Here is a 288,358-nt window from a genome sequence, read left to right as displayed (position 1 = left end):
AATCATCTATCTTAAAGCATGCCTTATGTCAACTTTATTCCAACATTCAGCCACTTCAAGTCAAACAGCTTATGTCGACAGATCTCTCACTGAAAAACACAGAGCCTCCTTTCAATAAAGAATTAACCACTCTCTGAGAGTAAAAACCTGAAGGCATCCATATTAAATGTCAGGCCAATACCTAGGATGCAGTAATACGGGCATCATTATTTTAGAGAGGAAGAGGAGACAGGCAGGCTGGCAACCCTAGGGTGCTGCTGTCTGGTTAGTCACACTGCGAGTAGCTGAATCTCTGCCACCTACCCTTGGGTGGAGCTGCTGCCAAAAATGAGTAAAGAGCAGAGGCATTGCAGCCAGCTCTGACCTAAAAGGACACTGCCATAACAGGAGTGTTGGTAACTTCTTTGTGCCAGCCCTCAAGAGCTGAGAAGACTGATCAAAAGAAGAAACAGCTTTAGGCTGCCCTGCCTCTTCTTGGATCACACAACCCAGTGAATGATGATACCTACTTTTATTTCTAAATTAGGACCAGAGAAACAATTTTTAAAAGAGATAGTAAATAAAACTTTCATTCATTAGGGAAGAGTACTACAGCTTTAGGGCAAGCATCACATGTCATTTCTGTTCCTGTGGAATTCTGTGCATACTACTGTATAGCTTGTTTAGTATAGGATAGAATCAGGTTTGTTGGTGTAAACACATAAAGTATTATATTTTTATATTAAAAAAAGAAGTTTATTTTTAATGACATTTACAAAGTTTGGTTAGGCCACAAAGTACTGCACTGTGAACATTTCAGAAAACGTATGTCATTGTACATGATTCATAAATTGTAGCAACCTTTAAAAAATGCTGTGTAGATATTAAAAAGGCAAAGAACTAACTGTAAACACACGCCACCCTAAGTATAGTATCTCCCTTTCTGCAAGCCAACCATTTTAAGATCTTCAAAGAGAGGCAGTGAAGATAAAGAATGGATATAAGGGAGATATATTGTTCTTGGGAGACAGTGTTGTAACTGAAAGATTTATAACGAGGGCAGAGTGTGTAGGAAAACTATGAGCAGATAATATTGTATTGTGTTTCATCACCACTTTCATTTCAGAAATGAACTTTAATGTCTGCTGAGAGCAATGCTAATTGTAGATTGCTCAAAGACAAAAGGCTTTGCTCCAGGCAGAAAAAAAAATCATCTCTGTAGTTGTTAAAACAGCTAAGGAAGGTTATGACACACAGATTTGGAGAAGATACTCCAAACTTGTACATACATGCTTGAGGAACGCTGCAATGTGAGACAGAGGACATTTTTACTATTTATGAACTTTTGCTTAATAAAGTTAATGTTGTGTCTGGGACACCTGTAAGAATACGTGATTCTGGTAAAGATTTGATGTTAGTTCACATATCTGCAAAGAGCTGAATGGTACTTATGTTTATAGTTGTTGTTACGATCTAATAAACATGTTATTAAAATGAATTATTGTGATACTTTACTTTCTGAGTGCTGTAATTACTGTTCACAATTGACTGTTAAGCCGATAAAAGTCTGTATGCTTTGTCTGACTAACATGGGAAGAGTGATTTGTGGAACTGTGCGACAGAGGAAACAGACACTTGAGAATATGGAGAGCCCACAAATAAATCAAATATGCAGTTCACCAGCTCCCTGCCCATTAGTAGAGCAGAGAAAGGTGCAGAATATTTGTTGTTAACAGCTATGACACAGCTTAAATAGGAAGTGTTTTGCCTAACCACAGTCTGCACCCATGTAGAGTCTTAAAATTCTTCATACACTTAGAGCTGGGGGTGACACCTGAAGCTTGTAATTTAGGCATCATAAAGAGTACCTATGTAGACTACAAGGATGCCAGCACTTGCGCTTAGCATCCAAGCTCCCTAATCACTCACGATCCACAAAAAACTTCAAGTACCTAAACCTGTGTCACTCATAGTCATCCATCACGTGTTTAATCTCTGCAAGGTGCTTTGTATCTGTGATACTGGAAGAGAGAAGGCACTGCACTCCCCAGGTGTCTTGGTTCTTGTAAGGCAGTGTTAGCCAGCCGCACTCTTCTCCCATGCATTGCCTTCCAGTTACATTAGATGCCTTCCACTGCATTTGCAAGTTCACTTCTGTGAGGTGTATTTTAGGTTCACTTCTGTGAGGTGTATTTTAGGTGGGTACTCTGCAAACACTGCACATGCCTTGTGCCACTCTTAAGCCAGAGGATACTACAAGCTTATTTCCCCAGCAGCTTACTTCAGGGGTCATTTTGTACTTAACTCACTCGGAAGTATTTTAATGCACAAAGGCTCAGCTGATTAAAAACAGCATTTATATGTTCCTGTAATTTCAAAATATCGAGCAAACCAGCATTAAAACACATTTTATGCAGACATATTTAGTTCTTAACAGGAAATATATATGCTGTTTCAACTCAAAAGTACATTGGGAGGGAAAGGCCTTGAAATTAGCACCTAAGGATGAAAACTTTCTTCTATTAGTAGCACAAGTCTAATACAGCTAAAAGATTAGGCATTTTTATTCTAGTTGTTTACATCTAATTTATTTTCCAATACATTTCCAGGATTTCCCAGGAAAAAGTCTCCAAAGTTTTACCACAGTCTGCTATTAATACCTGGGTCTTCAACCAAAACCAGCACAATACACAGCTGAATGATGCTGTGAACTTAAATACCGGATTTGTAACACATTCCTCTGACTCCTTATGATTTCTAAGGGAGGTTATATATTGCATTTTTGAAAGGGTCAACAGAATCACAAGCTTCCAATGCTCAGTTTTTCATCCTAGTAACTTTGTTTATACCAGGTACACACTGCAGCAAATCCTCAGCTGACTTGCACTGGAAGATTTTCATCGGCATGAATAGTAACAGCGGACATGACCCATGGTCAAAACATCACATAACAGATACCCTACACAAGGGAGGGATATCTGCACCTGGAGTAGTGCATCCAGCTCTGGAGCCCTCAATACAGGAAGGACATAGACTTGATGGAGGGGTCCAGAGGAGGGCCATGAAAATGATCAGGGGGTTGGAGCACCTCTGCTACAAGGACAGGCTGAGGGAGCTGGGGTTGTTCAGCCTGGAGAAGGGTCTTGGCAGACCTAATCAGCACCTTCCAGGACCTAAAGAGAGCTTGAAGGAAAGCTGGAGGGGGACTGTTTGAAGGCCTGCAGTGATAGGATTAGGGGCTTTGGTTTTAAATTAGAGATGAGTAGATTTTGATTGGATGTTAGGAACAGGTTCTTTATTATGAGGGTGGTTGAGCACTGGAACAGGTTGCCCAGAGAGGTGGTTGAGGCCCCATCCCTGGAGATCTTGAAGGTGAGGGTCAACAGGGCTTTGGCCAACCTGATCTAGTTGAGGATATCCCTGCTCACTGCAGGGACATTGGACTAGATGACCTTCGGAGGTCCCTTCCAACTCAGGTGATTCTATGATACTCACCCCACAGACATTTTCCTCTGTTTTAGTGCACCTGTAACTCAACCATCTTAAATAATCTGCCCGTATTAAAAATTTTTTAGTACAACAAACAATATTAAATGTTTCTAAAAATCAAATAAAACACTATACTGTACCATTGGGTTGCTAAGGCTTTGCTCATTGCTAGTTTTCCATGTCGGGTGTTAAAATCTGATCATGAAGAATGAACCTACATGCCCTGTGTAAATAAATGAAGAGGAAAGGTGTGTTACAATTTTTGATGTAATGTCAGAAGCAGTACAGATGAGCAAATGCAAACAAGCATCAAAATATTTTTAAACCTAAACTTGAAACTCTCCCTTCAGAAATTTCATTGCTGGAATTCAGCCATAACACTGTGTCACAGGAAGAGGACATAGCAGATAAATGAAATACAAATCCTAATTGTGCCTTTTGATCACTAAACAAAATTCTGTTCCTAAGGAATTCGAATTCCCATTATTTTTAACAAATAGGTCATGAACTGAGTATTCCGAGCATCGAAGAAAGAAACAGGAAATCTTAGGATTTTACTAAACTAATTAGTAAAAACATTTACAAGAAACTGTGATCTCACAGGCAGCTCAGAGAATTCAGAGCAACTGGATGGACTCAGCAGACACCAGTCCAGAGGACATCAGTCTCATCCCAGAACTGGAACTGTAAACCTGCATTTGCCTTTTGAAATCCCCATCCACCTGCTAGTGATCCAGGGTAATCACTTCCAATGAGGATGCAGAAAGACTCTGATTAAGGTCAAGCACCTGTAGCCATTCCATGACCTCCTGGGGGACAGAAGGAAAAGGTTTCTGTTTTGTACAAAACACTGCTTCCCTCGCTTGTGTTACTATTAGCTTTGATGCTTTCCTTTCCAGATCCAGCAGCTTCCCTATGACTCACCATCCCTGGGGAGAAACCCTCAGCCAAGGGGTAAATCCTTGCCAGGGTCAGCCCAGGGAGACCCTGCTGGCTGAATGGCAATCAGGTGCAGTCCAAACTAATCAGGCTTAAACACGGTACTCTCACATGCAGACTAGGCTGGGCTATTAGTTCTTCAGTTAGCTTATTTGGGGTTATGGGGGAAAGAAGAGGCATGATCAGATTTCCCCCTGCTGTCACCTTGTCCCTTCAGAACGTCTCAGGCAGCAGACTGATGTTCTGGGTCTGAAACCTTACGAGACTCCCAGGTTCAACTAAGGAGCATGGTTGTAGTTAGGTGAATAAAGCCAGGTTTTCTCTGTACAGTCCAAGGTAGAACATCAAAGAAGGGTGAATTGTTATATCTAGCTTTCACGCACTTTTCTCTTTCAATAGTAAGTACTTTGCCACAGTCTAGCACTGTTAGGAGGTTCATTAGTATCTGCCAAACATCTCACATTCATTACGACAATTTAACAGGGAAGTCATCCTCACTCAACCCTGTGCATCTCTAGAAAGCCTATGTAGTGACACTTGTCAGAGTTCTAATTACCAAGTACACACTGAGCCCCTCTCTGGTACAAATGAGAGCTGATTATCCTCTTTTTGGATGTCAAAAGTGGTATTGCCAAAAAACTTTAGGGTGCATGACCAAACATGGACACCTCAGCTGCCATGAGGTTGCAGCTCACTGAGGCAGTTGGCACACTCTGCAAGTGTAACAAACTAAACACAAATGCTAAAAATACAGTTTGAGCTGTAATTAGAACAGAAAAAAAAAAGGCCTTCAGACAACAGGAGTATGCTCTTTATCTTTTGTGTGGCTGAGAAAAAGAATTCAGGCATTTAAGAAAGACAGTTGGGGCTCGTGGCACAGAATTCATAGCAAACATGCTATGTTTGCTATATGTACGCTGTATGCGTTGATACGATAACACATACACCCTAGTCAGCACATAACATTAACAAGGAGTGAGTCACATCCAACTCCCAATTGTATGCTAATGGTTTTTGTAAGAAAAGCTCTTTCTTAGAAAAGATTTCTGCTACAGGAAGGATAACCATCTTTGGAAGTCAATAATACTCTCACCAGTTCAAGAGAGAGCCCGATGGAGGGCTACGAGGATGATTAGGGGACTGGAGCACTACCTTATGAGGAAGGGCTGAGAGACCTGGGACTTTCTAGTCTGGAGAGGAGAAGACTGAGAGGGGATCTAATAAATGCATATAAATATCTGAGGGCCGGGTGTCAAGAAGGAAGGGACAGCCTCTTCTCTCTTGTTCTCTGGAATATGAAAAGGGGCAATGGATGTAAACTACAGCACAGGAAGTTCCACCTCAACATGAAGAAGAACTTCTTCACTGTAAGGGTCACAGAGGAACAGGGTCCCCAGAGAGGTTGTGGAGTCTCCTCTGGAGACTTTCAAGACCTGTCTGGATGCATTCCTGGTCCTGCTCTGGCAGAGGGGTTGGACTCAAAGATCTCCAGAGGTCACTTCCAATCCCTAACATCCTGTGATCCTGTAACGTAACTTTTGTATTTCATAAATAATGGCTTCTTTATTCATTTTCAGTTACTGGAAATGTATCTATTGAAATTAGCTTCTCTGTAAATTACTTGCCATGCCTAAGATACCTGCCACCTAGCTACAAGAGCCATCATTCAAAGCATTTCCCTCAGAGCTCAACAACTGTAAAAATACTCCAGATTTCTCATGTCCCCCACACACCTCTGTGCACCAAATAGTTGCAGCTGTTGGCAGAACTCTTGAACACCAGCTCTGAATCAGAGAGGAAGAGGGTAAAAGTTTCTCAGACTGATGCAGTCTACATAAACATTGAACCATGTCACCTAAGGGATAAAAACAAACTCACCTCATTGACAAGTGTAAACTTGGGCTGCTGTATAGGTAAAGGTAAGTAAAGGGCATCTATGCCAGGACTATTTCTACTTCTCATCAATATTAAGTTTACATGAAAATATCCTGGAAAAATACTTGTACATCTGCAACAATGATAAAATATGTTTGCTAGGTAGCTTGATATTACATTATAGCAGCAGGGTTTTCTTAGGACCATCACCAAAATACAAAGTAAATGATTTTAAACTATGTTTAAGTTTATGTCATATGTCTAGGAGAGCAAATCTCTTCAAAATACATCTGCCAGTGTATTTGGATAAATTATGGAAATTCTCTTCTATTAGACATTCTGGCCATCTTGAAATAGGTTTTGTTTCTTCTGAAAGCTGATTTCTTCGGGGAGGAGACCAAGGATACCAATTCTGGATTATTTGGCACAAAATGGAGTTTTCTGCAGTACTTGACAGTTTTGCCCACCAGAGCTGATTTACCAAATATTTCACCCTTTTCCTTGTTGTTAGTATCTTCACACTACCAGAAGACATCACAATACACAGGTTCTGTGAGCAAGTATCTACCCAATATTATTTTTTGCAAACAATCTTGAATAGGAAGATAATACCTGGCTGGTGATGATCAATATACAAAAAACCTTTTTGCCACAGTGAACAAACCAGTACCAACACAGCAGTTTCCCCATGCAACCCCTTCCAAAGTCCCTGTAGTACTTACCCTGACTGCATTAAAATTTAAGTAGTCCTATATTTTACCACCTAAAACCTTAAATGCTGTGACAATAGTATCTTCATTGCAGGGAAATTGGTGTCCATGAAGGTTAACAGCCCATACTGAAAGCCAATAATAAATGTGCTTAATGAAATGCTTGGTTTAGATCATATTTGCTGTACAGCACTTATGCACCAGTCTGCCAAACAGATATTAGAAAATAGACTCATTCATAAAGTACAACACACAGAAGCAACACTCATGTATTTTCAACCTGAATTCAGACTAACAAAGTCTCATTACAGTGGAAACTAAAACAAACAACCAATAACCCAAACAAACAAAATCCAACAATAACACACACCAAAAAATCTTCCTTTACCACTTGAATGAGAACACAGAAGCTTTGTCCATCATTCATACATTGAGCCACAAACTGGAAATTAGAGACTGCAATGAGATTAAAGGATTCTACTGCTCAAGGTACCCAATACTATTTTCTACATGTTTCGTATCACTCCTCCCCAATCCCCTTACTTAGATACATACTACTCCTAACAGCTAGGTCAAATTTTATGAGAAGCATTTCTGAAAGCTGGAAGAGCTTTCTCTGGAAAGCAGCTATCTGTTTGAAACATTTTACTCCTTCAAGATCTGAAATGTTTCCCAGTGTTTTTTTGCTTCCCAGATGTATTGCCAAGTTTCAAGTATCTAAGCATAAAGTGACAGACTTGCACAGTTGCAAGGGAAGTTCTATTTCGTGGTAAAGCACAACTGAAAGGTAAGCTGTGTCAGTCAGAGACAGGGCATCTGAACGAGGAGGGCTGCTGCTTTGGCTTATCTAGGTTTTGCAATGCCAGTGTTATATTTTTATTTATGTGAAAAGGATCCACAACTTTCAGAAGCTTATGCTGTGGAATGGGTGTTCCTTAGATACAGAGTGTGTATATAATACATCTTCCCACAAAGACAAGCTACATCTAGAGAGTATGGGAGATGTCCCTCAGGCTACAATAATTTATATTCCAAATCAAGCAAAAAACTGATGAAAGGCTGTTGAAAAAGAGATAAATCCCTCCTATATCTGTGAACATAGAACATCAGTACATTGCCCAACATTAAGGTATTGTCCAGCAACAGGGACCACAGCATGCAGCTCAAAAATCAACCATTCTGAGGAGGACTGCTTAAAGAAATTAACAGCAAAATTGCCTGTTATTAGGAAATACTGAAACACTGGGAGAATTCCTAATAGAAATGCCATTGTAAAAGCATCCTCGTTTCCTTTCTTGATGCTTCTAATTAAACACTCCCTGTTTAAATAGCTAGTGACAATTTCAGCCTGATATGATAATGCCTTGTGCCAAGGCCTGAGAATGAAAGCTGAAAGAGAAAGAGCAGAAAGAATCAGTTTTAGAGATAAGAGTTTTCCTTTGTAACTACACTAAGAAGTACAACAAATACTCCTACACAGTTTGGAGAGAGTGCTCTTCATCAATAAATTTCAAAGTACTTGCATAGAAATATAGGGCTGGAAGAAATGTCAGGAGATCATCTGGTCCATCCCACATCACTAAGAAGGGTGAATGCACCGAGGTTGATGTGGCAAACATTTGTCTAACACTTTCCTTTTAAAACCCCACCTGTACAAGCTACAAGGATTTCAGGCTTTCATTATTTGTATAGCGCTAACATTCTCCTGGATTTCTCTTCTAAATCTTCCTTGATGCAGCATAGGAACCTCCCCCTCTTCTTTTTGCCCCAACACTGGTTACATAGCCAACAAATAACTGTTACGCTATTATATAAAAAATTAAGAAAATATGTCCCATCTTAGTCTCATATTTTCTAAGATAAAAAACAGTTTTATAAAATTCTCTGTCATATCCTTTATTTTCCAAACATCTTAATTTTTTTTCTTGCCAAAGATGAACTCGGTACTCTCAAAATGTACTATTTCATAAAGTGATTAAATCAGCATCTCTGTTGCTCATTGCTAAAGAAAGCTAATGATATGATGCAAGTTGTCTGGAAAAGTACTACAGCACATTATATGCTTAAAGGTTTGTTCACAAACAGATGTAGATTAAGAACTATGGTTGTAGGTGCTAACAAAACAAATTAATAACTTGCATGAGGATCTTTCTGGTTATACAAGTTAGATGGGTCTGAAATTCTCTGAGTCCTGTCTTTTTAAATTATATATCCCACATTTGTCTCAGGACAATATGCCTTCCCTAAGTAATTCTTTTGTGATTACCTTAGCTGAACTATTGCAGTCAGCAAAAATGCCTCACCAGGAGGACAGCTTTCACCCAAAGAGCTGCAGCAAAGCTGGAAGAAGAAACTCCAGGTAGTTGGAACCCCAACCCTTCAATTCCTTAGCCTGATTGCCAAGTGAAATTCTCTTAAAAGAATGATAATTCTTCATATTTCTTTGAATGTGTTATATATTCTGTTTTTTCACAGTTCATTTGTCTGTTTTAACTAATTTTGATCAATTAACGATGAGTAACATGCATGATCCAGCCAGGCAGTGCCAGAGAACTCTGGCTTTTAAAAAGAGTGGTGTAAATCAAAGAATTTTTTGTGCACTTATTCATGAGATGGGTCAGGTAAAAACCAAGCCAAACCCAGGAAGCAGAGCAAAGCTAAGAGCACAAAAGAGACACTGTGGTGTAATACACAGTTATGACATTCGTAAAGATCCAACATCAGACTTCAGCAGGTAAGGGAGGAGGTGTGCTGAGGCTCCGTGTTTGCAATGTTGCACTGACACTATTGCCAGCCTCTCACGTCAAATGAGGTACATGGAAAAGCGCTCCAGAGCCCCGATAGGGACTTAACAATTGTTCTCTGAGACCATTTGTCCTGCCAGAGAGCTCTGTCATGACTGTAGCTGGTGGGTGAGGAATGCTGAGGTATCGCCCATCAAATTGATTGCAGTGGAAGATACTTCACCAGTGCTTACACAGGCGCTGGGAACGGCTCACACTGTACAAAGGCTGGCAGGGCAGTGAAAGCTCACGCACACGTTCATCGAACGTCAGCTCCCTCTACTGTGAATACATTGCCATGCATTACCCCACCACCCCATCACCTCCCGAAACGGTCGGGTTTGATAGAAGCAATACTCTGAAGCAGTGCAACTAAGATCACTGGAAAAAAATGCATCCTGCAGAAAGGCCAGACAGAACGACAGCATGGATTTTTCTTTTCATTTATTGTGGCTATGAAAATTGGCTTTTCAATCTTCTTGCATGATGCAAATATCCATCTCTAGTTTGTCTCAAAACTAGAATAATTTTCATGATCTTAATCTAATATCTTACAAATGACTGTAGACTGCAGTCTACAGAGCAGTCTGCTGCAGTAACTGCAGTCTCGCCTTTATTAGTCACAATATTAATTACTAATAGGAAATGCAATGTTGTGGACCCCAGCCTCTGCTGATCATTATTCTACTTATGATGCTTGTCTTCCTGAAAAAGGTTAAAAATCTGATGAATCTCAATAGCTGATGGCATCTGCTCATCCATATTGAGGGCTATTATTGGTTCCAGCAGATATCAGAGATGTTTATAGCACAGCTTGGTAAGACAGTCCCATTAACTGATAAGATTTACTCAAAAGGACAGAAACTATTGTTCAGTCCAGACTAAATTCAATTAATACTTCAAGCTCAAAAATACAAGAGGCTGGTTTTTTTTCAGAGAAAGGGAAATGTTTATTATTTTAATTGACCTTATTTTTTTAATGTCAGACTAAACAAAAGTTTAATTTCAGGTTAAACCAGTGCTCATGGTTTTACTTGGCATGAAACAAAATTAAACGATCAAAGTATCAAAAGTTGGCCAAGAGATCAAGGAAGATGAGGACAGCATAAGGGCTCTGAGGCTTGCCCACAAATGGATAGCCAGAGTCTGTTGTGAAATTTTAATGTAATGGAAAGCACAGATGCTAGATCAGAAAGAATCCAGGCACCTGGAGAAGTGATCAATAGCCTGTCCATGAAAAAGGACCATTTATTGATTGCAAAAAAGGAGCAGGAAGAAGATGTTAAAGTTGTAAGACTGCAATGGAGAGCTGAATGTTGAGATCCTAATTTGTTTGAATGTTGAAGGATAGATGCAAGGAAGAAGACGAAAGAGAGAGAACAAGTGAAAACATGATCAAGAAAGGTCAGCTCAGAGGACAAGGAAGCATCACGAGGATGAGCTGAAAGCACTGCAAGTATTGAGCTAGCAAGTATCTCCAAGTAAGGAACACCAGCAGATGGCCAGAGCTGCCCCAAACAGGAGACAGGGAAAGGAGACCAAGACACCGGTGTGCCCCACATGAATGGACTGGAGAGATTTCAACACACACACCCCCCAGCTTCTGCTGTATGGAGGGTCACATCTCATCCTTAGCTGTGGGCCCTCTTGAGTCCCTGAAGGCAGATAATGAGAGAAAAGGGATAAAAAGCAGAAAGGGAGCTTGATCAATTTAATGCTGGCTTTGTACCATCCCTTTGATAGAAACAGAACACTCAAAGCAAATAAAGCTGCTTTGAAACAGGAATTGACAGGACAAAATATAGCCAGTACATGAGAGGAACTTTATCAGAATTGTGTCCCAACTCATTAATCTGCATCACAGTAATAATGTTTCTTTAAAGTTAACACCAGGATTTCAAAGCAGAAGGTCTTCTGGATCTCCAGCTCACTGTAAACCCTTTACAGCTAATCAGTATCATTGCTTCAAAAGAAATTAAACTGTCTCCACCCAGTAACTCTACTGGCATTTGATCTACAATTGGCTTGAAGTTAAAAATTAATTACCCTTCCAACATATTGATTACATGACTATAAACATAAAAGCAGCTGCCCAGAACAATGTACACTGACCCTCTGTTGAAACAGCATGTTTGTTTTCAAAAGGCAGCTAATTAAGACGAGCTCCCTAGAAGAGGAAGCCGGCAGTGAAACTAAAACCAACAGTGCCATCTAGTGCGGCAGCTCTTCAGAGAGCAGCTCACAGCCACCGCAGCCGCCTTCCTGTCAGCTGGTCCTTAACGCTGACAAGAAAGGACTGATAAATTGCTAACACACACAATATGCATGAAGTCCCAAGTTTTACCATCGGGGAGTACATGACTTACAGACAAAGAAAGTCCTCCCTCACATTTAAGTTTGCATAACTAATAAAACTATAAAGATAAATCTACAAAAGAGAGCCATGAGGATGATTCAGGGACTTGAGCATCTCCCCTATGAAGAGAGACTGAGATCCCTGGGGCTGTTTAGTCTTGAGAAGACTGAGAGGGGTCCTCATCAATGTTTATAAATATCTGAGGGGTGGGTGTCAAGTGGATGGGGCCAATCTCTTGTCGGTGGTGCGCAGTAATAAGACAAGGGCAATGGATACAAACTTGAACATAGAAGGTTTCACCTCAACATGAGGAGAAACTTCTTTACAGTGAGGGTGATGGAGCACTGGAACAGGCTGTCCAGAGAGGTTGTAGAGTCTCCTTTGGAGACTTTCAAAACCCACCTGAATGCATTCCTGTGCCAACCACCCTAGGTGATCCTGCTTTGGCAGGGCGGTTGGACTTGGTGATCTCTGGAGGTCCCTTCCAATCACTAGCATTCTATGATTCTATGATAAGTGGATTTAACTACTAAATGTGAACTACCTCGAAGAGATGAACATTCTACACTGACAGTAATTCTCAGGTTTCTACACTGTTCTGTTTCAAAATAGCTACACTGGAACATCTCATTGTTTTTACATGGTATCTTTGTAATATTCACTAAAATTAATTAGATAAGAATCTCTGGCTCTCTTTCATGGCTTTTTACTAGATGTAGATGTATACACATCACTGACAAAGCATGCAGGTCTTGCTTCAGAGCTTCTTCCCTAGAGAAGCCAAAGTCTAATCTATGTGAGGATTCCACAGAATTGCTCTTCAATTTTCTTGCCACCAATTTTATGCCTCTCTTTGGCTGCTTGAGTGTTCCCTATTATTAAATGTTCCCTTTCAGGAACACTGGTTTGTCTTCCTTTTCCCAAAACCCTGTAAAGTCCCTCCCAATGCATCACAGTTGGCCCCCTGCTACAGATTAATGTACATTCATTGTCAGCTCTTAACATAGATTGCCTCCAACTACAAAAGAGAGCCTAAAATCAAGGCTGTATATCCTGCAGCAAGAAGAGATTACAATCTCTATGCCAATTGCCTGAGATTCCTTTCTACCCCAGGGACTCATATTTCACTGAGCTTTCTGGCACCCATAGCCTGGTATCACTGATCTTTAATCCATACGAAATAGTGTCAGGCACATCTCAGATGACATCGGGCACACAGATGTGTGCAGCATGCACAGAAGTTAAGCACACATCCTTCTGATTTTGCAGCTTAGTCAAGACTGAAATTCCTCTCTGTCTTCTTCATCAGGTCCTCCCCTGACATCAGGGGAATTATTCCATCAATGCCCACTGAACTTCTTCACTATTTGTTTTGGTTTCCCTTTTGTTTTGCCTTTCTTGGCTAACAGAAATTCCCGTAAATGTTTTAAAAACAAAACTAAACCCTCGGGCTGACACAGACCTGGTCTGTCTTAGTCCTCACCTCTTCACCTCATACCATGGACAGGAGCAGGCTGTCCCAGCCTCTGCCATTTGCAGGGCTGGCAACCTGCAGGTGACCCCACCACAACAAAATCTCACCTTTTCCAGGTTTAGAGGGCTGCCATGACTTTCATGACTAGATGGAGGGTTTTATGAACAGCCCATTTGAAAAATTGTTCCCTGGAATACAGCCCACAATGAGCAGCTGGTTGTATTGCATGGAAACTGAAAGGCAATGTACTTTAAGCAAAAAACACATGACATGAGATCTTCTTCCCATCTTCTCCCCACACTCCTTTTTTCCTACTCCTTTGCTAGGCCTTCTCTTTATTCCCCTACTCCCAATAGAAGTCACAGCACACAAGGCAGGGAGCAATGGTGGCAGGAGCAACCTGATGCGATTTAGAGCAAAGAAAAGTCTGACACTAAAAGGTATGTTAGGCTAAACCCAGAAACAAGTATCAAGGAAGAGCAAGAAATTAACAGGAGTGTACACATACAGGTCCAACCATCATGAGCTATGCAAGGGAAGAGCTAGAAAACAACATCCAGTACTGTGGGAGCATACACATCACATCAGGAAGCTGGACTGAATTGCAGCAGGTCTGTGAATAATCTCAGCTAAATCCAGAAACAGCTTTTCTTGTCATTGTGTCAACAAGCAGTGCACAAGTGGCCCACCTGTGTCTCACCACCTCCTGTCTGTTATTGTTCCTTCTAGGTCTTTCAGAGGTTATTAAAGTCTCACAGCGTGCCACTATTAAATTCTCAAGAAAACTCTTTGCCTTCTCCTGTGTCACACTTGAAACACCTATAAAGGCTCCTTGCTGCTCTCCTTTCCCTAAAAATACTTTTGACTTGAGGGACACAAAAACTTTTAAAAATAATATTGAGAATAGAGCCCTCTCCATCACACTAGATGGGGTTACATTACATGTCTGCATATCCCACTTCTGCTTTGTCTCTCCATCACCCCATCATGCTCATCACAACCTGGATAAGACTCATGGTTTTGCCTGATCCATCCTGAGAGACTGAAACTAGAAGTTCAAAATCTTCTGGTGAGGAAGGAAGTGGAGCACAATATTTGCATTAACTTTCCACAGAGTGCAAAAGCCTGAGTTTACCATCTGGAAAGAAAGTACTTGAGGCTTTCTGTCAGATTAATGATCCATATCAGCCAGGGATATCATTATAACAGCAGTTGGAAAAGGCACAGATACATAGCAAATGCAGTTCTCTAAAAATTAGAAAACTGGTTAAAGCAAACATGAAATAAAATTTTGTTCCCTTTCCAGGATCAAAAGCATTTTCTTTGTTTCAAAATAGTTCATCTATGTATCGGAATTCTTTAGTGATCTACTAATTGCCGCAAAAATGTTCTGGTTTTAATGATTTCCACTCCAAATTAGCTTACACAAAATGCTTGCTAGAGAAAAATGGTAAATTTTTTTTCAGAATGAGCATAGTTTAATCCTCTGTGTATTTCTTGAATGTGGAGAAATGAAAGTAGTATAATCTGACCTTTAGTTTTTGTATTACTTTTGTTCTGAGTTCTTCTTAATTGAAAGATTACTTCTTGGAAGAGCATTATGGTAGGATGTCTTTCCTCTAGTTTTGCACTAGACTTTTGTCAGTTGTCTTTTGTGACAGCTGAGGGAGAATTTGACCAACTATCCCCTATTCACCAATTGACCACAACAAAGTCAGTCTTTTTTTTTTTTTTTTCTTTTTATAAACTTCTTGGGAATAGATAGAATTATCAACCGATTAATTCCCATAGAGATAATCGATAGTAAAAATGCTTGGGGAAGGGGGCAGGAATTCTTCCCTGTGAACCACTGAATAATGAGGTGTCAATATGAAGCCAATGAAGCTGATCACAAAACAAGCATGAAATATAACAATGGATTACTGCATTGAGCTTTTGTTGTTTCTGATATTAATGTTGCTTTTTGTAACAGAGCTCTGTCCCATTATATAATCAAATTAAGCGTAAAACTCAGGCTTTGAAATAAGAAAATGGGAGTTTTTCAAGTCAAACAAGAAAAATGCTACCTTGACTTCAATGTGTAGACAGGTCAAACCTGGCATTTCCTCCCACAGACAGACATGCTGCCCATTTGTCTGTAACCTCCTCCCTTGATTCTCGATCATTTCATCTTACCTGAAAAGGCCCATGGTTATCATCAACTTCAGAATCCAAGTGGCTGAAATCCTAGCTCTCAGAGACCTACTAGTTTCTAGCACCAGAAAACTGAGAACAATTATTACAGTCACATAAGAAGATTATTTTTGCTAAAAGAGAATGGTAAGACACATTCCTCTGTTTCTTTTACATCTAAGGTGATTTCACTGCATCCCTGTGCAGAGGTAAGAAATGACAGAGCTCCCAAGGAAGCAGATCTTGGGTTCTGAGGCCACAGGTGAATTCTGACTGCTATAGGCAAACAGCACCGCCATCTGTACCAGTCCCCAAAACAAACAAAAAACCCCAACAAAATAAACACAAAAGACCCGTCTTTTAACAGTATTGATTTTATCTATACATAACATAGCAACTGTTTCAAAAAGTAGATGACTGAAGTTATGTTCCCACATCAACATTCAGACACTGTCCTAATTTTCACAGGTATTTAGTATTCAGGACTTTTACTGAGCCTAGAAGCAAGCACACTAATTTTGTGCATCAACAATCAAAAACAAAATTATGTTGCTTTACTTCAAAATCTTAACTCCTCTTCCTACTATTTCTGACACAAGATCAAAAAATTAAGGATCCACACCACTGTTAAGCGGTATGAAATAGCACTGTCTCTGAAGCATTTTTGTCTACACAGCCACAGAAATTCTCAGCCCTTCAGTTACATCAGCTTGCATGGTTTAACTTTTACTTAGATTTTATCTTCATAAGACATCCAGTTCTACAGAGAGCAAAAGAAAAAGGAATTTGGACTCCTCCAGTGAATCTCAACTTCATTAAACAAAACAGCACATTTGCCATTTCCTGTTGAAAAACAAAATTGCCAAACAATGTCTCCTTTAAAATGAAAGTAAATAAATCCAGCTAGAAGACTACACTTTCCTCATTCAGAAATGAGTAACTAAAGATGTAAACAGGAATCAGTCTCAGTGAGAGGGAAGGAAAGGAATTTTTGTGTTTTCTCATGGAGCTTTTCAAATTCATGTGGCTGCTCTATTCCTGCAACAAGTTAATGAGAGCAGTGCTCTAGCTCCTTTGCTTTCCTCAGTTCATGTGCTTTCTCCTAACACCGCTGCTCTTTTTTCCTGATCCTCCTCTTCCCAATCTATACTGGTACATAGGAAAAGGAAATAAATAATGTACAACAAAGAAGAGAGAGACTGGTTCGAGTTGGAGAAGCCTCAGAGCTGTTGTAAGGCACACAGTTCTCTGAAGATCCTCTCCAGCCATTATGGGGTGCAGAACCTTTGACTCTTCCTCTCTTCCTAATCCCCAACCTGTCCTCTCCCTTTGTTATTCCTAATTCTGCTCCATCTCTGTATTATCAATAGCTACAGATAGGGCATTCCTGATGTTTGAGTAGGAGCTGCAATAAAGGCAGTACAAAATACAGCCCTCTTGGTACAAAGTCCTTTTTGGCTAAGTGTGTGATTTACGTCCCCAAGGAATACGGAGCAATGCTGAATTATATGGCCTTTCTCCCTTCCCTTAGCCTTCTAACTTCAGATGTCCTTTTTGGTTTTCCCTTAGCCCTTGTTCCCCTTCCTTGGTCCATCACCTTCTTGCCCTTTGATCTTCTAACGCTGAAAGGGGATTTGGCTGTCATAACACAGGCACCTAATATACAGACAGCTGAGTTTCAATTGGACACCTAATTACAAACAATAATCTTATCCTAAGAAAGGTGACTTAACTAGGTCAGATGAATTTCACCCTTTGAGTGCTTATATTTGTCTGTTGATGTAATGGGAGCTGAGGGTCATCAGTTCAGATGCAGGTGTTTATAAGTTAACCATCAAAAAAGCTCCTCAAATAATCCCATTTCAAATACTCTACTTTACAGGTCTTATATTTGACCCTGGTGTTCCCTGTTTCATTAATACCCATGCTAACCTCAGTAATTTCCAGGACACTTTTTCCTCACTCCCTTTTAAAAGACAGATTCCCTTCTGTACTCTGCTCTCACTAGAGCCCATTAATTACACTCCAACTTTTTCTTCTTTGGCTTTTCCAATGAGACACTTCCATTGTCACTTGAGTTTCTCTTTTACCAGTTGCTGAACAGGAAAAGGGCTCAGAGAATCACGCCACACAACATCTAAGAGGATTGCTTCAGGATCTTCCTTGCTACCACCTTCTGCAACACAGGACACAAGATTCAAGTCCTTGCTGAACTGTAGAATATATCAATTAGGAAATCAGTTGATCTTTAAAATTGCTGGTCTCAGTGTTGCTAGGGTTATATTGTTCCAGTAGTCACCTATGCTGACAATTAATACTAAATTTATGTATGACTATTATTTTTAGCCTGAACTTGTCCTGTTTTGAGTAATTTTACATCCTAGTGAATCAAAACACCTTATTAGAAACTTTTTGATCACTCAATAAGCACTTACAAACCATTAAGCTTTTTGCTGATAAACTAACTAGGTTGGATTGCTCACATTTCCCAGCCCGATTATTCTTTGAATTCTTTGCAATTCATAAATGTTCTTGAAAACCTCTAGTGTACCTGTCCATAGCTAATTTATTTATCTGTGAAAAACAGAGTGTAAAATAAACATGCTAATACTCTTCTTTCCAAAGCACTGTCACAGCACATGGCTACGATATCATTTATTGATAGAAGATTTATCAACATTATCTGTAGCGCAGACTAATGTTTCAGTTACCAGCTTTTACACAGATACTATAAACAACACCAGAGAAAACTTTTGTTACCCTGTTTTTCCTGAAAATTCTGGTGCTGTAATTTAAACCTCTAAAATTGCTCAGTAGTGGCAATCCATCATGCACTGCTAACTTCAGGAATACTTTTAGAACGCACTTTTATTTTGCTGGTTCCTCATGTTGCATCAGAATTAAATAAATTAGTATTGAGAGAAGATACTCTGTAATGAAAGATGTTTTACGAGCAGTCACTAATCTTCTTTGCTTGACAGTACTTTATTTTACCTCTCAGAAGGAAATCAGGATTCTTTCATCAGAGAATTTTGGTTGAGGCACTTTTGCAAGTCTGACAACTTTAGCAAACAATACACTCCAGAAGTCAAAGAGAAGGTGAAGAAAAGAACTTGTCAGGTAGAGACAACATCCTAAAAGCTAATGCTGTGGCTTTTACAGTTAACACACTAAGCAAAAATAACAAATGTGTAGGAGAAACCTACTGACACATACCCCATGCAGGAAGATTATAGGCTTCAGAATCAGTAGACCATGCATTTTTTGCACCCCTCTCATCTCTCCTCCTCTCCCCCAAATCTGTACATAATTTGGATTATATAAACATTGCTCCTTCCAAAAGATAGTTTGGGACTGACAAGAAATAAAAGTAGATGTTTTAGCATGCAAGACTTTATCCTTATCATCTTCATGTTGCTTTCAGCTCTTTGCAAATGCTGCTGCACTACTACCTGTGGCTTTCAAAGACTTACAACCTCCTTATCTCTGCTGCATACGGGAGTAGCAGCCAAAAAGACTTAAGGTGTGTATTCTTCCTTTGGTTGACTTTCTCCAAAGTCCTCAACACTTGCTCTTTTTCACACTACTTTTGTGCATTCCTATCCTGGACTAAAAATTCTGTATCACAAACAAATAACCCTACTCTCAGTTCTTGAAACATTTTATCTGCTTTGAAGAACCTCAGTTTATGCGATGACTAAATCTTTTAACCAGTGAAGTAAACTACTGGCCTGTGTTTTAAGATAAATCTAAGAAACAATGCAGCTATCCAATTCCTAAAACATAAGTATATGTCAAAAGAAAGGCAAACGCAAGACTTTGAATTTGAATTACATAGGGTGAGATATATAGCTGGCTGCTCTTGCAGGGGATGGGGATGGTGAAAGAAGCCAATAAAATTCCCAAGAATAGAAACAGAGTAGGAAGTCATGGAGTAAGCCTGAGTAAGATCTGAATGTAATCCTAACAGGAAATTGAAATGAGCTTCTAAGGTAAATGTGGCAATAAAGGCCCCTAAAACTGCCGAAAATATCCACTCTAAATATTCAGTTTGTCATCTAAATATTTATGACACGTATCTTCTCCATGAAAAATATAGACCTTAAAGCAAAATTAATAAACCTTGTAAAATATTACCCTGGTGAAGCATAAAGAATGTTGTGACATTCAACAAGTCAAAGTGCTGGGTGCTGCACTTTAGCCACAACAACCCCATGCAGTGCTACAGGCTGGGGTCGGAGTGGCTGGAGAGCAGCCAGGCAGAAAGGGACCTGGGGGTACTGACTGACAGCAGCTTGACATGAGCCAGCAGTGTGCCCAGGTGGCCAAGAGAGCCAATGGCATCCTGGCCTGCATCAGGAATAGTGTGGCCAGCAGGAGCAGGGAGGTCATTGTACCCCTGTACACAGCACTGGTTAGGCCACACCTTGAGTACTGTGTCCAGTTCTGGGCCCCTCAGTTTAGGAAAGATGTTGAATTGCTGGAGCATGTCCAGAGAAGGGCAATGAGGCTGGTGAGAGGCCTTGAGCACAAGCCCTATGAGGAGAGGCTGAAGGAGCTGGGATTGTTTAGCCTGGAGAAGAGGAGGCTCAGGGGGGACCTCATTGCTGTCTACAACTACCTGAAGGGAGGTTGTAGCCAGGAGGGGTTTGGTCTCTTCTCCCAGGAAACCAGCACCAGAACAAGAGGACACAGTCTCAAGCTGCGCCAGGGGAGGTTTAGGCTGGAGGTGAGGAGAAAGTTCTTCACAGAGAGAGTGGTTGGCCATTGGAATGTGCTGCCCAGGAGGTGGTGGAGTCACCATCCCTGGAGGTGTTCAAGAGGGGATTGGACGTGGCACTTGGTGACATGGTTTAGTAGTCATGAGGTCTTGGGTGACAGGTTGGACTTGATGATCCTTGACGTCTTTTCCAGCCTTACTGATTCTGTGATTCTATGATTCTGTGACAATCTTAAAAAATGAGGCAGTAAGCAAGACCATGAACTTGATGAGCAAAAAAAAATCAAAAGACAGTAAATTCTGAGGTATGAACAAAAATCTTGATAGAAGAAGATTTTTTTTTTCATTGAGAACAATCATTAACAAGAACAAGCTCCCCAGAAATGTGGTAGAGTCCTTATCACTGGATGTTTTCAAGACACAACTGAGCAGGGCACTAGATAATCTCACCTTCCTTTCCCATAAAAGGTTGGGCTAGATATCTTTCACAGAGTCCCTTCCAGCCTGTCCTGTTCTATGACTCTAAATGGGACATCCACAGTAGGTAAAGGATTACTGAGTCATTCTCTTGAACATCTGGCCTTAAAGATTACAACTGTTATCTGAAAAGAAAATTCAATCTCAGGTTTGCTCTACAGTCACATTTCATTATAATTTTCTTCCTGCCACAGCTTTCCTTCCAACAATACTGTAAGGATTCAACTTCTCTACAATAAATCTATTTTTAGGTTTGTTTTTAGGCAAGTTAAGAGGTTTGCAAACACCATCTCTCCCAAAACATGGGCACAAGGCATTTCCCAAGGCCCTAAAATTGGATACATACCTGTGAATCCCAGAAACTGGAGTATGCCAGCGAGCCTTAAGGACTACCTGGGAAAGTGAGACTTTATACCAGAAAGTATCAGGATGGAGACACTTCTCACAGAAGTGTCAAGGACACAGGGACACAGTCCACCACACCTTTCTGGGCACTCCTGTCTCATTGCTAGGAGCACCATCTGAGTGGGGCTCAGAGCCTGGCTAGATTCCCCTGTTGTCTGAAGAAACAGAGTAGTACCTCCTCCTGACTGAACAAGTAGGCACCAAATTTGCTTCTCATCATTTTACTCTCTGAACAGATGCAATAGGTCAAATGTCAATCACCTGCAGTCTTTGGGGCCAGTGTAGAAGGATAGAAGTGGCCTGTGCTAATCCCTGTGTTCCATTGCTTGCTCACCAACCATCCATATGGTTTTAGCACTGTAACTGCACTTCTCTCAGGCCATTCTGACAACCCTGAAGGAATACCATTCTTTGGTTCGGATTGCTGTGTCCTTCGTCCCAATGCTTCACAATGTCTGTCTATACAGAGTCAGCATTAGAAAAAATTACATAAGCAGTACAGCAAAATAGCAAGGAACTTCAGTGGTAGCTCTGTTTTGTGTGACTAGACTAAGAAGAACTCAAATACCTGCCTTTACTTATTTGTTTTCCTCTCTTTGCATCAGCAAACCACACACTGCTTATCAGACAGATCTTGAGCTTCATGTAGCAGGACCAGACATCTATTAAGACATGAGCTAGATAGTTAGCAATAGGCTGTGTTGCTGTTCTGTATGTGATTGTAGTGCAAATTAACCTTTGATCAATGTGTAGAGACACTGGCACATGAAAAAGATCACTAATGTGGCTGAATGCTATAGCATGAGATTTACTGGCTGGGAAGTGGCTCTACTCATTTTGAAAGAGCCAGTAAAGATATATGACTTCAGATAAGATGCATATAAATGTCAAACTAACTCAGGTATCATTACTATTTCCTAAGTCACTTCTTAAGCTGGGCATCTGTAAGCCTCATATCCTGAAATTTGTTCTGCATCTTCAGGATTATTTTAAGTTTCCCTTTAAATTCCCCCTAAAACCTTCCAGAAAAGACATACAAGCACTCCGAAACACTGAGTCACAAGACAAGAATGGTATTTATTTCTGTATGATTATTCATTTCCCATTAAGTCACAAGGTCACACAGTAAAGCACCTGCCAGGGTACTATGTAGAAGGTTCTCATTATTATCTACAATGATTACACGGTCCTCCTCTGAATCATTCACTTCATCATGCTCATTTCAAGAAACTTCAAGGAAAAACCTGGTGTGATCATGGTACATCCAATGGGTAGATAAATATTAACTTATGAGAAAACCATTTATGTTCATCTGGTAAGAGCTACCTTTTTTAACTATCCTCTTAAAACACATTAAAAAAAGAAACATCCTTGTCAACATCCTCCAGCTGGCATATCCCATGGTATGTTAAAAATTAAAAAAAGACCTCCTTGGCCAGTTACTCTTGAGACACCTCAGTGGAAGATATACAGTCCTGTTGTGTGAAACTGAATGTTGTGCAATGCTTCCCCTGAGCCATTGCTTCATCAATTATTAAATTTGGTTGTCATTTATTCTATTCCTGAAACAAATAAACTACTGTCCGTTATCTTTATTCTGCAAGGCTACAAGTATTTTAAATGTTTCCTGAATCAATTACATTGTCCAACTTGTACATGCATTATGCTGACTTTTTCCCTTTTCGTCCTTTGTTCATATATTGAGTTTGGTGCCACCATAATCTCCACATATCCATTTGATTGTAAGAAGTTTTTTTCCAATATCACTTTCCTTCATTTCCACGTAACAGTATTGTTTGGGCATCTAGAACGATACCCTTCAAAAATTCTAGATAGTGGCAATATTTTGCTATGCTGCACATGACAGCATTAATGATTGGGTACAACTACTCATGCAAGAAAGACAGATGTGGATAAATGCTGTAGCATAACAAGATCCTTTGTTTAGAAGCTGTCTGCATTCATACCACTAATGACAACCAACTTAGTTTTATCTTGATTTTCCAGTCAATGATCAGGTTTTCCCTGTCCATCAAAACTGGGGGAAGAACACTGTGCTGGTGGGTGTATTATTCCTTCAGCATGAAATATATACTCCCTTCAGCATGAAATAATGAAAAAAACTTTACTCTTCCCAGGAACAAACTGTTAAAAGGTTCAAATCATTCTCTAACAAGATGAAGTGGTTCATGGCAGACTATATTTAATTTAATTAATTTGAACTTCAATTTACAGAGAAGTCCTTATTCTTCTGAAACTCCTCTGACTTTGAAACAGCTTATGGTCACTCTGGCATAATATACCAGCCACTTTTTTCCATCCTGAAGAACAAGGTCGAACTATCAATTTCAACACCATGTAATAATTTACCCACTAACTTCATTATACCAATCGTATAATCTCTCTCAAGCTCCAAACCGTCTTATATATTTTACTAACATTAATACACAGGAAATTGAAAGATGCACACGTTACAAACAACGTTTTACTTCATAATGCTTTAGGGTTGTCCTTCCTTGGAATGTGGAACAAGGGTATTTATTCTTTTCTCTGAAGTGGCTCTTGCTCTTGTATCACCCAGGAAACTGAGATGAAGCCTACAGACACCCAGTTTTATTCAAGCCTTATCCCACCATCCCACAAACCCCAAACACTCTGCTTGGCTAACACAAATATTTCCCATATTCTTTCTACTTCTGATCAAGGAATAGAAGGAGTTTCTTGAAAAGGTCATCTGACTCCTCTTTTGGTTTCCTTTTTAGGTGTTTACAGTTTTTTTACCTTCTGCAGAAGGTGGAAGTTTTCTAACTGTTTCACTGCTGCCAAAACAGGTCATTATCAAAGCATTTTCTCCTACTTCTCCATTTTCCCAGTCTGACTTTGCTACTGGAAGAAAACAAAACTTCCCGTTATCTGCTTGACCCTTGAAGAATAGTTCTACAATCCTCAGTAGATTGAATTGACGAGGATGACCATTTTCTGCACCACTCCTGGCAGAAAACAAGGAAGCAATTCCATGCTTTGTTCTCTCACCAGTGCCTGAGCATCCACCTGCCCCTGGATCACTGTTGGAAGAGGATACAGAATTTCACTGGCCTCAAACCTACATGGTTTGAGCCTCACAAATATTTTATTTCCTCTGTTAACAGTTTTCATCAAAATTTCTATTAAATCTTCTTCCAGGCAATCCCTGCAAACCTTCATCTCAAATGTCGCTGTGGGTGCCTGCAGGTCACATCACTGGAAGCAACTCTTCATATTTTCTTATTTCTGTGCTAAAAAAAAATCGAGTCTATTTATTTACCCGTTTCCTCGCGTTGACCATGGTCTTTTTTCCATGTTTGACCTTCTACCATACAAGTAATTCAGTACACTCTATTTCCCCAGTCTGTTGCTGGCACCAGATCAAGCTTTCTAGAATCTCTTCCAGCACGCTGTAGGGTTCTCCAGGTAACCCTGCCATCACCCACGCCCACCCAAACGTTCAGCCCCGCCGGTCCCCAGCACTCGCATCCACTAACCCGCACTCAGCAAACTTGCCAAGGTGATGTCCGAAACCTGGCAAATTTTAGTTCTGTCTGACCACGTCTCCAGCGAACTTACTTAAATGATTCATTTTTGTTATTTAAACAGAAATAGGAACCCCTGATGTTCATCTCGAAGATGCTCTGCCGGGCGCGGCAGGCCCTGCCGCCTTGCGCCCTCGACTCCCTCTGATGCGACGCCTTGCTATCGGCTGGGTAGCCGCTTCTCCCGAGAAAGCGCGACGACAGCCACTCCACGGGCACAGAGAGAGACGAAACATCCACGACCCGCCCGCAAGCCCCCATTGCCTGCAGTCCTGGGCCAATAACGGCTCAAAGCGGGAGCCCCGTCCCACGCATGTGCACAGACGCAGCCTCCCCAGCGAGCCGCGCAAGAGGCGCGGGGGCCCCGCCCTTCCTGCCTGGGAGGGAGGAGACGGAGGCGGTGGCCGGAGCCAGACGGGAAGATGGCGGACCTGGAGGAGCAGTTGTCTGACGAGGAGAAGGTAGGGGTGGGTGAGGATGTTGCACTAAGCCGGGCCGCAATTTTGTTCTCCGGCTTTTTTAGCCGGAGGCTGTGGGGCGAGCTCGACTCTCGCCCTGTGGTTCGTATTTTTACCGTCGCCCTGCGCCGGGCCTGTCAGTCAGAGGGGCGGAATGAGGGTCGGCCGAGAGGCCAGCGGTGAGGGCTGGCCAGGCCGCCGCGCCAGCCCCGGCGTATGTCTTGCCGCGCCTTCTACGGTACGGGTCCATCGGGGGGCGGGGTTCAGTGTCCGGTGGAGGCGGTGGCCATTCTGCCGGCTCCTTGACGCCTCCGGGGCGGCAGAGACGACCCCTGCGTGCGCCACCCCCGCCCAATGTGTGGCAGGGAGTACGGTGAACGGAGAACGGTAGGCAGAGGTAGGAAAGACACGGAGGGACTCATCCCTACCCTTCCCCCACCTCCACTTCCCGTTTGTGAGGCGCCTTGCCCGTGTTAACTGCTGCTCCGGAGCACTAGCTCTGCCCTTTCTACACAGGGGCTCGCTCTCTTCCGTGACCCTGGCTCCTGAACAGGGCCGGCATTGCACATCGCCTCCCCTTTCACTCCTGTAGGCTCCAGGAGGAGATAGGATACGGGCGATTTAAGACTGGAGGAGAATGTGGGGATGAGGAACCTTTTTTTAGTTCCTGTTAGGAGGCAACGATTGGGGAAGTGTAAGGTCAAGGAGCAGAGGGGCTATGTTAACGAGATGTTAAGTATGTAAGATGTAATGTCATTTGGGGGCAGTTGGAAACTTCTTAGATTTAAGACAGGGTTTTTCCAGAAAAATCTCACAAGGAGCAGGATATCTAGTAAGACCTCAGTTAGCAGTGCACTGTGTCTTCCTCTTTTGGACCCAGCTTCATGGCAGCTGCCTGTTTCAGAGCTAGGGTGTGGTGTTTTGTGTACATGGTGCTGGTGCACAGCTCATGCCTTTATGTAATACATGGTATCGTTAATTTTTTACTTTACAAATGTAGGTTTTTATGTCTGTGGAGGCTGTTAGATTACTTGAGTGTGGGAGACACTGAAATTGTTTCAAACTTCTTTGAAGTTAAAAGATGTCTAAAATATCTAAGTAGTTGCCATAAGGCAGGTTTTCTGCATGTTTGAGGTTAACAGGACCACATTTCAGAACTAGAGGTGCACTGATACACCAAGAGGTGCATAGCACCAAGATCTCACTTTTTTCTTTTTTCCAAAAGGCTTTAAGACTGGGTCCTCCTCTACTTAATTCACATTGAAATGCCTTCTGTCTGCTGGTACAAGTAGTAATGCATTCAAGAAGTATATGTGGTAATCTGTGATTCTTTTGGCCTGTTATAGAAAATACAAGTAATTCTAACCCAGTACCTTGTTCCTAGAATGTATGCATGACCAAGTTGTCTTGGCATCACTGAATGGTTAAGGCTGGAAGGGATGTCTGGAGGTCGTTTTGTCCAGCTCCTCTGTTGAAGCAGTGTCATCTAGAGCAGGCTTGCCCAGGACTGTGTGCAGATAGCTTTTGAAATTCTTCAAGGATGGATACTCCATAACCTCTCTGGGCACCCTTGCAGCAAAAAAATGTTTCCTTATAGCTCATACAGCACTTCCTGTGTTTCATTCTGTGCCTGTTGCCTTTTGTCCTGTCAAATTGTAACTGATACAATGACCATTTTATCTTGTCTCTGTATGATCTGACAAGTACTGCCTATGCTTTTGTAACTGATGAAGTTCTGAACTTTCTTCTATTCATCCATTCTGAGTTTTCTTTTCTCCCAAAATGGATGCAGACCTTCTAGACAGACTCTTCCTGCCTTGGTGTAAGTGAATAGAATCTGCACCCTTCCATTGTAAATTTAAATGGACTCCTTTATCTTCTTCAATCTCATATAAAATTGATTGTCCTGTGTGTATGGAATTTTCCAAGCCTGGCAGTGTATTTTATTGACTAATAAAACAAAGATGAATAACACTGTAAAGTCTTGGAAAAGCAGGCAAGTCTCCAGACAGCTCTTGTGGTGCCTTAAGATTTAATTTTGCAACATTTAAGTTATGTTATCATTTTACAGTAAAAATGTTATCCCAAACATTTAGTTTTACTGAGCTAAAAAAAATAAGTCAGCTGGATAGCATTTGAAAAGCACACCCTTCTCACCCATCCAGTTGGGACTATAAATAAATGTAGTAGTAGAGGCAGACGGACAAACAGTCATTTTCTGGGAGAATGAACTGCATGACTCTTCATTATACTTTTCTCCCATGGTAAGGAACTGATAGTATTGAACGCTGATGCAGATGATCAATAGAGACATAATTAGAACATTGGTCAAAACCGGTGGAAGTCAAGAAGGGAAGAAGAGGAACAAAATATCCTAACTTTTTTTGTACCAAAATCCTAATAATGCTGTAAAAGCATAAGTACATAGGAGATCAATTAATGTAGTGATTCAAGAAGTTTGTAGCAGCTATACTTTCCTGGTGTTATCTGGGAGTCACTTTAAGTTGGCTGTTTAGCTCTAATGTAATTCAGATTTAAAATTTGCACTGTTTGGCAAAATTGACAATACAGAAAAGGCATGAATTGTAACAGTAGCAAAACAGAGTTCAGGTAAAGAAGCAAGGAAGGAGCAGAGCCAGTTGACAAAGAACGTGATTTCAGTATATAAGATTGCTTAACTGGTTTTGAACCCAGTCTTTACATTTTAATATGAGATTGTGTCCAGTTCTGGAGCCCCTATTACAAGAGGGATCTGGACATGCTGGAACGTGTCCAGAGGAGGGCCACAAGGATGATCAGAGGGCTGGAGCACCTCTCCTATGAGGACAGACTGAAAGAGTTAGGGCTGTTCAGTCTGGAGAAGAGAAGGCTCTGAGGTGACCTTATCATGGCCTTTCAGTGTATGAAGGGGGCCTACAAGAAAGCTGGGGAGGGACTTTTTAGGCTATCAGGTAGTGATAGGACTAGGGGGAATGGAATAAAGCTGGAAGTGGGGAGATTCAGGCTGGAAGTGAGGAAGAAGTTCTTCCCCATGAGAGTGGTGAGAGCCTGGAATGGGTTGTGCAGGGAGGTAGTTGAGGCCCCATCCCTGGAGGTGTTTAAGGCCAGGCTGGATGAGGCTCTGGCCATGCCCATGGCAGGGGGGGTTGGAACTAGATGATCCTTGTGGTTCCTTCCAACCCTGACTGATTCTATGATTCTATGATTTTTTGAAGACTTGCTTATCTTTCAGTGATGATAGTAAGTGCAAGGACAAATATTTGCTTCAGTTTATATAACTAAAAATGAGAAGTAAGAGGTGGAAATCTTGAAGCCCTGGACTCTTGAGTGATAACACTGGGAAGTCGTCACTTCTATGCCTTTCTGATGGGAAATGCATCATCACTTAAGTTTTAAATGCAAAACCTATTTGTCCAGCGTATTTGATACAGTTTTGTTAAACTCCAGTAACCGCTTTTAAAATGTTAATTGTATTCCAGTTTCTGTGGAAATTGTTTTCCTTACTGTGGCTGTGTCAAACTAATAAACATATTTAAAAATGTTTTTAAGGAACATAACAATGTGAATATGAAAGCTGTAATTATAAAATTAGCATTCATTCCATTTTTGGTGACTCAAGTAGATGTGTTTTTTGTAGACATTTATTGTTTCTTAAACTTGAAGCCTGTCTGCTACAAAGCACAGAAGTTAAATAGCTGTGTTGGAAAGGGCAGAATCCTCATACGAAAGGGTAATACATTGTTTTTTAAGTGCAAAATTAGCTCTTGCATTTCTTAAAATGCCCAGCATATAAATATGGGAATTGTCAAACATGGTTTTACAAAAAGGAAACACACCTATTTCTGTAAGATTATATCTCAGTAGTTCCACTGGTTCAGGAAGGTGGAGTTTAGCAGTAGGTCGGCTTTCTGTAATTAGAGCAAAACTCTTCTTCTGATGAGGAGGAAGTAGTCCCGTTTGTGAAAATGAGCCAGCATTGCTTCTAGGTATTTCCTGGTGCATTGGGTATACTCATAACTTAAATTTGCTCTCAAAACCTACAAATTTAAGTAATAAAAGTGTCCATCTTACACCAAAAAATTCTGCAGTGTACTTTTGTCCGACTGTTTAAGGAAAACTTGTTTCTTTAGTCAGTGCTGTAAGATGAAAGGTCTATGCCAGTAGCATGAATTCACTCATGTGTAACTTTGTCTTTAAAATGCAGTATGTTGGCAGCAGGTTGCAGTTGCATGTACAAGCCCACCAATGTGGGAGGTTCAGGTTTAAGTGTTTTCTTAATGCAAGTACAAACCTTTCTCCTGAAATGTTTTTGGAAGCATTAGCAGAAGCTTTTTATAAAAACTTACTTTTTAAAAATCTATCCTCTAAATTATTCGTTTTGGAAGGATCTCAAATTCTGAGTTTTAGAATTTCCTTGAATGAGACTCAGAGACCATAGATGATTAGAAGCAAAATGTGTGGGAGTAGATGCAGGATTTGAATAGCCTTTTCTGAGTATAATTGCACTGTAATCTATGCAGTAAACTGAAGGTAAATGTTTTCAAATGTCCTTAATACTAATTCAATGTATGCTTTTTTTTATATTTTAAAGTGCAACTTTACTAAGGTGTCTAGCAAGAGGACCTTGTGAGCTCTCTGGCTCTTGTTTATATTTCAATTCTGAATGAAACTGAAAGTGCTATAGCTGGTTCCAGTAAAAGGTTGAAAAACCTTTAATACTTAAATGTGAAATAACTCAGTTGCTGTTCAAGAATACTCTGCTTAATTTAGGATGTTATCAAAGCTGTGAAGGTTAACATTTTTCCACAAGTAAAATGTAATAGAAGTTGTGTGCAAGGAATTGTTCTTACAAAGATGAGGTTAAACTCTATTACACTTCAGTAACATTTTGAGGAAATTCTTTAATAACAGTGAGGAAGCTGGGAGTGCTTCTCAGACTGCGTACAGTTCTGAATATAGCACTCCTTCCAAGATTAAGATTTTTATGAATACCCTGAGATACACAGTGTGGTCTTGAGTTAGGAATAAATGTTTGGTTTTTTTTTTTTAATGCATTAATACCCTTAAGATTAAAGGAAAGAACAGAAATATTAATCTCTTTGGGAAATTACAAAAGTGTTCAACGCTGGAAAAATGATCGTGTACTGTATGTACAAGTGCAAATAATAATTTCATCTAATTGTAGAGTCATACAGGCTGGAAGAAACTTTCTAAGGTAACTCGAATGCTGTTTGGTCAAAGTGGGCCAGCTTCCATCAGGTTGGTTGGGGACTTACTTGCACTTGGAGTTTAGGCTGTCTCCAAGGATGGAGACTGCACAGACTCTGTGGGTGATGTATTGTGATGACAGACTACATCTGTCGTCAGACACTTTCCTAATATTTAATTGTTGGTCCCTGCGTCCAGTACTACTTGTTTTTTTCTCTGTACACATTTGTATAAAGTTACTAAGCAAGGCAAAACTGCATTTTAGACAAGTTAAAATTAATTACCTGAAGCTTGATAACGAATACAGAGGAAACCTGTTTCTCTAAAAGATCAGTGATTTATAAAACTGCAGTTCATATATTCTTCTGTTATTAGTACTTTGAAGAAGGTAGGTAGTTACTGTTAGTTATGACTTTTCTCATGTCGTAGAGTATTTATAATGCAGTGGCCCCTCAGGACAATCAAAGGACTTGTTCTTGCTGCTTTTGTGATCACAGAGCTTCTGCATAAGTTGGGAAACCACATAGTTTAAGTAGATAAGAGAAAGAAATTGAACCAAAAATAGAGAAGAGTAATAGAACGAATTATTGTCAAATCTGGTAGTGAAACCGGAGACAATAGTTTGTGGTATAACAAATAAGATTCTATTGCCCACCAACACGGTAATCAACCTACAGTTCTGCTATGAAATACCATCTTTGGATGATTTCAGTTTTGGCAGACAGCAACGAGTAGAATAAGGGATTTTAACCACATTACCTGGTGATTGGGTGTGGTTTTCTTTGGTAGCACCATATAGTATTGACTTCCAGTTTTCGTGAGATGTAAACGAACTGCTCATGCTGAATGATAGCAGATTTTTCAGCATATTGAAATAATTTTCTATCCTTGAACAAAATTCTGAAATGCAAAATATTTTTAATAATTACTTAACAGAAGGCATTAAGTCTTTCGAACTAATAGGTAACTTTGAGAGAGAATTTTAAGACACTGGAATTGGATGAGCTGTACAGTTAAGATGGCACCTTATTTTGTGATTTTTAATAAAGGCATTTTTCATAAAGCTCTGATATTCCTTTTATCCTGTCACTGCTTTGAATCCAGGCTTGATGTCTTTGGGGTATCTAATTATAAATCATGATCTTGGAGTAGTAGAAAGGATTGCTTTAAGCATTTAGGCTTTGTGGTAGAAGACTGTTTGGCAAATGTGAACCAGTGCTTTCTAGGTTATGGTAGATACCATTCAGTGAAAACTGATGAGAAAGAGGGGTCTCATTTTTATAACTGAAGAGCATGTGTGCAATGACTGCATTAGAGCTTTGACAAATTATGTGAGAATTCTATTTGCAAAGGAAGTGCTAACCTCTAGCATGCTTCCTAAAACAATATATTATTTCTTGGGTTGATTACTTATGTTGGGGCTTGACCCTACAATGAAATAGGAAGTAGCAGAGAATGATACAGTTTGAGATACTGATATTTTAAAGCATCCAATGTATAGTCTCTTGAGACTGGAACTTAATGCGAATTTAGTTGACACACCTCCTATTTATCTTTCTTTTTGGTTTATTTCTTCTCTTCTCCTTGGCCTGCCCCACCCCATTTCTCTTTTTTTTTTCTCAGAAAGTCCTTTGGAGGTTACTGCATGTGACTCTTGTCCAAGTTCTAAGACCTGGGATGCTCTTCTCCCTGCCCCCCCCATTATTTTCTTTCCTGATTGCTTAAAAGCTTTCATGTGTGTACACTGAAAAAGGACTGCTACATCAAAGATAAAAACTTGCAGTAAAGGCTCTGCAAGAAAAATGTTCTGGTTGACAAATCTGGGACATGTAGCACTGTCAGTGATTCTAGAATCACACTTGCATGCATGTGATTTTTCTCAGCTTGTTTTCAGCCAGCTGCTGAGAAGACATAGGTTTTCACAGAAATATAGATGTGAAGAAAAATGATACAATGTATTCTACTGTCTGTATTACAAGCAAATCATTTCCGTTTAGAGCTTTTAGTAATTGATGATGAGAGCTGAAGCTAAAGTTTCAGGTTGATCTTGATCCTTTAATCTCTGCAAACAAAACTTAATTTTTCACTAATTTGAGACTAGTACAGTTCATTCAGTGTGTTTCTTAATTAAAATACAGCAATGTGTGACATAAAAACATGTCCAGTTAGATGTAGTCAGGAGTAATAAAAGTGCAAAATGATATGGGGGAAGTTTCTCTTCTCTATTTTTTTTTCTAGTTAGGCCTGTGTATTGCCCAAGAAACATACTGCTTCATATTGCTCTTTACTACCTGTGCTGGATACAATGACTTTCTGAAGACTGGAATTTGTTTTTCAGATTTTTCATCTTAATATGTGATATGTAAAGTGATTTAAGATGGAAACTTTTATAAATTATATATATATTCTGCTGAGGGGCTTTAAAAACAATTTACATCATTCAAAATGGTTATTTTTGTGAAGATAAATCTCATTATCCAAGATAATTGGAATGGAGTTAGAATACCTCATGCTGTGTAGGATTTACTTTTTGCATCACTATTAAGTGCTAGTACTGTTACGTACACTTAAATACTTGTATATTAAAAATAATTGAGGAGAACACATGTTCCACAGATGCAACGCAGCGTCAGGCATTATTATGAAGGAAATGTCTGTTCAATCAAAGCCATAGTCATGGAATGTGCCCCTCCTTTCCTGTGCCACAGAACCACATTTTTGCAGTGTTTTCTTCCTCATCTCTTCCAGAAGCAGAAGTAAATTGAGTACTACATGTTTTTCAGTTGTTTGGTAAAAAAGCAGTTAAAACACTACTTTTTATATTCATTCCTTTTTTTTACCAGAATTTCTGCCTTTGCTCTGTGTTTGTGTGCAATGCTGCATTGTTTCAGGATGCTTTTTCACTTTGAAATACTCAGGGATATGGAAGAGGTTTCACAAGATGCTAAGAAGCCAGTTTGCTGCCAATTTGATAATCCCTTTCTCATATATATTATGTTCTCAGTACTTGTCATACTATGTGAAGGGTTGTTCACCTCACTGAACTGTTAGCAACAGGAAGTAATAATTATTTAAAGCTCTCTTTAAGTTATTTGGTTGCTGTATCTTGTCACCTTCTAAAGCTGTTAGCTAGAACAATGTCTTATCTGGATGCTCACATCAATAGTTGAGCACTGGTGATACAAAGGAGCTTGTAAATGTGGGTCACAGGGTTATTTGGGAGGAGGCACGGAGATCAGTCCTTTTGGTGGCAGCAGCGACACAGTATTAGGTCAGTTTGTGCTACTTCGAAAATACCCCTAGCTCCTGTTTTATTTTAAAAGATATATTGCAGTTGCTGGTGTAAAATCCTGGGAAGTATCTAACCTGAGAATTAATAAGTAATTTGAGCCAGTAATACCAAGTATCTACTGTCCAAAGGAGAAGATAGTTATATTTTTTAAACATTGAAGGGTTTGCAAACTCAGTAAATATATTGATGTTTGACACGCCATCAGGCATTGCATCTTGCAAATGATTAATCGAACCTTAGACTGTGTTCCTTGATGTCCTATGTGTATCAATCTAAAATTAATTTTGAGTGGTAGATGTCAGAGCAGTTTTGTGGATCATTAGAAGGTAAAGCTGCTTATTGAAAAATACCAACTTTGCTAAACTCAAACCATGAGTTTGACTCAAACTGAGAACTCAGTAAACTAGACAAGTCTTTTGTCCAGTATCACTACCAGTAGTCGGTAGTCCAAGCAAGATACTAGAGTGACTTACATGTTATTGTGAGTGTGAATTACAGGGCCTTGAAAGAATTGGAGCTATCTCATTTGAATCAGTTTAACTATTAATATTTCAGCAACTGCAGGCTAATTGTGAGAACCCCTGTAGCTACCTGTAAATAGAACTCAATAGGTCAAGACAAGGCCATTTGCTTAGTTGCCTGCAGAAAGGTTTCCTGAGCCAACAAGAACTATGGCAGAAGGAATGACTCTGGGAACAGGGTGCTCTGGGCGCTATGTTCCTAGAGCAGAACCAAAGAACTCCCTTCTCCCAAATGTGGTACCTGCTTTTTTGCCAAACATAGGTTCCTGTGAGTAGAAATTTTTTGGTTTGTTTTTGAAGGAAGCAAAGGTGTTCTCAGGAATCCAGAATATAAATGCATCACATACAGTGCCTTGCTCCTGCATGAGAACTGTACTAGTCTCAAATTAGTTAAAAAAAAAAAAAAAGTAGTAAGTTTTGTTTGCAGATGTTAAAGGATCACTAGTAAAAGTAACTGGTAGAAGATCTGCTGCTTTTGTGTGTTAGTTTGGTTGGTTTATGTTTGGGTTGTTTTTCCCTGTAATTAGCAGCAAAATTCTTCACCTCCATATTTTCATGTAGTTTTTAGGTAAAAAAAGGCTTTTAATATCTTTAATCTTTAATATTTTTAGAGCAGTTGACTTCTACTTACTAGGAATGTAGAGGAAGGGTAGGTCTCCCTGATGCAAGGAGTTCACAACTGATCTTGAAATAAGTGATGTGTAAAAAGAGTAAGGGCAAAGTATGTGGTTTCACAGTGTCTTTCTTATCAGCATGTTTTTCTTAGGCAGCATGGTTGTTGACTGAAGGTGTGTACTGTCAGGGCACCTGGCAAGTACAACAGTATTTCAGTAAAATTGAAAAGGGGGAAGAGGAGAGGGGAAAGAAAGCTAGCTTGAGTTCTAATGTCCATATTATTGTTAGGGGTCCCCAGCTGATTATCAGAAATGAGCATATCTTAGTGGAGCTGACAGCGGCATGGCATTGTGGGAGTCCCTGCACTTTTGCAAGCTCACGTTCATGACCATATATAGGCACATGCATCAGGGAAGGTTGGACTGTTACCATGTGCAAGGGACAGGAAGAGTGAGTAGTTTGGGGGCATTTGAAGATGCTTGCATATACTTCTTTTAAGATGCATTTTGTGATTCTGTGAAATAAAGGCAAAAGTATGAAAACAAGATAGATCAGCATAACAGACAGCATTGTGTACATTGCTACCTCTGTGCTTATGTAATCTGAAAGCTGCAAATACTGTAGTAACCTAGTGTTGGCATTTGTTGATAGACTAATTGGTTTAATCTCTAGTAGAATGAAGAATTTGGCGTGGTGTTTTGGGAGCAACTAGAGTAGTGACTGCAGAAACTTCAGGTGTTCTCTCTGTCTTGGATTCATGTCTTCTAAAGGAATACCCAACTATAACCTATTTTTTTTGTTGCTTGATGATACATGTATAAAGTTCTTGTTCTACATGTGAAGTCATTTAGATTTTTAAAATATTATGTTGTTTATGTTTTGACTTTTAAAAGTCTCTATTGAATAACGAGGATTGGTTTCAACTAGTGCATGTGATTGATGTTTTCTTAAACAGTTTTCAGCAAAAATAAAATCCTATCTCAACTGGACTGTGCTGCATTTGAGTTTTTTGCTTGTCACAAAATCTCAAACAAATCTCTTACTATTTGTGAGTTTTATTTAAAAAAAACCATAAACATCATATTTTATATGGACTATTCCTTTGTTTAAATTATCCTTCTTCATATGATAGCTGAGCCAGTGGCTTTTTACTGACAAAAGGGAGACACCTTCATCTCATTGAAGCTCATAAAAAGAGTATTCATTTATCCTTCAATATCATTCTGGCTTTGGGAAACAGAAGCCTCCTTTAGAGAATTTATTTCTGGAAAAACTCAGGGACAATAAAGAAGCCATAAGTGCTTTTTACTTCCCAAATGAGACTACTGGATTTAATTCTTTAATATGAGGTTCTTGTATGTATGAGTTAAGGAAATGTGTTTTCCGATAGTCATTTCTACAGGTAAGTTAATTTGGTTTAATCGTTGAAGAAAAGTGGGTTGTTTTAAATGGGCTTCACAAAGGTAGGTTAGCAAAAAGGTGTCTTAGCTGACAGGCTCTCAACTTCTGAAGACACATTTGTTTTGTTGCTTCTCTAAGTAAGAATTTACTTTCACAATGAATGTCTGATCAAGAAGTATAATTTGCATGACTGTGTTTATCTGTCCTTTAAAAGGTTACATTGATGATGAATTATGACACTGAAAAAAATTTCAGAGGAACTGAATTTACTAGTAAACTGTTCATTAAAAGTAATGTTTAGGTTAGTCTGTCTTGAGGGAACCTCCATTACTATTGAATCCTTATGAATATTACTCAGACTATAGCTAACCTGACTCATAAGAATAGTTATTTTTGATAGCAAAAATTGAAGCAAAACCAGTATTTAATTAACCAAACAGCTGAAAATGAGGTCATGTTCCAGTTTTATTACAACTAATTTCTTGTCTTAGAGATACTACCAGTTCAAAGCATGTGGTCATTAAGAGTGCAGTTTGGGCACCCAAGTTTTGCTTCATTTTGCTCATTTAACTGCTGCCCAGCCCAGAACTGGTGGACTTTTTATTTCAGAACTCAGAATGTCTGTAAGTCTGTTCCCAGAGTTAACCCAGCCTTTGCAAGGGTGAGCAGTCCTGTTACATCCTGAAGTCAAGGAACAAGGAGTGTTGTCTGTCCTTTCATCTAACTTTGAGTCAGAAGTCAGCCTGATAGTCATGCTGAAAGCACAACTAAATAGCTGGTCTTGTGTGTGAGGCCTAAATGCCAATCTGATCCCAGTCTATGTTAATTGGTTGTTTGATAAAATGTCCTGGTAATAGGACCTTGGAGCCTATCTTGCCCTTCTCCTTCATGAGTGCTTTAATAGTAGTATAGATTTGCCATATTTCATATAGTTTAGATTTCTTTGAGCATTGGGCTGTGTACACTGTCTGTAGGGTGCCCTGACTTCAGCAGAATTGTGGAGTATGTCCTTGCTCGGGATAAGTGTGCAGATTGGTTGGGATCATCTAGCTAATGCAAATGAGTTTATGTCCTTTTAGGTCAAAGGAGACAGTCCAAGTCATGCTTTCTTACCTGGGCAAATGCTTTAGTAAGCTGCCATAGAAGAAGATGCTTTTGCCACTCTATGCCTCTTTTGAGAAGAGTAAACCCTGTGGCATTTATCTCAGGGTAATGCAAATTTATGTTGATGTGGAAAGAGGAGTTCTGATGTAGGTATTTGAGTCAGCAGATAAAGGCTGTCTGTAATTCGAAATGTGGCACTCAGTTTAGAAACAGGAACTGACAGCCTGTCCATTTCCAGCACTGAGTGGTTGTGTGCTGTTAGCAGCAAGTTGCTAGGGCTACTTAATGGGGAGAATTCATTGATGCTGGAACACAGCCAATAAGGCAGCTAAGCAATCTCTCAGGACACTCTTAAGCTTGAACCACCTCTCCCAGAGACCACTATTTGAAACAGGCATAGGCTGTATCGGTACCCTCAACTGTAAAACCTTTCACAAGTGAGTTCAAGAGCTCTGGCATGCTCAGTTCTTTTGTAATTTCATGTACATATAAATGTGTAAGTGTAAAGCATTCATTGGCTATTTTTAGGTATTTGTTAATGGACTATGTGGTTCTCAGGCACCTTAATTTCAAACAGGAATCTTCAGTAGAAGCATAACTGAAGGTGTTAGAAATGGCAACTATGGTCCTGGTAGTATCCTGTATTTGGGATAGTGACATCGCATCAAGAGAGCTGTAAATGTCTCCTGTACTTAGATAACTGTCAAGTGTGCAGGATAGGAACTTCTGTCAGCTTAAGTTAGGGAACCAACTACTAAGGGTGCCCTTTGCAGTTTTAAGAGGGAAAGAAGAATGAATAAAAGCAAGTCTGAGCAAATTAGTAGTTGATAGTTGAAAAGTTTTAAAGTTACTTCACATTGAAAAAAACTAAAATCAACAACCACCCCCCCCCGCCCCCGGGAAAAACCCCAAACAACTAAGCAAACACACCATCACCACACACACACACAAATAACAACAAAAACATGCAAAATCACAGAATCACAGAATTAACCAGATTGGAAAAGACCTTTGAGATCATCAAGTCCAACTTATTACCTAACACCATCTAATCAACTAAACTATGGCATTAAGTGCCACATCCAGTCATTTTTTTAAACATGTCCAGGGATGATGACTTCACCACCTCCCCAGGCAGCCCATTCCAGTGGCCAACCACTCTTTCTGTGAAGAATTTCTTCCTAACATCCAGCCTAAACTTCCCCTGGCACAGCTAGAGACTGTGTCCTCTTGTTCTGTCACTGATTGCCTGGGAGAAGAGACTGACTTCCACCTGCCTACAACCTCTTTTCAGGTAGTTGTAGAAAGCAATAAGGTCTCCCCTGAGCCTTCTCTTCTCCAGGCTAAACAACTCCAGCTCCCTCAGCCTCTCCTCATAAGGCTTGTGCTCCAGACCCCTCACCAGCCTTGTTGCCCTTCTGTGGACACATTCGAGCGTCTCAACAGCTTTCTTAGATTGAGGGGCCCCAAACTGGGCACAGTACTCAAAGTGTGGCCTAACCAGTGCTGAATACAGAGGAAGAATGACTTCCCTGTTCCTCCTGGCCACACTATTTCTGATACGGGCTGGGATGCCATTGGCCTTCTTGGCCACCTGGGCATGCTGCTGGCTCATGTTCAGCTGGCTGTCGACCAGTACCCCCAGGTCCCCCTCTGGCTGGCTGCTCTGTCCCCAGCCTGTAGCACTGCATGGCCAAAGCGTAGAACCTAGCACTCAGACTTACTAAATCTCACGCTGTTGGACTCTGCCCATCCATCCAGCCTGTCAAGGTCCCTCTGCAGAGCCTTCCTACCCTCTGAAAGATTTGCACTTACTCCCAGCTTGGTGTCATCTGCAAAGTTACTGGTATAATGGTGGACTCAATCCTCTTATCCAGGTCATCAATAAAGATATTAAACAGGGTCCAACACAGATCCCTGAGGGAACACCACTAGTGACTGGCTGCCAGCTGGAAGTGGCACCATTCACCACCATTCTCTTGGTCCAGCCATCCAGCCACTTCTTAACCCGTCCAACAAACAAGAAAACCCAAGCAAACAAAACAAAACCCAAACACTTTTTATGTTCTTTTGGTAAGCACAGCTTACTGCAGCTGTGTAAGGTCAGGGAAAAAGAAAAACTAAACTTTCTAATTTTGCTCACTGTGCAGTTGTCCAAGGGCTTGTGTATGCAGGAGGGAGAAAGCACAGGCCGCTGCGTGTACTTTTAGTGGTAGTACTGACTTATGCTGCGTTTTGTCTGCAAGAAGCTGTGGCTGAAGCCAACTGCTTCAGGACTTTGATTAAATTCTCCAAGTGCCCTTTTCTACCTGCTGATACTGTGCTTTCAAGAGGCCTTACAGGTAGATGCAGTGACATTACTTAATTCAGTGTCTATGCAATTTTTTTTTACTTTATGTAATTTATTGTTTTTAAATTGTAAAAGAGTAGATTTAGGTTGGATGTTAGGAGAAAGTTCTTTACCATAAGGGTAATGGAACACTGGAACAGGTTGCTGAGGACCCATCCTTGGAGATGAATATTCAGTGTCAGGCTCAACAGGGCTCTGGGCAACCTAATCTAATGGAGAATGTCCTTGCTCACTGCAGGGATGTTGGAATAGTTGGCCTTTGGAGGTCCCTTCCAGCACGGACCATTCTATGATTCTATTGATTACTGCCAGTTGTGGGCCTTTTGGAAAATTTAAAACCATTGGATGTGTAGAAAAATTAGAGGAGAGGCTTGAAGATCAAATGTATCTTCATCACAGTTTTTGACTCTTGTAACGTGTGTTAATAATTCCCATGTATCCATGGACCAAAAATTTGGATTGTGAGTAAAATATTGATCTTATTGTATCAGTCTTCCCTTTTCACCAGTAATACAGAACACGAGTCACTCCATTGTTCTGCTTCCATCGCATATGTGTTTGAAGAGGTAGAACTTTGTATTCTGTGTTTTTACCAAAGACAAAGTAGTTTAAATAATATGAACAAATACAAAACCGTGGGAGTTGTGCAGTTTCATGTTTGGATGTTAAACTATACAATGCATCATTGTTTTGGATAGAAATGAATGTAAGATACGCAATCATAATCATTTTTGTATTTAAGGTGCGTATAGCAGCGAAATTCATAATTCATGCTCCTCCTGGGGAATTCAATGAAGTATTCAATGGTGAGTTATCCATCTGCTCTGTCCTTTTATTTAAGGCATCTGTTTCCAAAATTGTGTTGCTGATTACTCTCATGAATTTTGTGCTTATTTTAGCAGCTCACTTGATGTAAGAGCTGCTTTGTAGCTTGGCATAATAAGCTTTGCAGTCATAAGACAGCTTGGAGTTTAAATGCAAAAGGAGGGAAGTACCACTTTGTGATACAAGAATTAAGATTTCTTTCTGGTTTTAATCAGTCATTGATTAACAGTTGCTAGGGTTTTCATTTAGAAGAGGCATGTACTCTCCTTTTTCAATCTTTGATAGTCATTTACATTTTTCAACAGAAACTGAACTAGCTGAAATGAAAACGGTCTCTTTTTTAAAAGAAGCAATATATTTTTAAATACTTGAATATATAAAGGACTACTACTTCATGATAGTTGTGAAAAGAATATTAATCTTCTCCAAACATTATTAAACCTTAAATTCTGGGGACACTTCATTTTACTGACTATTGGTACAATGAAAGGAAACTTGAAATTAGCTGCTTTCAACCATTTTTGCCTGAATTTTACCTAAGATTTTTCTTTTAAAATTACTGTATTTATCTTAAATCAAGGTACATGGGCATACATATATAAGGAAGTGTATGCTTTTTAGCTGTATCTTACAAAAATTTCTGATGTTATTTAAGAAGTAAGTTTAGTATATTAAACTTCTAGTCAGTGTCAGGCTGGAGAAAAGTTAAATTTGTTAAAGACAGTAGTGTTTTTAGAAGTATCTTGTTTTTAACTTAAATTGTGAACAAATTATTATTTAAACTTAACTCATACTGTATTTGTGAAATGAACTCTTGATGAGTTGCTCATTTAACCTATCTCCCTGAAAGTTAATACAATTTCTTATAGCAGTATTTCTATAAGCATTATTGATAAGCTGTTTCGTAGTTGAAACTATCTCCTCACTAACAGAGTACAATATGTTTGAAAACACATAACAAAACTTGATAATAAATGTGTAACCAGGGTTCAGTGAGATTCAGACTTATTTCTTAGAGAGGAAACAATTAATTGGTTTCTTGTATGATGGTAGAAGTGGTATTGCAATATATTGTGCTCTACCTACTGTCATTAAAGAAAGAGAACAAAAATGGTAAGGCTTTAAAAAATAACATATAACACATAGCATATCAGTGTTGTCAAAATACAGTAACCACTACTATATACAACGTGTGAGGGATTTGGTAGTTTATATCTTTAAAGTGAACTTGTTTAAATCCTGTGCTATTCTAATTCAGAGCTTCTCTTAAGAACTAATTTGACAAATGCCTAAAGCTGTTACACAGCCTGTAGAATATGGCTTATATTTGCTTATCAGATTGTGTTGGGAGGGATCCATTCCTGTACTACTTGCCTCATTTTGTTCAGTCAAAATAATGGAATATGAAGGAATAAACTTCCTACCTAGTAATCTGTATGGGGTGCAGTATGTTGACATTTGTTAGATGACTAGAACAAGTTTATGAGTTAACTGTGCTTTTGTGTTGTAAATATCTCCTCTTAGATGTTCGATTGCTGCTTAATAATGACAATCTTCTCAGGGAAGGAGCAGCCCAGTAAGTACCAGATGCCACATCCTCAGTTGCATAAAAGCAAAATTTTATTCTGTACAACTTTCACTGTCAGTAAGTGATTTGTTTAAAAAATGTGTGCTTTCAAGTAAAACATCATTGTGTGTGTTGTGCATCTTTGATCAAGATTAAAATCTTGGCAAAGATGTGATTAGAGCAACTGTTTTCGAAAGAGGTGACTTGGATTTTGAAACTAGTCTCCACCTTTTGGGATTTCCTTTTCTGTTTTATTGGTTATGTTATAGGCACTGGACACCTGTAAAATAAGACTTCCTTAGACCCTACTTTTATATTAAAACACTATGCCTACTGTATTTTATGCCAAGTTTTGTTTCATCTGTGAGAATGGAGAGGTCTCTTTTGGTAGATTGCATCTCTGTGCAATTTAAACATTATCTGCTCCTCCAGTTTCTCTGAGTTACTGCAAAGCTTATGTGTGTCTATATCAGATTGCTTTCGATCATGAATCATTATGTAATGATGACTGGAATCTGTAATATGAGCCCTGAATAAACCAAGGTGATTCCAAGGATTTGGGCATGCTGAATAGTGAAGCATTGGTATCACTTTTTGATGTGTCGTTGGTCAGATTATTAGCTATTATTTAAACCTCTTAAAACTACAAAGGGAAACGATTGTGTTTGATACAAGCTTTTGGTGTTTTGTTTTTCTCTTGTAGTGCATTTGCACAGTATAACTTGGACCAGTTTACTCCAGTAAGAATTGACGGTTATGATGAACAGGTATGAATACAATGACGTACTTGCCAATGTTCCTTAAACCATTAAAGATTTTCTGGTATCAGAGCATATATTAGCAAGAAAATTAAAAGAAAAGCACCCTCCCTGCCAGAATACAGATTATTGCCCTCCAATAGTACCAGGTCTGTAACTTCATAACTCAGAGCCCCTAAAGATCCATTTCAGTCTGTGTCATTGGCTTAAATTCTCTCAGAGCTGATTTAAAGCTGTAAAAACAATTTGCTCCATCTTTAGTATTAGAAAACATGAATTCCTACATTGCATTGTTTGCTGCAGTGAGAGGGTCAGATGTGGGATTTATTGTTTTTAATCAGTGTGTCATGTTAGCCTCATCCTCTCTTGCCATCTGCATATTTTGTTTAAAATGTGAGTCTTTGGATATGAGTATGCTCCAGTTACGTGTAGGATATAATTAGATTTGGCATGGTATATTTTTTTCTCTTTATTCAGTAGCAAATGTTATTAACTAAAGTTTTATTATGCAGGTTTTGATAACAGAACACGGTGATTTGGGAAATGGAAAATTTTTGGATCCCAAGAACAAGATTTCATTTAAATTTGATCACTTAAGAAAGGAGGCTACTGATCCTAGACCCCATGAAGTCGAAAATGCCATAGAATCTTGGAGAAATTCAGTTGAAACAGCAATGAAAGCATACGTGAAAGAACACTACCCGAATGGTGTCTGCACAGTAAGTTCTGAGTTATATAACTACTGTACCACTGTGGATAGAAACCTTTCAAAAAAAGTAACTGTTTGTAAAGCAGGAAAATAAGCAGTTTTGACTGTAAAGAATTTAGTCCTGTCAAAAGGGTTCATACAAAGAAATGAGGGAAAGCTTCAGAAGTTTCTTTTAGCTATTGGATTACTAGTAGATGGTTGCTGCAGGTCATAATGAAGACTTACCTCGCCGTTCTGAAGAACTTTTATTTAAATTTCTGGAACCATTAAGATTTTCTGTAGGCTGCTGTTGGTTTATTGTGTCGATTGTGGCTACCTTGCTAGATATTTAAAAATGAAAAAAAAAATAATCTGACTTGTTTTGGTTTACTGACAAAACTGTCGGTAACTCAAACTTTTCTCTCCATCGTGTCCCTTCTGTATTGAAGTGCTATACTTTTACCACTAGAATCAGCAGACTCAACTTCTTAAAGTAAAATCTCTCAATCTAGACAAAAAATAGCACTCGTTTTCTGTTCAGAGCCCTATGACTAAAATTCAGCAAACTGATATAATGATTACTGTCCTGTGCTTTGTATTAACCTGATGGAAAGTTTAACTAGGAAAGAAATTGAGTTGAATTGGATTCCCAGGCAGTCAGATGAGTTCCAGTTTTTTAAAGCAAACCAGATTGCATGTTCGTTGAGGTAATTTTCAGTGGTATTTGATTTTAGGGATAAAGCAGAACAAAGGACCAAACTCACCCTTTTAATCACTTTTTTGCTAATTTGTAAATGCCGAAATTATCATTTAGTCATATCTGAAACCCAGCTGGTAATACATACTGTCACAGTAGTCACTGCTATAGACTTAAAAATGAGTTCATAGCATAGAAAACTTCAGTTGAGATGCTCTAACTTCAAATTTTCTAATCTTAAACTTTTCCGCATTGTAGTGTTCAGTTTAATGTTTGTTGTACTGAATACTGCGTGAGAACCATACTGGCTGTAAAAATTAAAATTTACTGTTTATGTAATGATAATATTACTGAAGTCTTCTAAATGGTTTGAGCAAGACAGTATCTGAAATCTTAATTCTTGTTAATGGTTGATTTGTTTGTTTGTTTGGTTTGGTTTTGCTTTGTTTCATTTCTAATTAAGGTGTATGGTAAAACAATTGATGGACAGCAGACCATTATTGCGTGCATAGAGAGCCATCAGTTCCAAGCAAAAAATTTTTGGTAAGTTTCTGTGTGAATACAAATACAGTAAAATACAGCAAACTGAATAACTGCACTAGCACCATTGCATTGATAATGCTTAGCTCAGAGAAGGAGGTTGCACGTGACTTTTCTCCCTCTACCCCACCGCAAGTTTTTCTGCCAAAACGTTCCTTCGTGGCAAGTAGAATGGCAGACTGCACGTATCCATCTCCTTTGTAGAACTTGGTGAACTTTGTAAAAACACCTTATGTGCTTTCAGTTCATCACACTGGTGCCAATACTCATGCCTCTCTTCCCTGACACAGTTGCTTATGCTTATGTTGCTTCCTTTGTGACTGATGAAATAAGAACAAATCCTTCCAGTATGCATGCCTTAGAGAAAAAATGTGACCAAAGATTAATTTAATTATTATTTTTAGGTAAGATAGATAAAGGATGAAATGACCTCTTCTAAACTGCGGCTTGTTTTTTTTCTGTACTTGGTTGAAAGATGTTTTCCGCAGTCTGGAGTGAACTTGGATATCTCTTTGCAGGAAACTGGCCAGAGTTGAGATAAATATCACAGCATTGGAATTGGGTTAAGAAAGTATCTCTTAAAGATAGCTAATACATGCAGTTGTCTGAAGAAATGTATTTCATTATTATTCGGTTTGCTATTTTGCGTCTGCTTGAAATGATAATAAGTAATCCTATGGGTACTGAATGGCAGTGCAAGAATCTGTTAATATCTACGATGCATCAACACAGATCTGTTAGTGGCTGTTAATTTCAGAGTCTTCATCTCTTTCTCCTTGTTGAATGTACTGGAACTACCTCTTAACATTAGCAGGGTTGGCACTCATAGTATCAGTTTTGTTTCCTTAAGCAAAACAGAGGAATCACGAGAAGGTGCAGTGCATTCTTAATAGAGCTCTAATGTATTAACCTTCTAATCCACTAACCTCATTATTGTAGTCTACAGGAAAGAAGTCAGGTGAAACTACTGTCTCCCTGTACTGTTTTCCAGGTGTTTGAAACTCCCTTTTTAAGCAAGTTGGCAAATATACTGCATTTGTAGAAGAAAGCTAGAAGGAAATAGTTGTCCTGGAATAGAAATGCTAGAGGAGCTGCAAGGCCTAGTTACAGTTCAGCATAGTGGAAAGTCTTGCTACTTTAAAGTTCCTTCCACTCAAGTTTCAGAGCTTGAAGTGTGTGAAGTGTGACTTTCGCAAGTCATCTGGGTCCCAGAAACAAAATATTATCTATATATACACCTAAGGAAGGAAGGTTGGAAGTTTTGGGTATTTTCAGAAATTAAGTCTTAACTGTTAAAAGGTCCTTACCAATAAATATTCTTAGTCTACATCCAGAGCTGAGGTTACGTATTTCAGGAGCCTGCTCTCTTCTTGATGTATTATGGGGCCAAATCTTTCAGGACAAAATTTGTGCATGTGTAGTTGTACATCATAGTTCATTCTCTGTTTTCCTTTGACTACCAATTGTGTGTTGGGTTGTTTTTATTTAACCAGTGGGGTGACATCTGATTTCTGTTTTACTTTTTTAAGGAATGGCCGTTGGAGGTCAGAATGGAAGTTTACAATCACCCCTTCAACCACTCAAGTGGCTGGCATCTTGAAAATTCAGGTATGCTTATCTCAACTGTGGCCTGATCAATAAAGTCTCCAGTTATTATCAAGGGAGACTTGGGTCAATGTATTAAGTATTGTAAGAGTACTTGGAGACCAAATAAGCAAAGCAGAGATGCCCATTCAGTTCAGTGTTAGTGACTTAACTGCATATTTACCTAATCCTTATAAACACAAAATATGTGTTTAATGCAGAAGACTACAGAAGCTGTATTCACCTCAGTTAAGCATATACCTTTACCTATGCCTCACTGTGGTTTTAGGTTTCCTGTTTCCTCCTGTTTGAATTGGATGTGGCACAAGCCTCTCCTGAGGGTAGGCCCTTTCTGAATTAGTTGTGTTTTTTTTTTTTTAGTTGATAATAGTAGGATTTTCTTCATGTTACCCTCCCTATTGTTCAGAAGGATGGGAAAATTTAGTTTCAGTCAGTCCACCATCTGAAATTTTTGAATTTTCATTCAAAATTTGCCCTTCCTGTTGGCTATAGGGCACTCAGAAAGGAGTCCAAGCAGGAATGCAGAAATCTTGAGATGAGAGGAAGTCTGGGTATCATGGGGTAGACAGGGGGACTTTAACTTCCTGGATTGGTTCCCTGGAATGTGTACACATTTCTGAGTTTTTAAAAACAATTCTGATCAGGGGCTAGAAACTTAGTTCAGTCTGGCATTCAGCATAGTACTTTATTTTATTTTTACAAGATGTAGAATCAAGTTCCCTTTTCCTGCTCTTTTCATACTTCTGTGAGTTTTGTACTTCCTTACTGCTCAGAGACTTGGCTTCAGAAGGAAGATGCAGTGAAATGTTTTTCTAGCCATAATTATATTAGGATGTGGTAACAGTGTTCAGATCCACCCAAGTGTGGGGAACTGAATCTGATTTCCCATTCTAGGGCAAAATCTATAACAGCTGGAATAATAGTCAATATTTGGACATTATATTGTCAGATTAAGGCAGTCATGCCCCTAAGTAACTTCTAGCATCTCAAGATTTTGGGTGAATCTAAGCAAACTGACTTCAATGCAGCTTGCAGAAAAGCAAGCGTTTTCTCCATTGGAATGCACTTTTGGCTAAGTGTCTTAAGAGATATTCCAGAACAGGCAGTCTACCTAATTCTGGGAAGGGTTGGCCAAGTGGCCTAGAAAGTAGCCTGAATAGGGAGTTTAGTCAGGTTTTAATTAGCATCTTGAGTTGGACACCTTTATTACTATTTCACATAATTAATGAAGTCATTACTTAATTAAAGTCTGTGTTCTGGGGAGTGATGCAGTCTGACATCTTTTGCTTATATAAGAACTGGTTTCACCAAGGAATTTTGAACTCAGTTTCACGTTTTTAGAAATTGTGCACAATTTCTTCAGTGTATTTGGGAGCAAAATAATCTAGAATATGAACTCACATAACTGAGATTTCAGAGTACTGAAGTCTCAGTGTTATTTGCAGAATCTTTGACAGCAATACAGCCTATTTCTGTAAGATTGTTGTGGTTATTGTGATAGAGCTTTATGATTAAGTTGGGGTAAATTCCAGCATCACCTACTGTCTTCAGCTATCTTCAGTTTTTTTACTGCCACAATTTCTTCCTTTTTTTTTTTTTAAGTATTCTATTAATAAATTCTAATATAAGAGATTCTCAACTGTCTTAATCTCTTCCATTGTTTAATTGTCTTTTAATTATATGTAGGAGGAAAACTGCAACAGTTTTTTATTGTGTTTTTTGGCTGGTTCTTTACCTTCTACTGTGTTGGTTTTGGTTTTTACCTTTTATTATGTTTTTTTACCTTTTACTACAACTAAATCCCTGTGGTGCCTGATGTGCTCCAATTGTGTGTGGAAAACAACTGATAAGTGTACTGGTTACTAATTTTATCTCTTAGATAATTTGTTATTCTCGTCCCTCTTTAGTTAATATTTTCAACAGATTCTGTTCATAAAACATCATCCTTCTTGTAGTCTTCTGAGCCCAGACCTAGCATTCTGTAAGGATGTCAGCAGTGAGCTATAGTACAGAATGGTTACTTTGCATATTTTGTATAAGATAACACATCTCAGAATTAGATTTCACTCTTCATTTGTGTTGAGTTTTTAGGCCTGAGTGTTTGCCAAGAATGTGACTCAGTGAGACAGATAAGATGTTTGTGCTGATGTTGGCCTCAGAGCACAGGGGAGGTTTTGGCCCTCCGTCGTGGATTGTGACAGAAAAGGGGGAAATTGATGTTTCTCTTCATTGGGACATCTCAGAGTTTTGCACTGAGTGAGCAATTCTCACGTATCTTTTAAGAGCTATGTTTAAAAAAAGGTTGGCAGAAGTTTCACCCAGAAATGTTTGATTTGAAAATAAGTTTATTGAAAAACAAGTATTGGACAATAAGCAAAATAATAGTGTAAGAAGAATCATAGGATGTAATGTTTTTCTTATAGAGGAAGCCTTTTTTTTTTTTTATTTGCTTTTGCTTAGATTTTATAGCTGTCTTTGTCATATTTTCTCTACTGAAATTTATGAAATTGATGGTCTCTTCCACACATGACCATAATGCACATGAAATTATAGTATTGTGCATTAATCTCCAAATTAAAATGTTACCTTGCCTAATAGGATGAGATACAAATGTTTCAGTTTCTCATAACATCAGCTGTGTTGACTATGTTGACTTTTATAAAAAAAAATCTTTAAAGATGCCTTTTTAAATGCCCATGAGCTGCATAACACTTCTGTACTTCTTATGATATCTAATCAGAATGCTTATATGTAACTTTATATATGCTTCCTATTTTTTAAGTTTTTCAGCAGTTGCATTAGAAACTGATTTTGTTTTCAGATCCTTCTCAATGGAATTTAAAAGTACTAAAGGTAGTTCCAGTAGAGTTTTATTGGTTTCCTCCTCCTGCAAAATAATCAAGGAAGCTGTTCTGTTGATACAATATTTCAAGAGTAAATAGATTTCATTCTGCTTTCGTTTGTCTCCAAAAGGCTCCTTTGTCTAGATAAATACCAGCTTTTGTTATGAGCCACATCTAATAGAAGAAAATATCAAGAATCAAGAACAGGCGTACCTAGAAAGGGAAGCTTGATGTTGCACTGTCCCTACTGTTTGAGTGAAGCAAAACCAGTAACTTCTTGGTATCCTGAAGCCTTGCAAAACTGTTCTCAAATATCATTTCACCATTTCAGAAGTTTCTAGTAAGGTCTCATAAATAGATGTTGTCTTCATGAAATACTACTTAAGGCACATCAACGCAAAAGTATTTTCAGAGTAGTTTCTCTGCTATTCCTCCTGAACAATATTTAACTTCTACAGCATTTTGGTTTTCCAGTCTGTTTTGTTGTTCTGCAACATTTCATTGGATTTGTTTAGGTTTGTTATTATTATAACTACTGCAGCACTTTGGTTTTCCTGTATGTTGTCGGTCTACAACATTTAATGTGAGGTTCTTTGATTTTTCTGTAGGTTCACTATTATGAAGATGGTAACGTTCAGCTGGTGAGCCATAAAGACATACAGGATTCTCTAACAGTGTCTGTAAGTGAGTTTTAAAGACCTTAATTTGTATACTGAAATGACTTCTTAATTTAAAACAAGAAAGAAGCTTAAAAAAAACCTCATAAGTTTGTTGGCTAGTTTGTTTTTCTGCATGAGTGGGAATTAGTCTTCTAATTTATAAATATTTTATATGTAATATTTACCATTTTCACCTAACATGTTGTAACAGTGTGAGAGCTGAAATGCCCCTCCCACACTGACAATAACCAGGCTAGCTCAGTCTGGAAGCAAATGAAAGCTGTATTTACAAGCAAAACTACAATCTATGGTGAAATGCAATGAATATGTACAAATATACGCTATTCACAACATTTACAAATATCTACAATCAACAGAAAAACACAACCAAGCCTCCTGGCTTTCCCCTCCCCTTGAGGGGCTGTGCTGCTTCTGGCTGTGCCCCCAGCCAGAAGGAACCCCCCCCTGACCTCCCTGGCAGAAGGCAGAGAGTCAAGAAGCAGACAGGCTGTTAGACTTAGCTTGTCAAGGTCAGTATGTGTGTTATCTTCAGCCAGAAAAGAAGCAGGAGGCAGACAGAAGCCGAGCAAGCTGAGACTGAGTGAGCTTTGTTTTGAGTAGTGATTCTTAAACATCTCTATCTCTCCAATGGAAGTGTTTAGAATAATCATTGTTTTGCTTTCTTACACCCAATAGTGGTTTATTTACATTCTTTCACTTTCTCTGCTCCAACTTTGTGAAGAAAATTTAAAAAGTCTTAAAACCATCACACATGTAGTTACTGCTTTTTTAATATTTTTTTTAATATATGCTTGCATGTGGCTTATGTAAGCTAAATTAGCTTTTATTATAAAGCTTCAATTAGTTAATCAGTCTTTCTGTGCTTCTGCTGTGTTTAAACTTTAGCCTGCAAAAGGGACCTATACAATTTTTTTTTTTAATATGAAGGGGATATAAGTTATAATAACCCACTTAAGTAGTACAGTCTCTAGGAGACTGCCTCCTTTGCTCACTAGGAGAAGACCAGTATGCTGGAAATAGTGAACAAATGCCACCAGTTAAGAAGCAATAGTAGGTATTTGCCCTTCATTTCTTTGCTATCTGTAACTGGTGCCATCAGCCTCTTGCTTTTCTGTACAAAAAGCCCTTTCAGAGATGCTTCAGCTTGAGAAGCATAACACACTTGAAGTAATTTTTTCCAATTTATTTCCAAATGGATTGTTACAGTAATGAGGAGCAGAGGTAGAAATAAAAATTGTTCGGAAGTAGTACCAGATGTATCCTTATTAAGAGTTGGTAATGTTGCAACACAAAGTCCTACTTTTGAAACAACGCTTCTTTTGCCTACTGCAGGTTGTGTTTATAAACAGTAAGATTTTCTGTTGTCATATTCTTTAACAAAAATTAAGCCAGTGAGGTTAAACTGGCAAAGGGAAATTGTAAAAGTATCTTAATGGTAATGACTTGTGGTGACCAATTTGGCTCAAAAGCTGAATTCATCATTGAAGAACATTTTTCATATAAAGAAAGGCTTGCTGGCTTTTCAGTTGCAATAGCATCATAAAGAAGGGGGAGTGTGGTGCCATCTGATAACACTTCTGGAGCTGTAGATGTAAATTTGCTTTTCACCCCCTGAGCAAGGGGATCTGTTTAGTCTTTAATGCAACTAAGAGTTGCTTCAGGAAAGATGATGTGGAAGAAGTTCTCCTTTCAATAGCTTTTGCTTCACTTTCTATTGGAAAGAAACATAATCCTGTTCTGAAATTTAAAGTGGCAAAAGACTAGTGAGTAGAAAAACATCTACATAATTTTCCTACCTCCTGCTAGAACAGAAGTAAGCATGCTGCTACTTACCAATTTTTAGCCTTGCCTTTGAGATTTCTAAGGGGCAGAGGCCATAGAAGATTTTATTTCACAAAGAAGGAATGGTAGGTAGATTAAAAGGAGTCCAAACAACTCCCCTTTTTTGTTTTTGGTAGAGAAGCAGTTTTGTACCATTGATGGACACAACTGATACAAATGACTGGGGAGTTTACTTGCTGGTAGAGTTATGCAAGTTTTGCTGGAGGTTACTTCCTTATCCCTAATTACTCTCTGAGCTAATAAGGACTTCATATCCCTTAATTTTTCCTTTTATTAGCAGAGCCTTGGAAATAATTCCCTCAGTTCATGGAAAAGTCAGACCCCTTTTATTGGTTCTACTTGGTCTTCACCTTCTCCTTCATTTCTTTGTGGTGTCCAAGAGTGCTTTCACCACTGCTAGGCGCAGTTTCAGTTTGAACACATTGTAGTCAAAGCTGCTCTTGGGTCTTTGCCTTTGTAGGAACAAGGAATCGCATGGGGCAAGGGCACTTCTGCAAAAGCACCCTTAGGAATGTCTCCAACACCAAGTTGGAAGTTTTGAAATTCATGAACCCTCACATTCTTCTTGAGACGTCTTTCAAGCACTTTAACTAATTTGTTTGGGTTTATTTTTAAAACAAATACACAGTTGCCTACTTAAGGATGAGGCTCGAAGCCAAGAAACTGTTTCTCAGTCATGAGACTTGGATGTTGTTGTGTGGTCTGCATTTGCAAGACATCGTTTTTGCAAGATGTACTTGGGGCTGTTTTTAGAAGGCCAGGTATTGTAAAGACTAATGTTTGCCTCAGCTTAGTATCCAGATTCAGAATGTTTAGAGATGAACAAATTTGTTTGGGTTTTTTGCTCATGTTCTGCATACTTCTGTGTTATCTGATGTTCTTTAAGTTTTCCTGAATTTGAACTGGAAATTTAACATTGATAATGTTAATATCCCGACTTTGCATATTTTTAGAGACTTGTGTGTGCATTGCCATGTTTCCAAATGCAGTTCTGTTCCATATGTCTTTTAATTGTACCATACAATTTTTAATCAAAATATTTTTACCAGCTCCATGATGATCTTTATGCTTGTTGCTTTTGAATGTTTCTATTTTTTAATGTAATAGTGCAGTACAAATACAATAATAATGTGACATATGCCATTTGTATGGATGCTTTGTTCAGGTTTGGTTTAGGTACTAAATGACCATGTGTTCTCGTGGAGTCTGCCTGACATCACTCATAAATACAGGAAAAAAAATTACCTAACTGGTATTAAAATCATGCTGTACATCCAACTTAATTCAGATGTTGTTTTTTTTCTAGAATGAAGCCCAGACAGCAAAGGAATTTATAAAAATCGTAGAGGCTGCAGAAAATGAGTATCAGGTATGTTGGAAACAAACAGTATCCTTAGTCACATGCATAACATTACTATATCCTCAACCAAAGCTAGCTATAACTAGCAAGCTTTTGATATTAAGAGAATGCAGTCTCATACAAATATAAATATATTTTATGCTGCTATTAGTTGTATCCTTCATTTCAATACCTTATGGTGATTGCACCCTCCTACTTAACATTACATCAGAAATTATTTTTTTGAGAGCAGAGAAGTCTCTAGTGTGATCAAATATCAGCAATTTCAATCTCAGCATTAACTCATTCCTTAAGTGGATTTTTTTTTTTGTGCAGGTTCTGTTCAGAGGCTACTTTGTTAGACAGCTTTTCTAAATATGAACTATAAGCACAATCCATTTCAATTGGTCATTTTAAAGTTAGAAAAGCGTAACTGCTTAATGTCTTCTGCAAAAGTTGATTCCCATTCATTTAGTTCTTGAATATAAGATAAATTTCAGACACAGTGTTCTGTCAGTTTTTATAAAAGAGGTCTTTAATACAAATTTACTAAGTAACATATGCATCATACTGAAGTTGATGCATTATTGTGGACCGACTGCCATCCCTACAGAAGAAACAGTGGAGGACTTCAGTGTCTGAAATAATGATGTAGAAGCTAACTCAAATCAACACTTTGTTCATGCTGCTGACTAACCACACTGTGGTTTGCTGAAACACTTTGGCTATGGCCAGGTTTATTGCATGTTTGATTAATTTTCTTCACATAGTTTTAATCTAACAGCTTTCCTTCATAAAATATATTATAATTTAGCGTATTTTTATTGAGCTATTTAAAGAGGTAACAGACTACTCAATAACATAACTTTTTATATAACATCCTAGTTCAGTTCTTCATGTGTCTTTGTTTTGTATGACTTTGTCTTTAACAGACTGCTATCAGTGAGAATTATCAGACTATGTCAGATACTACTTTCAAGGCCTTACGTCGACAGTTGCCAGTTACCCGCACCAAGATTGACTGGAACAAGATCCTTAGCTATAAGATTGGGAAAGAGATGCAGAATGCTTAAAGTGAACATTGCATGACTGGATCATTTTAGTGTCCTTGTATACAAAAAGAATTATTGCAAAAAGTATTTGGAACTGTCAAATCACCCAGTCAGCATGGGCTTTTGCCATTGAAAATCACTGTAAGTAGTTTGGTTAGAGCACAAAGCTTAGCAAATTGACTTTTTTCCCTTTTCTTTCTTTCTTTTCAGAGGGTTGTAACTTCAGTATAGCTGAATATCTTCCTTTAGAGTTTCTGTTGTACCTTTTTTTTTTTTTTAATAATGAAGAGACCATGCCTTTAGTTTCTGATTACATGTTAAGAACAGTTTCAGAAATATTTTTGCATATGATATCCCCTTCTCATGCTTTCATGTGAAATGGACAACTTCCAGAATTTGCTGGATTCCTTGTGGAAATCAGTAATGTACCGGTTCTAGGTCAACGTTGACATGGAGTTAGCCACAGGTGCTGTTTTCAAAATCATCTGTCCTCTCATTATATGCAAAATTGGGAAAAGCATTTTCTATTTTGTTTAAAACTTTGAGAATACTTATTTAGCTGGCTCTGTGTTAACAATAAAAAAAACAATTTTAAAGAGAAGGCCAAGATCTAATGCTGTTTTAAGATTTTGAAATTAAATAAAAATACTTATTTCAGAAATGCATTTAATGCTTTGTTCCTGACAATTACTTAAATGAGCTCAAACTCCATCTGCCCTTGAGTTTTTTAATCATAAAGCCACAAATGTATTATAACAAGGCATATTGTAATATATAATCCTGTACTCATTACTGTGTCTGTCAGTTTATTTTTTTCTTGGATTGAAATGTACTAAAATTCAATGTGACATTAAAATGCAAATTTTCTATTTATTTGAGTATCAGATTGCTTCCTGATAAAGCCTGGTTTTGGTGTTTCTATGTATTTTTTAAATCCTGCTTTAAAAAAGCCACAAACTTGTAGCCTATTGGCTATTCTCAGTTTATTTGGAGGTTGTTGTAATACCAGCATCCATTGTTTCCATCTGCATTTAACAAACATCTACATATAGATGTCTACTTAAAACAGATATCCTTTAACTTCATATTGGCTACAGAGGATGGAAGAAATTACAGGACCAAAAGTAATGCATTTATCTGGAGAGTACTTTCCCTGTCTGATATATCTCTTATTGAAAATGGACATCAGGTACCTAAAAACACAGACTTACCATAATGCTGTATAACACTTCTGTGAAATGCATAGACTTCACTTTTAAGTGGATGAAAACCTGTTTTAAAATATGCACCTAATTATGGATGGAAAATTAAACAGCATTTTTTAAAAAATATTTTTATTTTTCTTTAGAAGGCAGGTATTTATGCACACTCCTAAACCAGGGAAGCTTGCACAAAGGTTTTATATCTGTTTACAGAATGATCCAATTAATTACCTTAAACTGGTAAGTTACAGCATAGCAAGAGTCTAGAATTGTATTGAGTATAAAAATGTGTACACAGTGTTGTTTACTGTTCAGATTGTAATAGCAATACCCCTATCTATATTCTGTTCTTCAGTGCTGTCTTATAAAGGGGTATAGAATTAACAAGTTTGTGAAATTGCTGCTACTTTACAGTTTTAAACTGTATAGCAGAAGAGTGGGATTTGTTCTACCACAGTCTTCCTGGATAGCTGCCATCTTAATTGTCTTTGTAGATCAGCTGTTGAGCCATCGTGTTCTTTAAAAGAAAGCTTATAAAAGCTGTATGTGAGCTAATAACAGATGCTGAGTCACTGTCGAGTCTGTCAGTCTTAGAACTAAGACCTAAATACAAACCTTGTCTGAAGAATTTCTTTAACATACTCAAGAACAGATAAAAATAAAAGACAGGGAATGGACAGTTAAGAGAACTGTTAATGGGCAACAACGTGCAAATAACCGTTCTATCTGTTAGAATATTGCGTATGACCAGAATCAGCACTGGCTGAAAGTCAGAATGCTATTTTTCTTACCTGAAATAGAAAGCTAGTTTTAAATATATTCCTAATAAAGAGGTATTTTACTGTGAAGTACTCTGTTACTGTCTCCTGTTTATTCAGTCCCAGTCTGAATTCCGTATCTTCAAAGAATAGCATCCCACAGATTCAGTTCCACCAGTAGTGACATAAGTAAACTTGTATTATTTGTATTTTCCCTCTTGTGTTAATTTTTAGTCTGTGAGATAATTTTACGCCTCAAATATGAAATTTAATAAGCTATAGCTTCAATAAAGCAATTCATAAGTAAATTAACTGTTCTGTTACTTTTTTGAAGTGGTGTGCTGTATCCTACTTAGGGGTAATGACTCCCCAGATGAAGCAGATCTGAGTATCAGCTGAGGCACATGGCACATCTGGATTTCTTGATTGCTCTCAAATTATTGGATTTCGCTTGTACTTTTGTTTCTACCCCCACCCCTTTTAAATTTGGGAACTTTAAAGCTTGCTTGGTAGGCTTTAAGGTATTTCATGTAGGTAAAGCACTTTCTCTGAGAATTTTTGCTTTGGCCTTTGTCTTAATGTGAATTACTACTTGTTTATATTCTATTTTTAAATTAAAGACAAGCTTTGTATTGTGGAATGTTGATGTAATAGACATGGCTTGTGATATGGACTTGTAAAATGCTTGCGTTTATGAAGTGTACTGAATCATATGCATCTTAGTGCCCTTTTATATGAAGGAATTTTTAACTTCTGCAATTAAGCAACTCTTCTTTCTGAACTGACTTTGAAGTCATTATGCTGTGCACGCTGAAAACAGTTCTGCTGGCTGGTTCAGTTGGGAACACTGCAACACAGTTCATTGGTCATTCAGCCCAAAAAAGTATTCTGTGAGAGTGAACATCCTAATAGAGGTGTTCTCCTTAGGAGGTGACTCCAGCCGCATCTATGGCATTGTAGCTTATGTGCTTTGGGAGTAAAATCCCTCTCTGATCTGCACTTGCTGAATGCTGGTTTGGCTGACAAAGCATTTCTGGTGCTCTTGAGTTCCTCTCCTTTTGGAGAACTCTGACCTGGGAACTGGGCTTGGGGTGTGCACCAAATGCCCTCCAACTCCTAATGGTGATGTAAGTCCATAGCAGTGGTTTCCTTCAGGCATCTTGAAACCACTTATGTGTGAGGATGTCTGGAGGATCAGACTAAACCTGGCCTTCAAATTTCCAGGGTCCAGTGTAGGTATAGAGGCTGAACTGTTTGATTCTATGGATTCACTCCTGTTGTATTGAATTCCTTGCTGACATGGATGTAGCTTCTGCCACATTCATTTACTGAAAAGAATGAAATCGCTTCCTCTGATGCAACTGTAAACTAGGTGTAGATTAAACTTAGTTTGTTCATAAACTTGAAGTGTTTTGTGTGTCAACTCTGAACTCTTTACATCGAACAAACAAACAAAAAGTCAATTTTTTTCCCCCACAGCTAAAAGAAGGGAACTCTGCATATGTACTTCATTCAGTCTGTGAAAATGAATGTTTTTTATTTGGTAGATTTTATTAGTAATGTTTTCTTCTGCTACTGAGGTCAGCTTACCTGTCGTGGGTATTGCTCAGGATGAAGAGGGTGAGAATGGTAATCCTTGCTTTAAAGGATATAGTTTGTAAATACATGCAGACTTTTCCCTGCAAATAAATAAGGTTGTGCAAGGGTAAATCCATTAGGTTTATTGCTCAGAAGTCAAGAGGAGCACGTAGGGACTTTTGCTTGACTGGCTGAAATAAGATCTGAAACAACTTCCAGCTTACAGTGTTGTCAGTGTGTAGTGTTTGGCTGGCTGGTTGGGGAGACAACACTACAAGCTTATAATCACTTACTGTAAAACTTTCAGTTTTATATGTAAATGTTTTTAATATTTTTCAACATCAAGTGTATACTGAATACATAATGCAAGACAAGCAGCATTGTGAGGAGCAGTTGAGAAAAACATGCTCATGATCTCTATCTTATCAATTAAAAATGTATTCAGGGGGTTTAGCAATTAGGGTGCAATATGATGCTAAGGCAAGTTACCTCTCATGGTACATCTGGAACCCAGCCTACATTCCTCAGATGTACAGAAAAGAGTTTTGGGTCTCATGAAGTAAAGAAGAGACTTTGTCTTCTTGGAGCAAACCTTCTCATAACTAGCAAAAAAAACTAGGCTATCTTCTCTTTTGCAAATAAAGGTTATTTGCAAATAGCTTTATGAACTTAACTGGAAAAAAAATCCCAGCTACAAGCTCTTGAGTACAAGAAAAATACTTTTCATTCTCTTGGGCTGCAGTGGATTTAAAATGTTTTCCTGCCCAGTGTACTACCTTTCTTGGCTGCTGGATGATGGTGTTTGTCTTCTGTTCCAGAAACTGGGGACTAAAAGGTGTCTAAAGGCAGAAATGTTCAACTTCTTGCTGTGCTGTGAAGGTGCTAGAAAAGACGGTCTGCTTCAAGGGGCCCAAATAACATTGTTGGGATCTGGGATGCTGTCATTATGTATTTTCCCAAGCTTGCTAGTACATCCAGTTATAATGCAGGTTGTGTCAGTAAGATTGTAAAAGGTGCAAGAATGTGACCTATTCTAGTTTTCCTGAAGAAAGAAAGGGGCCAAGTCTGTTTAGACTGAAGAGTGGGAGCCTGGTGCTGCAGCTCTGAGGAAAGGGTCAGTTAATTCAAAGCTGCGTTCCGGGAACACAAGTCTGACAGAGGCTGGCAGACTACTTGCAACAGAGTCTACAGTGCCACAGTGCCTGTGAGCTGCAGCCTCTGCTGCCCACCCATCTGAGTGCACAGGTTGTTCCTGAACCTGTGCCTTGCAAATGCAAGTGTGCTTGACAGACTGAAAGAGTTAGGGCTGTTCAGTCTGGAGAAGAGAAGGCTCCGAGGTGACCTTATTGTGGCCTTCCAGTATCTGAAGGGGGCCTGCAAGAAAGCTGGGGAGGGACTTTTTAGGCTATCAGGTAGTGATAGGACTAGGGGGAATGGAATGAAGCTGGAAGTGGGGAGATTCAGGCTGGAAGTGAGGAAGAAGTTCTTCCCCATGAGAGTGGTGAGAGCCTGGAATGGGTTGTCCAGGGAGGTGGTTGGGGCCCCATCCCTGGAGGTGTTTAAGGCCAGGCTGGATGAGGCTCTGACCAGCCTGATCTAGTGTGAGGTGTCCCTGCCTATGGCAGAGGGGTTGGAACTAGATGATCCTTGTGGTCCCTTCCAACCCTGACTGATTCTATGATTCTATAAGTGTTGCTTGAGCTGTTCTTCCCATTCTAGCAAGAGTCTGTCTTACCACAGTGAAAATTCCTGGAGATGCTGCCCTGAATGCCTCTGTGGCCCTTCTCTTAATAACATTCTATTTGTAAAAAGAGGAACATGAGGTAGCAAAAACGTGACTGGCTAAAAAGCAGTTGTTAAAGATCCTGAAGTTCAGATATTCAATTGGAAGGTTTCTGGACAACAGTGATGTTGGGGCAGAGATCTCACACTCTGAAAGAAATTGCTAATGATAAAGATTATCCTTCCTCTCCAAGTTCTTGTCAGGCTTTGGTAGTAATTGTATTAAGGGAGACATTAGGAAAAGTGCAGTCTTCCTTGATGCTCTTTGATGCCTTCTCCCAGCTGCTGCAGCACTCTGCTTACCTCACAGCTGCAGAGCCACCACCTTTTTTCCCACACAGCAGCAGCTGCTGGGATTTAGGAGAATTCTGTCTCCATTTACTGTTCCTTCCAATCCTCCTTTGCTATGGGTCTGCTGTGGTTTCAAACTGATTTCAGGCTGGAGTTCAACATGTGTGATGTGGTGAGTATTCTGCTAAGCACAAGGTCATCCCATATCAGTGACTAGTGTAATTTCTTCTCTATAGCAGCTTTCTGCTTGCAAGAGATTATGGAAAAAGCTTAGATGAAGGCCTTGGTGCTGTAGTGGTGTCATGAAAGAAGCCATTAGAGAATAAGTAATACTGTATCTGCAGTAGGATTTCAATACTAGGTAGTAAATGGGGTCAGGGATATGTAGTGAATGGTCGGACTGCAGAAATCAACTGGTGCTTGAGTACAAACACACCTTGTTCTCAGCGAGCTGATGGGGTATGTGAGAAACGTACAGTGTTTCCTGGGACTGCAGGCACCCACCTCGCCCCTACATGTATCAGTCTCAGCTAAGGCTGTCCAATTGTTCTTGGTTGTGCAGTAAATTCAGAGCTGTATGATAAGAGAGAGTAAGTGAGATAAAAGCTAGCAGCGGTTCATGACAGGTAGCATTTAGATGCTACCTGCTTCCATGGCAGAAGATGTGCTGCTTGTTCCATCCCTGCCTGCATACAGTCAGAGCTGTTCTTATTGTTCTTAATAGGTGACAGCCTCAAGCAACAATAATTCTCTGTACATGATCCAGCACTGCAACTGCTCGATTTCCTTCATCTGAGTTTCTGGAGATTACATAAAATGTAAGTGTCAGTGAATTTCTGTGTTTCTACCTATATAGAACTGGTAAAGATACTGTGTTGACAAATGATAGGGGGAAAGTTAATTATGGTCTGCTAATTGTAGATATCAGAGTATAGGAATAGAGACCTTTTTCTCTTAAAAAGGTTTGTTTATTCAATTAGTATCAATGCTCAGTAAATTAAAGACCACTGTCAATACCCTTTTGTCTTAAAAAAAAAAAGGCAAGATACCAAACATCTCCTGAACCAACAAATGTATCTCCTTTAAAAAAAAAAAAAAAAAAGGCAAATTTGTTTGGCTTCAGTCCAAGGCATGGATGTGAGGAGATAAGCTCTTGTCCTTTTCCTCAACCTAAGGAGGGGAGGGAGAAACCAGCACTGGTTTCCTCCAGGCTTTGTGCTATCTTTCTCTGCCTCCTCGTTTTCCCTACTGCCTTGTGTGCCTCCTGTGACGTACAAAACGTGTGGATCCAGATGCCAGACTCTGACTTGCCAAGAGCTCTTTTGACCAGGAGCCAGCCTCATAGCTCACATGACTCCTTTATGAATCCTAAGCACGTACCATCTTGTACAAATACTGATGTGTCTTGGTCCACCACCTGATTTTTATGAAGGATCTTCGTAAAATGCCTCAATGAATGTGTGTATCCATCTACTTCACACAAATATCTATGTGCTACTTGGGGATGTCTCCAGGGATTTAAAAAAAAAATAAATATATTTCAGTGTGCTTCAGCAAGGAAGTGTGTTTGGGATGGGGCACTGCACCACACTGATGTCTAAGTGTGTCGATAGCATCAAATTCCCATCTCATTTTTAGGGACAAAAGAAATTTGTAAGCAAAAAAAAGCAAGAGAACACAAGTTCAGAGGGTTGGAGTTTGTTTGTTTGCTTGTTTTTGTTTGTTTTTTCTGGTTAAGACTTATTTCAGACACTCCCTGAAAATACTGAAAAACTGTTCTGAGTTGAACACCTTTCTTTGCCTTGTCTTTAACATCTGATTCTTAACTGAGCTATTTCTAACTCTGTTTTTGTGACTTGTCTTGCAATTAAGGCAGCTTGCCTGTTGGTTTTCTTGCCACTTTGAAGTGGTCTTTCTTCCCTCCCTTGCAACTGTCCAGACACATTCTAGATCGGTTTTCTGGCAAAGGGACTTTGCCAGAGTTTAGAGGAGTTTGCCTTCTCGTTTCTCCATCCTCCTCCAGTTTAAGGAGATCTTGGGGAATCTGCAACATTCAGCTCCCTCAAACTCTGCTCCCCAGCTTTCTGAAACAATAAAATGGGCAGAAGTTCACCCCCATCTTCCCACCTTCATACTGCTTTGAAAGTAAGGAAGATGAAGCTTTTTGACAAGTGGTGCTTGAGCATGCGAATGCATATTTGACTTTTCCTCATTAGTCATAGTGGCATATTTTTAAATATTACTGTCTTCCTCTAAGCTGAAAAATATTCATGTAATACCATAATACCTCAGTTTTATGATGGGGAACAGAAACTTCAGCCTGGACACACTGTTTAGAAGTCTGAAGTCGCATACGTCTGAAATACCTTTCTTTTCACGAAAATATATTGATAAGACTATAAATTAAACAGAGTAATTTTTTCATTCTTTCTTAGCATATTTTCTGTTCTCCAGGCTGTGTGTGCTTTAGCTGAAACAGGTTTTTCGCATGTATTTAAGCCATTTTAGTCACACTTTGCTATGTCTGAAAAGTGCTGCTGTGTAAGGGATTCCATGAATTCTGCCACAGTGCTTTCACTGGCATTGTCATGCTGTTTCTCACCGATTCCAGTTTAGACTGCCATCTCCAGTTCATCCTTGATATTGTTTGATATGCATATGATGTGTTTAGTAGGTGTACTACATACATATGTATTTGTATCATATACATGTGGATATACAGATGCACGCACATGTATATACATGTATCATTACTGTGGATCTAGATTAAAAGGTGTTGGGCATAACACTGCTTAGCTGGATTCAACTGCTAACCAGGCATCAGCTGAAGGTCAGGGGAATGTCTGGCTGCTTTGAATCTTTGAACATTTCCCAGCATTCACAGATGTCTGGAGCTGATGTAGGTTGTCTTGGTGCCCTTTCTGGATGTCCTCAACAACTGTGCCTGGCTGTCTTTCCACTGCCAAGAAATCTGATGCAATCTCATTTTATAGCCAGGCTCCAAGGGGATTGTACATTGTGGGCCTAGAAAAAGTTATTGATCTCTGAAAGGCAGAAGATATTTTTAAGGTGTTTTTTTTTTTTTCAAAACAAAACAACATAAATATTTAAAACCCCTACTACTTTGGATCTTGATGCAGAAAAAGATCAAGCAAGCAGAATTTTCAAACTAGACTTTTGCTGCAAATTATTTTTATCCAATAATCACTTCAGCTGTATTCAGTTTTATCTTGACTTAACAAATAAGTGCCAGATGACACTTAATAAAATCACATCTATTCATTGTACTGAACAGTTTCCTTCTTTGAATTGTGAAATGCATGTTTAAGGCTTTGTATTAATAGTTGGCACTCCTTTTGAGGAGAATTGAGAGACAATTTGTGTGAAACAGAGCCTGAGCTGTGAACTTATCTTGAATCATAGAATTGTTTAGGTTGGAAAGATCTCCAGTTCTAAATGCTAACCTAGCACAGCCAAGTCCATCACAAAAGCCCATGCCCCTAAGTACCACATTCAAGCGTCTTTTAAAGTACCTCCAGGGACAGTGACTCAACTACTTCCTAGGGCAGCATGTTCAAATGCTTAACAACCCTTTTGGTGAAGAAATTTTTCCTTATGTCCAATCTAAACCTCCCTAATGCAACTTGAGGTTGTTTCCTCTTGTCCTATCACTTGTTACTTGGGGGAAGAGACTGACACCCACGTCGCTAGAACCTCCTTTCAGGTAGTTGTAAAGAGCAATAAGGTCTCTCCTGAGCTCCCTCCAGGCTAAACGACCCTAGCTCCCCCATCCACTCCTCATAAGACTTGTGCTCTAAATCCTTCAGCATAGGTGCTTCTTTAATAGGGACAACAGGAATAACAATTTGTCATGAGTGCACCAGCTTGTCATGATTCTTCATACTTTATCATCTTTATCTTATCATCATTGTTGTCATCATCATTGTAATTGTCATTATCATTATTATTCTTATTTGTGTAACTGCACTCAGTGGGAAATCCATTAGTGTGCTACAGGGAGCTTGAAGTTCTGGACTCTGTTGGTAGCTTGGCTTTTAAGTACTTTATGCTCACTGTAAAAACATTGGAGATCCAGGAATGAAATGCATAAAGATTACTGCAAAGTATTAATAACTGCTGTAATTCCAGGGGAAGAAGAAACAGGGTGCTTAGAGGAAGAAAGGCATAAAATGAATAACTGTAATTTAAGTGGGCACAGTTCCCAGCATTTTAGTCTTCTATCAACACAGGTGACATAAAGAAAGCATAACTGCAAAACCCAACAAAGTCCAATAAGAGACTGCCACCACAATGAAAGGAAAAGCTGTTTATAAAAATGTTTTTTTTAAAGCTCCGTAAACCACCTCTGTCTTCCATACATAAAATTGATTCATAGTTTTATAATACAAACAATAATATTCTGAAAATTAAAATATGTAGATCACCATTTATAAAATAAAAAAAAAGGCTTAGTGTTTTGGGTTTATTAATAATACATAAGAGACCAAGAGATTAATATTTTGATTTATAAATAACTGCATGATGGAATAATGTTGACCTTTTTTTCAGATGTGGCTTATGTGTTTTCTTGCCTTTATAGTGCAAAGGGGAAGCTGAAATACTTGAAAGGTGGTTTTCTTTGGTATGTAATTAAACTAAAAGTGACCTTTTTGTAGTTAATCTGTATATTCTAATTTTAAAAGCTTTGTGATTTATTAGCCAGGAAAACTTTTCCAGTCATGCACCAAAATTTCAGTATAGAGACCACAGTCCCTTAATCAGAAGATCCTGTCACCGTCAAATGCACAAGACACAGGTGGTGTTCCCCATCCAGCTTCAAGTCCCATAGTATAGTATGGATGAACAAATTTGGTGCCTTTGCTACCATGAGAAGATATCAATTTATACAACTACAGTTTTATTTTGGTTTCATGTCTTTCGGTATTGCAAGCATTCTGGAAAAGCTACTATGTTTTTCTCCATGATGACTTGTTCCTGGGATTGAAAATTCCAGAACAGAGTGGCTATTGCCAGTGGGAAAAGTTCTCCAGGATTTTTTGGTACTGCTTAAGAATTCACTACGTGTTTCTTAAAATGCTGGAAAGTATTATCCCACTCCTTAGAGACTGTGGAAACAAAGAAGAGATCCAAACAAACTGCAATATGCAGTGGGTGAATACTTACTGTCTGCAGCCTGTGTAACATCAAAGAGAGCTGAGATCAGTTGTTAGCCGGTCTCTGAAGTTTTGTCACTATCAGTTGACAAATCTTGTTACCTGAAGAAATACCTCATAGAGAGAATCACGGGAGAAATGTGTCTCCAAAAAGTGCAATTTTATGGCGAGAAGATAGTCCTTTATCCTTTATTTTAATGAGACATATCTTGTGCCACATAGTATCTTCCGTGGGTGGGGGGAAGTTTTACAGGTCAGGACTCTGCTGAGCAGGGTACAGTCAAGCAAAACCCGGAGTTTATGTTAGGTGTTATCCTAACAAGACGCTTACGCAAGTAGACTGCAAAAAGTCGCCCTCTACGAGCCCTTTTCAGACTTAAAGCCCTATTGCGTGCTGAAAATACTGCCTGAAATGCTTTCAAGATCGCAAAGACGTGAAAAAGTTGCACGGCCCTTCTACCCGCCCCCCGCTTCTCCTCCTTCTCTCGCTGTTTCCCCGCATTTCATCATGCGGCCACTGCCAGCGCAGGGAGCGGCGTGCAACCGGGGCGCCGAGCCTGCCGGGGGCAGGTCCGCAGCTGCCACCGCAGCACGTCCCCCACCCACCAAGCCTGGGTTTGGGGGACCCCTCGCAGCTTCAGGCTGTCCATTTCAGCTGCCCAGCCCTTGCCCTGGGCCGCCTGGGAGCGCCGCGGGAACAGCAGGAGAAGGGGCGGAGAGAAGCAGGAGCGCCCGGCGGGCCCTGGCAGCGCTGGGCCGGGCCGGGCCGGGCCGGGCCGCGCCCCGCGGCGGGCGGTACGTGCGGGAGGCGGGGGGGAGCCGGCTCGGGGAGGCGTGAATCATCCCACAAGTACACGCTGAGAGGTTGTGGCAGCAGAGAGCAGGGTTCGGGTTGTTTTTTTTTTTTCTCCTTGCCTTTTTTTTTTTTTGCCTTTTTTTTTTTTTTTCCTACTCCAAAAACATGGCTGAAGCTGGGACGGGCTTTCTGGAGCAGCTGAAGTCTTGCATCGTCTGGTCCTGGACGTATCTCTGGACATTGTGGTTCTTCATCATGCTCTTCCTGGTCTACATCTTAAGGGTGCCCCTGAAGATCAATGACAATTTAACCACAGGTAGGGAACAATCATTCCCGCCGTCCTCTTTCGCCGCGGGGAACCCCCTGGCCCCTTCCCCCGCGGCCGCCCCCCGGGGAAAGGGAATGGGAACGGCGGCTGCTCGCGGGGGCGCCCGGAGTGGTGGAAGGCAGCCAAGCTTCCGTGGATGTTTGCCGTCTTCCCCTCAGCACTTTGCATACTGGTACGAGTGGGGTTTTGTGAGGGGCTAGGGTGGGTAATGTTACCTTGTGATTGACTTGGCTTGGTCCAGCTAGCCCGGGGAGGGCTTGAAGGTACACCGGAGAGTTTCCTCCAGGGTCTGGGAGGCTTAAAGCAGTTGCGCTGGCTGCAGCAGGCTGTAGAAATGCCAGCGTCACCCAGAAGGTGTTTTGTGGTGTGCAAAGAGATCATCTGCTGGTGGTTTATCGCTCTCTCCCTGTTTGCTTTGCCTTCTAACGATGCTTGGTCCTTGTGCCAGCGTTCCTACTTCAGCCTGCTGGGATGTAAAGGTTGTAGTGGTACTGGAGGAGCTTCTCTGCCTCGTCTCCTATGCTGTGAGGAGGAAAAGAAGATAAGATTACTTCAGGAGTATAGGGCAAACTGTTGCCATGCTCCAGCTGAAGCTTGCTGTTTTCTGGAGTTGTATTTCAGCCTGGATTTTACTGAAGGAGTCAACACACTGAGTTTTGACTGGCAGGCGCCAGAATAAAAAAAATGACGTGCATGATTTTCAGGTAGTGGCTTCAGCTATTTATACTGGTTTTACTATGTAAATGATAAAGAGCAAAGCTGCGGTTTCCACCCAACAACGCCATGCTTTTTCTGTACTTTTGAGATTAATTTGAGAATTCCAGGGGCCTGAGCAGCTTGTTCAATTCTCAAGCCTAAGTCAGGAACAAGGAAAATTAATTTACGTCTTGCATGCGCCTGGTCTCAATTCATTTCCATAACAGGCTTATCTTTGATGTAGGCTGAGTTAAGTATGTAAACACAGACCCATCTTCAGTTGCCGAGCAGTTCATTCATTCTGGACGCTTTCTTAGGAGCAGGTGACGTCAGGTGGCGTATGTGTGTTTGAGAGATTCCAAAGAAAAATCGTATTTGTGAAAATGTCTTGGTTTCTTTGAAGGATAAAGAGCTATGGTTATTATAGGGTGCATGCTTGTATTTGGGGACTATATGGAGTGGAATTAATACTTCTTCGTGGGCAATTTATACTCAAGCATGCTTTTTTTAAAAAAAAACTTTTTTTAATAGTGTTTTTGATAAAAATCAGATGTCAGCATATTCTTATGAATTATGATGATAAGTAATTCTGAATTATAATAAGTAGTAAGTGTATAAGTGTTTGCCAGAAGTTTATCACCATTGCAATAGACTTTGCTTTGATTGTTAAGACTCACAGAAGTAGCATACCACAACTATTATGCTGAACCAGCAGTAACTTGTGTTAGCTAGTCTGAATTGGACAGATATGTCATTTTCTTGAAATTGCTTACTTTTCCTTCCTATCTACTGTAATCATTTAACTTACAGACTGGAAAGGTCTATTTTCTGTGGGCGCAGATGAGATGTAACCCACACGACAGCCATGCTGCTGGGAAGCCAAACGTTATCTGATTGCTCTTCACTCATGTTTCTGGCCTGTTCTCATTTGATAAGCCTTTGGCAAATCCAGTTTTGAAGAAGAATTAAAAAAAAAAAAAAGAGATTCAACATACTGCATTTTTAAGTGTAAACACAATTAAAAATTACTTTTAAATACAATTTTGGTCAGATCTTTTTCAATATGTTTTTGAACAAGTATCCTGTTCCTTTTGATGTTGCTGCACCCTTTTGACATTGCTAACACCTGGTTAGAACAGGGTGTAATTCTTGTTGCTGAATCTTAATAATTTATGTAGTGCCTATGTCCCAGCTAAACATTGCAGGCCAGTACTGGAAAAAAATTGCAGACATCCATTTGAGACCTAGTGAAACTTCTCTGATTTTTTTCCCTGAGTTTGAACAAACTAATCCTTGATGCACTTTTTCGTTCAAAATGTTACTCCAGCTGAGTCATCTTGGTTTTCATTGAAATGTCCCAGAATTCAAGTACAATGACAATACAAAATCTGTAAAAGGGAGAGATTTTCATAACTGTTTCAAGCATTGAGAGGGTTAAAAAGACTGAAGAAATTACCAGTAAGTCCCAAAGTGCATGATGAAAATGAGTTGTCAGGGCAGAACAGTAGGCACAATATAGCCTTTATGCATCATCTGTTCCTAAATGGGATTTATTAAAAAATCAGCACTGCAATAACATGAGGCTGGTTTGGTTTTCAAAGCTTTTGTGAACAAATTAAAATTGTTCTGATTTACTGTGAATTTTTCCCCCTAGTCGGTAGGATACTGTCATTGGTTTAAGGTTGCTCATAAAGTACCATAGCAACTGGCCCCGGATGTGCTACTAATCAAATATATCTCAGTGATGTGAAAATAAAAGTATAAAGGTTGCTAATAAAAGTTCTGTATAGTGTAAAGAACTAAGCAGGTGATTAAGAACAATGACTGGGCATTTTCCCAGAACAAGCTGGATCTGTTGGTGAGTTGAGGTCACACAAACTGGTTTTCAGTACCACGAGATGTAAGTTTATACTGCCACTAAGAGAAGTGCAGTTCTGCAGGGATGTTTTACACCTCACAAAGTAGTGATTTAAAATGGTATTAGATACTTGGATCAAACTCCTTAATCTCAGTCCCACACTAGGCTGCTGTGATATGAAGGACTAGCATGGCATGTAAGGGAGGGTACCTACCAGAGGGACTGGTACTTCATACTGCTGTGTGCTTTTAATTTTCCATGCATGATGTCAATATTTTAAAAACAAAATTGCAAAGTTGGAAAAGATAGTGGAAAAATATTTAAGGACTGGAGAGAAACATATTAAGGGATTTTTGCCTGAAAGGTGCCTAGATTACAATAAGAAGGTATTGTCCTAGGGAAGAAACAAATGTCCCTTTACATAAAATGAATAATAAAAATTGATGACTGTAAGCAGAGGGCAAACTCAGTTGAGTCATAATGAGGCATTAATTTTTAATGATCCCTGGATCAGCTGCTGAAGGAACATTGGGTTTCCTGTGTCTGAAGATCTTCAAATCAGGTGGCAAAATACGGGTCAGTAGTGTTCATACAGCCTGCAGCTGTTTTCCAGTGACGACCTGGGCAGTGGGCTACACTGTGGCAGCTGTCAGAGTGGTTACTGACATTTCACCAGCATCCTGTGGTCACTTTTAGAGGCAAATTCTAGAAAGCATGGGGCCTTTTTTTCCCTTCTTTTGATGTTGTACAGGTGGGCATACCCTGAGCATTTGGTAGCTTTTGGAGTGCAAGTCAGCCATACTGTGTGTTCCACTGGGCTTCAAGATTTGGAAGTCCTCACACTTTGGGGCATGCATAATTTCAGTGTTCTCAGTGGAGCACATTGCTGTGATAGAATCAAAGGGAAAGACAGTCTGTCAGATAAAGGTATTAATCATAGAATGATTTGGATTAGAAGGGACTTCAAAGATCATTAGTGTTAAATCTGATTGTGGTGTTTCATGGTTTTTTTTTGTTGTTGGGGGTTTTTTGCATTTTGTTGAAGGTTAGTGTGAAAATCAAATAATAAAATCCTTTACAAATAGGACTACTTGAACTATTATACTATACCATTAGCCAGGAAGCAAGAGAGACTTCATATGCCAGGCTAAAATATTAAATACAGAATAAGTAGTTGAGGAAGCGGATGTTATAATCTCATTCAAAATAATTAAAATAAACATTATTTTATATAGCATGCTGTATTTTGCTCCCATGTTGGCACTTGCATGATTTCTGAATGCCACATTAATCTGAACTATGACACACCTCTTCTAAAAATGTTAAACCCTGCTTGTTTTTCCTGACATAACAATTTGGCATTCTAGTCATATCCTAAGAAGGAAAGAGTCCTAGAAACGGTTTCTGATGATTTTATTTATCCCTTTCAAAGTGCAACAGAAAGACAGATTTAATAACCAGAGCATTACATGCAACTGGCTTGTGATGAGGCAGCCACAGGAGGAAACCTTTGGGTTGCTCAGGGTAGATAAATCAGCAAAACATGATTTCCTAAAATGGTGAATAATAAATATACAATTGTGAGTTCTGGGTTGAATCTAGCTCTGTCAGTGTCTGTAGAGTATCATTACCTTTCAGCAGGACATCCATGCTTCAATTGTACCAGAGCAAGGCTCCACAGTTGAACACAGTTGAATGGTTAGAAACCTGCAGCATGAAGGAAAGCATGTAAGGTTGTCACGCTTGGCCCCCAAGTCAACAAACCCAGCAGAACTGCAAGTAGAGGAGGAAGACCATATCTTGATGAGGAGATGGTGGCTGTGACAAGTTGTGTTCTGAGGAACACAGTGCTTTTCCACATTATGTTTGGTTTTGGTTGTTGTGGGTTTTTTGTTTGTTTGTTGGGTTGGTTGGGGTTTTTTTTGTTACTATGACGTTCCTACTGAAATAATTACTTAGGCTTCTAATTAACATGGGATTTGTAACCGTGTAATAGGCTTCTCTTAAAGCCTGAAACATTGTGCATGGTGCCAGCCATCTCGAGGAAGAAAGAGACTGATGTACAACAAAGCTTGCAGCACTGGCCAACACCAGATTACTCACAGTCGAGAGTTTGTGCGTGCATAGGCAGGAGGATGGAGCAGACGTGTTGAAAATGTATTCTCTGTTCCCAGTAAAATTAGAATTAGGATATCAACACTCTCACTTCATCCAGGAGTCTCTCTGACGACAAAAAACGGAGAGGTTTTTAGGCAGCCAGGTACTATGGTGAGCTGGTCAATCTCAGATGCATTCACTGATGTGTGTATTGCACACATTGCACAGGCTTCAGTAAGTAAAGCACTTGGACCACTCCTTTCTCACTGAATTCTCATTCTATGGAAACTATCCAGTATTTAACCATGCAGGAAAGCTGGGTGTGATTCTATGACCAGTGCTACAAGAGTTGAAATGTGCCTCTCAGATTTGGGCTATGCTGCCTTAAAGTGGTGGTTGCAGTCAAGGAAGCTCATCTTTCTGATCTTCCTTTTTTGGCTTTCCTCACCTTGCAGATCTACACTGGGCATTGGTGTAAAGGCAATGTGCAGCAATAGGCTGCAATGTGAGAAGTAAGTAATTTTTCATTCCCATGGTCTCAAATTCAAGTAGCAACAGAAAATGTTCAGCTGTTATTAAGATTTAACTAATGGTCACTTTTTTTCCTGCTGGTGATATTTAGCCATCTGGAGCTGCGAGTGCAGAGCTACAGTGATACAGCAAGCTTAGGGCAGAAGGCTTTTTTTGTGTCTGGACACATGGGTATTTCTCCTCCCTGAACCAATGAGCATGGCTGCCAGTGCCTGCATGGTGTGCTCACATCACCATAGCCACCATGCCTATAGCAGTGTGTTTGCTGAGATAGCATCTTGACAGTGCAAGTCAGGAGGTATTGTTCCCCTTCATAAATTTAAGCCGTGGAAGTTAATTCTGAGAACTGGAAAACATTAACTTGACTAAGGCCAAGGATTTTCAAACAGATTAAAAATGAGTAAACAGCTTCTTTCTTTTGAGAAGAACTGTAGGACAGTTACTTTTATCTTTATGGACTTACTGGTAGTTGCTTAAAAGTCACTTGCCATGGTTGTGGTCAGCTTTAATTCTGCGTGTGGGTTTCACGGAATCTGTTAAATGTAAATAGTTTGCCCACTGACCCCTGACTGCTTGTCTTAATTTTTGCATTTCTCAGAATATAAATGAAGTCTTTCCTAAATGTTGGTCTTATTTTCTGCAGTCCTAATGGAATTAAAGTTAAGAATGTGGGGTTTTTTTACTGTTAACCTCCATGTTCAGCTGTATCAGTTGCAGCACCATGAAACATTCATAGTGGCTGCTGGTCCTCAAGACATGGTTTGGATATTAGAGGCTTCTTTGGTCTGACTTTTTTGAGTTTTTCAAAAATTTAGATGTTACATGGATGTGGGCTAACATTCAAGACATCATTATAAACCAGATTTTCACTATTTTAAGCACGTCTTTTCAGCATGGCCCACTTGGAAACTCTCCCTTTAATTTCTTTGGAAAAGAATATGATGTGTATGAAAATAGTTGTTACTTTTGACAGAAATTTTTATAGATGAAACTTTAGATTCTTTTTTTGGGGAAAAATCCCTAACAAAACTTGTTAGATCTGTTTCTGATGGATGCAGCATACAATGATAATTGTTTCCTACAAATTTTGGCATTTCTTCACAAGTTTGAATTTTTGATTGAGCTTCATTTTTCAGTCAGTGTCAAATGGAAAAAAATGAGTGAAGTTTGTAGCAAGTACAACATTTTCAGGAAATAGTTCTTTAAGAAATTGACTTTTATACTGCAAAAGTTCTGGAAGATTTACAGCCAGTATTTCAGGGGAGATGTGTAAGCGAGAGCCTTCAAAATAATACTAGATAAAATCTTGAGTGAGGTTACTGTTACACTGGCTGATATGCAACCAAGTGTTGTACTGAGAGCTTCTAAATGAAGTCTAATGTCCTTTGTGTGCTGATGAAAATCTTCAAAAGTGCTCCTAAAACTGCATATATGTAGTGGGATTTTCCCAAAGCATCCACTGAGTGCGTGGGTGAAGTTAGCCTGAAGGAACATAAGCAAGGTTGTTCACAGAGGTCTTAGGTCTTACTTGTCGCAGCTGTCAATGATTCTAAATTAAAAGAAAAATTTTAAATAGATTTGTGTGTGTGTGTGGTTATTTTGTAAGCAAAGCAAATGCAAAAATGTAAATCATAAATTTACAAGACGCAGGAAGTGCTAAATGGTGTCAGTGCCTAAAGGACTGGCAAGAGAGAAATTCTACATCAATTGAAAGACAGAAGGACATGATGCCTGCCTTGAAAGCAACACCTGGCAGGATGATAGTGCTAGATAAAAGAGGGATTTCTGGGGAAACAGTACGCCTGTGTTTTGAAATGGATTCTGAAAACTGCAGCATCACTGAGAGAAACTACATGGGGGTCTAGCAAAACCACACTGATTGGATAAGGAAGTTCAAACTGTTTATCTAGTCACAGAGAAGTTACAGAAGCAACTTCATGTTGGTTGAGGAGCAAGAGCTTTAACTAGTTGGCAAACATATAGCAAGCTTCCTAGATGAAATCTGGAGTTAAAACGGAGGTATTAGATTTGGCAGAATTGGGACCAAATCATCCGTGGTCTGAAGAGGCAGCCTTGCTGTGAGACGTGCTACATGCAATGCCCTCACTTAGGTAGAAACAAAGAATTGAGAGGTGGTTGCTGACACTGTAAACTGTACAGTAAGTAGCCTTCAATGCAAAGGAGACAAATCTTACAAAAATGGGTGATTGCAAGCTGAATCCAGAGGAATTCACATGTGAAGTATGTGGGTTTTTTAAGGAGATTTTTGAAGATGTGCATTTGGACCCAACTGCTATGGCAAGCAGCACTGTGGCAAAGCGATGCTATGACTTTACAGCTTTGGCTATTGTGGTACTAAGACTGTCAGTGTAATGAGGTTTGCCAAGCTCAGTGATGGGGGAAGTGGGAGTGAAATCTAATGGCCTGTGATAAACAGGAGAGCTGACTAGTTAAAACATTATCATGCTGAGATTTGAAGAAAACAAACAAACAAAACCCCACCATCTGGAAGCAATTGCTGACAGTGTGCAGGTATGTTGTGCAAACACAGAGGCTCCAGTAGTCCCTGAATGTGCCAGGACTTCTGTGAGTGTGCCAGACCAGCATCCCCACCACATCCAAGGTTTCTGTGTGTAGCTCAGTCAGTTGGCAAACACTGTGCTTAAGGAAGAGTTATTTGTCTTGGTGGCAAGTGGTAAAGCAAATAAAACCACTTAAGTGGTGACTTACATTGGATGACTGAGCAGTTTCTTCTGGGATAAAATCTACAGAAATTCACATCACCATCAGCAAATGTGATGGTCAGGTGCAGGGTTTTTGTGGAGCAGTTGCAACAAGTCAGAATCGTTTTTTTTATAACAAAGGTAGTTGTTTAAGAAGGTATTTTGTATTTAACAAAATAAGGCCCGACTCCAGATACCTATTGGTATGCTGACTACAACTGAGTTATGTCAAACTTTACAGGCACAGTGAAAGGAGACCCTGATCCTGCAAACCTTTAATGGCATGGTTTGTTCTGCAAGTATAGGTCCAGAGGTTTGCTGAAAAGGTAGTTAAGATGCACGAGTTCTTAACAACCAGGGCCTAAATAGCTCGCCAAGGTGCTGCAGGAAGTCTAGCAAAACTGGGAATGGAGTCCCCAGTCTCTCCAGTCCAAAGGCAGTTTTTCCTCTTGTGATTTGATAGACACATCTAAGTTTCAAAATTTTTAGCTACTTTAGGAACTTATTTAGGGCATTTGTCAAAGAATTTAAGATAAAACCTAGTTTGGTCCTGTGGCCGGACTGTGAGGTGCTTCTGGAGATGTTACTCCTCTGCTGGCTTTTGTAGGAGGTGTGTGAAGGCCCCTTCCACCAGTTTTTAAATTAGCTCTTTGTGGCACTGGAGGCATCTATTGAAAGATTGTGTTATAAACTCCAGCTCGTCCTCATGTCTGTGACATGTCATGTGGACCAGTGATGCTGTGTAAATACTAATGAGTGAAAGTTGCTTTGTAACTCCCAGCACAGGCTAATTGGATTTTTTAGTGTATTTCTTATTTGGGCGCTGCAGAAGGGCAACTGATTTTAACACTGGGACTATTAAGCATAAGCAACGATAATGCATTTAAAGGCGTGAGTTAATGTCATGCTTTCAGCAGACAGAAAAAACAAGCTGTTACTGTTAAGCCTGAGGAAAGGACCTCAAAGTAAAAATCAAATCTCGCCAGCTGCTGTGAGAAGACAAAGATTTATTTTTGTGAAGTCTAAACTGGAGATTTATAATTGCAGTAGATTCAAAACTTCAGTGATTAAGTGCACTTAAATGTACCAATTAGAAGGATAAAAACTACAGAGCAAAAATGAAATGCAGTCATTGTAAGATTCCTTTTATGCAGTGTGTGCCAACTGCAACCGTGAGATTTAATTTCAGCTCACTTTCTAGAAATAAACTTGGCTTATGAAATGTCAAGCCTGTTAGGTTGATATGTTAGGTCTTGTGCTCAGTGGCAAGACACTCAAAGATGAAATTTAAAGCACACAAAATGTTATTGCTATAGCTTTATGTTGTTAGGCTACCATTCCTTTCTCAAGAAAATATGCTTGTAACCTGAGAGTGCTATAGGTGTTGATCTTCAGCTAAATGTTGGGATGGCACTGCCTTTATGTTTTATGCTGAGGACTGAAAATTGTTTACAGTGTGGCTTTGTCTGGGGCAAGGTTATATGATCCACTAACAAACTTAATCTTCCATGTGAAATTTCTCTTGCTATTTTTAATTACAAAGTAAATTTGATAGCAGTGTACCCAGCTGGTATATTTTACACAAATCTTGGCTTAGAGTCCCAGACTAGTAATTTTCTCACTTTTCAGAGAGAAAGTTAGACGAGATCCTATCAGAAGGCATGCAGCTGGCCTGTCATACCCTGTGCAGGGAACAAGGGAACACAGAGTCCCTGAGTGCAACTCAAGCCACTTCTCAAGTAGAAGCCAACTTCATGCGGCAGCAGTATGCTGCAGCCAAACTGATTAGCCCTTCCTGCTGAGAAAATGAGCTGAGGAGGTCTCCTGTGTGGCTGCACTGATGCAGATCTACTGCTTTTAGGAGCCAGAAGTGTCCCCCTTAGTAGCACTTGGCTTTATGGATTTATCTGCATGCTCAGAGTAGGCTCCTGTGCTGAGCAGCATAGAAGTGCCTTCTGGTCTCTGTATCCACCCGTCCAGATCTTTGGGTCAGGACAAAGGAAGAGTGATACAAACGTGAGAGATTCTCTGTAGCAATAAGTATTGTTCTACATTTTCCTAATTTGGATTTCCCCAAGAAATCCCTGTAAAGAGTCTATGATTTAAAAGTGCTGATCACAGCTGTGTTAGTAGCAGCCCCTAAAGCCATGAAGTCTTGGAGGGGAACACGAGCCATTAGGAGCTCTCATTAGCTGCAGGACTTCTGTAGGGTTTCTCTAGACCTGGTGACAGAGAATTTGGCCTGTGTTGAAGCTGAGTGCATGTTGTCACTGGCTTTGCAACAGCCAGGATTTTCACCCTTGAAGTCCTAGTGTCCCCTGCCTCGTGTGATGAGTAGGTGAGAACAGTGCTGTATGGGACTAGAAAGGTGAATGGGGCTCTCTCTCGCATCTCTGCCTTCAGTCCTCAGTCATATTTTGTTATCTTTCCACAAATCACAACACTGAAAGATTTTTTTTTTCTGGAACTTGATAACTCTGATTATTAGAAACTTTGCTCATAGTCAGCTCAAATGTATTTGTGGCTGGCTTGCACCCATTTGTGCTCCTGACAGCTCTTTACCTTCAGAAACTGCATCACTGCTGTGAGGACTTGTTCCCAGTACCCTCATGTAGGGTTTTCCTTCCTTGTCTTCCCCTCGTAAGGTTAAGGTTGTTAGGCTCTCCTAGCCTGCACTCCTAAAATGACTGGATGGCCTTGATTTTACTAGTAATACTCTACTCTTTTAGTTTTTTACTAGTTTCATAATTGGGTAACCAGTATGGTACATTGTATGTCAAGGTAAGGCTTTGTTAACTGCCTTATGTGGTGTAATGAATCTTTCTGGCCTTCCACTGGAAATATTTTGCTGTGTAGTCATATGGTTGAAATTGCCTTTTTTATGTCACTATCTCCTTGGTGGATCATAGCATTGTGTAATCATACAGTAGGTGTGGACCCGTCATGCCTGCTGACTGGCTGTGAGCAGAAACCCCTGATGGTCTCTAGCCCTTTGCACCATTAATTGTCATCCATCTTCTCTGGCAGCTCATACCAGCTGTCTCCTGGAGACTTTTGGGTTTGGTAATGAAAATATTCAGTAAGGTTCAGAGAGCTACATGGATTCTCTTCAGCCCAGTGCTCCCAGGCAAGCTGCATGTTTCCCCATCCCCTGTGATAACTGACTTCCTGTCAAATACTCTACTGAAATCCAGAGTGTTTAGAGAGAGTTTTTTCTTGGCTAGAAAAATGGCTATTTTTAATAAAGGGACACATCTGGTTGATCTGGCATGATTTATTTATTTTGCATTTTATCCAATTTTTTATTTATCTATGTTGCTTAAGTTACTGCTATCTTTAAAATTCTGGAGTTTCAGATAGCACTACTTTGTCAGTAGGGCACTAGCATATTAAATATAGAAATGAGGTATTCTGGCATAGTTTAGGGAGTTTCACCAGTTTATTAAAACTGTCTCTTGATGCTGGGCTTGATTTTTCAAATGCCGTTTCTTTCACTAACATGATTTATGTTAAGCTCTTTGAATTATGTCTGTTTCTCCTGCCGCAACATCTCTTTTCTTGCTCTTTTATTTTTTTTTCCCTCCACATTGAACTGTTTTGTTCCCGTTCAAAAGTAAACTAAGTGTTTTGCTTTGTTTTGGGGACTACTGTATCCTGCTTCTTATTTATTTGGTGAAGTAATCTTAGTGGTTTACTGGCTTTATTCTGATATATATTAAGTGTTTTTATGAAACTCTTAAGGTGTAACTCAGCCTGACTTTTAGCAGATACAATTTCATTTCTGTACCATTTTGTCCTCGTCAAAGCAGAGGGTAATCTTGGAATATTACAGGTCTTCTGGGTCTTATTTGTACAGGGATGATGTTGCTTTATTTTAAAGCCATAGCTGATAGATTGGTGTCTGTGAAGTAGAAATAGAATTTAACTTTTGATTGAGAAGAATCTGTGTCATCAAAACATCCTACTGACTAATGAAGAGGGTATTCAGTGTGAATGACTCCCAAACACTCTCCATCAATCTGAAAAAAGTTTGCACATTTGCTCCCTTCCTGTATTTGGAACATCACAGTTGTCAAGAAACTGAGAACTGATAACAGTACAGGTTAAACAGCATTAAATAGAGTTATTTAGTGAGTAATATGGTTAAAAAAAAAACAACCCCCAAAAAAGCTGGCATTTAAACTGCCAAGTTTTTTGGGTGCTTTTATGTTTAAAGAATTTTAAAATTAGGTCTCTTCCCACACATTGTTTTAGGGTCTTGAAGTTGCAAGATAAATTTTCAGTTTTACAAGTTATTTAAGCTTTCTGACAATATGACAAATTTTACACAAACCCCGTAGTTAGCAAGTCACTCAGCTGAAAATGTTGAGTGCTTCAAGTCCTATTCTCCTGTCTTCTAAAACTCAGATACATATAAAATTCCCTATTTTTCTTCAAGCTGCATTCAAACTGGTAATGATTGATTATGGAGCAACATCCTTATTAGGCAGTTGATTTTATTTAGGTTTCTGCATACCTTTATAGTACTGTTGCCCTTGTGTTTGAGGGTCTAGGTCTGTTAAACACACAGCTCTACAAAATCTCTGTCAGTTGGGGTGCAAAGTGAGCAATGTGCAGGACTAGTCAGCATTGCTTACTGTTTTCCTTTAGGTGAGCTAAGTAATACAGGTACTACTGGAGAGAGTCCAGTGCAGGGCTACTAAGATGATTAGGTGACTTGGAACATCTATCATAGGAGGAAAGGCCAAGAGGGCTGGGTCTGTTTAACTCAGAGAAGAGGAGGCTGAGGGAGAATCTTATAAGTATTAATGCTTATAAATATAAATGCTTATTAAATATAAATATTTAAAGAGAGGGTGTCGGGAAAGATGGGGCCAAACTCTTCTCAGTGGTGCCCAGTGACAGGACAAGAGGTAAGGGGCATAAACGTGAACATAGGAAGTTCCATCTAAACATGAGAAGGAACTTCTTTACTTTGAGGGTGGGGAGGGTTGGATTCAGTGATCTTCAGAGGTCCCTTCCAGCCCTACCATTCTGTGATTATTCTTTAGATGTGGTGGAGTTACTGGATGGCAGAACTGTGTGGGTTTGCATACCGCTGTACTATCAACTTTACTCCAGGGCTGTTAGGGGCCGTTTTGTTGGTGCAAATGAGACTAGCTGCCAGTCAGTTCTAAGGTGGCTCAGTAGCTGTAAATGCTGACCCATCTTGATTCACTGAGAGAGCAGCAGCTGCTGTGGGGATCACCTAACATCTCAGCTCTTCCATTTTGAGTTACAACTCCTTTGCATCTTTGCAGTAGACACGTGGTTAGCCCAAGGTGAACACTGGAGAATTTCTTAGTTTTAAAAAAAAACACAGCAATTCAAAAACCAGGCACAGAGAGAATCCAACAAAGAACTTATTTGACCGTTGAGCTCCTTTATACACACAGCCCTCTATAAACTGCAGTCATCCTCTTTCCAAGGCACATCCATGTGATCCTTCTGCACAGGCACAAAAATCAATATGAAAGAGTAAATGAATAACTAATGGCCTGCCAACCAAAATTTGTCTCGTTTAATTTTAATTGTGTAGCTTTTTCTTTTCTAATCTAAGTGACAGAGAAGCATTTAAAGGAGAAGGATGCTAGGAGCAATGAAGTTTTATGAAGCCTTTTCTCATAAATGCCTTTGCTTTAGGAGCAGAGGGGCTGGTGGTGTCTGGGGTGGGCAACATCCCCTCACACAACAGGCACTACAAGCCACATCAGTGGGAGTCCTGCGCTCATCCCTTCAGAAACTTTCTCCATTCATAAGGATCAGAAACCCACTATGTTGATAGAGTATGTAGCAATGTGTCTTGTGTGAGACAGGCTTTGCAGTTCTTTGGATGTATTTTTAATTTGTATACAGAAGCAGTACCGTATACCTGTGCCTTCAGCAGCAGTACCCGAGCCTGCCTTTTACCTAAGGGCTCTGTTCGTCTTGTCCCCCTCTCTCCTTAACTTTTTATCTACCTTTGGTCTTTAAGGTGAAAATAAATTGTTATTAAAAGTATCTTCTCTTCTAGATTATAGCTTTGTTTTATTTGGAACATGTGTTTGGGACATTGGAATTACATCTACAGGGCAATGTTTTGAGAAGTACTGGTGCTATTTCATCACCTAGATGCTTTAGTCAGCCACTAGTTTACTTATTAACGGATATTTATTTATATACTCTTTCTAATAAGCATAATAATAAACTAGAAAGTACTTTGCTCAGAGAAAAGCATTGAGTATCTGATAAACAATCAAGTATGTGCGTCTACAATAGCACAATATCCTTTTAGGTTGGTATAATTCTGTCCTGTGCATCATGGCCATTGCTTTTGCAGGAAGTTACACTGTCAGTTTGTAATGAAAGTAAATATTAATGAGAGATGTGAGAACAACATAAAATAATAATAAACAAAAATACATGCCAATTCAAACAAATTTATTTACAGTATTTGCTTTCTTTGAATGCCGCTGTTCAGCAAGATGAACATTGGCTGACTTAGGTCCTCTACGTTGTTCTTAAAATATGCATTCCTCTTGTCAGAGATTTGCCAGCATTGCACAGCAGTGAATGGGAATGGTCTGAAGTTTGAATTCTGTTCTTAATTTGTAGTGAACAAAATAAACTTATTGTTATTTACACAGACCATTAACATTACTGCTCGGCATGTGGCAGTTTAAGTTTAGAAGAAGGAGTTAGTTGAATTTGAAGGGGATAAAATTATAGTTTTGATTCAGCAGATGTTTATCATGCAGAAAACTGACTAGAAGCCAGTGTGCTTTCATTTGAGTTGCTTCCATTTCCTCGTGGTTGCTGTTCAGATGGGAACAGTAAGATTAGACTTTTGTTCTGTGCTATTAGTTTGTAGGTATTTTTCCTCCTTGTCTTTGCTTCCAGTCCTTTCCTTAGCACTTGAGCAGGACCAGGCCTGCATCATGCCTTACCTAAGCTACCCTAAACATATTTTGCATTTGATACACAGTAAATATGGACAGAAGTGGAAAATTTTGTGTGCAGTTTATGCACTAGAGGGCATGCTGTTAAAGACACAGGAGGGATCCAGGGAGGAGAGGTGGCTGCAGCCTGTGGGAAATGTAGTCTGAAAAAAACTGATGTCTGATTGTGTCAGAGACCTAGTGAAGGGTCATCATCAGTTTCTGGTAGCATATACATGCACACACAGACACAACCCCTTGCGGCAAGGTTGTGAATGGGACTGAGCCCATTCATACACATGTGGAGATCCTTAACTGTCATTATATTGCATCAAGTTGTCTCCAGACAGGAAGTATTAAATTGACCACAGTCACATGATAGGTAAGAAATATAATTTGTAGAGCCATTTTATAGCTGGGGTTTGATGTAAGGCAAAGTCAAGTCCCACCCTTGACCTTGAGAAGTCTGCTTGTGAGGTGTTCTCTAGGTTGCTTTTGCAAGGTCAGGTAAAAGATGATGTTCATGAGACCCAGGACCTGGGCTACGGTAAATCAAAGGAACAGTGGTGACTGCCATAAAGCCACATTATTTTAAGGAGGACACAAAATGGAAAACGCAGGACTCAAAGACCAACTGACTAAAGTCTCTTATTTGTCTTCCTGAAGTGATTACTGCAAAATAAGATGGATAGAGTGTGAGTTTGAAACAAGTGTGGTGATGGGTGCTGCACCTGAGTGCCAGTGTGCTTGCAGACTGCAGACTTTAAGACAGTGGGGAGTAGTTACATTGAGGTACTGAGGAGGAAACTGGTAACCGGCCTGCCTGCCTTTGCTCAACCCACTGCCTCAACTGTTAAAGCCACAAAGCATTTTCACAGACAATGCACTTTTTTAGTGCAGTGAAACTCACACTCATTTATCCTGCTACGCTGGCAGCCTGCAGTAGTTGAGAAGCTTCCCCCCAAACACCAAATGTGACCTGTCCCACTGGCTGCCCTCCTGTGGCACAGCCTAGCCCACACCAGAAGGCCATCTGTGAAGACTGGTGGAGAACATCTCTGCATGTACAGCCCTTTCCTGGGCCACAACTCAGGCTGCTTTCTTGTGAAGCTAATGTGTGCCTGACCCTAGCTATCTTATTTGTGCAAGCATCAAAATAAGCTTCATTTCTGAAGGTTTGTCTCCTTTTAGGTTGTTGTGAGGTTAATCTCATCTTTCTAAGCATTCGTGTGTACATTCAGGCATATGTTTTATTGCTGTTGATTTTGTATATGCACAAACAAATTAAAAGTGGTAGTTATTTTTTTATGCTACCCAAATACAGCTGATCTATTCAGGCACCTGCAATTATGGGCACTGTTGTAAGCCTCCAAAAATGCCCTTTTTGATTCAATGTCATCTTTATAGAAGAAAAAAATACATATATTGCTCATTTTTAGCATTTGACTTTTTTTTATTAGGAAATAAATTATTTCTTTCCTTTGATGCTGATGTCTGCCTTGCTAAAAGAATTGCGTAGTAGGTTGTCCTTCTATAAATCATTGTTCTTTTGTAAGCCAAATCAACTGAGCTCTAGTTCGTTCAGTTTGTTCTCCAGCTGCTCTATGTTCTTTCTGTGGGCTGCCATGACTTCTGCTAAGGAAATTAGTAATGAGATATATTAGATAGAAGCAATTTAAATACTTAATTATTTTCTTTTTTTTTTCTGTAAAGTCTTGTAGTAAGAGCAGTCTCAGCTGTGATAAGTTTTTATGACAGATATTCGCAAATGGAAAAAATATACACTAGTGTCTGTCAAGGCAGCAGCTTAACTAGGATTTTAAATTTCAAGGAGAGAATAAAAGAAGAAAAAAGTGTGGCTAGAAGCAACTTGCATTGAATGTCAAGACTGGTGTTCTGTTCTGGTGAGTCATATCCACAATTGCTGCATAATATGTGTATCATCAGCCTTGTCCTCTTTCATATTTAACATGTTATAAAATAATTGGAAGGGGAGTGACTTAAGGAGCAGTTGCTTTGGTAGACAAGTCCTTGGCCCTTCCTTAATTTGCCACATCTTCTAATGCAGAACAGCATTGGCAAGGCCAGAAGTATTAGAAGTTTACATCTTAAGTACTTTTCTATGGAAATACTTTTCAACAGCTGAATTTGTCCAGTTGTAACATCTGAAAACATGAACATATAAATGAACATGAATATGAGTAAGGCTTACTGCTGATTTTTCATTAAGAACAATTCATTTGTAAAGGTAAGGGCAAATAATGACTGATTTATTGATGTATTTCTTAAGTGTTAACCAATATAATTTTGCTATCAAGTTCTCCTTTACTCTCCAATTCTTGAATGAATGGTAATTTTTTCACATACTCTTCCTCCAGTTGTGTTTGAATTTACTTTTTTTCTTGCTTCGTCCATGTCATCACAACCCCTTCCCAAATTTGCAGCACATGAAGGTCCATGGACAATGACAGGAAAGAATTAAAAATCTGTTTTTTTATGATTTTTAAACCAAATTGAGGCGTAAAGCTTTTAGCTTTTAGTTGTGTGGGTAGAATGAGAATATAAGAGCTTTCCTTTCCATGCTTGCATCCTCTGTGAAACCCTTGAGGAACTATCGCTAATAACATAAAAAGTATTAAATCTTTACTGCCTTTTATTTTAATTTCCTCTACTCATGCTTGGAACTAGGTTCTCTGTTTTCCTGGGAGAGGGCCTTTGACTGAAAATAAATAAGTGGGAAGGATGGGGTTTAATTGCTGTCAAAGTTCATTTCCTCTGGCTGGACACATGGGTCCACTGTGTTGTATTGGGAGAATGGGAAATGATGTTTAGTAAGCTGGTGACTGGCATTAGCAAGAAGCAGTGTCTTCATTACCAAAACTGTGATTTTTCCTGCTTTCTTCCTCATGATGTAATTAACATACGTTTGCAGTATTGCTGTAAAATCTTAGTGAAGACAAAATCTTGAAGTTTTTACTCCAAAAGCAAAAAAATCTCTGGCTGTTCTATAGTTCTGACCTGGGAGTACGGAGAGTAAAAACCAAGTAAATCATAGTTATATTTCATTCAGTGTGAAACCAATGCACTTGAAGCCTCTGATGGGAGGTGTTTCATTGCTGTTGCCCACTTGACTTGTGCTGCGAAACCAAGTATACGTCTGGACAGATGTGGCAAGATTATATGATTGGAGTTTTCCATACAGTGATTTTGCTTGATTCTGGTTGTGGGTGTGACCTCCATCCCTCAGGCAGAGATGATGTGTAGATCAGCTGTTTGTGCTATTATGCCAGCAGACATTTTGGGGCTATACCAGGTAGGGAGAGTGAGACTACAGGCATTTGCAGTGAAAAATCATGTAACTCCTGATCTGCAGCCAGAAATACCTGTCAGACCACAGCCTTAGTCCTGCTTTTGCTTTTGCAGAGTGCTACATAGCTGGAGTAAGTGTGATGGATTGCAATGCTTACTTGGGAAGACAAGAGAGTCTCCAGTTCAAACATAGTATAATGTATGCTGAAAGCTTCTTCAGGTTAGTCTGGAAATCATAAACCAGTTTTCTGTTATCAGTAGAGTAGGGATTTTAACATACCCCTGATACTTTTGAGCAGCAGAGCATGTTTTGTGTGTGTTAGCAGGCTGTGCTCCAGAAACTACACAGAACGTAGAAACATCTGTGGTGGAGTCACTCAAGGCATTTCTAGTGTTGTTCTAGGGGAGGTAGGGACTGATTTTTTTTTTTGGAGTGGTGTTTTTCTACTTGAGAATATGCAATACCAGGTGCAGATGCAGTAGGCAATGTAAAGTGGCTCTTAATGCACAGATGCCAGTTGTTGTCTACCTCCCTTTGACCTCTAATTTACTCTCACACCTGAGTTTGCCAGTTGGCTTTTCTTTTGTTACCCTTCTAGATAGTAATATTTTAAGTCTAACTTTGAGTTTTGCTAGTTCTTGACTTCAGTATTATCTTTTTGTAATGACCTTTGCTAGTAACTTATCTATTTATAAATGTATAATAAATCTATAATTTATGTTGTAAAACCCTGTTCTCAGTTCATCCCCTGCTTTTTTTCAGTTCTGCTTCTTTATTCTACATACACCTACAATATCTCTTCTCTTTTAACTCTTATGCAACCTAAGCAATAATGAGGTTTTTAATCTTACAATTTTGATTGCCATTGCTACATATCTCTACAGTAATCTTTTTTGGATGGGGTGATAGTAGTCATAATGTTTAGCTGAACCACACTACATAAAGGAGACTATGTCCTAACATCACATCTATTTGTCTGGTTTGGGATTTTTTGCTTTTGGGGTATGTTTTTTTCTGGCTCTGGCTGTAGCTCTTCCTGAAGGGAGAGGATTCTGTTGAGCAGCTCTCGGATTTTCTGCTCAATCCGTTGTGCTGTGTGGAGAGAGAAAAAAAATGCAGTCACTGTGTTTTAAATTTAGTAACTTCTAGTAATTCTGCTGATTACTGAGATCACTTTTCCAATTATAAAGAAACCACATTGTTTAAAAATATTTTTGACTAGACTGAATTCTGTCCCCAAATTGTAATAGGCTGAGGAGAGTTTGGGAAAGAAATTATGGTCAATTTTTTTCATTCTTAACTGTAAATGGAAGCAGAAGGGCATTGACTGGCCAGAACCTTTAATTTTACAGCTTTGTAGTTAATGGAAAAGATTATTTGCAAAAAATGCTGTCAGATTTAGTTTGTCATGCTTTGGTGGTTCCTCTGGAGCTCTATAGATGGTTAAATCCTCAGGCAGACCCTTCCATCTGATGCTCTTTGGGTAAGCTGGGGAGCACTGAAAACTGGATGTGAGTAGGTCTTAGGTGCCCTCTGGAGTGAACGAAAGAGACAGCGTCTGTGTCACTAGGAGAGTAAGGCCAAGCTGGCAGACAAGAATAACCATGGGCTGTGGTGTATAAGAAAGATGAGGACAGACTTTTTACCAAGGCCTGTAGCGATCAAACGAGGGGCAAAGGTTTTGTATTGAAAGAGAGTAGGTTTAGAGTGGTCACATGGAAGGAATTTTTACATTGAGGGTGGTGAAGCTCTAGAGCAGGTTGCCTGAGAAGACGTGAATGCCCTCTCCTTGGAAGCTTACAAGGTCAGTTTGGATGGGGCTTCAAGCAACCTGACCTAGTGAAAGATGTTTCTCCCCATGGCAGGGAGGTTGGACTAGATGATCTTCAAAGATCCCTTCCAACTCAACCTGTGGTTCTGTGATCCTAGATCTGCCTCTTGGAATGATCTCTACAGCAAGGTGCCAAAGTGCTTTACGGTGTTGGGAAATTAGAGATAATTATGAAAGTTTAATGTTGTAAAGTCATACCCAGGAATGCTTCACCTATAACAAGATCTTGACTAGTTATGATGTAGACATTTATTGAATTTTTCCATTACTATTTTTCTCTAAAGCCGACATGAAAGACATTTTATGCACTGCTTGGTATTTCTTTTATGGCTTTGGAAGAGTGCATGATCTTGAAAGAGATTTGCAAAGTGTGCTTGAAAAATCCTGCTTCTCTATCTCAAATCAGTACTTAGGGCTCAATTTTAGGTTAACAGATTTTTACCAGGTATTTGTCTTCTTTCAGCTGTTGATTTGTTAATGGGTATCCATCTTCAGCATGAACCAGAAACAGAAACTTAAGGAATCACGGTCATGTCTTTCTTTATTTATTAGTAAGTGAGAAACTCGAGAGCTTTTAGGTGTGTTTGTTACATGTATGAAATATCCCCAAATAAAGTTAGGAATTCCATTCTGGTGTATGAAAACTCAATAGTTTTCATATAGTTTAGCTTGTGTTGTGACTCACAGCATTTCTGTCTGAACACAGATGTGATACTTCATGGACAGCTGGGGCCAGAAGAAATTTTTTGGCACACCAAGGTATGGGCTCAAAAGTTCTTCCATACAACTGCAGCAGTTGTTTTCTGCTAGCAAGGCCCCTAACTTTAAAAAGTCTCCATGTGCAATTAGAAACTAACAATATTTGTGTGCTGAGATAGATTTCTGCTCGGTGAACTGCATGGACAGCAAGAGAAATGCCTTGAAAAAACCAGAGATCCCATAGGAATCAAGTCATTTTACCCTAATGGACAAAAATCAAAAGAGGCAGGAAGGACTACTGAGATTTGGGGTTTTGGGTAAACTCAGGCCTCTAGGATGGGATAAATTCCAACTGGTAGAATGTGTTGGATTTACGTTATTTTTCGAAGTAAGATGTTTGTGACTAGAAACCTTGGTTTGTTTAGCCAGTTTCTTTGGATAGATTGTCCCATGTAAGTACAAGCAGGGCAGTGGCATGTCCATACCTCTTCTTTGAGACGCCTTAAATACCTGGAGCCTTCAGGTGACTGGGTCTGAAGAACCAGTCCAGGGTCTGAGACTACTGGTTTCTGCCAGGAATGTGAGGTGAGAGCATGCTCATCGGTGATGACCAGTATTTTTCTTTCTGAGGGAATGTATTTACAAAAAATAACTGTGGAGGTGCAGCTGCTTTTCTTATTTAACATCCTATTAATACAGCCATGGAAGTTAGGAAGGTATCCTTGGGAGCCCCATCACTATGGACATGAATGTCCCTTCCTCCTCAGAGTACAGCAGATACTCAAACAAGGTCCAGTCTGTGGATGTGTAAGGTCTAGACAAAGGTACTGATGTTTTTCTCTGTTGGGTGTAGTCCCTAAGAGGTCTTTCCACGCAGCAAACCATGGTGTTAGTGGGGAAGGGGCAGCAAATGCTGTAGCTTTTTAACATCAGGCAGGGGCTGTGATTCCACCTATGTTGCCTCTGTTAGACAAGGCTTAGCAAACATTATATTTGTAACTGTCTTTAACCTTCTAGTGGAGTTGGAAAAAAAACAGGTCAGACAATTGTATGTACAGATTGCCACTTGTTTTTTTTATTAATTCCAGGGTGACATTGTCCTATTACACTTTTTTTCTGAATGGTCTGACATGCTCACAGTGGTGTCAATAGCTAATTTCTTACTGGCTTCTACAGATAAAAAGTTCATATAATAAAAATAAAAGTATGTTTTCATGCTTGGTCATGAATTTGTGGTTTGAACCTAAGTTATGTGTGTTTTTAAATAATTTTGTATGAAAAAAATAACAGCGTAACTTTTATTATTTCGCACACAGCCTATTCCTACTTGTTTTAGTAGAAAGAACTTAAAAATGAACAGTCATGACAGTGAGCAAAGCCAAATTAATAATTCAGCCAAATGAAATAAGAAATGTAGCATTTTAATGGAAATCTATTTGCAGTAGTATTTCCTATTTTTTCCCCTAACTGCACACAATAAGATACATTTAGCCAATGTGGTATCTTATTACCTCTAAGACTGCTAAGTGCTGTGAATTCATCTACTTTTGTATTATATGGCAGGAGCACTTTTGTACCAAAGTGTAATAATACAATAAGCAGGGAAGCAAAGAATAATTTCTGATTGTAACTGAAATTGCCTGCCCAGACTTGTGGGGCAGCTCCATGGCCTTGACATTTGTTTACAAAACCTTCAAATGTGAACCTCACACTTCAGACCTAGCATCTAGCCTTCCTCATCACTGACACAAACCACAACTTTTACTTATCAGTGCTATATGGAAGAAGAAGGAGCTAGTTTGTTAGAAGTACAAGACGTTGAACCTCACATCTTTCTTGCCTGTCCCTGAGTCAGTGTTGTGTGGGGGAAGAAACTTTAACCAAAGGTTAACTTGGTGATCTGAGGTGGAAAAAAAAATGTAGATTGAATGCATCTCATCAAATAGCATCAAGTCCCTTATCTGTCTTACCCTGGGCTAGTGCTTTAACCAGGGGGCTCTGAGAGGTTCTCGTTTCTCCTGGCCTACAAGCCTGTATGGGCTTGCCTGACAGAGTGTGGTTGAAATTCATGTGTTCGTGAAATACATTGATACAGTTGAAAAGGCTGCCAGCAGGAAAAATCCTTCCTTGCTTTTCTGGGGAGACAGTGAATAAGAGGCTACTGAGAGATATTTATTAGAATTAGTCTTATAAACCTGTCATAGTGTAATTTATGCTTTCCTCTGTGCAGACTACAGCTTTCCTGCTTTAAGGATTGTGAGAAAGCATAGAATAGTCCCAGACTGAAAGAAAAACAAAGTGGCTCTGAAATCCTGTTCTCATATAAATTCTGAGAAAGATTACTTGAAAAATGTGTAGGAAGAAAAATAAGTGACCATTACAGATAAGAAGAAAAGTCTAATTCTTAGGAGGACATAACCTGTGCCATATGCTAGGGAAACTTAAAAGAACTCTGAAGAGTTATTTAGAAACATTAGGGTTGGTTTTTTTAAACAGTCAAGCTTGCAGTGTCGTCCACATGACCATTGCCATGTTCTCTTCCCCTCTTCCCACTGGCAGATCTGTGAGATTTTACTGGTAAAGAAAGCACTTCAAATTCTTTCTCAGTGTTTTGTTTGTTTGTTTTTGGTGGGTTTTTTTCATTTTATCTAGGTCTTGGGGGTTTCTGTCCTTTTTCAGATTTCTCTTGAATTTGCAGATGAGACTGTATTTGGTTGTTTAATCATTAGACTTTAAAGGTTTATTAAAATCTAGTTTCCATCACTTGGGCTGATTCTCAGAGTATTCTCAGAGTTGGGTGATTTTCCTTCTGCTTGCTGGAATCCTCAGCACATTGCAATGCAGTATTGTTCCTGGCACAGAGCAATGAACGTGATCCTTACTGTGGGAAAATTCCTCTGATGGCTGTGCTGATTTGGAGGTTTGTCGATGCTCTCTTTGGTCACAGGATGTGGCTCAGGCAGCCCTAACTGCACAGAGGGAGAAGTGATGCTCCCTGCTGTGTTACTCTCTTAACCTTCTCCCATCTCCTACTATTCTTCTTCTGTGCTCACAGTTCAGTCTATCCTGACTCTCTTTGCAGTGTGTTTTGATTGCCAGGTCTCTGGCTTTTCAGCAGAGCCTGGTCATTAAAGTGCAGCTCTGTATTGTAGTCTCGTAAAGATTGTAAATAAAATGATGTTGCAAATGCAAGAACATCCCCATCGCAGTGAAAGCTTTGGCTGACCTGGGTAATGACCCCACTCTGTTGTGTGGATCACTACCATACAGTAATCCAGTGATATTGAGCCCAGGCTTTTTGCTATTTGTTGGGAAGTCTTCTGTATGGCAGTGCTGTGATGACACTAGATAATTGTTTGCATAGTGCTTTCATTAGCTGGTTACTTCTCAGACAAGACTTTTGTTGTCTGAGTCCCATGAAGGTGTATTTTCATAAAAAGAACTTGCGGTTACTTTTGTTTGTTTCTTGTTTGTTGTTTGTTTTGTTTTTTAGCTCTCTGCCAAAGCAAACTCAGGAATTTGAAAAAAAAAATAGGAAATCCAGGTCCATGCTAGGGCAGTGGAGGTAGGCTCTGTGGCATGCAAGGAGGCTCATGATGTGAGTGGTTTCTTTGGGGTGGAGTGAGTGATGGTGATTGATGGGGAATCTCTGGACTCTGATAGTGTGAGTGTTCATCCCCAGTTCCTCAAGTGGTCACTAGTGCCTTGTCTTCATCAGAAGATGGCAGTGCCTGGACTAGAAATGAGAGGAATAGGAGCACAAAGCAGAAGACTTCTGTAAGGCTTCAGTCACGTCTGTGTAAAGGACAAGCGTGTGCTACATCGGAGAGCTAATATTTGTTACTGCAGAAGCACAGCTGAGTACTGTGTAGAGAGCACAGATGTGAAATTTGCTCCTTCTGACAGAGTCTGAAGTGAAAGACAAGCACTTGTGTAAGAGAACTCTGGGTCAGGAAGTGCAGGGCAGGTCTGGGAAAAGGAGGGCTGAGACCTGAGTTTGGCTGTGTCCAGGTAGGGGGAACAAGTAGCCACCTTGCTATACTCAATTCATCTAACTTGGCTTGTGTAAGAATCTATGGACATGACTGTCTTGCTCTGTTTGAAGCTTCCGCAGAGGGTAATTTATCACTTCACCATGATGTTATGCAGGACAACTGTCCACACTATGTATCAGCTGTTTTTATAGGTTTTGATTTGATTTGGTTTTGCTTTGCTGAAGACAGTAGTCCTTGTCTGTTATGAACTAGTGAAGCCCCTGTTTTAAATGGGAGGTATATAATAACAGAAAACAAGGCAACTTAAAAAGATTTAAAAGAAAGTAACTGCAGCTCGATAATCAGTTGACTCCTTCAGAAAGCTCCTACCCTGGAGACATCTTCTGGCTCTGTAGTTTAGGGCAAGTAAATCTACTGCACTTTGTGGCAGAGCTGAACTGTAACTGTGGCAATTGCCAAGTACAGCATTCCAGTTCTCTTTTGGCTTCCACAGTGAGCATGCAGTGTGTCTATTCACTGCCTGCATCAGCATGGACCCTTATCAAAGGACCTGTTGGTCATGTTCCAACAAGTGATTTTTAAAAAATCTTTTATTTCAAAGCAAAAGAAACTAAGTACATTTAAATTGATGTTAATCTGAGCTAGTGGATGACAATGAAAAGTTTGTGGAGGGTTAGTTTGCTGATGAAATACAAATTCATGCATTGCTTTATTTACATCTGTAATGCTTTGGTTGAAGTTGAACTGTGTTAATTATTTTTTTCGTAGAATGTAGTCTGTAAAAATAATTGCTCCAGGAAGAAAAAAAATTACTGCATACAATGAAAGCAATGCTCCAGAAGACTCTTAACTCTCTTCACAGACACAGGGAAGATACCTGGAATTAGGGGCACATTGAGCACATGATTAGGACATAGAGGGATTTTCCACTGAGGTCTTTCCCAGAGATCTGACACTGCATGCCAGGGTAGACTGTTTATAGTAGGACACTTGATATCACATACCCTTTTCATATTAAAATACTTAACCCTTTGCTTTTCCCTACCTACAATGTGTTGTATCAATTTTAGTCAAACACACAATTAGCAACAAGAAAAGTAATGAATCCAGTTTATAAAATAGAGATGTGGTTTAAGGTTAGGGAAGGAGCCATACTGAGCCATGTTCTTCCAGTGCACACTAATTCTATTTATATTTGCTGTGAGCTGGAGAAAGACACAACAGTCTGTGTTACTCGTTTTGGAATGCATTTTCTGGAGAATTGTCGTCAAAAGAGATGAAGCTATTTGCAGAAGTGATTTAAAGGGCCCAAGAGCCTTTATGCCCTGCAGGGGTCCTGTAGCATGACCACAGTATGTGCGATCAGCATTAATCAACTCAGCACAGGAGGCATCAATTTGCTCCTCGTGCTTGAGATTGCATTTTGGCCAACCACCAAATGATCTTCTGTGAAGAGTGAGTGGTGTCAAACACTACTTGCCTTTAGTGTAAACAAGGACAGAGGCTAAAGTGGGTAAATAAGACTGACAACAAATAGTGCTAAGCAGAGCCTGTAGCCATCTGAAGGCTGGTGAGTTTCCTTCTTCAAGTATGGGAGCCCTGACCTCAACATGGTCTTCTCCTTTTCCGTGCTTCCCTAAAACTCCCAGACACTCAGGAGGCACTTCTATGCATGTGTAGATATCTCTATCTGAGCTGCTCAAGCTTGATTCTGTGTGTACTCTCTGTGTAGTAGTGCTGGACTTGGCAACTGCTGGACTTGGCAACTGCTTGAATCACCACCAAAACTTCAGAAAATCAGAGCTCTCTAATCATACCGACCAGGACTTTTGGGGCTGCTATGGACATTAGGAGCTGCAATCTCCATGCCTCCATCGTCTCCTCATACTGCTGAGATACAGCAGCTCTGCAGGTACCATTACCCACTTCTCCAGGGCAGAGGCCAGGAAGGGGGCATACCAACATCCTGGCCCTGGGCAGTGTGGTCTTGTCAGAGAGAGGTCCACAATTAGTTTCTCAGAAACTTGAAAAGCGTTAATGTCTGATCGTTTAATTGTTGTTAAATTGCCTGTCATGCCTATCTGGACTCAAGTTTCTCTCATGGTGTTCAGACATTCACCATCACCAGGCAGAAGGTGTAGGATGTAGTTTCTGAGGCCTTTGTGTTTTGGCAGCATTGTGGTTTGCTGTGAGAGGAGCTCTGTGAACCAGTAAGGTCTGCAGTACATCCTGAGTTCCCACACTGAGTTGGTCTTCAGAATCAGTACAGTTTTCTTTTGTTACTGGTGCCTGGTGGGAAGGATGTTGATGCAGCTGAGTCTGCCATGAGGAAGGCAGATGCCATCACCCTTTCCAATCCTTTGTTTTATCCCTCTAACTATATACATAAACCTATTACCATGCCTAACATTTTTTTCTAGTGCCTTGTTTAGGAGAGCATTTCCTAGGTGTCTGTCAAATTTAAGAGCCTACTTTTCCGAAAAGCCAGTGGTACTACACTTAAGTGCTTTGGTGGGGACTACCTCTTCACTGTACATTTGATCCTTAGGCTGGCCCTTACCCATGTAAGAATTTTTTTTTTAACTTCTGGGAAAACTGAAATCCTTAAATGACTTTAGCTTTGTCCAGTGGAACTAATGAATCAATTTCCAATTGATTTGACATTGCAGCTCATAGACATATAACACAATTGTGGAGTCAGTTTCCAATGGATTTGGATTTGGAAACTGACTCCACAATTGTGTTACATGTCTATGAGCTGCAATGACATCTCATAGACTGTTATGCACATGGCTGTCCATGTAGGAAAATAAAATTCTCAATAGAAGTTTTTCCCATGGTTATGTTATGGATTCTTTTATGTCTGCTAGGGAGTGTGCTAAACACAGCACTCATCCAGCAGGGATCTTTGTAAATTATCTCTTTTCTATCCAATTCTGCTGTCGCATAGCACATGGGATAAGTTTGTTTCTCCTATCCCTCCTGCAAATGTAGTTGAACTGGCTGCCAGGTTCCAGAGTTACCAAGCAGGGACAGCTAGATCATGTTCATGTGAACAACTGAATTGCTCAGATACCTTCTTACGTTGTTTTGTGGGTATTCCCTCGTATGCTTAGAAGTCCTTCTTAACTTTTCCTGTATGTATGATGAAGTCAATGCTATTTATAATGTCAGATTTAAAGTCCTTACTGTGTTTACTTGGACTAAGAAGTAACATAAATTTGATCTTCCTCTTCCAACAATCAAACTTATTCCTAACCGTAAAGTTTTGGCATTAGATCAGATATTATTAATGCAGATCACAATGTAATGTTGGCAATGTTTACTACTCTTCTGAATCTGTCTGACTTACGTTTAATGCATATGAATTGGATATTTGTGTTTTCTGGGGCACACGTTTTGCATTCATCTTATTGTGAGTTGGCCATAGTCCTAATCTGTGGTCCCTCAGAGCTGCATAAAAATATAATTATAGTTTGTTTATAATCTATTTTTTAATTTATCCACCTCTGTTCACTCTGACATTTGAGGCTTTCATGTGTAGCTTTTATGCAGTCTTGTGGCATAGGTCGTTGGAAATTACTCTGATGCTAAGATATAAAAAAACCACAAACCAACCAAACAAAAAAACCCACCAAAATATTTAACTTATTTCCCTCAGTGTAGAAAACACACACTTTCTTCTCTTCTAATATTTAATTATTTTAAAATGCATTTAAATAGGTAGCCATTTAAATGTATTTAATTTAACCATAGTGCTGATTGGCTGCTTCCTTTGTTTTTAAGGTCTTGAATCAAATAAAAAGGTAACGTTCTGCTGCTATATTTTTTGGATACAGTAATAGCCCCATTTCATCACACAATTGTATGTGCTCAGGACAAAATCTGCTCTCAGACTGTACTGTGTTGGTAACTGGCTTAGATATTTGTGGATGAACAGTTTTATGTTTGAAATGAAACCAACCAAACTGAAAACCAAACCAACAAAACCAAAATAGAGGTGAATCATCATCTTAGTCTTTTGACAGAAGGTGACCTATACTTTACCACTTACAAAAGAATATTGAATTATCTTCCAGTCTTAGACTGAGTATTAGAAGGGAAGTTTTTGTTGAAAATGGAGAATTTATCCTCTCTCAGTTTTTGTATGCAATAGGAATAGCTTCCTGTTCTGTTGCTCCCTGTTAATAGACCTCACATATTCAAGAGCAGTCCAGGGGCCACTACCAGATGAGAAATAGATACTGTATTGCTTAGTATCTTAAGGCTCTGTCACCTATAGAAATTCCTAGTTCCTATGAGAAGATAGGAGCCTAAGATTTGGGATTTCTTCAAGATCATGTGATTAATGAGGAGCAAATACCCAGCCGTCTGTGAAGAACTAGACATCTGATCCACAATCTCAGCTGCACCCTAGAATTAAGCGCTTAATCTGGCCTAATCCTTTCTTACTTTTTCTTGTACACAATATGCTTTTATATACACTTTTTTGCATGTAATACTCTACCATTTCATAACTGCTGGAGCTTCCATTAGGTGTGCCCCAAATGGGTGGCCTGGGAGCAGCAGAGCACTGAACTTCCTCTGTTAATTGCTGAGCACCTCCTCGGAGTTGCCTCTTGCTGCCTGTGGTGAATGGTCTGCAATAATCATCTACAGAGCAGTGTTGGAGCTAAATTCTTTGTTAGACTTGAAGTTGAAAGGCATTGCAATAATGTAAAAATTGACTATTAGGGTTCATTGAATCTCTTTGTTAAATAGCAATCTCTCTTTTTAACTTCATCTCTCTGATAAGGACCAACACAGACATAAAAAGGTTTTTTAGTGGCGAAATTAAGTACTTTTTCCTCAGTCTATCTTGTTGTGTGTGTGCATGCATATGTTTACTCATTCTTGGCAATAATTATCTAAAAATGCTACAGAAAAAGAATTGTTACATTAAGTGATATTTCATAAATGCAATATGAACTGCAGAGCAATGTCTAAAAAGCAGAAGAGCAAATAATAATGAAAAGGGGAAAAAATGCAGCCCATAAATTAGTCTGGTATAACATTTCTTTTCTGTGTTGAACAGGATGAAGACCTTGGCATTTTTCCTGCCAGGAGTCTTCTTCCTTTCTGTACCAATGCAATAAGGGAACAGTGAGTTACAGAGACGGAATGCAGGTGATAAACCTCAGACAAGAGGTGGTAAGAACAGGCTGTGAGGAGAATACTGAGGGCTTCAGGCAGATTAGATAGGGATATTTTCTACTCTCTGGCTAGCCAGTTCGCTTGTCTCCATGTCTTGCCATGTGGGATGCTGTTTTCCCTGCTGCCCAGCCTGGCTGCTGGTGGGAACGTGCTGCTGTTTACACAAATGAAGCACTTCAGGCGTTTCCTTCCAGTGGAACATGCCTTTATTGGCTCTCCTTGGCTCTGATTGCCATGTAATCCAAACTAGTGGACCCCATGGGACTCCTGCTCTACTGCCCACTTTCCTGCCAGGAAATGCTTGTCAGGGCTGTCCTCCCTCCCACCTGGCAACGCTTCCTCTTCCTGCCATCACAGCTCCAAAGGTGCCATTTCGGAGCCACACGAGCTTCACTTAGTGAGGGAGGTATTAGAAACATGCTCCACAAATGAGTAATTGTTCACCCCTCTATTTTGGAGACTCGGCATCATAGCATCAGTGCAGGCCATTTGGTTTGGTTGTTTGATGGGTTAGTACCTTAAATACATGATCCTGTGAGATGAGATGATAAAGTTGTGCCATCATTATACAATCATGATGTCAACTTTACTCATCACAGATGTTTGTTAAAAGGTTAGCAAAGTTCAGCAAAACAAGGCCAGAGAAAGTGTCAAGTCAAAGGAGCTGTAGCTCAGTGATAACGTGTTGCCATTTGGGCCTAAAAAAAACCCACCTTGCAGTATTTTGTTGGTGTTATGTGGATCAGTAATTAGTGTGGCAGCAGTTGCCAGAGCAAACAAAACCTACAGAAGATGGAGATCTTCATAGCATGGGTGACTGGAGTTCTCAGTGGGCTTTTAGAAGGGAGCTAACTAACGTTCCTTTTAGGGGTTGGTGAATGGCATAGATGAACTGCATAGTCACTGAGAGATTCAAATTAAATGCATTATTTTTTAAAATATCTTAGATTTTAATTTTTCTAAAAAAAGCTTCCTTTTTAAAATGCATTAAAAAGCTTGCAGAAGGGGAGACTTGGAAAGTAGTCAAGTTCAGCTAATCTATTAAATATCCTTCCCTGTTGTTGATGACAGTTGAGATTATCCTCTACTTTCACACTGAAGACTGAAAGGTGTGGGACCAGTTCCCCTGCCCCAGGAAGAAACAATTGAGCCCCCCCTCCCCCTGTTGAAATGAGCTGCTTGGGACAGTATGACAGGAGAACCTCACAGGTGGGATGGATTTGTTTGCAATTCCCAGTGTTTCTTCTATAGAAAAAGGAGGTTAAGCTCAAAATGAAATGTTGTTCTAGTTACAAGAAAAAAATTAAGTTTTGTGGTTTAGCAGATGAGCACAAGGCATGTCTACAGATCTACCTGCATTGCTCAAACATCTTGCTTGCGCTGTTTTTCTTGAGAGAAATTATTAGAAAGCAGAAATTTACATCTGTATAAAAATGTAACTTTAGGATTTAGACACCTGTCCTTACAAAACAAAGTATGTTTATTTTTCTGCAGCAATAAACTGTGGAATAAAGTATATCTGCTGCAAGAGTGACAATGGCTGCAAGCACATCCCTTTTTTACAATGTCAATGTATAGAAGAGAGCTTTGAATAGTGTATGTATTTGCTGCTTTAAATAGCTCTTGCTGGCCTGTGGAGAAATATATGGAAGTTACATTGTGATTACATCTGGTACTTGACCAATGTCTTGTGTATGTTGTAAGCAAATCACAGCAATGCTGGCACTTGCAGGAGATTTCATTTGATGCTCTCTGTACATTAGTTTACATTATCTTCACTGCTGCATCCAGGAGAAACTTTCTCGTAGGAAGAGATTACATTTTTTGACCCTTTTTGCAAAATAAACCAAAAGCAAAACCGAGGTTAGGAAACAGAAATTTGTAATTCTGCTGTCAAAGAGTATGGTGTTACAAGAGCAGTAGATCAGAAAGATTTTAATACTTTAAGTCATTTTATGAAGTGTTTTAGGTAAACTTCAAAGTATTTCAGAGAAAGTCTGTCAATGGCCTGTTAAGAGTCCCCTTCCCCACAAGGCAAAGCACTGACCTGGCAAGGCTAATGCTAATGAAATAGATAGTTGTGAAATCCTTCCACAGATACTGCAATCAGTTATTTAGGCTTTTCGACTGCCTATGTGCATCAATGTAATGAAAACTTGGCAAGAGGGCCTGGCCTCTGTGACGCCTTCAAGGATGTCATTGGAAAGCCCTGAAGTTTTGAATCTTCTTGGAAACAGTGCTATGGAACGTTCAGATCTGCTCAGCAGAGCAAAATTTATTCTTCAGCTATTTTACAAGCATACTAGAGTTTGTGTTCTGGAGATTTGTGCTTAAAGATGTTGGGGAATTACTGGGACACGGTAGACACATCTCTTCTGTGATCTTGCCTTGGCTGCTGGAAATCCAAGCCAGAATTCTTGCTTTTTTCCACACACTGCAAATTCTTGTCGAGCTGTTTTGACTGAAGGAGATGTTACCATCTCTGAATAGTCAAAATAACTAGTTCAGTTCTGGGAAAAGCAAAGCTATGGTCTTTGTCAGAAGGTTTGTGCCATTACGGCGTTATGGTCAAAAACATTATGGACCTGTCTCCCTGGTGCTGAGAATCCATCCAACAGACAGGTCATTAATTCAGGTGCTTAAGTGCAGATATGAGGGCACCTGGTTAGTCATTGCCCAAGGGTGCACTGGTGTCCCATGCTGATGGAAAGAATAAAAGTTGCCTGTTGATATGTTGTGAGATGTCTCACCCCAGGGTATGGCCTTTCCTGTGGCTTTGTTCCAGAGATGGAATATAGGTAAGTACTCCCAGAAGCCTGGTAGCCCTAAGTATTCTCCTGTTGTGTGCAGAACATAAAGAGACTGTTCAACATGTTGGGTGGAAAACGGGGAAATGATTGAAGAGTGTTTTGTGCCAGCGGAGGTTGCTAGGAGAGGACCTCAGTGTGCCTTGCAGGTGCCTCCCTACCAGGACAGGAAGGACAAGGAGATCAGACTCTATACAGCCTCTTGATCTCTCTCGCCCTCACAGCACCTGTGGGCCGGGGCTGTTGAGGGTCCATAGGAATGTTGGTGAGCATGTACATTGTATGAGCTTGGGACTGTGTTCCCCATTCCCTGGAGCAGAGAGGGGACCACTGTGGCTCTGACCTGTAAGTTGCTTTCCATTCTGCTCTTAGAGCAGCAGTGGCCCCAGCCAACACCTGCTCATTTCCCTATTGATTTAACCCTGCTGAAATCCTTGTGTGGCAGGTCGTGCCAGCCTTCAGCATTGCTTGTTTTTCCAGCCCGCTCTGTATGGTTGTAATGAGTATTCTGCAAAGAGCACAAACCTCCTTAGCACATGGAGTTTAGAAGTCAGAGGGGTGTTGGTTTTTCTTTTAGGTGCTTAACTTACTGGACTCGTATCTGTCTCCTTTCTTCTCATCCATGAGCAAAGCTGTTCAGTCCTTGCCATCCTGTGAACTGCAAATACTTGTTCAGTGATACTTACCAAAAACGTTTTCATTTTTGCCCCCTCTGGACAGCCATTCCTATAGATGACCCCCAGTGTCTGATAGCTTTAGAGCATCAGCTTACTGCTTGACTGCTCTTGCCAGCACAAGCCAGGCAAATTCCTTTTGTTTATGGGAGGACTGGAAGGAAGCAGCATAGGGCTTTTTTTCTACGTTTGAACATTTAAAATTACTGAGCATCAGAAAAAAAATAAGCTAAATGCCCTCGAAAGTACACTTGCAGAGGCTAAGAAATACTAGATCTACATGGTTCAGAAGAATAAAGCAGAAGTAAGAGAAATATTTATTTGGTTGCCAGGATGCCTTTTTATCACTGAGATCAATGTGGTTTGGAGTTTTTACATAGAAGTGTGACTTATTATGGTTAGAGCATTGCTACAGTGTATTCTGACAACAGATTTAGGTAGATGAGGCAGTTGACTAACACATTGATGTGAAAATTATGTCCAAAGTGTAGACTGACCGAAAATTTTAGTTTTTCTTTGAAGGAGAAATAATGAAGAGCGTTAGCAATTGAAATTCATGGTTATTCTTTAGTGAAAATGACATAGGTGGCATTTACTAGGACATCTGCTCCTGAAATTTATTCTCTTTTCACAGAAACACTTTACATCTCATGCAGCTGAGAAAAAAGAGTGTGAATTCAAGACAGATATTTTCCTGATATCATTACATCCCCATGTGGGGGCTTTATCATCACACAGGGGAATGTATGTCTCGTTCTTTGTCTTCTGCTTTTTGTGACAAAGGAATTCCCATTTGAAATGCTCTGCTCCATTCAAACCCCCTCCGAGCCTCCGGGTTAGCAGCAGTCAGTCTTTGCAGTGTCCTGACGTCATCCAGTGTATGCATAAGCTCTGCTATTGTCTTACGGAGAGCAGGGCTGGGGATTGCAGTATCTGGTGGCTGCTACCTATTTATGCCTGCCGGTATCACAGAGAGCACGCTGGCCGCCCTTCTCTCTTGGATTTAAAACAGAAGCTCCTGCTTTTTGCTGCTTGAAGAAGGACCTTTGCTGCAGTTACAAGGAAAAGCTGTCTGCAGTGTGGAGCAGAGAAAGGGAGAGAAGAGAGGAGGATCTGGCAGCTTGGACAGCCTGGACTGCATTGTCTGGCTTCATGACCCCTGCTGTGTAGCAGTCTCATCCCTGCTCTCATATACTCCCTCTGTCTTCCATCCTTTTTTCTTTCCTTTTTAAAATAGCGGCATCTGGGGCCAGCCATGTTTGGCACTGAATCTTCATGTAAGTAAATGCATCCCACTTGCATCTTTTCTCTTTCAAGAATAGGGCTTGTTTTATCCTCACTTGTACCCACTGCGCTTGCATTCCCTTTGCTGTAGGTCGTTGGCGAAAAGCTGCTGTCCTCGCCTGTTTACAAAGGGACGAAAGATGCCGGAGGGGAAGCATCTACCTCCAAACTGTGGGTGCATCCTCGATGCTGGCAGCTAGGCAGCGCAGGGCTGTCAGTGCTCCTGAATTCAGGCCACTGAAAGACGAGTCAAAAAGACAGTTTTGCTCAAATGTGTTAATTGATGAATTTGCATCTGTCAATGATCGGGAGCTGAAAATACTGTAATGAGCGTGCTACTTGGGTGATATCTTTGGGAAGTGGGTATGCTGCAGCATCAGATAGGTGAGAGTTGGGGGAGAGTGATTTAATCAGCAGGAAAAGACTATCTCTCTCATTTGCTGCTTTTTTTGTTTCTGAGTAAAAGGAGGTTTGCATAGGATCCCTCTTCTAACCAGAGAATCAAAAACTAAATTAAATGGAATTTTAAATATGTGGTGAAAAAATGCAAAATAATAGGATCATTTAGTTGTTTCTTAATCTTTGTGCTGAAAAATCTTAGCTGGTGGCAGTCTGCTGTCATTGAAAGCAAGCCAGTTTTGCTTCAACGGGAACTACGATTACCTACCTGGCAAATCTGGCTGCAGAGGAAGGATGGAGGTTTATGTATAAATAATGTTGCTGGTGACAGTGTGGCTGTGTGGAAACCAGTCTGATCCAGTGATTATCAGGTGACTGAAAAAGTAGAAAACAGTTGCTTTGCAATGTATTTTGTGCACAAATAATACTGAATGTTGAAAACGTGTCTCGTTTGAATATGAAATGATGGCCTTTTCAGAATGTTGTTACATGCAGCATGGTGTAATGTCTCCAGGTTGTTAGGCTGGGACCTGTTCTGTGTCTTGGTTCTTCCTGAGAAGTAGTGAGAGCATAAAGATACTTCATAATTGCATCCTCCTGGCTGTCAAACCCCCATGCTCTCAAAGGGTTAACTGGTCGGGTTGTCTGGCTCTGGCAGCTCTTCTACTCCTCTGCCACAACACCTGGTCAAGGTCAGGCAATGTAAAAACAAAAATTGCCTTTAGATTTCTTTTGTTTGAGGACTCATTTTTCAGGCAGGGTTGTAAACATGTTTGCAGCTCTGGGTCAGTGGAGTGTGAGGAGAGATGCCAAAGGTTGTAGCTGCATCTGTTTATACCCTGTCAGGACTGTAAGCTCCGGTCAGTGTGTCTGTGGAGTCTTCCTCTGCAAAATGCGTATTAATGTGCTTTGAGATAAAATCAGTGATGTTTCTGCCGTATTTTCAGAAAGTGCATGCTGCCTGCTTGGAAAGTCAAAGTGTTCAGCCTTGTTCATTGTTGTGGTTCTCTCTTATTTTATGAGGTGTGTTAATAAATTACTTGTTTGTCACATTGGGCTTTTGCCTAAAGCCACTGGATTGTACACCAACAGCTGTGGCTGCTTTTGTTTCCATGGTTCCCGTAATTTATTAAAGGGTGACAGGAGCTTCCTAAACAGCCACTACCTGTCTTACAGTGGCATTATTTGCCTTTAAAAAAGAGGTTAAACCCAACGTGCCTAGTTGCCATAGATCCAAGCAGAGGCTGTGGCCGGTCCCCAAGTCTGCAGTCACAAAGAGGAAAGCAGTGTGATGGCCTCATCTTTGTTCAGAACCCCTCCCCTGCGCCTGCGGGACCTCATACCCAAGGGGCCATCAGGGATACTGGAATTCCTCTTCAGGTTCGACTGGCTGTCCTGTTGCTACTGCTGATGGGTGCTAGCACATGGGAGAAGGGTGAGGTTACTGGCAATGCCCCCTGCACACCTGCCTGTGGAGGCAAGGGCAACCCTTGTGTAACCAGCCCTGCCCACACTGATTCTAGAGCAACAATGGGTTTGCTTTCAAAGAAAGAAAATTGTATCAAAATTAATCAAAATGCAGTCGCAGCTAGGGGGTTTTGGGCTTACCTCTATTCGTATTTCCAAGCTGTCAAATGAGAACAGTGTAACTAATTGTTATTATTTCTGTCTGTCTAGAACATAGAATAAATGCAATTAAGTTCAGAAAAAAAAAAAAACAAAATAAAATCATCATCATCTGGTCTTTGAAAAAACGACAGATGCTATTTCTGTTGCTGTCCAAAAAGCATGAAGTGAGCAGATTACTTTTTTTTTTTTCCTTAATCCTGCTGTTTACACTTAGGATTTTATTTCTATTTTCTCTGATTAAAAAACGCAAGAAAAACAGTTAGAAACAAATCCTGGTTTGGAACCTTTACTCTTTCACTCAGCATCAAAATACTTTAAATGTCAAATCTCATTCAGCAATCCTGGTTTTTCTTTTTGCTTTCTGAGGGCCATAGTAGAAACACAGGCAGCTGCTTATCACCTCCTGGATGCAGGGAAAGACAAACAGCAGGCGAGGCTGAGCTGTAAAGGGGGATAAGGCAGCAGCACAAACAGCTGCTAGTACCCAGGCACGTGATGGACGAGGGCAGAGCGTGCAGTGGGAAGACGCCGTGAAGTGGGGTCTGCTGTGCTGTGGCAGGGCAGTCGCTGTACTGTCATATCCATTGGCCACATGTCCTCTTTGTAGTCCCCATGGAAATGGGGTATGTTCCAGAGCCCCTTCATCTTCAGCTCTTTTGTGCTGATCCACTTGCAGCCATGCCACTGGAGTGGTGTCAGAGGGCTGTTTGCATGGGGAGGGGCAGCTCTCCATCCCACACTAGTGCTGAGGCTGACCTGACAGATTTATCTGCTTGCAGTAATTGTTTCCATTCTGTAAAGAGTAAATAAAACTGGGTTTGATAAAGCATTGGGTTGAGAATGAAGTCTTTCTGAAGGTGAAATGAAGTTTCAGCACCTCACTGATGTAGGGAAGGAAGCAGTGGGGGCTCTGAAAAAGTGAGAAGATGGAGCCCGTAAGGACACCCCCAGTTCAGGGAGAAAAGATAAACCCAAGCCTAGGGGAATGTGCTGGTTTGCAACATCCCTTGGCTGACTTGTAATATTGGCAGTTGCAGGTCTACAGGCAGACAACACAGGCACAAATTAAAGCAAAATATGAGAGCAGCCACAGTCAATGGGGCTCACCAATTCTGAGGAAGGTTAGGGTGGCACAGCCCCACCATATCTATGTAATGGGAAAGAATGGGGCAGGACACAGTTCAGAGCCTGCAGAGTAAGCAAGGGGTGCTCAGAGCCATTTTGTGTGTGTCTGACAGAGTGTACTGTGTGTGCTTCAGATACCCCAGGCAGAGTAGCTCAACGGGAAGCTGTGAGAAAGGAATTGCACACAGACATATACACTGCTTGCCCCAATGCTGTGAAAAGGACCCAGATGCATGCCATGAAATTCTGAGGTGATGTTCTCAGTACAGCTGGATTTGCCCATGCTAGGGTATTTTAACCTAGCAGTAACTCCAAACTGTGAGGATTATAAGGGAGATGCTCTTTCAATCTGGGCTGTTCAGGGAGTTGCTCATAGTGGTCCCTGTCTGGTAGATCAGCAGCTGCCCTTTGGAAAGCAGAGAGACTCTGAACCAAGAGAGAGCTGACCAAAGAGCAGGAGGAATGCAAAACCAAAGGGTAAGTGGGGTTTTTGTCTGTCACAAGGCTAATGCTGGAAGGCTGCTCTTTATAGGGAGGCTCGGAAATGCTGTGGAGAAGGCAAAACCTTACCCACTTAAGTGCACCAGGGAAAGCTGCTGTGCTTGCCCCAGCCTTATTGCATTGTCTTCTGCTCTGTCTGTTTAGAAAGTGCTTTCATTCATGGACATAGTTTTCCCCAAACTCTCTTCCACCCGAGAATGCAATAAATAGGAAAGGTTGCACCAAGGTGACTGATTTTATGGCATCAGAAAAGTAGCCTTGTAAACCCCAGAAAACAACAGCAGCCAGCGGTGGAGAAATGAGAGATCTTAGCAGCAGATCCAATCTGCACAGGTGCTGCCGTCCTGGGCTGATGTGCCAGCATTCTCCTTTTCCCAGCACCAGTACTCAACCCCACCTATAGGAGAGCCAGCCCAAACCTGACCACTTCTGTGGGTACAGCTTAGAGCATATTGGCTCCCCAGGCTGGTTCATGGGGTGATTAAATGAGCAGCGGCCCAAGGGAAGAGCAAGATAAGGCTATTGAAGCTCTGGTGAGATGGCAGCCTTGCCAGGAGTTGGCCCAACTGAATCAGCAGATGGCCAAAATGCTCCTTTTCTGAGAAAAAATATCCTACTGCTGTCTTGAATTGTCAAGACCAGTAATAACATTAGTACAGGTACCTGGCATCAGATGACAGCCAGAATTTCACAATGGTACACTGGTTTCTCAGGCAACTGGAGGTCAAATCGCTTGCAGGAAATGTACCAGAAGCTGTAACTTTAAACCAATATATTGGGTTGCTAAGGTTCCCACTATTACTCATGGAGGAACCACCACCGGGTTAAAAAAGAGACTCGGCTACAGCAGTATCAAAGGCCAGAGTAAACCTGTATTATGAGAGGGATTGAGATTGTAGGAGCTATAATAGATCTGACAAATTCAACAGTGAAACTTCAAGATATTTGGAGGGAAAAATGTAGTCTTATCTCCTACTTTACAGTAGATTTTGAGGATTTACTGAGAGCTATTGTTATTTTTTAAAATAAAAGTACTTTTAAAAAACACGAGGTGAGAGGGTTCTACAGATTCCATAAACTGCTTTGGCTGTATTACTTTATGAGATGCCTGAAGTGATGTCTCCAAGGGCTTGCCTATATGCATGCTCAGGAGGACAGGGGCTTGAAACTCAGCCCACCTTCTCAGACAGCACAAATGGCAGTTTGGATTCTCTGTGTTGAGTGGTTTGTAAACCAGCAGCAGGGAAGGTTTAAATGCACTGTGGCTGTTCTTCCTTCACAAAGTGAATGGAGATATCTTACTGGCTGTATTTGGCTCATGCGTTTGACAGTCAGTTTGGTTCTTGCAGTCCTGGATCACATCTTCTGTCTCATTAGTTTAGAGATTACAAAGATTTGATGTAAAGTTACTGAATACAGTGCTAGTGTCCAGTGTAGCTGTGTCCACACATGAGCTTCTGGAATGGGGAAGAAGTCTCAAGATGCACACAATTTCCAGATTGTCAAATTGGTCCTTGACATAGCTAAAGGCATGACCTATAATTAATGGAGGGGTCTGTGATTGGTGGAAGGTAGAAAAAGATCTTTCAGATTTAAGACAAAAATCACAGAATAATTTAGACTGAAGGATCCAGCTCCTCCCTCAAAGCAAGATCAGTCTCTAAGTTAGAGTCAGTGAAAGACACAATCTGAATCTGTCTGCATATTTTCAAAATGCTACGAGACGAAAACTAGCTTCAACTTTGACCAGTTTAATTTATGGGTCCAGAAATAGGGATAAATCTTTATGCCCAAGGACGACTGCAAGATTATTAGAGTCCCTTTGGGCTATGTGACCCAGACAGAAAGTGCAGTAGATACAGTCAGGACCGTGTCATATCATTTGAGCTGTGGTAGAACCAGTAGAGTTTCATGTAATTTGAGAATAATTAATGGGTATGCCCAGAAAAAAAAATATTTGCAGAACAATCTAAGTAATCATTGCTTTAGCTAGAATACCCTGCTTGATCCTTGAAGAACCAGGAAAAGGTCTGTAAAGTGCTGCAAGCGCAGCATGTGGAACTCTGGCAGATAAGAGTGTTCCAGGTTTCAAGATTAATGGGTATCTTTCCTGTTTGGTGAAAATACTGATGTAACATTGCTGTTTAGTCTCTTTCATATGAAGGTCACTATCTGTAATGGGAGATTACAGAATCTGATCTGAGTCTACAGATGCTGAGGCTCTATGTTAGGGAAGTAAGCTGTACAACTACAGAGCAAAACACTTTTGCTACCCAGAATCTGCTGTAGCTTAGAAGAAAATCAGCTTGCTTTGCTTAAGATGCTCAGAAACCAGAAGTGCAGGTGAATGCATAATCTACCGAGACCACAATATGTGCCATTGCTTCCCAGCATTAGATGGAAAGTATTCCAGGAGTTCCTAGGGTTTTGAATATATAGATTTCATTTGGAAATGCCTCTCGAGGTTTATCAAGTATTTTCATCAGTAAATGGGAAGTAGGAGGGAAATTCTTGTGAAACTACAAGGTAGTGATACAAAACTAAAGTTTGGTGTGTTTGATCTCTTTTGAGAAATCCAGTGGCTGGGAAGATCTTTCTGACTGTGGTGCAGGTGGCCCTCAAAGCATGCTAGATAGTGTTTCAGCCAAAAGCAGGAGCCCAAGATGAAAATGGCACAAAGTTGGTGAGCTTTTTACAGAAATTGTATAGCTGTTGTGAGGACTTTCCACATTTGTACAGACGTTAATAGCTTTTGTAAAGGTTTGGCTGAACAGGGAGGAGGGATGAGAGTAGTAGGAATGAGCTCTGGAAGAATATGCCTCGTGATCAAAAGGTCTGTAACCTAAGAAGTTATGAGGTGATCTCCCTTGGCCTGTCTTGTTTAACATGCCTCTCATTAGCCCAGTGACTTTGCAGTCTGCAGTGATAATATGATTTCATATGTCATCACTTTAGCAAATGCCACCTTATATTTTACCACTAGGAATGAGTCCTGGAAAGCTGTTGTGTGTTTCTATTTGCTGCTGTGCTCGCCTGAGTGTCAAAGTACCCATCTATGGTGCCTCAAGGAGTTTTAAGGCTATATGGTCTTGAAGTTGATGAGTTGTAGTTGTGCAAGAGCAGGAAAATGAAAATGTATGCAGTTACATATTTTAAAACTTCTTGGATGGGACTAGAAAAGGGGAGATCAGATATTTTTAATTTCATGTGTTTGCTGTGTTTTTACAAAGTAGTGAGGGATCGTATGATGAAGACATGACTATAAAGCAAATTCTGAGGGGATGGACATAGATTAGAGCTCTGTGGAGCTCAGAAAATGACAACTGACTCCACCTGTAAGACCTCTCCTACAATAAAAGAAAAAGCTTGTGTAATAAGATAGCATCCCAAGCAGAATATGAACTGCATAAATCAATGGTTTTACTGATACTGATCATGAGTCACACTCACTCTGAACTGATTTAACACAAGGAAAATACTTCTGGTCACAAATATTTAAGAAAAAAAAAAAGAAAATAAAAGCATTGTAATTAGCAATATACAAAGATGCTAAAAAGGTATATTAAACATTCAAGAAAAGAGCTGAATGTGGAAAATACAAACACCACTAACCTTATTTTCCTGTCAGCTACACTTATTACTGGCACTAGTAAGGTACCTAGGACCGCCACAGTGGCATAAATTGTGCCACTGTATTTGCACAGAGGTAATAAGCAGTCACTCCAACCATCATCTCAAGCGTTGATTTAGAATATCAAAGAGAATACAGTAGATCAGAAATGTTGAATTAGCTGGTAGAAAAGACATGCCAAGTTGTGTGTGGGAAGATCCCATGCTGTGCTTTATCGTCCACAAGGACAGGAACCCAAACAGTCCAGCTAAAAAGCCTTGGAAATTTTTTATGCAGTGAAAGGAAGCAAAGGTCTGCTAGAGGGTTAAGTAAACTGGGGGAAGTGTTGTTATGACTCAACAACTTGTATCAGCCTGGCTATTCTCTGCTTGCGTGGTCCACAGTGATAACTCCAGATAAGCTGTTATTATTATGTACAGAGTGAAGAGGGTGGTAACAAGGCTGCCTGTGCAGATGGGTGGAGAAAAGCTCCAAATGATGGGAATGAGCAGCCAGATAAAAAGTAGCAAGATCTGAGCTATAAGGGTTGCATTCAAGAGTGGAAGTTGCTCTAAGAAACTGCCTAAATGTGGGAGGCCTAATGCATGAACATTGAACAGAAGGTTATGGTGTCCTTTGTCACAGGACAGAAGAGAGGCTCTCTTGCAGTACAAGAGGGAGCAGATTCCTCTATGACTGTGACCTGCTAGTGATACCTTTCTGAGCCTTCATATGGAATGTTGTGATAGCACAAGGAGATTGCACGGGGGTAAAGGATTTCTCAAGTGTGTTAAAATCATTTACAGTTGCCACACTGTTGTGAGACTACGATTGAGTGTGTTGCCTGAGCCCATAGGGATATGATGGCTTGATGACCTAGAGGTAAATTGCCTACCCAGGATAAAGCATTGGTAATCAGTCAGGGCAGAGGGAAGTCCGGGGAAGAATGGGCCTTGAAGACCTTTACGCAGGCAGAACCTTTTCTAGAGTCATCTTCATAGGTATAAATATTTTCATGGCTGAGGTTCTCACTATGCTAGGATAGACTTCCACACCACAGAAGGTGGCAGTGCTGTGGGCACTGCACGTCACAGCCTGCAGTGACCATCTGGATGCAGACAGACAGTAGTTGGTTGCTCTGGGGCATGGCATGTATGCTAATGACTTAGTCTCTGCGGGTCTTGGCTGCATGTCAGAGAGGAATGAAGCTGTAGATTTAAAACCAGTGCCTGTATTGCAGCAGTTCAATGAACTACGTGCCTGGCATTTAGTTGGGTTATGTCTTCTTTGTGTGTCTGTAGTGACATTCAATTAATTCCTCCATGAAGTATAGATAAATACACAGAATTATGCAAAAAGACAAGAAGAAAAGGCTCAGGTTAGGACTTGCCATTCTTAATAGTATCCCCTTAAACACTAAGGGCACAAATCAATGTAACTTTCTAATCTGGAATGTCGGTGCAGCCACAATCACTGTAGAGCACAGTCACTGTAGGCACTGCAGGCAGCCAGTATGCAGCATCTGCATTTTCAGTTTGCTGATTTGTATGTACTTCAAATCTGTTTTGGTTTATACTGGGGAGAAAGAGGTGTCTTCATGTCACTGAACAATCTAACTATGGATGAAGGAGTTAAAAAAAAAAAACTCCCAGGTTTTATTCATGTATGTAGTATGCCTGGATATATAAATTTTTTAAATGTTTTTACTAGGATTATAAAACTGACTAGTTGACTAAAATGAAAGCATTTTTTTTCCTGATTAAGGAAGAGCCTGAAGCTGTTTTTCCATATAGCCCATCATTGCTAATGTGAAGCTGTGGTCTTCTTGCCACTCTCCAGGGAGTTCAGTACCATGGTAAACAGTAACTCATTTTGTCCTGTGTGTGGGAGCCCAAACGCTTACATATATCTGGAAATCATACTACTCTCATCTCCAGAAACACTGCAGACATACTGACAGAAGAAGGTGGGGGTGTATCACAGGCACCATGGGCAAGCCTGCATTGCAGCTGACTTACATGCTGCCTTATGTACAAGTAAGGGAGGCTGACTGATGAGATCCAGTCTTTTTTGTGATTATTATTCTCAGAAATAATACATGATCTCTTACAAGTTTTGCATGTGTGTCTTCACTTAGGTTTAAATAAAAGCGTGGTTTTTCTTAAAAAAACAAGGTTGATTAAGATGGTACAAAAAAACCTGCACAGATTCCCAGTTAGAACTAGGTTGAGTTTAAAAGGTATAGATTTAATTAAGGCTAATTGAATTAAACTTTCTTAGCCAAAACAAGAATGTCCACGAACTATACACTATCAAATAAGGGTCTGTGTAGTTCAGGGTACTTTAATACTTATGTAAAAATGTCAACATGGTTTATTGGCTTTGTTTTTAAAGTGTTTTATAACACTTCATGTAGTTTTCAGAAACTCAAAATGAAGTATCGCCTTGTTTACTGTGCTCTCAGGTTTTTTAACAAGCAGGAATGACCTTTGATAAAGGGTTTGAAGTTCACATCAGCTGAAGATGAGCTACAGTTTCTAAGCATAACAAATTAATAACTTTTTTTTCTTTGATCTTGCTGCCTTGCAGTCAGCCCTTTGGATATGTTTCTGTAAAGCTAATGATGTATATTCGGAAGATGGTAAGATTACAAATATGGCCTGGGAGGCTTGCTTGTGGGAAGGCCTAGAGACATGTTTATTGACTCATAGTAGCAGAAAACAATTCTGAGAGCACAAGGTGAGAAATAAGCCTTCTGAAATTTATGAAGGTGTTATCTGTAATAATTCAGCACTTAAGCCATTGTCCAAGGTAGTATAAAAATTAGTCTTTACATTGAACAGCCTACTGTTTTGTCCTGAAGGGACAAACCCCAAAACATGCCCTAACGTAGACAATGAGCTAAGCACCTGTGAATGTTTAAACATGGACATTTCCTGGGGTCCAGATGGTCCAGGTAAACGTGCAGCATGTGTAACTAACCTTGTAACACATCTGTGAACTGTGTGTGCTCCTGGCCATGTTTGGACATGCCCCATCCTATAGGTTCAGTTATCAGCTTTCTGTGTTACCAGAGGGCATTAATTGTCTTTGGACAGTATTTAAACCAGCTGAGAAGGCAAGCAATTTGCCTTGTTCTCACTGAGAAAGCAACAAGAGCGAAATGCTGCCAGAATTGCAGATGAAGAGCTTGTCCTAGCAGGCAAACCACACCTGGGCCTTGCACCTGGACCAAGGCAACCAACACTCCGAGAGCCCTGCGCTGGAGGCAGAAAGGGGAAAAGCCCCGAGAGAACTGAGTCCCAGAAGAGCTGCACTGCTACAGCCCATGAACTGTGCACAAGAGGAGAGAGGCCTCTTAGCTCTCCCCAAGCCACAGAAAGCTCCAGTCCGTGAACTGGACACGAGAGGAGGGAGGCCACTTAGCCCTCTCTGAACCAAGAGCCGCTTGAGTTACAGTTACGGTGTCTGGGAAGATACCGGACAAAGGAGCAAGCCGTGAGTACCAGGCTAATTTGCTACAGAATCCCCCTTATAGGAAGCCACAGATCGTGGCACCTCTATTTCCAATTTGAATCACTGTATTGGAAATTAATGATTTTAGTTAAATTGTTTAACTGTCTTCATATTCCTTGTATGTGGAATATATTACCCACAACTGAGTAACAGGAACTGTAAATATACTTTGTAAATAAGTTATGGTGGTGTCTGAAGATAACACCCCCAGAAACATTAAATATAAAATATAAATATATATTTTTAATCACATGTTTATGGTCTGTCCTGTATCTGGGTACTAAAATTGAGCTGATTTTAAAAATTTTGAGATTTTAACAAAACCAGAAATTGAGCACAAATTATATTTTGGGAGCTGTTGCAAAATCATGCAGGAGTGGCTGATCTGTGGAGTCTGACAGAAGCTGAAGAAGAACAACAACAGTTGGAAACCTGAAGAACATTTGAAAACATGAAGGAGATCAACTCCATTCTTGAGGACAAGAAAACTGAAGAAGTGTGATGAATTAGAGGAGAGAAGGAAGTCTACAACATGGACATGGACAAACAGTAAATTCTTGAATTGTTGGAGATCTGGAAAGTGTGAGAGCTAAAATCTCATATGCTGAATAGGCACCTGGCGTATATATATGAGTAAGAGAGGGGAGAGGATGAGAGAAACAGTAGGAGGGCTAGATGTAAACAGGTTTGATGGTGGAATGCTTAATTATGTCCACCCTTCCTTAAAGAAGGTCTACTGCCATCCCCATGAAGAAATCATATACATCCCTAAGAGGTAAAATGGAAATGGTGGAAAATAATAGAAATTATATTGAAGTATATTCTAGTAAATGAGTCCATTTTAGAAGTTAAAAGCAAGACATAAGACTGTCTTTACTCCAATATCTAGACAAGAATGTGAATGGTAAATGATTTGCCACATTAAATGTTGTCATGCAGTCCTTGACTGCTGTATAAAAAAGAGTTTATTTTGCCCATGGAGACAGCCACCCTGCTTCTTCTTGGGGTGGGAAAATAGGGCAGTGTCTCCAGGACTTGGGGTGGCAATGTCTTGGGGTGGCAATGTTGCAATGACCAAGGTGATCCAGGGTTGAGGGAACTGACATAAATCCTACTGTATTTCCAGATCTTTTCAGAATTGGGAGTGGATGCAGGATCCTTTTTTCTTCCCTCAATTTAGATGGCTGCTTTTGTGATTTTTCTCTAGGTCTGTCAATCCTGACTGTAGTCTGTTTTACTGAAAGCACCAATTAGGTAGCCAAGCATTTTCTTTTCCTTCCAAATGGTTCTCTCTTCAATACGGGAACCAATCTGTGCTGTAACAAAACGGGCAGGAGCCCAAAATGTAATCTTGTACACAGATCGGTGCAGCCTGCCATCAGAAGCTGAATTAATAGTGGGATGTGAGTTAACTGTGTAGTTAGGAAAGAGCAGAACTGGGGTGGGTGAAACTGGCTGATGCTGTTGTGTTTGAGCCTGGTTTCATCCTAATCTTGCAAGCCATTCAGCCTTGATGGTAGCAGTAAGCCTGAGTACCAGCTGTGCCTTCCAATGGGCTGCCAGGGTTATTTGCACCTCCTGTGAAAATGAGGCATTTCCATTTAATTTGCATCTTTTTCCCCCCTTCTTTTTCTCTAATGAACAAGTGAGTACAGCAAATGCATTTATGCCCTCCTTAGTGATGCCTCCCCTCCTTTCAGCTGCATCTACTGTAAGATCCCTTTCAATCCATTGCTTGCTTTAGGTTCAGAGAAAATAACTGAAATTCTCTGCTTATTTATGAGATCTCCTGCAGCTTCCAGCTGCTCTGCTTTGTTCAGATCTCACACTTCTGAACAGAGGCCTGTTCACGCATTCAGCGTTACCAGTATGGCCCCACAGAGATTTTCCTGCTGGGTAGTTTTTCCTTTACTCTGAACCATCTTGTATTCTCAAAATGTGTGTAGAGGACTTGCTGAAAAAGCTGCCTGAGTTTTCCTCCATATATGTCAGTTTGTTGTGTTTTGGGTTTATAGAAACCTTGTAACAGTACGAAACATAAATAAGATGAAAACAAGCTGTCCTCCTGGAGAAGGAAACAGACATCTAGAGAATATAGTTATTGTTACCTGTGACTTGGCTTTCAGTTATTTGGCTTGAAGCAGTCTATCATATTTTTATCTTGAACCTGTCTCTTCTTTATTTGTTGCTCATGACTGACTCCCAGTACTGCATGTGGTTTGGCTGATCAAACTCAGTGTGATGCACAGGGCATCTCAGACATCAGTTAGACATTTTGTTCACTACAAACACATCTGGCAGTCTTCAGACTCCAACCCTTGCTATGGCCACTCAAAAATGGGTGGATTATTTTGTTAAGCACCTAATTTTGAGAAGTGATTTTTCATTAAGTCCTGTTAGTTAGTTAAGATCTTGTCTCTGAGTGGACTGACAAGGGTCATATTTAACAGATAAGGAAGAGAATTTGGCTCTTCAGCTACAGTCTCACAGCTTTACCACAATACATCTCAGCACAATACAATGCTTCTTCCAATTCCAGTCTCTAATTCTGTCTGCTTTGAGCAAGATTTAAAGATTGTTTAGCTGCAAGCGCTTGTGGCCAGTGGCAGGTAGCTGCTGTGCTTGCAGATCAGCACTTTATTAAAGCAGTGGCAAAATTATATGCTGTCATTCTTTATATCCCTATTTTTGTGTTTTCTAGTTGTGTTTGTGGCAGTTACTGGGTAAAAGAATAGGATCACGTGTATGTACTCTGCTTGTATGTATAAAAAATTTACATAATGCCTATGATGTTTATTACATACAGCTTGTCTGTAATAAGAAGCTGTATGTTAACTTTTTATGTTACATCCTCCTTCAGGCAGAAAGCCAGCTCTCAGTCGTGGGCTTGGGGGTTTCTGCTGTCAGCTTCAGTGTTTGGATATAAAGAAAGGAACTGAGTCAAATCTATGAAAAGGAGTAAATTTGAAACCGAAACCAGCAACTTTAAATGCAGTCATTGCCCAAGCAATGACATTTTAGTCATATTCTAATTAAATGTTACCACTGATTGGCCAGTAGATGTTTCCATTTCCTTCTCCAGCAGTAGAATGCTCTGAAATAGGGACCTGACTACCTGGAGTCCTGAAGTGTTTCAGCCCTAAGTGTCTTTCGTCGTTTGCCCTAACCAGGTCTTTCTTCAGGCTTGTGCATTGTGTTTACAAGATTATTTTCGTGGGTGAGAGTCTTTAATACCTGCTTGTCTTCAGAAGGAATACTACATTTTTAGTCTTTGTAAATGATTTAAGATGTGCTCCCAAACTTATCTTTATATAGGTGTGTTTTAATAGCAATACTAATCCATTTTTATTGGTGGATGATGCAGCTGAAGAATGCAAGGCATGAAGGAGTTGTTTGGGGCTCAGATGAGTTGCTTTAATGAGGCATCTAGAGCCTTTTCAGATGCCCTAGGACATATTTTAGCTGGCCAGCTGCTGATCCTTGGGAATATTTTGTCTGAGCCTTGTGTCAGTATATCAGCTCTCATCTCAAGGAATTTTAGAGGCATAGACAATCAAATCAAGCTCTTTTTGTCATCAGGGATGGTTGCTTATGTAATCTAAAAGAGATCCAGAAATGCTAAATAATGTGAGAATCTTAGATTTCTGACTACCTGCAATTTTTTTTGGTGTTTTGGGTTTTTTTGCTGTCATTTTATTTTGAACAGTAGACAGTGAAAGTTATAGTGATGGTGATAAACTTGGACTCTGACAAGGCACACGTGTCAACTGTTGCTGTGATTAACACCGGCTGCTCAGCAGCATGGACTCAGGGAACATGCTGTACTCAAATTATCTGGCTTAGAAATGCTCTCCACTTGCCATTTGCAAGCAGAGACAGACAGAAGATAAACACTTCTTCCCCTAAACATGGGACTTGTTACAGCTTAGTTGCTTGGCAATCCACTTGACTGTAAAATAAGCAGACTATTAAGCAATGCTACTGGTTTCCTTCCTTCTATGGCTTTGCAGGATGTTCTGTGGTCCTTGTACCATTACAGCCTTTGCAGCCGTCTGTTTAACTGCAGTGGGAGATAGGCAGTGCTGCCACGAGTCTGTCTATGGGGGAAAGAAAGTTACCACATTTTCAGGTGTTCCTCCTCTTGTGTTTTTTCTATATTACACTGTGTTTCTATTCTTACCAGTTCCCTTCCTCCTTTTAAATTTACTGGTGACATCTCTTGCTGCTATCTATAATTACACTCAGCACTGGGAGAAGGGGGTGACACTGAGTGCATCATCTGCCTGTGCTTTCCCCACAAGTATTCAAAGTTATGTATGAATATAATGCCGCTTCTAGATTCCTTCAGCACTTATTTCTCCCTGATCTAAACCAATTTCTTCTCTCTCAGCTGCATATGGACTAAACTGTAACTGTATCTCCTCTCATGATGGGGAAAAACAGAACCAGCTACTGTCAGGAGAAATACATCACTTTGCAGATTGGATTATAACTATAAAACATACATTTATATTTCCTTTTTATAGATTCCAATATATTTATTTATGTGGCTATCCTGTGACTGAAGTTGTCATCCATGTGCAAAACCTTGACAAGTCCTGAAAGATGCATGGGTGTTTTTGATCCCAAGTAGATATCTGTGCTCAAATTAATAATTATTAATAGGTATTGCTACTAGTAATAGGATCACAGCATGTTAGGGGTTGGAAGGAACCTCTGGAGATCTTCCAGTCCACCCTCCCTACCAGAGGAGGACCATAGAATCTAGTGTAGGTCACACAGGAATGCATGCAGACAGTTCTGAAAGTCTCCAGAGAAGGAGACTCCACAACTTCTCTGGGGAGCCTGTTCCAGCACTCTGTGACCCTTACAGTAAAGAAGTTCTTCCTCATGTTGAGGTGGAACTTCCTGTACTGTAGTTTACATCCATTGCCCCTTGTCCTTCATAGGGCACAAGTGAGAAGAGGCTGTCCCTTCTTTCTTGATGCCCAGTCCTCATATATTTATATACATTTATTAGATCCCCTCTCAGTCTTCTCCTCTCTGGACTAAAAAGCCCCAGGTCTCTCAGCCTGTCCTCATAGGGCACGTGCTCCAGTCTATTAATCATCCTTGTATCCCTCCATTGGACTTTCTCAAGTAGATCCCTGTCCTTCTTGAACTGGGGAGCCCAGAACTGGGTGCAATATTCCAGGTGAGGCCTCACCAGGAGTGGGGCAGAGTAGAGGGGGAGAGTAGAGGGGGAGGAGAACCTCCCTGGCTCTGCTGGACATACTCCTCTTAATGAACCCCAGGATCCCATTGGCCTTCTTGGCCACAAGGGCACATTGCTGACCCATGAATAACTTGTTGTCCACCAGGACTCCCAGGTCCTTCTCCACAGGGCTGCTCTCTAGCAGATCACCTCCTAACCTGTACTGGTGCAGTTTATTATTCCTTCCCAGGTGCAGGACTCTGCGCTTACCCTTGTTGAACCTCATTAGGTTCCTCTTTGCCCAGCTCTCCAGTCTGTATAAATAGTTCTGAATAATACTAATAAAACACTAGTATAAGATTCCAACAAGGGCTATTGGAAGAAAGCTCTTTTGAATATCTGGGTTTGTGTTTGTACATGTCACTTCAGGTTCTGGCATACTTCTTCTCCTACTGTTCTCTTTTCCTCTGTTCAATATAGTAAGTGTCCAAAACATACCAAACATAGTAATTTAGCCAATAGCTATAAGGAGAAGGAATAGAACAGAAAGCATGATAAAGAATGACTCTCTCATTTGGTGCAAATTCACAGTTCTTATGTATTTGACATTTAGAGCTGAAAATTTGCTTTAATCTTTCTTTTCTCATATAGTGTCATTTGACTTTACTAGCCAATGAACCCTGAAATGTAATTACTATCACCACAGGAAGTACTAAATGAATGAGCATTCAAATAAGGGAATTAGCAGAACTGTGGTTAGCTAATGACTGCAAGACACTTAGTAAGCAAGACATGCAAATGTGAGTGGGGCAGCATCTTGAATCTCTTGTATAGAGAGGGGAAAACCCCCAGTTCCTTCTTTAGTGCTCAGCCTGCTGATGAGTGCACACAGAAATGCAGGCCATCTGAAGGCTGATGTTCTGGGCCAGTGGTGTGTGGGAGCAGGCTGCCGTGGATGTGCTGTAGAACAGAGAGCTGAAGAGAATTGAAGTTAGATATTGGAGCAGGGAGGATCCTGAACAGCAAAGCACCCATTCAGGGATTAAGCCGGTGTATGAAACCATCAGTAAGACACTAATTAACTCAATTAAATACAAATTCCTATAAATCATACACATGCATATATGGCATAGTATGTATTGCATACGTTATATTTATATACAACATTAGTGTCGCTTGTACTTGCTTCAAGGTATTGCTCTTTAATACCAGAAAAAGATTTGCTCTCAAAAAAGAGGGAAAATATAGGCATGCTTGCTGTTAACACATATAAAATGCACAGAGGGATTCCTATATTAAATCGAATCATAGATTTCACTTTTCAAAGAAACTTTTAAAATTTAGTGAAACTTTTCAGATGCCAATCATACAAACATACTTTGATGCCTTTAAAATCATAGATCATTATTTTTTGAGAGGGGAGAAGCATATGCAGAACATGAATTTTAATTATGCCTGAAAAGAGAAGGTTTTTAACATTTCAAATAAATATGGATGTGACATTTTATCTGAGTTCTCTTATGATTTTGGATACAATCTGTTTGGCTCCAAAAAGCTGGAGATAGGAATTTAATTTAAAGGTTGAGTGATAAACTGAATCAGAAGGGGGTTGTCACTTAATAAAGGGAGCTAATTTTTTCCTGTGAAGGGTATGTGTGTATTGTGCAGTGGAGAAAACTTCAAGTGAGCTAGTGGAGTAACACTAAACCAACACTTTTTCAGCACTGTACTCTAGCCAATCAGTTTATCAAGCTGTTCAATAAGGTTTTGCTATCGTCTTGGATGAAAGTGAGCATGTTCACATGGCATTGTCCTGTGACACCACATGGGGTTTCTTAAGCCATAAGCAGTCTCTCAGGGTGCTCTGTAGTGCACCTTGCTGTAAAGTTTAGATTTTTCTCTCCATCTTTTACAGAGTTGTTTGTTCAGATCCACGCTAAATTCATGTTGAAGGATTTTGTTACTATCAGCGATAAGGCGATAGCTGGGTTTTGGCTTTTACTTTTCTACAAATAAATCTTCCACCATGAATAAACTCTTCTGCTCTCAGTGATATTTTTAAAATCCCATATTATTAGGCACTTTAGATAAGACCTGCCAAAGGATACTACTGTACATGTGCTCTGTTCCTCAAATTAGGCATTTTTAAAGTGTCTTAATTTAAACCTCTAAAATTATAAGAAATTTTTAAAAGTCTTGATCTGTGTTTGCTTCTTATTGCCGTTCTGAGAACATGAATGACTGTCCAGGACACCTGGGCTCATTTCTAACCAACTCCCCTTAGCCAGCAGCAAATGTCACAGTTAAAGAAGGATGAAGGTTTCATCCCTGTGGATAAAACGGAGAGCTATGGTACTATAGACAGTCAGCATCAAGAGAGCCTCGTCCCTGCTAGGTTGGACACTGTCAACAAGGTAGATAGTAAAAATGGAAGGCAAATGAAGTGACCATCAAAGACTAAATGAAAAAAACAAACCAACCTCAAAACATTCCCGAAGAAAGGAGTTGTAACTGTTCCGTTTTGTCATTCCCTTCACTGAGGCATGTGCACCCTTACATTCACACATCAATTGTATGTTAAAACCCTATATAAATCGTGTAACAATCATAAAGGAAAAAATGAATGCCCAAAAGGGAGCAGAAAAATTCCCACGGTGTTATGAGAAGACTCTTTGTAGACAAGAAGCTTTCATGTCTTAGTAAGGTTCTTCGGCAAAGTCCCTGCAGTGACTGGCTTGTTCCCAACATCTGCAGCATGACAGACATCCAGAAAAGGCAGCAACACAGAGAACAGTAGTCAAGCAATCAAATTATTATTCCTTAACAACTATTTAATTAATAAAAGATTTTTGTGAAGCAGAATGTACTAACACCAAATGAAATTAACCGAGCAGATGTATGAAATACTGACATCGGCTCTGAAACAGATGGGTTTTGTCTGTCAGGTTGATCTGTCTCAGTGCTCCTAAGATCATTATTGCCTGGAAACAGGGCCTGAATGATGCTTGCTTCTGCTCAATGTGTATGACTGTTAATGATAACCTGTGCGCAGAGGAGAAGGTATCGTGCAAGATCCGTGCATTCTGCTGCAGTCACATAATTATCCTCCTGCAGAGCTTGCTGCTGCAACAATGACAGCCATCTGGAGGCAAAATTAGCAAAATGGCTTTATCTGGATGAGATCTTTGTGGAGCTGTTAACCCTACCAAGGAAACAACAGAAGCATCAGATTGCTAGGGAGAAATCCTGGGCCCACTTACCCTGGCAGCAAAAATTCCCCTGACTTTTTAAGGTTGTTAGATGGATTTCCCCTGTGATTTCCTCCTGAGATCAGCTACTGACTGTTTACAAGTGCTTCTATGTATCTAAATTTCTCTTTCTAAAATATTTACTTGATGCACACTGTTTAGCAATGCAATTTGAGCTCTATGATGTAAAGGACACTGAAGAGCTAAATAAATTTATTAAAAGATATAATCTCCCTAGACCAATTGTTGCAGTTGGAAAAAACACAAACAAGATTCCAGGCATGCAAACCCTTATGAAGCAGAAGCAGTGATACTTACTCTGGCTCTTCTCCCCTTTGAGTTATAGAGGCTTTCTTTTGCACGTCCAATTTTGGTCATCTTTCACGTTTTTGTAGCAGAGCTTTTAGGGTTGTGATAGCCTCAAGAAAGAAATGAGGTTGATGTCTGGAAGAATTAGTAATCTCATGGAAGGATAGTGGGAAATACAATAGGAGACCCAAACTAATTTGGAAAAGATTATATTTGCATCACTAATTTTTTTACCAAATGTCATTCAGTCCATTTAGATACTGAGATCTGTTTACATTTCCTGAATTTGCCCTTTTTACTTGAGCAAAATAGCATACCCAATCTGGAAATATGATGGCAAATTGCAAAGGGTTATAAACGTGCTAAGTATGAGCAAAATGAGTAATTAGACAAACACTGGGAGATTTTGGTTGGCAAGAGCTGGTGAGTTCTGTTCATTTCGTTCTATACCTGCTTTTAGTCCTGTCTCATGATAGACAAGCACTTGGTCCCTGTGTACTGCAGATGTAGGCACCATACCCTGCATGTTGTTTTTTCATCAATATCTCATGTATTGTGAAGCGACCAAAAAAACCAATAACTGGAGTGCTCTGGCCATTCCCAGGAGTCCCAGATTTCCTTACAAGGGTCATGTTTCTGCACATGTGGCTTCATTGAAAAAGTCCCTTTTAGTAGATGGGCAGACGTTACTTCTTCATTAATTTTATATTACAAACCACCATTATTATGCTGCACTTGAGCGGCTGCAGTTAATCCTGCCTTAGAAAGTAACTTCAGACCAGACGAGAGATCTAAAATTGATACATCAGGATGAGTGTAAAGAAAAGAGAACCAGAGTTTTGGGGTGCACCCCTCGGCCCCTTAGCCAAGATATACTTTTGCAGGATTAGGAAGAGTCTTAATTTCTGTTTGCTAGGTGCTTTGAGCATTGAAACAAAAGATGCAAAAGATAGTGTTTATTAGAATTTTATAAAATTATGACTATCCTCATTTGTTACAGGCTTTCAAAATGTTTTAACATATGAATTGAAAACAGTTATGTCAGAATAGATAAGTCTATAATTTGTTGAACGATTTTTTTCATTTATTGCTGTATAAAAGGGCAAAATAGTTAAAGCATCTCGATGAAAACATTAATCCAGAAGAGTTTGCATACAAACAAATTGGGAAAAATTTCATATCAGTAAGGTAGGTTATCTTCTTCATTCAATATCAATTCTCAACAGAACCTTTTTCTGTTCACTAGGAGGAAAAAAAAGTGCATGTTAAGAAATTATTTTAGGCTGAAATATCCTTTTACCTTGAAATAAGACAGTAAATTACCCTATTTTCTGTAGCTGAGAAAAAGAGAGGGGAAAATTCTGCCCAAGGTCATGAGCTTAAAAACCCATTGATTAACTGCAGTCACTAATTTGCTTATATTACTGGGTGCAGAGTTGTCCTGAAGGTTTCACTACTGGAGCAAACAGCTTTGGAGCAATTCTTGAGCTGAATCAAACAACGAAAATCAAATCAAACCCTTTACCTTAAATAACACTATGGATAAATGCTTGGTGCTGTGCACAAAATCTTAGCTGCTGAGCTGCTGGTACAATTAATTGGAGATAGAAGGCTAAATCCCTGGGCTGGAAATCCACTCCTTAGAGTCCATTTTAAGCACAGAATAGTTGGAAGCTGCCTGCAGAGTCTGTGGCTCCACAGCACATGAAAGCGAGAAGTGGAGGAAGGGGAAGGAGAACTGGAGGAAGAAGGAAAAAGTCCACAAGAAGTGAATTTTGAGTTTTCTAACATATATTTTAACAAAGTAGTCTTTTTGGTATTAGAAGGTGGGTTATTATAGGTCCTACTGTTTGATTTGTGTGTCAAAGGTGAGGTTATATAAGGTGCAGCACGTGTGAGTGATGACATGAACTCTCACTGTGCCATTGTGTTTGCCCTGAGCAGTGAATACTGATAACGGCAGCTACACCTCCATCCTCAGCACCACCCCTGCACAAAAGGCACTGTGCCCGGGGCAAAATACTGCATGGTGTATGATAAGGGACTTGAGTTAGACCTTGAACCATTGACACTGAACTGAGTCTAACCTCTTTTTGTTCTTTTTCTTTCTAATGGAATAATGAGTGTTTTAGCTTTAGAATTCCCTGGTAGTGCACGGCAGGGCCTGAATCTGCCAGGAAGGGGTGGGAAATTATAGTAGCCACAGACATTTAATGCACATTTGGAAAATCCAGGAATAGTGGGCTAAAAAGGCACGTGCATATCGAGAAAAGCAAAGGCAAACAGAAAGTGAAGTCAGGTTTCTGCATCCACAGGGTTTGAGGCTCAGGGCACTGTAACCCATCATTGCAAGGCCAGGCACCCCTCTGCTGCTCCTCTCACTGGCTGTGCCGCCTGGGTAGCATCACTCCCATTGCAGAACCTTCTCCAGAGAGGGCCTGCGGTGTCTCTCACCTGGGCTTGGCAAATAGCACATGGCAACTTTTTTCACTTTCTGATTTCAGTCTCTTGGGGTGCCCTGCCAAAGTGGGGTTCAGTTGTACAGAGGCAGTGCTGCCTCAAAGTTGAAAAGGCAGCTGCTGCTGCCTCCCTGAGTTATCCTCATGGATGGGCAGCCCTCCACAAGCCTCTGCACTTTCACCCCACCAGGCAATCTAGAGATCAATCACGGACTTGCAATAGAGTCATGGCAATGATGCAATTTCCATTGCTTTAAAACAATTATTTTCCTTCAAGATTAAAGGAACTATCTTTTAAATAAAATAAGTGGCTGTATTTCCTGGTCATGCCCACTTCAAATCTGTTTGTTCATCAACCACATTTTCAGAATTTCTTCCCTGTCTTTTATACTGTACTACAGGGAAATCTGCTTTTAGGGAAAGCAAAATGATTTACTGAGAAACAGTAAGTTGTCCTGTGTTAGTGGTAGATTTGTATAAAATAATGACAGCTTCTGATGAACTCCTCAGAAATGGGCGCTGTTCTTCCTGGCAGAAAAGACATAAACAGAAGTTTTGCACTCTGATTCCTTCTCCTTTCTAAGGCCATTCCCAATGCATGTGGATAGGAGAGGATAGAATGGGACAAGAGGATAGATGTGCTCTGCTTTTTTCAAATGGCATTGCAGATTCAAACTAAGTTGAGCCAAATGACAGCCAGAATGCATAATTTACAAGTTGAAGAGGAAGGAACTGCAGTGGTGGGAAGCAGATGAACATCAAAGAAATGAAGGCAAAAAGAGGCTTTAAAACCACTGCAGCATGAAAGAAAGTAAATATGACTGTGAGCTGGAAGCCAGTGTGCTGGGGAAATGAACTCACAAACTGCAGGTGTGTCACTGAAGGGACGGGGGCACAAAAAATTCAGTCCTTTGGAGCCATGCAACCATCTCAGCTGATCTGATGCATGGAGAGTACTTTGGTTTCCATTGATGCTGGCCTTAATGAGCTCATCTGCTAACAGAACCAGTGTGCTTTCCGTGTCAGCTCTGTGGAGTGGTCCTGGTGATAGACACTTCTAAGAAAAAGAGCATAACAGTGGTTCAAAAAAATTTGTTTCCTCAGAGAAAGTGGCAGTAGTTTACACAGATAGAAAATAATAGTTAATGATTGCCAATAGAGAATCTCAGGCTTGTTTCATTTTATTTCCTGATTTTGCTTTCCTTTTTCTGCTTATTAGATGTTATTGATAAGGATTTGGCAGAAATTGCTTGGTTCCATATGAAATAAGTTTGAAACTGCAGGATAAAAATTCTGTTTCCTCTTTGCAGCCCAGCTGAAGGCAAGCTGTGCTTCTTGGTATCAATGCGCTCTGCATGCTGGGGAGGTTCTTCAGCCCCTGAGAACATCCTGGGCCACTTCAGTGAAGAGGCCTCTCTTTAACTACTCCTCAGGGGCTTGTTTTCAAACAGCAGCACACTGTTAAGGGTGTGCTTTAAATATTCGTTTTAATTTCTGCGCTGTGTATTCACTTGTAAGTTTTGCCTCAGTGATGCTCATGTAGTATTGCTTCCTCTATAGTATTTGCCTGCATTTCCCAAACTTCAGCATAGGAATGATGTCTGTGGCATTTTGTGGCACTTCAGTTCTCCTAACATGCATTGATGCAGTTGGCATTTTCTCTCAGCTGAACAGCATTGACAGCAGCAGGACTGGCAGATAGGGCAAACAGAGCTTTGTGTTTCTACACAATGTCTTCTTGCCCCCCCCCCCCTTTTTTTCTTTTTGCTTTGCTTCATAGGAGCAATCAAGCATAGGATTAAAAGTGTTTTCTTGTTTTTGAAAACCAGGAAGAGCAACATACTTAAAATCACAGCTAAAACCACTGCAAGTCATCTGCCTCATGGATTTCTGGTCTGAGACTATCTGATCTCTGAAGGATTTACCTATCTGGCAGCATTAAATTAACATGGGAAAACTGTTAGAGAAAAAAAAAAAGCTTTAGGGAAAAGATAATGACACTGTGGCATTTAGTTAATTACCCAAATTATGAGTGTACTTCATGAGCAACTAACTTGGAGTAGTTCCCTCAGGAGTCTTGCTTCTCAGCAAAAGAAAATCACTGCTTTGGAGAGGACTGAAAACCCATTATATCATTTCCAATCCAAGAGGTGACTTTTTGACATAAAGCCATATTCATAACCCCAAGGTAAAAGACTGGATTGATTTATTTAATCTAAAATTTAAATGTTTTCAGGGCAAAGGACTTGATAATGTGAGAAAAAAAATCTGGGTTTTGCAAAACGGCAAAAGACTTGGTTTCAGTGCCGGACTCCGCTGAGAAAATGGCAAATGCTTTTGTGAAAGGGTTAATGGAACATATCTTTATCAGTGCATTCATGCAGAAATAAACAAATCTTGCCCCATGGCATGTCAGCCAAATCCATTTCTTAATGCAGCTACAAAATGATAACATCTCTTGATACCATTTCAAGCTGGCAGATCTATTGGCATCTCCTGTGTCTGGCTTCTGCTGCCAGTATCAACTCTGGACTTGGCTTTGCTGGTGAGCACGTATTAAGGCATTGCACTGTTTCCTTCAGGCAGTGAAGCCTTTACAACCACAGACAGTTTTCCCTAATTCCCCTGATTGATTCCTATTTTCAAAGTTAGGGATCTTTCTGCTCAGTGTGAGCTCTGGACCATGTGAAATATTAATAGCATAATAAGAAAAAGAGTCAAGGAACCCATTCTTAATGGTACTAATTTGCTGGAGCTCAGAGAAACCTCCTTTGGGGAGCTATTTTTCTTTTTATAAAGTAACAAATGAAAATAGGTAGCTGGTAGCCAAATACAGGGAGACTCAAATCCAACAGAGTCAGTTATATGTAGCCTTCACTTTCTGTGTTGTAGGGTTTTTAACGCTCCAAAGCTGTGTTAATTTTCAGTTGTAATTACCTTTACATACCTGCTCATATTCTACTTCATCTTCCATTTATATAATGAAAACAGGCAAGTCTGCTTCAGGGACCACCATAGCTTAGACTAACTGTGCTGTTCTGGGACAGGCTGGACTGAGAGCAGGTCTGCTGGAATAGCTCTAAGTTAAATACCTTTCTTTGGATATAATCAGCTGTTTCCTCTAACACCTTTTTTGGTTGAGAGGATGATAGTACCAGAAAGAGACCTTGGAGAAGGCCAGAGCAATCCACTTGGCTTCTTAGGAAGGTGCTACATAAAAGTAATGAAGCCAGCAGTGGAGCTATAGATGAGTGCAAAGTTCTCTGCAATGTTGGCATACAAAACTTTACTTAGGTCTCTTCAAAGCACAGGCAGGAAACCCAAGCCTCAGACCATTGTGTTGAGACTTGCAGGCAAGCCAGATATGAAGCTGGGAGCAGAAGCCAAACTTTATTGCAAATTCCGTGTTGCTGGGGTATTACATATCCCTAAGTGCATCTCTCTAATGGGCACTTGTAGCCAGAAAGTCAGCTGCCCTACTCTCGCTGGTAATTTGTGCTTTCAGTAACGATCATTAAGGGTTTTGTTGGTCATTTAAATGCCACCATTCTGAGCACTTAAGCACACTTAGCAGGTTCCCAATCTCTGTGTTTCTGAGCCAAGTAGCATTTTGAAAAGCATTAAGTTAAGTAGTCTCCCACAATAATTTTGTGTTCTCTCTTTGAGCTTTGTGTATGGGAGCGGCTTTGAATCTAGCACAGTATTGATTTTGGTATTCTGCCATTCTCAAAGTTTTCTTCTGGATTTTTCTGCTGAAGCAGTTGCTCATTTGTTCGCTTCGTGTGCTGCACTCTTGGAGATCACTTTCCTGTTGCTCTTCCTAAAGAGCCAGACGGGAAGCTAGTTCCTAACCACATATGAAGGGAAAACTGGGAGTGGATGTGAAGTCCTCTGGCTGATGAATGTTTTTGCTGGCATTCCACCCCTGAAAAATGCAGAAAGTTTTGCTACTGCATTAGGAGAAAATATGGTAAGTTTTAGCATCAAAGACAATTTTTCCAGGGTGTTCTGAGTAGACCAACTTAAATGGCACCATAAAAAGTCCCAGTGTAGTGATTACCATAATTAACCATTAGTATCTGAGGATTAACATATCCAGGATTGCTAGTCCTAGATACACTAATGTGAACAGAAGAGGAACAAGGAGGTGCAAGAAAACCACAGCATTTTCATGGGCTATTTTTGCAGCACAGCCTTCTCTGGTCACAGACTGCAATGGTGTAGTAGCTTTCAGTCATACTCAGAAATGAGTACCAGCAGCGATCACTGGGTTTGCTCAGGTCATACCCACCCTTGGAGAATGGAAAGCTGAGAGCTGAGCTCCTGAGGTTCATCTCACCTCAGTGACTCACTGCCTGCCTGACCAAACTTTCAAAACCAGTTTCTAATTTCAGACATTTGATATGAAACATCTTGGCCTGATTTTAGAGGAACATGGAGTTCAGATGCTTCAAGTTAAAGTGGGAAGCTTGCAAAGAGGATCTTAAGCTATTACCTGGCTATGCTTTTGAGACCCTGATGTGCATGATGGAGTAGAAGGGAAGTGCAGCATTGTCCTTCAGCTGTGTGGATGTCCTCCTTTTAGCTTAGCATCTTTCTCACAGGGTAGCGTGTGAAAGATGAGACATAGTCTGATAATAACCCAGAGAAATAATAATTATTTTTCTAAGTGGTACCTGCAATCCAGCTGCTGTTTTATACAGCATAAGATGCAGAATATTTCCCTGGAATTATTTACTAAAATGTGGTAGTGTGTTTTTCAGATGCTTGATATCCACCTGGATATTTCACTACTTTCACAAGTTCCAGGCTGGAACCTAGACATGGGATTTCCTAACACAGCTAAATGTATTACCCAGACTACATTTTCAAGTTAGAGCCAATACAGTATCTGACTAGGTTAACAACAGGATTGAGAAGACAAATTATAGGAAGCCCTATGCTTCTCATTTATCAGGCATGCCTTGTTTGGCTAATTTAGTTTTTCATTTTTCACTTCTCTCTGTTGTTTGGCTTTAGAGAAAAAGAGATCTGACAGTAGTTGGTGGGTAACACAGGGTGCTGGTGTTAATGTATTTGTGCAGTGTTTCCAAACAGCTGACTGCTGCCACAGGTCGAGTGACAGTTCTATGTGGCACTGGCGTAGCTCTGCCAAGTTCCGCCTGCAAGACCTGCCCTACCCCTTCTGTGCTCCTTCTTACCCTCATGAGGAGACCTCTGAAAAGATTCAGTAATTTGAAATAGAATAAAGGAAAACAAATGAAGATGTGATTGGATGGAATGCTGTTGCATAGTTGCTTTCAGCTAGGTCAGCCACAGCTCATGTTTGGGATTAAATTCAATAAGAAATCAGTGTGCGTCTTGTGCTGCCTTTTCTTCTGGGATTTCATAAAAGGCTAAATCAAACAACATCATTATTGTTATTGAAGTAGTCTAAGTGCATTTTATTTGTCTTCTTACAAAAGAAAGCAATCTTTAAAACTACGGACGGTGCAGTTTTGTCTGGTGGGTATGAGACCTCTGAAGGAAAATTGCACTGTAGAGAGACTCACTGCCTGTAAGGGCGGATGGCCCACCCTGGCCACAAGATGATCATGTTTTAAAAGTAACTTCATGCTATGGGTCTGTAAGGCTGTGTGACAGGTGTGCTTCCTCAGACACCGCTCCACCATTTACTATGTATTTGGCTGGATTTTTTTTTTCCTCTGGAGCTTACTTTACTGAAAATGTTTATTATGCAAAAGTCTCCTTCAAAGTTTGTCTCCTCATTAGTCAGATCCTGAATGCAGATTGCAGTTCTGTCTAATGAGTACCGCAGAGCCTTTTCCATTTTAATGTTTTGGGTGTCCCAAGAGACTGGTAGACAATAGAAATTATATAGCACTTGTCACTGCTATGCTTTCTTTGAAATATCCCAAAAATGGAGAAAAAAAGGTAAAACTTCTCGATTTAACTTGTCTTTTTCCCATTTGATGCAATTACTGTGTGAGTCACTCAGTTTTAAGAATGCTTTGAAAGGAAAAGTTGACTATTAGATACATAAGAATAATGAATCACACTTGATATAAAATTAATTTTTCCTTTCTTTTTGTGCCACATTACCCTGAACATCAATAAAATAAATTCTCTGCCTCATGCAGAAATTTATCATAGATAGAAGTTTCTCGTAAGAGAAAAATAGCATGAACACCCTATTGATTTTTCAAGTAGGAAGCACAGATGAGTTTTCAATGATAGGGCAATGATATTAGCTATTATAGATCTCCAGAGAGTTTTCATGAGGTTGCTGTTTCTAATTATGAAAATGTTTTCCAGTTTCTATTCCAAGAAGCACCTTGCAAGTTCTTTTATGCAGAGATCAGCATCTTAGGGACTCTCAAAATAGATGTGCTATATACAGTGAGGCTATCAAGGTTAGAATAGAAATGTCTGGAATAGAATATTTCTCCAGAATTGTTTTTTTTAATATCTCTGGAAAATAGTAAACATTTTAGTCAAGAGGCAAATCTCAGATATATTTTATGATTTTTTTTCATTGCTGAGATGATTTTTTTTTTTGATACACTGAATACCCTGATCCTTGCCTTTTGTAGGTCTATGAATGCAATGCACAAGCAGGGATGGAATATATAGCACTACTCCTATCTGTAGAGTTTCGTGCTCATATCAGATCCTGCCTGGAACAAAAGGAGGCACAAGAAGAGGCTGCAGGGCAGCAGAGGGTGCTTTGTTCCTGTGCCTCTTTTTGTCCTAGCATGGGAATAGCTCCTCTGAGAGAGGTTCCCAGATAATGGGAACCCATGGGATATTTTCTCTTTTGTGGAATGCCAGTAGTTGGTGGTGAAAACTCTTTGCGTGATTTCTCTCTCTAGAGTAGATTAGCTTTTGTTGTCCATGGCATTGGAATTAATGACTGTGGCAAACCTATAGTTTAGAGTAGTCTTTAGACAGCTAATGAACCAAAATCAAGATGATTTAATGGAGCCGTTACCTCACTGAGTGTTGCATGAAAGAAGAGGACAAAACTTACCCTGTTCCATTGAAAGAACTGTGCTGATCTGGCATTTGGAACAAAAGCTATTAATTGTCTTAAATGACTCCAGATAATGAGGTTGAGTAATTGGCTTTTGTTTTAACATAGCTTTGAAAGGCTGAATCACATAAATCTGTGTAATGCCATAGAATAAGTGACAGTTAAGGTAACAGGTAGGTTTGCCTTCACAAATGGTGCCTGTCCAAACTGGATAAAGCTGTCTCAGTTCAATTACATGAATGATTATTCGATACTAAGAATGATTTTAAAGTACAGATTTGTTTAAACACTTCAGGGTGCGGATTGGAAAATAAGGTTATTTCTTTGCAACACTTGGGTACATTTTTGCAATGAAAATTATTTTCAGTAGAGCCCAATTTCCTTGTGCCCTAAATTCACAGAATCACAGAAGCACCAAGTCCAACCGATAACCCTACTCTACAAGGTTCACCCCTAAACCATATTGCTAAGCACCACATCCAAATGACCTTTAAATGATCTTTGAAGACTTAAAATCACAGAATCACAGAACACTAGAGGTTGGAAGGCACGTCCAGAGATCGTTGAGTCCAACCCCCCTGCCAAAGCAGTATCACGTAGGGTAGTCCACACAGTGTGCACAGCCAGCAGGTCAAGGGAGGTTATTCTCTTCCTCTGCTCTTGTGAGGCTCCACCTGGAATAATGCATCCAGCTCTTCTGCCCCCCACACAAGAAGGACATGGATCTGTTGGAGAGTGTCCAGAGGAGGGCCACAAAGATTATCAGAAGGCTGTAGCACTCCTCCTACAAGGACAAGCTGAGGGAGTTGGGTCTATTTAGCCTGGAGAAGAGAAGGCTCTGGGGAAACCTTATAGCAACCTTCCAGTATCCAGAGGGGGCCTACAAGAAAGCTGAAGAGGGACTGTTTGTAAAGGCGTGTATGACTAAAGCAGGGTAGATTTAGATTAGACATTAGGAAAAAGTTCTTTAATATGAGGATGGTGGAACACTTGTCCAGAGGAATTGTGGACACATTATCCCTGGAAGTACTTAAGACCAGAATAGATGAGGCTTTGAGCAACCTGGTCTAGTGTAAGGTGTCCCTTCCTATGCCAGCGGGGTTGGAATGAGGTGATCTTAATGGTCCCTTTAAAGTCAAGCCATTCTATGATTCTATGAAATCCCCCATCACAAATCTGACACAGTGCTTCCTCATGCAGTGCAATACTGAATTAAAATTTAAAACAAGGACTCATGTTTCTTGAAATTAAAATCTGCAGGGGATACATATAATGTCAGCATTTCACATCAATTTGCAAGCAACCTGACTTTAGAAGAATTGAGGTTGGCAGTGTTGCAAGAGAGTTTGACAAAGAACCAAGCAACGACCCTAATTTTACACATTCACATCTCTAAAAATCTAAATATTGATATCTCTACTCAGTATGTAATTTCTCATCCTTTGTACCTCATTCTTATTTGGCCCTCCCTTCAACTTGTACATTATTAATACCAAGAGACTGATTTTAGCGTTAGGTCACTGTGATTGTCATAAATGCCCAATAGTTCAGTGCCTGATAGCTAATGCATGTAAGGTCCCAGGAAATTATTTCTCCCTAATTTTCTTTAAATAGAAATGCTGTGGGGGTTTGGTTGTTTTTTTCTTGTTTGTTTTGTTTGTGGGTTTTGTTGTTGGGGTGGGGTTTTTTGTTGGTTGGTTGGTTGAGTTTTGTTTGTTTTGTTGGTTGTTTTGTTGTTTTTTATTGCTTTTTGTTTGGGTTTGAACAGGGTTTTTGCTGCCAGTAGACAAGGAAATCTTGGTGTTCATGTAGCAAGCTCTGCAATTAACAGGAGTAACAGTGTAATTAACTCATGTTAGCACTGTATTGTGAAAGCAAGAGGAAATGTCCCTGTCACTTGGCAAGGGAACTATGTGGCCACAAATTAGCACTATAATAGCTGCTTTCCTGAGGGAAAGTTGATGTTTTTTCTCCATACTTTTATTCTTTTCAAATCTACAGGTAGGAAGCCTATGATCTCAGACCAGTGGAATAGCAAAATACTGTGCTTGAGTGGAGTGTTTTTCTTGGGGTAGGTACAGTGCATCCTGTGCCTGTAGTCCAGTCTGTCTGTTTCAGGGGAAAGCGTAGCAGCTGACCATAGCAGGACATTCTGGGACAATATATTTGGCAGTGAGACTCTGCAGTAGCATCTTGCGTTAGATGCCTTTGTTTGTGAGCTGTTCGTGGCTATATAGTTATCTTTCTACGCACGTTTTTATTGCCATTTCATTTTTTAACTTTCTTCTAACTCAGCTTTCTATTATGCTTGTCTATCTCTAATCTGGTTTTCTTTTCCCTTTTCCAAGTCACAATAGCACCTAAGTGGTTTTCTATCTTCCAGATCGGGTTTCCTTGATTCACCTGTATCCTGCCCTCCGTTCAGTGGTGGCTCTTGTCTCTTACCAATTATGTTTCCCTGTGTATTATTCTCAGTGGGAATAAGTGATCTTAGTGTCTAACAGGCTGAGTGGTTAATGCACTCTGAAGGACACAAGTATATGCATGTAGGTCCCATGAAAAGCTCCAGAACCAGCACAGACTAATTCCTGCTAGCGCTGAGCCAGTTTTTAAGCAATCCAATAACTTTTGGGCATTATAACATGAATATAGACCTGGTTTTGAAAAGCAGGCCAGCAGTGATCATTGTGTCACTTTGTTTTTCAGTTATTTAATGCATTAAAATGTTGAGGAGAATGATTAAATTGAATTTGTCAGCAATGCTCAGGAAGGGTTGTTTGGGAAAAGATAGACTGAATTTGCTAAGATTTTTTTTGTTTGTTTTCCGACATGGATATAATTTGCTCAGTGGGCCACTGGGTCACAAAGTAGAGAGAATGTTATTGTCGTCATCTGCAGCCTTCAAAATTCTTCATTTTTCAGTTACAAGTGAATGAGCTCAAATATTTTTGACCTGGTACTTTTCTATTGCCTTCCACTCTTTTTTATCTTAGGGCTGTACTTTGTGGCTGAAAGCCTCTCCCATAATGCTCACCTTCTCTCTAAAACAGGCCATCTCTAGTCACTCCCCCTTTTCATTGCAGTAAAGATCCTCTGTTTGAAAGGGGAAACCTACATTTGAGATGTAGAAACATGGGAGAGAGAGCGTGGTGGTCTTCAGTCCAGAAAGTTTTATTTCACTAATTAGAAATACCTGCAAGGGCAGAATTTTGATTATGTGCAACTATGTATCTGAAGTAATAGGTAGCTTTCAGCAGACCACCATTTTCTCTCACCTGGGCTCTGATCCAACATTCTCTGAGAGCCATAGACAACTTTAGTGATGATTAGCTTAGGCTCCAGAGGTCTGACTATGGCTCTCGTTTAGCCTCATGCCTTTAAGTGGTTGTTGAACAAAGTGAGTGAGTGAGTACCTGGATTTCCTTGTGCACAGACAACAGCTGTTTCTGCCTGAAATGAGCATGTGTTTGCTTCTGAGTGATGACTGTTTTTTCAGCTTTTGAAAACAGATCCACACAAAGGCTTTATGAAAGGAAGTTGAATAGCATTTGCAATAACTGAAAATGAAACTCATATAGCAGCATTCTTAAACTTTTGAATGCTTACTTCTTCTTTGGTAATTTCTTCAAGAAGTCTGAAAAGTTAAAAACCATCATGGTAGTTTCCCAGGAGAAACTCTAGTAAATGGCCAAAGATATTTTTTTCTGAGACAATACCTCATGGTAGCTTTAAATCTGGTGGGGTTTGTATTTATATTGAGCTAGATGCCATCATAGTGTATAGTGCATAATTCAGCCTGACCCTATCATGTTTTCCCAAAAGTGTATTATTCACATTCTTAAAAGGGATGGAATGAAGGACCGAAAAGGTTAAATAAATAGTTCAGTTAAAGCCAAGACTTTATTCTCAGGGGAATATTAGATATATTTATTAAAATAAGTTTATTGAACTTTATTTTGCCTTCTTTGCTGACACTTTGGTAGAAGAGTTCTTCACTGCTGGAACAACTTTGAATTGAGTAGCTGCATTAACCCATGCTGAGGCCATTGTGAAGTAAAGCAGTCTCTGCCCTGTCCTCTGTACCATCCTTGAACACCGGCTTGAATGGATGGCTGCAGTGAAGAGAAGATGAATTGCTGTTTCAAAGGTCTTCAAGGATTGGTTTCTTAGTTTGTTGTCTGTCTGAAGGATTTGGGTTGTTTGCACTGGTGTTAAAAGAATTTGCATTGGTCTGCATACCAAGCAAATGTGGAAGGTGGAGACAAAAAGTGCAGTGAAATTTCTTAGAGACACATATATTTTAGCCATGAAAGCTTAATGGCAAATAATGCACTAGAAGGGCTCTGTGGCTATAAGCTTTTCTATGTTTTCTGGCTATTAGCTCTTACAAAAGCTACTACTGTACTCAGAAAACTTGTCTCACTTAGGAGCACAAAGATGCTGGCACAGAAGAGCTGTGCTTCCATGTGTATTCAATATAGTTGGATTGTTATGTTTGATCTTTAATTCAGGGTCTTGAGTGCATCTTTTCAGTTATCCTAAGATAGTGATACATATTTAATTTTATGTTTTAATTTTTCCTTTTGGGAGTGTCATAAATGATGCAGTCCTGTCTTAGCATGATCTGTTTGTGTGTATGATTTATGTAACACTGCTATGATTATTTGCACCTTACTGTGCAAGCTGCATAGCCTCACATTCAGAAGTAGGTAATGGGGCAGTCATTTTAGTAGATCGACATGTGGGAATAGTATGTTCCCTCACTTAATGGTCTTCTAATGTAATTAACTGATACAGCAGCAAAATTATATTTTGAGCAGTTTAACTCCAGTATTTCCCTTCTACAGTAGTTCCTCTCATGCTTGAGATCTAAATTCCTTGAAGAAATGTGTAAATCAACATAGCGTTTTATTACCTTGAGTGATACGTTTTACATGATTCAAGGATTGTGTAGCTTGAAAAAAATCTGGGTTTTCCTCTCTTGTTTATTATCATGTTCAGAATGAATTGCAAGTATTGTCAATGAACAACATATATAACAATAATGAACTGGCATCAGCTTTCAAGAACATTTCAATTACCTCTTTTGATTAGCCTGAACAGGGAGTATCTGCTTCTGTGCTTTTTGAATTGAATGGGATGTGAATTCACCTCTGTGAGCATGCATAGTTAACAGTGAAAAACAGTCCTTCCCTAGATATTATACAACAGGATAGAACAATTTGGCAGTGTAACATAGGCACCTGTGGAAATGTAAATAGTGCCCTGTTCTGGATGATTCAAGCATGATTAAAATGAAAGCAATAAGGCGAAGGGAAGAAACAGGGGATGGGTATTCTTAAGGCCAGGAGCCTCTCATAAGCAGACATGCTTGGCTTGTTTAGACAGCATTTATAAGCCATGAGAGGTTTCTTTAAAAACAAAACAAGCTGTACTGTATGTTCCATGATTTCTATTAACACACCTAAATAAATCACTCATTATCAGAAGTCTGTGGAAATAATAATTTCTAATTAGTTGGCACTGTAAGAATATCAGGCAAATTTCTTTTGCTAAGTATACACTGTATGCCAGACAAGAGGTGGTACTCCAAACTAAATAATTGACCCATCCTCCCTTTGTGGACAGAAATAATTAGGCATAGAGTGGGATGTTAGGAATCAAGACAAAAGAACACACAGTACCACCTTTTGCTTCTGCTTGGCTTCTTTGTTCTGCAGTCATCTTCTGCTGCATCTGCATCTCTCTCAGAAACTCTCTCTTCAATCCTGCTACTTCATCAAATGGAAATAGAGAAAAAAAACTTCTACTGTCCAAATTTAGGCAGATGGACCTTTTGGCTATCTAATGGATCTAGTTTACTGCAACAGACTGAAGGAAACCTGAGCCCACTACATGATGGAGACATTGGATATGATAGCAATTCCTCTGGTGTCAGAATGCTGACTGCAAAGAAGTACCCCCTTTTGGATAATGATATATATCAGATAACCCCAAAATTAGGTTGATTTTTACTTTTGGAATTAATATTATGAGAACTAGGCCTTGATATATTTTCCACCAAAACAATGACTGAATTCTTATTCACTTCAAAATAAAAATGGTCTGACCACTGATCCTCTAGTGCTTACTTTTATTGTTTTGGAGATATGTTTCTTATTAAAAAGTGTTTACTTTTGCTTTTGTTAATAATATTTATGGAGACAAAGGGACTAGAAGGGTAGTTAATAATTGGCAGAAGTTGTTAGTTTTCATAATGGAGCACAAAATTCTTACATTTAAATTAGTGGAAAGAAGAATGGCAGAGAACTAGGGAGATACAGACTAGATAAGCAGCTCTGGTAGTTGAGTATAGTAGTAGCAAATCAAGTGAGATATTGTAGTTAGCTGGGAGTCTGGCCCATAGAATCTAAAAGCATCAAGCATCGTACCTGTTCACCTCACCAGCTGCCATGACTAAGCTGTAAAAGCAAAGAGTTGTAGCAGCCTATAATATGTGCAAGCGAGGAGGAAAGCAGTAATGCTGGTGCAAAGGACAGATAAATGAAATCCTATCTCCATTCAGGTCCAAGGGTTTTTCTATAAATCAGTATACACTGCTTGTAGAAGAGCGGAGGCAAAAAAAACTAACAGCATTTCTTAAGAGCCTCATTTGTTCTGCTCCATTGATGAGCTCCATGGAGCTCAGGTCCTGAGAGGGCTCTTTCAAATGCGGACACGTTTCCCAAAGCAAATTTAATTGATGCCAGTCAGAAAGGGAAAGTGAGTATCTTATCACTGCTTAAGAAAGTTTATTCTTTTCATCATTTCTTAGTGAAACAGGCAATAGGAATTTAAAGCCAAATAGACTATATCCTTGTTCAATGGGTATCTGCCAGTAGAATCCTCTAAAACACAGGAGGCTTAGGTGGCTTCACAGCTTCAGAAAATTTTTCTAGTTTAGTAAGAAAAATTCCAGCATTCAATGAACTGTGAAGCTATGGCAGAGGAATAGAAGAGAAAGCATTTCTGTAAAGTTGCCCACTGCCTGGCTTTTCACATTATTGTTGGCACTGCATCAGCACTGTGCTACATGGGGAACATATCCCATCAGAGCATATTCTCTCTCACAAATATCCTGACCTAAGCACAGGAATTAGTTTCACTGGCAATCTGAAATCTCCCGAGTGACATAGTTTGATTATGTCTCTGGATTGTGTTTGCATTCCAGAACAAGAAATGTTTCTTCTAAAGGATCATGGGTGGTTTGTGAAGCCAGAGCTATTTCAGTCTCTCCATTCCTCTTCCTTCTTAGCAGGTATTGCGAGTGGAGAAAGAAGCAACTACTATTTCAAAGTCAGATTGTATTAGACATTATAAAGAAGAAAAAAAGAATGGGAACAGGAAAGAAAGATATAAGATGTAGGAAAATCCCAACTATTGAGCCAGAGCCGGCATAGATCAGTGTAGCTGTGCTGCACACAGTAAAATTGGGGATGTTCTGCTGATTTACACTACCTGGGAATCTGACATCCAACTCACTTGTGAAAGAAAACGTACGGTGACATTAAAAAAACACCAACTAGTTCAGCTTGGTGCTTAATGCCACTCAAGTGGAGCAGAAAATGACACTTACATGTTAGCAGTTTATGGCTTTTTTGAGGAAAAAAAATGTAGAAAATGTACAGCCAAAACCCAAAACAAAGTAGCTAAATTGCAGGGTTTCAGTCTCTTCTAGTGATGCATTTATGGAAAACAATTTTGTGTTTTACCGGTCATGGAAAATTAATCATATGTTTGATGGTTTGTATCCTGTTGCTGTTTTTCCCTCAATTTTGGCTCCATATTATTTAATTTCAGTGTCATTTCGAAAAGGAACAGAATGAACCTCCCAGGTCTTTTATCAGTGTTTTTTAATGACTGTTTGGTAGTCTGCTACAAGCCTTTTAAACTCACCTGCTATCTATTGTCAGTATATTTTTAATTATATATATGTGGAATGCAGGACATTGAGCTTAGACCCTGAGATTTCTAACTGCAATGGGCTAGCAAAGGCAGATAATAAAATGTCTTCCGTGTATCAAGAGGAATCCTGAACTTGCTGTCAGTAGAGCACTGACTGGAGTAGGAAAACTGTAAATGTGCATGCAACTGTTTTCTAGTGACTTGTGACTTACTCTGTTGGGAGAAAAAAATTTGTGTGTGTCAGTCTAAGGTTCTGCTTTATCAAATATTAGGCAGATGGAACAGGATGTTTGCTAAATTGTTGTGTGGTTTGGGGGGGGGGGAGGTTGGTTGTTTGTTGGCAGAATTAGGGTAAAAACTTATCTGAAATTAAAAAGTAATTGGGAGGAGGAGGAGGGGACATGGGGAGAACATGTCCTGGTCTTGTATTCATGGTTTCTTCTCCTTTCTTTTTCAGTGAGTATGTTTTTGAACACATTAACTCCCAAGTTCTATGTTGCCCTGACAGGCACTTCCTCATTAATCTCGGGACTTATTTTGGTAAGTACTAGATATATTAATACTCCTTCACAACTTTATTTCATAACCCAGAAAGGGATTTCAGGATTTATTCACCTTAATAGATGTCTTTTTTTATTTGCTTGGTTTGTTTTGGGTTTTTTTTTTGTTTTTTTGTTTTTTTGTTTTTTTAACTTAACTGCAGTCCGTAAAATCTGTATTTTGTTACTTGTACTTCTTTTTCTGAGGGAACACATAGAAAAAAAAGAAAAAGAAAATGTTTCAGTAATATGTATCTTTGAAGAAAAAAAAGGTCTTGAAGGACAATGTGCTCCACTTAGAACCCTATAGTAATTCCTATTAGGTGTCTGCAGCTTTAAGTGTTTCCATCAACAAGTACTACAGAACTAAAAAGGCTGGTAAAAAGAGCAGGAACAGTGGTACCAACTATCTCAACTTGGCATAGTCCTTTTAGAAAGTTATGGCAGGGCTTGCTAGAGAAACAGCAAGCAGAATATCAGCAATCAACCGAGTTCTGGTACCAGGATTCCAAGGGATAATTATTTCAGATGTTCACTTTAAAAATATTTCTCAATGCATATCAACCTACTTGCTTAAAGGTTTGAAGGGTGTTTTTAACCATTTAAAATCCCTTCTTCCCATATGTAATTCCTGAGGGCTTCACAGTACAAACTGATGCCAGTGGATTGAATCATGATACCATCATAGTGCAAAGCAGAGCATTTGCTCTGAATTTTATTCAGTGTCTTCATAGAAACAAACAGAGGTAAAAATTCTAAGAATCTGCATTATGTACGTAGGATATTATGCTTATACTGAGCTGTTCTGTTACCTCACTGCTGAGAGCTGGCATTCTACTTGGAACGGAACAGACTAGACTAGACTAGACTAGACTAGACTAGACTAGAATAATTTCAGTTGGAAGGGACCTACAACGATTATCTAGTCCAAGTGCCTGATCACTTCAGGACTGACCAAAAGTTAAAAAATGTCAGTAAGGGTATTGTCCAGATGCCTCTTAAACATTGACAGGCTTGGGCCATTGACCAGCTCTCTAGGAAGCCTGTCCCAGTGTTTGACCATCCTCTCGGTAAAGAAACACTTCCTAATGTACAGCATAAACTTCTCCTGATGCAGCTTTGAACCATTCCTAAGTGTCCTATCACTGGATGCCACAAAGAAATCAGCACCTCCCTCTCTCTACTTCCCCTCCTCAGGGTGCAGTTCTTTGTTTTAGTCTTGTTTGTTCAATGTCTTAGGTGCTTTGTGTAAAAACAAGTTGCACAGTTTTAAAATCCACTGGATACAAGCTGCAGACCCTCCTTCACCATACCAAACTAGACATGTAATTGGGAGGCCAGTGAGACCAATTTTAGGAGTGTAGTTGCTGTAGTGGTAAGCAGAAACTGATAGACATGGCTAGGGGCTGGTTTACATCACCTCGGACTACTGACCTCAGAGAAACCTGAAAGCAACTGGAATCCTATCTAAACTGTATCAGTTTGATGCATGAAATCCACACCTCTCACTTCCACATTGCCTGTAGCTGATGTAGACAAAAAATGGTACCCTTGACTCCTGAATGCCTGTGAGGCTCATTGCTTTGATGAGTTCAGGTATAAAGTATCAGGTGCACTGCTGCTGTGCCTTTCTCTGGGGTTTCCTTGTAGCAGATGGTAATCACTTAGTGTCTGCACCTTGGGCATTCATCATCCATGTATGGATTGAGCCCCACAGCACAGGACAGAGCTCCAGTGACATCAGCAGATCTTTCAGAATATGAACAGAAGCCAGACCTGTAAGATTTGGATTCAGTTCAGTACAATTCACTCTAATGCATGGGAAGAAAATACTGAATATTACATTCAGTACTGTCACTCAGAAAGAGGAAACATCCAAAAGGCCAGGCCCCACTGCCAATATAAAAAGAAATGAGTGAAATACGTGGGTTCCACAGCCACGATTTTATATTTGCAGTTGGAGAGTGAAGACAGCAGGAGGAGGTGGGAAGAAAAGACAATTTTTGCCCTATGGAAATTATACCTTACAGAACAAAACAGGAAGAAAAACCCTAAACAGAGACTAAGTAATTTATAACTAAATTCTGTGTATAGCATGATTGCAGATCTTGGTACATTTTGTACTGTAGTCATGAAGGCAACTTCTGAAGAATGAGCTCAGTAGGCGACTTGTAAGCAAGAAATTTCTAAGTGTTGTACTTTGATGGAAGGTATAAGAAGGAAGTGGCAAGGAGTACTGAAGTCTGTGCTATGCAGAAAAGGGGAAAGGGCACCTAGTAGATGCCTTCCAAGAAGGGATTATTAGACTGAGTGAGTCTAAATTCACTAAATGCTGTATGACAAAGTCCAGTCAGTCACCAGTGAGGTGATAGAGGTGTAGACATTAACTGGAAGCCTTTTTTGTGGACTTTCACTACTTCTATCAGTAGTTGTTTGCTGTTCGTGTGCCACCATCCTAAATGTGCAAAAGATATATAGGCCTAGACCCTAGACTGGTGTCAGTGCTGAGAGGAATATGTGGTCTGTAAATTGGATGATGAAAAAGGAGGTCAGCAGAAATGGTCATTGAAAGAAGAAACTGCAAGTTGAAGAGTCCATGCATCAGGAAATACAGCAAAGTAAGTTATAGTGAGCTAGTGCTAGCCTGTTGCTAGCCCAGTTGTGCTTCAGATTAATTATTTCTTAATATTATTGCTGTTTACCAATGGTCCCTTTACATGCTGAACTGCCTGCATTACTTACCTGTGGCACTATACAGTGTCTGCAGTTCTAAAGGATTCTTTGTCCTGCTATAGTATTAAATGAAACTCTTTTATAAAATAAACATTCTCTTGTCAAATCTATATCACTAGGGTATTTTTCAGGCTAGATGTACTAATATTCTGTGGATTTTTCCACCATATGGTCAGGCAGATTTCTTTTCATTATCAGTTGGCTGCAATTCCTAATCAGGAGAAATCTCAGCACTGCAGGTTATGAAATGATGGAAAATTCCATCGTTTCAGAAGTGTGGTAACCGATGGGAAAGTGAATGCTTTTCCTCTTTCATGTTTGGGTCATGAAACCACGACTCTGCAGAGTTCAGCTTTGGTCAAGTGCATGATATGTGACCTCTTTGCAAAACACTACTCTCCCATCTTCTTTTGTCTCTTATTTTGTTTTCATTCTTTAGGTAAAATTCTGGCCTTGGAGTAGGCAATGTGATTTAAATGAATAAAGGATTTCAGACCTATTTTTCTTTTCTGGGTAGCTTATTACTTGACTACAGCACATAGTTTAAAATGAACAATTTATCATGTATTTAATTAATCCCTGCACTATTTTTAGGTATCAAAAATAGAAACCAAATTAAGTCCTGAGCTGTATTAATAATACTGTATTGGAAACTTGGTTCCACTGCAGTTGCTTTTAATCCAGTAAAAACAAAGGGTTCTGTCTCACAGAATACAATGAGATGTATTGTATTTAGTGTCTGAGAGGCTAAGGCTTTCCACAGGTAGGCTAATAAAACTGTCATGAAACACAACTGACATCCAGTGAATGCTGTGAACTAGAAGTATGTAAATGCCACTGAAATGTCTAAATAAAGCCATATATTTACCATACAGTTATCACCAGAGTGAAAGTTGGTTAGCAAATGCAGGTGGCATTTGCATTACAAACTGATTGTCTCAGTTCTAACAAGCCAGAGGCTGAAGTGAACCCCAGTCTTGAATCTCTACCAAGAATGTTTTCTACTTCAGAGCTAGGAACAACAATAAGAGTTTTCTGTTACATGATGAGACACATTTTGCAATGGACCATGTCTTTCAGAGATAAGAATTAGAAATCCAGTCTACAGAGGTGTCGAGCATGAGACTGAGTCTACACACTTGGTAGCATTGAGCAGCTAGACTGTCTGTTCCTACCTAAGTATGTGTATAATGTGTGAGAGTCATGGCCTTTTGTAGCCAGTGGTGCTAGTACAGGCAGTCTGAGAGAGGACCTGAATAACACAGGTCTTATTTTCTGTAGATACTAATTGTTCTTCTGCTTGTTTCATTACCTTTGTGTAGTCTGCTCCTTAGGGGTAGAAAGGTGACTGACTTCTGAGTGTTACCACAGACTCCAGGAAAGTCTGACAATTGTGCAGGGACAATATTTGGCAGCTGAAAAGCAGTATGTGGTAATTGTTCAAAGTTTCTGCTCTGCTCAGTGGAGGCTGACAGGTCAGGGAGGGCACAATCCTTGTAGGGAGTTCCTGAGAAACTGGAAACACTTGCCAAGGAGCGGATGAGAGAGGAAGGATCTGTAGGAAGGCAGGCTTTAATAACCCAGCCCACAGACAAGACAAAGGTATCATAAGTAGTTGGACCATATCCAGTGCTGAGAGATGTACTATGCTTAGTCCAGGCAATATATTTTCTTCTTTCCAATTTCTTTCTTTTCAGAGGTGGATGATGTGTAACTAAACAGCTATTTATTTTGAATTAGCTGCTTGTTAGCACTGCATGTATTTTCTCATGCTGATTTGAGGTAAGACAAGTAGGAGTTTGGTAACCATCAGCAAAGTCTAAGAGGATGCCAAACAGGTGCATTTTGTCCAGAAGGAATTGGTCTGCATGACCTTCAAGACTGTTGTTAAGGAGATTGGGAGCATGGTCAGAAGCATACTGTTTACTAGACCCAAGCTAGGCAGGATTGGAGGATAACCGCTTGAGTCACTGGATAACCCTAACAGCTAAATAAAACAGACCCAGGACTTTCTTTGTTGGAAGGCAAATAGCACTGTGTAGTCACCTCGAGGTGGATAAATGCTTGCATCTCAAAACAGGATGGTCTTTTCCATACAGTCTACTGGAAACAGCCGCTGGGCTGTGATATTCCTCAAACATGTCCAGTCATTGCCTGAGAGTGTTGGCACAGGCTAGACAGTGTGCTAGCAAACAGCACATGGTCATAGCCAAACCTGTGCTGTGGTCTCATTTTATTTATCAAATAGGCTTAACAACAGAATCAAGTTCTGCTGTCCTTATCCTGTTCCTCAAGAGAGTAAGATTGATTTAAATCCATTAGATCAGTTGTTACTACCCCTCATATTCGAAGAGTACTCCAAATCTTACTCCTGTGAGACCTGGTAGTCTCATTATAAGGCTGAAAGAGAACTGTGCTGTGGAAGTTGCCAGCAAACAAAATCCTTTAGTGCTTCTGTTGCTGACTCAATACACATCCACTAGAAGAGGACTAGAGAGAGCATTTGCTATAGGAGAGGATGCCTGTCTCAGATGTGATAAACAGGAAAGCGTAATTCAAATTGCTGATAGACATCACTACTTGGATCAGTAAGAACCACCATCAAAAGCATCCCTTGTGAACTGATGCATTTATGATGGAGTATCGGTTCTGAAAAACCAGGCAAGAAGATCAGATATCCAAGTGATGCAGAAGAGATTTGTTGCTACACAGAAAAGTAAAATGATCTGGAATTGTCTGTATGTGAGAACAGAGATAAGAAAGAGGATGACAGTGATGTTTTCATTGTACAGGGGAATGCGCAGAGAAGCAGAAGCAAAAAAAAAGTCCAAAGCAAGTATCTGAAATGCATTAAGAAGATTTATGAGTGACTAACCAGCTGCTACTTAACCCAAATATATTTGTCAACTACAAGTTGTTTTTTCATAGCTATGAATTTCTAGAAATCACCAATAAAGGTTTTATAAAATCAAATAGTCTTACATTAAGCATCACCCACATCAGATTAGGAAAAAAATAAATTAACTTTAAAAAATAAACACACAAAGCTGGAATTGTTCAGAACAGGGTTTTAACTTGGACTTTGTGAATGTAATAGTTTCAAAGATCCAGAGAAGGGCCACGAGGATGATCAGAAGGCTGAAGCAGTTCTCCTATGAGGACAGGTTGAGGCAGTTGGGGTTGTTCAGTTTGGAGAAGAGAAGGCTCCAAGGAGACCTTATTGTGGCCTTCCAATTATCTGGAGGGGGCCTACAAGAAACCTGGTAAGGGACCTTTTAGGGTGTTGGGCAGTGACAGGACTAGGGGGAATGGATCCAAGCTAGAGGAGGGGGGATGGATTTAGATTATGTTCTTCACTCTAAGGGTGGTGAGACACTGGAACAGGTTGCCCCAACCCTGGATGTTTTTAAGGCCAGGCTGACTGTGGCCCTGGGCAACCTGATCTAGTGGAGGGTGTCCCTGCCCACAGCAGGCAGTTCAGACTAGATGATCCTTGGAATCCCTTCCAACCCTGACAGTTCTGTGATTCTGTGATCCCTTGAGGGTTTGACTCTGTTCCAATTTGAAAGCACAGGCACCAACTAGAAAAATCCCAGAGAAGTCTGCCACTGCTGGTAGGGGAGGTTTGTGAAGATGAGCTCTCCTCCTGCTGTATGTATATAACAGAAATGAGATGGCCTTTTCTTTCAGAAGTGGTGCAGAAATTATCCTTCTCTTTAATTTCATCTCTGATCCAAATCTCTTTCAATGGGTAATTAATTTTCATAGTCAGCTATTATTCTGCCAGGTGATCTCTCATCTGCTGAACTGCCAAAAGCTTGTTGACTTCACATTGCTTTCAATCTGGCTGGTGCAGAAAGAAATCAAATTTGATTTATAGAAATCAGGTTTCAAAATAGTTGACAGTGTCTGAGAGAGGTGCAAAAATTCTGCAAAGAGAAATTATTGTTTTGACCTCAGTACTGAATTACAGATTACCTTCTCAGACACCCTGAACAAATCACTTCATGCAAAGACTTATTAGGATGATGATTTATGGCTTTAATTTCTAAGAGACTGGATGCACTGAGATCTGGCTGATGTATCCTGGCACTGGATTGTCTCAACATTTTAAATACTTTTCAAAACTGCCTTAATTCATGAGCTTTAATACCATTTTGAAAAGTAATGAATGTATATGTAAGTCTAAAGAGACAGACTTTCAGATATGTCACGTTTTAGCAAGTTCTTGTCATTCAGCTGAGCTATAGTAGTGACCACATATATATACACTTTTTTTTCCTTTTTGCTTGTATCCTCAGTTTCACTGAAATTCAGTGTGACAGTTTTCCAGCTGGTATACATTTGTACAGTACAAGTGGGCTCAAGCGTGCTCTTGTGCTGCTCACTCTCCCTCTCTGGGTTTTAATGACTTTTTATCTAAAGCCTATTATGATTGAAATAATGAGCAAAAATTTATCAGCACTTTTCTTTGTCTTCTCTTAAGGAAAGTATGAAGCTGGTTAGATATGGTCTGTAACTGCCAAGAGTTTTGAGCAGCCAGTTTGGCAGTTGTACTTCAGTCTGCCTGATTTACAGTGATAGTCTTACTGAGTCCTCCTTGCTTCAGTACAAGACTATAATCCTTGATTCATAACAACCACTCCCTCTAAGGCCTTGGGCAGGTAGAACTGTGGCTCGTGTGCCTTGGTTTGTTCAGGCTTCAAAGTTTCCAAAAATAAAACAGAAACAGATGCTCACAGCAGATATGTGACTATCTCATGGCACAGCCTTTCTCCGTGGTCAGCCACATGCTGCCTGTTTAGGTTATGATGATTTCTTAGATCATATGATTTAAACACTAAACCCTTCAGAAAATGTTATGTGCCTAAGAGCAGGAGTATAGCTAAACCCAAGGCTGGTTTACCTGTGCCAGCTCCCTACCCACGATCTCCAGCATTTGGAGGCCATGGAGTGTGCCTGGGGAATTGCATCAGCAATGTGGAGCAAGCATTCAGTAATACACCTCAGTGCTCTGTCCATGGCTCCTGGGATTCCCACCTGGACACTGCTGCAGGCAGATACCAACGGAATGAGCACAGTGACAAACATGCTGCAGAGCCCATGTAAGGAGGGCTTTACAGGCCAGGCTGTTTGGTGATTTGCCTGGGACACAGAGTTCACAAGGATCTGGATATGTTTAGGTTCTGGTTTCTCTGTGACCATCTGTTTATCTTCCCATGTGCTTGTGACCTTTATGTGTTCACATAGCCCTTCTGTCTTCTCCTCATCAGACTGCTCCTTGTTGATATCTCCTAGAAGAGACATTAGATTGTTTTAGGGTCCTAGTGATTCCAGGGTTGCCATGCACTCGTTTGGACTTCTCTCAAATAGCCTCCAGCTATTCTGCTGCATTCCAGCACAGCTAGAGTCAGCTTCCTCCATATGAATGCTCTAGATTCTTTAACAACGCAGCTGAACTTTGGGGAAGCCCCGGTGCAGAATTCATTGGAGCATCTTTTGAAGAGGAACACTTTTTTACTAATGCCAGAAGGTTTATCTTATATTTTTTCCCTTATGGAATGGTTTAAAGGGGGGAAAGGGAATATGACTTGTCTAGAGACAATTTCATGGAGACAGAATTCAGTTCAGTTATGTAAAGAGCTCAACAGAACTTAAAAAATACTGTGATGGGGATTGTGGGAAAGTGTGGACCCCAGACTGAACCTATCTGCAGCAGGCAGACTTAAGAGGCTTTCCAGAGCAGCTGGCTACTGGCTGGCCCACCAGAACCTGCTTGACAGCACACCAGTGGTGTCAAATATGTGAATACAGTCCTTTCAGTTGTTGCTGATTGTGCCTAGTTGTAGTAAGAATTAATAAATAGCTTTTTCTATTGCAGAGATTCTGTAATAGCTTTCAGCACTGGCATAAAACATGGGAGAACACCAAGTAATATAGAAATGGCAAAATCATTCATTCACAATTTGTAGTACAATCAATATTACAAAGTATTGCCAAATTTTTCAAAACTCCTTTGATTTGCCCTTTCACCCCTTCTCCCCCCAGGTGTTACATGTATGTTTGAGTGATCATTCAAGTGTAGCTGCAAAATGCACTCATTTTACATACTAAATGTGTGTTCCTGTACAATTTTACAGTCTAAACCTTTCACTATTTATATGAAATAGTTTTCATTTCCAGGTTTATGTTGTTTCCAGAAATATGTGTATTCTTACCCAAGAAAATAATTTCTTCAGTGAAAATAATACAAATACATATTTATGTATGTAATTCCAATTCCAAGCTCTTTTAGCTGTGGAACTATCTTCCATGTAGAGTTCTGTAAATAAACTTTTTGTGTGTGTGCTGATTTGCTAGCTGAACCAAAAGCCTGAAAATAAAATTAATTCGTAATCAGATGAAGTCTGTCAAATAAGGAAAAACAAAGTTTAGTTGGTGAAAAAAAAAATCCTAAAAGGAATAGCATTCACCTTCCTGGAGTTTGTTTTGTAATTTTAACATTTTTTCAGATTAAACTCATTATTGGGAAAACAAGCAAACTTGCTTTTCCTCACTTTCCCCTGACTGCAGAGGGAGCTGGGTAGAGATAAGGTCAGAGTGCATTCCTGATTATGGCATCCCATTTATGTGGCTGATGTCAGACAGGATAGAGCTGAGCTCCTGATTTTTCCAGAGGTCAGTTTAAAGGAATCATAGAATTGTAGAATGGTTTGAGTTGGAAGGGACCTTTAAAGATCAAATCATTCCAGTCCCCCTGCCACAGATCAGGTTGCTCAAAGCTCCATCCAGCATGGCCTGGAATGCTTCCTGGGATGGAGCATCCACAAGCTCTCTGGGCAACACGTGAACTCTTGTGATGGAGAATTTCTTTCTCATATCTAATCTAATCCACCCTCTTTCAGTTTGAGACTGTAACTCCTAGGCCTTTGCTCCTAGCAATTCTAAATGCCTTTGAAAGACAACTTTACATACGGTTCCCTGTGTTTTAAAAAAAAAAAAAAAGTTGCTGACAAGATTGAGATTTTTCACCTCGTGAAAGGTTTTAAAGCAATTTTCCGAATTCAGCACAAACTTGGATCAAATTGAAACTCTCAATATGCCACAAGGAGGTCGGCCGCGGCGCTCCTCGGGCAGGGCGGACGCAGTCAGGTGCCTCGCTCAGGATGTAAGCGGTGGGAGGCGGGGAGCCGTGGGGAGGCCAGAGTCCGCCTGCCTGCTTGTCTTCCCTTTTACGGGGCCCTCGGCGCGGTGCTGAGGGCTGGGAGAGCGGGCTGGGGAGGCGGGGAAGCCATCGCGGCCGGGCGCTGACGGGGCGCTCTCCTGTGTTGCAGATCTTCGAGTGGTGGTACTTCCGCAAGTACGGCACCTCCTTCATCGAGCAGGTCTCGGTGAGCCACCTGCGCCCCCTGCTGGGCGGGGTGGACAACAGCGCGCCCAGCACTGCCAGCGCCGCCAACGGGGACGCGGACTCCAGCCGTCAGAGCGTCTCAGGTGAGGGGCGGCGGGCGGATCGCACCACTCACCCCTCCGCCGCTTCTCCCTCGGCTTGTTAGGCGGCGTAAAGCTGCAACCTTCCTTCCTAAGGTTCCTGCTCCCTAGATCCCTCACTGCGGGGGAAAATGTCCATCGTATAACCGAGGAGGGCTATGATGGGCTGTTGCTGCTGGCGGCCAGTCAGGCAGTTGTTGTGCAGCACAAAGCCCTCCTGCCCTGAAACACCCCGTATTTGCCCCAGGTGTGCCTCGCTCGATATGTGCCCAGGCCTATCACGGCAGTGGAAGCTAGGCATGCCTTGGGCAGCCCACCACGGGCTGTGGCAGAGCTATGATTTCATACTGAGCCGTGAGCCCAGATAAGGCTTTCTTTAAAACTTGTTTTGTTGTCACATAAAAGGCAGAGCTGCTTCGTTAATTGCTCTGTCTTAATTACATCGTTCCAAATTCATGCAGTGCATATTGCTCAGGCTAAGCTGCCAATTCATCTATTTCCCCCTTGTTCTGAAAGCCCTGCTAAATTGCACATGGTTTTTCTGCAATATCATTTATAAAGATAGGCAGTAATTTTATTTTAAATTTTTTTTAATAAATCAGCATAAATAGAAAATTAAGCAAAGGAATCAGAAAGATGTTGGAAATGCCCATCTGCTTTTTCATCACTTTCTCTTTTAGACAATGTCAGTAGTATGTAAATGAAATTGAATTTCACTTTAGTAAATGGAAGAACATTGGCTTTTAATAGCTTAAAGGGCTGTTCTATTCCTGACTCTGCTACTAATTTGATCTGTGACATTGAGCAAGTCATAACACAGGTTTTAAAGAAAGGCCTCCAGTTTAAAGTGCCTGATTTCATGCATTTAGGGTTTGAGTTTGGTGAGCTTCCAGGCATTCGCAGCCACTCTGGGTTTCAGTGCAAAGAGTGGGTGCTGCACATGAGGCTGATAGTGTCTTACTCTAAGCCAGTCAAGCTTTTAAGGTTGATCTTGATACTCAGGGACATCTTTTCTAGAACGTGGGATTATTCTGAATGAAGCGTAAAGAAAAGGCAACCTTTTCAGTTTACTATGCATCAACACTGGTATTTTGCTTTCACTGCCCAACAAAATGGAGATGACTTTTACACTTGGGTCACCATGTTTTCCAATGTAGATGATCAATTGTGGGTACAATATTGAAGTAGATAACCTTGACCTTCAGAATGGTCAGGAGAAAGATTGTTGTACTGAGACCACAGTATCAGCAGATATGAAGACAAAAGGAAAAAAAAGCATATCACATTTAACTATCCAGACAGATGTCAAAATACCCCCAGGACAGGGGATGGTAATAAAATATTTTCTTCACCTCCCCTTTTTGTACCTCAGTTCCACCCTTCCCTGCAATAGTGCTGAAGTATTGCATACTTCAGATAAAATACAACCATTTAAATTTAAATAAGATGAGCAAAAAGAACAGTGTGACTGTGATCAAATAGTTGTTGTCTCATCTTGTTAGTTGCAAATAGAGTAAGCCAAGCCATTGAATTGTATCACTGGAACTGGGAAGGCTGGTGTTGATTTAATATTTGCTGTGCTTCAAAAGTCACATTATGCAAAACCTGTCAGACTGAAGCTTCTCAAACAGCTGTGCCCTCTGGCTGCACACAGAATGCTCAATGTCAACTGAGCACTTCTGCTGAGTGAACCAGTGGAGCTTTCTAATATTAGCTACCTGCTGAAGAAGTTAGTTGAGAGATGCAGATGTATAACAATACACTCCTCCCAAACATCTTCCTGTTCCCATGTCACTGTTTTGTGAACATGTGGGCAGCAAGTTGAGGAGCCACTTCCTATGCCACTTGACTAGTTTTGTGTAGCTGCAGGTGCCATTACTGCAAATAATTGATGTAAAACGTTTTCTCTCCATGCCACTTCAGAATAATACTCAGAACTAGGAGCTATGTCCATGAGAAAATAGAAGAGCTTGATTTGATATTTTGTATTGTTCTTATTCTTTCCAATCTAGGCGATTCTGTGACTCTGCTTTTGTCTCTTTCTTGAATGGAACAGGCATATATAACCAGTGTTGTGTAAAGTAGGTTATATAACCTGCTGACTCAACATCCCAACAGAAAACTGTTGCTGTGATCTCTGTAGAAACAATATCCCAAAATTTCATAGCGAAAAATGTGCTGGTTGAATTTTGGTGGTGGAAAGCAGCTAGTGAAATGCTGCAGGGCCAGTGCTACTGATGAGTTTTTGCAGAGCATCACGAGAGGGGTCGTCCAGTAGAAGAGATCTGTGGTGGAACGACATGATGCTTCTCAGTGAGCCTTTGTGCAAATACTGGTTTTGATTCTGGTCTCATCTTCACTGAAGTGAATTGTCTGTGTTAAAATGAGCAGAGAAAGTCTAGCATTTAAATTAAAGGAAGGCAAGCCAGAAGCAAGACCTCATCTTTTCAAAGCGATAGAAATTTTTCTTTTTCTTTTTTTTTTCTTTTTAAATTCTGTTCTAAAGTACACTGTTGTGGATTTTCTCGTCTCTTCCTGTCTGTAATGTGAAGAATTTTCAAAATTTTCCACCCTGTGAGAAGTGTCAGAAATACTTCTATTGTTTCGAAACCTTTGCAATGCTTTTCTTTGCAGCATTTCTCTGCCAATCAACATCAGCATCCTTTGTTAACCCTGGGATGCTTATAACTTAAGTAAGGTCAGCAGATGTTGCCATGGATTATTTTACTTCTCAAGCTAAGGAGGAATTAAATTAGGCAGCTGTAGCTGAGATTGTTAATGATTTACAGTATTAACTGGACAGTGAAGTTTTTCTGTAGAAATAGCACGTCCACAGGGACTGAGTTAATTGCTGTCCTTCAGTGCAACAACCCAGTGTGATCTCTCTTCAGTTCTGCAGTATGATAAATGTGAGTCCTGGCACTAATTAGTGTTACCTTTTCATCTGGCATTTGGAGCTTTGTTTGTGGTTATTTGTCTGGAACAATTATATTTGTTGACACTAACGTATGATTAAATTCTTACTTAAATAGGGAATAACAGTCTGGTTACCTGCATATCTGTGCTCTTGGGGTTTTTTGGGGTTTTTTTTGGGGGGGGGCTTTAAATTTTATTTACACTTACAAAAAATAAAGGTCATTTGATAAAACTCATTAGGAGGTAACTGGTGTTCTGATAAACCTCAAGTACCACTGTAATGTGGAAGAATGTAATTATTGTGTGTTTCTGTTTATGGCAGAGTGCAAAGTCTGGCGAAATCCTTTAAATCTGTTCAGAGGAGCCGAATATAATCGGTAAGTGCTACAGTGCTACAGTTTCAGGCATAGTACTGAGTTAAGGACCTTAACTGTACTTTTCCATTGATCTTACTCAAGAGATGGAAAACCAAAACCATCTGCAGACACATGCTCATGCCAGTCATTTTTCTGTCATTTGCAAAACCTTTCTGAATGAAAAGGATTCATGCTTATGATAGCACTTGTTATTTCTACCATTTATTGTGACCTTATAAAAGAATGGAAAAGCCTACGTGCAGTGTTCCTGGCACTGTTAATACAGTAATTCCAGTCAAGTAAGTGATATCAAGCAACCTAATGAATTATATCTAGGTTTCAAGTAGTCTTAATGTTTGAGTATGTATGTTACTCATTTCCAGTGTTCCCTTCCCAATATCAGAGTTGGACCTGATGATCTCTTGAGATCCCTTCCAACCTCTAATGTACTGTGATACTGTCTTATCCTCATTAACTTACATGCAACTTCTGTTGCTCCATCACAGTTCAGTGAAATGGAGCTGGGCTGGGTGAACTTAGTAGGCTGCACCCACATCTAAGGTCTAGAATTCTTTTCTAGATTAATTTTGCTGAATGTGACCTCATTACCAAAATGTCTCTTTGTTGGCATGTTTGCAGGTATACGTGGGTGACAGGGAGAGAACCCTTGACTTACTACGATATGAATCTTTCAGCACAGGACCATCAGACATTCTTTACATGTGACACGGATCATTTACGGCCTGCAGATGCTAGTAAGTGACTTTGTGGACAACAAATTTTACTAATAGACTAATAATTGCTTTAAGCTGATGAGAAATAATGCAGTCAGACATTAGTTCTCTCAGGCAGATAAGGAATGGTAGAAGTCTGGTTATGCCTGGAAAGCAGTTGCGTTTGAATTCACGATATTCTAGGTCTGAACAAGTATCTATGTAGGTGTAAGATATCTAATTTGTGTCACTATTTTGTTCTACTTTCTTGCTAAAGTCATTCAGGATACCATTTGCAAGTCTAAAGACTTGACTTTTCCTCCTGTTTCTTGCAGTGGCTTCAAATATGTATAGCTTAATTTGCCTCTAGCTGCAGTGTCGTATGTTGGGTTACATTATTTAGGTCCCATATAGTCTACACTAACAGAAGAGAGAGAGCTTATGTAAAATTTGAGCCCTGTGTTTCGTTCCCTGATGTAGTTTGAACCTCTGTAAAAAAATGGGAGCAACACATTTATAACTGAATTTGATATAAGCAGCTTTAGTTGTGTTAATCCTTTACTGTTAACTCAAGGTGCAGACATTGGTTCTGCTAAAAATGTACAGCCATGATTTTAATTGTCAGAATTTGCCTCTGAATCAAAGACAAATCTTTGTCTCTTAGGAAAGGAGAGATACTGATAGTTGGGCACTCCATTCTGAGGGCATAATTACAAAGGAGAATATATTGTACTTTTCTGGCACACAATAGACATGAATCCTGTTTTCTGAACACAATAGGCTAATTATGAGGAGGTCTGATTAGCCTGGATGCTGTTTCCATTTAACATTCACCCAAAGCAACAGCACAGTAAAGAACTAGAATTAAGAATCCAAACTACCCTTGTATTCTTTTGTACCCTGTGGAATCTACTACCCCAAGGGGAAAAAGCTGCTTGTCATTTTTGTACATGACAGTGCAGATGGCATGATCTGTCAGCCAGATTTTTTTATGGAAAAAAGTGTAATTAAATGAAAAAAATAAAGCTGAGTATGTGGGGCACAAGCTCATGTTGATTAGGTATCTTTTGAGTGATCACTGAGCTCTTTGAAATGCTCTGGATTGAATCCATCTGAGAGCAATAAATTCTGTTGTTACAATGCAGTAGATTCTCCTTGGTAATGCTGTAATGACTGATATGTCCTTGTTCTACTTTGTTTATTGAGCAGTAATGCAAAAAGCCTGGAGAGAGAGAAACCCCCAAGCCCGAATTTCTGCAGCGCATGAAGCTTTGGAATTGAATGAGTGAGTGACAACAACATAAACATTTATTTCCTGTCATTTAAAAATCCATCTGATGATAGCTTAAGGCAGGGGGTTTGCTACAGTAATTTTTAACCATGTGACAAGCCTGTCACAGGAAAGCCTACAATGGAAGGAAAAATGCACAGCTGTATGTTGTGCTAGCCACCCAGAAGGTCCTTAGGGCAGTGAAGACAGTGGGAGTCTTCCTGTTGATGTCAGTGGGATTTGGATCAGCATAGTGAACTGTTAATTAAGTTGCCTCCTGATGAGTATATGAAACATGCATTTATGGGATGGAGAGTTCCCATTTGGATTTCTTAGTCATCCTCCACAGAGGCAAGAAAGAAAGGACTCATAAACACTTTCTAAAATATTAATTTGATAGTGTGAATGTGATGTCATTTTCTGGGACTTTCAGTCTTTGAGTCCATTATTTATTTTCTCAGTGAGAAGTGTAGTATTCTGAGATCCCACAACTAACTCAATGCTGTGATGCTTTACTGGCATAGCAACCTGTGTAAATGTTGCCAAAGTACATAGAGCAAAGAGAGTCCCTTATGTTACTGTCAGGTATTTCCGTGTTCTAGAATTCCATGAACTGGTGCGTTACGGGATTGTTCCTCACATGTTTCATCAGGAGGAGAAAAAGAATTGCCTGTTTCTGGACAGCAGTTTAACTGAGATTGCATGTAGCATAAAAGGCTTTTGCAGAAGTCAGCTGTAAGCCTATTCACATATCACAGAGTCTCAGAATGGTTGAGGCTGCAGGGGCCTCTGGAGGTTGTCAGGTTCAACCCCCCTACAAGGGGGGCAAGGCCGCTTACAGCACATTGCACAGGACCATGTCCAGATGGCTTTTGAGTATCTCTAAGGATGGAGACTCTATAACCTCCCTGGACAGCCTGTGCCAGTGCTTGTTCACTGTCACAAAAAGAAAGTGTTTCTTGATGTTTAGTTGGAGCCTCCTATGTTTCAGTTTGTGCCCACTGCCTAAGGTCCTATCGCTTGGATCCTGGTTCCGTTGTCTTTGCACCTTCACTTCAAGATCCTCCCTGAGCCTTCTCTTCTCCAGGCCAAACAGTCACAGTTCTCTCAGCCTTTTGTCATATATGAGGTGCTCCAGTCTCTTAATCACCTTCACAGCCTTTGGCTGAATCCTCTCCAGTATGTCCACGTTCCCTTTGTACTGGGGAGCCCAGAACTGGACACAGCATTCCAGGTAGTGGGGAAGGATCACCTCCCTCAGCCTTCTGGCAGCTTTCCTAATGCAGCTCAGGATGCTTTTCATCTTCTCTGCTGAAAGGGCACATTGCTGGCTCAAGGTCAACTTGGTGTCCACCAAGATGCCCAGATCCTTTTATGTAAAGCTGCTTTCCAGATGGGTGACCCACAGCAGGTACTGGTACCTGGAATCTTGTTTTCACCTGAACATGTTTCCTGTTCCTCAGCTAATGCCTGTGAAATGCAGCTGGAGGCAACTGCTGCCCCGTTCTATTTCTGTGTAAACAGCAATCTTAGCGGCAGTGTGCTTTGTGTCAGAAAGAAATCAACAGGCTATATCCCACCTCACTTCAGCTGATAAAATGTTGCCAAGATGGATGAGGTGACTTTGACAATGCAGTTCACCCTTCTGTATGTTCCTAAATATGTTTTTCTCTTTTGGGGGGTGTTGTGGATTGTTTTTGTGTTGTAATTCCTACAATTATACTGACAATCTGTTCTCTGTGTATGGCAAGTGCTATAGTCTGTGGATTCTTTCTATCTTTCTCTGTTACAGCAAAGAAGACATTTTGTGATAAAACAATAGTGCATAAAACTAGTCTTGCTTTCCAGGAGTTTTAGCCATGTAGACCATGATTGCTTCATGAGACAGTGCTTTATTTTCTGGGGCAGTTACCAGCAGGTTTACTGAAGTTGTGGAGTGGGAAGAGTACCTACAAATGAGAGTCATGGTCTGGTTGCCATAGTATTTATTCATCAGAATAGTTCATCAGAAAGGTGTATGGACAAAACTCCATTGCCTCTGTATTTGGTACATTCTTGCCAGTCTGCATGTCTTTGTATAGCTTTTATTTTGTACAATTTTCTCATGGTTTTTCCTCAGTTTTGTTTGTTTGCTTTTTGCAGGTGTGCTACTGCCTATATTCTCTTGGCTGAAGAGGAAGCGACAACAATTGTAGAAGCCGAGAAGCTATTCAAGCAAGCTTTGAAAGCTGGAGAAGGTTGTTACAGGCGCAGTCAGCAATTACAGCATCATGGTGCCCAGTATGAAGCCCAACACAGTAAGTTCCTCTGGGAAGAATAGTTTTTTCTAAAGAGGGAGAAGTTCTTTGGGCTTTGTTGTTTGTGTTTGCTTTTTTTCCTCTCAGAACTATGTTTTAAGTATTTAAAGTTGGTTGGAATATGACCTAAGAGCCAGAATATTCTGTTCCAGTGCTTTTGCTTGATTCTGTTGGTGAGCTAGCAGTGCTCAGATTACAGATGCATCTTTTGTTTGTTGTGGCAGAAAACACTGTAGCTTGTGCTTAATAGGAAAGAAAAGGCAGCAGAATCAAAAGGGGTATGATGCTCAGAAAACACTAGACACTGCTTTAGGAAATTACACTGAGGTGCCTTAACACCTCATGTTGTGAACAGGCAATAAACAGTAATGGAAACAGGAGTGAAGTGATTCTCTGCCAACTTTTTTCCATGAGCTATAAAGCTAAATAGATGCACCACATTGTTCTGTGTAAAATTTAATGAGACCCATTAACGAGTGTGACATTTGAAAAATTTATTACATACATTAAGAAAGGTCACAGAAACATAAAAATGAACAACTGGAATACTACAGTGCTCTAACTGAAAGTCTAGGTTATATTTCTTTTTACAAATGTTGAATAAACACATTCAGCTGCTGTGATGGCATAAACTAGATGCTTCTTAAGCCTGAGAAAATTCATGAGAGTTCACTGGCTTTAAAAGAGTAAAAAGATAAATAAAGGAAACAGTCTAGGTTATTTGTAGTCTACAATGGCTACCTCAGGTGAAAAATAATACCAATGAATTGCATAAACGTGAGCACTAACATACTTTGGTGTCTTCATGTTTCTCAGGACCTGAATTCACAGCCTCTGTGAATCATTTGAAGATTTGCTGATAAAAATTGTACACACTAAAAACTGTCTGTGATCTCTGGTTTCAAAAGTCTACGCAAGTCTGCACCTGAGAACCTGGGCTTTTATAAAGCTTGGGGGTAGTATTTTAAGTGTTTGTTAGTTATAAAGTGATACTTAGGGTGATTTACTTATTTTTGGTGAAAGTAAAAGTATAGAGCAGCTGAGCCCTTGAAGCAGTTTTCAGGCTCTAGCAGGCTTATGGTTGTCTGTGAAACCTTAATTTATGCACTCAATCCATCCTGAGTGCAGAAAATTACAGCAATTCTATGAAAAATTTACAATAAGACTAATTAAATGCTGTCACAATGCTTATGTCCAAGATAACCTGGTTAAGTCTGTCCAAGCAAATATAAGCATGGTATTTTCATAATTTCTGTGTGGTAGATGGCTACTGTCAATATCAAATCTGATACCCTGAAGCTTCAGTATTAGAGTAGTGGAAGGAACAGTCAAATTACAAAAATTAAGTGCTTTGTCACAGAGCAGGAAGGGCTGAAAAGTGACTGCCAGCTCTCACTGTGGCTTCAGGAGGGGCTAGATTGTCACACCTCTTTCTTTGATAATGTCAGTGTACACCCACAGATGTTAGAGAGGTTCCAGCCTCAGGTGATGCCATGAACACAGATTTTCTTTCAAGTTGGACTCTCTTGATTATATGCTGGATTTCTGCATGGTTTACAGAGGTGAGGAGCTCAGCCACCTTTAAAGAAGGACCATGGACAGATATTTTGCAGTTCCATGGTTCTGAGATATCTGTCATTCCATTTCTGGTTTTGAAGTTGACTTTGGGATGGAAAGTGGGCATTGAATCTTGTACAGATTAAAACCACTCTAGTTTCTTGGAAAAAATGGCATATTGCTGTATTGTTTCTGTTTATTCCTGTGTTCCAACTCCTTCGTAAGGTATTTTATGCTAGACTGTGAATTTTAAGAGCAAATAATGACTAATATAGTACCCAACTTAACCTCTTTCAGAAGGTACTAGTTTATAGAAAGCATGGGCAATCCTCTTTGTAAAGTGGCTTATCTTAGTCACCCCCAAATCATTAGTCACCTGAGAAAATTTTGGCCTGAAAAGTTATCTTGCTTTCATACTAAGTGAATGCCTTTTGACCATTCCTTCTGAAATGACTGAAAAGGGGCTTGGCCTGAAATGTTTCTCTCTTAATTACACTATGTAAACTCATAAAACAGCTGTAACAAATTGTTTATGAAATATATAAGAATCAATACAGAAATAAGGAATTACATAATCTAAAATACAGATGAATTTCTTCCTTATTTATTTTTTATTCTAAAGTTAGACCTTTCAACCTGCTGCTTAAGCTACCTGAAAATTGTATTCTTTAAAATGATTTGTTGGTACTTGGAATGTTTTCAGTGCACATTCCGTTCTTATTATGGAAGACTTGAAAATGTTAGGAACTGACAAAAATCTTTACAGACTGCATACTACACACAAAGATAATTCATAGCAGAAGTCTTACATTTTCATGATACAGTAATTTTATAAATGATTAGCTGTGCATTAATTTCTTGTTGGTCTAAGAAGCATGTGGAGAGTTCACATTGGAATTACAGGGGGAGAACAAGTAACAATTCTCCAAGAGAACGATTACTGCAGCTGTTTAGTTTCTGCCATCTTTGCTGTCAGTGCCATCTTCTTTGCACAGGGCTGTCATATCTGAAACAAGTTAGTTTGCCATCCATATTTAGCAGTCTGAGGAATTTGAAGATGCAAAATGGATAACAAGTAAAGGTTCTATAAACAGAATGTTCAGGGTATGCTTTTCTTCCAATCATTAAGAAAAAGACTGTTAGAAGATAAGGATTTTTTTTTACTACATCTCCTTTGGATTAACTTGTGCATCATAACTACAAGAAATGTAGGCTATAATGTGCATTTCCATGGATGCCCTTGTGTTAACTGTGTTTGTGAATTGGTAGGTGATTTAATGCTGTGTGTGCGACCACAGAAGTTCTGTGTCGCTGTTAACTTCATAGGGCTTCTCCTTTCCTCACCCAATTACTTGACGGTCTGTACCCTATTGTGTTCTCTCAGTGGTCTGTGTACTACAGTGTTCTGTCTACCTTCAGACCTGCTTGTATTTCATAGGTAGAAGGCCAACCAGTGGCTCTTATTTATACCACTGTGCATCTGGAGTAATTCACTGATTTCAGTGATATTATGCCGCATCTAATTCATCAGAATTTGCTATTTTTTTAATTATTGTGAAAGCATTGGTAATTGTGAATAACAAAAACCAGTAAGATAGCTCCTTCCTTTTGTATTGGAATATTAAATGAATCTTTGTTTTGTCTTTTTTATCTTAATACTGTTTCTTTTTCTTCTTATACAGGAAGGGACACCAATGTATTAGTTTATATTAAGAGGAGGCTGGCAATGTGTGCAAGAAAGCTGGGAAGGACCAGGGAAGCAGTGAAAATGATGAGAGATGTGAGTTTGATTTTTTTTCATATGTGATACTTAGATAATGGTAGAATAGAAATTACACACACTTGCAACTTAGCATCCATTCCTGCTGCATTCAGCACTGCTGATAGTCATTTTGTCTGTGTAATGTACATAAAAAATTAATAGATCATTTATAAAGTCACAAAAGGAACACTAAGAAGTCATAAAATACCACATGAACAGTTGTCCACACCAGACTGAATTTTCCATCCTGGTACATGTGCAATGGAGTGTAGTATTTAATTATTTGTTTGTGAAGTTACATAGGTTTTCTTTTTTTCTGAAGCATGTAATGAATGCTGCTGACTTAAGAGACAGGTCTTAAGTATTCTGTTTCCTCCTTGCAAAACTCAATGCATTGTTTACATCATACTATTCAGACCTGAGGACAGTGTTGTTTATTCATGCAAAGCCAATTACCCAGAAGTCAAAACTAAGTAAGTAATGTGTAATGAATTGATTTCCCTCTGTGATGGAGGAGGACTATATCCCTGTTGTGTAGGTCAGAGAGCTACCAATGCTAGTCATAAGTCAGTGATCTACAAAGCTGCAAATTTGAAACACCAAACAGTAGCTGTTTTGGGCATGACAGGAAGGGCAACTGTCCGTGTAATGCACTGTCTCTATTTCAAGTATGTAAAATGCTTGAGTTTAGAGATATCTGTGAATGTCCAGTATTTCTTGAGATTCCCTGGATGCAGATTAAGGACACAGTCCTTGGAGGAGGTGACTTGCCTCACCCAAGATAGCAAGTCTGTGACAAGAGGAGGAGTGGAACCCTAGACCTCTGGGAAGATGATGGTAAACTCTTTACCAGTTTCCTGTGTTCTTTCTTACACTTTGTTTTCCAGCTCCCACAAAAGTGGGGTAGAAATGAATCCAGCAAGATAAGAGTTCTGCAAGTTAAGCTGAAGGACTTAAGTTTTAAATGCACAGCATGGAATCCCAAACCAGAATGAAGCACCTGTAAAGTGTGCTTTAAGCAGCTCAGATGAATGGTCCTGGAATCTGCCTAGTGAAAAGGGAAATTCTTGATGCAAGTCAGTGGGAACTTTAATGCAAAAAGGCAAGTAACTTTCTCTGGAGCTAAGGCACTTGCATCAACAGCAGTAGGGCAAGTATGTCTGCCAGTCTGGAATCCAGCATCCAGCATCTTCTGAAACCAGGGCACTCATTAATATGTTTTGAAAACATTGAGCAGAGTTTATCATAGTAATGCAGGTCCTCGTGCGAAATAATCTATGAGAGGGCAAGTGGTGACTAACTTTGTTTCCAGTCTCAAGCTGGAGTTTTTCAGGCACACCACTCTCGCTGCCCAGAATTACTAGGCTCCCAGACAAAGGTGCTGAAAAAGAACTTGTCAAAAACACAGCCATTGTGCAACTAAGAGTGTGAGAGGGAGGGATGAGGAAGACCTGGCTTTGGAGTCTTGTGGTCAGCTGGGAGAATGTTGATTTCAAAAACGTTGTTTTCAGTCCAACCAACTCCACTGATTCTTCATGAATTTTGTTACACAGGCACTCTGGGACAAATACTGAAATGTTTGGGGATCAACATTGGAATTCTAAGTTCTGGCATTAATATACAGGAAAGATAAAATTTTGAATTTCACATTCAAATATCACACATCGTAATTATGGCAACTTCTGGAGCTTACTACGGGTTGTTGAGTGTGTTTTGTGATTTGTAGATAGGACTATGGAGAGCAGATAATCTGTGAAGCCGTCTGATGATGTCAGTATGCATGGTTAAATGTGTATGCAGAGCACTGGATTCAGGAACATGGGTGGTCCATATAGTCCTAGGTTTCTTATGCAAAATGAAACCCAGCATGCTTTCTTTATAATGAATAACTTATTCTGTCACTGAGGACAAAATGATGTGTTACGTATGGTGTGGATCTTGAAAGGCAACAATGACAAGGGAGACCCACATTCATCATTTATTGGGTACTTGAAGGGCAAAACCAACTCTCCTCTATAGGAACATTTTGCAAAAATGTAAGGACTGGATACAAGACAAATGAGGTATAAAGATAGCATACAAACACACACATACAAACACTAGGCCAAATCCTCAGAATTGGATTTAGATGCTTCTAGAGTTTTTTGTTGTGAGCAAGCAGGGCTGAGAATTAGCAGGTTCCTAGAGGAAATATAAAAGCAGCAAGGTAAAGTCAGCTTTGCCCATGCTTTTCTTAGGCTGACTTGGAGCTACTTCTTTCTGATGAATGTATATCCTCCATTTCTTCATAGAAGACATAAATAATATACTTAGAAGTTTTGAGAACATAAATGTGTCATTGAAGGTTTCTATGTGATTGATGAGGGAGGGGATTCATTTATTCACCCTAAATAGAATATGAAGAATATGTTGGCTAGGGACTGCTGAATTTAGCAGGAGACAGAGGGTGGAGGCCTTGTTTGTGTTTCAAAGATTGAAAACAGATTTCTCAATACATGGAACATGATGGAAATGAAGTGTTAAGAGGTTCATGACACCATCTGGGAAATATGATTGGGATGTAGCAAGTCCTTGCCACTTCGAGAAAATGAAATATTTAAGAGTGTTTAATTCCATGCATATATGAGTCCATCTTGAGTACATTATCGATGGATTAGATTGTTTTACTTGTATTTTATGTAAGAAAAGACTGAGATCCTGCTTAAAACACCTTAATGGAAAGAAAATGAGTTGTTGGTGACAAGATTTTGAATTTTTGGTTGTACACACTGCTGACAGGAAAATCATATTCATCAGTGTTATATTGAAGATATTTAAAACACAAATTTAAAAAAGCTTTTAAAAACTGAATTGAAAGGGGGGCAGGAGGGTGGTAACTTAAAAAAACAGGTTAGGAATTTCTGTTGCTTCTGTGATTGATTTTGAGGTACTATTTTGTTGATGACTTTGTTGCTTGGATGTCATTCCTTTAGTTGAGTTGAATGAATAAGAATTATGAACTTGTAATTTTCATGGAAGCATGTAATCCAATCATACATAGGTGTTGCTTTTGCTTGTATTTCTGATGATAATTATTTACTATGTTTTGCTATAGAAACCAACAGCTGTCACTGTTTGTATACATTGAGTCAACTTGTGATCTCATTTTGATTAGTGCATTGTTGGAATAGCTCCAGTGTAGTCAACAGAGTTATTTCAGTTTTATTCCTTTTTATACAGAGCATGATATGGTCTGTGAGGGAACTGGTTTTCCTTTACTGTCCCTGAGGAGAAAATCTACAGTGCTGGTTGTTTTATTTGTGGTTGTTTTATTTGCTGGTTGTGATGATTATGTTAGGAGGATTTAAACTAGTTTGTTCCAAATTATGTTGGAAAATTTCTTATGTGCAGAGGTGAAAGTCCCTAATAGTGGCTGTAGGGAATCTTCTGTATCCCTTCAAACTGAATCTATTATTGCTGACATTGTTGCAAGCTGCATAGCTCCATGCTGATGAGCAAGAGTAGCCTTTTGTACCAGCTGCTTTCTGCCTGCTCTTACCAGATTCCCTCACCATTACGATGGAAGAAAACAGAACTGCGCTTAGTTTGCGTTTTGTGTCCTTCATTGATTAAAACCAGAGGGAACGTGGAGGGTATGCAAAGGCACTCTGCACTGTACTTTGCAGGCAACTGCTTAAGTAACTGCACTACTGAATTGAGGAGCAGACTAATGTGTATGAGTCACTGGAGTATCCAGGTGAAAATACACTGTCATGAAAGTAAATTGCTAAATTAATTAGAGTTTCTTGGGATTGACCTGCAAAACTTTTGGACCGTGGAATATGTGTTTATTGAAGGACAATGTGTGTTTAGGAAAGAGAAGGGTAGCAGGCAGAAGGTGTGCTAGTGGACAAAGTGAACAGAACCTCTTGTTACTTCCAAATTCAGAGAGAAGATAAAAGAAACTTATTCTAGAATGTCTATATCTCCTGGCCCACAGCCCTGCATTCCTCTGAAGACTGCTTCGTAGACTTAACAAATACGATTCACTGTGGTTTTGCCTTGTGCCACTTGCTCTGCAGCTTTGTCTAGAAGTGAGTGAGTTTTAGGGAGACAGGAGACTCTCCAAGTCTTTCCTCAGCTCTGCAGAAGGACCAAAACACCTTTTAAGGGTCAAAAAAGTACATTTTACTTCAGCAATCAGTCATATCTGCTGAGAAATTACTCTTCAATTCACAGAAAAGCACCTAGAAGTCTGCTTCTATGTACCTAGCTGAGAACCTTGCTGAGGACAGTTCAGTTGGATGTGTTTATGTGTTCATCTCTGTGCCCACCTACAGCCTCTAAATGCATGTTTTGTGCCACAGGATATGCTAGGGTGTTACCAATACCTAAGCAGCTTCTGCTGTTGGAGTGTTGTGCGCTTATCAACAGGCTGCATGATAAGTCCTTCAAGCACTCAGGCTGCCCTGAGCATTTAAAATGGTTTAAGAGGTTGTATCACTTGAAGGCTTCAAAAGAATACTCAACTGTACTAAATGAATTTCAATGACAGGAGTAGGTTGGGTTTTTATCTTTTCATAATCAGTGGTGTTAGTGATTTTTGCTGCTGTGATGGTTCTGCAAATCTGTCATACTTTCTTGGCAAACACTGGGCTTTTGAATAAGGTTTTCTGTTCAGTATTCTCTCGAATTCTGTATTTTTGTGCATTGCTAATTCTTTATGAATGGGAATACATAGCCAGGACAGTGTTCTGCACCTTGAATTATCAAGCTGTGTGAAACAAAGAGAGTATTAATTACTAATAAAGATATTGTGATCTCTAGCAACTTTACACAACTTACGCAGCTACTGTCTCTCTCCCAGATATTCCTGTGCTTGAGGCAGGAATTAGTGACTCAGATTCTTTGGCTTGTGTTACACAGGTGGGGTTAAGCAGGCTGCTCTGACTTGAGTGGGATTCTAATTTTCCTTCAAATGTTAATAAATAGTACTTTAAATAACTGTTACAGATGTTAATAAAAGTGCTTCTTAGTTGAATGAGGCTAAGAGTTACAAGTTTTAGAACAGTACTACTCTGGTGAATGATGACATTTGTAGAGTAGGATTATTGATTGGACTTGGTGATCCCAAGGGTCTTTTCCAACCTGAATGTTTCTGTGATTCTGTGATTCAATGATTTGCCCGTCTCCACACAGAGGGGTATCTTCAGTTAATTCTTGTTCTGACACACAGGCACTGCAATAATAGCAAGCAATAAATGCTGATTTTAACATTCCCATGTGTCCACATATTCAAATGTGGTTTGTTTTGTCACAGGTTGACATGTTACAGGTAAATGGGAAGGGTGAATCAGAGGAGAGTCCTGTGTTTATCCCTTCCCTTTACTTGTGCGTGACTCAGACCCCTTTTTGTCATGACTGTGATCCTGAACAAAATGCTCAAAAACTAGAAATTTGGTGACTACTACCTAAACCAAATAGTAATGTTTCTCATATAAATTATGAGTTCCTAGTATTGTGATTCTAGTAAGATAGGATGTAGTCTTAGAATATAGTCACATAGTTGTGATAGGAGCCCTGGTAACTTGAACTCCTTTCTGTCTGCTGCCTTGCACCACTCCATGTTCAGGGGTTTTGAATTACCCTTTAATTATGCTCTTTAATCTATCTGGAATCTCCAAGCTTGTTTTTTAGCTCCTAGAAAGTTTCCTCACTCTAATTTAGTTTAAAAATCTACTTCTAAAAATATGGCAACATTTCTGCAAAAAGTACTTTGAGATGATGTAAATAAAGGAATGTTTTTGAAGAGGGCTGTGAGTAATGACTCTGTTTTCATGCTTTATGAAGCTACTAATCTTTGATGTAATGAACATAATTTATCACTGTTACTACTTTTATGCAGTGTGATTGTTTAGTAGTAAATTTTCATAACTATATACCTTAAAGAACTCAAGTCATACTCTGAAAGCTTTAGTTAAGAGAGACTATAAAGAGTGTGTATTCTGGCATATCTTCATAGAGTTTGCATATTTGGTAAGGTATTTTTCATGCTATTGACTCATTGTTAATCCTACATTGAAGAGAAGTCGTATCATCTGCAAGTATGATGGAGCACTAGGGCTAAACTTACATTTACACATTTACCAAATTAAAATTGGAATGTTGGCAAATTTTATACCTGTGTCTTCACACAGATAGCGTAAACTGCATCTGGGTCTCTTTTCTGACATTCTAAAATTCAACCATTAGATGACATGTCAAATCCCCTGAATTCCACATATGGATGAAAATACGTGAATCATGCTGCTAATAATTTCCAAGCTCCAAAACAACAGGATCTGGCAGATTTGGCTTCTTAGCTTCTATCCTCTCTGAACTGTGAAAGAGTAACTACAGAGCTGCTTCCAAATAATGATGATTTGACAATATAAATGAAATTAATGAAATGACAGAATCCTACTTTTGTTGCAATTAAGAAGAGCTTTAATTTCAGGTAGGTCCAGTGTATTTCAGATAATTTTCCAACTTTGAGAGCTATGAGAGTGTCTGTTTAAAGATACATGAATCCCACTTAAAATGAGACTGCACTGGAATGAGTTGCTCTTTACAGAGCAGGAGTTAGCCTAATTTTTAAGCATCTGACATTGCTAACAGAGCCTTTTTCTGTTCTAGTCTTTTTCTGCTGAAAATGTTTCTTCCCTTCTGTCCTAGCCAGGTGAGCTGGCAAGGAGAAAAACTTAAGCTTCTTATTACTTAACTATTTTATTAGACATCAGACAATCACCATGGCGTGACATGTCGCAAATGCCTCAAGCCCAGGGTAAACTTCATTCAGAACTTAGACATCTGAAAGTTAAGCTGTAGACAATGAAGCTGACAGAAATGGAGGTTTCTGTGTTTTTACTCAAAAATGGTTTAGAGTTTTGCTTATGTTAACAGTTCTTACAGATTACAGGTCATATACCAGAAAGCAGTTTATGCAGAGCGCTTGTGAAAATAAAAGTGTTATCCATACTGTATTCTTGATTCTTCAATGGTTGGTGAACAGTTGCACCTAGGAAATGGCAGCCTCAGTCATTTTACCACTTCAGACTGTAATAAAATGTATTTTTTAAATATATTTTACTATTTAATATTTTAAATAGCAAAAGAACAAGAGGACACAGTCTCAAGCTGTGCAGGGGGCAGTTTAGGTTTGATCTTAGAAAGAAGTTCTTCACAGAAAGAGTGATTGCCCATGGGAATGGGTTGCCCAGGGAGGTGGTGGGGTCAGCGTCCCTGGAGTTCTTTAAGAAAACACTGGATGGGGCACTTAGTGCCATGGTCTAGTTGATTAATTAGGGTTGGGTGATTGGTTGGACTTGATGATCTTGGAGGTCTTTTCCAACCTGGTTGATTCTGTGATTTTTGGTGGAGGTATCTTCAAACACCGCCATAACTTATTTACAAAATATATTTACAGGTTCTGTCATTCAGTTGTAGGTATTACACTCCACATATGAAGACAGTTAAACTATTTGAGCACAAATCTGAGAATTTCCAATACAGCGATTTAAATTGGAAATAAAGGTGCCATGATCTGCGGTTTCCCACAAGGGAACTGTTGTAGCAGCTAGTTGGGTACTTACAGCTTCCTGCTTTGTCCGGTATCTTCCCAGACCACTGTAACTGTAATTTGAACAGCTCTTGGCTCAGAGAGGGCTAAGGGTCTCTCTCCCTTGTGCCCAGTTCATGGTCTGGAGCTTTTCATTGACTAGGAGAGGGCTAAGAGGCTTTTCTCTCTTGTGTGCTCTGTCACTGGGCTGTAGCCTTTCCATGGCTGTAGCCATGGGATTCAATTCTCTTGGGACTTTTCCCCTTTCTGCCTCCAGCGCAGGGCTCTCGGAGTGTTGGTTGCCTTGGTCCAGGTGCAAGGCCCAGGTGTGGTTTGCCTTCTAGGACAAGCTCTTCATCTGCAACTCTGGCAGCATTTTGCTCTTGTTGCTTTCTCAGTGAGAACAAGGCAAATTGCTTGCCTTCTCAGCTGGTTTAAATACTGCCCAAAGACAATTAATGCCCTTTGGTAACAGAGAAAGCTGATAACTGAACCTATAGGATGGGGCATGTCCAAACATGGCCAGGAGCACACACAGTTCACAGATGTGTTACAAGGTTAGTTACACATGCTGCACGTTTACCTGGACCATCTGGACCCCAGGAAATGTCCATGTTTAAACATTCACAGGTGCTTAGCTCATTGTCTACGTTAGGGCATGTTTTGGGGTTTGTCCCTTCAGGACACAGACATCCACTGTGGGAACAGATACACTCTGGTTAAAGTTGTAACAGTTTCACTGTTTGCATTTACTTGCTCTTGTGTTTGCTTGTTTTTGTTTCTTCATCTTAAGCTGAATTCACTTTTCATATTTATGAATGTATTCATTTGAGTACATTGATCTCAAAATATTCTTGTTGGTTTGTTGAGACAATACAATTATAAGCAGCAATGAATGGCTGCGTGCACTGCCCATAAAATACGTGACCGTGCATACAACCATAATGCAAATGGAGAATAAATCTGTCAACACTAGGTTATGTATAAGATTATTTATTATCCACCTCTATATTCCCTTGAGTCCCATAGTCTAGTTGTAGGCATAAGCTGTAGCTTAAAGCTGTTTTCTACACAAACAATGTATCATTGCTAATTGATGCATGATGTTAATGTCATCACAGAATAATGGAACTGGGAGAATAATGTATGCAGCAGTTAAAGCTATGCTCCTTGACAGTGTTTCAAAAATTAGATCAAAATAAGAAAATGCTGATGACTGAAATATTCTCAGAGAAGGAAGTCCTCTTCATTAAGCTGTTCTTTGGGAGATAAAACTTGTTTCGCATCCAATAAATCAGAGTGGATTTCCTTATACCATAAAGAATTTTTTGAGATTATCACCTCTTCATTTCCATCACAAAATCATTGAACCTACACCCTGCATTATGGATTTGGTGAGTCTGGATATATGGCCCCTCCGGGGCTAATGATAAGATATCTGGTTGTGTCAGACTTATTTTCAGAATTTTTCTGCAAATGTATACTCCCAAAATATTATTTCTCTAAAAAATTTAAAATTATTATTTATCTGGGAAAGCTACCATTTCTGTACATTGCCAGTCTACCTAGTGAATCTTTCAGTGAAAAGCAATTCCACTTTCTACACATGTATCATTTTCCCCTCAAAATATGCAAAGCATTTCACAGAGTCACAGAATCACAGAATGTTAAGGGCTGGAAGGGACCTCAAAAGATGCTCCAGTCCAAGCTCCCTTCCAGAGTGGGATCACATATACCAGATCACACAGGAACATGTCTGGGTGGGTTTTGAGTATCTCCAAAGAGGGAGACTCCACAACCTCCCTGGGCAGCCTGTTCCAGTGTTCCATCACTCTCACAGTGAAAAAATGTTTCCTTATGTTTCCATGGAACTTCTTATGCCTCAGCTTCCACCTTTGTCCTGTCATTGGGCATCACTGAGAAGACCCTGACTCCATCTTCTTGGCACTAGTACAGCCTATGGGCTAACTTAGCCTCAGGTCTGAATTTTACCAGTAGAAAGTATTCTGACCAATACAAGTTCAAGGTAGAACCCTTATGAGCATAGGTTGGTATGATTATGTTCAATAGCTATTTGAACATCCTTACAGTGCGAGGAGGGAATGTGTTCATAGCCATACGGTGTCCATTTTCACAAGGTATGAAAATAAGCTTTTGCTCAGTGGAGCACAGCTCTTTCATACCAGCTTAGAAACCAACTGAGTGGAATTTCACAATGAAACTTTTAACCTTAACTCTAGTGTTTACATAAAAAGCTGTAACCACTCTGGTGAGAAATCTCGAGGACTGAATTTGATGACTGTCTCTTGAGGCATGGAGAAATACAATAACAAAGCCTTCATTTTTCTAAGTGCAGTACTTGCCACTCGAATGAAAGCATTTGTTCAGTTACTGTAGAGATGTAAAGAAAATTAAAATTGATGAGCCAAATGATTTGGCAAACATTTGTCTCTCTAAGCTTCACAGAAAATACAGCTTTGGGTGCAAAAGGAGGCCTGTGCCTCTTAAACTAGAGCCTAGATTAGAGCTTCATCCTGTATGTGTCTGAGGAACTCGAGAGTGTGGTCTTCATCTTGTGGTCTTGCCTGTCTTTACATCTCTGTGTGGAGCATGCGCCAGGTTCCCTGCTGATGCGCTAGGAATGATGGTTGGGTCTGTGTTGCTCCTCAGCATGACACAGAGTGTTTGGGCTGGCCTGGCCCTCCCGAAGGCCTGTGTTGCAAACTTCATGGCAGTTTTCTAATTCAGCAAGCATTTGCTTTCACTATGAGGCCTAAAGATAACCTGTCATAATACTCTTCTATCTAAGTGGCCTAACTTTCTGGAATGTTTCTCAAAATGCAGATTTTTACTTAGAGGTGTTTTATTTTTGTAGCTGCAGTATCAACTGAGTTCATTATAGCAGGGTTGAACTTCTTAACGTTCGACCTTTCTCAGATGAAACCTTTATTAACACTTGTCACTTCAGGGGCCTAGCAGTCCAGACAGGGATCTTTATTCTGCTGCTGTCTTAAACAGGGTTTATCACTCTGGCAGAACCCAATTAAAATAGAAAAAACTAATCAATGACTGATGTCAGTGAGAAACAGAACCAGAATAAGATTCTTTTCTGGCTACAGTATGTCTATGACTAGCTGCAAGTCTTCCTTTTCTTCACTGATGGAAGGAATGTTATTCTGCCATCCATTATTCATTGTCAATGAGCAGGGATAATCTTTCTTAATCCCTTAGAGGGGTTTCTTTGCAATATGTTCATTCTGAACTTTAAACCACTACTTACATAGGGCCGGATTCTGTCATGGTTTTTCCTGCCAAATAGTAGCTTCCTCTGTAAAAATGCAATATTAAGGACGAGAATGAAGAGAAGTAGGCTTTGTGCTGCATCCTAAGTGGGTGAATCCAACTATATGATTTTTCACCTGCAGTTATTTTTCTTCATGAGTGATGACTTAGTTTTTTTTATTTTATTGCCAAACCCTTCCACTTACCTAGATGAGCACCAAGGCCTGTGGTACAGTTGTTGGAAAACTGGAGAAGGAGAAAAGCATGCAAACTATACAGTGTTGTTTGTGTGTTTTTTTCATAGGTTCAGTTCCTACCATTGAAACTAGGAGCTTTATAACCATTCCCTTGCCACTAGCATAAAAACATTCAGTGACCTCTTTCAGCTGTTGTCTCAGTGATCAGGATTCTCAACTTTTATACAATTGCTGTCCTTACCTTTTGTATTTTAATAATTCTCAAACTGCAGCAAAGTCACTGTTGTCCAAATAGCCAAATTTAGACAGACTATCCCTTAAGGTCCAAACAGTTCTTGTATTTGCTTATGACAGGCATTAACACAAGGAAGAAAATTCTTTGTGCTTTGCATCCCTGTTTACCCATTAAGATCTCTTCCTTAACAGAGTGAAGAAGCTCCAGTGCATTACCTCTTTCTCATTTTCTAAAGTTCTTGGTCAATTTCCACCCCTTTTGTTTCAGCTCTGCTTTGTTTTGTTTTTTTTTTTTTGTTACCCGTTTGTGAGATTAAGATTTGCTGGTTCTCATCAATTTCTCTATTTAAATCTTCAAATGTAGGTTTAGTAAGTGACAGAGTTTTCAGGTCCAACTTAATATTTTCAAATTGAGCAAGGCTGACCTTGAATAATTTTCTTTACTTACCTTGTTATAGTATTTCTGTCATAAACCATCTCAGAGAGATTGTAAATGATAGTGTTCCCCTGTAGCTATCCCAGTTCTACACTGTCTAGGACCATTTTTGCTGATTTACATCATGTAGGCAGTTAAGGTATAACAGCCATAAATATAACAAAAGTGAACAAGAATCTTTTAGCAATTCAGTTCTTTAAAGAATCACTCTGACAATAAAAAATAATATTTAATCAATTCTGCAGTTAAAAAACAGATACCTCTAATGATTGTGGCTTCAAAAAGGAGATGCAATAGAATATCAACTTCAGTCATTTGAATTTATGCAGACAGAGGATGTCTAAGGACAAATCAGTTCATAAAGGCACTTACGTGTGAAAGGATTATTTTAACTACACATTTCAGTCTGTCATACAAGATGGATTCTTTAGTTAGAATGTTAGATTTGTATAAAACTTCGCCTTTTTTGTTGTTGCTGCCTTTTCTTCTTTTCTTTTTCTTTTTTTTAACATTGGCCACAATTGCAATTCTGTTCTAAAGGATCCATAATTACAAATCCTATTATCACATACTTGATTATATGCTTTCACATGTGTAAGCTTCTCTCATTTGAGTTTATTCTGATTTCTTTCAACGTATTTTCTGTTACTTACACTAATTATACCAGAGAGGTGATGGATTACTTACTACTGATATACAGGAGCTCCATTGTTTATGGTTATTTTCTAGTACAGTAAGATAAATCTCCTTCACTTTGAAAAAGCCTGTTAATTGCAGAATAGTTAAGTATTCAGGCAGCTGTGTTCTTGGATTTGTCTAATTACATCCTATGCAAAGCAAGTCTTGTCAAGAAACCTGACTCCTTGCCCATTAAGAGCTCAGACATTTCTGAGATAATAGTCAACTCTGGGAAAGAGCCAAGAACAAAGGGAACTGAGGGATTTTAACTTGTGTTGGTTATTTCAGTGTATTTTGAACAAGAAACCTTTCTCCATGTTAATAATCTAACCCTTTCATGTGTTTTTTATTTTAGTTGATGAAGGAGTTTCCTCTGCTCAGCATGTTCAACATCCATGAAAACCTACTAGAGGCTTTGTTGGAACTGCAAGCATATGCAGATGTGCAGGCAGTCTTAGCAAAGTACGATGGTAAGTTCATATATATTTGTATTTTCTCTATATGATATACACAGAAGCAGTGTTTCTAAGTCAAATTCTTAAAATTTAGGAAATACTGTACCTAAGGAGGTTGGCACAAGCTTCATAGATTGCTTATGCAGTACAAAGATTAAATATGGTGCATTTTTTCTTCCAACCTATGCTTGATTCATTGCACAGGGTAGTGAAGCTCACTTACTAGCAGCTCTTCACTGCTTCCTTTGCTTTCTGTTGGTGACTATTTAGGTTTTGTAGGGTTTTTATTGCATGCATTCAAATCTTGTCTGAAGAAAGGATTATCAGTCCACAGTTCACTTGTGGACTTTTCTATGAATGTTGACTTGGTAGCATACAAGTGTTTTACAGGCATTAATTGGTATAACTTATGACAATCTAGTGAGTATCAGACTTCATGCCTTATGGGGAAAACTTGTAAAGCTCAGAAGACTGGGTGAACTTTCCACAGTAAGTTTCAGTCTTTTTCAGTGAGCGTTAGTTTGTGCAGCATTACAGCACTTCTTTTGTTCAAGCCACGGCTCCTGCTGCCTTCAGCTTTAGCCGTATGAACTTAAATTCAAGACACCAGGGTCTCAAAAAGAGAAAGGACAGAATAAGAAACACCAACTGGCATACTTTTAGTTTAACTTAAATGATTTTCCTTGTATTATGTAGAAATAGAAACAGAAATCAAAATGCAATCCAATTCCCTTGAGCAGTGTTCATCAACCTGCACAGTGCCATTCTTCATCTCTTCAACTAGTGTCTGGTTTACTCATTGTCCACATTCCAGGCTCTGTAACAAGTGAATCAAGAACCTTGCAGCTTTCAGAGTCCTCATTCATCCTTAGGAAAGTCTCATTCTGTGCACTGGAGTACAGCAAGAGAGTTTATGAAAGGAATACTCTAATTGTGTAACTGAAAATGAGATCATAACAGACATGAATCACATAGCTGGATTAAGTAAAACCACTAGCCTTAATTTGGCTATTTCTTAAACTCTTTCTCCAGGTTGATCTTGTAGCCTTTAAAATGTTCTTCATTACTGTCTTACAGCCTTACCTGTGTTCTTTGAAGAGCAGTTTTAAGGCTTGTAATTTCTAAAGTTACTCCTGTATAAATGGCTACCAGTATGTGCTCTGGAGCCTGTATCCACAGTGCTTTAGCTACTCTTTCTCTTTGATTCTTTGAAGGAATTATCTTTTCCAGCCTTCCTTTAGTTCATCTCCTGTCTGTTTATCTCCTGATTTGTCTTCTATTTCTCCTCTGCATGGTCAGTTTCATCTTTCTTTTGCTCCCAGTTCCTACCAGAGGCTCCTTGTTCAGCCAATACTGCACATTCTAAGTTCTGTTCTTCTGCCTTTCCTACCTACCTATCCCAATCTTCTCTTCAGGGCAGTGATGGTCACAAGCATTTCCCTACCCACTTTCCAGCTTCTGCCTTACCAAACATCTTTTCCACCTATCCTTTTCTCTGTGGCTTCTGCCCCCCCTTCATTTGCCAGTTCTCTGCTGCATTTTCCCAGTGCCAAAAAGCAGACAGTAATTGCTCACACAGACAGAGGTGTCTCACTGTCAGCTGCAATAATTTGCCCCATATCATCACATGGAACAGTGGCAAAAAGATGATGCAAGATGATTCTTTGATGAGCCAAGAATCTTTGGAGGGTATAAACAAAAAATTGCAGAATCTGCCACTGAATATGTGCTAACTGCTTTCTTGTAACATCTTGTAATTTAAGAAATTAAGATATATTTTAATGAGACTAGCAATAGACCATTGGCTTGATACTAACATGATCATCCTGCCCAATTCCAGATTCTTTCAGTAGTCTGTCACACACTGAGGTGAATAAGCTGCTGATTACATGCAACATTATTGGTAGTCATGGATACTAGTTCAGCCTGGAATGTTTTCAACTCTTTCTGGAGTCAAATAATTGTAAGTGGAGAACCAAACTTCACCTAGGCCTTTGAGTACTGCTGTCCAGTAGCAATAATGACCTGGGGAGAGATCTTGGTTGTGTTTAGTCTGGTTGAAGAAATCTGCAGTTGAAGTGGTAACATTGCAGTCTTTCTTGTAGCTTCTTGTATTTCAGTAATTTTTGTGACAGAAGTAGATCTCCATGGACTTTGTTTTGGCACATTGAAAAGACAGTAAATAGAATGCCCATTTTCATGCTCCAGGCATCAGAGGATGTTGGCACCTTCTCATCTTTAATGTATTACATATTTGTCCTGGGAGATAGCAGAATTGTGACAGAACAGGGTAGTAAGCCATGCCTTCTCGAATCTCAGTCTAAACTCTTGTGCCAGCTCTACTTTTGCATAGTAAAGCACTGATCCATAGTTTAAAACAATACCATGCTGGCACTTTGTCTCATGGAAGTAGATAAAACCTGAAGGTGCATTTTGTTTTTTTGAAAGCGTCTGATAGAGTCAAAACTGACACTGTAAATGTAATAAATAAGGCTTTTCAAAATAAAAACACTTCTTTTTCTGTTTGAACCTGTGCTGTTTCAAGTTATGCTTTGACATATAAACAAAGGTGCATGTCTACACTCAGTATGCACAAGGACTCAGCAAACACAGGCTTAACCAGTATAAACCTTAACAGTTCATGAGTCTCAGAAGGCCCATCTCAGGGAGTCTCAGCTCATTTTAGAACTCATCAGCTTCATGTGTTGTAAGATTTATTGGAATATAAAACAATGAACTCATTTAGACCCTCCAATCTGCAGTTTCTGTTAGTCCCACTCCACTGCCTTTTTTTGACAAAGACCAAACTTGATTTATTGTATTTTGATAACATTTGAACAAATTATTTCCTTGAGCAGTTTGCCTCTGCCCTGGACTAAAAAGTTAGATTACACTATGCAAAACCTCAGCCTGTGCAAGCAGACACACTGCTTTACTAAAAGCCATGTGTTAAATTGTGTTTATGTTATGTACCTGGCAACACAGCTGATGTCCATACTCATTATTCATGGAAAAAGGGCCTCATTAGTGGGTCAGCATGCACTGTTGCTGAGCTACATCGTTATGGTTTCAGAGTTCAGTGTCTGTCAATAGAGTGCAGATGACCTAAATACTGTTGAATTCCAAAAAGATTTTTGGCTCTGATTTAACACATATCAGTGTTATTTACAGGAGAAATAGTTGTGACTGCTAAAAAGACTGTTCTTGATGGAATAAGCTTCTGGTATTTATAGTAGATAATGTTTCTCTGCTCCTCTTTCTTTGCTTTTTTCCAGTGGAGTAGGTCTGCTTGTTGTGATGCTTAGAGCAAACATTTATTAGCTTCCTTGGGCAGCCAGTTGCTTTGATGGTTATTATCTAGTAACCTGAGCACTGTGTGAAAACTCAGACCTTTCTGGCAATTGAAAAGTTGGATTTAAAAAGAATGGATGCCCATATATTTAGTCATAGAGATGCAACAGATCCTCCCTAAACATGTTCTTGCTTTCCTTTTCTAAAATGACAGTGGCTGCCAGTGAGACTATAACCCTGCTGGCTGGCAAGGGGAACACCTTATACAAATTCACCTTCCCCTTACCCCTTTCCAAAGAAGGAGAAATACCATGTCCCCACAAAGACAAGAATCCCAAATTCAGACTTGAGAAGATAATTTAGACCAAAAGATACGTAGGAAGAAAGTGGGTTTGAAATACTAAAGATCTTTTTTCTGCTCTAGGCTATGACAAAATAATGGCTTACTTTGAGGAATTCTATTTAAATTAGTGTCACATCAAAATGCAGGCCTTTGAAGAGACACTTTAGAAACAGTCTTCTTTCACTTGGAACACTTAGTTCCAAGTTCCACTAAGTTCACAGTTTAGTGACATCCAAACAGTTAATGTGGAGACATTAGTTCTCTAAAACGTAGTTTACTTGGGGCTACTCTCCTTGCTCCAGACCCTTTCTGTCTAATTTCTGCTTGTCCTTACAGACTTATGAAATGGGTAAATTCTATTTACATTGGACTTGAAGACATTCCTTTTGTAGAGAGTTGCAAGTTGGTGAACCAGTTGCATGGAATCTTTAGTTATATTAGCTGTGGCGTTCAGAGTTTTTGTGTGTGCATATATATATATTTCAGACCACAGCATCACTCCATCACTTTCATTACTTGCCATGTTTGTGTTTGGTATTTTTGACATGTTCTACCTGGTGGTGCTAACTGGGTAGATGTTCTAGTGCAAGTCTTCTGACTTGAAGATGTAGCAAGTGGCAGTACAGAAGCAACCATTACCTCATACACACTATTTCATAATCTTTTTATTTCTTTGAAGAGAAAGAGAAAGTTCCTCTTAGTTAAGGTCATACCAAAGCCTAATCTACCTTCTCACCTCTGCTCAGGAAGATCGTGGAACAGATGCTCCTAGAAGCAATGCTAAAACAAATGGAGGACAGGGAGGTGATTCAACACAGCCAGCATGGCTTCACCAAGGGCAAGTCCTCACCAACCTAGTGGCTTTCTACAGTGTGGAGTGACTACATCAGTGGACAAGGGAAGACTAACAAATGTCATCTATCTTGACTTCTGTAAAGCTTTTGACACAGTCCCCCACATCTTTTTCTTTAAACTGGAGAGATATGGATAAGGAATTGATTGGATGGTTGGATCCAAAGGGTAGTGTCAGCTCTATGTCCAGATGGAGATGGGTGCCCAGTGGTATCTCTCAGGGCTCCATACTGGGACTGGTGCTGTTCAATGTCTTCATCAGTAATATAAACAGGGATATTGAGTGCACCCTCAGCAAGTTTGCTGATGATACCAAGCTGAGTGGTGAGACTGATAAGACTGAGGGACAGGATGCCATCCAGAGTGACCTACACAGGCTGGAGAAATGGGCTCAGGTGAACCTGATGAAGTTCAATAAGGCGAAGTGCAAGGTCCTGCACCTAGTTTGAGGCAATCATCAATATCAATACAGGCTGAGGGATGATGAGATCAAGACCAGCCCTGCAGAAAAGGACTTGGGGGTACTGGTGGACAAGAAGCTGGACATAAGCCAGCAATGGGCACTTGCAGTTCAGAAGGCAAACTGTATCCTGGGCTGCATCAAAAGAAGTGTGGCCAGCAGATCTCTGGTGAGACCTCACCTGGGGTACTGTGTCCAGCTCTGGGGTCCTCAACACAGGAAGGCCATGGACCTGATGGAGCAGGTACAAAGGAGGGCCAAGAATATGATCTGAGGGCTGGAGCACCTCTCATGTAAAAACAGGCTGAGAAAGTTTGGGTTGTTCAGCCTGGAGAAGAGAAGGTTCTGACGAGACTTTATAGAGGCCTTCTAGTACATGAAGGGGACTGGCAAGAAGCTGGGGAGGTTTGCAAGGCCATGTACTACTGGGACAAGGGGAAATGGATTTAAACTGGGCAGGGTAGATTTAGGTTAGACTTTGGGAGAAAGTTCTTCACAATGAGGGAAATGAAATACTGGAACATGTTTCCCAGAGATGTGGTGGAGGCCCCACCCCTGGCAATATGCAAGGTCAAACTTGATGGGGCCCTGAGCAACCTGATCTAGTTAAAAATGTCTCTGATCACTGCAGTGGGGGTTGGGCAAGGTAACCTTTGAGGGTCCTTTCCAACCCAATGCACACTACGATTTTATGATTTTTCCAAGAGATACAAATTAGGTAAGACCTCCACTTTGTAACAGCAGTATCAAGAGAGTAATTTGTCTTTTTTTTTTTTTTAACAGTACGTCTTACTCAGCTTCTGTTTCTAAGAACTAGTTTCTTTCCTCCATGTCGAAATCACTTACCACTTCAGCTAGGTCTGTGTGTCTGTTCGTACCATCCGGTCCCTTTTCTAACCATATGATTTGGTGGGGTTTTTGTTTCTTGTGCAAAAGCACAGAAAGTCTAATTATGCTAATCTTGTTTTTTTCCAATTTTGTACAGGATAAGTGATTCCTTCCCCTCTGTATGCATTTGGGATTGAACTTGGTCAAATCTAAAGGGCTGACATCTGCCTAGTTGCATGTGAAATGTTTACAACCAGCAGTGACCTTCAAAATCTTTCCATTACTGAAAGTTTAGGTTTTGGTTGTGGTCATGGCAAAATAAACACTTTTTGTTTGCACTGAAATATTTTTCCCATCCTATCAGGGGACTGAAATTCAGCCCCTCACGTATATAGTGGCTCTGTGTTTGTGTTTGAGTGGGGTGTTCCCCACCACTAAGGAAGAGTGTCAGAAGTACAACAACTCAGGATTGCTTTATTTTGCAAGCACAAAGTAAGCGTTAGGTCATTGTGTTCATAGTTTTGCTCCCTCCAGCATGTTTTGTACCACGTTTTGTGGAAAAATACAGTGACTATTCTCATGGGAGATAATACTACAGGATATTAGATCTTTCTGACAAAGTGTCTTTCCCCTGATATTCAGTTCATACTTTCTTTTATTGAATTCCATCCCCTTACTCTTGCTTTTAACCATTTGTATCAGCTTAATTCACTTTCCTCCTTAGTGTTTGTGCCTTTATAGATGACTACGTCTCTCTTCTGTCATCAGGGATCCAGCCTGCACATATTTATTTGCTATAGCACTTTCAATCTTTTCTATAAACAGTTCTTCCTACCACCTGTGCAAGAGCTGACAATCTAGCCTGCGGGTGCAGGGAACTGGGGGAGTTCTGTGCTGACAGGGCAAGTTTTGGCAAGACAGGCTAAGGGAGAGAAAATCAGAGCTGAAGTTCAGCCCAAGTCATAGCAGAATATACATCCTGTATTCCACCATTTTTTTTGTTTTACCTCTTTGCATAACTTCCAGTTTGTCAGCATAATTTCAGTTACATATTTGGAAATACATGAATGATTCTAGCAGCTTAATGTAGTCTTTTCCAGTGCTATATGTAGTTTTACTGTGCAAATTACGGCCCTAGATCTACAGCATATTTCAGCATTTAAGTCCTATTAATACTGATAGGACTATTTACCTCTCTGAAGTTAAGCCCATAGAAATCTGTGTTGTTGACTTGGCAATAGCATACACTTTGGTGTCAGAATAGGGAGGGAAACACTATAATGCTGCCTGAGAAGGAAAGGGTTAAGTACAAGTTATACAGGTGACTTTTGCAGTAAAATTTATGGAGAAAACCACTTGATTTGTTTTACATCTTCCTAATCAGAAAAGTTTATTCGTTATTTTGCCTAACATAAAATATAGTTGGTTTTTACAAAGTCAATGCATATTTCAGATTGGATGAAGCCTTGAGCAGATGAGTCTAGTTGAGAGGTGTCCTTGCCCATGGTGGGAAGGTTAGAGCAGATGATCTCTAAGATCCCTCCCAACCTAAGGCGTTCCACGATTCTGTGATTAGTGACTTAGATTTTGCATTTATTAATGACTAAAGCAACTGCAGCATGTCTGCCTCTTCACATTTAGGACAGTGTGTCGGTGTAAGCTGAAATTCCCCCCCCACCGACAATAACCAGGCTAGCTCAGTCTGGAAGCAAATGAAAGCTGTATTTACAAGCAGAATCTATAATCTATGATGAAATGCAATGAATATGTACAAATATACAAAATTTACAACATTTACAAGTATATACAATCAACAGAAAAGTACAACCAAGCTCCCTTTGCTTCCCCCCAAAGGGGACATTTCCCAAGGGGCTTCCCCCCCAGATCCCCCTGGCAGAAAGCAGTGTTAGCAGGAGCAGAGGGATTGTTAGCTTGGCTCGCCAAGGTCAGTACGTGTTATCGTCAGCCAGAAGAGAAGAAGAAACAGCAGCCAGACAGCCCAGCAAGTTGCCCCGACTGCAGACTGCAGACTTTGTTTTGAGTAATAGTTCTTAAACATTTTTATTTATCCAATGGAAGTGTTTAGAACAATAATTATTTTGCTTTCTTACACCCAGTAGTGACTTATTTACACTCTTTAGCTTTCTCTGCTTCAACTTTGCAAAGAAAAATTAAAAAGACAGTTTCAAACCATCACACTTGGATAGGGGATGTTACACCAGTCCACATCTAATGTCATTATTGCTATTGTATGAGAACAATAGATTTCATGGCCTATTGAAGTGAGGGCATATTCTGGTTATCTTGAATTAGAGCAGCAATGACATTATGGTTGCAAATTTCTGTCTGTAGTATTTTTCCAATAGTTCACAAGCAACCATCTAAGAAGCAAATGACCAGTAAGAATTCAGTTTCCCAACACTCCTCATAGCTGATTGAAAGAAAATGCTCATAAATTAAGTCTAGGCCATGTTGTGTTCTGTTTAAAGACACAAGCAGTAAGGAAGAAGGAGGGCCTTTTTTTGATTGATACATCAGTTCCTATTAGGAAAAAATGTCCTGATGGTTTTGACAACAGAATAGCAGTCACATCTTTCAGCACATTGTGAGAACTCCACAAGTAATCGCAGGAGAGTGGGAAACAGTACAAGTGAAGATGCTTTGCCAGATGGCTCACAGAGCTGAACACAGTCATTTATGAAAAAATTCACTTTGGTTCCTGATAGAGGACGTGTCTCTTAGGACTAGTTTAGATTTGAGTCCTTTGCTAAATTCAAGATTTAATCTGACGCAATTGTTTTCTGCTTTTCTGCATTTTAAAGTATTTTAAAGTATTGTAGTAATCTGATTAGAATATAGCAGAACCAAATACGGTCTAATATGGAGCAAACAAAAGGCAGAACACTTTTGGAAGGAAGCTGGCATGGACATTCTGAGGGCTATCTCCACAGCAACATAAACATGAACATTTGTATGCATTTCTTCTGTCGCAAGGGGACTGTAGGTATTAACCTCAAATACTTGCTGCTTGCTCATTAGGAGCATAATACTGGAAGAGGCCTCCCTGGTTGAGTAAGGTCCCCTGCTGCTGCATTCACCACATAATATTATCCCTTACATGAGCTGAGCAAGTTCCATCCTTAGCTGTTATTTTGTTTGCCTCACTATTCTACCTGGAAATCTACCTCAAAAATCCCCTTCTCAGAAACCTTTTGATTTCCAGACTAAATTTAATTCTGAACTGTTTATTCTTGAGCCAACATTATTCTTCACCTAAGCAGTTGTTCTCCTTTTCTGGTGTACCTTGTGGATACACATAAGAAACAATACTATCTTCTCTCAGACTTTATTTCATTTGGATTGTTGCAAAAATAAGCCAGTCTTTCTGTTTACTTTCGTTGCTCTTCACTGTGAGTGATCATATTTGAACAAAACATTCCTTTAGAAATCCCATTTCTGCAGGAATGACTCACGTAGCGTACCTGAGCCTTACTTCACCACATTCCCTTCCTTCCAGGTTCCAGCAGCTCATTGTAGATCATCCTGCAATTTATATGTGCAGATGTTTCCAACTCATGAGTGTTTACTGCCTACCTAAGATGATACTGTTTTGTGATATATTGTTTTGTTTTACTATGTTTAAATCTCGATCTAGCTCAGTTCCTAGTGTATGGTAACCTTTAGCCAAGAATCGCAATAATCATCACACCTTGGTCCATGCAACTTCTATCGAACATTCTCCATTCAACGATCTGATGCAGAAACTAGCCTTTATACATGTGGTTAAGGTTTTTGTGTGTTGAGTGATCTCGTTGTTCAACTTAACTGGAACATGTCCAGAGAAGGGCCATGTGGATGATCAGAGGGCTAGAGCACCTCTCCTATGAGAACAGGCTGAGACAGCCTGGGGCTGTTCAGTTTGGAGAAGAGAAGGCTCCGAGGACACCTTATTGTGCCCTTCCAATATCTGAAAGGGGCCTACATGAAAGCTGGTGAGAGACTTTTTAGGGTGTTGGGTAGTGATAGGACTAGGGGGAATGGATCCAAGCTAGGGGAGGGGAGATTTAGATATGACAACGTATCGTTGGTTTTCTTGGTTGGTTGTTGTTTTTCTAACTTTTCTTTTCATCTAACTTTCACTCTATGTATGATTTAATGAATAAGGTTGTGTTCTGAAAAAAAAGGTAATTTCTGTTTGCTGGAAATAACATTTAACACCCTAATACTATGAGAGAGCTGGTATTAACAGGTTTATTGAAAGAGTTTATAAATATTTTCTCCTCCAGTCATTGAAGATGCACTCATGTCTGTGCCCATAGCTAGCTTCCATTTGTGGAGTAATTACTGTATCTATCACCCAAACTGTTTTGCATGCTGTTGATTTTAATTACTCTAGTCACTAGAATTTACATATCAGAGAAACTGTAGCTGGAATATATTACGGGGGAGCCTTCAGCAAGATCTTTAATCTCGAAGCACAAGTGCATAAGAAGACAATAGAGGGGATTAACAGGTGGCATTTTCAAAGTGCCTCAGTCATTATGTCAACATTTTCTGTCTGGTAGATCAGTATTCTGCTTGGTTTCTTGTTTGTTAATAATTGAAGGGTGGTGACTGCTGAGCTATGACTTGTTTGTCCTCTTTAACTCCTCTTTGGATTCTTAGGATTCAGTAAATCATTAATTTCTCTTAACCCTGAAGTTACCAAGCTAACTTAATCTTTCTAATCAATTGTAACAACAAAGTGAAAGGTAGATAGTTATGTAGAAATGAGTCAGATTAGCTGCTCTTCACTTTTATAGTGGGCCTACTCCAATGCCTTGTTTTTACTACGCCGTGCGTTTGCTGTTTACTATATGAAGCTACAGTATTACAATGTGCAGAGGTGTTTGCAGAATCCAACATTTTGGGGGGATGTTCTTTTCCATTTTTATTTTTTTCATTTAGCTGTAATTTGCTGGAATATGTTAGTCACTACATAGTATGTGTCTGCTGGGTAGATTGACTAGTATGGAAGTAAATTATGCTTTGTAACAGCGGGAGCAAATCTGTAACTCCAGTCTGTTAAGCAGCATTCCTCTCTACCTGATGGCTGTTTTGTGTCAAATTACTGGTAAAGTACAGGTAAATATTAAGTTTATCTAATGGATTAAGTCAGGTTAATGGCTCCCATGTGCTCTGCATAAAATGGCCAGAAACTCTCTGGTGAATATTTTGGTTCAAGATTTCCTTAAGAGGCAAAACACCTTGTTTTACTGTTGATCTTTATCTACAATAAATACAACAGTTGTTTGCTTGCAAGTCAAATCTATTTTTACTTCAATAGATGTCTTAGCTTGTATAGCTGCCACATATTCATATTGGACAACTGCTTTTGAGTGAAAACAAGAAATGTGAATAAGATAGCCTTTAGATACTACTTAGATTTTTTTGTTAAGTATGGAAAAGTTAATGTATTCCAGGTTACCTGTACATTTATATATGAAGTAATGAATTCTTTCATAATATTTCTCTCATGTCACTCTTTGAATTCATTCTCTAAGGAACCCAATTGCTGCTTAAATAACAGTTCCAGTTGTCATTGGCATAGATTTTAAATTAAAGTCTGTATGTTGGGTGGGAGTTTAAAGATCCAGTACTTACTGCAACATCTTTCCTTTCATGTAATAATTTTACATACACCATGCATACTCTGAAGTATCAATTAAACATTTTGATTTGTGCAGACTTAAATTTTCACATGCTTACTTTTTTCTTTCTTTTCAACAGATATAAGCTTACCAAAATCAGCAACAATATGTTACACAGCTGCATTGCTCAAAGCCAGAGCTGTCTCTGACAAGTAAGTGCATAAGAACCACTGTCCAGCAAAATTCGTAATTTAACTCAAGATTTCTTTCAGCTGAGCCCACACCCTAACAATCTGCTGGGATAGCAGGAGAATTCAGTCCTGCAGTAAATTAATAAATTACTATGTGTAAGAAAATCTGCAGTGATCAAACATTGCACTTCAGATATTACAGAAGAAGAAAAGAAGAGAAGTAGCATAAATTCAATTCTTGTTGCAGTTCTGTATACTCTCTGGGTGAGCTTTGACTGCCTAGATAGTATAATGAAGATGCAACTAGAAGGTGTTTTGTGGCCAAACCTCTGCAACTTTATATAAATGTGACAAAAAAGGTAGTAAGTACATGTTGATGCACTAGTAGCAATGTCATTTCACAAGTGCTTTCAAATGACTATTCACTAAATAGCAGCAGGTGGATTTAGCATTCCTGTGTCAGGGATTCTGAAAGGCAGATGACATTCATATTTTTAGAGACACAGTATTTAGTTATTCCTGTTGTGTTTTCTCTTGGGTCTCAACCTTCCAAGGTGCTGAGTACATCTACTTGATGTCTGTCAACTTGGGAGCACTGGCCTGCTCTGAAAGGGTGCCTAAAGCCGTATGAGATTAAAATTCCTGATTCTGCTCTCAGATGCCTCCACACAAATCCCAGGCAGAGTTGTGTCTGTGCACCTGAGGGTTGAATGCTTCCCTAAAGTTGGAAAGCAAGTAGAGTGGAAAGCCATTTTCTTGACTGACGTCCTGACAGTTTTTGCTTTTAAAGTGTATGTACACATCAAGATCTAAGTAATTTTTCTTTCATTCTTTTTGTCCTGTAGATCGCCAGTACCTACTGCAACATCTTTCCTCCCTACACAGCGACTCCAGCTTGGGAGGGCAGGGCTAAGGTTGTCACAGCTTTCCCTGTGGTGTCTGCCTGCCAAGTACAGCTCTGGAGTTAGCCGTGGGGTGTGAGGTGAGAAAGAGATTGCATGGTCTGGTTTTTCATTCACTGGGGCAGATGATTTGCCCACAGTTTGGGCATGCTACCCTTAATGGTGCTGCAGACAGTAGACCACCAGCTACTGCTGCTGCATCGTGCTTCCATCCCAACCTGACCCAGGGGCATTGGGTTGGGAACCTCCCTAAAGCCTCCCCAAACGTTTTTAACAGAAGCCCTCCAACAATAATTTGGCGCCTTTTTTTTTTCTTTTCTTTTTCTGCAACTTCAGCCTTGAATATGCCCCTTAGCAAGGTACCTAGAGCAAATTTAGGTTAGTGACCTGATTAGATACAAACATGCTTTCTGCCGTGATTAGATACAAACATGCTTTCCACTTCTGCTGGGATTTTCATTGGCCTTGATGTAATAGATCACTCAGAGTTTCCACTTGCTATGGGAGTTTGGAGAGCATAGGAAATTGACTCAGTTTGGTTACATGGGCCCATGTTCTAGATTATTTTTCTGTCTTCTTCTTGCTAATGTTTATGACCTAATGTGTTTGTTTCTTTGCTTTTGTAGATTCTCTCCAGAGGCTGCCTCAAGGCGAGGACTGAGTACTGCAGAGATGAATGCAGTAGAAGCTATTCACAGAGCAGTAGAATTTAATCCGCATGTGCCAAAAGTGAGTATGGGGAAAGCATTGTTGTAGCTTTAACACTGATGACCTGACTCCTGATTTCTGTTACATTAATGACTGATATTATGGGAAGGGGAGCAAAGAACAGAAAGAGAAAGAACCTGATGAGATGCACAGATTTTTCATTTGATATTTCACATTCAGTGTCTCCTACTCTGGACCAAGCAACTTGAAATTTTGGCTGAAGTGTGTCCTCTATGTGAGCAACAATTACATGGTGGATTGCAGTAGCAGACACCACCAAGTTCAACAAGGATAAGTGCAGAGTTCTGCACCTGTACTGTGCACCAGTATAGGTTAGGGCTTGACTTGCTGGAGAGTAGCCCCACAGAGAAGGACCTTGGAGACCTGGTTGATAATAAGCTATCCATGTGACAGCCATGTGCCCTGGTGGCCAAGAAGGCAAATAGTATACTTGGGTACATTAAGAAGAATGTGTCCAGCAGGTCAAGGAAGGTTCTCCTCCCCCTCTACTCAACCCTAGTGAGACCATATCTGGAATATTGTGTGCAGTTCTGGGCTCCCCAGTTCCAAAGGGACAGGGAGTCCAACAGAGGGCTAAGAGGATGATTAAGAGTATCTCACTTAAAGGGAAAGACTGAGAGACCTGGGCTCTTCAGTCTGGAGAAGAGAAGGCTGAGAGGGGACCTTATCAGTGTCTACAAATACCTGAAGGGCAGCTGTCAGGAGGATGAAGCCAGTCTCTTTTTGGAGATACCCACTGATAGGATGAGGGGCAATGGGTGTAAATCACAGAAAATTCCATCTCAACATGAGAAAAAACTTATTTACTGTGAGAGTGATGGAGCACTAGAACAGGCTGCCCAGAGAAGTTGTGGAGTCTCCTTCTCTAGAGATCTTCAAAACCTGCCTGGATGTATTCCTGTGTGACCCACCCTAAGTGGTCCTGTTTTGCAGGGTGTTGGACTTGATCTCTGAAGGTCTCTTGCAACCCCTAGTGATCTATGATTCTGTAATTCTGTGCAATGCTATGCTGCAGGACAGAACCATATATAAAGACATAGAATTGTTTACAAAATAGCCATTAAAGATGATCTAGTTCAAAATAACTTGTTTTGATGATTGCATATAAGAATGTTTTTGACATGCTATACAAAGGAACCTGTGTTTGGAGTTCATGATGTGCTTCATATAAGCTGCATTAGCAATTCCTCATGCAGCACGCTGTCATTAAGTTCTGAGAATGCAAAGCTCAGAAATGAAAAATTGCTGAGAAGTACAAAGTAAGAAAAGGGATTTATGTTCTAATTCCCTAATCCACTCTCTAGATATGTATCTCAGCAGTAAGAATCTTGCCCACAGGCTGCTGAAGGCTATTGGATTTAATTATTTCATCATCTAGTATTCAGTGTTGCAGTCATTGTAAAGGCAAACCTAGAGGCAGATGTTTCTTGGCCCATGGAGATCTGCCTCTGAACGTCACCCCACAAAACACTGGACCAGTATTGCCCTTTGAAACTAAGAAGCCTCCACTCAACAGCAGAAGACAGATGTCTGTTAGTGTAGGGAACCTACTCATCAGGTACTCCTCAACACCTAGTCTGCTCAAGATAAACCCCAAACCTGTCCCATATGAACACATGGATTGCAGGAAGTTAATTCTCATGCATTACAGGTATTCAGTATTTTTTTCCTGTGGGCTGTACCTGTTATGCCAATCACATGGCTTAGCTATCTGAAGGATAGGCTATTCATTTAATAAAATCACCTAGACTTCCTCTACAGGCAGTGGAAAGAAGTAACTATCTTAGATGTCTCTAGATATACTTTCCCTCCAAGATGCCTGTTTTTACATTGATTATGAAACAAACAACTATTTTACAATAGATTTTGTAGACAACAAGATTTAGGTGAGATAAGTCACTTTGTGTTATTAGCTGATCCTTTATTTTTGTGCCAAGCTATAAAAGGAAAATATTAAATGAAATTTGATTCCAGGACTGCTTCTACAGAACTCTGTTTACTTTCTTCCATCCTAATGGTTCTTGCACCAACACAACCATTCATGCTTGTCTTCTGCCTGGTTACCTGTCTAACTCTATTCCTGTCCTGTTCTGCGTGACCCTTTCTGAATATTGTACTGAAACCTGGTTAGAGTAGCCTATGGCTGTCTAAAAATTAGACATCTTGCCAAGCAAGATGCCAGTTTTGCCGGTCATGAGCAATCCTTGGGAGCCTGTTCCATTTTCCTCACTTCCATTCTCTTAGTAATTCTTCCCATAAAAATATTTTTTAACAGTTTGCATAGTAATGATTCCATATTAACACATTCTGTTGCCCTCTTTAAATGGAAGGCATTGTATTTACTTCTTTCAGCACAAGCACTTACTTGTTTTCTGAGTGGAGATCTTTCTGCTCTTAAGTCAGTTATGCTAGTCTGCCCATTTCTGACACTGATTCATTCGCTGTTCGGGGACAGAGATCATTTGCTGCAGTGGCCTCTACTTCTCTAAATGTTCCTAATGTCCATCCTGCTATTCTCTCCACATTTTGTGCTGGCATGATACCAAGTCTCAGTCTTCATTTATTGCCTTTTTGCTTGTTCTTTTTCTGTTTTTCCTGAAGAACTTGCTCTTCTTTGGTTTGACTTCTTTTGCAGAATTTACCTTACTGTAAGTTGTGTCAGTTGATTCATGATCTGTTTACTTCCAAACCTCCAAGATCCTGCTTTTCTTACAGACCTATACTTTAATTCATCACTTGTAACTTCCTCCTTACCTAGCCAGCTTCTGTTTAGGTGGCTGCTCAGTACAAGGCTGAATCTCCTTTCTGACAAGTGTCCCTGTATGGGAAACACAGAGCATGAGTTATTTTCAGTAGTTTCAATTTAAAGAAATTCCAGTCCTCTTCCTCACGTGAAGCAGATTGTCAGAATCAAAAAGTAGTAATGGGAGCAGACCTCCAGGGCTCTTTGGTTCATATTGTAACATTAAAACACAGTAGCCTAATACAGATTAATATACAACACTGCTGTTTTCACACTCAATCTTTCTGCTAAAGATATTAAGGTGGCAGAAATACTTCTTCAGTTACAATTTTGTGCACAGTTTTGTGTGGATTTCCACTCAGCTATGATTGAAGTCATAGATTCTTAGCATGGTCATATCCAATTTGTTGTTAATGAAATGGAGATAAGTTCTAGAAAGCAACATCACAAGAAATCTTAACAGTGCCACAAAACTAAGAACTATTTAAAGCTTCTCTAGGATTTAAACTGTTGAGTTTCTTGATGAGACTGATAAATAAATTGCAAAGCTAATAAATTATTTGAAGCATTTTCAAAGTTCCTAGCAGAATCCTTGAAAAAAGGGAGCTGCACTATTAAAGAAAAAAAAATGGTTTGGTAGGCTTCTGGTTTGTCTCAAAAGGAGATTTTACCATTTTCTGTATGATTCATAAAAATTGTCACATAAAAAGAAGATTGCTGGGTATGCATTCTCAGCAACACACTGAACATGCTGACAGATGCTGCTGAGCTGGGTTTAACAAGAAAGGGTGACTGTGTCTCCCATTGTGGCCTGTTGCAGGGGTTCTTACAATGCTGCTGATTTTGCCTTATGAGATCATGGCCACATTGCAGTCCAGTCCTCCATAGTGATGTTGCCAAGGTCAGATATACTTCTTTTGAATGTAATGTAAAGATGTAGGAACCTCTTTAAAAGAAGCAATTTAAATCTTCCAGGTTTCCATCTTTACATAGAGGTGAGAAACCCTGCAATAACACCTACCTTTCACATAGAAATCAATGTGTATGCATGGTTCTGGGCATCTGCTTAGTATGTAGATAGTGAAAATGTTGGCCTCCACTCTCATTCTAGATGACTACACATCACCTTGGGTTTGATTTTCTGTCTGCACAAGAATGCCTTGTACAGAGACCTCACATGACTAACAGTCTTTCTTCAGGCAGCCACTCTGCCAGCAAATAATCTTCTTTTGACAGCTATGATCTCCTTGATTGCAGTGAAAATGAAACCACTGTCAAACAGATCGAGACTTATTCTGAAGACATCTTAACTGTAATACCCGTAAAAGGTTTCTGTGCTTGACAGTGGCTTCATTTTTAAAACTGTACCTGAAAAATACCTGGTAACAGATACTACATCTATCTATGGCTTGTCTTGTTACTGAAACACCATAGCTACAGCAAATTTCAGCTTTTACTTTGACAGAGATTGGCTACATACAAAGAAAGCACTTTATCAGGCAGAGTATTTTCACGGTTCTATTTGGTAGAACAAACCCAACCAGTAGGAGGTTGAAGTCAGTAGTACAGCAGGATAGAGAACAAAGAGCTGTGATTTTCACAGTGAAAAGAATCACAACAATTTGTATCACTTTTTTGTGAGGATTAGTTTGAGGGTTTTTTTGGTGGTGTGTTGGTTTGTTTTTTTTTCCCAACCCGCTGTCTTAAATGAGATTCTATGAATTAACATCCTTCTGGTTTAGTGTAGCACCATGCACCATGGAGTTTTTGTCCTGAGGAAATGTGCTGACACTCTCTGACAATGTGCTGATCAAAAATTTAATAGTTTAACAAAAATGTTTTTATTGCTACTGAAGCAGTTGGAGTATCACTGTAATTCCAGAGGGTTTTATACATCCTATGCCATGGAGAGTACATAATTTGTAGAGTAGGTGGGAAAGAAAATTATATGTGTATACACACACATAAGACTTCATCAGTATTATTTAAATGTTGTGTTCGGAGCTTCCCCACGTACGCAGCTGTCCCATGCTAATGCTGATAAAGTACCACAGCTATTTCTGGGACATTCCTCAAATGTAGAATATCCTTTCTGAACTGATTTGCAAGGCTCCCTTCCTGAACTCAAATTCCTCCAGAAATCCACCTCTCTTTTCTGTGATCTGTGGGACGCAAGCTATCAGTGAAGTCAAAAGGGGAAGAAAACTTATATCTCATTGCTAAAAGAGAGTGAAAAGTGTGCTTTGCACACTGTTGTATGGTTTTGCTATGTAATCCAGAGCAGAGTTCATTTCAAGAGAATATGTACTGTTATGCTTAACTTAAATATTGATATTTATGAAATACCACGTTTCTGTGTAAACCATTTCTTAAAAGGATGTAACAAACCATTGACCTAAATACTTTTAAATATCTGTGTTCTCCACTTCATCCCTTCTCATTTCTTTCTTTCTTATTTTACTTTTTTTTTTTAATAAGTACTGTGTCTGTGTGCTTGCGTGGTTTCTAGTAAATTGTAGTTGCTAATAGAAACAAATAATGCAAACAAATTCATATACCAGATGGGAAATGAATCTGTTCTGCACACCCCATGATATTACAGAGAAACTATTCCAGATATGTTTAAAGAGAGTTTTTTAACTGTTCAGTGAGACGGTGATTTGATTTTGTATCTCCAGCAAAAAGGCCAAGCTTCATGGTTACCATCAGTCCAATGAGAACTTGTGAGGTGACCCAAAAGTGGCTTCTCTGGACATGTAGAAACCAGTATTTTGGAACTGTTTCAACCTTGTGCTGTTCATCCCTCTGGGAGGAGGAGAGTTCCTGTTCAAACAGTGTTAAATTCTCAGGTTCTGGCCTGGAGGGATGCTGTCACAGGTGCAGGAGTGACTATTGCCTATTTGTGGCCTGAGCTGTAATTTCAGAGGCAAATTGTGCAGTTGAGAAAGAGAAGGAAACCTGCCTGAGACAGGTTGATTTATTTTATAAAAGGGCACTGAAGTAGCTCATTAATGTGGAATGTTAAAAGCACTCCTAGCAGAGGAGAGCTAGTAGCCAGGGTGCTGTCAATATTAAGAAAAAAATGATGTATAATCAATTCAAGTAAGAGAAATATAAACTGCACCATGTTGTCCATTGTCATTCTTAGAATGCTTGTGTTAAAAGACATGCTTGCATATGTGTATAGATTGGCTGTTGCTGAGCAGTATCTGTTACAATGTCATGTAACTGCCCCAGAAGCCCTCTGTGGAAGCACATGAAAAATGCTCTTACCCTTGTCGTAACTCCTGCAAAACAGGTTTCTGACAGGAAAAAGCTTAGGGTGAGAGGATAGACCAGAAAAACTAAAAAGACAACCAAAAAAAATGAAAGCCAAAACAATGCAGTGGAGAAGGGGTGATTAAGCCATCTGTTGATGATAGAAATCATTGTGCAGCTTTAGTGTTCACTGATAACTTGATTAAGAGTAGGCTTGTCTGACTGAAGTTGTCTGACTGACTTGTCTTTCTGAGTGGATTCCCTTTTTAACAGAACTTGATGACCTCAGGTTGGAGTTGCTACTGACATGCTATTTCCTGTTTTAGTTAGACTTGTAGCCCAGAAGGCCAGTGGCAGCCTGGCCTGCATCAAAAGCAGCATGGCCAGCAGTTGGAGTGAGGCGATTCTGCCACTTTGCTCCGGTGAGACCTCACCTGGAGTGCTGCATCCAGGTCTGGCACCCTCAACACAGAAAGGACATGGACCTGATGAACCAGGTCCAGAGGAGAGCCACCAAAATGATCAGAGGGCTGGAGCACCTCTGCTACAAGGACAGGCTGAGGGAGCTGGGGTTGTTCAGCCTGGAGAAGAGAAGGCTCTGGGGAGACCTGATAGCTGCCTTCCTGTACCTGAAGGGGGCTGCAAACAGGACAGTTTGCAAAGTCCTGCAGTGAAAGGACAAGGGGCAATGGTTTGAAATAAGAGAAGGGCAAATTTAGATTAGGTGTTAGGAACAAGGTTTTTAGCATGAGGGTGGTGGTACACTGGAACAGGTTGCCCAGGGAGTTAGTTGAGGCTCCATCCCTGGAGATCTTCAAGGTGAGGTTGGGCAAGGCTCTGAGCAACCTCCTCTAGTGGAGGATGTCCCTGCTGACTGCAGGAGGGTTGGACTAGATGACCTTTGGATGTCTCTTCCAACCCAAACCATTTTATGATTCTCTGACATTCTCTCTGACTTCTTCATTCGTTATTGAAAAGCAAATGCATCTGGAGATGTGTTGGGCTTGCCATCTCCATTTCCTTCATGATGGCTAGCTCTTTGCAAAGTTTTTCTGTAGCCTTTTACTTGGCTCTTCCTCTGAAGCAGAACCACGTGTGGGTTCAAGGCCCTATCAGGGTAACAGAGGGCTCCCATCTTCCCTGTGTATTCAAAGTATTGAAAATGTGGTGAAGTTTTATTACTTAAATTGTAAAAGTCATGTTTGAATCTGAGAGGATGCCAGTGTATCAGGAGCTACAGTTAATGGGGAGTCTGTGAGTTTGTCAAGAGCTGTAGGTTATTTTCTTGTGAAACCAGAGGGAGTTCACACTGGTATGAATCGTAGTGGTGTGGCAGGATTCTCTGTCCATTTTAGCCCTGTAACGACAAAGGCTGTCCTCTGGACTGAGGCCTTTGGAATTGTTTAGGTATAAATAGCCACCCACCCTAAAGTCTCTGGTGGCTCAAGGGAAGACTGAACCTGTCTAATGTAGTATCTTTGATTAAGTGCAATAGCAGCCTCTTGGTAACTACAATCAGATGTCTTTGGCTGACCTTTTACAAGAGGTGGAGGTACTTACTGCACGCAGAAGTCCATCAAGACTGTGATTCACACTTTATATATGGGCAGCATGAGGACTGCAGCTTATTGGATAGTTTTGGAAGAAAGATTATTTTCATTGAATTTCATTTCACTGGAATTTGTCTGCTTGTCTAATACAAACTGTTTCAGGGGTCTGTGTTGTTGCTTCATGTGGACTCAGTTCTGTTTACCAAGTGTCTGGGTGACAGTAGCCTGCAGTTACCATATAAAGGGGCTGCTGATGGCTACACTGTTCCCAGATAGACCCTAAACCTCTTTCAGCAAAACTTCCAGGAACTTGAATGCCCTCTTGAACTTTCCTTGAAAACACAGCAGTGCATGAATGGCTGCAGTGTACTCTAGGACATCAAAACCAGCCTAATTTTCATGGCCAGTCATATATCTCCTTTCAAGCCCTACCAAAAGCTAGGTACCTTTCTGATCCCCATTACTTCTGTTTAACTAAGTTAAACAGATGGAGGTCTTCAGGTGTTCTCTCACAAATCAAAACTTTCCATTTCTTTGATTACATCTATTCTATACTTGTAGAATTTGATCTTTGCGTTTCTGGAAGTGCCTAATGAGAACTGTAAAGAGTGTTCCAGATGAGGTCTCTCTGGTGCTGTGTACAGTTAGCATTCCTGCTGGAAATGCCTCCAAAATAAATTAATTGACATCTCGTATGCCCCAAAGGCGTGGCTGACCCTTGTGCCTAAACCAAAAACTATTATGAGGCCCAAATGAGACTTGGGCCATCCATCAGCTTCATGTGTGTGTCCTCTTGAGTATTACTAATCCAGATAACAGACTTCTTGTTTGGGAAAGTAGATGTGACAAAGTAGTGAGGGAGGAGTGTTTCCCATTTTTGATCTGAAGAACTTTTAAAAATAGGCTTTTATTTCTGAAACTGAGAAAAATGCAGACTGAAAAGTCAGCACAACTGAGCAAGGACTACAAATGATTTGCAAGTGTCAAGATACATCCTTCTATCTGGTATTTTCTCCTGATTTGTTTTTAATTGCTGGTAACAAGCATTGCATATTTTCCTATAAATAGTCACATAGGTTTGGGAGTTATTTTGCATTGACTGAAATATTTAAATATTAACCCAGCACTTGGTAGTTGAATTTGATGATCTTAAAAAGTCTTTTGCAACTTAAATGATTCTGTGATGAAATGGAGAGGACAGTGGAGAAAAGAACCAAACGTGTGAGTAGTCTGGAGGAACTGGTTTATGAGCTCAGATCAGAGAGAGCTAAGCAGGGCAGAGCAAGGACAGAGGAAGGTCTGGGAAGCCTCTTCCTTACACAGATTTCAGCCTCCCCAAGGATAGGGCAAGACTGTTTGGAGAAACAGTGGGATACCAAAGGAGTGTCTACTCACAGGTTTCTATTGGACTGTGAGACAGCCTCCACTGTCTCTTTGGACATTTTAAACAAGTCAGGGTGGCTCAGTGGCTGCAGTAGACAGGACACAAGCAAAACTGAGGAGCAGACCTTCCTTTCTGCTCTCCTTTGGGTTTAGAACAAGGTTCTTCTTGCAGTTGTTCACGTAATTCTGCAAGGCCCATGAATCAAGTGCTGACCCCAACCCTGCTCCGACAAATCATTTAGCACCTTTGCAAAGGTATCTTGGTGTATCTGTTCCCTGCACACAGCCCCTGCCTCTGATCTCACGATGACAGCAACATGCTGCAGCAGAGCACAGTGAGGCACAAGCTGGTGGCTTTCCCCACTGAGAAGTTCATCCTCTTCCTCAAAGAGGTTTGGACACGAGCGACTTTTTTAACATAGGTTTGGCCAATGCAGCTTACTGTAAGACTGTGTCTATAAGAAGGCTTCCATCAATTCTGACAATAAAGTCATAAACCCAGTATGGACTGGTGATGAAAAATGGAGAGAAAGAGAAATACTTGAAGGAGAATGGTTGAAGGGACAGTAGCCCTGAAATGTAGCCCCAGGAGAATGTAAAAATAAATACATGGAGATGAGAAAAGGGCCCTAGGAAGGACAATGTCTTAAGCACCAGCAGGAAAATCAAGTTGTAAAGCAAAAGGCTGGATCCTGTGTGGAAAAGGAGAGACTAGAAAGAGATTGCAGAGGGAGAAGAAACAAGGCTGGAGAATGCTGTGGCAGGAGGATCTGCATTTCAATACAGGAAGTATGACTGGTGCCTCTTCTCTCCTGTGTTAGTAGTTCTTTGTCTGCTTTCAGCCAGTATGAGTTTGATTTAGCAGATCTGGTGTGAGGAAGGTGGCAGGACAAAGGAAGAGGGAACAGTTTGTCAGTGATATAGAAATGTTGGTAAACGGTAGCTGAAAGAGCATGGCCATTTCCACCCCACCCATCTCATTTTCCCCCTTTTCCACCTGAAATTGCAGAGCACCTGGGCTCTGTTGGAGTCTCCTCCCACCCCAGGTGTGGCCACTTTGCCCTCCCCACCCACTCCCCTTTTTAATCCCCCCCAGGAAAGGCAGGAGCCCCAAGCTGAGCCCATCTGGGCTGAGGAGTCCTCCTCTTGTCACTGGTGGGTGCCCACAGTGCACACTGGGTGATTGGTGGTGGTGGACAAAAGGCCGGGGGGCCTCATGGCCCCCTGGTCAGGTAGGAATAGGGTTGATGACTATTCCAATATCATCCATAGGTGCTGGCTGGACCTCCTTACTGGGGCTTAGCTCCTCTGTGTGGTATCTTGGCTGGTTGAGGGTATTGTTCCAGGCTCTGAGATGGGTGCAATAATGGTGGTAGAGCAGGAGCTGTTTAGTCAGGGTGGAGGATGGTGGGGGGGGAGCAGGAGCTGTTTGGGAAAGATGAAGGCTGGTGGGGGGGGGAGGACCAGGAGCTGCTGTGGACATTTCCTCATGAGGAATAAATAGTATGATTATGGCTCCAATAGATTCCTGTGTTATTGTTATAGTAAAGCAGTACACACTTAAGGACAAAGGACTTCTAATTAAAAGTACCTGAGATTTATTCTTTAATCTACTTGCCGTATGAAAATTAGAAGGAGTTATATAAAATCAAATCACTTTTATCCCATACGTGTTAGAAGAATGGAAAATGTATTGATAGATCTGGTTTTAAGAGGAGTGGAAAAATAGGTGCAGGGAAGAACTATGATTGTGAAAGTTGCCATGGGTTTTGTGAAAGTGATCCTCTAAGCTAAATCACTTATTTTTAATACTAGAAATGCATTTTGTAGCTTTGCCTGTCTACATTCAAAAGGTAAATCTCTGGGGAGATCTAATAGCAGCCTTCCAGTACCTGAAGGGGACCTAGGAGAGGGATGGGGTGAGGCTGTTCACAAGGGCCAGTGGTGACAGGATGGGGGCAATGGCTTTGAACTGGAGAGGATTTGGATTGGATATTGGTGTTGTGGTATGGCCATGACATGGCCTAGTACAAACCCAGACAGGCCTTAAGATGTCTAGACAAGGTCCCTTTCTCTCCCCTCCTTTCTCCAGGAAAACAGGGCAGCATGGGAAAAAGAACAAAGGGGACAGGACTCCTGCCTGTCTGGTAAACAAGCTGTTTGTCTGGAGTGAGAGCATGTGAGCTGACCACTGTTTCCCCAGAAACAAGGTTTTGTTTTTGCCCTTTGTGGCTATAGCCTGGCAGAACGCCTTTCCATTGGGCAGCAACACATTAGCTTCAGTGCCCCATTGGACCAACCGATCTCTGGCGATTTGTATATATACAAAGCGACTTGGTAGTTGTCTTTGCTTTGCTTTAAGCCTTGCTTTCAAGCCTACTTGGACCCGTCTTATATGAAGCTGCCTCGAGTGCCTGGCCCAGAGCCTGGGATATAGCCATGAGCCTAGAAGCTGGATCCGCCTAGCCTGCTTCCCCTTGCCACCAGAGTCATGCTGTGCCTCAGTTTACCCAGGAACCAAGCAAGCGCCTGTCCACTAAAGCCAGATCAGCCTGGGACCATCTGGCAGACTCTCCTTGCCGGCAATCTGCTGTGCTAGCGCTGTATGAGAGTGCCCTAAAGATAACGCAGCAGCATTCCCCATGTGGGTAAAACCAGCTGTGGGTAATTAATTCATTGCCCTTTGGGTTTAATGGTTCTTATTGAGCCTCCCCCTGCTGTAATTGAGCACTATCTGCTCTCAGGGACCTTCTCTTTCCAAGTTGTTGCCTCCTAATTTGCATAGAATTGTTTGTATTTTGCTTTAAGACTGCATATTCCCCATTGTAAATCTATATTCCAACCATACAATGAACCTATTTAACAAGTTTTGGCAATTTTCTTTAATAAAGGGTTACTTTTTTATTAATACACACTTGCCATATCGTTTATTGTTGTTGTGAGGGTAATTAATAATTCCCCCCCTGAACCACAACAGTTGGAAACAATCTCTTTGCTATGAGGGTGAGGGAGCACTGGAACAGGTTGCCCAGAGAGGTGGTTGAGGCCCTGTTTCTGGAGATATTCACGGTGGGACTTGAGAGGGCTCTGGGCATCCTGATCTAGTTGAGGGTACCTCTGCTGGCTGCAGGGGGGTTTGGACTAGATGAACTTTTGAGGCCCCTTTCAACCCAGGCAGTTCTATGATTCTAACTTACTTTTCATAGTCTGTAGAAAACAAAACAAACAAAAACAAGAAGAGTAAGAGTTATGCTCTAAATTAATAAAGCAGATAGATAGAAATCTGCAACTCTGGCAGTTGTATTCCATTCTGTTCAACACTGTCACTCTTAAACTCCTACCCTGCCTGCTAAATCTGCACCTCATCTGCAGCTCACTCAGATTTTTGTGAAAGGCTTTAGAGAAAATCCAACTAGCACATTTATTACTCCCACTGCTAAGGGAATTTCTCCTCCTTTAGTACTCTTACCTGCATCAAGAACATGTGTTTTCTTTCCTCTTTGGAGTATTTATCTGTTTCCCAGGGTTGGCAGTTCTCTGCTTAACTGTCTCTTCAAAACCTTTACCTGTTTGCTAGCTCCTTTAGGCAAGTGAGCTCTAGGGTGCCTTCCAGGATATCATGTTCATTTCCCAATGTCTTTTCCTCTTCCTTTCCCCACAGAAAGGAAGTTTTATTTCTTCTGCCTGTTCTCCTGTTTCCTGCACCAGCTCATCCCATTCACAAAAGTCAGTGTTAAACAGGAGCTGTGCTTCTCTCACCCCTGGTGTCACATTGCCTTCTTACAGATGCCTTCATTGGTTTGTTATTCTCTAGGTCTTGCAGTCCCCCTTCTTCCAGATCAGCCCTTAGGCACAGGGTGAAATGAAGGGACTGCACACTCTCACTGTCTTTTTGCCAAAGGTTAACCATAACTTTCCCTTTTGAACCTTGTGTTAGGGCCTGGCAGTCTACTGCCTGCCTTTTGCATTAAATAATCATGTGAGGAGAACATTTGCTCTTGGGCATCCTGGAAGAGACTGACAGTTTCCCTGTGCTACTGAAGAACAGTCAATACACAGCTGGGAAATACTGCACTTCCTCAGGAGATCTGACAAACAGGAGTTGATTTAGCTGTGATTTCTGTCCCTTGCTCCTTTTCGTGTAAAACATGCCAGAAAGCGGTATGTCTTTCCCCTTCTCTCTATCTTTTCCCTCCACTAACTGGAATGCTCTGACACCAGTGATGAGATAACGTCTGCTGAGCTGGTAGTGGTCTAGCTCATGGGCAGGGGAAGAAGGCAAAATCACCTACTTAAATAATGTCCAGGACCTCTGCTTTCCCCTGTGGCATGAACCTGTCATGTGCTTTATCTGCTTCTGTTATGGGGGATTCTGTAACAGGGAAATTGCTTGTGGGTTTGTCAGTGGTGCTTTTCATTTTCATACCACTTGCAGCAACTATTTCAAACAGCAAGCTTAAACATCCAGTAATTCCCCTTCCCCTGCTATCCCCACCCCCTGGAAATTCAGGTGCTTGTTACATTATGAACTGTTTTTACTTTGTAACTTGTCGGTAAGTGCTTATAGTGGCTCCCAACCTTGCATATCCACCCGCATAGCAACCAGTTGACGGCGATGCATTGGAGCAACCTGTGTGCACACTGTGTGTTGTGTGTCTCTTTATAGAAAGAGTAGGAGTGCCATACTCTTCAGTGTCATTTTATTACAAAGTTGTTTAATTAAAAATCTCTTGTAATTAGATTCTCTTTTCTACTCTGAGCCCTTTTTCATCTCCTCTGATAAGAGAAACATCTCATTTTGAAGTTCTCTGTAGTCCTCCTTCTACAGCTGAAGAGCAGAACATGAACCATCTGTCAGCATGTCTTAGTCTTTGGGAATAATTCAATAATTATCTTCAAGTGCAGTTGGTTGTGTTACATATTTGATGAAACACAAGGGACAATACTTCAGGGAAATAGACCTTTCAGTGTGCATTGTAGAATTGCCAGCAGCTTTTTGTGGTTTATATTACCTTTAAAATAATTCTGCTCTGCTTTTTTATTGCAGTATCTACTAGAAATGAAAAGCTTAATTCTGCCCCCTGAACACATTCTGAAGAGAGGGGACAGTGAAGCAATAGCATATGCTTTCTTTCATCTTCAACACTGGAAAAGAGTAGAGGGGGCATTGAATCTCTTACACTGTACATGGGAAGGCAGTAAGTAACTCTCTTTCTTACACAGGAGCTAATCAAATATTTTTATTGAATGTCATTGTGAAGTATAGTATGGGAGAATTTTAGAGTTCAGTTATATCCACATCAGCACTGAAATACTTGAAATTCAACCCAAAATTCAAAGAAGGCTTCCAAAGTTTTAGATTGTGTTCTCTGTAATACTGAACAAAAGTTCCCATCTTCTTTAAGACTTACTCCCTCACTCATGTGTTACATAACATGACTGGAACAAGATGTTCAGCTAAGTTGCAGGTGCCATCATTGGAAGTGTTCAGGGTCAGTTTGAACAGGGCTTCAAGCAACCTGATCTAGTAAAAGATGTCCCAGCTTGTAGCAGAGGGGTTGGAATAGATGATCTCTAAAGGTCTCTTCCAATCCAAAATGTTCCATAATTCTATGAATGCTTTGATACTGGGAAATTATAGAAATGCCTTATAGGCAGATAAATATTAATGTATAGAAGAAAATAATACAGTATTAGTTTACTTTTTGTTTTAATTGACAAACTGGAGTGAATCCAGTGCAGGATCACTAGGGTGCCTTGGGGACTGGAACATGTGATGTAGGAAAAAATGCTGATCAAGCTGATTTTATTCAACTTGAAGAAGACTTCTGGTAGGTGAAGGGAGGATCCAGTTGCTGTTTTCCACCACCTAATGGAGAGATGATCTGAAAGACAGAGTAAGAGTCTTTGCAGAACATCACAGCAGAAAGAGGCAAAGCACAGAAGTTAAAAATTTCATCTAGACATAAGAAAAACATGTTGAGAATGAGAGTGGTGATGCACTGGAACAGGTTGCCTATAGGTTGTGGGATCTCCATCCCTGGAGATACTCAGAGCTGGACATGGCTCTGAGCAACCAGAGCTAACTTTGAAGATGACCCTGCTTTGAGTAGGAAGTTGGACTCCAAAGGTCATACACTGATGTTCTAACCCATCTTACTCTGTCTTTGAGCTGTGGGTCATTTTCAGGTATCAGAGAATTAAAAAGTACTGTTTGTAATCTGCCTTTGTGAGCTTTTTTTAATCGGTTGTTTTCTTCTTGGAATTTAGTTCCTGTGTTTTATTTCAGCCTCTCCAGATCTTATTACACCACCTTTGGTTTTTTGCTTTCTTCATTTGCTGTTCGCATTTAGTTATATTGGAAAAGATAGTTTGTCACCATGATAATTCCTACAAAAATGCATTTAATACCTCCATTGTAAATGTGACTTACTGTCACAGTGACTATATGAAATTACCTGAACTTTTCCAATTTTCGATGTAGGTTCCCCGAGGAAACAGTGGCTTTGTTTCTAGGTGTGTAGAGCACCTTACTCAGTAATCTATCCCACTGCCACCTGGGGTTTGCTCTGTTTCATTGTTTTCTGTCCTACCTGCTTGTTCTTTTCCTGCCTTTTCCCCCAGCAGTCTTATTTTCTCTGTCATAGTGTCCTTCCTAGTGGCTTATTTTCAGGGGTTTGCTTTTGTAGCTTGTATGTAGGAATTCAGTGTCCACATACACACCATTCAGTTCTGACCTTGTGGGAACTGGACAAAGTACAGGAAGTCAGTCACTTGGAGGGTGCATTTGGAATGCTTCTGAGAAAAATAAGGTCACAATTAAGACAGCCTCTACCAAAATTGATGTAGAAATATCTCTGATATTGCTTGGAGATATAGTTTAGGGGTGAACCTTGTAGAGTAGGGTTATCAGTTGGACTTGGTGATCCTGATGTTCTTTTCCAACCTGAACGTTTCTGTGATTCTGTGATTTTAGCTCCAAAATTCTCAGTTTTTCCCTAATGGCATTCAACAACTGAGAAAAGTGAGGTTATAAAAATAAGGATCAACATTGAATTGGAATGTTGTTTGTTTCCTTTTCTGCCTTCATTTATCTGTCAAAGTATAGTTTCATTCATATTATGACTGAAAACACCCATTGACACCATGTGAAATGTTGCTCTGGGTTTGGTCCAGGTGCTGTAGTTTCAAATGTAACCAAATTTCAAGAGAGTCTGTCAGTTTTTAAATTTGTGTCGTGTTCCTTGTTACTTGTTTGATAAGAAAAAACTAGGGGTTCTCTAATGCTATGGTAGCTGTTATGACAAGCACAAGCACACATTTGAATGGCAAACTGCTTCTGTGCTACCTGGATTGATTAATGTACAGTAGGACCAGATAATGCTGAGAGTAAGGCAGAGGAGCACCTGCATGAACACAAACTCATAGAGGTGAACCAGAGCACTTTCTTCCATGACTAACAGCATTGCTAAATAAACTGTTTTGCTGTGTATATTCCGTATTGAGTCTCACATCAAAGGTGTCTGTTAGAATTCAGCAAAATCTATTCAGACATTTTTGGCTTGCCTTCTAAAATCAATGCCTTACTGGCCCTGTTTTATTTTGATTAGAATCATAATACTGATGGATTTAGGGTAAGGCAGAAGAGACTTGATTGTTTAAATATTAAGACAAATTGGAAAGAAAAGCTTCTGTTAACAGTTTTGAAGTAATGAGTATGGAACATCCCTCCAGATATGTTTTTATACAGATATTCAAATTTGTTGCGTGTGAAGATCATACAAGGCTTGTATTGCTGGCTCTTGGGGATCCTTTGTGTGTGGGGGGGTAATATTGGGGACTGGTTTACAGTCTTTGATGTTTGCTTTCTTTACTACTTCTTTAAACATAATAATCAAGAAGATATATATTCAAACAATTGCACAAAGAATGCAGCTAACATTCTTTTAAATGCAATGGGCACACTGCATTTAAAACTGGGGTATTGTGTATTTTAAACCAATCCCTCGGTTGCCTTCTGAGCAAGAGATAATGGAGTGTTACCATGCAGCGGTGGGCTGTACCTCACATGTAAAGTATACAGTGCTTCTAGAACATCTGTGCAGGAAAATATTGCTTCAGTGACTGATGTTCATAGGAGTAGTGAGAACAACATGTTGATGACATTTTAACAGTGAGAATAATATATAGGATAATGGAAAAGGATGCCTTGATTGCAAAGCTATAATTCAGTCGAGTATCCTGATGTTTCCATAAATCACACTCAGATGCCCTATGACATCATCACCATCCAGATTTAGTAATTCATTTCCCTCCTTCTCTGTTATTATCTTCAATTTTAAAAATGCATGAGTTTATGTGCTATTTAATCCATGGCCTGAAGATTTATGTTGGAAACATGAATTGATCTGCTGCATTTAAAAAGGATGCATGTGAGGAACCTGGTTTTAATAATTCAGTATTAATCTTTGCCAAATATAAAATGAAAACATGTCTATGTTGGAAAGCTGGCTCTCTGGGCTTGAGTCAACAGTGTTACCTGGTTTGACAGACTGTGGTGGGAAATAAGTAGTGTATTGTGGGAAATAAGTAGTGTATTTTTTTCCATGAAAAGCTTCTATTATGTTAAGTGCACAGAGACTGCGAGTATTGGTCTGAATTCACAAGCTTGGCTGGTAATTTTGTAGGCTATACCTGTTATATCAGACACACCTCTCTCCCTTGAAATTTGAAAACTCTGCAACCTAAAAGCCTAAGACAAGATGGGTAAATTTGGCTGTGGAATTTTATGTACAGTGGGCTCTGATCGTGCAGATAATCTGTGTATTTGTAATGTGGTCTCACTTGACACTCATGAGCTTTGTCCCATAAACTGTAGATAACTGCATTTAAGTATGTCCAGTGATTGTCACAGTAACCCATGCATGGTCTTGTTTTCTTTTCAGCTTTCAGAATGATCCCCTACCCACTGGAAAAAGGACATCTTTTCTATCCTTACCCTATTTGTACAGAAACTGCAGATAGAGAACTACTACCATGTATGTTCAACTTTTCTTATATTGTTGACATCAAAGAACCATTTACCTGGGTCTTGCAGCACTGATCTTCATTGATGCCTTTTCATTTGAATACACTGGATTACAACAACTGAGTTTGACAGTGATTCTCTGGAGCTCCCGTCATGGTTTAAGAGGCAGCTCCTAGCCATAGTCCATAGCAATTAGCTGTCTTTCCAGTCCAGAGATAAGGAGAGAGATTACTGAAGAGAGATTCAGTAAGATCTTGCTATTCTTTCTTGCCTAGACACTAGAAAATATCTGATCTTACATGTAGGGTAATGTCCTGTCAGAGCAGAAGAACAGTGTCAGAGCCATGTTAATCTTTTGTAGACAACACTAGCTACCTAAATTCCAAGGCAAGATGAAACCTGCTTGAGGACAGCTGCATCAGTAACTTTGCTCCAACAAGTTATGCTGACACTTTCTGAAAAGCAGCCTTAAACATCAAGAAGGGGTTTTCTTCATATAGTGTTTTGTGTGCTATTATGAAGAGATTGATGTGAAATTGCCTCAATAATTTATTACATATGTATTAGCAAAGTGCCAGCAGTGTTCCCAGCACTCTGTGAGATAACAATGTCAGATCCAGCCCATAAGAAGCATAGTCCAAGCTAAGGAGGCTTCCTGCAGTGCAGCACAAGAATGCAGTGAAAGAGCTGAAGCAGCCAATTTTGCAAATAGTTATGCTTCATGTTTTCTCAAGCGGAGCTTCGTATGAGAACAAGTGGAATGCACACAGGTACAGAGAAGTTTGCATGGTCAGGACAGAGAAGGCAAATACAAGTTGATCCAAGGAAGGAGATCATTCTCTTTTCTCTGTCCTGAAGAAGGAATAAAGAAATCTGTTACGGAAAAAGTAAAATGTAGCCTGCTTCTGTTGTGAAGACTGATTTTGAGGGCATAGTCTTTAATTCAGAACCTCTCTGGTTCGGGCTGAAAAATACATTGCCACTTTTTATAAGCCTATGTGAGTCAACATTAGGTAAGAATAATATAGTGGAAATCTACTCACTTAGAGCCTTTCCTTCACAGTACATTCTCACTGATACTACACAGACATCCTTGGCAACTGGGAGTATCTCCCCACCCCATTATAATCACCCTAATTATAACAACACCTCATAGAATGCTCTGCTTGCTTTACTCAGAGGGATGCTGAGCTGGGGAGGGTGGAGTGTCAGGAGATTTAGAAATGACAAAGTCATGTAGAATACCTCAGCATTCTCTTTTTTTAGATGCAAAACTAATCATTCTTGTCAAACTTTAAAAGCCAGGGACTCTTTATCGGCATATGCAGTGGTGTTCTGCACTGGCAGCTATGGGAAATGTCTTTTGCTGCAGAATCTCTTGAGTTTGAGAGGGAAGTGTTTAACATAACCATGACAGACACAGGTCAGTTAAAGGGGGTTTGCATACCTGTCCACACCCTTTAATTGCATGTGTTTGAAGGAAGAGTCAGCTAGAATTACATCAGAACACTAAGGGCGGGAGCACCTCTCCTATGGAGACAGATTGAGAGAGTTGAGGATATTCAGTGTGGAGAGGAAAAGGCTCTGGGAGACCTTATTGTGGCCTTCCAATCTCTTAAGCTCTGATGGGCTATCCAAATTGAAAAAAATCAATCACAAAATTTTAGCCATGACTGGATAATAGACTGGAACAAGTCTGAGCCTGTGTTAAAAAATGAGAGCACAAAAAATCTTAGAGTAATAAAGTCCCTATTCTGATATTTCCCAGTCTTTACATTTAAGTGATATCAACGAAAAGCTACAGATTACCTGTGGCTTTCTTTTTAAGCTGATTGAGGTAGTAGACCCAAAAATTACGTCTTTTTAGTTTGTGATATTTTAAACTGTTAGGAATTCACTTTTGGTTTTGGAAACTACTCCAGTCTAGAGGAATGGTCATTGTCAGTTGTGGGAGGGGGATTCCAACCTACCACACTGCAACAATTGTCCTGCCATGTTGGTGGCTTACCCTGTGCTTATGTTCTCTGTGAGTACAATGAGATGAGAGCTAATCACTGAAGCAAAGAAAAGTAGGCAAGATGGAAGGGTAATGTTTTTTGTATGTGAATAGTCCGTATGGATTTGTGTAGATGGGAAACTTTGAGGTTGGTCCTGTATGAAAAAAAATATTTCAGAGTTTGCATTTATTGTTACTGTAACTCCAAACTCTGGACTGAATGAATGAAACAGAGAGATAAAGGATCACCAGTTTTTTTGCCAACCCAGCCACATTTTTACCTTGAATCTAAGCCACCATAAAACCTTAAAGGATATTTTCTTCCAGTAAAATACTCATTGTGCTCTTCTGAGCCTTTTTGCCTTCTCAGAGGTGCTTACTCCACAGCCCAGGTTTTTCATACCAGAGTCAAGGAAACTTCTGTACTCCTTTCAGTGCATACTATACCTTAAAAATCCACTATTAATTTAAATTCTGGGTTTTAACACTTCAAGAAATTCTGTTATATTGTTATAAGTATACAGAAGAATCTGAAAGTCTGAATTTAAAGTGCATATTTCTGTGTCCTTTTAGGTCATACATACTGTTAGGGTAACTTTTCTTGGTTCTGCAGATTAAAAAACCTCAGAATTTACTATTACAAAGGCTGTAGTTGTACAGTCTGCTTAGACCATTCTACAACCATGCTTCTGCAAGGCTGGTGTCAGTGTTGCTCCTGGGTGCATATTTCTGCTTTCTCTTGTGGATCAGCATTAGCAAACCTGTATCCATGTGGTTATTCAATGGCCTCCATTAAAAACTTTGTGCTTTAATTGTAGGTTAGTTTTCTGGGGTTAGTTGTTCCACAGCTGCATTAGAATTAGCGCTGACATAAGGAAGGCAAAAATAACATGTACATAGGGCCACAGTAAGCCTGAAATAAGATCTTAAATAAGATTTTTTTGGTAGTGAGATGACTAACACACCAATAATGTTGACCTTGGGTCTTTCAGACCTAAGTTAGTTCTTTCTTCGGAAGCATCTTTGAGTGTCTCTGGCTATTCAAAGCACATAAGAATATTGGTTTGGTTTTGATTTGGTTTGTTTGGGTTTTTTTTGGTTGGTTGGTTGGTTTGGGTTTTTGGTTGTTTTTGTTTTTTTTTTAAGTGTAACGTATCTTCGCTTCTTTTTTTTTTTTTTCTCCAGCATTTCATGAGGTTTCAGTTTACCCCAAGAAAGAGCTTCCATTCTTCATCCTCTTCACTGCTGGACTATGTTCTTTCACAGCCATGCTAGCCCTCCTGACACATCAGTTCCCAGAGCTTATGGGAGTCTTTGCAAAAGCTGTGAGTATTCTCTGATGCTGCTCTCTTCTGGTAAATAAAAGACACAGATACAAGAACAGCTAAGCTAAATACTGACAAGAAGGACTCATTTCTCTGATGTAGGTGTGGCTGCCCTTGGTCTTATTGGAACAGAAGTACCCAAGACTCTGTGTGGTAAAGCTCCTAGTTAGTAAAATAAGCAGAGAAATGAAACGTGGGCTGAATTATGTGCATTAAGTTGGTGAGATTACTCAAGGTCTCTTTACTTGTATGAATGCAGTTAGTCTGTCAGTATTGTGACTTGTTTTAGCTATATCTTCATAAACCACTACATGGAGCAGCTGAGACTGTTGTTCATGGGAAGGGCAGAATTTAAGTCTGTGGCATTCACTTAGTAGCTCATAGAAAGGCTTTGATTCAGAAGGCTCATTTTGTTGTCTTTTCTGGGAAAAGTAGCCCAGGTGTATGAGATGGAACGGTGGCAGCCATCTCTTTGAAGTGCAACTGTATCAGATGGAATGGAAAAGATCAGCCAGCCCTGGCTCTTCCTTTCAGGTTCAGCTAATAAATAGCTAATTTCACAAACAGCTAAAAAGTAAACACACCGACTATGGGTGTGGTTGTGTGGACTGAATGACCTGTTTCTGTGTGGTTGGTTGTCTTTCTGATGTGGTATGTCACACTGTCAAACTGCACATATGCTTTAATGTTAGTGGGTGGAAATAGTCCTTCTCTTATGCCTGCCAATGCCAGAAGCATTGCACAGATGTAATATTGCCATCATGGCTCAGGCTTATGTTCCTGCAAGTTGATATTTAACGCTTCCCACAAAAACTGAATAGATTGGCATGACTGGGCGTTGGGACCTGGCTTTGACCTGTCCTCCAGGTAGCACCACCCGTCCTCCTCTTGCACTTTTTCCATAGTCCATTAACAGAGACACTGGATTTTAAAGGTAGAAAAATCTCTTTGGTGCTGAGGACCTCCTCGACATGTACGATTGCCAAAGGTGGCCTGTGCACTGTGACGATCCCTTAGGGCAGCTTATGTTCCCCTGCTGGATGCAGAAGTCAAAGGTAGTATTTTAAAGCTTCTTCCCTCTTCTGGGAGGTTCAGTGTAGGATGGCGTTGACCTAACTCAATCAGTTCACACATGCTTTATAGCAAGAAACTCCTCTACGTGCTGCCTGCCAGGTCAGCAACAAGTTTATATATTCCCAGCCAAATCTGTAATGCTTTACCTTGGAAGTAAGCTTGGCTCTTCCTGTAATGAAACTGCAGGAATCCAGTTGTTCTTTGATGGCATTGTCAGACTAAATTTAAGTATGTTTAAAAAGGTAGTAGATCTCAGTATTTTCTCTCAGTTAGAAATAAACATGATCATAGCTGCTTGTTTGAATTTTTGCTGGGCTTTCTAACAAAAGGCTTTTGGAAATCACTTAAGATATGAATGCAAGCAGAACAAATTTCTGATTGCATGGCTTGGATAAATTCTCACCACAGTGTTGGTAACATTGAATTTCTTTCATTGTTAAGCAGAAACAACATTAAAAATATATAACTGCCGATTCTTTCATAATATAGTAGCAATAAAAATGTATCTTAAATGAAATGAAGAGTAGTACTAACAGTAGGGTCATATAATTTGACTCAGCAGTTGTGTCTAGCAGTGTAGTGCATAGTTAAACTTCTTAAAGGAATGAAACTTCAGAAGAGTGGGTTTTCTCTGATTTGATTCCTTTGCTTGGCTGAGGTCACTGACATGATCTGTTTCTGAATTTCCTGTATGATGGATGAGACCTCCATTCAGCAAAGATACTTCTACTTCTGCAGAGTGCAGACCTCTGCAGACACTGGGGCAGGGAACACATAGATCCCATCACAGGGACTGACAATAAAAAGCCAGTTCTTGCATGTTAACACCAATAGCACACTGGAAGAGCTTGAAAAGATACTTTTGCATGCCTGTTCTGATCAGATGGTGTAATTCAGAAGGTACTCCCAGCTTTGAAATAGGCAGCTTGATAGTTTTTGTTTAAAATACAAAATATTAATAGCAAAGGTTTTACGGGTCTCCCACCACCAGTTCTGCCACCCTGAATTCTCACTGTACTGTTGGTGCTGTTTTTATTATTCCATCTGGGGAAAAAAAAAAAAAACAGTTTCAAAAGGAAAAGCAAAAGAAAGTAAAAATTTTAAAAGCATATCATGCAGCCTAAGCCTGCCTAGGTACTACCATGTGGTGAACAAGCCAGATAGCATCTGCCTGTGGTGTCTGGGGACAGGAGCACCAGGAGCTTTCCAAAGGCTAGCCCAAGCACAGATGTTGTTTACAGGAGCTTGTACAAGAGAGTAGGTTGCATCCTGGGGCTCTTGCTGTCAGCAAAGGTTTTGTGTGGGCTTCAGTGAAGCCAGGCTTTCGTATCCATGAATTTAAATGTACTTTGTAGACCAACTGATTTTCCAAGTGGAGAAAAATTTGTCTCGTTTTAAGCTGCAGCTCGTTCTCTGAGTTTGTTATAGGACACAGTCAACTACTTCAGCAGAAAATTGCTGTGAATGGCGTAAGGTAAATTCTTCTCGTGTCATTGACTCGACAGGTCTGTAATTTGTACTGGTTACAAAGCTTTTATCTCAATAGATCAAGTGCTGCTCAAAACAGCAGAAAAATATCCTCTAGTTGAGCATTTTGCATTTAACAAAATTCAAGGGACATATTTATTTAAACAGTTCACAGCTTAACCAGAGGGAATGCTTCTACTTGGGCTAAGCCACTTGAAGCAGTAATCCCAAACTCTCAGATTGTGTAAATCCACATTGCATTAATTCAGCTGCGATTCACATTGCACAGCTTGACCTTTAGCACTAGAAGTGAAATGCTCTGTGCAGCTTCAGTCAGTTGATTTTTCTTAGATCTGTACTTAAGAGCAATTCTCATTACCAGTGATGGTGTTAACCTGGTTTTCCCATGATGCACAAATAGCCAATGAGTTAGTGTCTGTAAACACTGCAAACATGTACGAGAGGGGAAAAAAAGAGAATTTGAATGTTTATTATTGCCTTTAAAGTGCATAAGCATTGTAAACATCATACATTTTTACATTAAACACCAAACGGAGCCCATTGTGGTAGACTGTTAAACTGTTTGCAGATATTTCCTTGCTTGATACTGTGCAGTGGTTATAATCTCTGTCTGTCAGATGCTGACATTTTGAAGTGCTTTAAATACATGTGCCATAGATAGCTGTGCTTCAGCAGCACACTGAACTGTAGAAATCACATTTTTCACTGAACTTTAGATACTTAGGACCCTAAGTTAAAGACCAAGGACATATCTGAATTAATTTGTAAATTGTTGTTTGATCTGAGGCTCAAAAGGCAAAGGCAAGTGACACATCACAGTTCAGTCTGTACCTTTAACCTCTCCCCCTCCAAAAGGCAGGATGACCCTGTCCTCACTGGCTGCTGGGAACTGTCCCTGCTCTGTGCCATTCCCGAACTCCGCTTGGGCTTTATTGAGAAAATACTACCTGGCATGGGCCAGAACTGTATCAGGAGCTCTGCTGGAAGTTCAGGAGTGTGGCTGCAGATAGCCATCACTACACACTGTGCCACTGTCCTCCTTCTTTTATGGGAGAAGACAAAGCTCAAATGCCCTGACTCCCTCTGCACCTGGGGGTAGAGAGGGAAGGGACCATTACCAAGGGCAGTTCTGGTGCTGGGGTGGGTAGAATTACCCTCTGAAAGTGCTTAGTTCTCTCTCTTCATTGACTGCAGGGTGACCAGACCCCCACATCTGCATCCTTTAAATGCCTAAAGATCATAGAAACATGGAATGGTTTGAGCTGGAAGAGAGCTTTAAAGGTCATCTAGTCTAATTCCTCGGCAGTGACCAGGGACATCTTCCAGTAGATCAAGTTGCTCAGAGCCCTGTCCAACCTGACACTGGAGATATATGAAACAGATTCAGAACACAAAAAGGGATGTGTGTTTATATATAAAGTCAGATGCTCTGATTTCTCAGGAGAGAGTTTTTGGACAAAAAAAGGACACATCCATTATCAGCTTCGCTTTAATGCAATGCAGTCAGCAGAGTTTATATGTTTTGTGCTGACTGCAGAGTAACAACTGAAACACAAACCTCTTGCAGCTCTGCCAATCAGTTCCAAGCCCAACTATTTTTAGCAAAGTCACTTCAGCCTAAACAGTCACATCAGCCACAGGGTTCACAGTCTCAAGGTGCTGACTTTGCATGTTACTGTACGTATATATGTATAGGCCCCCAACACAGCTGTATGCATTGTGTGTAGTTGAACTGACATTAATGTAAAGCACAGTTAATATGTATTTCCCACAAACTTGGGAGTTCTTGGAATACTGAGTTCTGTGGTGAGTACCTGGCAATGGTTTTTCCCTGTGATAAAATGGTCTCTGTTCACTTCATTTTTGTCACATTTGCCTATCCTAACATTAATATATTGAACTCCCATTCAGCATTGCTGTGTTCTGTGATAGAGGAAGGATACTTAAATCCATTCCAGTTAGTGATTCCTCAGTGTATAGAAAAGATCTCTAGATAACCCAGAACCATTTTAAACCTGAATCTAAAGTCAAACTTCTGTCTCTGAGAGGTGGTCTGGCAGATTCTCCTGTTACAAAAAAGCCTCTTTCCCTTAGTAGGTTTCGGGTTGAGCTTTTAGTGGCTGCAGTATGAGCCTAACTCTAAGCTGTGAGATGTGTGCAAACCTTTGTAGTTCATCACTTTGATCTTCATAAAAATGGGGCTCTTGCTCTCTTGATTGCAAAACCCAGTGATCTGTATGTATGCAAGGCTCTGAATTTGATGGCAAGTCTTTAATATGGAAATTATGTCATTCTTGTCAGCCTGGAGGTTTTCACAGAGGAATGCAGCAAGAGTTCTTGTCTTACTGGACAGCTCTCTCTTGAGGTGTATTGTCTGCTGGATTTTGATCTGAATGTGTATCTCATTTCTTTGCAGTTTCTCAGCACCCTCTTTGCCCCTTTAAATTTTGTGATGGAAAAAGTGGAAAGTATCCTGCCCTCCAGTCTGTGGCACCAGCTGACAAGGATCTGAGAGAGCACACCCACTGACTGACTGCCATGACATCTTTTGTGCCAACTTTTTGTTGACCACAAGAAAGCATGATAAAAAAAGGGAAGCAGTTCTAAGACTTAAAAACTTTTCATGGATTGTCTGTTCTCATAAACACTGTTTTGTTGTACAAAATACATTGATGTTAGGTTCTATTATATTTTGCCTTCAGAAAAGAAAAACTTAAAAATAAACTTTTGTGTATTGCAGCACTGCTGTCTCTTGGCTTCTTCTTCAAAGCTTGTATTGTGCTTTGTGTTCTTAAACATGTGTGGTGGATCTGCTTCACCACGGCTAGGGCTTGGCTTTCCGTTCAGTTAATGAGAAAACATGAATAGCTTCACAGTTACACAGTGGTCTCACTGCCTTTTCTTACTGAGTTCAGTTAGGGTGAAGCCCTCACCTCTACAGAAAGTCTGTTGATGACACCTCTAGACAGTTAAAGCTCTTACTTAAAGCAGCTTTAGGCTTTCCAGGCAGTTTGGATGTCACATTTGGCTTCCAGTTTCCATCCCTGCACAAGAAGACAGTTTTATTCTCATTTGAATTTTGACAAAGTCCACATACTTAACAGATTTTTTTTTTTTTTTCACACCACTCTTACTTCAAGTATCTCCAGAAGCTCCATGCTGTGTTCTCTGTCTACAGAACAAGCATAAGTAATGGCAGGGATTTCTAGACAAATGTACATGTAATGTGTGATCATTGCATTCATGCTCCTAGGTATTTCTTCCCAAGGTTTTATTGCATTACTAGTATTTTTCAAGTATGAAAAAAGCAAGTGCTTTTTCCTGTACAGATTAAACATCAGCATTATATCTGCTGCTTGAGACCAGAAGCTCATTAGCAAAATTGGTTAGGCCACACCTTGAGTACTGTGTACAGTTCTGGGCTCCTCAATTTAAGAAGGACATTGAGATACTTGAATGTGTCCAGAGAAGAGCAACCAGGCTGGTGAGAGGTCTCGAGCACAAGCCCTATGAGGCTTGTTGAGGGACCCAGGGTTGTTTAGCCTGGAGAAGAGGAGGCTCAAGGGAGACCTTACAGCTCTCTACAACTACCTGAAGGGAGGTTGTAGCCAGGAGGGGTTTGGTCTCTTCTCCCAGGCAACCAGCACCAGAACAAGCTGCGCCAGGGGAAGTTCAGGCTGGAGGTGAGGAGAAAGTTCTTCACAGAAAGAGTAATTGCCCAGTGGAATGTGCTGCCCAGGGAGGTGGTGGAGTCACCATCCCTGGAGGTGTTCAAAGAAAGATTGGATGTGGCACTTGGAGCCATGGTTTAGTTGTCAGGAGGTGTTAGGTATTAGATAATAGGTTGGACTTGGTGATCTCTGAGGTGTTTTCCAACCTGGTTGATTCTGTGATTCTTACAGATGCCTCAAGGATATTTTTTTTCAGTTTCTCTCCCAGATAAAGAAGCATGAACTGCATGCAGCAAACCAAAAATGCCACTTTGCCCGCTCAACTTTGCTGTTCTAAAAATGCTGAGCAGCTCAAGGGACTGACATCACCAGCAGATGTCTGTTTATCAATAAGGAAATGAGCAAGTAAAGACAAAATTCCCATAAAACAGAAGCATCTCAACAGCAGGAGATGAATTACATTTTTGTCTAGGTGGGCAGTGGTGTTGCATTGGCACAAACACAGTTGTTCTATGAGGCAAAAAAACCCACACCAGAAGAAATCAGACTGAGGGAGCTTGGTCTCTTTGGTTTGGAGAAGAGGAGACTGAGGGGTGACCTCATTAATGTTTATAAATGTGTAAAGGGTGAGCACCAAGGGGATGGAGCCAGGCTCTTTTCAGTGATGTCCAGTGACAGCACAAGGGGCAATGGCTGGAAGTTGAGGCATAGGAAGTTCCATGGAAACGTGAGGAAACATTTTTTCACTGTGAGGGTGATGGAACAGGCTGCCCAGGGGGTTTGTAGAGTCTCCCTCTCTGGAAATATTCAAGACCTGCCTGGATCCATTCCTGTGTGACCTGGTAGAGACCTGTTGGACTAGATAATCTCTTGAGGTCCCTTCCAACCCCAAACATTCTGTGATTTTGTGTAACTCGAATGAGACCAGAGGGAGGACACAGAAGATCAGAGAGCTTCATTGCTAAATGTTACAACTGGTGAAGTGTGTCACAGTTGGGGATTTCCATACAGGTATTTCATCTCTAGCTATTGTTCCTGCAAAACAATTCACTGGAATGGTGGAATTACTGTGAGATAAGACTGGAGGTAGTAGATTGCTGTTGGACAGCATGTGGAAATTTGAAATAGGCCAATATTTGTGTTCTTGGCTTTGCATCTGAATTGTTATAGAACAGGCACAGAGAACACCTTTACAGCAGGTGCCCCTCTGTATCTCTAGCTGCACAACAAGGGATGATTGTATTCATCTTTGCCTTACAGTGGCATAGTCTTAATTATTTAAGGTTGAGAAAAATCAGAAGGATCAGACACAGATGTTTGCACATCAGTGTATTCCTAGCTATATGCAAATGTCCATGTTTGTCAGCAACTAAGGTAGTAGTTTGGCCTTATGCTAGAAGAAATGTGAACAGTGATTTGTGTGGGAATCACTATCTGTAATAACCTGATAAAAAGGAATGTTTAACTCTTAGAAGAACCAGATCCTTCTCTCGAACAATGGTGAACTTCTAGGAACTCAAAAATATCTTTCTGCAATTCCATTCCGACTATTTCTAGTTTCCATCTCCCTCATAATCAGTAGTAAGCCATAGATTTTATCTATAAAATGCCTCTTTAATTATAATTCTAGGCTTCAGAGAGACTACGCAAGTCAAAGATTTTCTTTTTGATCAGGCAGAGTTTGTTGCCTTAGGCTTTTCTGCCTCTGACATGTTTTCTGTGAAGATCATCATGGCTTAGATCAAAAATCAAACACAGCTTGTGATTATAATGATGGAAAGCCTCTGGCTTAGTGCAGAGATGAGCCTTCTGGAAATCTGGCTCAGATAACAACTCATCATCCAAATCTTTGGTTTGCAGACTTGGGGGAAGAGAAGGTGTGTGAGGCTGGGGGGTGCTTTTTAATTCCAAATGTTAACAGTTGCTGTTTTTTTCCTTAAAGACAACCTAATATGATTTAAGGGCACACTATAGACATAGGCACTGCATAGAACTAAAAAAGAGAGACCCCCTCCTCTCCCAGTAGTGTCAGTTTAGTCAAGCTGGCCACCTTCTGGCCCTCCCACCACATAGATTTACAGCTGTTCCACTGCAAGAGCCACACTGGCGAGGTGAATGCTGCACCTGGGGGAGGGCTGCTGCTTCCTCTGGTTGTTGTTTGCTGTGATTTGTTGTGAATGCTGAATATACACTGATTTTTCAATGGGACAGCATGGAATTCCCCGTGAAAAAGAACAAAAGTATCAGGAATTTTCCTATGTTGCAGAAGCCTACAAAACAAACTTCCAAAGGAAGCCACATCCCTGACGCACCCCCAACTTCCCACCCACTGTGGCTGTCAACACACATAGTGGCCTTGAAAACCTCAGCAGCTCTGGTTAAGACACTGCATGCCAGCCAGCTTCCTGACAGGTTCCTGCCTGGTTCCCAAGGCCAAGGGAGCAGAGTGGCTCCCCTGGAACAATGAAGGATTGATTTGTGTCTGTTTGCTTCTTTCACATAAGATCTTGCATTATGAAGTCGCATCCTTTTAAGCAAGCAAGCAAGCTGTTATACAAAAAAAAAAAAAAAAAAAGTGTTTGTGATTACAGTCCATGCACTGCTCCTCCTTTCAGATAATAAAACAAGTTCATTTCTGTTTTTTGAAGTGGCAGGAGAAACCTGCAGGCTCTTATATTTGACCACAGAACCACCTCTGGCATCAGGCGTGGCCATCACCTGCACAGGAACACTGTAGCTCTCCTTAAGCATGAGGCAAAACCCTTGGAGATGAGCAAGCACTGGCACACCTCTTGCTGCATACTGGACTGAGCAGGTTTTTCCTTCTGAAAGTCCCATCCTCAGCCCCAGATCTTCACTAATCCCCAGTAAAACATTCATTTTCCCCTTTGCCACCATACACCAGATCACACGAGAGGCTGGCACCAGAGCCTGTGGGCAGGGACCACCAGCTGCTTGCTGAATGCAAGTGTGAGTTGGGCGTCCAGGCTGCCATGTGGTAAAAGAAAATTACTCTCTTTTTGGGGGGTGAGAGTTCTCCTAAAACAGCAAGACTTTTACAGTAAAGTTTGTTTAAAAAAAAGATAGTGCAGAGGAGACAATCCCAAAAAGCTTGGCAGGCTAACAGCATTGCAGAGCACTGTTAGATACTGATTTCATGCAGCAAATTAAAGGGAACTCCCTCAAGAAAATTGAACTGCATATTTTTAAACAAAATACTCCTATAACCTTTTGCCTCAGCTAACATTACTCTGACACTAAAGTGTGTACCTAGGGAGAGCTGTTTCTTCCTTATGAATAAATACATGAGCGCATTTATTCCATAGGAAAAAGAATAGGATTATTTCATCTGCCTTGCCTGATATATTTTTTCCCCTTTTTCTTCTCTGTTTGATTAACTGAAGGTCAAGGAGGTGCCTTTCCTACAGTATCTACTTCTCTGATTTACATTGTCTTTTTCCACTAAGAAAGAGCAAAAGCCCTCGGGAGTGCTTTCTCCATGGCAGAGGCAGCAGAAATGCTTTTACAGCTGTATTGGCCAGCTCAGTGGTTACACATTTGCTGTGCTGCAAAATATTCTGGTTTTCCTCTGGTGAAGGGAGTTTGGCAGAGGCATTGCACTGCAGCTTGTTAACATGGCACTTGTGTGAAATACAATATTCAGGCTGCTCTGCTCACCTGTGGTGGGCTTCTTGCTGAACGGGGATCTGCTGACAAAGGGCACTGAGAAGGCCAAACTACTCAATGCCACCATCTTCCTGGTCTCACTGCTAAGACCAGCCTTCAGGGACCATAGGTCTCCTGAGACCAGGGGAATTTGGAGCAGGAAGATGTACTTTGGTGGAGGAAGAGGAGGACCGGTATGATCCCAAAACATTTTACCTTGGACTGCAGAATTCAGGTGGGTTTGTTTTCTGGTCTATTAACCAAATCATGGAGTTAAGAAATTGTCTTATTTCATGACCTTTCATTCAACTGCCTAGAACAAGTTCCCTTCTAAGAATCAGGGTTCATTTTTTTACAGAACACTGAAGTATTTTCAGCTTGACTACGTGGGGAATTTGTAGACTATTCAAAGTGTCCCTGAATCTTTAAAAAAAAATACTTTTAAGTTCAAGTCATTGCTTAAAATGTGATGCTGTTCAGCCTGTGAACTACATGCAGATTTAATTTCACAATGAAATATTCATAAAAATTCTCCTTGGAGCTCACCTTTAAATACAGCTGTGTATGAAGTTTCCCTTGCCCAGTCCAGAGCCAGGAGTGCTGGCAGTAATGACCAAGGCCAGCGGTATGAGCACTGCACTGAGCATGCACACACCCCTAGGCACATGCTGCACACTACCATGCTGACAGGGCTCTTGTACCAGCAGCTGGGTTATACCCTGGAGCACGAAGATTATTCTTGCTTCTAGCTCTGATCATTGCATGTGATGGTTTGAGTCTGGGTGACTTTAAGAAACCATAGAGTACAGGCTTCCAGAGGCTAGATGGGTCCAGGAGGTGGACTGGAAAGTGTAATTTTTTTAATTTCATTTCCAGAATGCTTGCATCTCCCATTTATAAGGGGGCAGCACAAGCTGTTCCTTCCCCTTTTTCCCCTTTCCCTCTCTCCTTTCTGATGCTGGTCCCTAATCTTTGCAATGCAGGGGAGTGAAGCCTTGAGCAGCCTTGGCAGGGGCCTGAAGCTGAATTTTAGCTGTGGCACACGGGCTCAGTAATGGGGGTGCAGAGAGGCTTAGTATGGAGGTCAGGGCAGCATTTGAGGCCTGGATATTTTTGGCCTGGCTCGGTAGAGGTTGGTGAAACTTTGGCCTAAGGAGGTTCTTAGCTAACAGTGGCCTATGGATTTCTTTGTATTTTGTATGCTTTACACTGTAGCATGTAGTTTATGAATAGAACTTCCATTTAAACTTCCAATAATATTCTGCATTTCTATCCAGTTTTTCTTTAACTACTTTGAGAAGACTTAGAGAGCCTGTCTCACCCCTTAAACTGAGACATTACATTAATGCCAGGTACAGCTACTGAAACGTTACCTTACTGTCCAAGTAAATACCTTTCTGGATCTTCCTAATCATTTAATGCCAGCTGTGCCAGCTCCGGACATGACTTGCCCATTTTAATGGTACAAACTTTTTCCAAAGCCTTTCAGATGGAAATAACTGCTCTCTCTAGACCTTTGAATGCAAAACTCCATTGTTTTTAAATACTCCCTTTAAAAAAAAACCAAGAAACCAAACCCAAACCATGACCAGAGTATTCACTTCATTGCTAGAGTATGCTGCTTGTGTATTACGTCTCCATGCACTGTTTGTACTCACTGGGGTTCCTGCAGTTGATTTGGGGTTTTTTTGTATTCATATGGAAATTCTACCTGCATCCACAATATATTCTATCACCCATTCAACCTCTTTCTTCTACATTATTTTTTTCATTACTTGTCTTTGCATGTCATGGGTGCTTTTTCAGAGTCTTTTTAGACATATCGGCACAGGACCCATCTTTCCTCTTTGCTGGTCTCTCTTCCAGGGAGAGGTGGCTGTTCCTTTTCTGGCCCAGCTCCTCTCCAGTGAGTCTCTGATTTCTGAGCCTCATGAGCCTGCACATCTTTCCAGCACTTTCTTATTTTGTGCTGATCACAGGATAGTATATGAACCTATAACTGCCTCCATCAAATGCCAATGCACCCACCTTTAATCAAAGGCATCAGTTTTTACAGTAAGCATTCAGAGCATATCTCATTAGGAAATCCCCCACCCAGGTGTCAGGAGTAATTTTGAATGCATTTAATAGATTTATTAACTTTTAAAGAACGTAGAAGTTGGTAGGGTTTTTAGAAAATGGATTATTACTATGACAAGATATCCTCCATAAGCTTTCTGCAAATGATTTTTCCTTATTCAGTAAATGAAAAATAGGAAACCTTATCCTTTGGTAGTTGAGTGTCTTATACCCAGCTCTCAGCAGCCTGAGAAACAAACCTCTTCTCTTTAATCCTTCAGATCACAAAACCCCTCAGCAGTTAATATTAATAACCTCTTAAAATCTTTTAAGGCAAGTTATCACAAAGGTGTAACAAAGACATTTCTTTGACTCTTTAATGGTCTATGAAAATGTTGTGGTTGAATACATCTCCTGCAATTTCCTTTGCTTTTCACCATGGGCCAATTTCTGCCCTATGGGAAGCCTCAGCATGCTAACCGTATCTGGCGTGGCCTTGGGTAGCCACCTCACTGCAAATTCCATTCCACTGGAACCCCTCCACAAACACCCATCCAGTAAAGCCCTTTGCCTAGCCTAGCCCCAGATTTTTTCTTATGGAGGAATTGTCAACTGGTGCTCAAACTCCAGAGCACTTCAGTATCCAAGGCACAACTGTGACCAGCACAAGATCCTTCAGAAGATGCTGGAGTAAGTTCAGCCCATGCAGGAAGTGGTGGTGGTCTTACACAAAATGCCCTATCTTTGCATCTTGCTGTGTTCCTGCAGCTGGGAGTTACTTGCCACAAGGAAGCCAGGTGAGAGTTGCATGTTGGTTGGAAGACTGCCAGCAGAAGTATGCCCTTCCGGAGCTGCTGCAGTTCATGGACAGACAACTCTGCAGCAATGGTGTCACGCTGTAAACACCGCAGAGTTTGTGTTCATTGTTCAGCAGCTTTTGTGCAATGAAAGGCAAATGCAAACCAACGTAAAAGTAGAGCCCTCCGATGGACTCCCTGCATGGACCAGGAAGGGCAAAAGCTGTGGTCCTCAAGCATCAAGTCCGGGAGATCCAGCCAGTGCTCTTCGGCGCTTTGCAGGTGTGAATATCTACCACTTCTAGGCAGTCCTGGCAGCGCACAGCACAGCACCAGTGGAATTTGCACTCGCATTTTGTCATTCTGCTGACGCGGGAGGTGTCGTAGCCTCTCCCGCAGCACATGACTTCACAGCTGTCCATGCCACGGGAGGTTTGGTTGCAAACCCGACCAGCTGTTCCCAGGGACCCTGCAAAGGAAACACAGTGCAGACCAGGAGGTGCATTTTAAGGAAGAACAGAAATAAGTATAAAAGACAATTTATGAATGGTTTTGATCTTTCACATCACCCAGGATTTAGTACCAAGCCAGAGAAATGCCTATAATAAAGTCAAATTGCTCTCAAATTCTTTAATGTATCCTAGAAATCAAGTCCAGAGATGAGAAGGAGTAAAATGAACCAAATACTTCATGGCTTTTTCTGATTCTGCTCATATCATCATGCTTTGCATAGCATGTTTTCCTTCTCCAGTAAGCAGATACTGTCCCCAAGGCAGCCATGTAGCCTGCCTCCTGCATCCAGTCCCTCAGGGCTGTGTGAAATAGGGTGCAGAACAGGAGCACCACTGTGGTGCCTGGTAGCTCATGGGCTTTGCAGGGGAGCTCATGGTGGGCAGACGAGGGCTGAGAAAGAGAAGATAGCTCCAAGGGACATGGTGGGCAGAGTAATGGTGGTGGTGGTGGCTAAAGTCTTTGCAGAAGCAAATGCAGAAGCAGTCCAACTGTTTGGCATCGCTGCTGTGTCCACCCATGGTCGCTGTGTCCACCCATGGTCCCCATGTCCACTAGTTCAGGCAGCAGTTGAAAAGTGGCTGCTCTGTGCACCTCTCATCTCTGTGAGTTAAGCACTAAGCGTTCTTCTCTGCTTTCTTGATCAAGATTAGAAGAAACTAAATTACAGCCTGCTGTGGACAAAAGGAGGGGTAGGGAAGCTTACCACACCACTTCATGTTCTTAAAACCTCTCTGGATGCTTGAAATGCTTCTGCCCACCTCCACATGGCTCTTTAAGCCATGTCTTAGCCTTAACAGCTACTGTACCACTGTACTGTACTGAGATGCTGCTCATCTAACGTAAACTTATCTTAGGACACACTTTAGGTTCTATAATCACAGCTGTTGACAGAGTATTACCACCAATCTGAAAACTTTGAGAATATTCATTGCTTCAGCTAATTTCTTATGCATTGCTATATATAAATCAATTTTGGGTATATCCATGAGATCAATATAGTTCTGACATTTCCCCTAGACCTGAATGTAGCTCCATTCTTCTGTTCTTAGCCCAAATGGGATTCCTAAATATTGACCATGATCATTAAATTAACTGGAAACATTCCACAAAGTGTACTCACAGGTGTACATCAAACATTACTTTCTCAAAGAAAAACAACACATGCAGGCATGAATTCAAATTTGTATGAGCTAGAATAGCAAATCAATCTCAATAAAACTTAAGATGTAAATAATCTGTAGTTATCAAAAATCTAAGGTGCATAACTAATTTTTTTTCTCCCCTATGGTGTACTCATGGCTTCAACTGCTGCCCCAGAAGAGTGTTTCAGTCCCTAAATGGCATTTCAACTCTCTCTCCTATAGTCCCATATTTGTTTAAATATTCATTGAGTAGAAATATAAACCTGAAAAGCTTCATTACAAAATTGCTGGTGCTGGCCTGGCTGCTGGCCCCCAGACTCAGCAGGTGCCCACAGCAGCCTCAGCCACCCATCCCAGGAACCATTCACCAGCTGCTGCAAATGGCATAGACACAGGTGCTGGCTCAGCAGTCCTGAGCCTCAAAGGTGCTGCTGAGCTGGCCAAGCACTGACCTGCTGAGCTGCCTGAAAGGGAAAAGGCAGAGGGAGGAGAAGACATGCTGAAGGGAACCAGGGACAGGCTCCTGCACCTGCAGCTTGCTAAATTCCAGATCTCTTCAGGGTCATGGCCTGTTCATGCTGACAGCAGTTCATGCTGCTGTCCATGGACTAGTCTCTGTGTAGTGTCTTGGGGAGGCAGCTGGGCAGCACTTTCAAGTATGTCTCTGCTATTTGGAGGAGCACCTCACACATGTAAAAACCAGTCACATGATGCATCAGGGACACCCTGCACCAAGGGAATGAGCCATAACTCCCAGTCGCCTGCCCCCACAGGCAGTGGCAGCATCTGGATCCCTTACTGGGGAGGAGGAGAGGTACCACCAGCAATGGTCCACACAGGCACACACAACCCCTAGCAAGCCTCCGCCATGTAGCTCTCCCAGAAGGCCAGCTGCACAACCAGCAAAGCAGTGATGCCAAAAGGTGTTTCCCAGATCCTTTTCTCAGGAATCACTCCATGCCCCTGATGGTCCTGATCTAGGCAGGGCTGAGAAGTCAGGAAGATGCTGAGCTATGTGATCCACCAGCGGTCCTGTAGGAAGCCTCTGACAGAAACAAACCTAACCCTGCTTCCTGGCCACTACAGTCTGCTCCATCCCCAACACGGTGCTAGAGGCTGTGACAGCTGAATGTAAGTGCTTGTGTCAGCCCACAGCAATAATCATCATGTCCCAAACGGTGCAAAATACAACTGAATAACCACTTTTGTAAGCACTTCTCCTGCCTCCTCTGCTCAGATACAAAAGAGTACAAAGGCCAAGCTTGTGACTTGTATGATTAACATTCTGCATCAGAAATGTGGTGTGAATTCTTGCTTACTACCCTGCAGGGGTCCCTCTCACCTCCCTTGATCTGCACGCTGCTTTGTCCCTCAAGCAAGGCCCAGCTCCAAAGTCCCAGTGTGCCTGAGCTGTGTAACACAGCACACATGTGACAATAATCTCCAACAACCAAGGTTTGGGGTAGATTTCAAAACACTTGGTATTTTGCACTCTGCATATGTGAAACAAGCTGAACACTCAATAGCCTTCACTGTGCCACCACCATCATGTGGTGGCCAGAAAGGTGTCACTCCTCCAGCAAAGGGAAAGCAAAGCTGCTCTGTACCTCAGTACACCTCCTGAGCAGGGCCATGCCACCCAGCTCCTGAGAGTGAAGGAAGACCCCACGTCCCCCCCATGCCTGACCCAAGAAGGTCTGCCTACATTCCTCAGCTGAGGGACAGGTTAGTTTCCAGCTCCAAAGTTCTAATTTCCAGATATTTGGGGAACTGCATAGCAGTGAAGGAGAACCTAAGCAGGATATGCCTGCTGATTTCAACAGCAGGTTTGCCACTGACTTTAAAGTTATTTCAGCCACTAACAATCAGAAGCAGGATTCATCTGATACTGCCCACAGTACAACATTAACATTTAATAGGCCTCTGGGAGAGGGACTAAATAATCCACAGAATGCGACAGAAGAGGAAACACTCATAGAAGGGCTTGCTTTCTGAACAGTACCAATGTTTTTCAGAAGTTCAAACAGCATCTTCAGCACCTCTGTGGCTTCTCTTGTGAGAAAGAAAATGAGCAATAACTGTGCAATAAATAATAATAAAAATAACTGTGAGCAATAAATGAGCAAGCAGCCAACCAAGTTACTGCACTCCTTGGTGGGCACTCAGATACCTAGGCAACGAAGACAGCAGAAGACACTAAAGAAAATAAGGCTGAGTTTTCTGATCTTTGCCTGCTACCTGTAATGCAGCTCCTCACCACTTAAGAGGCAGGAGTGCAGTCTAGCCTGTAAAAAGCTTCCATGCAACCTCTTTGTTTTTATTTCATGTTGGAATTGCTGTGCCAACACATAACACTGTACCTGCAAAAACATCCACAGCTTTTCATACTGCCAGCTTTACAGCCCATGCACCAAACCCTTTCTTTTTGATTTGCACAGTTGTTTTCTTAAGCAAACATACAATAAGTTTAAAAATATTTTTCCCATTTCTAAAGTGCTACTACGTATTTATTCCTTTATAACATGAGATTTCCTCCTTCTGTTTCTATTGATTAAAAATCCAGCTTCAGGCAACAAAGATCGTTATTTGACTTCCACCTTAAAAAACAAGCAGTGACAATAAACTAACACTAAACTAGTTTTTACACAGGTGTTTTGGGAGGAAAAGAAACAAAAAAGGAAAAAAAAAACCCACAATGGAAATAGTGACCAAAAAGTAGCTCTGAATCTACTTTTTAAATCAAGAAAGATTTCAATGCAACCTATATACAACACCCCAGTACAGCAGGGCTGGAGAGAACAGGCTGCACACACCAGAGTCAGCCTTGTCGGGAGAAGCTGGGATTTTCCAGTCCAGCAACTGGGAGACAGCAATGTGCTGATAAAAATACCTTCTCCAGATTCCATTTAGAGTAAATGTGTCTCGTAATTTCCATAGCCACTGATAGTTGTCAAAACCTCTGAGCTCCCAGAGGCACTTGGGGCAATTGCACTGCTCCCTTGCTGGATTGTGCTTGGAAGAGAGCTGCCCTGATGAAAGTCATTGCAAGTTCCACTGTCAGCTGCCACAGGGCTGGGACTGCACCCAACATGTTTGCAATGTGCAAATTGGGAGATACGGGCCAAGAAGTCACACAGGGACTGCCTGTATGCAGCTAACCTCAGTGAGGAGTTTTTGACATAGATCAGGATTGATTTCCCTGCATGGGTTACATACCTCAAGTAATAACAGATCTTGCCCAACACCAATACTTGGCAGTCTATATTTTAGTTTTGTTCACTCTGGACTTGGCCTCATTCATCTCAAAAATGCAGCATATGTGGGGCAGCAAGGGAAATAAACTAACAGGAAAATAAACCTCTGAAGGACCTGAAGCAGATCACCCTTGGCATGTGGTTTATGACCCATTTGCCTACCTGTAGCAATGTACATGCATCTTCACAGTGTTTTGCACCAAGACACCAGACATGGAGGATCCTCAGACACAGCAGCAGCACCCTGTCTCCTGGGGACACAGGAGATGGCCACCACAATCCAGATACACAGTCCAAACTCTATGCACAGGCAGAGCAGTGACACAGTTTACTGGGACCATGTGAGTGCCAGAAGAAACCTATGGATGACTTAAAGCACATGGCACAGAGGTTTGCAGCAGCCTGAGACCACCTACATGCAGACACGACCTTCCTTTTTGCTCTGCCACCTTAGCGCAGCTGAAGCCTTGTTGCAACTAGAAGAGCTGGAAAGAGTTGACACATGGTCACCAATGCCATCCTGCCACTCACCCATCACCTCCACCTTGGTGTCCATGCTTGGGGACACAACCTCTCTGCTCCATATGCACCACCACAACACATGTAGCTGAGCTCAGATTGCTCTATACGCTTTGGTGAGGGTCTCTCCACTCAATACTGCCTAGGCTTTTTGGGTCCTCTGTACCAATTAAGTTTTAATAAATCTCTCTTAAAATGAGAGGTTGTGTGGTAAGACAGGAGGTAGCTTTAATAGTCCTTATGAACAAAAACCTGTAACAAAGTCTCAGCCAGTAAGCTGGTGATACCCACACTTCAGCAGCTCAAACAGTTCATTCTGAAGCAGACTCTGGACCTCAAGGATCATCTAGTTCCACCTCACACTAGATCAGGTTGCTCAGAGCCCCATCCAGCCTGGCCTTAAAAAACTTCCAGGGATGGGGTCATCTAGTTCCATACCCCTGCAGTAAGCAGGAACATCCCCAACCAGATCTGGCTGCTCAATCTTTCAAAACTTATCAGATGCTTATAAGCAGACAAGCAAGAAGGGTTTTTTGAGCATTTCGGAAGTGAAGTTACACATTCAGGGTAAGACAGTGCATGCTACAGGGGGACTGCCACTTGTGTAGTCATTCTCTTTACAGCTTTATCATTTCTAACAGGTGTCTCTGCCCGTGCAGCCCTGGGTATACCTATACTGATTTGGGGAGCTGAAAAATCATGGTAAAGGCTGTACAAAGTGCAGCAAAATTTATGTGTTTGTGACCACATTTTTGAAAGCCCTCTGGGATGTCCTACCTCTGTTCCTATCAAATTACAAGCACAAAATTGTAAGTAAAAATTATTTTAGTATCTATGTGAGCAGACTTAAGTGAATTTTGAACACTTCTAAAAAAATCTTCTTTTGATCCTTTTCTAATAGTCATGAAATCTTAAGTGAGACAGAGGTGATAGAGTTATTACCTTCTCTTGCTATTGATTTGCTGTTAGTGATTTCCACATATTATATCTCTTGAAAGCAATAACTCCCCTTGTCCTTCTAGGGAAAAAAAACAACAAACAACCAAAAAAAAAAAAAAAAAAAACACCCCAACCAAATAAAAAACAACAAACCAACCATATTTATCATATTGTGGGGTTAAACCATGTATGTATGTCCAGCTAGCTCCCTGAGACTGGCAGAGCTGGTGGGGTGTATTCAGTGGGTGTCTGGCCATCATGAGGGAGAAGAGTCAGCATTTAAAGCTCCAGTGGCAGAAGACAAAGTGTGTGGGTTTTTTTTGGATAGGACATTGATGATTATCTTTAATTTACTGGGTAATATGTGTTAGCACACCCAATCCATGAAGGACACTGGCTTAGTTGTTTTACAGTTTGTGAAGCTGTCTTCTGGTTCAAGGTGTGACACTTCATACGATCACTCTGGGAATCCTTCATTCAGTCCCAATATTAACCAGTCTCCATATATCTATATCTATATCTAGATATATATTTTTGCCCCCCCTGAAGCACTAAATTACTTGAATTCCCTGGAGAATGAAAAGCAGAACTGTGTTCAAGGACAATTAAAGCATGGTGGTATTAGGTATAGCTGACACTGAGATACTCCCCACCTATTTCCAAACTGACTTCCACGGTCTCAGTTATTTTCCAGTCATTTAACAAGGCTGATGCTCTGGAGCACTCATTGGGGCAAAACAAAAGTAATAAAGAAAAACTGCTGCTCAGTTGATGAAATTACCTCTCTCAAAGCCAGATAATTTTTTGTTCATCTGATACTCGCTTTGCTCCATGCAAGCAACAGGGCATCCCACATCCTGATAAAGGTTTACTGCAGCTTGCCAAAAATGTGCTCTTCCAAACAGCCACATTCTCTGAATTCTGGGCACCTCAACCACAGCCTTATCTTGAGCTGAGCCAAAGCATGTGTCAGACTCTGCCATCTCTGGGCAGGCTTGACAGCGTCAGGCAAGAGCACATAAATACCCCATGGTGAAAAATGCCTGCTCTCCTCCACGATAACTGGACTGACAGATAAGATTAGGTTTAGCACAAAGAGATTATTAAATGGCTTATTGACACAGAAGGGGGTTGTGTACAAGTTCTCTTTTGAAGGGGAAAGAAATCCCCTTTTTTTCAATGAATGAGGCAACTTCAAGAAACAAAGTTTTGAATAAATCCTGGTCTGCAAAGTTAGTCTCTACATGATGCACAACAATATGACGATCTGCTTGGGTGCAAGTACTAAGCTTCACAGCATGTGTCACTATTCAAGGAACAAGCTGTGCTTGTGCAGGTAGTAAGCATCACCTGCAAGAGCCATAAATAACATTTAAAATTACCTTGACTACTCAATGAACCAGAAACACTGTAAAACATAAGTGTAGTGGATGAAATTCTGGGTTCGCTGAAGTCAATAGTACACAACCAGGATTTTACATATTGTTCTTATTTAAGCACAATTGTTTTGTAATGCTTATTCCAAGTCAACTTGGATTGTAAATAGGCAGCAGTGCCAAAAAGAGTTGATCTCCGTTGCTATCCAGATACTTGCAGATATGTCATACCGGGTGCAATCTGGTTCATTATACAACCTATTAATTAGTTCCACAACATCTGTCATACATTACTCAGTCTGGCTCTCTTTTCCAAATTTCTGGTTTTCTAGTTGCTAGTTTTTAATTGCCACACCAGGAAACACTACACACAGGTCAAGAACCTCTAGCAGGATTCCTGGTGCTTGGCAATGCCTTGAATCCTGTAACACTGCTAAGTACGTTCTTATTGAAATCTCTGAAAACAGAAACATTCTATGTTAATAACAGCCCTGAAACTTTACCTCTTCCCACTAGGGCTGGCAGAACTCTTCAGAAAACATGATGGTTATCATGGATGGAGCCAACATTGTCTTGTAAAGAGAATTATACAGCTGTGTCAACTGATGCAGTGTGTCACCTGATGCAGTGTACTGTGCCACATCAACCTCTATTCTTTCATCCACCTGCATGCCCCTCAGCTTCCCTTCCCCACACTACCAACAGTTGCATAGACTGGCACAAGCAAGGTTTGCACTAAGCTGCTAAATTTCCTACCTTACCAACAAATGGGGAGAGGTGTGTCTACAACTAAGAGGTCCATGGTCTACATGGGTACCCCACATGAGCTGTGGGGAACGTGCACATAAAGGAGGACTCTGGTCTCTTGCAAGTCTGCAGCATCAGCATAACTATATGAAAGAGAAGCAATGCAACAGGAGGTGACATCATAGGGACATAAGAGACTTCAAGCTGATCTAGTTACCTTTGGCAACTCTGGAGTCAGCTGTGTGATACAGACATGTACATGGTAATGTAGGATATGGACCTGCCTCCAAAACATAACTCAAACTTGTCTTAAAAGCAGCTTTTGCCTTGCAGCATCTCCAGAACTCGATAGCATCTAGAAGAAACTGCTGGATTGTATTAGAAGAACTAGCTGGTTTACACCTAGGAATATCAAAAACCTATTGTTCTTGCATAGAACTGTCCTTCCAAAACATCTTTCTGCCTGTTTTTTGATAGTTACATTCATGGATTTATGTGTGTGTCTATATATGTATATATATATATATATATATATATATATACACATATATATATAGACACACACTCGATAACAATATTTTTTTACCTTCAAAATACAAATGTCTGAAATAAAACCATTCACATGTAAGGAGAGAAGCTTACCTACATCCCTGTCCCTGATACAGTAGTCTGGAGAGCTTTCAAAGTATACCAGGTCATTCTTAGTTGGCTTCTTAAATCTCTTATTAGCCACAGTGAAACCCGTGCCATCTTGATTCATGACCACCTGAATCGCTCCATTGTACTTCTTCCACAGATAATCTCCTGTTTTCCTAAATTCTGCCATGGCGAGCCAACAGGTCCTTAGAGTGCATGATCCACTCACACCGTGACATTTGCACTCCTGTTTCAAAAACCTCTTCACAGCCTGTTTAGAAACGCAGTAAAATATACACAAGTAAAGCAAACTGTGATGCATACTTCTCAGCCCTTTGTCATTCACCCTCTAATGCCAGGCTCATAAATGGGTCTCCAAAGCATGGTCTGTAGTGACACCCACTGGTAGCATGAAGTCATCCCCACGTGGCTGGTCTGCACTGGTTTGCTTGACTCAACCATAAATGCAATCCTCTGGCTGGTGGCCTTACCTTCTTTGTTCCTGTCAGTCATCCCAAGCAAAGCTAAACCTGTGCTGTTGCACTGTAGGTACAAACCAGCATGTCTTTCTATCAAGTGGGTCTTAGGGCACATGAGAATGTGTTGATTATTTTTAATTGATCATATTGATTACAGTCTCTTGGTCTTTTCTAAAAAACCTACCTGCTTACCAATACTGTCTTATTATTTGGCATTTTTTAAACTTCAAAAGATACTCAGCTATTACAGAAAGTGCTTCCCAACACGAAGCTATTTCATGACCCTAAAGGTTTTGTGTTGCAGACTGCAGTCTCTTTTGGACAGTAAGGTAAATGCAGCCATAGCATGGCAGATGCCTGTCACTGATCCACATAGCCTCATCTGGCTATATTACATACTAATTACACCTGCTGGTAATGAACAGGAGTAAAGATGATGAAGGAGAAATATTTATCAGAAAAATCACATACATGCAGTATAATCCATTAAAATTGCCTCTTTTCCTCTAATAAGAGCTAGTTAATATAGAATTATTTCAGAGTTTATAAAGGGAACTTTTTAATACAAAAGCATCAGAATATGAACAATTTACATCCTCCTGAATATACACCAAAGAAAACTAAAGACAAGAAACAAGAAATCTCTACAAATCATTTTAGAAGTGCCTTGTCTAGCACCATAAAATATTTTCCTGTATTATTTCAGATGTCATGGGTGCAGCAAATTTTGGATATATTTTGAATAATGAAACAGCAATTTCTAGTTTCATCTACTAATCTTAATATTCATAGCTACCACCATAAAATGTTATTGCATGTATTCCTCAGCCCTTGCACCAGAAGTAGGTAATACACCCACTAACTACTCCTTCTGCTCACACACAATAAAAAAGGAAAGACCTTTTTTGTTGAAATTCAGGAGTGGTGTTTTCATAGTATTTAGAGTGCGTCATGCCCCAAGGCCAGTGTCTTTCACAGGGATGCATATTTTGAATTTATTTTCTTTAAAAGTTAAATAACTGCTCATTTATCTCTGCTCATTTTGTGGTTAGATTTATCTTACACATAAAGAAATGGGCAGGATGGGTTTTTTCACCCATGTGTTTTGAATGTACTCTGTAATAGTGAAGCCTGCTCCTCAGTGTGATCTTCAGCCTCCCCTCTGAACTTCTATTCTATATGAACCAAAAGTAAAACTCCATATAAAAGCATTAGGCTCAAAAGAAAACCTCCATCTAAACTGACCCTGCAATGTCATGGGCTGGTGCTGAACTAGCCACATGTGGAGCCACTGTGTTGACTCCAACAGAAGCACCATTACACAACTGCTATCAGTCTGTTTGGAAATCTCTGCCACAGTGAGACAGAAATAGCACCTCAGGCTCTACTTGTCCCATGCTTCTTCCTAACTGCTGAGATCAGTCATCAGGGGGCAAATATTACCTGCCTCAGACCCGTGAGCGGTATCTGAGGGCATCTCCAGGCACCTGTTGGATGGACACCCACCTTCCTTCCAGCTCTGTTGTTGTGAAGGTTCATCAATGCTCTTGCATCTTTTCCTTTCCGTTCTTTGGCATCCACAAAGGCTCTGGCAAATTTAATGCCATACTCAATGTTATCACTGCAGCCACCCCAGTCAAAATGGCCCTTGCTGTCCTTGGCAGAGCCTTTCCTCTTGGGATCGCAGGAGCAGGATTTCAGCTCCCCTTGGCTGCATGCCCTGGTGATGGCAAAAACAACTCCAGCAGAGGAGATGGCATGTACAAAAGCAGATTCCCGACTGCCTGAAACAAATAAACAAACATTTGCTTTAAAACCCACTGTGGGAGTTGGGGTGGCTGTCCTATCTCCAGACAGTTAGCCTGGAGTTTTTTGCTGGGCAAAAGATAAAACTGGGCTGAAATCACACAAATACACGTTCCCTGGAGCCAGAATTAGTCATGGCTCAAACATGGACCCCTCCCTGGTAAAATCTCATCAATACAGTGTTAGAGTTGGAAACATGAAACGTTTGGTTCTGATATTGATTAATGTCCTTTCGTGGGTCTGTGTTGGTTTGCTCAGATACATGAACAGGACAGCTGGTATTGCTATTGTGTTTCATAGATTCAGTACAATATATGAAGTGCTGTCTCAGAGATAGGTTTAAGAAATTATTAAATAGGGGCATGGGAACAACACATACATTGCAAAATACTGCAAACAAACTTTAGAAACTGGCTTTTCATCTTAGAGGTACTTGGAATAAACTTGCCTACTTAGAAGGCAGTAGGGAGAAATCTTGGTGTTGTTTTCTGAAAATAAATTTAGGTTTTCTGCCTAGAACCAAGCCCAGTAACCATAATCCACACAAACAAGTTCCATTAAATCAATGGCACTGCTTGTGTCATGCCTGAGGCAGGATTTGGCCTGGCAGCTGTGACTTCTACACACCAGCTGCTTGGGCAGTTTTCCCTTCTCTTAACTAAGATATTTTATTATACCACACATAATTTCCAGACTATGCCTACTCTTGCACTATCAGGTACATACTTCAATGTAGCTTAATTGCTTAAGTTTACTTAAGACATAGTAATTTATGACAGACAGCTATGTTTTGTTGGCACAACTCTATTTATGGTAACAGAGTATTTTCATACTTAAAATTTTTTAGCATGGAAAGAGTGAGAAGTAGATTTTCATGCAGTATCTAAGACCACTACCAGTGATAAAGACCTGTTTGGAGGACTTGTAAACCTTCAGTAACTTATTGTTTATTGTTTCTATTCCAGTAGCATCTCAATGTTTCCAATAGCAACGGGCCCTGAAATTCCACATGCTGTGCAAACCTTTGGCAAATGGCAACTAAAAGCTTGCAAACCCTGGAAGGTTTGGCTGCTGCACCAGAAGGCTGTGCTGCCATTCAGTGAGATCTGGCCAGGCTGGAGTGTTGTGCAGAGAGGAACCTCATGAAATTCAACACGGACAAGTGCAGAGGCCTACACTTGGGCAAGAATAACCCCATGCACTACTACAGGTTAGGAAACTACCTGCTGAAAGCAGCTCCACAGAGAAGGACCTTGGAGTCCTGGTGGACAGTAAATTGACCATGAGAGCAATATGCCCTTGTGGCCAAGAGGGCAAATGGTATTCTGGGGAGCGTTAAGACCATGGACAGCAGGTCAGGGGAGCTTCTCCTCCCCGCTCTACTATGCCCTAGTGTGGCCTCATCTGGAGTACTGTGTCCAGTTCTGGGGTCCCCAGTTCAAGAGAGACAGGGAACTACTGGAAAGAGTCCAATGGAGGGCCACAAGCATGATTAGGGGACTGGAGCATCTCTCTTATGAGGAAAGGCTGAGAGAGCTTGGGCTGTTTAGCCTGGAGAAGGCTGAGAGTAGGTCTGATCAGTGTTTGCAAATACATTAAAGGTGAATGCCAAAGAGATGGGGCTAGTCTCTTTTCACTGGTACTTAGTGATAGGACAAGAGGCAATGGATACAAACTGGAACACAGGAAGTTCCATCTCAACATGAGGACAGAGCACTGGAACAAGCTGTTCCAAGAGGTTGTGGACTCTCCTTCTCTGGGTACTTTCAAAACCCACCTAGACATGTTCCTGTGCAACCTGCCCTAGGTGAACTTGCTCTGGCAGGGAGGTTGACTAAATGATCTCTAGAGGTCATGCCAACCCCTACCATTCTGTTATTCTATGAACCCTGCCTGCAAAATCAGGCAGGAGACATCATGGCTGGTGACAAATCACGTTCTTCTGAAGACTTACTTCTGAGAAAATGTATTCAGAAACATCAGAACATCAGAAAAGTGTTAATTAAAAAGAAACAGTTGATGTTGTTAGAATATGATAAATGTTTCATCTGAGTTTATTAAACTAATCAAAACCATTTCATTTCAAATTGGACTAATATTGAGCTATAGTTCCCATCACAATCGCTGCCTGCTCAGTCTCAGTGTGGAGCTCAGAAGCCTGATGCCTTAATTCTGTGCCATGAGCCAACAGTGAACATTTCACTTTTGGAAAAATTGCATTTTTACTGTTTTATGAAACAGCCTTGTCAGAATTAGGCCATGTTCTGCCAGACATATTTTCCTGAATGTCAGACAAACCTCATCGAAAACTTCAGCTGATGGATGATGTTACTGGTTACTCAAAAATAATTGCTGAGGGAAGATGCAGCAGTTATGGGAACAAACCAATTACCAGTAGTGAGTCTGGCACCAAATGATGCTCTGTGGATGAAATCCCACTGCTTGGGTCAACATGTTCCGTGTCATCTAAACTCTTCTTCATCCCCACTGTAGGGACAACAGCCTCAGGGTGCTTTTATTCTCCACTCTTTCCAGGTGACCCATGCTTACAGCCTGGAGAAGTGTCTCAGCACTTGGGATATCCCAGGGATGCAAGTGCCAGGGCAAGGTCAGCCCCACCACCTGTGCACCACAGCTGTCTGTCCAGGTGTGCCATTAGGTGGAAAAAGATGTAGTTTAGAAGAACCTCAGTGCATTTATCACTTGGTTAGGGACATTTTGGCATGCTAACAAATCTCAGACCAGCCTTTGAGTCAAATGGAACAAGCTGCCTGAAGATGCCTAGATGCCTTAATCCAACTTTTAGATGGCAACAACGCCCTGCTTAACCATCATCTGCCCAGGGCAGGAAGCATGTTGCAGCCCACAGCTGCTCAGAGTCTGTACAAGCCTGGCTCACCCCTATCAAATGTGTCCTGGCTTATCTCTCCCAGATCCTGACCTGAGGGACTAGTTGTTGCAGCCCCCACAGAGGACTGAGGGCCCAGAAAGCAACACTCCCCAGCACAGGGACAGACCCCACACCTCACAGGCAGCACAGACCTGGTGGCACTGCTGCACTTCCCCAGGGAAATGCTCCATCAGGAACTGTCTTGCAGAAGGTGTTGCTGTCTGCCATTCCAGCATGCTGGGATCTCTGATCTTTGAGCAGCAGCCTGCCTAGCCAGAGCGAGCTGTACTGGAAAGCCCTCTGCCCAACTGCTGCATCCTTGTGCCTCAGTTTCTCTGTAGCCCTTAATTTGTGAGCATTATGCACCAAAAAAATGCTAAGTTGGGAACTGCAGGACCAGCCCCTAATATGCCAGAATTCCCTTCATATGCCTTGTCTGTGTCTTTCTGCTGTGATACAGGATTTTAAACAAAGCAGTATATCTCATTATCATATGTGCTGTCCTGCCAACTGTGAGACCCTGGGATGGTTTTGCAGTTCCCTTTCCCCTGAAATGTAAAACGACGCTTCACTGCTTCTAGGAATAGGGGTAACAGGACAAGGACCACCGCTTGCCGTTGCTCCCCCGGTGCCACAGACTGTGCTCGGCAGCGCCAGTCCTAGCGCTGACCATCCCTAAAAGCCTTTAACCCTTGAACTGACTCTCCAGGGGAGGCAGCACCGCGCCGAGAGCTGCGCGGGGGTACGGGGGCCTGCGCGCCTCGCCCGATCCCGCGGAAAGGCCTCTCCCCGCCACACCCAGTCCCGCCTCGCCACACCCCGCCACACCGCATCCCGCGGGACTCACTGCGCAGCAAGACGCGGCCGAGGAGGCGTTGCCCCCGCTCCAGGGCGTTGCAGTCCCAGCGGTGCCGTCGAAACTGGTGCTGGCACTCGGCCGTCCAGGCGGCTACGCCGCGGCCGATGGAGAGCATGGCCTCGGGGTGCCGTCGGCATAGCTGCCGCTGCCGGCTCACCAGGCCGGGTACGTTGTCGCACATCACTCGCGACGAGCCCACGGCCCCCATGTACCTGTGGGAGGGAAGGGGTAGGGCAGCGCCGGGGGCCCGCAGGCAACCCCAGGCACTAGCTCCGAAGGAAGAGAGGTCCTCAGCGCCCCGTCTGCGGGCTGGAGCCTTCCTCGGGCGGACCGAGGGCTGCCTTTTTGGTAGAAATCCTTTAACATTAGCCCCCGATGCTGTGGTTTTAATAACGTGAAACATTTAGGAGAATCCCAAACCTCGCTGTTACAGATCCATGCAGTATTAAAAAAAAAAAAAAACAAAAACAAAACAAACACACACAAAAACCCCAACCAAAAACAACGAACCAAAATATAACAAACCTTGACAAAAATTAAATTACATCATCATCTGTATCCAGATGGTCTCTATTACTCCTGAAATCTTTCAAAAAGTAACTTTTATAAAACCCAAACTACTATAGGTGTCTTCTGAAGGGATCAAACAGAAGAAAATGTCATTTTCTTGTATTTTCATGATTTCATACGATCATAAAATCGTTAAAGCCGTGACACAAAAAAAAAAAAGTATTTAAATGGCAGTTAAAAGACACCACGACAAAAAGCCATGGCAATAAATAATGTTTATACGGTTAAGGACACAGTCATTTTACTGAAATATGCTCTGTCTGATAAATCAGGCTTTGATCCCACCTCTGCCGGTGTCAAGGTTAAATGTACTCCCCAGGTTTATAAGAAGCAGTTTAACTCTTCTTCTACGCCAAGACTTTTCAGTCTGGGCTTGGTTAGGGTCCCCAGTTTCAGGAGAGGTTTGTGTTTCCACCTAACCCGTGACACGGACCCATTTTGCAGCTCCCTTGGACGCCCCACACAGATATCAGGTATCGTTTAAAGTCGGGTCCTCCGCTGCCCGCGGGGCTTTCCGCCCATTGCATTTAGCAGCTCAGCGAGGAGAAGCTTCGGAGGAAGGAGGGGCTGAGTAGGGCGAGGAAGAAGGGGAAAAAAATCATTAACAATAAAAAAGTTGCCTGCTGTAGCCAATTCCCAGGGCCGCCAGGGCGCGGAGGGCTGGCTGCCAGCCGCTGCGCTACATCCGCGCCCCTCGGGCGTGTTCCCCTCAGCCTGCCCTCCTCCCACTCCCTCCGGCGGCCCCACCGCGCCCGGGAAGCGCCAGCCGGGCGGTGCAATGCAGCCCCCCCGGGACGGGACGGGTCCACCGGGAGCTGCCCCGCCGCCCCACCTGGACAAGCCGGGCAGGCGTGGTCCCTCCGCACCTCTCAGCCCTCCTGACAGCCCCGCTTAGCCCCCGCAGCAGCTTATGCTCATACGGAGGAAGCTGGGGAGCAGGAACGGGCTGCGGAAGGAGATGCCAAAACCGTCTAATCCCGCTGCTCTAATGCCGGGCTTTCTGGCCCGGAGCAGCTGGCAGCGGCGAGATCCGCTTGTACGAGCCTGACAGGGAGAGGCTTCCCTACGCTTTCCTAATTTACAATTAATCCGACCCCACCTTCCCCAAGAGCAAATAAAAATTCCTGGAATTGCACAGCTTACCACCATGAGGAGGTGACTGGTGGGGTCGCCCAGACCAAGACCAGAGGAAGAGACCACCAGATCCCAGAGAGAAAGTTCATGTTAGAAACGCTTTGGTCCACATCAGGTCAGTCGCGAGGGGCAGAAGAAATCCCATGGAGTAAGAATGACCGGGAGAAGCAAACGCACCTTGAGGGCTTCTTTTACCCGTGGGTCAAGCGCCTCCGCATCCCCGCGCGCGGCCGCAGGGTTTATTGATCCCCTCCCAGGGTACGGGGTATGGCGCTCGGTGCATCACTCCGGTTTTCCCCAGATTCGCCCCGCAACAAATCCGTCAGGACAATCCTTAATCTTTGCCCTGATCCAGCTCTTCCCTGCAGTCACCGCGAAGCTGAGGGGCTGGTGTGGGCTGCTCACAGACTGGGTGGGTTCTGCTTTGGTCGGGGTTGTGTGTTTTTTTTTTTTTTTTCCTCTCAAACTCTGATGGATGAAATGATGTCAAGAAACACTGGGGGAAGAGGAGGAGGTAACACCTCTGATTAGGCAAGGAATCCCGAGAAGCCAGTTACTTTCCAATAACCCTACAAGCAGACAATTCAAACACCAGCAGATGCTACGCGACCTGCTGCGAGCCCCCGGCGGCGACCACCCCGGCTGCAGAAGCCCTGCTCACTTGGCACCTCTCGGGGTTTGACAGGACGACGCTGCACCGCCGGGTGCGCGAACACAGAACCAAACTGCAGCAAGGCTGCGCCCCGGGCCCGCCACCTCCCCGCACCCCGGGGCACCGCACCTCCTGCGCGGCCCCAGCGCGGGCACCGACACCGCCCAGCCCCAGCCTCGCTGCCTCTCCCCGCCCGGGGAGCTCCAGCGGGTTGAAGGAGGGCTAAGTGCCCCATCGCGGCGCAGAAAGCCCTGGGCGCGGGAGGGGAGGAAGGAACCCCACGGCCGCCCCTGCCTAGCAGCGTGGGGAGGCATCCGGGAGCGGCCGTGGCAGGGAGAGAGGCCATGCCGCCGGGGAGGGAAGCAAATGCAACAAGGAAATTAACAACTTTTTAACTTGGAGTCGTAGCTGTAGGGCAAACGCAGAGTAAGAGATAAACCAAACAAGGAACTGCGGTCAAGAAGAGAGAGATGCTCCGGCTCCAAGTCAGCCCTTGACGGCTAGGAAGCACCCCTCGAGAGCCATTCTTCAGGCAGCACATTACAGACATGACTGTGTGCAGAGAAGACATCAGTCTTCCAGGCTGTTGCTCAATATGACTTCTGGAGATTACAATGAGCCAGGTGTAAGCATGTAGTGTTTCAGAAAGAAACTGCATCAAGTTTTAAGCGGTAGCATTAACCCATTTATCAATTAATCTTAAAAAACAAACAAAAATCCCAACCCAAAACCTAAAAAAAAAAACCCCACCAACCACAAAACAAAAAACCAAAACACCAAAACCCAGCACACCCACATGCCACCACCCCAAAACCAGAAAAACTTTTGACTGCAAACATTTGGGATTAAGGGCAATTGAAGCTTGGCAGACATTACTGCTTCTCCTGCAGCTGCCCGGAGGCAACTACAATTCCAGTTGCTAACTCCAGCAGCTCTTAAAAGCAAGAGATGAGCACTCAACACCTATTTGCTAAAATATTATCAGCGTGAAAAGGCAACAAACAAAAAAACCCCAACTAATCTAAAACCCCCATTTTCATCTGCCGGCTCAAAATCCAGGGAGATGACAGCAAATTCAAAACATATTTTAGACCACTCTGAGCAGAAGCTACAGTCCTCCCTGCTGCCAGCCTTCACGGTTGCAGAAAGAAAGTTAATGTGTCTGTTTTTTTCTGAGATACCCCTCTGTACTAACAGAAGATCCTTCACCAGTGCCACCTACACCAGTGGCTCCTGAGCACTGCCCTCTTCCTCTCCAGAAGAGTCACTACATTATTCCAGCTTTACTGTCATCCAGATTCTTTCTCCGAGCTCTACACTCTGTGCTGGCCTTACATGAATTCACCTTGATCCATGACTTCTCTCCATTAACCACTCTCTCATTATACAGAATGACAGAACGGGCAAGGTTGGAAGGGGCTATTGGGGACTGTATTGGGTTTCTGTGAGAAGGTGTAGCTTCCCATCTGAAGGAGCCAACGTGAGCTGGCTCCAAGATGGACCCACCACAGGCCAAGGCTGAGCCAATCAGCGATGGTAGTAGCACCTCTGGATTTAAGGAGAAAAAAACCCCAGGACACGCTGCACAACAGCAGATGGAAAAGAGGAGTGAGAAACATGTGACAGCAACAGTGCTGCAGACAGCAGGATCTTCAGAGAAGGAGATTCCACAATCTCTACTGGCACCATATTCCAGTGCTCTGTCACCTTTACAGTAAAGAAGTTTCTCTTAAAGTAAAACCTCCTGTGTTTTAGTCTGTACCTACTGCCCCTTGTCCTGTCATTGGTTTGCTGGCAGGATTTGTGACCTCATGGGGGACCAATGCTGGAGCAGTTTGTTCCTGAAGAACTACAGCCTGTGGAAGAAACCCACACTGGAGCATTTCATGAAGAACTGCAGCCTGTGAGAAAGACTCACATTGAAGAGTTCGTGGAGGACTGCTCCCCATGAGAGTGACCCCATGCTGAAGCAGGGGAAGTGAGGGACATCTCCCTGAGAAGAGTGGCAGAGACATGTGATGAACTGACTGCAACCCCCATTTCTCATCCCTGTGCATCACTGTAAAAGAGGTAGAGAAAAATCAAGAGTGAAGTTACAACTGGGAAGAAAGGAGAAGTGGGGTAAAGGTGTTTTATGATTTGGTTCTATTTCTTATTATCCTACTTTGATCTGATAAGCAGTAAACTAATTTTCAAAGGTTTTGTCCCATGGTGGTAACTGCTGAGTGATCTCCCTGTCCATATCTCAACCTGTAAGATTTTTGTTGTATTTTCTATCCCCTGTTCAGCTGAGGGGGGGGGGGGGGGGAAGCAACAGAGTGCCTTTGAGGTGTCAAGCCAAGGTCAGCACACCACAAGGACATCCTCCAGTCTAACCATCTACTCAGAGCAGGCTCAGCCAGCAGGTTGCTTAGGGATGTGTCCAATTTTTATTATCTCCAGGGACAGAGACATTACAACCTCTCTGGGGAACCTGCTCCAGCATCTGACCTTGGATGATTTCTTTCTCCCCTCCGTTACATTTAAGTGGATTTCACTGTCTCAATTTGTACCTATTGCCTCCTGACCTGTCCCTGAGCACCACTAGAGATGATCCTGGCTCCACCTTCACATCTCCCCACAGGTATTTAAACACAGGGATAAGAGGTCCCAGAGCCTTTTCTTCTCCAAGTTGCACCACGTCAGCTCTCTCATCCACGGAGCTCACATGCTCCAAACCATTCAGCATCTTCATGGCTCTTCAGTGCACTCACTCCAGTCCCTAACATCCTGGGGAGCTGAGGACTGGACCCAGCACTCCAGCTGTGGCCTCCCCAGTGCTGGCAGGAAGAGAAGGATCACATCCTCAACCTGTACACAAAATGATGCTGTTCCTGATGCAGCCCTGGAGTGGCTGTGGCCCCGCTTGCCACAAAAGCAGACTAGACTTGCAAAGCTGTGTATGTGCCTTCAACAAGTATTATGCACACAGAGTTTCTCATGCAATAAAGAAATCACATCACTGCAATACAGATGACAGCAGAGTAGCCAGAACACCGAAAGCCCAATTCTTAGAAGACAATTTATTTGAAATTGAGCTAAAGTTTTTCAATCCAGCAGTGAAAATAACATAGTTAAACCTGTATTTCTACATTCATATGAAGACTGTTTTCACGTGAGCTGAAGGCATGGAAGGCTCATCTGAGAATAATTAGTAAGAATCATAGAATCATAGAATCAAGAAGGCTGGAAGAGACCTCAAAGGTCATCAAGTCCAACCTGTGAAAAAAACCCCTTCCACTAAACCCTTAAGTAGAAGGCAAATCTTCCCACATATATGACAGTCAGTAACACAGCTTAAAAGAACTGAAAATCTGTCCCAGAGGGATCCATGTAAGTCTCACTCCTAGGGATATGGTTATTACACACGAAACTACACCATTTGAATCACGATAAAAACCAAAGTAATTTAACAGATATTAAAGCTGTTAAGGACATGCATCACATTATTCACTTAATGCCAGTAATACCCCATTTTCATGCCTCACTGCTTATCATTTCTGGTCTGTAAAACACAGAGCCCCATTATTCTAGAAATAGAAATTTCCAGGTAAGGACTTAATACCAATTTCCATACATACCTTTCGGCCATGCCTCAAAGAAGTGACAGTAAAAGTCTGCAGTTATGATTCCAGCTACACCTTTCAAGGTTTTTTCATCTATGCAGAAAGAGTACCTCCCATGTGAATACCAAAGTCAATTTGCAAGGAAGTGGCTGAGACAAACTACAGATCACTCAGTTGCCCATCCATGACACAAAGTAAAATGGATTTATCCACTTTATTCCAAAAGAGTCTTGTTTAGCAAGGGTGAAGACTCAAAATCTTCCTCCATGTAAGGCTCAAAACAATTTTCATAGTACTTTACTAGTAAAACTGAAGCTTTACTTGGGAAAGATGACCTGCAACTTTTGCGTAACTCCTGAAACAGAAAACACAAAGGGAAGAAAAAATCCATTCATGCTTTGGGGAAGACCTGAAGGGGTTCAAAGATGGCAAGAGGAAAAAGAATGAACCATACAGCTTGAGCTCAAGTCTTGTCCCCAACAAGGCAGCTGGATGAAGTAAAAGAAGAAAAACCCAACAGAGCACTTCTGTATGCCAATGGGGAACATAATAAAAAAGCTCAATCAACTAAAGAATGCACATACCCAAAATTCCTATTTGCAGCTGGAATCCAACAGGAGTAACAGGGCAAGGCCTTATGATGGACAAGATACTCCACAAATCAAACTTAGTGAGGAAAATTTCAAAGCACAGGAAGACACAACACACACAACCTGCAGTTTACCTTGGGCAGAATAAAATTCTTTAGGTTCTTTCAGATCTCCACAGGAACACCCATGACCCTAATTCTATGTAATAGTCTGGAAAAAGGCAATTGCATGAACATTGCTCTGTAACAAGGGAAGTTAGGTATCCAACAGTATTTCAAGTAGGAACCTCACTGCATCTTTAAGCAACTATGTATCTGCAAGATTTGGCCCCAGGTCCAATCCACTCAATCCTCCCACATCTCAATTTGCACTACTGTAACAGAAGAACAATACCGCCCAGGGTTGTGAGGCTTACCTGCTTAATGCATGCAAAGCTCTTCAGCATTCTCCTCCATCACCTCATAGACGTGCAAATCACTGTAGTCTTGCTGTTCTGGGATAATGACTTTAATTTGATGACTTACAGAAGAAGGCCTCTCAGCAGGGACATTTTCATCTGAAGGGTCCCTTCCCGGGTGCTGGTGGGGTTGAGAATTTTGACAGCGTAGCTCAGGGGTCAGATGTTGAAAGAATCACTTTTCTTGCTTCGTGCCCTATCACAACCATATTGTGATACCTTCTCAAACAGAGAATTTGAGAGAGGCACTGGAACAACATGAAAGTGAATAAAGGACCTTGAAATTTATCATTTAAGGCTGAGTTTGAAATCTGAAGAGGAAAATACTTTTTTCTTTTAAAATTATATGGTAGCTTAAAATAACAGGATCATCTTCTCTAAAATGTGTTTTGGAGGTCAGGTCTAAGTGCTCTGACTTTTGACTCATTTCTGCAAACACTATTTTATTGTAACTCTCCAACTGGGAAAAAAGTTTCAGCCAACTATCATGCATTGTTCTTTTCCTCGCAGGTTATTTTACAGTGATGGCATAATTCACATTATTTTAGCTATAACTTTGTTAAATACTGATAGACATTTTCTGGGGTAGATTTCTAATTGAACTGCAAGATCTTCAAAGTTAACTTAAAAAGTCTCCATATAAGTGGACCTTTTCTTCAAATTCATGGAGCAAAATTAAGTTTTACTGTGGTTTCAAATGGCAAGTGATATGAAATGCATCTCTTGAAATGGAAGCTATGTTCGGTGTCCTTTGAAGTGATTTCATTAATGCAAATTCTCACTGAAGTGGGAAAGTAAGGAACAGTGAAGCAAAGTAACAATCAAAGTAACAGAATCTTTCCACAGAAATCTTGGTAATGTTTGAAATAATTCCACTTCACTAGAGTGAAAGTACATGTTGGCAGCATATTCTGAACAAAATGCCTGCCTGCCTACCTCCCCCTCCTACCCCCAAACAAACCAACTCCATTACTTAACAGAAAACCCCTAAAGATATTAGCTGTCAAAGTTCTAGTAATACTTGTGAGCCATCCCATCACTGCATCTGAACTATAGATCATGCTAATTAAAGGAGAAGTGCTATGTATATCTAAGGTTGCACGTGTATGACATTTATACTTCACAGATTTTTGTTATTTCCATGGGTTTTTATATTCCCATGGATTCCTCCTTTTGTGGTATGTCTTGTTAGTTTAGGATCAATTATAAGGTAATATGAAGAAACAGATAACTATTTTGCCTTTTATGCACTTTGGTAGTTCAAGTCAGTATGCTGATAGTATGTGCACTTCTCCACTTCTGCTGGTACATGGTGGTCATGATAAATAGAGCTCATTCCCTCTGACCGAAAGTTGCGAATAGAATGGAAAAAACTCCATCTTATATTGTATTTGGCTCTGGCCTAACACTCTGTACAACGTTCCTTGCATTGAGGGAGAAACCTGAGAGGAGAGGAGGTAAAACAATTGCAGTAACAAGGAAACATACTGACACACAACGCAGTTTTCTAAACAAAAAAGCACAAAACAACTGTGTCAGCAGTTGGAGTAGCACTCCAAAGTTTTTATTTTCTTACTAGTCTCTAGGAGGAACATCAAAGACTAAGACTCCACACAACATCTCTGAAAATATGAGAGAGTTAAAATTTAGACTTTTTTTTTTTTTTTGATAGAAGAATGTCCCTTAAAAACATTCAGCATTTTCACAGGTATTTATTGAAAAACATAACTGATTTAAATTAACTTATATAAATTTCTTTTTTTTCCAACATAGCTGTTTTGGTAACCAGATGAAAAATAGCTATTGATGATCAGAGGGCTGGAGCACCTATCCTATGAGGACAGACTGAAAGAGTTGGGGCTGTTCAGTCTGGAGAAAAGAAGGCACCGAGGTGACCTTATTGTGCCCTTTCAGTATCTGAAGGGGGCCTACAAGAAAGCTGGGGAGGGACTTTTTAGGCTATCAGGTAGTGATAGGACTAGGGGCAATGGAATAAAGCTGGAAGTGGGGAGATTCAGACTGGACATGAGAAAGAAGTTCTTCACCATGAGAGTGGTGAGAGCCTGGAATGGGTTGTCCAGGGAGGTGGTTGGGGCCCCATCCCTGGAGGTGTTTAAGGCCAGGCTGGATGAGGCTCTGGCCAGCCTGATCTAGTGTGAGGTGTCCCTGCCCATGGCAGGGGGGTTGGAACTAGATGATCCTTGTGGTCCCTCCCAACCCCGATTGATTCTATGATTCTATGTTTCGCTGCCCAATTACAAATGGCTTTTTAGGACACAATATACTAAGGAAAAATTACTGTAAGCATGAACCTGTTGTAGCAGAAGACCAGACCAAGAAAAACCCATGCTGCTATGCATTCCAGGTTGCTTGCATCTTATAATTTATAATCCTTTAGGATTGCTATAAACTTTTTAATAGATGTGATGAAACTATTAATAAGCGTATATCCCTAAGGAAACAGATTGCAGGCATTATTTGAGTGTCATAGTTCAGTAGGAAATTACTTTTTAGGCAATGTGTAACAGGATCTCCACAGACCTGTGATGGTGACAAAAGAAAAATAATCCCCATACCTCAGTGGGAAGTTTTTATTATGATTGACTAATACGGAAATTGCAAGAAAAAAGATCTTTATCAACGTAAAATTACACAAGCTACTTAAAATATCTGAAACCCTCCCAACACCCAAAACACAACTGCATCATAGTTTTAAATACAAACATGTGATATAATCAGAGTTATTTGCTTATGTTCACCTCGCAGCTAAAGGAAAAAAATTAAACTAGTAATTAGCAAGCAATAATTATAGCTTTATGCCAAAAAAAGCAAAGCAGTTTAGACAAGACTTCAAACCTCCACACTGTATCACAAATAATTTTGAAAATAAAAGGCTAAGATAATGTAAGTAGCAGTTCCAATTTTAAGTAACTTTATTTCTAGATCAAAGTGCTTACTTGATGCAAATACTACAGATATGATGAGAAACTACATAAATTTCCATAATGTGACCAAGTTTTCAAAAATTATTCATAGCAGTAAAACTTAATATCAAGTTTTCTTTACCCTTAACTTAGTTACAAAGAAGAAAACACCAAATCCCAGCAATGTTACCACTCCCATTTTTCCTAATCTTTTTTTCAAGGTGGATGCTTTCTCTGGAAGTTTCACTCGGCTGGCGTCATTCCTCTGTTCGCGCTGAGGCAGATATTAAGTTCGTGTAAAAAGTCCAACAAAGAAAAAAAATTAGTGAAAGCTTCTTATGTATGTGATAAAGTAAAATACACTGCTAATACATGATTACAAAAATCTAATAAAACACTTGAACTCCAATCATATTTTAACCAGTACTTTCATCATTACTAAAACCATTTATTAGAAAAGCAAGTTAAATATGTAACAGATGAGAGTCCCTTGAAATTAAAGGGAGGCAAGTACCTTACAAGTGCCTGCTTGAACAGATGCTAAAATTGAGTGGAGCCCTGTCATGAAGTCCAGCAGGGTTAGGATCTGATTCCCTACTTCAATTTATAATGCTTGGAAGGCCATCTAATTTACTGTGCTTCCAAAAACTATACGCAGACATAACATGTACTGCTGGCAACTTCTGGTAATGACTAAGCTTAGCAAACAGTACTAAAGATTTCAAGGGAATCTATACAAGTTTACTATCTAAGAGGTTTAAGTGTTTCACTTCAGTTGGCACTTCTCCCAATAAATGTTTCAGTACTTATTCAAGAGTGCCCCATCATAAATAAACGTTTTGTATTAAGGTCTTCATCACTGAAATTCATAAAACGCCACAGTATTTTAATAGAACAGGAGTTACATTTTGAAGTAATTAGAAGGCTAATGGTTAACACCTCTGTTTGGGTACAGAGCCACCATACTTCATCTTGACAGCTATAAAACCGTAAGTACAAATGAGAGCAAAGCAAAGTGACACCTTAGATCCCACCTCAGCCCTTAAAACTAGGGCTGCACATACAGGAGGCAAATACATATACACAATTGACAGCTGCATATGCAAAAAAAGGAACACAGATAGCTCAAAAGTTCTTTGCCACAGCCTCTATCTATCTCTTAAATATATTTGGTGTTAAGTGATTTATTGGGAGAAGGCTGTTACATTACATTACATTAAATTTACTTAAACTGCAGGAAATTGCATTAGTAGCATTATACTCAAGATTCGAGTTCCACATGGCTTCATTCAGCAACAGATTCCTTTCTGACACTGATGCTCCATTTACTTTGTCCCAGCAGCCATTCCTCTTACTATCCTATTACTTAAAATGACCCCATCTGACAAGAGTGTGTCATTGTGTTGGTTTGAGAATGACTGATGTGGTGCTAACATTTAGCCTTGACCTCTCCCACCCTCTTCTTTTGTCACTCTGCAAAGTTATCTGGGATGCCTTCCATTCAATCCATAAAACCTTAGTATCTTCCTTGTGAGTCAATAATTCCAAACAAAAGATTCCTTAATTAAGAAGTAAGAGTGTAAGTATTCAGAGTGGCATTTATGACACAGTGATTGTCCAAGAGCACAGGGATACATTCCACTTAATTCCTTCCTGCAGCAGAAAGAAAGATTGACTCTGCCTTCTTTTGGAGACTGTCTACACTGATGTGGAATATTCTAGACTATTTCTCATTCCATCCATCGAAAAGCTGAAGGAGGAGAAGTGGATGCAACAATCAAACTACAAGCAAAGAGCTTTTGGAAGATGGAGGTATAGAACATTTCACTGATTGACATCACATTTGTCTCACACATACCCACCTTCTCCACCAAGTCCTTCATTTTGATAACTTCTTCTCCCAGCTTTTCAATGCTGCAAACCAAATCTTCACAGGCTTCAATAAACCTTTCAGTCCCTGCCCACTGCAGTACTATCTGTTAATAGATACAGTTGTCAGATTTACTGTATATTCTAATTTAATATTCTTTAGTTACCATATAAAAAAAAGACAGTGTTAGAAGTTTGTAACCACTTTATGCTGGGTTTTCATTGTATGATTTATGCACAACATAATCTACTAGTTACTATCAGCCTTTGAGGGAACCATCTGTCACCTTAACTCCCTTACCAGCAGAAACATGAAGAAACTTAAGGGTGGCTTACCTCTGAAAGTTTTTTTAAATGTTGTCTTTTAGAGAAAGAACATTGGACAGCTCTATGTAATTATATAATAATCAAGATGGTTGATCAGGATTCACTTTTTTCCTTTTATAAGGTAGTATAACATTCTAGAATAGAGTAATAATAATACTCTAAATCAATGTTTTTTATTTTTTATTGAATACCTTGTGAGAATTTTCAAGGAAATGCTTATTCACAGTCTGCACAGGAATGGTCAGCTTACTACACTCTTTATTTATCTTCTGAACAAACTGGAGGAATTCATCTCCACTACAAAAGAACAACAAAAGATATTCTGTGACTTGTTAAAGGCTAAATATTATCTATGCATTTCCAACATTGGCTAGTGAGTCAGCCATGCAGTTTCGTGGCATAAAAAAAAAAAAAAAACAACAGTGTGATTTCAACACAAGGTAGTTAAATACTATACTTAACATTGTGTGTATTTTTTGTTTGGTTTGGGTTTTGTTTGAGCTTTTGGTCATCCCCCACCTCCATGGAAGGACCACAAACCATTAAGTAACCTGTGATGTTCAGCTAGTAAGACACACTGAAAGCTAAAGAAGTGCCACCCAAAACCTTTTTGGAAACATTCTATTAACCTCTACTTCTAAATCTCAGCAATCCTGTGTTATTAATGAAAAAATTTCATTTTCTGCAGCATGTGTAATTTTTAAAAACTCTATGCATAACAACTGCAACTCTGTTTTCCAGACTTCTGGTACATATGTGTATGTACAGATCACAGTCTTTCAACGCTAGAAATAGAGAATTTATAATCCATTTTATGCTGAGAGATCGATGTTCCTGATCTGCAGCTTACATTTTTGAGGAAGATGTGTGTGGGTGAGGCAAGAAATAAATAAAGTTGCTTTTTACTTTGGAGCTCAGATTGAAATGACTAGGTTACAGGCATTTAGTTTCCAGTACAGTGGAAGAAAAAGACAAATTCAGCAATACTGACTTAGCCCTTGAATCTGGAAATACATTCCTCAAAGCCTTAAATGTCTGATGTTACCTACTTTGAAGGAAAATTATACTTAGTGCTCAAATACAAACAGGAAGACGACTCTGGAAATTGATCAGTATCTCAAAAGAATGGTGAAAAGGATAGAAAAACTTAACAGGTTAATTTTGATGATAAATTTCTAGAGGCTCCATGTGACACTGACTCACCTTATTTTACCGCAAGCCTCAGAGAGTGAGTGTTAGTTGTAAGTCATGGTGCTGGCCAGAAAGTTGTTGCCATTGACTGGCCAGAGGAAAACTGGGCAAGAAAGATCATTCGTTTGTTTTTAGAGAATAAGCTCTCAAAGCCTGAAACCCCTGAGAAGTGCCTGTATCTTCTCCAGTGGAGGAGTTTTCACTGGCTGTAAGCCATTCTGGTAAATAAGAAGCGGGGCCAAGACGAGAAAAATTTAAGTTCCTGTTGTAGGACATCTTGTTTTATTTATGGAAGGATATGAATAAATTAATTCAGACCCCAATGTTCCTCTTTTCCCTAGGACAACCTGTTACTAAACCTAAATGCCACAAATATCACCTTGTTTGCTGCTGCTTGTGATGGCAAAAAGGTACATGCTAAACTTGCTAAATAGCTAAACCAAGCCACATGCTAGTGTGGGGCAAGTGTCTAACTGGAGACTGGATTTAACCCACACTGTGTTTTCCTTCAGCTTTGGCACAAGGTCATCAGTGAGCAAAACTTCCACCACTGCTCAGGACATCTGTGGTTCTCAACACTGCTGAACTTTTAAGACTTGCACACTTAAACCAAAAATACATAGGAGCATCAGGAAGGGTGCTTGCTGGAGGATAAAACCCAAGACTGTTCATGGGGTTTATGAAGATGGGGATGTAAGAAAGCCTATTAACTTGAAAGAAATTATTATTTCAGGACAATATAGCTGAAATGAATACTTAGGGTAAAACACCCCGAACACTAAACAGAAGAACTGCATCTGGAGATAATCTGAAATTTAGTTTCTGCCATGTTACTGAAGTCAAGACATGCTCATGAAACTTTCCTTCTACTTGGAAAGGTAACTATTTAGCTGGCTAGGATCAGTTATGGCATTTTTGTGTTTTGTCATAAAGGAAATTATTTTAGTAATTCCGGAAGGTTTCTCAGCAAAAATTAAGTTCGTTATCATTATGGAATGACAAGGAAAAAAGAAAAAAAGGAAAAAAGAAAAACAGTAATTGGTACAATAAACAAGTATAATAGTTCTTAAAAAAACATTTTCATAGAATTTTACATCTATTGCAAATGGAAATAACAGTTCCAAGATATAATCACTTTTAAAAAGAATTGCTGTCAAAACACCAGTGGCCAAACAGTGCTGGACACTGTGAGTTTATAATCAATCAGTTCAACATTTTCTACTATGTTAGTTTTTCTATGACTTAATGACTGATTTTCCTTCTCACAGAATGACTTTGAACAAGTGGGAAGTAAAATCTTTATATAATAGCATGTAAACATAGCCTATGATTTTAGTCTCAAGGTCAGATTCCTAGAATACATGTCAAGTCAGTGTCTAAAAGACTATGCAGTGCTTGCCATAACTGAAATGGTGTCATATTTTGTGTACTTCAGTCTTTAACCAGTTATTTTCTGGTTTTGCGAACTACATATGATCTAAACCCACATTGTACTAGGAATTAGATATGCCACTGATGTGTGAGACTGCATTGAACATCATGTAGGTTTTTTGTTGTTTTCAGCCATACATGCAGTGAGCTGCTAATTCTTTGTATTTCTCCACTTATTACCTTTGTTCAAATTTTTAAGCTGTTCTGCTTGAATGTATATATGAAACAGCGCTATGGACCATACTGAAAAAAGCATATTTCTAGTACAAAAATGTATGGAAGCTTAAACTGGGTAAAGTCCTCTTGAACTGCAGCTGATTATCCCCTGCTGAAAGGTCAACATCCTTTTCTAAAGTTGCCTAACTTGGACAGCTAAACACTCAGAAGCCTGGCCTACTACCTCAGCTCTGTGGCAAAGCCTCCATTTAATAAGAACAGCTTAAGTATTGTCAGAGTATTTATAGTGTATCCATAATCATATTGGTAGTTCTTCAGTTTTACAGAACATTCCCAAGTTTGCACCTGGACTCGTTGTGAGGCAGAAATCTCATAGACTAGAAGCAGCATCAAGTTCCTCCATTAGAACATGAACACACTGCTCTTCCAGTCCATCTCAATCTTTCAAGAGTTTCTCTAGATGTCTTACATGTCCTCCCTCATCTTACAACACACTTGGCAGCATGCTGCAAAAATGGATCTCAAGCAGACCGCAAAGCCTTTTTTGTATAAGCAAAGGATTGGATACAGATCCAGGCACAATACTAGGGAACAGAAGCAATTGCTGTCTGTAAGAGCAACTAGATGGGAGTGGAGCACAGACCGGACACACTCATGTAAGCAAGGCACAAAAGAACACTACAGCAGGACCACATCCTGATGTAACTGCTGATACACAGTGTCAGTGTGACTCAGCAGCCTCTGAAGTATAATGACATGCACAGAATGAACTTGAACCCAAGCACACGCGTTTGGTCCACTGAGTGAAGGGTGTAACTAACATACTTAGCCTCACAGTACCCCAGCAATGCTGACAGCTCTCCCCAGTGCTTTGGAAAGGGAAGGAATATCTAAAAGTGGCAGCGTAGCTGTCAGGTCACAAATCAAGAGGGAGATAACATGTATTTTAAAGAGGAACCAAAGCTCACTCTTCCAGACATATAAAGTCAGCAGACTGGATGTTAGAAAGCTTTTTTGACCCAGTACTACTCTAGCCAGGCTACTGGAGATAAGGCAACACAATGCTCTGCCAATCATGGTAGGACTGTGAAGATGGAAACAAGCACAGAGAACCTAACTTAATAGTGATGCGCAGCTAAGGTACAAGGAAGGAGCAATATCTTCAAATCAGTCTTCTCTAAGTCAAACAAACACAGTTTGACTTAGTAAAGCCTCTGCAAAGCAAGCAACAGTTTTCTGCCCAAGACCATTTCTAAAACTTTTGCAAAATAAAGTATTAAATGCATCCTACTTTCAAGAACTATTCTTCTGTAGTTAGAGGAAGTCAAAAGAAGGAAGGTAAGAGCACAGAATCTAATCAAAGTTTAGGTCTCTCTTGAAAAAATGACATCGTGAAATAGAGGGTAAGAGGTTTATGAAATCTTCAGACAACTTTACACTTATTATAGCCTTCATTCTTTTGGTGCTGGACATGGAGAGACTTTTGCCAGTGCTTAGGGGACTGACAAAGTTCAGTAAGGTTGCGGAGGAATGTTCCTCTCAACTCAGGCCTGGCTTTCATGGGACTGCACAAGACTAGACCAGAAGTGAGAGAGGTATTGTAGAGCTGATACTTAAGGCTGTAAGAAAGAATCTACAATAGAAAAAACACCAAGGTGGAATGGAAGTTTGAAGGAGAAACACTCTCTTAAAAAAACCCATTTTTTTCATAAACTTATTCCTACTGGTGTATATATAATGTATGACAAGGAAGGTGTCTTATGAAGTTCTTAATTTGTAATGGCATATAATGGAAATATAACCCATAAAGAGATACCTACCACAAGAATCTATGCTTCTAACTTTCTTTTACAAAGCATACCTACCACCAGCCCTCATTATCCACTAACTGGCATACTATGCTTGGAATAAGGTGTGTGAGAATTTTACCTTTGAGCTCTAGAAAACAATGCAGTCACACCTTAAACAGTTCACATTTCACTTCTATTTCCTTAGATATACAGTTAATACCTCAGTTCGAGATTCAACACTTCAGAGAGGCCTCCAATTCTTATTTCTTCCACTTGTAGCTCTTTAATAGCATCTAGGAGTTTCTGCTGGTCTCCAGGATTTGTAATGCCAATCTAAATTCAAAAAGTAATTCCAAATATGATTTAAAGACTTAATACTACAGTACCGTTTATTGTGTGAGCTTCTATCCTTTTAAGTTATTGCAACCGACTACAATGCAAATAAGTACTGAAGGAAGGAAAAATAAAATAAAAACACAGAAAACATTCATTGATGCAAAACAAAGCTACAAGAAATGAGGAACAGCCAACACGAAATTGCACAAAATACTCAGAAAATCTGTTTAAGGTTAAATAAAAAAAAAAAAAAAACAACCACCAAATAGCAGTTTTAGAAGTACCCCCACACAGTTAGGGTGTTTTGCTCCTCTATTTCAGTATCATCTCAGTCATCTCCTACAGTAAAACAACCAGTCAGTATGATGGCAAGATACAGCATTAACTCAGAAGAGAATGGAATTTATCAAATGAACATGAGATGAAGAATTCTACAGAAAGAGGCAAGATTTTAAGAAGGGCTCTTACAAATTTATGGCATGTATTTTTCTCCAGTTTGAAATTGATCTCATAAGATATGATACCTTTCTGAAATATTATTATCTTACAGAATTTAATTTTTTAAAAAAGGTACATCTAGAAAAAAATCTGGTTGGTTCACACCACCTCCAAAAACTCAAATGATCAAAATCTAGTAGAGAGAAAAAATACGTTAAAAGACATTCAGCTGGATGTTTCTACCATGACACAGCCTGTTAAAGCATGTACATATATATGAAGGACAGCATACAGCATCACAGAATGTTAGAGGTTGGAAGGGACCTCCAGTTATCATTGGGTCCAAACCCCCTGCCAAAAGCAGGATCACCTAAGGCAGTCCTCACAGGAAAGCATCCAGGTGGGTTTTGAAAGTCTCCAGAGAAGGAGACTCCACAACCTCTCTGGGCAGCCTGTTCTAGTGCTCCATCACTCTCACAGTAAATAAGTTTTTTCTCATGTTGAGATGGAATTTTCTATGTTCAAGTTTGTATCCATTGTTCCTTATTACTGTGCACCATCAAAAAGAGATTGGCTCCCTCTACTTGACACCCACCCCATATTTATAGACTGATATTTATATACTTACAAACTTACAGAGAGAGATTCATATACTTACAAACTCAGAACAGATTTTTGCCTCAAATTAAGATCAAGCCTAAATACTACTCAACATCAGTTCATGCAGTCCCTAAGTTCAAATCAGTTAATCTTCTATACTCTTGGCTAATGCTGCAAACAACAGCAGAAACATTCTGAAGCATCTGATGTGACGCTTCAATACTGAAACTATCTTGCTTAAAGCAGGAACTACTTCACAGAATGTTTGTTTGGTTTGTTGTTGGGTTTTTTTTTCCAACTTCATCTTCTTATTCATTGAACAAGCCAATCAAGATACGGCTTTCTGACCAGCAGCTGAACTTTGTTTGATAAAACATAATTTCGTCCTTCTGCAAATGGATCAGTGACAGCATCATCACATATCAAAGATATGGTTTAGGAAGCAAAGAACACAATAGTAGTCACCACTACAGTAATTCTAAATTCAGAGATACTGGTACAGAACTTAAGAGACTAAAAGTGGATATACCTGTCCAAAACGCTCCCCAATGCAGGCATATTTTCCCTTTCTAGGCCATATCTGCTGAACATGAGGGTTACCCAGAACCTGACTATTCATGCAATGATGAATGCATGGAACTACTGCAGTGCAAGAAGCCCTTCTTCCTTATGGATGAGCAAGTTTTTCAGTTGGTGTTGATCCAATTACATTTGGCAGTTCAAATAAAGCAAATACTATCATGAAGTGGCCATGTTTAAGAACATACAAATGTTGTACAAGAACTTGCTTCTGTTCGTGAAACAGTCTTATTTTAGGAACATCAACTCCAACAGCATGGACTTTATTCTTCACTTAACTAACTAAATACATACTTAAATAAAAAACTGCCTCTAAAAATTCATGCTCCAAGCTCACACTCCAGCAATGCGACTTTTTTGTCATCCTTTAAATGAAAAAAGAGCTAATTAACAGATTGTCTCAACACATAAAAGATGGCATACTTCTAAGATAAAGACAGTTATGTATAAACTCTTAAAACCCTGCCATCTTGCCAAAAAGGCCACTGTTTTTAATAACCTGACAATTTTCTGCCAGATGTTAAATGCTTTCTTGTGGGGGGTAGGGCAATAAGCAGAGGAAGAAGACTCCTGGAATTGCAATATGGCAACACACAGAACAGATTCTCTAATGAAGAAATTAAACTTCTGGGTTGTATTTTGCATATTGATGTGTTAACTTATCATTATGCATTCCTAAATCCAGAACAGGATGCCAGTTTCTCTTATTCTTAAGTAATAAACATGTGAAAAAAGAATCTTCTTAGTCCTAAAAGCATCCAGAAGTAAAACTACTTCTGTTGCTTAAAAAAAAAACAAAAAAAGACAATAGGATCCAAGTGTTAGGAGCAGCACAGAATCAGACAAAATAGACATGTCACTAGTATTTTGAACAGACTTGTCTCAGTATGGAACAGTTTATAAACCTAAGGAATGCAAGGATTTCAGCTTGAGAGAGTCATTGCTTAGGCTCTGTTGTAGAATACAGATAAAGATATTTACACAGAAAATATCTTTGTGATATTGTTTGATGGAGTAAGGTGTATAATGTTAGTGATGGGTTTTCTCCCCAGTTCTCTGGATACAAAGCAACTTGGTTCAGAGGCATCCATCAGAGGTCATCATTAATCTTTGTAGTAATAAGATCCAGGCTCTTTAAAATAGCTGGCTGTTAGTTGAAAATCTGCCATCACACTAAAAACTTTCAACTCTGGAGTTACAAGGAAACAGATTAGATTTGTTCTATCAGCAGTGTGGGGACAAACTGTCAGGAGAACTCTAAACCTAGACTGCATCAAGAATTTAAGGTAACTTATGAAGCACTAATAAGCCAGGCATGTTATGTCATTTTTTAAATTCCCAGTTGTAGACTCTCTAATTAATTCATGTCCATGCACAAAATACTATTTGTTTTCCAGGAACTGTTTCCTTCTGTTGCAGAGCTAAGAGGCAAACCAGTTCTGCTCCTGTAAGTATTATCTTCCTGTGCAAGGGCAGCTGATCCAGGTATTTATTTCAGTTTGTCCAAAATGCTCTCTTTCTAACAGGGAGCTTCAAACACGTAACACTGAAACAGAAGTTAGTAGTTTGTGTGAAATTATAGCTCTTTGGTGAAGAAACTATAAGGCTTAGCTATAGACTGAAGTCCACAATTCTCTCCCCTTCCCCCAACATATCCTGGACAATAACAAGTAATGATACAACATCAAAACAGGCCTTCAGTAAGAACATATACTCTCTCAGATTTGCAGTTTAATGTAACCACAACCAACAAACCAGCTTGCACGGTGATGAGAAGAAAGCCAGAAAATTCCCCCTTAAGAGCAAAATTCCTGTCAAGAGGGGCTTTAGGATTCAAACACAGCCCACACCAGGATGCTGTCCAATGGGCACGATCCTGAGGCTTCAGAAAAGCAGTAACATTGGAACATGATGACATGCCTTATGCTTAGGTCTAAGCAAACCCTTAAAAATCTATTCACCCTCTGAGATTACAGAATTATTTCTGAATTCTGTCCAAATACTTTATTCAGTTACAAGACAAAAATTCAGGCAAAACACCTTTGTGACACCAATTCTGCAAGAATATTAACATCTGTACACAAACGTTGGCTCCAGCTGCTAGAGAATATGCCTCACAGGTACCAGAATAGGAAGAACATTAAATTAAGTTCTAAAGTAGTGAACTCACCTCTATTAACTCATCTTTTTGCATGATCAGAAGTTGTCTTAAAGTTATATCTCTTTCCTGTATAAAAAAAGGTTTTTCTACTATCAAAAAGAATTTCAGAAGAAAACACTATTTTCATTTCAGAAACTAAACCAACTACACAGCACCACTGTTGACACAATGGAAATGTTGTCTAGTGTAGAAACATCATGTTGGGTCTAATGAACATAACCAAATCATAGAATGGTCTGGGCCAGAAGGAACCTCTGAAGGTTATCTATTCCAACCCCCTCTGCAGTAAACAAGGGCATCCTCAACTAGATCACGTTGCCAATAGCCCTGTCAAGCCTCACTTTGATTATCTCCAGGGATGGGGCCCCAACCACCCCCCCAGAAAACTTGTTCCACTACCCCCATGGTAATGAACCTGTTCCTAACATCCAATCTAAATCTGCTCTTCTCTAGTTTGAAGCCATTGCCCCTCATCCTATCACTACAGGCCTCTGTAAACAGTGTCTCTCCATGCTTCTTGTAGGCCCCCTTCAGGAATGGGAAGGTCTCTATTAGATCTCCATGGAGCCTTCTCTTTTCCAGGCCGAACAACCCCAGCTCCCTCAGCCTGTCATTGTAGCAGAGGTGCTCCAACCCCAATCATTTTCATGGCCCTCCTCTGGACCTGCTCTATCAGGTCCATGTCCTTCCTATATTGAGAGCTCCAGAACTGGACACAGTACTCCAGGTGAGGTCTCATCAGAGGTCTCCCGCAATCCAGTCCAGACCACTGCAGTTTAATTTAACACCTCAAATACAAACTTCTGTTAATAAATAATTTAATATATTTATTTGAATTGATATACTCACACTAATAGAACATTTTTTTTACGCTGTAGGTATATTTTGCGTTAATGGACTACTTTACAGATAGGAGATGCACCACAAACCTACCTTCAGTAAGCTTATCATGTGTTCTAGATTGAGACCATGTAAAAACACTTCCATGTCATCAAAAGTTGAATAGGAACTGTAAAAGTGGAAAAAAAAAATTCAGATGAAAACAGTGGAAATTAGGAAAAAAAAAAAAAAAGATGACATCCTGAACAAAATACTACAGAAAAGCCTCCAAGACAAAACAACCAGAATAATTTTCATAAAGAAGTGTAATTTTAAGTAGCAAAATATTCCAAATGAACATTAAAGTTAGGTTGCAAAAACCTGAAATATTTGAAAGTGGGGTTAAAGAAGATAACCATGTATTCTTATCAGGTAACATCCATATAAATTGGATTCAGCCCACAACTCTTACCCTGTCACTTCCATTTAAACCAGAAAAGGTTATCAAGAAAACAGGAATGTGTAATTAAAGATAGTGCAAATTAGTCTGGTAAGAAATTTTTTGTCAGAATACTACCGTTCAGAAGGTAATATGAAGAAACTGTATAACCTAATGTAGGTTGAGAGTTTAACATTTATAAACAAGGGTAAAGTATAAGTTTTGATTCTCTGTTCTACCAAGATATAAAAATATAAGAGAGGGAAAAAAACCCCCAACACTTAAGCAGATTTCAACAATCAGATGAACAACTGTAACAAACTGAACTAACCCAAAAAGCAAATACAAAATTCCAGACAGGACTACTGCAATTGCTACAGTGAATCCTTTGCCAAAACCCTGAGTTAACAGATTGTTTACTCTAAACCTATTAAAAAAAAGAGAGATCTGTTCTAACACTGAGGTCATTAAGTACAGACTCTATCTAGGAGCATGAGTCTTTGTGAAGAGTACTAGAAGACCAATCTGCAATGTCACCTTCATGGCAAGTATACATGGGCTTAAATGATCCCCAAGGAGCAGACAGCTCCCACAGGAGATCTGGTCCACAGATGGGGAGATATACCTAGAACAATACCTTCAAGAATCTATGAATAACAAGATGCAAGAACAAGGAGGAAAGCAGAGACAATTGCTTTTACCATGCAAAGATTTCACCTCTCTGTTCCAAGAAGTACCTCTAAAATGACTGTGGTTGAAGAACAGCAGAAAAAAAAAAAAAAAAAAAAAAAAAAAAGAGACTGCCATATGTATTCACCTAGCAGCACAGCTGGGTGAGTCTTTGTCAAAATTGAGGTACTCTGTCTGAGATTAAGACTACATCAATGTGAACTGTTACCCAGTGATCTGCCATCAGCCTAGTAATACAAAACTAGGCTATTTCAAATTCAGTGTGACCTGGCTGAGCAGAGATAACAAGCTGCCCAACCAGAACAGACTATGGGCACTGGGAGTTGTCATCTCAAGACCACAGCAGCTCAAACTCAAGAAAGCAAGTAGTCGGTTTGTTGAGGACCAGGGACACCTCTCAACTAGACTTGGTTGCTCATCCAACCTGGCCTTGAACACCTCCAGGGAGGGGGCATCCACAACTCCTCTGGGCATCCTATTCCTGAGTCTCACATTAATATACTTACTGTGGAGTTTTGGTAGTGCTTCAGAAAATATATAAAACATATTAGTACAACTTAAATCATTGATATGAAGAGATACAATCTTTTAGGAACATTAATAAGTCAAAATTATGACTGTATTTACCCAACTTTATGGTCAGAGGCAACTGTCAGAAATTTGTAGATAGCCTCTTGCTTAATTGTTTCATGGTATCTCCCTTGCAAGTGATTTGCAGCCAATGAGAGTAAGCTATATATCTGGAAAAGTCAGAATGAATTAATTATCATTCAAACTAAAAACGAACAAAGAAATACACAGAAGTAAGACTACAAAGAGTTCTGTCATAAAATTGCAACTTACAGGGAACATGAAGCATTTGCCACTTCTCTAAAGCATACAACAAAAATGAGGGCTTAAGAATAAGCCTACAGAGTTTATCAAGAGTATTTCTGAATTAATCAAATTCCAGCACAACAATGAATTGTCAGAGTAAAACAGTATATACAGTCTTAAAAAGTTGGCATTTGTAAGTACACAAGCAACAAAACATCAATATAGTAACTTTTGTAGACAAGAGTTCTACAAACATTGTCTTAAAAGCATGAGGTATACAACTATTTTAATGTTTCCATTTCCAGTGCATATATGAACCCAAGATTTAGTAATTTACAACTGACAATCTAAGTTAACTATATCTCACAGATAGGGTTTCTTTCAACTGATTAAAGAAGCAAGCCTTCTGCCAGACATCACTATGCATCAGTGATGGATTCCAGAAACTGAATTACCCTGTGTGAGTTTTGAGACAGTTGCTACAAAATTCAGCAAAACAAGTAGAACCTCAATAAACCTAAAGGAATGGTGAAACCACTTTCATGAAATTCGGGTGACTAGGCGGTTTTATATACATCTACACATACATGTATGTATGGTTCATTGATCCTGGCTGGCAAATAAGCCCTCCACCAGTTGCTCATTCACTCTCCCCCATCAGGATGGGAAAAAAAAAAAAATCAGAAGAGTGAAAGTCAAGGGAAAAAAAAAATCATGGGCTGAGATGCATAGTTTACTCTAAGTGAAAGGGCAAAGAAAACCCAAAACCTTAAGTGATGCTAAGCCACTCACTCACCATCTCCCAATAGCAGGCTGATTTCCAGCCAGTCTCCAAGCAATGCCTACTCCAGAAAAAATCCTCTGACAATTTCATTCCTGAGCATGATACTACATGGAATGGAGTATCCCTTTGGTCATTTGTAGTCAGCTATCCCAGCTGTGCCTCCCACCTTCTTGCTTACTCACAGACTACTTGCTGGAGTTGGCCAGCTGAGTGAGAAACAGAGAAGGCCTTGGTGCTGCACAAACACTACTCAGCAACAGCTGAATTATTGGTGTGTTTTCAACACTGTTTTGGTCACAAACCAAAACCACAGCACCATACAGCTGTTAGGAAGAAAACTAACTCCATCCTGGACACGAGTGGTGTCCCCCAGGGATCAGTGCTGGGCCCCATCCTGTTCAATATCTTTATTGATGATCTGGATGAGGGGATTGAGTCAGTCATCAGTAAATTTGCAGATGACACCAAGCTGGGAGCAGGTGTTGATCTGTTAGAAGGTAGAAGGGCTCTGCAGAGGGACCTTGACAAGCTGGAGAGATGGGCAGAGTCCAACAGGATGGCATTCAACAAATCCAAGTGCCGGGTGCTGCACTTTGGCCACAACAACCCCATGCAGAGCTACAGGCTGGGGTCAGAGTGGCTGGAGAGCAGCCAGGCGGAAAGGGACCTGGGGGTACTGACTGACAGCAGCTGAACATGAGCCAGCAGTGTGCCCAGGTGGCCAAGAGAGCCAATGGCATCCTGGCCTGCATCAGGCATAGTGTGGCCAGCAGGAGCAGGGAGGTCATTGTACCCCTGTACACAGCACTGGTTAGGCCACACCTTGAGTACTGTGTCCAGTTCTGGGCCCCTCAATTTAGGAAAGATGTTGAATTGCTGGAGCATGTCCAGAGAAGGGCAATGAGGCTGGTGAGAGGCCTTGAGCACAAGCCCTATGAGGAGAGGCTGAGGGAGCTGGGACTGTTTAGCCTGGAGAAGAGGAGGCTCAGGAGTGACCTCATTGCTGTCTACAACTACCTGAAGGGAGGTTGTAGCCAGGAGGGGTTTGGTCTCTTCTCCCAGGCAACCAGCACCAGAACAAGAGGACACAGTCTCAAGCTGCACCAGGGGAGGTTTAGGCTGGAGGTGAGGAGAAAGTTCTTCACAGAGAGAGTGGTTGGCCATTGGAATGGGCTGCCCAGGGAGGTGGTGGAGTTACCATCCCTGGAGGTGTTCAAGAGGGGATTGGACGTGGCACTTGGTGCCATGGTTTAGATAGTCATGAGGTTTAGGGTGACAGGTTGGACTCAATGATCTTTGAGGTCTCTTCCAGCCTTCTTGATTCTATGATTCTATGAATATGTAAGAAAAATATCTCCCCTCACAGATACAGTTTCTGCAGATATAGTCTGTAATACAGTCCCTTGGGTTGTCAACAGCCTGAAGAGCAGACCCCCAAGACAAGAAGAAGCTCATGACCATTAAGCATCTCAATACCATCTGCAAGACTTTGCAGTAACTGAGTGAAAGTTAGCACTTCACAGGTCAAGAGGCAAGATCCACCTCTCAAGTATGAGGAGCCTGTATTCCTTCCACATCAAAGCAAGCCATTTTATAAGATTCTATGGCTGCAGTCTGCTGAACAAGTCATTTATCAAAGGCAGAGAGCATTTGTAGCCCCTTTCTGTAACCTGAGCTAACAGATCTCTGAGCCTCAGACACCTATTTCGCTAGCCTACACTGACAGCTTTGAGCATAGTTATCATTTTTGCTCTTGCCTAGCCCTGGAGCCTGACAGGAACAAAACAAAACAAATCAAAACCCAAAAATAAACAAAAAACGCGACAACAACAAAAAACAACCAACACCAACCCACCAACCAACCAACAACACAAAAAGAAGCTGCAAAGTGAATTGCAATTCACTAGAGTGTGTTACACACTTTGAAGAGACGGTGCAAAAATCCATGACTCTGTATCTTTGGTAATGGCAACTGAAAGCAAAATGCACAGAAATCTGGTCCAGTTGAGCCACCACACATCATCTGGTAACGGCAGTACACAGACTTTAGGAGAATATATACTGCCTTCAGTAGCACTCTCTACACTGATAATTACCAGCTGCTCTTTCAATATGGTGATGAATTTACATTATTTTACACATTTTCTTCACTCTTTAGATTGAATTTGAAGATGGCCAGTACTCCCCCTTTTAACTTTAGCTTTTTCACTTCCAAATTCAATCACAAACGATATCCTGCAAATTAATTTGGTATCTGCATTCTCCCACATGATTTGTCAGACATGAAAAAAAATCAACTTACTCTTTTTCTACTTCTCATATCAACATTACTAACATGAATAATCCCTTGTTATAAATCTGAAGTCAAGAATTCTGAAAACTAACTAACTAAAAATCCCCAAAATCCCAAATCAGGCCTTTAAAGCCCTATGAAAAGTTGGGATATAACAGAAAATAGTCCATATATATGTGACAACACATCTATTCAACTGTCTGCTATAAATTCAATTATTAAAGTAACCCTTCTACAGAAAATGACACGATTAATTAACAGGTATTTGGGGCAAAATACAAAATTTGCATTTCAATGAGATGTGAAATGAAATACCTCTGGATGTTTATTGATCGTTGCTAGCTCTGTTGCTGTTTTCTCATCTTTAGTCTGTAGGTTTTTGTCAGCTCCCAGCTCAAGCAACTTCAAAATTACATTTTTATGTCCATGCTGTGCTGCCCACATTAATGCCTGCAGAGAACAACTTCATTTTACCAAGTTTACATACGATGCAAAAACAAATAGAGGTTCAATCAATAGTGCAACCTTCCTCAGTTCTTACATGGCAGAATCTGAAGACACAATTAATGCAAAAGAATCTCAAAGCGGTGTTAAAGCAGAAAAACACACCAATGTATTTCTGAGAAAGTCTTAGAAACAAGTTTGTGAGTTCTTGCTTCTTGATTTTTTTTTATCATGAATTACAACACGCAAGTGAATCACTTACTGAATACCCATTTTCATCTTGTGCGTTTATGTGTGCCCCACGAGCAACAAGAAGAGCAACAACCTGAGAATGGCCTTTTCTAGCTGCATGCATCAGTGGAGTCATTTGCTTCCTGAAAGAAAAGGGGACAGGTGAAAAAAATTATTTCAAGGTATCAAAATTCGACTGCACTATCAAAAGTAGAGCATCTCGATTCTGTGGATTCTCTGTTCTACAGAAGAGGTAAGCAGAGGGTCAACTTCACAGAATGCACAGATTCAGAAACTCATTTATGTCCCGTTGACAAATTTTAAATATTTGCATTTTGCATTTATTTTCTGATTGAAATGAAGTTGCGATGTAAATAGTTGTCCTCCACATGAAGGAAACTTAGAAGAAACTAAACAAATCTCTTCCAGGAATTTAGAATATAGGCCTATAATATTTCTGGGAGAAAAAGTCAAAAAAATACACCAATGTTTTATCAAATTCAAGTAGTGCGCTTACACACAAACATCCTTAACATGTCCCAGCTATGTAATGTGGTACCTTGGTGACTAGACCATTTCTGGTTTGGTTCTGAACAATACCACACCATTTTTTAAACACTATGCTAGCACAGACCCAGCAGCAGGCCTCTCATGTGGCACACAGACCCCTCTTGATAAGGGAATTGGTGTAACCACACATCAGCTTTCACCTTACTCAAAGTAGAGGATATCAGTCAGAGACTTCCATTTTGTACTTTAAAAACAATTTTTAAAAGACAGTTTAAGTGAGGAATTCTACATACTGCCTCTTGTAAATCCAAAGTTCTGAAAAGAAATATGCAGTTTCATGGAGATCAAGTTGTAAATAATAGGTGAATATTTGAGAGTAGGAATATTGAAGACAAAAAACACGTACGTATTTGCAAAATCCTCTGGGGTAAAAACAACGTAAGCAAAAGAATCACAGGCTACACAGCTCTTGCCAGTGTGCACAGGTGCAGTGCAAAAGCACAGTGTGCACAGATGTTCCCCATGTTCAGAGCCACCCTTGGCCCCAAGTGTGCCAGAGAGTCTTCAGAGAATTACATACATCTACAATACTGAAAATCTTAACTTCACGAGTAATAAAACTAAAAGCACATCAAATGTTTTTAGCCCTTTATCCCCTTTTTTGATTTCTGTTCCCAGAAGTGTATATATTCTCTTTCTCCAATATATATTAACAATTACTGAAGTGAGTACTTACAGACATCATCTTACCCATTATTCTCTTTTTAATAACCCAAAAGGATGGTGACAACAGTCTACTGATCTCGTGCTTTTGTTGAGATCTTTGTAAGATGAAGCCATTGTGAATTGCTCTGAATATTTTGAAAGATAAAAAATGTTGCTCAAAAGCTTGTGTTAGAAAAGTACCTTTCCAGATGCTTGACATTTATTCTTTGGTGGAGTAAGAGTGCAGAATTAAAAAAAAAAAAAGGTAAATAAAAAGTGCAGTATTGAAGGAATTATACATGCTGTTTCTGGTCTTTATTAAGTAATCAGATATAAACTAAAATATTTTACGAATGATCAATAAAAATTTATTCTATTTTAAAATGCAGTATTTTCCTTCCCGAAAAACTACCTGCTATGATGAGAGTATTTTATGTTGTAGGATACACTTGAGGGGAGGATTGTCCTTTCCAACATTGTTTCAATGCTCAATACTGAACGCTAGAGGGACCCCATAAAGTAGATATACACCAACGCGGCTGTAAAATACTTTATACCTCCTTCCAGAGTAGTGTTACAACTAAGGCTTTGCTCTTCATTCATTGGTATTGCTCATTCACAAAATGATAATATTTTGTCTCATGCAAACACAGTTAAAAATGCACTGAAAAAAAAATCCAGTTGTAGTAAAAATCTGAAAGAATGTTATGATGGGGGGGGGGAGGAAAAAGTTAAATATTTGGAAATAAGCAAAATGAAAGGTAATCAGGCCTTGAAGACATACAGTCAGTAAGAGAAAGGAAAGTGGTAGTGAAATGAAGAGACCTGCATCAGTCTATAACTAATACAATTTAGTCCATCAACACTGCAAAAGCACAAGTTCTGACTGAATATAAGGAGACATTTTTACAATGGGACACAGTCAATCAGTGGCACTGGTTTCCCAGGGTTCTGCAGCCTCCATGATTGGCAGGTTTCAAGACCAGGTAGCAACCTAGCCCAGTGTCATGCCTTTTAAGGAAGAAATTGGACTAGAAACCTCCTGAGGTTCCCTTTGATCTGAATTACCCTGTGATCCTATGAAGATTACCATAAAAACTCTAACATAACAACTAATTGATGAGATAGCCAGATGGGGAAGATGGGGATATCTATACATAGGCATATACATCTATAGAGATCTGTGTTTTAAAGAATGAACAGAAGTTGATTACAACCTAACAGTTTGCAGCAACAAAAATCAAACTTGCTTGCCCAATGAGAATACTCACTCCCACATATTTCTATTCAGTGGCAGGTCCCTTCCAACCCAAACCAGAATGAGATTCTGTGACAGACTCTCCACGCCATCACCTTTGAAGTATTTATATCTGACTCCACTGCTGAGGCCACACCTGAAGTATTGTGCTCAGTTCTGTGCCCCTCACTACAAGAAGGATATTGAAGTGCTGTAGCATGTCCAGAGAAGGGCAACAAGGCTCGTGAAGGGCCCTGAGCACATGACCTACAAGGGGCATCTAAGGGAGCTGGAGAAGAGGAGGCTGAGTGGAGTCCTTATCACTTGCTACAACTACTTGAAGGGAGACTGGAGCGAGGAAGGGGCCAGCCTCTCCTTGGTGGCAAGTGACAGGACTAGAGGAAACGGTTATGAGCTGCACCAGAAGATGTTTAGTTTGGATATTTGGAAATATTTCTTTACTGAATGGGTTATCAAACACTGGAATGGTCTGCCCAGGGCAGTGGTGGAGTCACCATCCCTGGAAGTGTTCAGGGACATGATTTAGTGTTGACCCTTCAGTGCTGGGTTGACAGTTGGACTGGATGATCTTGAAGGTCTCTTCCAACCATATATACTCTGATTCTGTAGTGGTTACAGTGGGTACAGTGCTGTATACTTAGGATCTGAAGTCAAGGTAACAACATTATGACACTGAAGCCACTGAAAAAGTTTCCCCATCTTTAAGTAAAACTCACGATATCTAAAAGATCCACCAACAAGAATACACAGTTAGTACTTCAAGCATTCTATTTTAGTGTTCGAGTTTTAATTTCAAAGGCTACAAGCTGTTTCAGAATAGAGACATACATAGCACTGCATCTGTGCACCAGATATAACTGCATTTGTACACCACTATATATGAGAAGGCACCTTTGAATGAGTTGGGACACGATGCATAGGCACCAGCCCAGAAAGCAAGGTCCATTTAGATGTAGCTCCACTAGAGGGAGACTACAGTATTAGAGAAAACAATTCTCGTTTTCCTAACCCTGCAAAGCAGCCCCACCAATACAACAGCTAGCTGCAAGTTGCAAAATCCACCGTGTCTTGCTAAAGTTGAAGAGAAATTAAATGCACTGGCACATCTTACCACAACCTAAAAATGTACATTAAAGGTACAGTCATAACCATAGAGATAAAAGATCTCAAGAATCATTCCATAATTTTAAGGAACAGTGCAGACATTAGCATTTCAGCAATCTGATTTGCAGATAGATGACCTTGTCCAAACACTCACAAAGTCCTTTTGAATGGCACAGTTTGCCCACGAACATAATACTCAAGTTATAGTCAGTAAATAAATACAATCCTAAACAGCATTTAAGCAATTTATTAATTAAATATTATATCTGTTTCAACTGTTTGCTTCCCGCTATGCCACACTTAAACAAAAACCAAAGAATGTTTCACTGCTTTCATGCAAATGAAGGGTTGTTTTGTTTGTTTTTGGTTTTAGGTCTCCTTGCTTTTATATTAAAGTTGGAGAAAAAGACAGAACCAAAATGTTTTTCATTTTTCAGGGCTATCCAAAACCTTGTATGGATCATCTACAGAAAGATACAAACAGAGGCTCTTACAGGATCACTTGATCCTGTCAAAAAAATGGGGCAAAACATAACCACAAGGGAGAAAGCTGAGTGGAACAGCCCTAAAAGCTACCTAAAAGCTACTTGAAGCCTCCTACCCCGAATAAGCACAAGCCATAACAAAACCAGGTGATAAAGTGATAATTATCTCTCTCACTGAAAAATGTCCCATGTACCTCTCTGTTACCACTAAGCTGGATCTGTGGTGCAGAATTTGCCACATCTGACAAACACATGATTAGGTTTGGGATCATGCTTTCAAACAAGACAAAGTCTGTCTTTCTGGAAAATTACAGGAGAGGAAGAAGAGGAAGGGGTGTTCCATCTAGACACCGGTTTCCTTCTATTAGAAAGCATGGAACCAAGAAATGAAGCAGTAACAACTGTGTCCACAGCAACAGAAGAAAAGCTATTTGCCTGATTTCTGGCTTCCTGAGGTTTTAAGTAATGAGGTGGGAAATCCAGTACAAAAATACAAAAACCAGTGTTGGAAGAACATACTTCAGGGTACTGTGAGCAGCAAGATAGTTTTACTGGGCACTTACTTGCTGGAACAAGGTAGGAGAGTCCTCTACCTTTGTGAAGCAGAACTTGTTAAAAGAATAGAACTTACAGCTGTAGTAATAAGGCTGGGAAAGGAGGCAGCTGTTTCAGGTTCCTCAGTTTTAGGCTTCATTTCAGATTGTCAGTTCTTGTACCTTTCTGCTTCTGAACTGTATACACAATTGCTTTAAAATTTAAAAAGGCATCTGTGTAAATTCTACAGCACACAGAGGTGGGAAGGTAGACAGCTACAAAGTTAACTTCACATGACTAGAAAAGTACAAAAGATGTGATAATAAAAGGGATTAGCATAAAAATTAACAATGGGGATGGCAGCACTCTGTGCTATGACACTCCCAATTATTTTGCCCTGTCCTCCCACATCCTTATTCCATCACATTTTTTACGAGCAAGATGATGTAGCTAAAAACATGCACACTTTGGCATAAAGCAGCAAACCAAATGGGTTTATCCACATCACCACTGTTTTCAATCTTACTTTCAAAGTGAGGCTGCAGTCAAGAAACTCAGCAAGTGCACATGAAATCTATTCCACCTTTCAAATAAAAGGACAACTCCATCATGTTAAAAGAGACAATAAAACCATTTCTATGCAAATAACCCATGATGGGGGTAAGCAATGATAGGAAATTTAATATAACAGAATGTTGCAGATTTTGTTCCTGTTTTATGTAAAGGCTTCTGGGTTGACATTCCAAGACACCACAGTACATTGTCAGAATGCTTCTGTTAAAAATAGCATTCCATGTTGCTACTATCCCCACATATTTTATACCTCTGCCCAGAAACTATGATGAATAGTTGCAAGCCTGTTGGTACTACTCTACAGTCAATACTAGGTGAGAGAAGTAAAATCACCTGTTTCAAAAGGTCTGATGAGCAAAACCCAACACTAATGTTTCAAAGTTCTTCCAAACTCACAGAACACTCACATTTACCATGCTTTTTACTTCTCCCTGACTCAGACAGGAAGACAGAAAAGATGTATGGACATAGCCCAGTTGAACACAGTACTTCAGTAAACACAGTTTTGCATCTCATTTTTTGTATTTAGTTCCTCTGTTCTGATGGTTGTCCAACATAGTGCAAGCCTTTTTGTCCTGAGTTCATAGTACAAGAATAAAAAGTTATTTGAAAGGCATGAAGTATAACAGAATGTAACATCACAAGGTATTTTTTGCTCTGAGTTAGATCAAAGGCCTTGACTCAATTATTATCAAACTCCACAAGGTACCAGTCATAAAATGCACTGTAGCATATTAATTTTTCACAGGCTATTTACTTTATTGAAATGCACTGTTTGTCATTTGGCATGGTTAATTATCATACAGTGATAATGTCGAGGTGTTTGAAATTACTATGTATCAGTGAAGACCTATTATCAACAGTAGTAAGTTCCTTGCTAAAACTGAGGCGTTACACATTGCTTTATTTTGACTGTGCAACCTAAAGAGAGACCTACTTTGTGAACTGGGCAATAATGAGATGAACAATTTTCCCCTTCCATCATCATCTTCTTAAGACTAAAAACTGCATCACAAAACTGGTTTTGATATTCCTTAAAGCTGCTCTGAATGTAAGTGACATATGTAGGCAACTTAATACCAGACCTAAGCAGTGATTATTTTTTCCTGTATATGCATTCATGTACATGACATAGTTCAAGCTGTACTGTGACAAAGGTCTAGTTCTTACAATATTCAATAAAAATAAAAACCAAAAAACCCAAATCAACCCCAAGCTTTTCTTTAAACATGCACAAAATTCATAACCATTTTAGAGCAGAAATGTTTAAGTCAGGCTTGGTCACTGACCAGGACTTAATTGTACTAGAAATTATAAAAGTGCCTTTGTCTTCTGCCCACAACAAAATCACAGCCCAACATTAACAACACCCATATATACCTTTAAGAAAATGCTGCACATTAGAAGAGGTTTGTGAGGGTTTTTTTAAGGACGGCTTAAATACTTCCAGGCCTTACAAAAGGATAAAATATAAATTTACAGTTTGGAGCAAGATGAATGTTACAAGATAAGCATAACAAATTTCTCAAGGTAGCATTCAGTATGATCTTACAATGCACAGTAGATCTTAGAATGCTTTCTTTTTTCACCTAGCTATTACCTTAGTACTTGTTCATCTTTCAAAACTCTGCAGTTAGCACTTAAGTTTTTATAGACTACATTCATCATCAATGCAACTGTTTTTACAGCCATCGTCAGTTCCCAATTTTGATTTAGCAAAACTATCAAAAGTAACCCTACTGAACACTGAATACCCTACTGCAGATAAACCATCTACACTCTCACTTCTGAACTCTTGTTCGACTGCATTTCAGGAATCAGTTTATTTCTGATTTCTATTTCAGTACTTCCTCGCTCTACAGGCACTTCATGAATTCGATAAAAACCCTGCAAGTTTCTGTGTATCATCTCCAGATGACATAAACTAATAAAGCCTACTGGCTGCCCCAACAGCACAAGAGAGGATAAATACTGAACTCTGTGTTGCATGAAAAGTAAGTACTTTGCTTTGAATTCACACACAGAGAAGCTTCCTAAAATTGTCACGGTTTTTAAGTGCCAAGACAGACAAATAATGTGAACCTTAGTTCTTAAAATCTGTGGTAAGATGATCACACAGGAAGTACTCTTTACAGTAATCTCAACTCACAGGACCAGAGATCACAGGATGTTAGGGGTTGGAAGGGACCTCTAGAGATCATCTAGTCCAAGCCCCCCTGCCAGAGCAGGACCACAGAATCCAGCACAGGTTGCACAGGAACACATCCAGATGGGTCTTGAAAATCTCCAGAGAAGATTCCACAACCTCTCTGGGGAGCCCATTCCAGTGCTCTGTGACCCTCACAGTGAAAAAGTTCCTCCTCATGTTGAGGTGGAACCTCCTGTGCTGTAGTTTATATCCACTGCCTCTTGTCCTATCACAGGGTGCAACTGAGAAGAACCTGTCCCCTCCCACTTGATACCCAGCCCTCAGATACTTATAAGCATTTATTAAATCCCCTCTCAGTCTTCTCCAGACTAAAACACCCTAGGTCTCTCAGCCTCTCCCTTAATCATCTTTATACCTGTCCATTGGACTCTCTTAAGTAGATCCCTGTCCCTCTTGAACTCACTGACAGTTCTGAAGCCTTCCTACTAACCATCCCACTTGCTCTAATGAAACAGGTGAAATGGGACTGCAGTGCCACAAAGAGGGTCTGTTTTGACCCTGTTTCAGAGCACAGCAGAAGAAGCCCAAAACAGGCAGCAGCTATAGCCTGAGCAGTTCTAATGACGGAGTGCTGTGCACAGGTGTCAAACACTGGAAAGATAGGCAACACAAAGATCTTTGAAAAAAACAAACCAAAACAACAGGCCTTGTCACATAACTTCAACTTCTACTTTTGTTTGCTGCAAATACAACATTTCTGACTGTCAATTTATCTTTCCATTTTAGAAACACTGCTATTGCAAAAGTGATCTTGTATGTGATGTGTGCAAGCATATGTTAGCACAAAGTTTTATGGAACAAAGAGATAGCAAATAAATACTTCTGTATCAAGACCAATTATGCATTACATATTCTGAGTTTACAAATAAAGTTTGGCCCTTAAAATTCCCATGTCTTGTGTCAAAATCTAAACTTCCCCCACCCACCCCACCCTGCTGTGTTTAGCTTAAGGCCTTTCCAAACGTAAATCTGCATCTTTGCACGCTGGCTTACATTTTCAAACACCCAGACAAAGTTTAATAATGCAGACTTTCCCAATTTTTTAAAGCAGGATGTTTATCCTAACACCCAGCTATCTGATGGTAACAATGTAATTATTTCAGAGTGAGTCTGTAGCTTTCCTGCTTTAAGGAACAGTTTGTAGCTTCTCTAATTAGAACCGATGAATGGCTTTTAAATTTGCTACCAGACGTCAATGGCACTTCAGCACAAGTATGCTTCCTCCTTTGTCTATCAATACTGTGGTCACAGTGAGGTCCAAAGTAATTGAATGCTACCAATGAAAACCAACCAGCCTCCAGTTCTGTTCCTGAGAGTTACACAGTCCACATCTCAAGTAATGTGGTAGAAGAGCAGCAGTACATATATAAAAAAACAAAACAAAACAAAACCCCACACAGCAATTTAGCTGAAAAAGAAGCTGTTTCAATTTGACCCCAAAATGACCTTCTTTTCCAGCAGACAGAAGACAGTTTATCCTGGGTCAGCCCAGAATTTCTTTCTTTTTGACGCAAAATAAAATATTGCATCAGACTATGCAACTTCAGACATCTCATAATTCACTGCTTGTGACTGCTGAAGCACAAAGTAGCAATTCAAGAAACAAGCTGTTACTTGTTCTTAAAAGGAGATCGAACCACCTTTTAGTCTGGATTATTGCAAATTGCACTAGTTCAAATACATTTTATTTACAGAGAAGTTTTCTGCTTTCCATAAGAGGCTGTGAAAGGCATATAGCTAGATACACACAAAAAAGATCAAAAGCAGGACATGAATTATTTAATTACTGATATAACTGACATCCTTATACAGAGGGAGTAATCTGGTTTGAAAACGGCAGCCCACGTTATTTCGTGCCTTTATACAGCAGTTCTCTAAAGTATTAAGATTATATTAAGATTTATTTTTATCTTTCCTGTTTATATCCTGTTCAGTTGAGGAACATACTTAAATTTGATAAAATTAATCACAGTCTTATTTACTCTTATGAACGTGCTATGAAAAATAAGTGTCTAGACACATTCATTTCACAGACAGCAGCTAATGAAGTACACATCATCTTAAACAACAACAGCTATGTCTATACAGATGTCTTTGCTTATTAATAATAAACTTTACACTGTAGTCACAGACATGGGGGGTTTTGGTACCTGCAAGTAACGTTAGGATCAGCATTCCTTGACAAGAGCAGTTCTACAGTCTTCAAGATGTTTTCCTCTGACGCATTTGCATTACATGCTGCCATCAGCACAGTGTACTTATCTGTGTTGAAAATTGCAGTTAGAGAATTACATACATAAATGTAAATAGCATGCTAATACAGAAGATCTTTTAAAAGCCTTTACATTTACTAGAGTTGTTAATTGGGTTCTGATACTCAAAGGTATTTAGAAAATCCTAAGAAACTTGTTTTTCTTCTACTGAAAATTACTAGAAATGCCAGGCAAGATGAAGGCATCTGAGAAGATACTCAGAAAGATAAGAGTGAATGGCATTTATTCCTACTGATGTTTAGGATACTTCTTAGGTATCCCAAAAAAACCCCAAAACAATAGAAACTTAAATACAGATGCTTGTTTCTCAAATCTTGTTCCACTCCACTAGATACAACCCCTGTTCCTTCCCAGCTCTCCCCAAATACTGTCAAAGGAAGAAACAGCTTACAGGAAGTTAACTAAAATTGACAGAAAAAAAGAGCATGAAATTATAAACACATAGCAACATCAGTTTTATGGAGAACAGAGGCCCATACAAAAGACAGGGCAAGTAATAAGGCTCTATTACATGGCTTGTAGAGAAGGAAATAAGCTTACTGAACTAGACTACTATAGTGCAGTAGTGCCAGGAGAAGAATTAAAGTATGGTTTTAAAGGTGGATTTAAAAACATCTACACAGACCATGAAGATTCAGGAGGAGGAGTTAACATATTGGTTCCAGCTCTAAAGCCAGCTGGGTGTCAACATGCTGCCTTTGCTCACAAATCACCACTGCTACTTGCATACTGAACAAGGGAGATCTCCTTTCCCATGGTTGTCCTAGAGACATGTGGGGAGAATCACACCTCAAGTGATTCTAACTCAGTGAGTTAGCTGGCCTTAGAGTCAGAGGACACTTGAATAACTGCCCATTTTGCTTATTGTCCGAACTTGTTCACAAGTTCAAACATGCCTTTAACAATGTTTCACAATTGTAATTTTAGCTACCTACTGCAGCTGTACCTACTTCAGACATACCATGAAGCATTACAACATATTTTGTAACTTTGTGTATAAATGTAACGTCTTTACTCCGCTGAGGAGGTCGTATTTTATTATATTTAAATAAGAGAAGTTTCTTATGTGGTTTACTGTGCTCTGCTCAATTCTCACCTCTCCAACCAAAGACCTTAGTTTTGCAATGAAATTCATCTGCTTTTAATGTAGCTTTAATGTAGCTTCTTTTTTTCAAATACCTCAAGCAGTACACACATCAATCAGTGGGTTAAATTAAAAAAATTAAGTCTCAGAGAGTTACTTAAACTCCTGAACAATTAACATTTCAGTAAATAACGATACACTATTCATTTTTACACAAAATGAACAGAACAGAATACCAGGTTGGAAGGGACCTCAAGGATCATTTAGTCAAATCTTTCCAGGTAAGAATACAGTTTAAATGAGACATCCCAGCTGTCAAGCTGGGCCCCGGAAACTGTCTATGATGTATGGGAATCCACCACCTTCCAACGTTCAATATGGTGAAAATTTTTTTTTCTGGCATCCAGTCCAAATCTCCCCAGTAGCACCTCATACCCTAAATGAATAACAATATGAGTGTAAAGACAGCAGGACTTTGAACAAAGGTAGTGGTAAACACCATTAATTTGTGAATTATATTTATGGGGAACATGTAGTTACATTTGGATTCAGTATTTCAGATAGCGATAGAGTGGGTAATTAATTTCTGTTAACCTACCTGTAACTCACACATATGAGCAGAAGAATAAGGGGAAGAAACACCTTAGAATTCTCAGGTTTCTCTTTTGCAGAGAAAAACTGGTAAGAAACTGCAAAAGTTTAGTTTATGTTCAGCCCAACTGAGAAACCTAGAAAAGCCAGTGAATTTACTCCTCAAGGATGCTTCCGGGATTTTGACCCCATCACATAGTCAGTGCTACATTAGTTCCTTGCTCTGCTAAACATCAAAAAGGGAAAAATTAGGTTATCACTAGAAATGTGATAAAAGGTGATTTTAAGCATAGCTATTATTAGGATTATAAGCATTATAGGGCAATTAGTATATGACTACCTATGTGATTACCTGCTGATGTAAAAAAAATGCAGAAGGACTAGTTACCATCTCTCTTTAGGATGGCATAGCTTTACTGAACATATGTGGCCTGATCTGAATCAATGACTTAGAACACTGTTCCTGGCTGGACAGTACTCTAGCTACTGCTTCCCTACACATACTAACAAGAAAACAAGCTGAAGACACCTGACCCTAGCAAGGTGCTGCTTAGGGCAAACACAGCTTGGTGACACATTGAAAAAGCTACCATGGATGCTGGTTAACCCATCAGTCAAAAATGCTGCCTCGAGCAGTTTCTGCCCCATTTATAGCTCTCTGTACACATAAACAAGGAACAGGTATAAGCTGTAGGCAGCCACATGGAAATTCTCTGAAGCTGGCTAAAAGGAACGTAATTTGAAGGCGTGATTGCTTTAGGTGCAGGCAGTCTAACCTCATGCTCTGATTAGCTGACAAGAAGTGCAAGAAAATTTTCAGAGCCAGATTTGTATTATCTGCATTTCAGCCTACTACTGTTAAAGTATCGGCAAGTGATCACTGCTTTCATGTACTTGGCAGTACCATGTGTCCCATGAGTTTCTTCTGTATTGCAGTATTTTTTTTTAACTTGGATAAACTTTAGAAAACAATGAAAGAGAAGGAAAATAACCACAGTTTAAGTAGGAAAAAGGTATTATTTATCCATAAAAAATTATTATTTATCCATAAAAATTGACACTGAACTCACACACACACAAAGAGGTGATCTAACAACATACTAAATAGTTTTCACTTAACAGGAAAACTAACAGAAGCACACATTGATTTCTCAAGAACTGGAAAGCTATTTCTCTTGTTTGGGATTCTAGCTTGTTTCTGTGAGTACATACTTCATAACCGGATCAGACAAAGAAAGTTTTAACTTCACAACTTTGTGCTAGAATTCTTGAATAAGTATTTCCAAACACTCTTTTAAAAAAAGTAATTGGGGATTGGGAGGTGGAAGGCAAAGACAGAACGAGAGAGAAAGAACAAGAAAACCCATCCACTGATTCCAGATAAGCTCCAAGAATACAATTTCAATACTTTGAAACTTTGAAAGTCCCAGTTCTACTGTGATATTTTTTCTCTATACATGTAGAAGGAGGAAAAGGACAGGACAATGCCTGGTACTCAGCATTACCAGCCAGTATTTTTCATTCATATCTTACCTATTTCAAAACATGCATTGGCTCCTCTGTCCAGAAGAAGACGCACTGCCATGAAGTCAGCCACACTGGCAGCACACATCAGGGGAGTCCATCCAAACTGAAATCTAGATTCTATGCTTATACCTGTCAAAATTTGAGATACTAAAATCATAAAACTACACACACCACAAGAAAACAAGCATTTTTTTAATAAACCTTATTCTCAATACATAACATTACTAAAAATTGTGCTTAGTCTTGGAGAGAGGTGTCTCTTACACCGTTTTAATTTTTTTAATATACCTTTATCTAGAACACTAGAAAACAACTTTAGGAACTGACACCAAGGAAGCTCAGTTCTCAGCCCAAGAAGTTAAGTACCAGAGAAAGAGTATATTGAAAAAACTAAGTAATAAATTTACCCACAAAAACAATTTCAGAAAAGTGCACAGAATCTTATATGCAACAGCTTTCTCCAATCAAAATGAAAAAATCTTGATTCTTGCCAAGTGGACTGCTGTGGAAACAGATTGCTTGCCAGACTATTAAGATCATATTGACTAGGATTTTCCTGTTTCACAGCATCTTTTATTCTCTGCTTTGCAAGGCAGTTAACTAGCAGATATGAGTTTTGCACCAAAATATTACCTTGATAAAAAGAAATAAAGAAGATTATAAAAGATCAGTCATAATTGTCAGATTTGTAACTTTTTATGACAGCCATATATTCCTTGCACCAAGAAGCAAGCTTGCCAGACAGCCCTCCCAAGGTGACCAAGAACCAAGCACCAGAACAAGATACTAATCTGACAACTTTCAAATAAAAATCTCATTACAGTTTTGCAATCCCTTCAATCCTTGCTCAAATATTACTTTGTCTATAACACCTTTGATTCAAAACTCAACATGAGCTGGCAATGTGCATTTGCAGCCCAGAATACCAACTGTGGCCTGGGCTGCATCAAAAGAAGCGTGATCAGCAGGATGAGGGAGGTGATTCTCCCCCTCTACTCTGCTCTCATCACACCCCACCTGCAGTACCACATCCATTCCAGGTGCCTCTAGCATAGGAGGAACAGGAAGTGCTGGAGTGAGTCCAGAGGAGGATCACAAAGATGATTAGAGGGCTAGAGCACCTCCCCTATGGGAACAGGCTGAAGGAGTTGGGGTTGTTCGTCCTGAAGAAAAGAAAGCTCTGGGGAGACTTTATAGTGACCTTCCAGTACCTGAGGGGGGCCTGTAAGAAAGCCAGGAAGGGACTTTAAAAAAAGGGCTTGTAGTGATAGTACAATATAGAATGGCCTTGAGAAGGGCAGGATTTAGACAAGATATTAGTAAGAAATTCTTCACAGAGAGGGTGGTGAGACACTGGAACGGGTTGCTGAAGGAGGTCATGGATGCTCCCTCCCTGGAGGTCTTCAAGGCCGGAATGGATAAGGCCTTGAGAAACCTGATCTAGTGGAAGGTGTCCTTGCCCATGGCAGGGGGGTTGGAACTAGATGATCTTTAGGGTTCCTTCCAACCTAAACCATTCTATGAATCTACGAACTTGCATATTCTGGTTCCATATTAGTCTAAATGTGTACTATTTCCCCTGCCCTGGTAGTCTGTCAAAGATGGGCTCAGTGTAGCAATGAAGTCACTAAAACTGAGGGAGCAACAGGTCACTGCTCTTTGGTACAGTTAAAGGTACTTGTAAAAGTAATCAGTAAAAAGGTAACATTGAATGAAAGCCAAATGTTGAAGCACTCTAACACCTGCAAGCCACAGAATTCATGATGAAATCTTAGTAATGCATATACTAGCTGCAGTCATTGATGTCACAGCATACCAGTTTGTCTGCAGCATATATAACATTTCATTGATGCCCACAGCCAAGTTCTACAAGGGGAAACAGCAAGAGTCCCTTAGCAGTCATATCTGAACTTCCTTGGAGCCAAGTTACATCAAGAATATACAACAGCACACTGAAGTCACTCAAGTAGGAAAGAAATACCACAAAGCTGGCATTTTGTCAGCTGTAAGAAGTCCCTTTTCCTTTTAAGAAGCAATGCAGTTTATGTAACTACAATTCCCATCTTGAGTTTTTTATTTTAATCAGAGAATGTTAGGGGTTGGAAGGGACCTCCAGAGGTCATCGAGTTCAATACCCCTGCAAAAGTAGGATCATCTAGGGCAGGCTGCACAGGAACACATTGAGATGGGTTTTGAAAGTCTCCAGAGCAGACTCTACATCCTCTCTGGGCAGCCCGTTCCAGTGCTCTGTCACCCTCACTGTAAAGAAGTTTCTCCTCCTGTTGAGGTGGACCCTCTGTGTTCCAGCTTGTACCCATTGTTCCTTGTCACAGAATCAGTAAGGCTGGAAAAGACCTCAAGGATCATCGAGTCCAACCTGTCACCCAAGACCTCATGACTACTAAACCATGTCACCAAGTGCCACATCCAATCCCCTCTTGAACACCTCTAGGGATGGTGACTCCACCACCTCCCTGGGCAGCACATTCCAATGGCCAACCACTCTCTCTGTGAAGAACTTTCTCCTCACCTCCAGCCTAAACCTCCCCTGGCGCAGCTTGAGACTGTGTCCTCTTGTTCTGGTGCTGGTTGCCTGGGAGAAGAGACCAAACCCCTCCTGGCTACAACCTCCCTTCAGGTAGTTGTAGACAGCAATGAGGTCCCCCCTGAGCCTCCTCTTCTCCAGGCTAAACAATCCCAGCTCCTTCAGCCTTTCCTCATAGGGCTTGTGCTCAAGGCCCCTCACCAGCCTCGTTGCCCTTCTCTGGACACATTCAAGTATCCTTCTTAAACTGAGGGGCCCAGAACTGGACACAGTACTCAAGGTGTGGCCTAACCAGTGCTGTGTACAGGGGCACAATGACTTCTCTGTTCCTGCTGGCCACACTATGCCTGATGCAGGCCAGGATGCCATTTGCTCTCTTGGCCACCTGGGCACACTGCTGGCTCATGTTCAGCTGCTGTCAGTCAGTACCCCCAGGTCCCTTTCCACCTGGCTGCTCTCCAGCCACTCTGACCCCAGCCTGTAGCTCTGCATGGGGTTGTTGTGGCCAAAGTGCAGCACCCAGCACTTGGACTTGTTAAATGCCATCCTGTTGGACTCTGCCCATCTGTCCAGCTGGTCAAGGTCCCTCTGCAGAGCCCTTCCACCCTCTAACAGATCAACACCTGCTCCCAGCTTGGTGTCATCTGCAAATTTACTGATGACTGACTCAATCCCCTCATCCAGATCATCAGTAAAGACATTGAACAGGATGGGGCCCAGCACTGATCCCTGGGGGTCACCACTAGTGACAGGCTGCCAGCTGGATGTGGCACCATTCACCACCACTCTCTGGGCTCGGCCCTCCAGCCAGTTCCTAACCCAGCGCAGAGTGCTGCTGTCCAGGCCACAGGCTGACAGCTTGGCCAGGAGTTTGCTGTGGGGGACAGTGTCAAAGGCCTTGCTGAAGTCCAGGTAGACTACATCCACAGCCTTTCCTACATCCACCAGGCTGGTCACCTGATCATAGAAGCAGATCAGGTTGGTGAGGCAGGACCTGCCCTTCCTAAATCCATGTTGGCTGGGCCTGATTCCTTGGCCATCCTGCAGGTACGCAGTGATTGCCCCCAAGATGATCTGCTCTACAATTTCCCCTGGCACTGAGGTCAGGCTGACAGGCCTGTAGTTCCCAGGTTCATCCATCCGGCCCTTCTTGTGGATGGGTGTCACATTGGCCAGCTTCCAGTCTTCTGGGACCTCTCCAGTGAACCAGGACTGGTGGAAAATGATGGAGAGGCTTGGCCAGCTCATCTGTGAGCTCTCTCAGTACCCTAGGATGGATCCCATCCGGTCCCATGGACTTGTGAGTATCCAAGTGGCTCAGCAAGTCCCGAACTAATTTCTCATGGAAGTCAGGGGTACTACACTGCTCTCTGACCCCATCTACCAATTCGGGAGTCCTGCCTTACTGTTGTCCTCCTGCCTTACTGTTGAAAATTGAGACAAAGAAGGTATTTAGAACCTCAGCCTTTTCCTCATCTTTAGTTACAGTGTTTCCCTCCAGGTCCAATAGAGTGGAGGTTCTTCTTGCCCCTCTTTTTAGCATTAATATATTTATAAAAATGTTTTTTATTATCTTTCACAGCAGTGGCCAGTTTAAGTTCTAACTGGGCTTTTGCCTAATTTTTCTCCGACATGTTCTAACAACATCCTTAAACGTATCTTGAGTGGCTTCCCCCCCTTTCCAAAGGTGATACACCCTCTTTTTTCCCCTTAATTCCTTCAAGAGCTGTTTGCTCATCCAGGCAGGTCGCTTTCCCTGCCAGCTCGTCTTTCAGCACACGGGAACTTCCAACTCCTGTGCCTTCAAGAGCTCCTGTTTGAAGTAGGTCTAACTGTCCTGGACCCCTTTGTTCTTAAGGGCTGCTACCCAGGGTACTTTCCCCTAATAAGTTGCTTAAACAAGCTGAAGTTTGCCCTCTGGAAGTCCAAGGTGAGGGTTCTGTTACTGCTCCTCCCTATTTCCCTGCATATTGAAAACTCCACTATCTCGTGATTGCTGCACCCTACACAGCCTCCTACCGTATCACCAGGCACCACTGAAAAGAGACTGGCACCTTCATCTTGACACCCACCCCCCAGATATGTATAGGCATTGGTAAGATCCCCTTTCAGCCTTCTCTTCTCAAGACCAAACAGCCCCAAGCCTCTCAGTCTTTCTTCACAAGAGAGATGCTCAAGTTCCACAACCATCCTTGTAGCTCTCCATTGGGCTCTCTCCAGCAGACCCATCTCTCTTGAACTGGACAGCCCAAAACTGGACACAGTATTGCAGGTGTGGTCTCACCAGGGCAGAGTAGAGTGGGAAGAGAACCTCCCTAGACCTGCTGGACACACTTTTCTTAATGCACCCCAGGACGCCAATGGCCCTCTTGGCCACAAGGGCACATTGCTGTCCCATGGATAACTCGCTGTCCACTGGGACTCCAAAGACTTTCTCCATGGAGCTGCTTTCCAGCAGTCTGTACAGGTGCCTAGTGTTATTCCACCCCAGATGACAGGACTCTGCACTTGTCCTTATTGAACCTCCTGAGGTTTGCCTTTGCCCAGCTCTCCAGCCTGTCCAGATATTGCTGGATGGCATCACAGCCTGATAAGGTATCAGTGACCCCTCCCCTCAATCCCGTCATCCAGGTCCTTGATGAAGATACTGAACAAAACTGGACGATGCCTGGGGAACCCACTGGCCACGGGTCTCCAGCTGGACTCTGCACTGCTGATTACAACGCTTTGAACTCTGTTGCTGAGCCACTTTCCAATCCACCTCACAGTCCAATCATCTAACCTGCTTTTTCTTCAGTTCACCTACAAGAATGTTACGGAAGACGGTACCAAAAGCCTTGCTGAAGTCAAGACAGACCATGCAAAGACAGAAGTAGAAAAGACTGCTGAATGAAAACAGGAAAAGAGGATTTCACTGTAGCTATATTTTTGATCAGTTCAAACTGTTATGACACTTTAATTCCATTTGAAGAAAACAAATGGATCAGCTACATGGTGTTAAACATTTTACTCCCAAAGCAGACCAAAATGACCAAGTCATCCCTGAACCTGCTATTTGCTTGCATTACATTTTGTGACAGGTACTTCAGAAATTTGTTCTTAGCATATTACCATTTTATAAGGAAGGGTAAGAGAGAACCTTGTGCTTGTCTATCTCCTAAAGCAGCTCTATAAATCTGCCTCAGCATCAAAGCAATGGCTAAGCAAGCCAGAAGACAACATGTTCTCACTCCACCCGAAAGAATGGCCCCAACTGTTGCTAGGAAATCTACTTACAACACAAACTGTGAGTTTGGTCAAGTGCTGGTAGTGAGCCTCCTACAAGCTCCACTGAACATATACTAAAGATAATTTTGAAGGCAAAGATCTAATCTGAGCATTAATCCTCTGAAGGACAATGTTACATTTTTTCAGAAATGTCTCCTTGCTGGAGAGATATTGAGTTCTACTGCTCTGCAGGACAACATTGGATGGGTTAAAATTTGCTGTCAATCATGTTTTCAGGGAAGGACAAATTCTCTTGTGGTACTGCCTTGTGCATTTCAGGAGATGGACACTAGATTACAGTAACCTTTGGTATGACCTTACACTCTTACAGACATCCATTATCCTCTTCCAACAGCATAAAACTGCTCATTTTATGTAGTAGGCATCAACACTGAAACATAAGCAATTAAAACTGGATGGCTCTAACAAAACAATTAAAGCATTCTGATGCACAGACATCACTAAAAACTCTGCTTATAAATAAACCCACATTTTTCTCAAAGCAAGAGAGAAGATGTATTTCACTCAGTATTACAATTCTGTGCTTCAGCCTGTGCAATGGTTTTTACTTAAAGAGAAAACCATCCCCCCACTGTGGTGAGAAACGGTTGTCAAGTAATACCATTGGTTAAAAACTCAGAAAATAAACATTACCAGGAAACTACATATTCCAGCAGTAAGATAGCTTTCCCTCAGAGAGCAAGCTCTTGGCTACTATATTCTGCTTGTTTGCTGAAGCAGAACTTCCCAACAATTATCACTAGGCAGGCGAACTCAGCTATGCAGTTTTCAATTGCCCTGGATGCTGCAACAAGGGATCCAATCCTTCTAACACTGAACAACAGAAGCACATTACTGACAAATACTGAGCAACACAGTAGGGGAAAAGGCTTTTATTGATAAGACAAACTACCTTTTAGTGACAAATGCCACATAAACCCTACTAGACCTTTCAGAACCACAAAATCTTTGTCCAGCTGATGTTGGCAGGACAATACTATTACACAGGGCACATATCAGAAACTTTACAGTGCTGTGAATGAGAAAAAACAAATTCCCAACTGGGAGAGCACGTAAAAAAAAAAAAAATACAAGAAAACAACCAACCAACCAACACACAGTCAGCCCTTCCTGCCCCCAGCAATCTTCAATGGCAAAGTAAAACCATCCACTCAATTCTCACTCTTAGCTTAAACCACCTCAAATTCAGTGCTCAGGTTAAAGATGCATTTGAAAACAAAGAAACACCTTACTTCATAGTTCACGCATTATTGTTTTCTCAATTTTCAGGACTCCTGACTAATGAAAGAAATAAAAATTACAAGGAATTTGCTGGAATACTGCATGCTGACTCACTGAAAAACTAATTTCATCTTTACATAAGAATTTTTATCCCCTAATGCAAGCATTCATATATTCTTACATGCATTCCACACATTATTCTGAAACAAGGAACTCTGAACCTTAAGAATTCTTGCCATTAAAAACCAACTAAAAATATTCAGCTTCATAACTGACTTTTCTCACCAGAGTTTAAGAGTTCTTCAATTAATGGCACATCACCAGAAAGCAGAGCCTTCTTTAATGCTTCATTCTTGTCTGCTTGCAACATTTGATCCAACTGCTAGATAGACAAAGAAAAGTTAAGCCAAAACCTAGTAACTGTTTTGAGGTAAAAACTGCAGCTTGATTTAGGTATAAAAGCACCAATGAACTCTTCAATGACAATGTGTAGGTAGGAGGGAGGAGCAAGGTAAGACTTCTTCCATCTCTGTGGACCTGCTTATGGCCTACTGTAAAACATAAATTTCAAAATTAACTAGTCAGAAAGAAAATACTTTTATTTTCAGAGATGGAACCTTTCTCGACACACTGGCTACCCTCCTACATGGCTCTCAACTTTTCTTAATGAAACTTGATTTCAGTTAAGATTCTTTGCCATCTTTTGGCAATAATGCTGCAAAATATTTATGTGCCTTTTTCATACATTTCATATGTTGTGAAGTACAACATTAGAAAAATATATGCATCAGACACAAGTTATGGCTTAGAGCAATGTAACTCAATGACTGGCTTAACAGAACACAAATCCACCACTGGGAAGGGTTACTGTTCTTCCTTCTTCCTATTCCTCTGGTGGCAGAGGTATTCGTGTTGCTGCACCATAAATGACTCAGCTAAAAAATCCCAAGCAAAGGACCAGTTTGCACATCACACAGTTGACTGATTTAAGTCCCTTTCAAAGACATCACAGATTTGCTCTCTATTAAAGCTGCAGATAGAACTGAAGAGCGTTGCTGGCATTATCTACGTTATACAAAACACATACACCAGAAGTGTATGTGTAGAACTGTATGTGTGCAGACAGAAGTGGGTACTGAAAGAAGTTGTATTTCATGGTAAGTTTTTAAGTTACAACACGAGAAGTCAGAATTATACATTTCCCCCCAGCGCACTGTAGTCTCTTAAACAATTTTGGTAAATATTTTAATGTGCATAGTGTCTAGAAAACCTGAAGTGAGAAACAGCAATTTAGTAACTTAGCACTATTTTTGTTCTACTGAGACAGTAATATCCAAATAATGCATGCCCTTGGACAGAAACCTCAATTTAAGTGCCAAATGCACCTAAAAAAACTAACTATAGCGTTAACAAGAGTACAACAAGTATTCCAACTCCAGACATGAGACAAACCAACAGGTAAAAAGCCTCTCAGAATCTGCCTTAAGCTATGATGGGATGCCTCCCATGTGTTAGATAGAATGAGGTTACTTAAATCTTCATGTTAACAGCAAGAAGTCCCAGAGATTTTAGACATAAACCATCTTTACAGGCCTCCAGTCACTTTCAAATTTATCCTCGTGTTGAAATAGGGACTAGGGTTTGTTATTTAGAATCATAGAATCAGTCAGGCTTGGAAGAGACCACAAGGATCATCTAGTTCCAACCCCCCTGCCATGGGCAGGGACACCTCACACTAGATCAGGCTGGTCAGAGCCTCATCCAGCCTGGCTGGGGGGAGCAAAAGGTTTTCAATAAAGGTCTTATGTATGAAGGCAAGTTCCCCAAATTTACGTTTTATTTCCTAGTGGACTGGCCATAAACTATGCTAGGAATCAACCACAGCCCCTCCCCCGGCCGCTCTTCTCGCTAAGACGCCCTCCCCCGAGCCGCAGCCCCCTCACTGCAGTTTCAGGCTGCAGGCCCCAGCTGGAGGGCGGCGGGAGCAGGGAGGTTTGGCTTCACCTGCGGCTCATACTGCACGACGCCTATATCCCAGCCGTCATCATCGCTGTCGCCTCCTTCGTCGCCCCCCGCCACTAACTGGGATCTCCAGGGCGCGCCGGCCATGTCGCCTCGCCGCCCGCAGGTCACGAGGTCCGCGGAGCCAGCGCTCTTTTCCCGCGCACGAGGGCTGGGCGGTGCGAAGAGCCGCCGCACGCTGGGGCTTTCAGGCGCCACCGCTCACAGTGCGCCTGGCAGCGGCAGGGAGGGGGCGGGCTGGCTCCGGCGGCGGGCCCGCTTCGAGCGTTCCTTCCGAGTTCAGCCGCCCCCGTTTGTGAGGGGGAAAGGGGTGGCGTGGACCGTGCTGGTGATGATGTCACAGCATCACGTGAACAAAACCAGTCAAACTTATGATCGCATGTATATGAGACTGTGACGTGGCTTACTGGTGTCAGCTGTTTTGTGGGGTGTTAGGTACCGCAACAGAGCTGTGCGTTAACTGCTCTCTGGATTTGTGACTGGTCTTTCTGTGTAAATCCAAAGTGAAAGGAAAGGTTTTCTGTCTTTCATTTCTCTCATTGTTAGCACACCTTTAACACAGGTAATGCAACCTACGGCAGTGGTTTGCATTACCTGTGTGGATGCACACACATTGCTACATAGCCAAAGCCCATGACGGTGACAGTAATGTGGGGAAGGTTTGACAGCAGCCATGTGTAATGATCTAGACTTTCACGCTGCTCACCTAGGTATATACAGGCAGTCCTTTAAATTTCAGAATTGTGGTTAGATTTCACAGTATCACAGTATATCAGAGGTTGGAAGGGACCTCAAGAGATCATCAGGTCCAATCCCCCTGCCAGAGTGGGATCACTTAGGATAGTCTGCACAGGAATGTATCCAGATGTGTTTTGAAAGTCTCCAGAGAAGGAGACTCCATAACACCCTTTGGGAGCTTGTTCCAATGCTCTGTCACCCTCACTGTAAAGAAGTTTCTCCTCATGTTGAGGTGAAATTTGTGTTCTAGTTTGAACCCGTTGTTCCTTGTCTTATCACTGTGAACCACTGAAAAGAGCCTGGCCCCCTCCACTTGACACCCACCCCTCAGATATTTATAGACATTGATCAGATCCCCTCTCAGCCTTCTCTTCTCAAGACTAAACAGCCCCAGGGATCTCAGTCTCTCTTTATAGGGGAGATGCTCAAGTCCCCCAGTCGTCCTTGTGGCTCTCTGTTGGATTCTCTCCAGCAGGTCTCTGTCTCTCTTGAACTGGGGAGCCCAAAACTGGATGCAGTGTTCCAGGTGTGGTCTCACCAGGGCAGAGTAGAGAGGTAGAAGAACTTCCCTAGCCCTGCTGGACACACCTTTCTTGATGCATCCCAGGATCCCATTGGCTCTCTTGGCCACAAGAGCACATGGTTGTTCCATGGAGAACTTGCTCTCCACCAGCACTCCAAGGTCTTTCTCTGAGGAGCTGCTTTCCAGCAGGGCGGCCCCTAACCTGTACTGGTGCCTGTTGTTATTCCTCCCCAGATGTAGGACCCTGTCCTTATTAAACTTCATGAGGTTTGCCTGACCCCAGCTCTCCAGCCTGTCCAGGTCACATTGGATGGCTGCACAGCCTGACAGATTTTGTTTTCATGCAATGTAGCAGGTAAGGCAACTTTTACTGTTTTGGGCATTTGCAAGTTACTTAGAGCTGTGCTTAGAACATGCTAAGTGCAGCACAAGGTCTGCATATTTCAGTTTTGCACTCCTAACATTTTGAACAGCTGTTTTCTCTGGACTTTAGTTGCTTGTCTGTAAGATATGACAACCTGTTTACATGAAAGTATTATTAAAGTCAGGTTATTAGCAATTAGGAGCTCTGGTATAGATAGAGCTAGCAGAAAGTTTTCAACAAACTCCCATGAAAGAAACTTCCATTTCTGGAAACTTGATAGAAATGCAAAAATCTTTCCTTCCACACAGGCACCCTGGAACAAAAGATGCAACTGTAACCTACCTCTATATAAAGGCTTAGCTTTATGTACTTATTTTGGATTTATCTGCATATACTAAAGGTATGTTTAAAGTTTGGTAATAAAGATATAACATTTACTGGATGGAATGATTACACATTTTTGTAGCCATATCAGTTCTTATAAAGTTGCAGCTTTTATTCTCAGAGTTTTCAGTTTTCTGATCACTGGCCTGAAGATTTCTCATGTCGCTTTCTGCCTGCAGAGGAAAAGGACAATTTATGGCCTTGTCATCTAGCTTCTTTGTATCTGTATGAGTCTACCAGTTCTCAACATTATAGTCTCTATATCCAGGATCAAGCTTCTATACTGTTGTTTGTTTGGCTCCCCAGTGTTAGCCAACATGAACTTGCCAGTAGCATTAACTCCCTAGCTGCTGAACTCCGAAAACAGCTGAGAATGACTTACAGTTAACCCATTGCAGTACAAAAGTTGTTTCTAACTATTGATGGTACTGTCTATAGATTCCTTACTTTTAATACACTACTAATTATTTAGTATTTGACAATTGTGATTTATTTGTCCTGGTTCAATTTTCAAAGAATTTTGTTTTTCCTTCCCTTTTCTCTGTGCTATCTCATGTAAATTTTAAAATGTCACAGTAGACACTTCAAATGCAACCAGCACGCTGTTTTGCTCAAAGGCCACCTCTCTTCAAAAAGGTTGCCTTCAGTAACAGGGCCTGATAGTCTATAGAACAACAAAAGAAAAACCCTTTCAAAAACTCACAGTGCAGAAGAGCCTTGCAGACATTGTACCTGATAGCTGTTTGAAATGTGAACACGCTGATCCTGCAGAAGCTGATAGCAGATGATCTCTCCTTTTGCTTGGTGCTGTAAATCAGACACGACCGTTGATGTGGACTCTCCCTCTTCTTTTTCATGTTCTTGCTCCAGTTCATTTGTGACCTCGAAGTCTGTTTTAATTTTTCAGCAAAGCAGACTTCATTTTGGTTGACAGTATGGTAAACCCTGGCTGTCATCCATATTTGCCAAATATCAGCATGTTTTTATTTAACTCTGGTAGGAGCAGTTCCAAACATCTTATCCTCATTCCTATGCAGTAATCATTTTACATGCAGGAGGCAATTATAAAATGGCTCAAGCTAGGAAAACATCTCAGAATAATTTCCTGTATCACAAGGGTCATCAGAACAAGCACTAAAAGACAATTCTAAAAAAAATACCTAGTCTGTGTGTAGCCTAGCTCTGTGTGCTTGCATGTCATCTTATGCTACACATAGCTGTTAAAAATCTCATGAATATTAAGGGTAGCAGTCACTGGATATCATAGATAACAGTATTCTTGTAAGAACCTATCTTTGCTCTGAATAATAGAACTTCCTTAATATACTTTCTGTCTTCAGCATTCTTTCTTTGCTGGCCATGCTTGCATTTACAGTTTGGTTTTATTCATCATCTGTCTTTTAATCTTCTCTCATTACATCTGGCATTAAATAGATTTCATTGCTTTTCAGAATTTCTTTTGTATTTTTATCTATACCTCATGTTTTGTCTCAAGTGGAACTGATATATGCATAGCTGAAAATTTTAATTCAAACGTAGACACCAGAATATTCCAGAATATGTTCACTGATTCAGTTTCCTTTGTTTCAAACCCAAAGGCTTAATCAGCAAACATCTAAAGACTTTGATGCTGGGAAAGTAATGTTCTTGGGAAGAGAATCAGAATTGGTAAATGTTTAAAGAGATTGACTCTAAACCTTGACTTCTGCAATAATGTTCTGTTAACAACACAGCAACTAGTACTTTAGAGGTTTAACAGCAATAGTCTGTTAGAGGAATTCTACATAGTTCTCTATCACAGATAGTAAATTGAGTAAGTCTGGGCCCTTTCAGTGTTTTTCTTATATAATTTTCATCTGTGATAACATTACTTTGAGTAAAAATGCAGTGATTCTTTATCTTAATGCTAGCTAGATATTGCTTTGACGAAACTTAACTGAACTGTGGGACAACTGGTAAAGGTCTTGAACCCATTCCTTTCACGTTCTCATAGTTTGTTTGTGCAGGAGGGAAAGAGGTCCTTGTGCAAGCAGTAGGCACACTAGAAAGAAGGCACCTAGTAATTGTGAGATTCTCATTCCCAGAGAGGTTTAGTAGCTGTTCTGTGAGTCCTGTCTGTGATCTGTAAAATCACCCTTTGTGTTAAACCAGTCTTAATTGTGCTGTCCCAAAATTTTGTTATGAGCTGCTTCACTGCAGGAAATTGAATTATTCATAGTTATTTCAGTTGTTGCTCTAATAAATTTACAATAGATGAAAAGCCTTTAATTTCTGCTGGTTTGCTTCTGACAATTC

At 40.5% G+C, this 288,358-nt stretch overlaps 3 protein-coding genes across 3 annotated transcripts; 1 reads left to right on the top strand and 2 right to left on the bottom strand.

Annotated features, from left to right (window-relative positions):
• The first annotated feature begins 66,079 nt into the window (after positions 1-66,079).
• ST7 (suppression of tumorigenicity 7) lies at positions 66,080-212,056 on the top strand. Its single transcript, XM_054399413.1, has 15 exons — positions 66,080-66,230; positions 138,321-138,403; positions 148,470-148,629; positions 151,865-151,919; positions 152,538-152,653; positions 153,821-153,896; positions 156,024-156,178; positions 159,418-159,515; positions 172,256-172,370; positions 183,899-183,971; positions 185,479-185,581; positions 199,563-199,713; positions 203,461-203,553; positions 206,725-206,864; positions 211,843-212,056. Exons 1-15 carry the CDS (start codon positions 66,080-66,082, stop codon positions 211,936-211,938), a joined length of 1,665 nt encoding a protein of 554 aa, XP_054255388.1. The 3' UTR covers positions 211,939-212,056.
• A 7,801-nt stretch (positions 212,057-219,857) lies between these two features.
• WNT2 (Wnt family member 2) lies at positions 219,858-236,616 on the bottom strand. The gene is made up of 5 exons (XM_054399339.1): positions 236,492-236,616; positions 234,767-234,990; positions 230,730-231,007; positions 228,751-229,015; positions 219,858-220,087 (listed from the first exon to the last, which is right to left on the bottom strand). The coding sequence occupies exons 1-5, from the start codon at positions 236,569-236,571 to the stop codon at positions 219,858-219,860; spliced, it is 1,077 nt and encodes a 358-aa protein (XP_054255314.1). The 5' UTR covers positions 236,572-236,616.
• An 8,221-nt stretch (positions 236,617-244,837) lies between these two features.
• Positions 244,838-284,141, bottom strand: ASZ1 (ankyrin repeat, SAM and basic leucine zipper domain containing 1). Its single transcript, XM_054399810.1, has 13 exons — positions 284,037-284,141; positions 282,318-282,414; positions 274,985-275,107; positions 271,654-271,765; positions 262,157-262,268; positions 261,766-261,900; positions 258,185-258,297; positions 256,543-256,618; positions 255,619-255,675; positions 251,716-251,828; positions 247,098-247,203; positions 246,573-246,686; positions 244,838-244,984 (listed from the first exon to the last, which is right to left on the bottom strand). The coding sequence occupies exons 1-13, from the start codon at positions 284,139-284,141 to the stop codon at positions 244,838-244,840; spliced, it is 1,410 nt and encodes a 469-aa protein (XP_054255785.1).
• Positions 284,142-288,358: the final 4,217 nt, after the last annotated feature.

The sequence above is a fragment of the Indicator indicator genome, chromosome 3 (genome assembly GCF_027791375.1).
Source record: "Indicator indicator isolate 239-I01 chromosome 3, UM_Iind_1.1, whole genome shotgun sequence".
NCBI lineage: Eukaryota > Metazoa > Chordata > Aves > Piciformes > Indicatoridae > Indicator > Indicator indicator.
The sequence above is the reverse complement of the archived record's forward strand: the minus strand, read 5'-3'. Positions and strand labels throughout refer to the sequence as shown.

Bases quoted from the DNA above. Each gene is read 5' to 3' on its own strand.
- ST7 (XM_054399413.1), top strand. From the start codon at position 66,080: ATGGCTGAAGCTGGGACGGGCTTTCTGGAGCAGCTGAAGTCTTGCATC. The intron at 138,404-148,469 runs GTAAGTACTAGA...CCTGTGTTGCAG, and splicing joins TAATCTCGGGACTTATTTTG to ATCTTCGAGTGGTGGTACTT. The intron at 153,897-156,023 runs GTGAGTGACAAC...TGCTTTTTGCAG, and splicing joins GAAGCTTTGGAATTGAATGA to GTGTGCTACTGCCTATATTC.
- WNT2 (XM_054399339.1), bottom strand. From the start codon at position 236,571: ATGAACTTTCTCTCTGGGATCTGGTGGTCTCTTCCTCTGGTCTTGGTC. The intron at 229,016-230,729 runs GTGGGTGTCCAT...GTTTCTAAACAG, and splicing joins ACAACAGAGCTGGAAGGAAG to GCTGTGAAGAGGTTTTTGAA. The intron at 220,088-228,750 runs GTAAGCTTCTCT...TTTCCTTTGCAG, and splicing joins TATCAGGGACAGGGATGTAG to GGTCCCTGGGAACAGCTGGT.
- ASZ1 (XM_054399810.1), bottom strand. From the start codon at position 284,141: ATGGCCGGCGCGCCCTGGAGATCCCAGTTAGTGGCGGGGGGCGACGAA. The intron at 275,108-282,317 runs GTGAGAAAAGTC...AAATTTTGACAG, and splicing joins TGAAGAACTCTTAAACTCTG to GTATAAGCATAGAATCTAGA. The intron at 256,619-258,184 runs GTAAATACAGTC...CCACTTTTACAG, and splicing joins GCCTCTGACCATAAAGTTGG to TTCCTATTCAACTTTTGATG.